At 41.9% G+C, this 224,384-nt stretch overlaps 12 protein-coding genes, 2 long non-coding RNA genes, 1 other non-coding gene and 1 pseudogene across 32 annotated transcripts; 8 read left to right on the top strand and 8 right to left on the bottom strand.

Moving 5' to 3' along the window:
* Positions 1–2,384: 2,384 nt before the first annotated feature.
* On the bottom strand, positions 2,385–16,122 carry si:ch73-95l15.5 (putative leucine-rich repeat-containing protein DDB_G0290503). 3 transcript variants are annotated; one of them, XM_061820474.1, is made up of 12 exons: positions 15,657–15,675; positions 14,603–14,787; positions 14,034–14,486; positions 12,485–13,026; positions 10,534–10,674; positions 9,110–9,187; positions 7,240–7,356; positions 6,923–7,072; positions 5,609–5,776; positions 4,647–4,838; positions 4,377–4,568; positions 2,385–2,933 (listed from the first exon to the last, which is right to left on the bottom strand). In XM_061820474.1, exons 2-12 carry the CDS (start codon positions 14,772–14,774, stop codon positions 2,826–2,828), a joined length of 2,313 nt encoding a protein of 770 aa, XP_061676458.1. In that variant the 5' UTR covers positions 14,775–14,787; positions 15,657–15,675; the 3' UTR covers positions 2,385–2,825. The 3 variants fall into 3 exon arrangements, with proteins under 3 accessions (XP_061676458.1, XP_061676457.1, XP_061676456.1); XM_061820473.1 differs by lacking the exon at positions 15,657–15,675 and adding an exon at positions 15,741–15,807 and having other exon boundaries at positions 2,386–2,933; XM_061820472.1 differs by lacking the exon at positions 15,657–15,675 and adding an exon at positions 15,888–16,122 and having other exon boundaries at positions 2,387–2,933.
* Positions 16,123–16,611: 489 nt separating this feature from the next.
* Positions 16,612–25,999, bottom strand: LOC133501055 (lysosomal thioesterase PPT2-A-like). Of its 2 annotated transcripts, XM_061820475.1 has the most exons (8): positions 25,805–25,999; positions 23,952–24,105; positions 23,108–23,203; positions 22,924–23,031; positions 22,541–22,624; positions 20,998–21,082; positions 18,656–18,710; positions 16,612–18,247 (listed from the first exon to the last, which is right to left on the bottom strand). In XM_061820475.1, the coding sequence occupies exons 1-8, from the start codon at positions 25,985–25,987 to the stop codon at positions 18,104–18,106; spliced, it is 909 nt and encodes a 302-aa protein (XP_061676459.1). In that variant the 5' UTR covers positions 25,988–25,999; the 3' UTR covers positions 16,612–18,103. The 2 variants fall into 2 exon arrangements, with proteins under 2 accessions (XP_061676459.1, XP_061676460.1); XM_061820476.1 differs by lacking the exons at positions 16,612–18,247; positions 18,656–18,710 and adding an exon at positions 18,754–19,314.
* A 322-nt stretch (positions 26,000–26,321) lies between these two features.
* dhx16 (DEAH (Asp-Glu-Ala-His) box polypeptide 16) lies at positions 26,322–45,852 on the top strand. Its single transcript, XM_061820490.1, is given in 22 exon segments — positions 26,322–26,616; positions 27,140–27,342; positions 27,481–27,719; positions 28,570–28,750; positions 28,825–28,881; positions 29,918–30,172; positions 30,810–30,839; positions 30,842–31,045; positions 31,225–31,416; positions 32,772–32,882; positions 32,982–33,097; positions 34,021–34,231; positions 34,555–34,653; positions 35,500–35,652; positions 36,723–36,863; positions 37,502–37,664; positions 38,877–38,995; positions 41,148–41,215; positions 41,748–41,910; positions 42,107–42,268; positions 44,063–44,236; positions 45,433–45,852. Coding segments are annotated over 21 exon segments (3,165 nt in total). The 5' UTR covers positions 26,322–26,616; positions 27,140–27,144; the 3' UTR covers positions 45,562–45,852.
* On the bottom strand, positions 42,036–45,424 carry LOC133501061 (uncharacterized). Its single transcript, XR_009795088.1, has 2 exons — positions 45,163–45,424; positions 42,036–42,280 (listed from the first exon to the last, which is right to left on the bottom strand). It is a non-coding gene; the product is annotated as an uncharacterized LOC133501061 (long non-coding RNA).
* Positions 45,853–48,254: 2,402 nt separating the features above from the next.
* On the top strand, positions 48,255–56,751 carry rnf183 (ring finger protein 183). 4 transcript variants are annotated; one of them, XM_061821181.1, is made up of 3 exons: positions 48,255–48,569; positions 48,710–50,058; positions 51,859–54,657. In XM_061821181.1, exon 3 carries the CDS (start codon positions 51,884–51,886, stop codon positions 52,814–52,816), a length of 933 nt encoding a protein of 310 aa, XP_061677165.1. In that variant the 5' UTR covers positions 48,255–48,569; positions 48,710–50,058; positions 51,859–51,883; the 3' UTR covers positions 52,817–54,657. The 4 variants fall into 4 exon arrangements, 3 of the variants coding, with proteins under 3 accessions (XP_061677165.1, XP_061677163.1, XP_061677162.1); XR_009795173.1 differs by lacking the exon at positions 48,255–48,569 and adding an exon at positions 56,217–56,751 and having other exon boundaries at positions 48,612–50,058; positions 51,859–52,922; XM_061821179.1 differs by lacking the exon at positions 48,255–48,569 and having other exon boundaries at positions 48,612–48,797; positions 49,809–50,058.
* A 1,272-nt stretch (positions 56,752–58,023) lies between these two features.
* On the top strand, positions 58,024–63,268 carry LOC133501407 (uncharacterized). The gene is made up of 2 exons (XM_061821157.1): positions 58,024–59,390; positions 60,760–63,268. Exons 1-2 carry the CDS (start codon positions 58,812–58,814, stop codon positions 60,808–60,810), a joined length of 630 nt encoding a protein of 209 aa, XP_061677141.1. The 5' UTR covers positions 58,024–58,811; the 3' UTR covers positions 60,811–63,268.
* A 777-nt stretch (positions 63,269–64,045) lies between these two features.
* On the top strand, positions 64,046–71,015 carry mgat1a (alpha-1,3-mannosyl-glycoprotein 2-beta-N-acetylglucosaminyltransferase a). The gene is made up of 4 exons (XM_061821087.1): positions 64,046–64,267; positions 65,679–65,733; positions 67,799–68,433; positions 69,383–71,015. The coding sequence occupies exons 3-4, from the start codon at positions 67,831–67,833 to the stop codon at positions 70,079–70,081; spliced, it is 1,302 nt and encodes a 433-aa protein (XP_061677071.1). The 5' UTR covers positions 64,046–64,267; positions 65,679–65,733; positions 67,799–67,830; the 3' UTR covers positions 70,082–71,015.
* A 1,480-nt stretch (positions 71,016–72,495) lies between these two features.
* On the top strand, positions 72,496–82,007 carry sh3bp5la (SH3-binding domain protein 5-like, a). Its single transcript, XM_061820961.1, has 6 exons — positions 72,496–73,192; positions 73,358–73,420; positions 73,683–73,811; positions 76,787–76,951; positions 77,057–77,230; positions 78,798–82,007. The coding sequence occupies exons 1-6, from the start codon at positions 72,959–72,961 to the stop codon at positions 79,272–79,274; spliced, it is 1,242 nt and encodes a 413-aa protein (XP_061676945.1). The 5' UTR covers positions 72,496–72,958; the 3' UTR covers positions 79,275–82,007.
* A 1,634-nt stretch (positions 82,008–83,641) lies between these two features.
* Positions 83,642–162,004, top strand: gabbr1a (gamma-aminobutyric acid (GABA) B receptor, 1a). 4 transcript variants are annotated; one of them, XM_061820745.1, is made up of 25 exons: positions 83,642–83,873; positions 86,395–86,518; positions 89,830–89,916; positions 90,122–90,186; positions 91,413–91,551; positions 93,974–94,159; positions 96,221–96,238; positions 103,185–103,345; positions 115,477–115,611; positions 121,172–121,342; positions 123,019–123,120; positions 125,293–125,358; positions 127,167–127,358; positions 132,127–132,372; positions 132,896–132,959; positions 139,050–139,127; positions 144,874–145,024; positions 147,790–147,922; positions 149,346–149,462; positions 150,896–151,006; positions 152,083–152,176; positions 157,556–157,683; positions 157,768–157,896; positions 158,868–159,011; positions 160,468–162,004. In XM_061820745.1, the coding sequence occupies exons 3-25, from the start codon at positions 89,838–89,840 to the stop codon at positions 160,753–160,755; spliced, it is 2,997 nt and encodes a 998-aa protein (XP_061676729.1). In that variant the 5' UTR covers positions 83,642–83,873; positions 86,395–86,518; positions 89,830–89,837; the 3' UTR covers positions 160,756–162,004. The 4 variants fall into 4 exon arrangements, with proteins under 4 accessions (XP_061676729.1, XP_061676731.1, XP_061676728.1 ...); XM_061820747.1 differs by lacking the exon at positions 86,395–86,518 and having other exon boundaries at positions 150,902–151,006; XM_061820744.1 differs by lacking the exon at positions 86,395–86,518.
* Positions 115,513–123,083, bottom strand: LOC133501193 (uncharacterized). 2 transcript variants are annotated; one of them, XR_009795124.1, is made up of 3 exons: positions 122,945–123,083; positions 116,165–116,390; positions 115,513–115,626 (listed from the first exon to the last, which is right to left on the bottom strand). It is a non-coding gene; the product is annotated as an uncharacterized LOC133501193 (long non-coding RNA). The 2 variants fall into 2 exon arrangements; XR_009795125.1 differs by lacking the exon at positions 122,945–123,083 and adding an exon at positions 122,296–122,451.
* On the bottom strand, positions 134,867–134,985 carry LOC133501540 (5S ribosomal RNA; annotated as a pseudogene).
* Positions 155,765–155,839, top strand: trnaq-cug (transfer RNA glutamine (anticodon CUG)). Its single transcript has one exon. It is a non-coding gene; the product is annotated as a tRNA-Gln (tRNA).
* Positions 162,005–164,106: 2,102 nt separating the features above from the next.
* bag6 (BCL2 associated athanogene 6) lies at positions 164,107–215,990 on the top strand. Of its 8 annotated transcripts, none has more exons than XM_061819634.1 (28): positions 164,107–164,182; positions 164,281–164,345; positions 166,818–166,893; positions 179,347–179,443; positions 199,634–199,721; positions 199,804–199,921; positions 200,457–200,671; positions 200,754–200,825; positions 202,406–202,528; positions 203,193–203,398; positions 203,488–203,620; positions 203,819–204,019; positions 204,102–204,321; positions 204,539–204,586; positions 205,550–205,902; positions 205,978–206,050; positions 206,822–207,147; positions 207,779–208,046; positions 209,579–209,748; positions 209,947–210,000; positions 210,092–210,200; positions 211,310–211,434; positions 211,559–211,693; positions 212,836–212,892; positions 212,983–213,192; positions 214,931–215,038; positions 215,124–215,270; positions 215,373–215,990. In XM_061819634.1, exons 5-28 carry the CDS (start codon positions 199,641–199,643, stop codon positions 215,466–215,468), a joined length of 3,648 nt encoding a protein of 1,215 aa, XP_061675618.1. In that variant the 5' UTR covers positions 164,107–164,182; positions 164,281–164,345; positions 166,818–166,893; positions 179,347–179,443; positions 199,634–199,640; the 3' UTR covers positions 215,469–215,990. The 8 variants fall into 8 exon arrangements, with proteins under 8 accessions (XP_061675618.1, XP_061675621.1, XP_061675620.1 ...); XM_061819637.1 differs by lacking the exon at positions 164,107–164,182 and adding an exon at positions 179,063–179,124 and having other exon boundaries at positions 164,195–164,345; XM_061819636.1 differs by lacking the exon at positions 164,107–164,182 and adding an exon at positions 179,011–179,124 and having other exon boundaries at positions 164,195–164,345.
* On the bottom strand, positions 169,283–171,655 carry tnfb (tumor necrosis factor b (TNF superfamily, member 2)). Its single transcript, XM_061820132.1, has 3 exons — positions 171,458–171,655; positions 171,265–171,376; positions 169,283–169,758 (listed from the first exon to the last, which is right to left on the bottom strand). The coding sequence occupies exons 1-3, from the start codon at positions 171,653–171,655 to the stop codon at positions 169,283–169,285; spliced, it is 786 nt and encodes a 261-aa protein (XP_061676116.1).
* On the bottom strand, positions 195,541–197,521 carry glrx3 (glutaredoxin 3). Its single transcript, XM_061819642.1, has one exon. The coding sequence runs from the start codon at positions 197,397–197,399 to the stop codon at positions 196,347–196,349; it is 1,053 nt and encodes a 350-aa protein (XP_061675626.1). The 5' UTR covers positions 197,400–197,521; the 3' UTR covers positions 195,541–196,346.
* A 1,223-nt stretch (positions 215,991–217,213) lies between the features above and the next one.
* On the bottom strand, positions 217,214–223,610 carry LOC133501450 (tetraspanin-13-like). Its single transcript, XM_061821225.1, has 6 exons — positions 223,452–223,610; positions 221,667–221,834; positions 220,188–220,268; positions 220,011–220,124; positions 219,169–219,282; positions 217,214–217,992 (listed from the first exon to the last, which is right to left on the bottom strand). Exons 1-6 carry the CDS (start codon positions 223,512–223,514, stop codon positions 217,918–217,920), a joined length of 615 nt encoding a protein of 204 aa, XP_061677209.1. The 5' UTR covers positions 223,515–223,610; the 3' UTR covers positions 217,214–217,917.
* Positions 223,611–224,384: the final 774 nt, after the last annotated feature.

Genomic DNA, 224,384 nt, shown 5'->3' with positions numbered 1-224,384 from the left:
AAAAAAATGCTTTAAAAGAACAAATTTTTTTAGGCTTGGAACGCATTATTTCTTTTCCCATTTATTGTAATGGGAAATATTGATTCGGGTTTCGAACAAATCGGTTCTCGACCATAATCTGTTCCAGAAGGCGGTTCGAGAACCGAGGTTGTACTGTACTTGAATTTTTCATTTCCCACATGACCCAACCCAACTTTATGTATATTGCCAAATTATTAAAAAAAAAAAAAATCCATAATATGTCCCCTTCAAACGAGCGTTTATAGTGCGTGAAGGTCTCCTCACCCTTCTGGCCCACGGCTCTGCTGGACAGGCAGACTTGGCCGGCAGGACATATGAGAGGGAAGCTGATGCAGTCCAGTGGAGAGATGGCAGGAAACCCGCACGTGTAGAAGACGAGAGGAACTGAAGAACACACAAGAAATAAATATCCGTCTATCCATCCATTATCTTTGCCGCTTATCCTCACGAGGGTCACTGCTCTCAACGGGCAGGAGGTGGGGCACACCCTGAACTGGTTGCCAGCCAATCGCAGGGCACATCGAGACAAAGAGCCCCACTCACAATTGCACCTACGGGCAATTTAGAGTGTCCAATTAATGTTGCGTGTTTTTGGGATGTGGGAGGAAATCGGAGTGCTCGGAGGAAACCCACACAGGCACGGAGAGAACATGCAAACTCCACACAGGAGGGTCCGGGATTGAACCCGGGACTCAAAGTTTTAGCACTTTTTTGTGTAGGAGGTTCCACTATAGTCAAAAACGCTACAAAAACAATCAAACTGTCACTTATTATTTTTACTTTAACATATAAACAAAAAAAAAAAACATCTAGAAAATAAAATAAGGACAAACGGCATTAGATTTTATAATGCTTCAAAAGGAGTAGGAGGAAGTAAAGTTCTACCTCTTGGTCAATAGTTTTTAAGACGTATACCATAAGAATACAATATTATACTTGTTGGTGTGATATTGACACCGAATATTTTGTACTACTCCCATTTCCCTTTTTATTCTTTTATGTTAATGTTAGGGTGACTTAGCTGCAGGTGGGACCACAAGGAGAAAAAGCAGCGCGCCAAACAGCTGCGACATCGTCAACACGTCTCACTGCGTTTTGACTCCAAAACATAACATTTTCGTCTTGTTTCTGGTCGCAGAGCAGCAAAAAAGTTAATTCTCACTGCGTGTATTAAGGCTGCCTCTTGACTTCCTGGGCTGCAACCAACTAATCAACCCACCCCCCATAACACATTGAGAAAATATGTTATTAGTGAATAAAATGCTTCATCGCTTAAACACGATTTGAAGATGAAGGGCTGACTCGGTGCTACATTTTCAAGCCTTGGTGTCGATTGAATTGTGGCATCTTAATGAGCGACATTCAGTGTGTGGTCAGGCGACATGCGGTCCCATGACAGATACAAATAAAGAATGGAAGCACACTTGTCTATTCGTATAACGGCTAAAAGCTTGACATCCACGCCGAATTTCAGAATGTAAACTTTTGATTTTCTCATCATGTTTGCTCACTTCTTTCCGATAAAGCTATCAACTACTTAATGTGGAAAAAAAAAAGGTACAAATAAACCTGGCTTACCCATCCATTTTCTGTGCCGCTTATCCTCACGAGGGTCAGGGGGAGTGCTGGAGCCTATCCCGGCTGTTAACAGGCAAGAGGCGGGGGACACCCTGAACTGACTGCCAGCCAATCGCAGGGCACCTAAACAGACAACAGTCGCACTTACAATCACATCTATGGGCAATTTAGAGTGTCCAATTATTGTTGCATGCCCGGAGGAAACCCACACAGGCACGGGGAGAACATGCAAAATCCACACAGGCCCGGTAGGTTTATTAAAGATTCAATTGCCCATCAGTGTCACGAACCTCCGGTGCATGGCTGGACCTAAATACAGGACTCCAAGACGAGGACATAATGTTAGGCGTAGTTTTATTCAAGCTGAGGTGGCACCGAAAAAACCGTGACGAGGATAGCTGAACACGACACTATTTTCAGTGGTGGAGATTCCTATTGTCAGTGAATGCAACTCACAAACTCAGGGCACAACGCACTACGAACTGGCGAATGCCATGACCAAAACTCCAACTTAAATACACCATCTAATTACAGTCCCAATTGGAAATAGCTATGAGCAGTGACAGGTGTCAAAATCCACCTGGAACTTCACTTCAACTGTCATTCCTTCATAAAAGTACTAAAATTTAATACCGTAAAAGACACTTTTTAATTCATCTATTTTTGCCTGTACCAAAGTATTTCAGTGTCATAGTAACAATCCCATAAGTAAACCAATGGGCTTTTCTGTGGACTATAAGGAGAAATGAGTTCAAATTTTCTCAAACTTAAAAAAATAGAGACATTTGTGGATCAGAGCATTTAATTCTCTTGAACTAAAAATAAAAAAAACACTCACTTCCCAGACATTACATTCATTGAAGGAACACTGAAAAACAAAAGACCCAGAAACATGCCAATTATAGAAAAGCAAAGGACCAAAGTAGATCTTGAAAAAGATCATTTTGGTTGATAATTCAAAACGAAACAAAAAGCTGATTTGACGCACAGCCTTCCAAAGAAAGTAGTATGAACATTAACAGTGATGTGCAAATTTTCTAAATTCAGCGTCTCCACATTGGCTGATTCTTGAGGTTTGAGACCTCCGTACAATTTGCATGACCGTAAACAAACCTGGCAGGTAAAAGTGCAAACCTGTGGAGATAAATAGAAACTAAATACCCGCCTACAAGTAGTACCACTCTAAAAGTGCAAGGTCTTCATCTGGTGGTCCGTTTCCGTACCGCTCACAGAGCGTGTTTGACGGCCGACACGTACTCGTCACGTCTCTTCTGCAAGTTGTGCTGGAGTTCCACCAACTGACGGTCACGCTCCTCAGCGTCTTGGAGGATTTGCTACGGGAAAGAAAGAAAGACAAAAAGATAGTGAGAAAGAGAAAGAGCGACACTTAAAATATTGCACCTCACACCACAAAATGGCCATAATAAAAAGCATGACTTCTTGTTTTATGGAGAGTCAAACTTTTCTCCTTTGATGTGGTCACACAGAATTACAAAAACTCAAATCGTTTGGCGACTATCGTCCCCCTAACAAATATATGTAGTTCGAATTTGATAGCAATACTAGGACAAATTCTCAGGAACAAGTACCGTAATTCCCGGCCTGCAGAGCTCACCTGGGTTATAAACCTCACCCAGTAAATTTGTAAAGGAAATACCATTTGGTACATACATACGCCGCAACTGTGGAAAAGCCGCAAGTTCCCACATTGATACACGAGGTATTTACAAAGAAAAATGATACACAGAGATGTTAACGCTAGCAGCGCCGGTTTAAAAAAAAAAAAATCATACCGGTAAAAGTCACTTCCTCGGCACATATATTCCACCGGTCTCACTCTTACCTTTTCCGTTCGAGCGCCCCCTTGTGGACGTTACAAAAAATGCACAAATTAGCCACATCGTCGCATAAACTGCAGGGTTGAAGAGTGTGAAAAAAGCTGCAGTTTATAGGCCAGAAATTACGGTATGTCTTTTAAAAAGCATTGCAAATAGTCAAATTGACCCTAAAATGGCCACCTCAAACCAAAATGGCAGATTCACAGTATTTTCAGGTCCAGCTTCCTGAAACTTTTCTTGCTCACGATCGACACAGCTACCAGATTTCCACTATCTACCTACATTCTGCACCGCTTCTCCTTATTTTCTACCCACTGGTAAACTGGAACACATCAATGGCAATTCTATTCATTCTAATGATGAAAGATGATTTCACATGGCACCACTTTCCAGTGATTAGTGAGATGTTCATACCTACTACCATAATTTCCGGACTATAAGCTGCAACTTTTTTCACACGCTTTCAACCCTGCGGCTTAGGCGGTGATGCGGCTAATTTGTGCATTTTTTCTAGCGGCCACAAGGGGACACTCGAGCGCAAAAGGTAAGAGTGAGACGGCTGGAATATATGTGCCGAGGAAGTTACTTTTACCGGTCCGGCCCTGTTAGTGTGTTACTGCCGTGTCTCAGTGATTTTTACCGGTATGTTTTTCTTTTTTTTAACCGGCCCTGTTAGTGCGGCGGCGCTACCGCTAAACTCTGTGTACAGTCTTTGTAAATATCTCGTGTTTCAATGTGGGCAATTGCGGCTTTTACACGGCTGCGGCCTATGTATGCGCCAAATGGAATTTCCTTTACAAATGTACTGGGTGAGGCTTGTAACCAGGTGCGCTCTGTAGGCCGGGAATTACGGTAATCATTAGATCAGGGTTTTTTGTTTTTAAGAGGAAATATCACAACCAAATATAGATAAAAATAATTTTGTAATGTGCCGTGTACCTGTATGATTTGGTCCCTCTTCTCCAGACTGTCTCTCAGCTTCCTCTCTGCCCTCTTGCCGTCCTCTCGCTGGTTGTGTCTCGTTCTCTCGGCCTCCTTCCTGCGGCGCTCTTCGTCGCGCAGCGCCCGCCTAGCGTCCGTCAGTCGAGCCGTCAGCGACGACGTCGTCCGTTCGTAGCTCTCCTGCTGACTCTGTTCATCCCGTTCCAGTTAGGCCACAAGATAAATGCAGCATTTCCTTGGCGGTGATAAAGGCCCAGCGCCTCTCACCTGAACGACGTTCTGGTACTCCTGTAGAGCGGCGGTGAGTTTGGTGACTTCCTGGCACAAGGTGGCGCTCTGTTTCTCTCTCTCCTCCAACAAGGCAGCCAAGTGACTCTGCTTCTCCTGAAGCTGGGAGGCCAGGGAGGCCTCGGCCCCGCCCCCCAACAAGCCTTGGCCAATCACAGAGTCTGAGAGAGCCTAGGGAAATCGTCACAATGTTTTTCCTCCCGTATTTTCCACACTATAAGGCGCACCTAAAAGCCTTTTATTTTCTCAAAAGCCGACGGTGCGCCTTATATATGGATCAATATTGAGCCTTTAGTGCAGCGCCATCTAACGGATGCATAATGTAACCCCAGCCCCTACTGTTGCGCCTATTCTATGCGCCTTATAATGCGGTGCACCTTATATATGATTTTTTTTTTTTTATTAAAAAATAGGCAATTCATTGTAGGTGCGTCTTATAACGTGGTACGCCTTATAGTGCGGAAAATACAATAGTTATCGATTTTTTGGGTTTTAGTAAACAGTGTACTCTGGTAATTCTTAAATATTTACAAAAAAAAAAAATCAAGCATAATAACAAATTCAAAATGATTCATAACGCTGTAAACAAAAATACAAATGTAATTAAGGAATGTAAAATTTTAAGATCCGCTAAAGCTTTTTAATCTTGTGGTTATTAATTACAAATAAAAACTGAATAACAGAAATACATGAAATGAAAGGCAAATTTAAAACTATAAATTAAAAAAATGCATTATTTATCATTTAAATGCATTCTCATGAAATTATAATTATCTTACAACCTAAATGCTACATAAATTTAAAAAAAAAATCTAAAAAATGTATGACCTAAATGGTGATTGCATATGCAATGGAAATAAGATGAAATGAAAAAAACAAAATTAACCTAACAATGGATCAAGTAAATCTTGTACATCCTACTTTTATTTGCCAATGAGTACCTGAACATCTTTCATACTGCTCTCCAGCTCCACCTTGAGGACGCGGACCAGTTCGTCCTTCTCTTGCATGGTGGCGGCGAGGGCCCGGTCCCTCTGGCTCCACACCTCCCTCTCATTCTCCAGCTCCTGCAGGAGGCGCTGCTTCTCGTCCAGTGCCACGTGAAGTTCCTGGAGGGGGCAAAATACAAACAATGAATATGGACCGTGCTCGAACAACGAAACCCCACAGCAAAAGTAAACGGCCCTGCCGACATGTGATTTTATGTGGCGTCACCCCCCCCCCACCCCAACCCCCACCCACTGTAGAGGCTACAATGCCCTGAGCATTGGCAAATCTCGTCCAATGAGTGAGCCAGCTCTGCTGCGATGTACTATAGAGCTCGTGCACCTACATCACCGCAGGTACGTGGAAAAATGAGAGAAACTTGGCATAGAGGACCAATATTTAATGCCGAAGTCGATGTTTATGCCGATAAGAAATTTGACTGTTAACCCGCTTCCGCTTGTCTTGGACAACTGGATCTACACATGTATCTGGTGAATAAGTCGGTGAGATTTACACAGAAAAGTCTGAAAGCTTGGAAAAGTCTGGACGCAAACAAATACTCCGTTGCTGGATCAGTTCTCAACTGGGAGAGGGCTCGTGAACGCAGAAGCGTACTCGGCTACACGTTAACCTTTGCCGAAATCCACTGATCTTTTCAGCTGGTATTCAATACAAATATCAATATTTAAATAAATGACCCTGGTTTTACACAAACCGCATTCATTGACTATGATTGGAAAAAAGGAAAAAGAGGACAGGCAGTTGGCTCCTCCGTACACGGAAGCGTATTGCGGCCACATACACACACACACCTCTAAAACTCTCTGCGACAGATTTTTTTTTTTTTTAAATACAAAATGTTCTTAAATGAGTCAACTACGCATTATACATACTTCTTGGTTATTTGAGATTGAGAAGAAGAATTCCTACCTGAAATGAAGCGATTTCTACACGGGCGTGTGTGTATTTTGGTTGAGCACCATCAATCACGTTTGATTGCCGAACTCCATCGATCTTTTCTGCTCTATTCAGCTGGTATTCTATAGAATGATTTATTTGAATATCTGTCTCGTCTGTTGTGACAAGCAACAGCACAACAGGTCTCAGGTATTGTAAATATTCTCCTCCGGTTCAATGTCCCCACACTGTCAAGCTGCTCTGTTTGACCGGTAATATGGCGCCGTGAAAATGGTGACGTCACGTGCACGACGAGCTCTATACTGAATATATATTTATGGATTTCCGCCACCTCTTAAGAATGAGCTTACGTCAATGATGTCCTGGTTGCACTGCAACACCATGTTGAGGGTGTCCAGATCTTTCTCCCGGTCTCCTGCTGCCTTCCTCAAGGAAGAAACCTCTTCTTCAAGATGCCTTTCTTTCTCGACCAACTCAAGCACAAAACTCTCCATGGTACTCTGTAAAGAATCCGGAAAGATCCACAACTTAATTTGTTTGTTGATTGGTGAAACTGGTCTTGGGGGCCATTTTCTTTTCTTTCTTTGTTTTTTTACCTCTCTCGGGGGCTCCAATGAGTGAGTTTTAGTGTTGTGATATCCAACGTCTAACTTTCATGTTCACTAACCTTGTTGTCGCTGACAATTTCTTTCAGGTTCTCGCTGAGTTTCTTGGCGATCTGGTCGGCGAGCTGGCCTTTTCCTCCTCCCTCCGCACAAACTCTCCTGATCACGCTCATGCATTCCTGAGGACGAGGACAACAACACGAGACAGACAAAACACAAAAGGAGGAACACGATAAACAAATCAGGCTGTCTACACTCGAGAGGCATCTATGGCATGTCAATCATTAACACATTCCCTACAACCTAATTAAATTACCACTGTATAGGATTTTTTTTTTTTAAATAGTGGACTGAAAAAAAATGTCCGACTGCGTTCGTAATCTTCCTTATCACTATCGAGGAATTTTTAATATAGTATGCATACTATGTACTGTACCTTCCAGCCTATGAACCATGACTTTTTTTTTTTAAATACACTTTCAAACCTGCGGTTTATGAGGTGATGCGGCTAATTTGTGCATTTTTTTTTTTTTTTAAACGGCCGCAAGAAGGCACCCGAGCCGAAAAGATAAGAGTGAGACCGGTTGAATATATGTACCGAGGAAGTGACTTTTACCGGTCCGGCCCTGTTAGCGCTGCGCTACCGTGTTACTGGCGTGCCTCAGCGATTTTTACCGTTTTTTTTTTTTTTTTTTTTTTAACTGGCCCTGTTAGTGCGGCGGCGCTAGCATTAGCGTTAGCGTGCGAGGCGGTGCTAACATTAAACTCTCTGTGTACCGTCTTTCTTTATAAATACTTCATGTTTCAACGTCGATTTCAATGTGGGCACTTGCGGCTTTTACATGGCTGCGGCCTATGTATGTAACCAAATGGTATTTGGTAGGCCGGGAATTACAATAATCTTTTTTTTTTTTTTTTTTTTTTTAAAAGGAAATATCTCAAATATATATAAAAAAATCTTCTAGTGTGCTGTGTGCTAATGCTAACCCCAACGCTAGCGCCACGCTAGTGTTAAACTCTCGGTGTACCGTCAACATGGGTTGCAATGTAGGCACTTGTGGCTTTTACACAGCTGCGGCGTATGTCTGTACCAAATGGTATTTCCTTTACGTACTGGGTCAGGCTTATAACCAGGTGCGCTCTGTAGACCGGGAATTACAGTACACAGCGATTGACTCATCAGTGAAATGAAAATTAGTCTTGGAAAGCTACTCAGGGCCTATTAATTTCATCATTACTGTGGCATATTTACAACATACCTGCTCAATATCTGGAATATTAATCAAATAAATCGATGAATTGACATTACATCCTTTTAAGATTAGTGTATTTACAAAATGAATGCAAACAAAGCACTTTATGTCCATCTGTGCTACTTTACATATTGTCGCTGTCTGGCGGAAAAACCTTTGTACAGTACTTCAATTTGATACTTTTTCATAAATCACTATGAAATGGTTTGAACCCAAACTTGTCCAAACATCATGTCGGCTTCCTATTTTCCAGGTTTGATCACGTGACAATTGCAACGCAAGTAATAGAGCAGTTGTGATGTAAATTTTTTAATTAAATTTTATTAAATAAAATGTGTGTATGTATGTATGTATATATATATATATATAAATTTTATTTATTATTTTATTAAATGACTTTTATATATATATATATATATAATTTTATTTATTATTTTATTAAATGACTTTTTTTAATTCAAATCCCATGAACGCATTATCAACCGGAATATGGCATTTAGACTAGTGGTGGCATAAACAAAGTATTTTTGCAAAAAAAATGCTTTGGCTTTAGTTACTCTTTAATGTTCCAGCATGCAAGGAAAGAGGCTAGCGGGCATACAGACAAACAACATTCCAGAGAGCTCAGCGTCTGTCCGTCTGTCTGTCTGTCTGCACGTCAGTCCTCATCATCTCTCACCTGGATGAGCCGATCCCGACTGTGCAGGGAACGAGCCAGGCCGGGCAGAAGGGAGGCGGCGTCCTCCTCACGCACAATCTGGAGAGAACAAAAAAGGAAAAGCATTCAAAAACTGGAAGAGTAGAGTTCTTAAATTACTTTTGGAAGCTTGGGTAAAGGTTTTAAAATTATGGCTTGGAGGCAACAGAGTTTCAGACCAATATTAGGGTTTCAAGGAAGAGTTAAACGCTAGGAGCCGCACTTCAATATAATCAAACCACACGCTGTTGTGTCAATATGCATGTCGAATAATACGTCACACAAAACGCTGATGTGACGATCAGGTTCTCTGGGGGCGAAACAGAGGAACCATTTGCATGCTGCTTTGACTTTTCAGTTTCCAGTTCGCCAAGTTGCAAATGCACTATGCAAACCGCAGTGATGAAAAAACTTGTTTGTGTCCATTCACACATGCTGCCTATTATTATTATTATTATTATTTTTAACCGTCAGTCAGAGATAAGCGTATATTGTCCTTGGAATAACGAGCCCTGGGCAAACCCCGCTGGTTTGCCAGGATTCCACTCTGTCCGTGTATGTGTGTGTATCTGAACTGAATCTATGGGCGAAAAAAAGCGACAAACCCTTTTCGAGGCAAAACACAAACTGGCCACACCCTTTCATTCCTTTTATATTGTGTGCGCGCGTGCATGAACGCCTAGCGTGAATAACACTGTAACAGGGCAGCCACTCTGTGTTTTGTAAGGAATAACCAGCATCCCTTGCACAATGTAACATAATCCAACACAATATAATCTCAAAATTTGATCAAATAGATACAAATGTGCTTTACAATGGTGGACGCTCTTAGAATGTTGGTGTGCCTGATGAAGCGAGTGCTACGTGCTAATTTTATGCACCAACGACGCGCTGAAATGTTAAACTGTTTTGAAACTCATGTTAGACCTTCAAACAAAAATTATCAAATTAGTGTTTGAGACCAAAAACAGTTGCATGACACGTATCGGTTTCAAATGAGGGATTTGAAATTGGAATAAGGTTTCAAGGAAAGGTGAGGGTGTGGAAATAGATTAGTGGCACCAGGATATGAATTTGAAATGTAAAGCGAAATAGGATTTGAATTTGAAATTCCACAGAATACAGGATTTGAATTTTGGCTGGCAACCAATTCAGGGTGTACCCTGCCTCCTGCCTGTCGACAGCTAGGATAGGCTCCAGCACGCCCGCGACCCTCGTGAGGATAAGCGGAATGGAAATTGAATGGAACGAATGGATGTTTTCAACTTTGGATAGGATTTCAAATTGTTTCCCAGTTTTTTGATGCTTTCTCATTAGGGTTTCAAGGCTGGTTTAATGTTTCAGGTAAATAGTGTTAAGGTTTGAAATTAGGATTTGAACCTAAAATGTTTTTCGTGAGCGCTTACATGCGTCCAGTCCTTGGTAGCATCATCATCGTGTAGTATCTCAGGTTTCAGCTGGGCCTCCAGGGTCCTGATACGAGCCTCGGCCTGGTCGAGCTGCCCTCGCAAGTGCCTGACCACCTGATGGAGCCTGCGGGAGGCGCCCTGCAGGGACAAAAAAGATTTTGTGTTCAAACAGGCAAGCCATTGAGAAGTTGTCCGACGAGCGCGCAGAAGCTTGGGTGTTCCCGGACATAACAAACTGTGTCAATATTTAACACTGAAGAAGGTGTTTGGGCCACGGCAGTCATTCACAAACACATTTTAACATTTTATGATGATTTGGACACAACCTTTTAAAATACATTTCGTTGTACACATTCAGGAAGAGAAAATATGAACATTTCTTTTAAGAGAGTTCAAAAATGCATTTCATCGACATTCAATAATTTCTATCCCAAAGTTAAGGTTTGAATATTAGGTTTCAAGTAAAGGTTCAGTTTAAACTCACAGTTTGAAGCAAAGGTTAGTGTTTAAAGTCAGGGTTAATATTGTAGGTTCAAGACGGTGTTAGGGTTTCAAATGACTTTCTGGTCAGGGTTGGAAAAAAATAATAATAATAAAGTCTGAGTTTGGGTTAAAAGTGTCTGAAGCCATCAGAGTTTAAAAACAAAGTTTAACAATTCTAATCAGGGTTGGAAGTACTTTCAAAATAGGTTTTGAAGCCTGGGTTAGGGGTTAAAATAAATGTCAGTATTTCAAATTATGTTTTGAAGACACGGTTAGGGTTTAAAAATAGGGCCTGAAGTTAACAGGGTTTCAAGCCTACGTTATGGTATCAAATTTGTGTTAGTGTTTCAAAGTAGGGTTCTAAATTAGAGTGAAGGAAACAAGTATTTGAACACCTTGCAATATTGCAAGTTCTCCCACTTAGAAATGTTTTTTCATCGTCTGTGCATGAACACTGTGAGAGAGAGGAAAACTCAGAAATCGCAATGTATAATTATTTTTTAACGATTTATTTGTGTGATACAGCTGCAAATAAGTATTTGAACACCTGAGAAAACCAATGTTCATATTTGGTACTGTAGCCTCTGTTTGCGATTACAGAGGTCAAACGTTTCCTGTCGTTGTTCACCAGGTTTGCACACACTGCAGGAGGGATTTTGGCTCACTCCTCCACACAGATCTTCTCTAGATCAGACAGGTTTATGGGCTGTCGTTGAGAAACGTGGAGTTTCAACTCCCTCCAAAGATTTTCCTATCTGGTTTAGGTCTGGAGACTGGGTAGGCCACACCAGAACCTTGATATGCTTCTTACGGAGCTGTGTGCTTCGGATCATTGTCATGTTTAAAGACCCAGCCACGACCCATCTTCAATTCTATGACTGGGGGAAAGAGGTTGTTCCCCAAAATCTCACAATACATGGCCGTGGTCATCCTCTCCTTAATACAGGGCAATGAAACAATGAAAATTTCAGACCCCTCCACGATTTCAAAGTGGGAAAACTTGCAATATAGGAGGGTGTTCAAATACTTATTTTCTTCACTGTAGATCAATTAGGCTAAGTGTTTTCATTCTGGTTTCAACAAATGTTAGGGCTCAAAAACAGTCTTTCAAACCTGGGTTAGGGATTCAAATTCTGCTTGAAAGTCTTGGTTAAGGATTCAAAGTGTTAAGATTTCCAATGTTTCAAGCAATGCTGGGCTTTCAAATTACGGTTAGAGTTTGCATTTTTTCAGCCTCTAAATACAAGGTGTGCCTTCTCGAGTCTCGATTTAATTCCCTTTTTTCTATTTCATTGCAGGAATAAGAGATGACATCATTAGCATTTGGCATCTTTGGCTTTTATTGTAGCATCTATAACAAGTCAGCTAATCTGACGTACCAATATAACAGCGTGAACTACACGTTGGACCTTTGTGATGGCTATAAAGTTTCCGTAAACTGGTGCTAACAGGTGAGCGGGCCTACCTGTTGATGCAGAGGCAAGAACTCATCCTTCATCTCCATCAGAACATCATCCTCCTCCTCTTGCTCCTCTTCAGTGTGGTGACCGCCATTCTCCTCAAAGCTCAGGTTTCTGTTTACCACAGGTGACGTCATCTCACTAGAACTTCTCCTCCTGCTCCTCCCGGCCAGGACGGGAATCTTGCTCCCAACCGGCGAGCGGACCGGCCTCCCTCCCAGACGTCGGATCTCCCTGAGGACCGAACTGACCGACCGGTAGCCGAGCGAGTCCGATATGTCGAAGTTGTCCAGGGAGTCCAGAGACTGGATGGATGGGGTCCGCAGGGAGAAGGTGGATGCCGCCAGCGAGGCGGGACTGGAGCAGGTGGACGGGATTCGGTGCCAGTGGAGCGGCATGCTCTGGGATTTGTCCCGCGACAGAAGCAGAGGGGAGAAGGCTTGGTACGGCATACGTCGAGGTACGCCGCACACTGACTCGTAATCAGAGTCGGACACGCGCAAGGAGTCGCAGCCTTCGCAGTTTTGACCCTTTCGGCACCTTTTACCTGCATGGCACACAAAACAAGATTAAATTTAGTTATGAGGAGGGGTCCATGCCCATCCATCCATCATCTATCGCTTTTCCGGGTCAGGGGGGAAGAAGCTTCAGCAGGGATACCCAGACTTCCTTTTCCCCAGCCAATTCTTCCAGCTCTTCCGGAAGGATCCTGAGGCATTTCCGAGCCAGCTGAGAGACATAGTCTCTCTAGCGTGTCCTGGGTCGTCCTCAGGGTCTCTTTCCGGTGGGACGTGCCCGGAACACCTCACCAGGGAGGCGTCCGGATCAGATGCCCCAACCACTTCATCTGGCTCCGCTCAATGCGGAGGAAAAGCGGCTCGACACTGAGCCCCTCCCTAATGACCGAGCTTCTCACCCTATCTCTAAGGGAAAACCCGGACACCCTGCAGAGGAAACTCATTTCTGCCGCTTGTATCCGGGATCTTGTTCTTTTGGTCACGACCCACAACTCATGCCCATAGGTGAGGGTAGGGACATAGATCGACTGGTAAATTCGGACTAAAACTCGGGTGGGATTTCAAGTTAAAGTTAGGGCGTCATATTAGGTTTGAGTTTGATATATGGGTTTAAAAACCAGAATTGGGGATTAAAGACACGGTTAGGGTTTCAAATTGGGGTTTGAAGACAAGGTCATGGTTTCAAATCCAGGATTCAAACCAGCTCCGAATTTAAAATGGAGTTTGGATTTGAAATTATGGTTAGTTATTGAAATTTCATGAGATACCATAAAGGTTTTCCATGAGAGTTAAAGATTTGAAAAGGGTTACAGTTACTGTTAGGGTTTGAAGACATGTTTTGGGTTTCAACAAAATGGGGATAGGTTTCAAATTAAGGCCTTGGTCTTTGGTCAAGTTTTTTTTAACAAAGGTGAAGGTTTGAAGCTACAGCTAAGATTTTAAATCAGAATTCAAAGCAAAAGTTAAGGTTTCAAGCTTGTGTTCTATTTCAAATCGTGTCTTAAAAAGCCACTGTTAAGTGTTCGAAGCCCATTACCTGTTCGTATAAAGTACGGGCACGTGTCCCACTTCTCCGACCAGCACTCGTACTCTGCCAGAGCCATGTTGTCCTTCAGCATGTCTCTGTAGTCATCCTTGTCTTCATCTCCTCCCTCTTCCTCTTCCTCTTCCTCGCCCTGCTCCCGAGGGTGCCTGCGGACGTAGTTGCTTCGCACCCAACGCCGGACGCGGTCTCGCTCGTGGGTCAGCTTGTTGAGCCTCTCCGAGGACAGCGCCCTCACCCTGGCGATGACCGTGTCGAACCTGAAGACACGCTCCAGGACGCCGCTGCACTTGCCGCACACAAACTCCCCGCGGCCGACGGCGCGGGACACCGGTCCTCCCAGGATATGCGTCAGAACCGAAAGGAGGTCCAAGGATTTGGACTGAGAGCTAAGGGACAGCTGGGACTTGGAGAGAGAAGATGACGAGCACAGGGAGGTCATACTGCCTGTGGAATATATAAAGCAAATTGAAATTACGGATTCAAGACAGGGTTGAGGTTTCAAGAGATTTAGGGTTTAAAATGACAGTTTGAAGCAAACATTCAAATTTGAGGTCACTTACTCCAGGGAGTGCTTGGCGAGGACCCCGACAGGCTTCCTGTTCTCAGGGACCTTTTGGGGGTCTGAGCCCAAATTGATTTCTTGTGCTGGCCCCCAAATAACCAACGCCTTTGGTTGCCCTGCAGGGCCACTCCGCATATCACACACAGGTCATTTGGGCATTGGGAGGACATCCTGGCCGCTGATCTAAATACAAAAATGACTCACGTGAATCATGTTCACTGACTCGAGTTTGGCTCAAACAAAACACAGCAGACAGAAGATTCCCTTTATTCGGTATAGTTACTGACTCGACTCATTGGAAAAAAACTGAAACTTTGGGTCACTCACTCACTGATTCTAGTTAGAAGACGAAATGGAAATACTGTCGGCTCAAATTAGTGAACACACCAGAGACACTTTGGACACCCAGTATTTGATTAACCGAGTCGAGTCAGCAAACTCGGACGATTCAGTTCAATGATTCCCCTCATCATAAGGAGTAGATAAAACATTCCGGAAACGTAGTACACAAGGTTATTAGGTTGAATACACCCACTCATTGAATATAGGTTTTAAGTTAAATGCAGCTATACGCAAATATTAACAACACAAATATTTGTGAGGAAGCTGCTCTGTATTTTGGTTTGGTTGTTGTTTTTGTTACAGGACATTCTGTGATGATCACAGACTCAAGTGAGTTGGATCACTGGAGTGAGTGACTCATGGTACTGTAGTCTAATTTTAACGATGAAAAATTTTACCACCTCAAGACGGGTCCATGGGTCGGAAGTGACTAACCGGGTTTCAAAATAAAAGCGAATATGTCAACGTCTACGTGTTTTCCGTGATTGCGGCGCATGAATGATCTTTTGAAAGATATACGGCTAAAGACTGAGGAAACAACGAATTCCTCCCTCGGGGTCGTGAGTTAAAAACTCAAGAGTCGATACTTGCAAAAACTCCAAAGACGTGACACGTCGACTTTTGGCCACGCGGACAACACTGAAAACGTCCGTCAAGTCAAATTTTCCCTTTAACACGCTGGCGAAACTTGGTCAGCGGAACATTTTCACCGTCAGTTCTAGCGCAGCAAACGTATTTTCTTCCACCTCCCATTGTAGCGACAACAGCAATTTCGAACGGATTCAGACGCTCACACCAACTTTGACAGAAAACAGCTGTCGAGCGTCGGTCTTCCGCTTCTTCCGAGGGTACCTGAAAGCAGCCGCGCGCGCGAGAAACTAGAGCCACGTCGTTACCTTTTCAAGGCGACAAGTGTTCTTCTTCAGCAAAACCAACTTTACCTTGGAAGCTCACGCTCGTGAAGTCCGACAGACAAGGAAGAACGCTTCGCCTCGAGTAACCTTTAGAACGAAGAGGAGCAACCTCCCGGTGGAGAGGAGGGAAAAAAGAAATTCTCCACCACTACTTTTGGTGAAGTGAAGCGGCTCAACTGAACTCTCGACTCACTGCGCCGCTGAGGAAAAGACAATCGAGGTGGTGGGTGTCACCTTGTAATGACGTCACTGGTCATACCTGTACGGGGCTAAATATGATATTTAATCCATGTACAGTAATTGATATCATAATCATATCTTCAAACATGAGTTTAAGATATCGTAAATCCACGTTTATTTCCACCCAAAAAAACAAATGTAACCAAAGAATGTGACGTCACTGGTTCAATTGCCGCGGTTTTTTTTTTCAAACTCAACTTCATCCGGTAGATGGCAGTATGGGCGTGGTCATTACCTCCTGCCAAAATTGTTTTGAAGGTGACCAAGAAAATGGTGCCAGTAATTCATGGTGTATCTATCTATCTATCTATCTATCTATCTATCTATCTATCTATCTATCTATCTATCTATCTATCTATCTATCTATCTATCTATCTATCTATCTATCTATCTATCTATCTATCTATCTATATCTATCTATCTATCTATCTATCTATCTATCTATATTACAGTATGCAGGTACACAAATAAGCAATTTTGCAGCAGAGAAATGATTGATCAGACGGGCAAATAGGCTTCTATTTTTATTGTTCAATAAAATTCGACATCGAATGATCAGGAAACTTCAAAGCTTTGCCATGGTTATTGTATAACAGCATGATTCATTATTCTTGTAAAAAGGCACAAAGCATAATGACATATGTTCACTACATTGTAAAATCGTTTTTTCAAATATGATATATATCATTATTTAATTGCTATATACACACAATTGGAGCTTTGGTTGTTATTCATACCAAAAATGGAAAACAAAATCCTGACAACAATGACATTTTGCTTCTTTTCCTCCCTTTTTCTCTGCAGTATCATCACAAACCTCCATTTTGATTTTGATTGGTCTCCCGTGGAAGGGTATTTGAGGACTTTTTTCCATATCCTACTAGAGGGTTGAATTATGAACAAAAATGAGTGTGCTTAAAAAAATGCTCAAACTACATTATAGCAGGGTGTTTGTGGATTTATTCAATATCCTTGATATCCATCTTAAAGTGCCACTGTCATGAAATTCAGGATTTGTTATCGAGAAGAAGCAGGAAGTGGCGCTAGTAGCAGACGCCCACTCAAGCGGACTCGTATGTTTCTTCTGGTTTTACCTGCTGGATGGGAGCCCGTTGTTCCTTCGTGTTAGCCAAAATGGCGGCTCATTGTATTGCTGGATATTGTTCAAACGCTTGGGACGATGGATTCAATCTTCATACTTTTCAAAAAGACCCGGTTCGTCGTGAAAAATGGATTGCACGGGTGCAAAGTACAAGAGCTTTGTGGGTTCCAAATGACAGGTAGGTTTGTATACAGCTACTAAAAAAAAATAATAGTTGGGGGGGGGCGTAATCCTCTCAGAACATAACAAAAGATCAGTGCACATAAGTCAGGGGTGCTAAATGTGTCGATGTACCCGTCGGTGAATGAGGCACGGCTTCGGCTACATACTATCAGGGAGTCTGAGTGATCCGCATATCATCTAAATATGATTCGAAACAATAGGGTAATATTGCCCTGTGACTTCACTTGCTTGTGAGATGTTCTCTTCTTTGAAAAGAGCTTCCGTGTCTGAAGGGGCGTGTGCCAAAGTTGGGGCCACAGCCTGTTTTCAATGGCGAATGTCACGGTGTGATGTCACGGACAGAAGATGAGGCCAACTTGGATGTCGAAAGAGACTTCCGCAACTTTGCGCATGGATGACGCGCTCTCCGCTCATATTTATTTTTTCGTATGGACATTGAAGTGACTAATGTTATATGTATTTTTCATCACAATATCTATTTTAGAATGTTTATAGGCATGACACTTGGCCTTTAAGGTACAAAGAGAATGCTCGTCATACAATATGACACGCTAGTACAACAACAGTACTAGCCCCCAATTTTTGGGGGTACAGGGGATGTGCATTAAACACAAAAAAATTACAGTACAAGTTCATGGACCCGAAAGGGTATATGAGGGTCCTTAAATAAATGCTCAAACGGCTTTTCATAGTCGCTTGACCCCCCGCCCCTTTCTGTTCAAGTGAGCCACTTCTCGATGCACTCGGTGAACACAGTGAAGTTGGAGTGCCAGTGCGTATGTTTGACTCCAGAGCGGATGCACAGCGACAGGTCGCCGCGAGCGCTCAGCGTCTTCAGTCCGAAGGTGTCGTTCCTGTAAAACTATACACGGGTAAAAATGAAAAAAAATAAAAAATCTGTTCATTTGGTAAAGAAATTCAGTTTGACACTTTGTGACAAATGACATCTAGACCCAAGAACTGTATGAGAAAGAGCATGAACATGCTAAGAGATACTTGAAATAGTGAGTTTCAATAGGTTTGTATGTGTTTAAAGCATGTGGAATGGCAGAAATACATATGAACATGTTTATATTTATATCTTTGTATGGCCGACTTTCACTTAATGCAGAATGGTCTGGAACGCTTATCCGGTAGTAAACCTGGGTCCACTTCCGTATATCGCTAATAAACACTGAATATTGTTCTCTTTGTACAGGCGCAGATGGATACAGTGACGGTGGCGGACAGGAAACAGTGAACTGAAACAGCAAAGTTTAAAGCACGGTACCTCTTGGTTCCGCATTTCGACGACTCGTTCCTTGCTGTCATAGAATCCAAAGTGGCTGAAAAAAAAGGAAATGGGCATTAACGCATAAACCTCTTAATGACCCGACGAGGTACCGCTTCATTTTAGGAAACGGGACACGTCGAACATCCCCTTTTTGTCACTCACTGGTTTCAATTTGTGATGCCAGGAAAAATGCGGGTCCTGAAGTAGGGACCGGGCATTGTTATTGTGTACTGTGTAAAAGTATATTTGTCACTTCTGCTCAATCACATTTGTCGAATCACCCTGTGAAGTATTGGAACAGTGAACCCAATGCAAATTATTTAATAAAGGAATTCAGAACATCTTACATGTTCTGTATATGTAAAAAAAAAATCACATTACAATTTATGTAATTTAGTTTTGATTATTTTTATTTATTTTTTCAATATATGAGATACCATGTGTGTACTTTCTCCACCCCTACTAGTGCATCTAACAGAAAGGACATCATTTGTAGAATGCCCCAGGAATCAATCCTAGGCCCACTGTTATTTGATCTTTGCATATGTTTATATTACATACATCCATTTTCTTTGCTGCTTATCCTCACGAGGGTTGGGGGGAGTGCTGTAGCCTAATCCAGCTGTCAACGGGCAGGAGGCGGGGTACACCTTGAACTGGTTGCCAGCCAATCGCAGGGCACATGGAAACAAACAGCTGCACTCACAATCACACCTTCGGGCAAATTATCGTGTCCAATTAACGTTGCATATTTTTGAGATGTGGGAGGAAATCGGAGTCCCTGGAGAAAACCCACGCATGCACGGGGACAACATGCAAACTCCTCACAGCCAGGGGTGGAATCGAACAAGGGTCCTCAGAACTGTGAGGTCAACGCTTTACCAGCTGATCCACCGTGCTGCCTGTTTATATTACAATTTATGTAATTTAGATTTTACTATTTTTTTATTATTTATTTTCTCAATATATGAGATCCCATATGTGTACTTTCTCCACTCCACCCCTACTACTGCATCTAACAGAAAGGACATCACATGTAGAATGCCCAGGGATCAATCCCAAGCCCATTGTTATTCGATCTTTGCATATGTTTATATTCAAATGTATGTAATTTAGTTTTGGTTATTTTTCTCAAGTATTTTCTCTATGTGAGATACCATCTGTGTTCTTTCTCCACCCCTACTACTGCAACAGAAAGGACATCACATGTACAATGCCACAGGGATCAATCCTAGGCCCACTGTTATTTGATCTTTGCATATGTTTATATTACAATTTATGTCGATTGTACTCCCCAAGAGGAGTTGCGTCAGGAAGGGCATCCGGCGTAAAAACTGTGCCAAACAAATATGAGCATTCATCTGAGATGTCACGCTGTGGCGACCCTAACGGGACAAGCCGAAAGAAACTTACTATTTTCTCAATATATGAGATACCATATGTGTACTTTCTCCACCCCTACTACTGCATCTAACAGAAAGGACATCACATGTAGAATGCCCTAGGGATCAATCCTAGGCCCACTGTTGTTCGATCTTTGCATGTTTATATTACTTACATTGCAATTTATGTAATTTTGTTTTTATTATTTTTATTATTTATTTTCTAAATTTATGAGATACAATGTGTGTACTTTTTCCGCCCCTACTACTGCATCTAACAGAAAAGATAACACATGTAGAATGCCCCAGGGATCAATCCTAGGGCCACTGTTATTCGATCTTTGCATTATTCCACTTTCTCAAGTCAAATGGAGATTTACCATAACCACACAGAGGACTAACAGATTTAAATTTCCCAACATCCTAATGATCTATTTCTCATGCTTTCCCTGATACAGAACAATCAATGACATTAACCAATGGATAACAGATAATTATTTAGAATGTAACAAAGTAAACAAACGGTCATCTCTGGTACACAGAATAACGGATCTAAATTACAACACATTTCGGCTCCCTACCCTAGGACAGTAAAATTGCAGCAGGAAATGTGAGTTCAATCATTGACAGAAATCTTAATTTCAAAAGTCATTAACTACATCAGAAGATCAGCATCAACATTTACACTTAAAGGCGATTCCTGTCAATCTCAGATCCAGTTCCTGTTTTAAATTTGACAAGCTCTGCCCTTTTTTTTTGGTTTGCATTATCTTTGCATTGTATTATAACTGCTTTTAATTATTGTGAAGCACATAAGATGTTGCCTGAAATGCAAATGGCATTTTTTAACCTGGAATATGAATCTCCTGTGTAATATTCTTTTTTTATGTCAAATCCAAAGCTTTTTAGTCCATCTATGTTATGTAACAATCCAAAGGCAAGAGGTAAGTGTCTAACCTGGACTGCCACGGAGTGATGACGCCGTCGTCCGGTCCGCCAATCAACACCAGCTTCTTAATGCGTAGGAAGTTTGCCCTCCAGGCTGAGATAAAGGTGTATTAACAACATTAGTTACCGTAATGTTATTACTATCACGTTATTACCATGTTGGGAAAACTCCATATCATTGTATAGTGCCTTACATAATGACTTGGCATTTTTGTCGTGCTTTTGGTTTAAAACAATGTATCCCACAATGCATCTTGTAAAAGAAATAAAAAACCAATAATCATGAGAAATACATTTATATCTTGTTTTTTTGTGCTCTGTTTGGCTGTAAGATCAAGCAGAAAAGATCATCTGTATCCCTTTGATGCCGCTACATTTTTATTGTATCGCAGTGGAGTATTTCAGCAGCCACTGTGGCTTCTTTGTAGTCTGATGGATTTTTACAGTCATTCAGTCGAACGGACCAAAGTTTTTAAAGAAGCGTGACAGAAAAAAACAAAAAGGAAAGCGTAAAAATGTCACTCAATATTATAGGGGAAAAAGACAACAAATGGCAAAGCACTAACTGTAAACAAGATGTGGAAAAACATTGAATTTGAGTGTTGTATGGGTCAGTCGTGCTAATATGACTGATGAGTGAAATATATAGTAAGTTATTTGTGGAGGAACCAAATACTTCTAGGAATAGGAAAATATATATATATATAAGTAATTGACAACCTCCCTAAAATAATAATAATAAATCCTCCTCTCGACACTGCAACATAATCCCTTGGCACCAAGATGGCACCAAAGCACCACTTTTCTATCAGAAAAAGCGTTAGCCTGAGCACAAAAATAGCACAAAGGGAAACAAAATTTTTCAACAAATAACAAAAGATTGGTTCCCCAAAAAGAGTTCAGCAATAGGTGAATACGGTCGAGTTGGGAATCATGACTTTTCAGGGGAATATTATAATTGATGACCTCCCCTGAAAATGTTTATACTTGCCAATTGCTGTGGGACAGACTTTTGACCTGTCGAGTAGAAGTTCCTCCCCTCACTTCAACAAACAGGAGATATTTGGCACAAAGATTCAGATTCAGATTACGTGAGTTTTCCAGCAAATAGTGAAGGGTAAATCTGGTAAAAGGTGAATTTTTGAAAAGGGGGTGGAACGCTAGTGCACTATTTTAAATACCAATGTGATTATGATTGGGGAGTAGGGAATGTGGGAATGATTAATCTAACCATTTCCTAATAACCAAAAAATGGTTTTTAGTATATTTTCATTTGTCAACCATAAGGTTTGGCATAATGCTAGCTAGTAGCTAGTACTATTGATGAGCCTCATCTGAAGGTGGTTCAGGTTCACTTGTGCTTGTGTTCACTAGTTAAACTAATGAATATGTATGTTTTTTTTTTTTTAGAAGTATTTTAAATGAACTATCTAAAAAGGTTTTTATACTGATTAGGGAGTATGCGGCATGAATGATTCCCAACACAACCATCGAGTGTTATGTGGTCAATTGAGTTTATGGTACGACATGAATTATGTGAGACGGTGCTTACATTTCATGTTGTCATGAGGTATGTCGCCATTGAGCAATGGGAGAAATTTGTTGTTTTTCAAGTAACTGGACCTGTGGTGAGGATCTGTGGAATATAGACACAGTTGTGATTCAAGTTGAATATTCTTGTGCAAATGTCATGGTTTCTCGGAATGATCTTTGTGGGACGCCAAGAGCCAATCCATCCATCCATCCATCCATCCATCCATCCATTTTCTGTAATACTTCTCCTGGTTATATTATTGGCAGACGAACTGGAGACTATCTCATCTGATTTAGTGTGAGAGGAAACCTGAAACCTGTCCATCCAATAATCTCATTACTACAGAATAATCCACACAGAACTGTTTGAATTCTGATTAGGGACCACAATAATCTACTCACCATTCCAGTACTGGCAAATGGACACTCTCTGTCCCACTCTGTTGTAGCAAATCAGGAAGATTGTGTCCTTTACGCAGCAAGGAAACACCTGCTGGAGGTAATCCGTGTCTGTGCGGGAGACCATCGGGAAAATGAGTTTGATATAATATGTGGGAATATTTGGACCTGCGTGTGGCTATCTGACCTCCGTACTGGCCTGCAAGGGGCGATGACAGCGCGATTAAGTTGTGGACGTTGTGGTCGGGGGTTGTGGAAAGGAGGGCTCGACATATTAGACCACCTGAGGAACATGCACAAAAATACCGTGTGAATAGTAATAACGTACCACCATATACTGTGCACTACATACTGTATGTTAGCAGTTACTGTAATTTGACAGTAATTACAATATTAATGTTTCAGAATTGTTATGTATTTGATGAAAGCAACAACAATTTAATACACATCGACATGTGCAAATGGTAAGGATCATTATCTTCCTTTAAACATTTTCCATTTTCCAAAATATCTGACATTACAAAAAAAAAAATTAAAATCACTTCTTTAAAAAATAATTCCTGATATTTGGCCATCACTTTTCCTTGTGGAGGGATCCTATCACACATACTGTAAAGGTTACAAATGCTAAAAATTAATTTGGACCAAAATGAATACAAATGTCAGCATTTTTTTTAAAAAACATATTTGTCCCCACCCAGACCCCTTGTGCTGCCAGGCAACATAATTCTTCATTTATGTGTATATAAATAATAATACAGCAGAGAGGTATAATTAGGATGCATGAATAATAGTTAAATATAAAGGAAACGATACGAATCAGATCCTTAAAACACACACGCAGACGCACACACATAACCACAACCGCACACCTACACACACACACACACACACACACACACACACACACTACCTCTTCCCTCAACGAACACACATGATGGAAGAGTGTGTACGTAGTTGGCTAAATTTTGAGAATCTCATCATCTGACTTAATCATCAATACAAATATTTGTGTGTGTGTTTTTTTATACCTTGCGAAAAGCACAGCAGGTGTACTCCATCCCGAGCCTTCTTCATGATGGGTTCAATGGCACGGTGGAAGTCTTTTACCTGCTTCCACAGTGGCCTAAGACTAGACATGTGCTTGTACAAATCCAACACTATCACCTCCGTGCCAGGATGCGTCTGCAACGAGCCACAATTGAGCCTCTATTCTGATGTCACGTGGGATCCCACAAGGTTCTCTCCTAGGTGCCCTTTTTTTTAGTATTTATTGGCCTGTTCTTTTCTGACGGAACACACCGAAGCGAGACATCGCTGTGTTTCTCATGCAGCTGTTGCAATTTCACACATTCAGATTATTATTGTTGGGTGCAGCCGATGTCAGCACACACGAAGTGCTTTGTTCGTAACTATTGAACGCGTTCATTATTTAAGTTTGTCAGCCCCAAGCTGTTTCAGACAGTTAAATTTAAGACGGATCCACTCTTAACAACCCTCTGACCTAAGGACGATTTTATAGGATAATCTTATGAGACATAAAATGTGGTTCTCAGGGCACCCCAAGGCTCCGTCCTCTCCCCTCTGCTCTTCTCGCTCTACACGTACGACTGCACCTCGAGGCACGCGACTGTCAAACTCCTAAAGTTCACAGATGAGACCACAGTCATCGGCCTCATCAAAGACCGACAGGAAGTGTCGAGACTGAAGATTTGGTGTGGCCAACGCACACTTGGTTAAATAAAGCTGATTCGGATTCTCCTTGTGCTGGCCACCAGGCGGCAGTACAATACACGCATTAATGCCCATCTTGGCACTGATGTTGAATCCTCGCATCTCCAACAAGACTTAAAAAAAAATAAAGAAAATATATGTTTGCTTGAGTTACCAAAAATCTATCATTTAAATTTATATTATGCTCTATACAGCTAATATATACGGTTGACTACCAATATCAACACAACAGTGTACCAAAAACATGTTCAATTGCTAATTTTATATGCTGAAAAAAGCGGTACTTTAATACACTGAAAAATCACCAATTAATTGTGCTGCTAAACTCAATAATAAGAAAAACAGAAACACTTTAATACGACACAAAAGCAATCAACTGTAGTTAAATAATTCCCAAACACTTTGTCAAAGGTATGACAGCCATGAGAGATCCAATAAATAGAACCGCACTACAATATTTTAATAGGCGGAAACGAACCTGCACGCACTTACCTTTGAGCCTGACTAGTTCCTTCGGTCCTCTTGTTTTCTGTTTAACTTGACAGTAAATTTCAACTTGTAGTGCCAATAAATAGCTTAAAGCTTCCTTGTTTACAGTAAATACTTTTTCACATTTGCAAAGTTACTGTCTGAATGTTGTTGTCTGTTGCTTGCTGCCACAGCTCTAACTTTATAACATTCGTCTCCATCTATCACTGTAATTGATTAATGATCTTACCATACATGAAATTCACGCTTTGATTCCTCACACCATAACCGCACCGTTTTTATGAATTTAAAACCCTTTTGTTGTGAAATGTGCTGCAGGGGTGTGAAAGTTGAAACAGAAGTACACTTAGGTGGATGACGAGTGAGATCAGAGAGACCTCATCGCCCCCTCTTCCGTTTAGTTAACTCACCGATGGAAAATAATGTACTTTAATAATAACAACAATAATAATAATAGTAATAATAATAATACAGTAATTTCTAAAATAATTTTGAAAATAACATGAATACATATGTATGTATATACCGCATATGATTATTATTAATATTACAGCAATTACTTCTTCCCCTTTGAAACGAGTTAACCTCACTACATAAGTCAACAGATTTTAGTTATAGAAATTTAATGCGGCTTCACGCAGGTTTTGTCTGCAAATCTGACCTCATTAATGAAGAGAGACAGTTTTTGGAACTGTTTGGGTCCGTCAAAAATGCCATGCACGATGATGACCGGCCGGTAGCCGTCGACGCGCGCCCGGATAAGCAATAGCACCGACGGGAGGAGCAGGAGACTTGCAGCCGGAGTCCTCATCCCGTATGTCGGTGCAAAAACACAAGTAAGCATGTATGTCTTTGTGTTGTCACGCTTCCTTTTTAATACTTGGACGGTACTGAGAGGGGTTGGTGGGTGGTCCTTGCAAGGACCCCCCCCCACTCCACCCCATTACAAAATAGTGCCAATATGTAAGTATGAACTTCAAAAATTTTACAAATGCATTACCTGTACAGTATTTAATTTTTATTGGTGCTTTTTCACAATCTTTTTAAAATATTTGAATAAAAAAATTTTATCAACTATAATTGTTTTGATTAAAAATATATTATTTTCCGATTGCAATGACGGCTGTTGTTGTTCCGCCAATGGCCATGTAGGGGCAGTAATGCAAAACCTTAATCGTTGTCCTGCTCTCTTCTTCGGAGAGACACAGAGTCTGGCATGGGATTTGAGTCCAGAGAAGTTAGCCTCCAGAAGAACCGACTGTTTAGCTCATTATTATTACCATTTTAAAATTTTATGAATACCTATAGTGTAAAACCTATGTTTGTTCACTGGAGAACTTTAGAAATCTACCTATTCCGTCACAATTTGTAGCAGAGGTCTCCTTTGGACTAAGCTCGCGTCTCACAGTGAGCTAGCTGTTAGTCTCCGACTTTTGGACTATAACCAACGTTGTTTTGGAAATTTCAAAAGCGGCAAGTGGAGAGTTTTTTGTAATTATTTTGTGAGAGTTTTTGTGATTATTCCACCATTTGATAGTGAAGTGTCGATAACCCCGTGTTTAATTTATAGCAGCGAGACGGGGGTGATGTTGTGACAGCGAGTGGCGATCAGGACATCTCGTAAACAATAATTTCACGTGGCCCACGAAAGTTTGCCACACATTTTCCCTCACTTCTGTGAAGAATGAATCTACGTGCAAAGTCAATAAACAAGTAAAGCGCAGCTCGGTGGCTGGCTACCTGACGTTCTGGCTAATGACATGATCGTGTTTTTGGCTTCATAAACTCATTTTGAAATAGTATCACGGGAATGTGAATAACAGTGCTGCACACGGGGGAAAAAAATATGAAATTTGAATTCATTCAAACGTATTTAAGTCTTGTCAGTTGGATAGCAACAAGAAATAACACAGCCATACTACTCAATTACGCTTTTTGTCTGCATGTTTTCTCAAAACACTTTCCAAATATTTGTACTTGTGTTTTTACTGTGCAGACACCATGGCCAACTTGGAGCAGTGGGTGAACGACAAGCTCCACGATATCCTCGGGCTGAGCGATCGATACGTGGCCCAGTTCATGATCGGCACGGCCCGCAGGGCGACCAGCTCCCAGGACTTTGTGGCCCGACTCCAGCAGACTGGCACCATTGACATCGACCAGAGTGTCACTGCTTTCGCCCACGAGTTGTTTGACAAGGTGAGTGGAATAATCTTAAAAAGATAAGCTAAAACACTAATTTGTGTTATGTTCAACAGCAAAAAAAGGTTATTTGCTCAAGCAAATGTCCCCCCCCCCCAAAGAAATCCTTAATATCCCACCATGAATCCCTTGCAGATTCCTCGCAAGCAGGTCGTGGAGAAAGCCTCGCGGGTAATGGAGCGCCAGGCCATCGAGATGGACAGGAAGAATCGCACCTACACTTTGCTGGAGGACAGCGACAGCGCTGAAGACGCTATTGTTGAGAAGCAACGCGGGATAAAGAAGACCAAAGACAAGGACAGGCGGAGCAAGAGGGAGAACATCCGGCGGAAGAAGGAGAGCGAGTCATCCAGTGAGGAAGACGTTCCCGTCAGGTAACCCACAACATAGGCAAAGTAAACGGCATTGTGTTGTAGTCCAAAATACAAAAGTTTCTTTTTTTTTTTTTTTCAATCATCCTTAAAATGACGCCTAAGTGTTCTTTGATAGCTCTCAAAATGTTTTATAATTGCCTATAGATGCTATTTAGATGGTAGTAAAGCCATGTCTATATGAAATTTTATTTTTGTGGCATTCAGGTGCCACGAAATGGAGGCAAGTCACTTCTTTAGTCTGTATCAGAGGTGTTAAACTTTAAATTGTCATGGGGCATATTATAAATACAGTTTCCGTCACAGCGCTGTTATGACTGTGAAACCATCTAAATGTTAAATTGCCTTATCATATTATTATATACACACAACAAATTCATCAGAAATGAAGGATAATGTATTTTTTGTTCAAGCAAATGTAAAAAAAAAAAGGTAAACTACTTGCAATATCGCATTATTTATTACATATACAATTTTGAAATATTTCAGCTAAATTCATGGAAGTTTATGCACTTGATTTGCTTTCAAGGGACACAAAATTATGAGGTGAGCCGGATCTGGCCCCCAGGCCTTGAGTTTGACCCATGTGGTCTATAAGAAGCTCCTCAAACCATTTGCATGTAGTTCCTTGGCACCGAGAAGAGACAGAACAGATTCCAAGTACAAGATTTGTCTAATTGAAACTCCTCATCTCACTTTAACATAGTGATGCCGTAATATGATGCATAAGGTTGAGACTATACCGCCTACATCCAGTGGTCAAATCAGCTAATGAAAATAGTTGTTTTTTATGTTAATGATTGATTTATGATTTAATTCATTTTCTTCAAATGTGCATTACTTTCAACATCAGGGGTAAGTCGAGCCAAGGTGACAACGTGCCCGTCAAAAAAGAGGATGAGGAAGAAGAGGAGTGGGAGAAGGAGGAGCGGGAGCGGCTGCACGACATCGAGGAACGGGACGCCTTTGCTGAGCGTGTCAAGCTGAGGGACAAAGACAAGACACGAAACATCGCGGAGAGAACGGACAAAAAGGTTGTTATAAAGTTACCCGCTAATGACCATCTATGAATCATTAAACTTCCATTTTGTTTTCTTTTTTGCTTCAGGCTTACGAGGAGGCTCAAAAGAGGCTAAAGTTGGCTGAAGATGATCAGAGGAACATGGTGGGTTAAAAGTGACTTGTTTTTTTATTTATTTTTATTTTTTTCTCAAAATTTAAAATGGTTCCCAGGTATTTTACACATTTTACAAACAATCAGATAACACAACATTTGCCTGTTTCTAAATTTCAAATTTGGTCGGTGGGAAGGCCCGTCAGACGTTGACATTTTGTATACTAGTCAGTTTTACAAATTATGGTAAACCCGTGCTATTAGTGGGGGATAGGGAGCAAGCCCTCCTGCGATTAGCGGAAATATTTGAGAAATAGATGCCTTCCTAAAAGAACAAACATGTTTTTCTTCCTCATAGTGCAGTATAGCTGGCCACTTGATACTAACTAATACTAGCTGATCCGTTCCAAACGTCGGTTCGAGAAGCAATTTGTTCGAAAACCGAATCGATATTTCCCATTACAATTAATGGAAAAAGAATTAATGCGTTCCAAGCCTAAAAAATCAGGCTTTTTAAATATTTTTTTTTTAGCTTTTCCTGATAATAAATTGCATAGTAGGAATACGTTTGTAGTTTAAATACTTTATATAATAAAATGATTTAAGAAATATATATATATTTTTTCCTTTAAATTTAGTCATAGACTAGGCTAGGCTGGGAGTGCATTCTGTTGCGACTCGTCCCCCAGCCGTGTCAACTTTTTTTTTATTTACAAAAGTGTAGAATGACTTTTAACATCAATAATGAAAGGGGAAAAATATATATATTTTTTTTTTTATTTTTACAAAAAGTAGCATACAAAAACATTATCTCGTACCTCAAACTAAACTAACTAAAATGTGGAAAAAATACATTAAAAAAAGAGAAAAAAAAGTTCTGTTTAAGACAGGACGACATGTGTGGGAGGTTAAGTTTCCCAATTAGTGTGGCACCGGCTATCTAGGACCAGCCTACATACGCTATACAAACCTCATAAAAAAACGATGCTGCGATATCCCATAGGCACAAATGAGTCTCAATATCGTGAGAGTTCACAGTTTCTCCCCTTCAAAATACGTGACCCATCCCTGTTTCCATTATTTCCAGTTGCCTGAGCTGAGGAAGCAGTCCCGCCGCGAATACCTGAAGAAACGCGAGGAGGAGAAGCTGGAGGATCTGGAGGCGGAGATCATAGACGAGGAGTACCTGTTTGCCACTGATGATATGACGGAGCGCGAGAAGAAGGAACTGGAGTACAAGCGCACGCTACGAGATCTGGCAAAGGACTACAAAAAGGCTGGCGCCAAGGAGCAGGAAGAGAGGAAGAACAGATACTATATGCCAGAGGAGATCAGGAGAAAGGTAGACTCCCCACTGTGGGTCTCCAGTTAACACAATCACAGTTCTTTTTTTTTTTTTTAGCAAAAAACTAAACAGAAAGTTGCAATAACAAAAAAAAAAAAAGCTCCGGACACGAGCTACTCTGACATGAAATTGGATGGACATATCTCTCATAACATGATGCACATGAAAAATCTCCATCACCCGGTAAAATTTTCAAGTTGTCTGTTTCAGATCGAAGTAGCCATAATGGAAGAGTTCTTGGGCCCGTAAATGGGATAACAAAGAGAAAAAAATAGCCCCCCGCACCGATTAACGCACAACTCAACGGACATGTGTATCCTAACAGGATGCAAAATTGTTACTAGGCTGACAAATAGGTGTAAAATGTTTGCTAAATGTCTGGAACGTTTGGGATTCATTTCCATTGAAAATTACAATGGGGAGTTTTCCAAATTGTAAGTTTTCAGTGTGAATTTATGAGAATTAACTGGAAATATAAGTTTGTTTCATGGACAGTTTCCAACTATGAAAATTCCCAACATTTTGCAACTGTACTTGTGTGGAACAGAAGTGACAAATGTTTACTCAGTTAGCAGAAAGTGACAGAATATGAAAATAGCTCATGTGACTCACTGCCTCGGGTCTGTCCATCCAGGAGGTGCCCCAGAAAGATCTGGAGCTGGAGGAGAGGCGCCCATGGAGCTGGGCGGCGAGCAGGGCCGTTGGGAGGAGGAGCGCCTCAAGACGGCCTCCCTCAGCTTTGGCGCCAAGAAGGAGCGCGAGCAGGGCGTGCGGCGCCAACAGGAGAAGTACCAGCTCATCCTGGAGGAGGACGAGATGATCGACTTTGTCACCACTGCCATCACCATGAAGGGGACGCTGACGGAGAAGGTGAAAAGAGTTTGCTTACAGTGTATTTCGGGGACCATGTTTCAGACCCACCCATCATGGGTGATCAACCATGTTATTTTACTCTTCCCGCACACTTTTCCACCTTAAATTGATTAAAACATACTTGTGTGTTTCCCATTTTTCAAGCCATTTGAATCAAATGTAACGAATTCCTCCAGGAGAATGAGACTCCAGCGTTGTCCCAGTCAGAGCTGAAGAAGCAGTCCATGCAGGAGGTCCGCCGCAGCCTCCCCATTTTCCCTTACCGAGAGGACCTGCTCGCCGCCATCCACGAGCACCAAGTGCTGGTCATCGAGGGGGAGACGGGCTCAGGGAAGACCACGCAGATACCACAGTACCTCCTGGAGGATGTAAGTGTTGTATTATTAGGTATCCATACACTGATAGCTTGATTTATGAGTGCTCAAACCTTTGAGTTGTCCCTTAGTCGACTCTCTCCCCGTGTTGCAAGCTAAGATATAAATTAATGGTGGGCCTCATCTATGCTACTGAGAGAGTAAAGTGAAAAAAAAATGGAACCATTAAGTTACAGTAATTCACTGGCATGTGGACAAGGAGAGCCAATTGCAGGGTTCCCACGTGCCCAGGAAAACCTGGAAAATGATTTACCAATTTTTTTACCAAAGTCATGGAAAACACATGGAAAATGACAAAAAAGTAAAATGTCCTAGAAAAGCTCGAGTTGTCATGGAAAATAATTTTTCCTCCCTCTGCTTCTCTCTCTGCCTTGTGGGTGAACACAAACGGATTAAACATTTTATACATCTATGTTTTCACCTGCCTTTAATGGGCAACGTTGTGCTGTAGCGCTTCTCTTCATCTCTGCTTCTCGCCGGCACAGCGCCCCATGTGACGCTACCAACCAATCAAATTGCATCTTCGCTTAGAGCAGTTCTGCTGCCCAGTGTTTCCATGTGACTTTGTCGCTAGATTTACCGACTTTTCAGAGCCAAGTAAGCATTTATTGTCTCCAAAGAAGCACCAAAACCTGCAACTTTCAGTTCAAGTGTTGGTGGATTGCTGTATATCGAGAGTGAGGTTTTTCTCCCTCTCTCTGTCTCTGCGTCTGAGTGACAGAGGAGCAGCGGAGAGGTGTAGTAGGCGTGTCGTCATGCACAAAGTAAACTGTACTGTAAACTAAGCAAACTGATTAACTGAAGGAAATTGTTTTGGTCATTTATTGAACAGATGAAAATATTTTGTGGAGAAAATACAAGAGGGAGAGGAGTAAACATTGAAGCACTCTGGTTAAATCAGGGGTGTCAAACTAATTTTTGTCGCGGGCCACATTGGAGTTACCATTTATGATTTTCACAAGAATCATGGAAGTTGACGCAGATGATTTGGCTTCGCAGGCCGCATAAAATCATGTGGTGGGCCGGATCTGGCCCCCGGGCCTTGAGTTTTACACCTGTGGGTTAAATGTACAAAATCTAAGATACTATTGTAGAAAACACTTTTCCAAAGCCTGGTGTGGGGTTACTAGTGTATGTTGTGGTAACTTGACTCGCACCGTAGCAGCTGAAAATGTCCTGGAAAATAATTTCAAGAAAAGAGTGCGAACCCAGAATTGGCTAAAAATCTCATCTGGCACAGAGGGTGTCTACTCTTAAGTTTGTTTTCTGTACATAGCTTTGACAAGTTAAGAAATAATACAAAAGTATTATCAAGAAGCATGTTTTAATCCTTCTGTGACGTTTCTCAGGGTTTTACCAAAGGAGGGATGAAGATCGGATGCACGCAGCCTCGCAGAGTGGCTGCCATGTCGGTGGCTGCTCGGGTGGCGCAGGAAATGAGCGTTAAGCTTGGTAACGAGGTAAAACAAGGAAACGTAACCCATTTCAAATTTGGTGATATTTGTCCTCACTTTTTTTGTTTTTTTGGGGGGGCGGGGGGGTTTATTTTCCTGCTCCAGGTGGGCTACAGTATCCGGTTTGAGGACTGCACGTCTGAGAGAACGGTGATCAAATATATGACGGACGGTATGCTGCTGCGAGAGTTTCTCACCGAGCCCGACCTCGCCAGTTACAGGTAACGTTTTCATAGAGGTGCGTTTTTAATTATAAGTTGAACTTCCGTGCCGCCGAATTAAACATATTTATACGAATATTTTCAAGCAAACATAAATTCATCTCGTGAAAATCCGCTAGCTCAAGCTAACACAATGCGAAACACTACAGACGGGCTAACGAGAATTACTCATGACGTTACAAGCTTTCTAAACCTTTAACCAACTGCGACTTTTAACACACATGGAACCGCAACACAAACAAATAAAGCATACAACAGTGCCCTAAGGGAATATATTCTCTTTGTTTAGTGGGAATATTGAAAAACATCCATCCGTTTTGTTTGCCGCTTTATCGTCACGAGGGTCGCGGGGAGTGCTGGAGCCTATCCCAGCTGTCAACGGGCAGGAGGCGGGTTCACCCTGAACTGGTTGTCAACCAATCGCAGGGGACATTGAGACAAACAGCTGCACTCACAATCACACCTTGGGGCAATGTAGAGTGTCCAATTAATGTTGCATGTTTTTGGGATGTGGGAGGAAACCGCAGTGCCCACCCGGAGAAAACCCCACGCATGCACGGCCAGAACATCAAACTCCACACAGGTGGGGCCGGGATCCAACCCAGGTCCTCAGAACTGTGAGGCCAACGCTTTACCAGCTGATCCACCGTGCCACCATTGTGGGAATATTGAAAACAAAAAGATAAAAAAACATTTTGACTGACTTGGAACTGTTTATATGTCCAAAATGTTTGAGAATAGTGTTAAAAATCTCTTATACAGCAGTTGGCGCAAATGATAAACCACAATCTTCTGGGGCTTCACTGTAGTTACTTCATATTCCACTAAAAATGTTGTGTGCAGTATATTTTTTCTATCCTGTCAAGTCCACATGATATAATCTCAAAGGATTTCTATCCTGCCTCTCGTCTTCCCTCTTTCAGTGTGATCATCATCGACGAGGCACACGAGCGAACCCTCCATACGGACATCCTGTTTGGCCTGATCAAAGACATTGCGAGGTTCCGACCCGACCTGAAGGTGCTGGTGGCCAGCGCCACCCTGGACACGGAGCGCTTCTCCACATTCTTCGACGACGCGCCCGTCTTCAGGATCCCCGGCAGGAGATTCCCTGTAGACATCTTCTACACCAAAGTTAGTGCGGATTCTACAATGGAGAGGAATCTCATGTGTTTGTAGTTTTATTAGGGTAAAAAAAATATTTTATGTAAAATAGTCGGCATGTACATATATAGTTGGGGCTTTTGGGAGCCTGCCCACCCATCAAGTGTGGAGGGGTACTACAGTGGAATCTTGACATAGCGTTCCAGCTTGTGAGTTTTGTAGCGCTCTCGCTTGGTTAATTAGGAAAATATCAGTAGGCGAGGGTTTTCGAAATGTGCTAATTTACACGATGTACATTAACGCCATTTCAAAAAGGCATAATAGGTGTCCTTTTAATCTGAATCTCCATCTAGGCTCCAGAGGCAGACTACATGGAAGCGTGTGTGGTGTCAGTGCTACAGATCCACGTCACACAACCTCCTGGAGACATTCTCGTCTTCCTCACCGGACAGGTATCCTGTAAAAACTGGGCTTAGAAAGAGAGCAAGAGTGGTATGTGTGTCTGTGTATGCATGGGTGCATGCATGTGTGTGTGTTTGGATATACATACATATAGATAATACATATATAGGAGTCTACATACACTGTGTAAAAACAAAGCAAAGGTGTGTCAGGACGCATGGGTCAGGATTACTGTCAGAAGCTTTTGGAACTCTACCCAGAACATTTGACCCAAGTTATGCAGTTCAAAGGAAGTGCTACTCAAGACTAAGGAAATGTATGTAGATTTTTTACCTTGACGATGATAATATAAAATTCTCTAAGAACTTCTCTATTTCATTATTGTTGCATTTAACAGAATTAAATAATTTGGGTGATCCTGACTGACGTGAAATAGGAGAGGTTTGGTCTGATTTGAATTCAGTTTTTTCAGCTGTTTTTGCACAGTGTATCTAAACCTCTTGCTTCAACTGTATGAACAGAACATACAACAATACTCAGACATATTCTCTGGTTTTTCTAATATTCGGGAATTAGTTTGTGCAGTTCAGTTTATTTTCAGCGGAAAAAAAGAGCCCGGATTTATTTACACAAGTAAATTTGAAGGTGAATTGAGAAGACATCAATACTTCACTTTCAATCATTCATTTGATGGTGTGCCTGGTAAAAAATTTCAAATGTAAAATGGGTTCCTTGGCGATGTAAAGGTTGGTAAAAACATCCTTAAAGCAGATGAAATGGTTCCACAAAGAAATTGCTTAATAAGTAGAAATATCTTCAGACAAAAAAGAACCATATTGTGCCTTGATTGGACCAATTTTATCTTTTTTGAGTAAATGTGCTCTTCGTTCATGCAGGAAGATATTGAAACGTGTTGTGAGCAGCTCCAAGACCGATGCCGACGACTTGGCTCCAAGATTGCAGAACTTCTCGTCCTGCCCATCTATGCTAACCTGCCCTCAGACATGCAGGCCAAGATCTTCAGCCCCACTCCGCCCGGCGCACGCAAGGTGAGACCAAGCACATACATTTATGTAAAAGTTCTCTTAAGAATGTGAAAAATATCAGTTGAACTCAAACTTTTGCGTAACCTTTGCAGTGTGTAGTTCACCAACAGAGGAAAAGAAACATAAAGAGCAGCATTGGAATGATGCGATATAAATACCGAAATTCCCGGCCTACCGAGCGCACCTGGTTATAAGCCTCACCCAGTACATTTGTAAAGGAAATACCATTTGGTACATACATAATTCCTGTTACTTTTTTTCTTGTGATGTTATATTTTAGTTTCTAGAGATGATTAATTTGATGTTTTCATTTGCTGGAACTTAAAATAATCAAAATTATAAATGTATATTGAAATATTTCTCTCTGTGTGTGCAGTGAATCTCGATAAGTAAATACTATAGAATTCCCGGCTTACAGCGCGCACCTGGTTACAAGCCTCACCCAGTACATTTGTAAAGGAAATACCATTTGGTACATACATGCACCTCTGGTGTGTAAAAGCGGCAAGTGCCCACATTGAAACATAAGATATTTACAAAGAAAGACAGTACACAGAGAGTTTAACGCTAGCGCCGCTGTGCTAATGCTAATGCTAGTGCCGCGCAAGCAGGGCTGGTTAAAAAAAACATGCTGGTAAAAATCACTAAGACAGGGCAGTAACACGCTAGTGCAGCGCTAACAGGGCCGGACCGGTAAAAGTCACTCCCTCGGCACATATATTCCACCAGTCTCACTCTTACCTTTTCCGCTTGAGTGCCCCAATGTGGCCGTTAGGAAAAAAAATGCACAAATTATCTGCATCATTGCATAAACCGCAGGGTTGAAAGCGTGTGGAACAAAGTTGCGGCTTTTAGGCCGGAAAGTACGGTAAATTATTATATGGCAATCGTGCACATTGGTCAACCACAGATATGCAAGGTGTGTACTGTGATATTGCATATTTTTGTATAGTATTGTATGTGTAATTCCCTGGATATATGTGGAATAGATGGGGTAATTCCACACTAAAGCCTCAGATACCAAATGCAGCGCCTACCACTTTGACACTGAGCATTTTCTGCATCTTTTGCAGGTTGTGGTGGCGACCAACATAGCTGAAACCTCGCTGACCATTGACGGCATCATCTATGTCATCGACCCCGGCTTCTGCAAGCAGAAGAATTACATCGCCCGTACTGGGATGGAGTCGCTCATCGTGATGCCGTGCTCTCGGGTGACTGCACATTGTAACATTAAGATACAGTGATATATATATATATATATATATATATATATTTTTTTTTAAAGGAGAAGTCCAGTTGTTTGGATTAACAATGTAGCCGATAGATCATGTCATATGTACTGTAGCTTGAAAATTGGAGGTTAATCCTCTATGATTTAATGGTGTTCTGAGAAGATTTTTTATCAGCAATTACGAATTTTCATGGGCGCCGCCATTTTGGCAAGTCACATGACCAACGTGCGCGGATGTGACGTATTACATGCACAAAGAAAGAAATCATCGCTGGTTTTTAGTGTCTTCACATGTGGTACCACCACGATCGGACACAGTAAAATACCTTACTATATCGTGAAATTTTGCCATAATTTGCATTCTTTTTGTTTTGTTTTTTTACATACACTTTGTTTTTATCTCTATATTTTACAATATTGTGCTATTTTTCTTTCTGAAAAATATGACTTTTTGGGTAGGGCTAGAACCTAGTAGGATTTCAGTCGACAATTTTATTTATTTGAGTAAGTTGCGTCTGAATTTAGTCACAGAATAAATTGAATTTGTAAGTCACGCTACCAATGTATTTAGCATTTAGTTTTTGCTTATACCATGGTGTGTAAATGTAACTGTTGCAGGCGTCGGCCAATCAGAGAGCGGGCCGTGCCGGCAGAGTGGCCGCCGGGAAATGCTTCAGGCTCTACACGGCGTGGGCCTTCAAGCACGAGATGGAGGAGATGACTGTGCCCGAGATTCAGAGGACCAACCTGGGAAATGTAGTTTTGTTGCTCAAGAGCTTAGGTGGGTGTGAACAGCTGCGTACACGGTGATGACACCACCACACGCACATCATCTGGTACACACAAGATTATAGTGAACTTGCTATTGTTGGGGTTTAGGGACCAAGACCTGATTTGAAGAATAAAAATGACGAAATTTTAGGTGACAATCGACAGACGCTTGCATGCCACCTACACAGAAACACACTTACATAAACATTTATAATTGCCTATACAATGAACCACCAATATTCATGGGAAGTGAAGACCACAGAGAGTGGGATGGCTCAACTCAGACCTAGTAACTTGGCATCAGGATTCCCCAATATCGTGACAATTCATTAGTTTTGTCAAAATGAAGCTCTTCAACTCCGACATAGTTCCTTGGCACCAAGATGCCACAAGATGGCAGCAAAGCAATACTTTGGTTGGTGTAGCCTGAGCACCAAAACCGTGAATAGGGGAGACTAGGTTACCCAAACAATATCCATGAACAAATGCCTAACTGCAAATATGCCAAGATTCTCTGTATTAATAATTTAAACACTATATATAAACCATCATCCTAGAACTCATTACCCTTGAAATAAATGCAATTAGTCAATAAGACGGGCGGCACGGTGGCTCAGCTGGTAAAGTGTTGGGCTCACAGTTCTGAGGACCCGGATTTCAATTCTGGCTCCGCCTGTATGGAGTTTGCATGTTCTCCCTGTGCCTGCGTGGGTTTTCTCCGAGCACTCCGGTTTCCTCCCACAATCCAGAATCGTGCAACATGAATTGGACACTCTAAATTGCCCTTAGGTGTGATTGTGAGTGTGGCTGTTTGTCTCTATTTGCCCTGGGATTGGCTGGCAAACAGTTGAGAGTGTACCCCGCTTTCTGCCCGTTGACAGCTGGGATAGGCTCCAGCACTCCCTGCGACCGTCGTGAGGATAAGCGGCAAAGAAAATGGATGGATGACAGTATTATCTTTTTAAAAGTGGAATTTTTGATAAAACCGATTAGACTGTGCCATAATCAGCCCGTCCGACTCATGTTCCAGATCCAGTAAACATGATAATTGTGCCTGCACTGACACTAAGTCGTTATCCTGCTCTAAATCTGAACATTCCACGGAAAGATTGGCTCAATTGTGACAGCGTTGCTTCACACTGCAGCTCATGGGATATTTTTGTAGGACTGAAAGACAGCGCTGAAAGCTAATCTGTCTCTCTCTCGGTCTATTGATCTCTAGGGATCAACGACCTCCTCCACTTTGACTTCATGGACCCGCCACCACATGAGACGCTATTGATGGCTCTAGAGCAGCTTTATGCCCTTGGAGCACTGAACCATCTGGGGGAGCTTACCACGGTATTCCACATACTAGATACTGGATATAGATACAATTCCATACACCCCAGGTTATAGACCTGTATCTGTAATGTAGAAAGACCAAATACTTTTACCAGTGCTACATACCTAAAGGCATTTAAAATACACAAAACTATCAAAACATACTTTTTAAAATATTAACTGTCTGTCTGTTCTCATTGATAATTAATGGGAGACTGTCATTAAATAAATGCTTTGATTCATGCACGGTTCTCCGAATATGAGGAAAAATGTTTGTCACTCCCAGTTGACATTTACTGTAAAACTGACACATCAAACAGAACATGTGACAAATATTGTTCGAACACCAAAATGTTTAACCAAACCATATTTTGTCAAAGGAAAGTGCTCGCTTAATCCTAAAATTTAACAGCCTGAGAAGTCCCAATGAAAATGATTTCTTTACATTTGGATAAGCGGCAGATACTTTATAGATCAGTGAAGTTGTGGAAGAGGTGGGAGCTGGTAGTGTGAGGTTAAATGTGTTGGTGTGTTTACGGCATGGGCAACATGCAAATAAAATGCCAAATGCCATAGTGGAACTAAAAAAAATTAGCTTTGATGTTCCGGTCATGAACCTTGAAACAACAGCTCCTTTAACGCACACGGAGGAGCGACAAATACAGAGGACACAACAATACACAAAGGAACAAATTCTTTCCGCCGATTATGTATGGAATGTCTAATTTCTAACGCAAATTATCTTATCTAGACAAAAATACATGTTCAACTGTTCCATAAAATGCATATCCTGTCCGATGTTTTTACCAAAAAATATAAGTGTTTATGAATTTAAGTCAGCGAACTTTGACCTAGTTTCTCTTACCTGCAAAACAACTCATTTCGTGGGCCGACATCTGACGTTACAAATTCTGGGATGGCCTGTTTTGGAACGCCGATAAGCTGGGAGTCATTTTTGTATTCACACTGAAGAAAAACCCATTCGTTTTGAGAATTCCTCAGTGATTGTAAGCTAAAACCAATCCGTAAAAATTATTTATTAGTATTTTTATTTTATTATTATTATTATTACAACTGGACCAAACAAATATGAGTGTTCATCTGAGATGACACAGTGTGGCGACTCCTAACGGGACAAGCAGAAAGAAAGATCCATGTTGTTGTCGCAACGTCCTACGTCACGCCCCTGATCGGCTTTCTTCGCCATGTTTCCCTCCTTTTCCGGTGGATGCAGCCATGTGCGATCATTTGTTGCAGATAATGGAAAAATAAAAAAGTTTCCTTCATAACAGATTTAAGATTTGTATTCAGCATAAAAACTGCATTATATTGGCAAAAAGGTGCGTTAAGGTCCTTCCATTCCCTTTAATGGAGCTAACTGAAAGACATTCTCGAGATCTTGCTGTTAATTAGACTGCATTTCTTCCACTAGTTCTCAGTGCTGCCTGGCATGTTGTGCCACGTTGTGGTTTTACACTGAAGGCACGCTAATATTAAATTAAGACTTGCCTGTATTCTGTAAAAACCCATAAAGCTGTCGCTTAACCCATTTACAATTTTTTGCCTTAATGAGATAAAAGTCTCCTAATAGGCCACAATCGAGGAAATAACACTTCTTTTTCATTTAATGCCTAAAACAAAGGGCAAAAAAGATGTACCCTTTCACGGGCAGCGTCCCAAAAATGGGACGGGTATGTTATCAGTTCTGTGAAGTGGTACATACTAGAGATATGTTTATTAATTAATTCTTATTCTAGAACGACTCTTGCGCATTAATAATTAGCATTATGAAGACAAACTTGGTTGCATACTGACCTTTTTGTCTTTCTTCTCTTGGAAAACGCTCCACGTGTACTTGAGGCGGCCATGTTGGGTCAGGAAGGAAAGGGAAATAACTCCGTGCTAACTTTGACCAATGAGTTATCCTCTCCTGATACCAAATTATGGCTTCAAATTAAAACACTTAAATATTTTGATATAATGAAGGGTATAATGCGTGAAAATCATGATGTCCCAAAAATGGGACGCTGCCCACGAATGGGAATTATAGATCTGTGATATAGCGAATGATTACTCATTATTCAGCAGGGGTTTGCTGCACTTGCAAAAAGATGAATATTGACATTACTCTAAATTCACTATTGCTCACTGTCCTATTTGTGAACTTTAGCTGGGTCGAAGAATGGCTGAATTGCCTGTGGACCCCATGCTGAGCAAGATGATCCTGGCCTCGGAGCAGTGAGTCCCCTCTTATCCAAACCTTTAAATATGTGTGTGTATATGTATGTATGTCTGCATGCATGCGTGTATGTGTATGTGTGTATATATATAAAATGGATGGAGATATATATATATATATATATATATATCAATTTTCATAGCCGCTTATCCTCACAAGGGTCACACGAGTGCCGGAGCCTATTCCAGCTGTCAATGGGGAGGTGGCGGGGCACACTGAACTGGTTGCCAGCCAATCGCAGGGCACAGAGAGACAAACAGCTGCACTCACAATCACACCCAGGGTCAATTTAGAGTGTCCGATTAATGTTGCATGTTTTTGGGACGTGGGAGCAAACCGGAGTGCCCGGAGAAAACCCACCCTGGCACCGGGAGGGCATGCTAACTCCACACAGGCGGGGCCGGGAACGAACCTGTGTCCTCAGAATGTGAGGCCAAGTTGCTGCACCGTACCGTTCGTCTGTCTGTCTCTCTCTCTCTCTCTCTCTCTCTCAACATAAAAACAGTGACATGTCTCCCTCCACCCTTCCAGGTACAAGTGTTCAGAGGAGGTTCTTTCCATCGCCGCCATGCTGTCTGTCAACAACTCCATCTTCTACCGACCCAAGGACAAGGCGGTGCACGCTGATAATGCCAGAATGAACTTTGTGGTACCCGGCGGAGACCACCTGGTGCTTCTAAACGTCTACACCCAGGTACAGATGCACAACACAAATGTTTTAGCTGGGAAGATGAGATCACACTTCTTGACCAATCCATGCAGAAATCCTGCTCATTCCAAAGGGTTTGCATACTTTTTTGCAACTAACTGTTAAAGATAAATATTTGGACTTTTTTAATGGGCATTTTTTTTGTGAAAATGTTTGACACTCTTGGCCCTGTCCGCCTTAGTGGGTGGAGAGCGGCTACTCGACGCAGTGGTGCTACGAGAACTTCATCCAGTTCCGGTCCATGAGGCGAGCGCGGGACGTGCGAGACCAGCTGGAGGGGTTGATGGAGCGCATTGAGGTGGAGATGGTCAGCTCGCAGGGAGACGCCATGCCCATCCGTAAGGTCGGTGCTGACCTTACATAACGATTATAATATAAAATTAATATAGACCTTAATCATTATCCATTACTGCTGCTCATTTTGTGGAAAGACTTTTTAATTGCTTGACCAAATCGTGAATGAATCTACGATGTAGAGAGACCATATAAAGAACATTTATGTATAGATTTACACACATACACACACACACACTTTAAACATTTGAAAACACATTTGAAATTATTGCAACACAATCTTCAAGTTATGCTTAAGACCTGTTCTTACTCTCTCCCTGTCAAGAAATGTTGTATCGTATAACAAAAAGACTGACTGATGCAGTTCTCCAAATAAGAGACAAAGCATTCTTGTTTCAAGCTATTTATTAATCATTTCCAGTTGAAGTGCCCTGTAAAATTGACGTATAGTACAGAAGGCAATTAAATTTCTATTTAAACATCAGAATGTTCAACCAAGCCAGATAATTTCATCTAACAATAGCTGCTATCTTAATGCTAAGCTAATACTATATATAGAGAGAAAAATGAGAGACACTTGGCATAGAGACCCATATTTAATGCTGAAGTCAATGTTTTCTCTGATAAGAAATTGGACCGATAACCCGCTTCAGCTTGTCTTGGACAACTGGATCTACACATGGATCTGGTGAGGAAGTTGAGATTAACACAGAGGAGTTTGAAAGCGTAGAAAAGTATGGACGTGTACAAATACTTCGTTGCTGGATCTGTTCTTAATCAAGAATAAATCCCACATAGTGATGGAGCCACTCAGATTTTTTTCAATATACAGTAAATACAGATATTTAAATAAAGGATCCTGTTTTTACACAAACTTGCATTCATTAACTATGATTGGGGAAAAAAAAAAAAGAGCGAGTTGGCTCCTCCATACACTGAAGCGTTAAACTTCGGTGAACCTCTCCGTAACAGACTTTTTTTTTTTTTTTTTTTTAAATATGCATTGTTCTCAAATGAGTCCAATGCGTGTTTAAAAAAAGAAAATAAACCACTGCGATGGGCTTCAGCGCCCGTACACGCGTGGCCACACGAACTTCGGCAAACCTCTGTCTCGGGCATTGTGAATATTTTCCTCCGGTTCGATTTCCCCCACAATGTCGAGCAGCTCTTTTTGACCGGCAATATGGCGCCGTGAACATGGTGACGTCACGTGCACGAGCTCTTATATAGGCTACCAGAAATGTTTTCATATTTTGATAAGCAGCACATACGTTGTTTAGGGAAGCTGTTGACTTGATGGTGGGTGTGTTTTGTTCATATGCACAGATTCTCTTAGGTGGTTCTGTGATGAGGTGCTCCCTCCACTTAGGAAAATACAATCCTCGCTTTTTTCTTAACACTATGTGCTATTCTTCGCCGCTAGCCTCCCTGGTTGTCATGTGAACAAAAGCCATACTCCCTTTTGCTTCACTTTGGAAAGGCTGGGGTGTAGCTGTTAATTGTCAGGGTATTTTGATAAATGCACATCAAACATTAAGATACCTAGGAACAGTTTTAAACTGAAAATAAAGCATATAATGTCACTTTTAAAATCTCAGTAGTTTTGCTTTACTGCATCGAACATTCCCAGAACACGTCCGAGTTGACACGGTTGCAGGAGTCAGCATGTCATCTGCTTTTGCGGAAAGGACAAATGATTATGCTAGTGGTTTGCTTATAGTTTTTGACCCAATCTGCCATGTATCTCGAAAAACGCTCAAGGGTTGGGTAATTTGTAAGTTGAGGTGCCACCGTATTTAAATGTTTGGCATGAAAGTTAACGTTTTGCTTGGGTTCCTTCCAGGCGGTGACGGCGGGCTACTTTTACCACACGGCGCGGCTGAGTAAAGGTGGCTACAGGACAGTTAAGCATCAGCAGACAGTCTACATCCACCCAAGCAGCTCGCTGTTTGAGGAACAGCCCCGATGGCTCATCTACCACGAGCTGGTCATGACCACCAAAGAGTTCATGAGACAGGTCTATACCATCTTTAAACTGTCGCTAACCCCAAATTCCCCAAGTTGAAGGGTTGCTTTGGATGCAACACTTGCCTTTGAAGGTGACTGAAAAAATATTGACCAATTGAATCAAAAAATATACAAACAGAATGAAAAATCCATCCATTTTCTTAGCCGCTTATCCTCATCAGGGTCGCGGGAGTGCTGGAGCCTATCCCAGCTCTCAACGGGCAGGAAACGGGGTACACCCTGAACTGGTTGCCAATCGCAGGGCAAATAGAGACAAACAGATGCACTCACAATCATACCTTGGGGCAATTTAGAGTGTCCAAGTAATGTTGCATGTTTTTGGGATGTGGGAGGAAACTGGAGTGCCCAGAGAAAACCCACTAAGGCACAGGGAGAACATGCAAACTCCACACAGGCAGGTCTGGGATCAAACCCGGGACCTCAGAACTGGGAGGCCAATGCTTCCCAGCCATCTGCTCAGAATAAAGCAATACAACAAATTTACAGTCAAAATAAATCAAAATCCTAAAAATTGAAGAGAACACTACATATTAGTGAGAAAGCTAGTGCTGTTTTAAAAGAAAATTGAAGAATATTAAAAAATAGAAACAATACTAGAATGAAATACAAAAAAAAAAATTTACCCCAAAATAACATGTTATACAAATACACAAATAGCACGGGGGTATAAATAAAAACTGAGAAAATAAAAGGAAAAAACACTGGATATTCAGAATATATTTGACAAAGAAATTACAAAAAAAAATAGTAATTTATGACAACAATGTAAATGTTTAAACAGTTCTGCGAAAAAGAAGATATGCAGACAGACTACGGTGTTTAAACAATATTAGGAAAAAAGATGTGAATTATTCCAAAGATTATCTTCAAAAAAATATTTATGAGTCAAAAACAGACAATAAATACAGTACTCACTGAAGCCCAAGTCTCACCACATTTCATGATGTCTCACATGACGATGCTTTAAGCTTAAAAGTAAAATGATTTCAAGACACACTTCCCTGTTGATGTATTGGGAAAAAAAAACACCCACGCCTCAGGTGAACAAAGAAGCACTTTTTCTCCTACCATCCACCGTGACGCCATTGTTAAAAAAAAAAAAAAAATCCCATCACACTGACGAGGCACAAATGGAGCAAGCGTTGACGCAATTACGGAGATAATTGCCTTCGGCTTTGCTTCCAGGTGGTGGAGATCGAGAGTGGCTGGCTTCTGGAAGTCGCGCCTCACTACTACAAGAGCAAGGAAGTGGAGGACAGCAGCAGCAAGAAGATGCCACGAAAGCAGGGCAAGGCCAAGGAAGAGCTGGGCTGAAAGCCATGACCCAAGTACACTGGCAGCCTCTATTTATGCATTGCACTCAAAAAAAAATGATTACAAATGGAACGTGGACACGCTCAGGGAGCCTGAACACAATCAGGATTCAAAGAGATCCCAGAGAAAAGTGGGTCAAAAGCTCCTGACCGGTTTAATTATAAACCTGTTCACTTCCAGTGATATTGTACTACTCACTGGGCTCATTAGTGACGCTTGGGCACACATACTTGAATTGTTACAATGATGTCCCGATTGCTGAGAAGCAATAAATTTTTACTACTGTTTGTATTTTCTTTGCGCATTCCAGTACTTCCCTGTTTCCGTATTTGTTATCAGACCCAAACAAATCCACCAAGGTTTCAATTGAGTATTACTCCGCTCATCTGTTCCATCACTTTTCCAGGCCAAGTTTCAAAATATTATGATGATACAGTGAACCCTGTTATATGTTGCAGACCTACCAGCAATATATGTAAACCTGTGATATAGAAAACCATATTAAAGAGTAGTATAAACCGTAATTCCCGGCCTACAGAGTGCACCTGGTTACAAGCCTCACCGACTACAGTTGTTAAGGAAATACCATTTGGTACATAGATACGCTCCAGCTGTGTAAAAGCTGGAAGTGCCCACATTGAAACCCGCGTTGAAACACGAGATATTTACAAAGAAAGACGGTACACAGAGAGAGTTTAACGCTAGCGCTAATGCTACAGCCGCTCTAACGCTAGCGCTAACAGGGCCGGTTAAAATAAAACTTACCGTTAAATATCACTGAGACACGCCGGTAACACAGCAGCAAGACGCTAGCACGGCGCTAACAGGGCCAGTAAATGTCACTTCCTCGGCACGTATATTCCTTGCGGCCGTTAGAAGAAAATGCACAAATTAGCCGCATCACTGCATAAACCGCAGGGTTGAAAGCCTGTGGAAAAAAAGTCATGGCTTGTAAGACTGAAATTATGGTAGGTTCACAAGACCCACACACTATTAACACACTGACACATCGTAAAATATACTTTTAAAGATATTCCTTACCACCTGTGTTTCCTTTTACTGTCAAGAAATGGAAGACTATCAGATAACATCACTTTGAGAAAATGAACAATCGCTCGCATGGTTCTCTAAATAAAGGAGCTCGCTAGCCTCAATCTGTCACTCCCAGCTGATGTTTACAGTAAAACTGACAACAAAAGAGAATCAAATATTGTACACCACAATTTTTCATTAAATCATGTAATTTTTTCAAAATGAACTTTGTATACTAATATAGAAGGTGCAATGGTGTCGGCAATAAAGTTGAGGACTTACTAATGATGGGAGGTATTTGTTCGGTTGTGTGTCTGCCGCATGCCTGACATGCCCAGATCAGATACACAAATTAATAAGTATAATTAGTTGGCGTGGAGACAAAGTACTGCTGCCACCCTACTCATGTCCCAACCCCCTAGATCTGACCCAGTTGTCGCTGTCATGAAAGGCTTGTAAACAAAAGTTTACGATCTTAATGCTAGCTGAGCGCCGAAGACGACTTCTTCGTTTCCTTTCGGCTTGTCCCATTAGGGGTTGCCACAGCGTGTCATCTTTTTCCATTTAAGCCTATCTTCTTCCTCTCTAATACCCACAGTCTGCATGTCCTCCCTCACAACATCCATCAACCTTTTCTTTAGTCTTCCTCTCTCTCGCTCTTTTGCCTTTTGCAGCTCCATCCTAAGGATCCTTCTACCAATATACTCACTCTCTCACCTCTGGACATGTCCAAAGCATCAAAGTTTTCTCTCTCTAACCTTGTCTCCAAAACATCCAACCTTGGCTGTCCCTCTAATGAGCTCATTTCTAATCCTATCCAACCTGTTCACACCAAACGAGAACCACAACATCTTCATTTCTGCTACCGCCAGTTCTGCTTGTTCTTGTATCTTCAGTGCCGCCGTCTCTAATCCGTACATCATGGCCGGCCTCACCACTGTCTTATAAACTTTGCCCTTCATCCTAGCGGAGACACTTCTGTCACACAGAACACCAGACACTTTCCGCCAACTGTTCCACCCTGCTTGGACCAGTTTCTTCACTTCCTTACCACACTCTTCATTGCTCTGTATTGTTGACCCCAAGTATATGAAGTCGTCCACTCTCGCTATCTCTTCTCTGTGGAGCTTCACTCTTCCCCCACCGCCCCTCTCATTCACACACATATATTCTGTTTTACTTCGGCTAATCTTCATTCCTCCCCTTTCCAGTCCGCGCCTCCATCTTTCTAATTGTTCCTCCGCCTGCTCCCTGCTTTCACTGCAGATCACAATATCATCTGCGAACATCAATAGTCCAATGGGATAGCATAGTGCTGAAGACTAGCTAACACAAATTAACATTAGGTAAATGTAAACCTGCAAACAACCGCCATAGTTGCAACCCATACAAACAGAGTTTACAACAATAGCAACAGGCATATATTCTCCCTTCTTTGTGATAAAATTTTATCACTGGAAAGTAGTCGGGAACCTTATTTTTCTCTCTCTCTTTTTTTTTTTTTTTTAAGATGTCAATTACGCTGCATGTAGTCGTCAGTGCTATGGTGAGAGATTTGTGTCCAAATTCTTAACAAATCTAGCACGTTTTTCCAATCCACAAACATATCAGCGATTTTACAAGTGTTTTGTAATGTTGTGCGTGACTTATTGTTTGTAAATATTCAATTTTAGTTGTGAATTGTTGGTGCGTTCGTGGATAAGCGCACATGTGCATTTATTTTTTAGATGAAGTTTTCAACATTTTTTTTACAGTCAAATTACATTCTCTCCATGTAATCTGTGAAGGGCCTTCAGTAGTCCTGGCCCGTATAACCAATCAGAGTTCTCATTTGTTGTCATCGGGCCAGTAAAGTGGCCGTTGATGACCTAAGCATATTTTCCGACTTCTGATTGGTTGGTCAGACCAAGCCAAGTTCGACTAGCAAAGCGTAGCCATCCGCACATTTGAACACATTGGATAATGAAGCATCTCTGGTGAGTATAATTTATTTAAAAGTTGTATGTTTTTGCAAAAAAAAAAAAAAAAAAAAAAAAAGCCTTGAGATTAAAATTCCGCATTTCGAAGTGATTCCCCCCGCCCTCTGCTTGATTTGAAGTGCGTTACTGTTTTGTAGCTGTCTCTCCACAGCACTGCAAGTGGTGGCGGACGTCAGTAAAACCTCCAAACCGCGTAAAGACTCGTCAAGCTGGTGCGACGGGAAGGTATGACGGGGTATGAATCTTTGGCCGAGTGTTTCCTTTGCCTTCCTTGGGTTGTGTGGCGCTTGACCCCACCTGTACAAATACTGCATGCAACCTGTTGAGATTCATCACATTGATCAGCTAAAGGGGGTTAAGTACCTCCTGGTGCTACACAGTGTGGAGTACAACTTTATGACACATTACTCATAAATACAGGATATTGGGCTAATGCCTGTATGCCTTTCTGTGACTCTTCCAGTCTTTGTGGTAATCTGATGAAATTATACTGTACACTCAGTGGTTAAAGTGTGGATGGATGGATGTTTGGGTGCCATTTTTTTATTTAAAAAAGTGTAATTAAAAAAATGTTTCGATAAAAGATTATCCATCCAGGCATTTTCTTTGCCGCTTATCCTCACAAGGGTCACGGGGAGTGCTGGAGCTTATCCCAGCTGTCAATGAGCAGGAGGCGGGGTACACCCTGAACTGGTCACCAGCCAATTGCAGGGCACAAACTGTCGCACTCACAATCACATCTATGGGCAATTTAGAGTGTCCAATCAATGTTGCATGTTTTTGGGATGTGGGAGGAAACCGGAGTGCCCGGAGGAAACTCACGCAGGCACGGGGAGAGCATGCAAACTCCGCACAGGCAGGTCCGCGATTGAACCCGGGACCTCAGAACTGTGAGGCCAACGCTTTACCAGCTGACCCACAGTGCCGCCTCAATAAAAAATTTGAAAAGTCTTACAAAATTCTTTGCAGGACATGCCATAATTTATGTTAAATAAAGAAATACAACACTGATAGTGCTTGTATATCATAAAAATTACGGTAACAGTGGCCATCGCGATGCTTCAAACAGGATATTCTCAAGAGTAAAGTGGCCACTCACGTCTTCGATTGTCACGGCAATTCAGATATCGACACTGGAGTAGTCACAGAAAGGCATTGAAGTGGATGCTCTTGGAAACTGAATTGCGGTTAGCGTACATTGTGCGAATTGTTAAACCCGTTCCGGCTGTCATTTAGCTCCTGGAGAAATGTACAAACACGGCAGAGCAGGTCCGACCGGTCCGACCGGAGGCGGCCGCCAGGCGGGCAGGAGGAGCGGGGAGGGGGTGGGGGGTGTGCCCCCTCTCGTGAAGGCGGTGATGTGTCACAGTGACCAAACAAGACACAACAGCGAGACTTGGAATGACAGAGGAACGCGAGCTCGGCCCATTTTTATGACTTCAGGTGCACCCATGGAGCCGCTGCCTATGTGAGATTTCCTCTACAGGTGCGTTTGCATTTCATATTAATTTATATACAGCGATGGAAAAATAACATTCGAATAGTTGGTTAACCTCCTTGAGTTAATTTCTCAGGCATTTGTAGCTCACGTATTTGTTTTACTTTTGATCCTAATAATTGATTACACATCTGCACTAGCTTCTGGCATCCCAAAAATCCTCTGGATAATCTGATAAAAATAAAATTATGGTATTTTTTAAAAATTTTGCATTATCTTATTTGGCATTTCTTGTTAAGCCACTTCACATGAGCAAAGGTTTGCAAATGCATTTTGATAGCGTGACCAGTTTTTTTTTTTATTTCCTTCTTAGTGCAAACACTATCCAGGTTAATAGATGAGGGAAATGGTTATGTGCAGATAATTTTTCTCCCCATTGTGCAAGGTTTTTGAAGCAGGTGTATGGTTAATTTCAATTTTACTTCTTATTTTGTACATTTAAGTCAATAGATTTTTTTTTGATGTAAAGGCGTAGAATCTGTACTTCTTTGTTTGCTCACTTGGATTTCCATTCAAATACAATGTATGAGTACTTTTGCCAGCTCACTTTGTGTACACTAAAAACCCGAATTTATGATTCCGAGTATGAATATGGAATTTCAGCGGTTTGGACTTGCACGTTGCCAAAATGACCAAGCAGTAAACTGGTTCCCTCCCAAGATGTTTTTCCTAAAAGGAAGTAATGATAAGTGAAGTAATACAGGCTGAACTACAAAGGCTGTATCATAAAATGAAATAAAACAATATTTTTGAAAATTTGGTATCTCGATTATAGCCAGTAAAATGTTTATGGTGGTCAGTATGATCACAATTCACTAATGATAGAGACACAAATCAATGAGGCAGACTCCTTTAAGAAAAGACAAAGTAATAATTCTCCAAATATTGTCAATATTAGGCAGAAAAATATTCAAAGAAAAAATGAGATTGTAAAATCATAGCAAATGTTGGGGAAAAATACACAATTATGAAATGAAAAATACACAAAGGAAAAAAACACAAAATAGGAAGATTTAAAAAAATACAAAAACATTGGATTAAGAATACACCAATATCAGAAAATATTCTGAATACACATGGAAATACACAAATATTAGAAAAAGAAAACCAATGTCAGACAGCAAAAGTCATAAATGTCAGAAAATAAAAATTTGACATGAATAGTAGATAATAATGCAAAAATTAAAACCAGAAATACAAATAAGAAAATACACAGAAATACAACAGTATTGTTTGAAAAATGTACAAATATCTGAAAACAACATAAAATTAGATAGAAATTACATATTCTTGTTGAAAAATTTTTGTTAAAAAAAAGGAAAACTACAGAAAAAGATGAAATTTACAAAGCCCCGAAATAGAATTAAAGATAATGCAAAGCTAGACAAAAATGTTACACCTAAATTAATTTATATTAAACTGAAATATTATATAATGAGACAAAAGATAAGCAAATAATACAGTACTACTATCCCCAACATATAGACAGAAAATACAAACTCATTTTGAAAAAGTGAACATACAGTATAAGAAATATTTTAAAATATTAGAAAATAATACAGAAATATTCAGACCAAAATATTAGACAGAATTTAGAAATAATACAAAAAAATAGTAGGCAAAACTATTGGAAAAAGCCAAATATATAAAAAATATGACTACCATATTAGGCAGAAACTGGTGGAAAAATGTTTAAAATTGTAGACCGAAAATATTACAAAACACAAGAATTTATGTCAAAACGACAGTGATTGTTGTCAGTCAACAGGTTTGTGTTGTTGTCCACAGAAACTCTTGATCGGCAAGCACCACGATGAGCGACGACCGTGAGAGACGGCGGGCCCGTCGCAGCCAGAGTCACGACTCCCGGCCGCCGCCCAACGTCAAACCTCGCATGGACAACCGACGCCCTCAAAAAGTCCGGCGGTCCAGGAGCACCGACTCTGAAAGGGGGCGACGGACAGAGCGCCACTCTGGGGAGCCCAACCAGCATCAGCACCAGCACCAGCACCAGCGCGGCAGGAGCGTCGACACCGGGGAACGTCACAGGAGGTCCAAACTGCCCGTGGAAAACGACGACGAGGAGCCCGAGTGCGCCATCTGCTTCTGTTCCTACGACAACATCTTCAAAACGCCCAAACTGCTGGCCTGCGGGCACACCTTCTGCCTCGAGTGCCTGGCGCGCATCAACGTGAGCGCGCCCAAGCTCAAGACACTGTCCTGTCCCGTATGCCGAGAACTCACCGACATCCCGCACGGGCAGGACCTGCCCCGCCTGGGCAACAACCAAGATATTATCAGCAGGCTCCCACCCGAGATGCGCCGGGCCAGGTCCATCCGCTTCAAACGCAGCAAAGGCAAGCTCCTCTTGAAGAACTCCACGCCCAGCAGCCCCGTCAAGATCGGGGTCCTCAACCTGCCGCACAAAAGTCACGAGGCCCAAACCGCGCCTGCCGACGCGCTGCGCCTCAGCGCCATGGAAAGCGGCGTGGAGCCGGCTACCATGGTGGACGTGGGGCGCCCGCCCAACAGGGTGCGCGGGCGCATCCGCCGCTTCTTCCGCTCGGACCGCTGCTACTACATCACGGTGGCCGTCGTCATCACCATCACAGTGGCGCTCTTGCTCGTTGGCATCCTGGCCTTTGTCATCATACCCAACGTGACCACAAGTCCGAGGCCCCCGCCTGGAAACCAGACGGCGCCTCCGCCGCCGCGGTCGGGGGACGCTTTCCCGTCAGGACTGTGACTGCCCTTTGATCATCCCGGGAATTTACAAAGTTGGAAACTTTCCATGGGAGTTACCGAAAATTAAAAGAGAAAACCGGAATTACGTGGGGTTTTCCAAATTGAAGGTTGGCTATTAATAGGGAACTTTTCATTTAGTTACATAAGTAAATTCGCTCGTCAGTCAAGACCCTTGCGTCGCGAATCAGCATTTCCAGTAATTAAACTGAAAGTCACTCACAGTTTCACACAGTTAATTGGTGTGCTGTGCCTTTAAATGGTGTGGCCTATGGAGACAGGAGCTGGTGTCCCCCTCCCTCCCCCACTTCCACAGTAGCTCAGCCACTGATCTAAAAAAAAAAAAAGATTGGCTAGTCACTAGCCGCTAGTGCATCCACATCGAGCAGGATGTCGATTGGTTGAGGCCAGTTGGCCGCCATCTTGGTACTCCCAAAACGTGTGGAGGACATGGTTTACAGGTTGGATTATGGCAGGGTTTTTCCTCAAAGTTTGGCAGGTAGAATTAAAACTGGTCAGTGTGAGCTTGACATTTTTGCAATTCTGGTAACATGAAGGAGTTTTAATTAGACTTGGTAAGCCAAAAAAGGCAAAGTGCAAAGGAAAGACAGAACACCGTGACTACCTAGGGACCGATTTCCGTGACATGTTAACTTTTCCCAAAATACGCTGTGAAGCACTATCATCATAACATAGCAAGAAAACTAAGCAATTCTTTGTCATAAAAACATTCATTTTTAAGTCAATCAATTCGATTTATTTTTGGAAATAAGGACTCACAATGGGAAAATACATGCAAAAGGCATTGATCATTTGTTGTCTCTGCGACGTCCTATTTCAGACAGAAAAATTAAACTTGTTTCCTCGCATTTGAAGATGAAATTAAATTTGCAGGGTTCTGAATTATGAAATTCACCAAAAATTTCACAGAAAATATGTTTTCTTGCTTATCCACATGATGAAGTTTGGGAAAATATTTACATCGCTTTTTCACGAAAAACCGACAGCCTATAAAGGTGAAGCAGAGAGTGAACAGTGAGCCGTAAACCGTAAACATTTTGATCAAGTGAACTAAACTTATCAGAAAAAAAACTTTCCAAACAAACTTTAACAGTGTCAAACCAATTCTTTCTAACTTACCAGTAGAATGTTTTTGTCACAGCCACGAAACTGGCTGTTGCCGCACAGGTCGGCATGGTTGTTTTGGGAGTATCAAGATGGCGGATGGCGACATCGGACTTCCTTGGGAGCCATAATAATGTCTAATATACAGGCCCGAAACGAATATCCTTGAAATGCGTGAGGTGAACGAGGATTACGCATTGTAATAGGAGGCACGACTGAACATTCCGTTTAGATGTCAGCAAGGACGTCGACTTTGAATGTCTCTCCGTCTCTGTTCAGATCCACCGCCGCTCAAATGAAGTAGAAAGGGGAGAAAAAAAAACCGAGGCGCAGATGTCTGCCTTTAAGAAAACAAAATATTTACGCGGCTCGATTATTGTCTCTCCGTTAAAGTCCCAATTTAATTCCCGTGGAAATGTACTGGAATTTTCCCACCCTTGAGCAACCCTAACTATGACTCTAACACTTTAGCACTGCCGCTTCACTTGTTTGTTGAGGCGAAGAAATGAAGTCAAACGAGGACGGCGGCATTTTTTTCTCAAAAAGCAACCGCAGACTTCAAATTGCACGCGGAGCGGAAAGCTAAACTGTGAAAGCCAAAGCTGTTGTTGAAAAGCATTGTGACAAATTACAAAGTGTTTATTTTTATGGACCAGCTAAGTGTACATACCTACATGTAAATGTGTGATTTTATTGTAAATACACCATCTGTCAATATTCCATCATAGCCACCCAGAGAAATTCCTTTTCAAGACATTATGACAATTGTGTAACCCACCGTGGAAATCAGACTATTGTGTAACGTCACGTTGAGGAGACAAATAAGTCATTAACAGTTCTCTAAATAAGACTCTTCCCCCACTGCGGCACTCAATCACGCACATATATTCTGTTTTACTTCGGCTAATCTTCATTCCTCCCCTTTCCTGTGCGTACCTCCATCTTTCTAATTGTTCCTCCGCCTGCGCCCTGCTTTCACTGCACATCACAATATCATCTGCAAACAAATATCATCTGCGAACATCATGGTCCAAGGGGAATCCAGTCTAACCTCATCTGTCAGCCTATCCATTACTAACGCAAACAGGAAGGGGCTCAGGGCGGATCCCTGATGCACTCCCACCTCCACCTTAAATTCTTCTGACACACCTACGGCACATCTCACCGCTGTTCTGCTGCCCTCATACAATGTCCTGTACTATGCTAACATATTTCTCTGCCACACCGGACTTGCGCACGCAATACCACAGTTCCTCTCTTGGTACTCTGTCATGCTAACCGAAATTAGCATTGATGTTATGGTCATTTAAAACCAACAATTTGTGCTTTGGCGCAGGAAGCAAAATCGCATAAAAACTGAGCATACAACAAAACATACTTTCTGCTCTGTGGTAACAATGTTTATTACTACAGTTTAGAAAAACATCCATGACCGTACATCTCTTCCATGATAGCTGAGTGCTCCCACAACACGATACTAGACTGAACGTGAGCAGCTCAAAATTTGGACGTCTGTTTACTATCGAAACCCATTAAGAACGAAAATTGCTTAAAAATCTTAGAAGCTGAAGAGCGTGAGAAATTAAAAAATACAAAAATTCCAGATTAAAAATGGCAGAAATGTCCCAAAAATATTAGAAAATACAAAAATACCTGACCAAAAATTACAGTAAAGTCCCAAAAAATATATAGAAAATACTACAAAGACAACAGACTGTAAAATATTTTGGAAAAAAAAATGCCCAAAATAGTGGAAAGTATTACAAAGATATCAAACCAAATGAAACAGTTCTAAGATACAATACAACACTAATTAGACCCAATTTTTGGGGGGATAAAATACACAAATTCAGTATTGTAAAAAATTGAGTTAACAATACATAATGAAGTGTTGATTTTCACGCGAATGTTGTGCGACGGCCGTCCTTAATCACGATGTAGATGTCGTTCTCGCACGGGTGCTCATTTCAGCCAGTTTTCACATCCTAACCGGTCAAAACTAAGCAAGCCAAAATGTAAATGACACGAACAGTACGTATATATTTGTGCATATTTTATATTGTTTTCAAAGTTGGATAAAGATTTTCACCGAATGTGCAAAAGGTTTGTGGAATGTGTTGTGTTATCTGCGCACGACAGTACTTCCTTTTCGGAGGGCAACCCGCATGGATGCCGTGGCTTGTTGTTGATGAGACGTGAGCATACCCTCCAGTTCTGTACACACAACACAAGTCACAAGACTGAATCTCTACCGGGCTTCTCTCTCTGCTCCCTCGTAGGCGGCCGAACCAGTCCGACCGTTGGCTGAGTGACGCCTTTATCTGAATTCCTCAACCTTGGGACGTTTGACAGCAGAGAGAGATGGATGAGGCAAGTACGCAATAACAAAACAGCCCTAAAACGATACAGGAAGTACGACTTTGTTGCAAATTTGCAATTTTACTGTTATTGTAGAGAGAAAGTGGCAAATGAAGCTATTCATGGCTCTCATGTTTGGGAGAGTGGAAAAAGTACAATACCATTACATCTTATTAGATTGTCCTGCATGTACAGTGGTGCCTTGTGGTATGATTTGTTGTGTTTTTGAAAGTATTGGGCATCCTTTAGCCAATTTTCTTTTTTTTTTTTTTTTTCATGCAGCGAGTTTGGCGCATCGCGAACAATTTGGCTAGCTAAGAGTTTCTATCCATCCATTTTCTTTGCCGCTTATCCTCACGAGGGTCGCAGAGAGTGCTGGAGCCTATCCCAGCTGTCAACGGGCATGAACTGGTTGCCAGCCAATCGCAGGGCACGTAGAGACAAACAGTCACATTCACAATCACACCTACGGGCAATTTAGAGTGTCCAATTAATGTTGCATGTTTTTGGGATGTGGGAGGAAACCGGAGTGCCCGGAGAAAACACACGCAGGCACGGGGAGAACATGCAAACTCCACACAGGCGAGGCCGGTGTGACCGTCTGAGCGCTCCCCCGTGCTGAAAAGTCCCCTTGTGATTGATGCACATGCAAGTAGAATTTTTGGAATTTTTCAACTTTTTCTACTTCCCTACCTCACATTTGTTTCTGTATTCTCGCACTCCAGTTTCTTCCCACATCCCAAAAACATGCAACATTAATTGGACACTCTAAAATTGCCCCTAGCTGTGATTGTGAGTGCAGCTGTTTGTCTCTATGTGCCCTGCGATTGGCTGGCAACCAGTTCGCCTCATGCCCGTTGACGGCTGGGATAGGCTCCAGAACTCCCACCGACCTTTGTGAGGATAAGCGGCCAAGAAAATGGTTGGATGGATACTTTTTTTCTATCCTCTGCAAAGAATGACTGCTGACTTTCATTGAGCAATTGTGTTGTTTTTTTTTGTGTATCAATTTCTGGATTATACTGCCCTCATGTGGCCAAGGCTCACACAGTAGAAGGAGCAGCACAATATCTGGTGAAAAAAAAATGTAGCAATTTTTGGGGGAAATTCTTTTAACATTTTATTTATTTATCTCACTACTGTTTTTGTTTTGTTTTGTTTACAGATTATAGAGTGCTGTTTTAATAAAAAGTGGAAAGCCTGGAACAGATGAACTACATTTCCATTAAGTTTGATGGAAAAAAATCATTTGTTTTGATTTACAAGCGTGGTCAGAGAGCGAGTGAAACTCAGATCTAAAGGCACCGCTGTAGTTTTATTTCATTCCTATCTACTCCTTATAATCATGCTGGATCAGACCTATAGATGAAATCTGAGATTTTTTTTTTTTTTTGGGGGGGGGGTGTATACCTCACCCCCCTTGGTTAAAACATTTAAACCTATCAAAGTACACTTTAAATGTATGGTAAATGTATTTCACACAAAAAATGTAAGTTGAGAAAACCTTAATCAATATGCTAATTTTAAATCACATTAACTTATTTCCAGTAATTATATTTCCGAATAACTATTTAAAAAAAATCCTCCATCATTAAATGTTTAATATACACTCTATTAAGAACTTAACAACTAGTCACTGTTCAAATTGACATTTATTTGTATGAAGCACAATTTTCAATTATTACATTTAGATATAATATTAATTGTGAATATTTAATATGTAATTCACTCCGCAGGCACGACAAACATTTTTTTTGAACGGCTTTAATGAAGACACAGTGAAAACTATGAAAAATAATGATAATTCAAGCTATTTACATAAAAGAAAAAGAACAGCATGGCTACACAACATAACATGGTGAAATAATACAGAAAATAAATAAATTCTTGGCTTTTTAAAAATGTATATATTACGTACATATTGCTGTGTATGCTTAATATTTCAGTTCATATTCGTATTGAATCTCTCGAATTAAATTAAATGAACAAATACTTTGTTTCTAATGTTTTGACAGCCCATATGTTTGATTCAATTTTGAGTTCATCTTAGTTTTAAATGATTACAAACATGGCATATTTACATCTCTCCCATCTTGAAAATGAGAATACAGATGCATATCTACGGTGGCCTGCAAGTGCAAGACAATTTAACAAATTGTGAAACACTTTCACATTTCATTGTTTTTTGTTTTTGTGAAATGTTTTAAGTTTTGTTGTTGTGTTTCGTCTTTTGTTTTTGGTTCGTGAAATGTTAAACCGTATCTCAATTTGCTATGTTTTTCACTTCCAGGCCACCGTACATATTACACGTGGGAATTAATTATAGCCCTATATTTATAGTGTACGTATTAAAATGACACCCTCGCCACTCCCGGACCGCGGCAACAAAAAGGTCAGTCGTGGCAAGAAGACCCCCCCCCCCCCCCCCCCCGACTCCCAGCCTCCTCCCCTGCAATCACCGCGGGGGGGACAGAGGTTGGTCGAGTCAGCCGCTCTCGTGAACGCCGCCGACCGTCATGGCCTCGACTCCCTCCGCCTCGGCCCTCACCTCCGTGCTCCGGTGTCGCGGGACTCTCTGGACCAGGAATACGCCGAGCAAGCGAAGCTCTCCCTCCGCTTACGGCCCCGCGCTGGCCGCCGGACCTCGGCCCGACGTGCTCGGCCGCAGGGAAAGCTTTTTGTCGGCGTTCGGATTGGCGGTGCGTTACGACTCGCCACCACGGCTGAGCAGGGGGGGCCACAGTTGGAGGGATGGGCCGAGAGGTGTCCCGCAGGCGGACGTTCACCCCGCGGCGCCCCGAAGCCTGGAAGCGAGCACCGGGCGGCCTGGAGTAGCTCGTCGACCCGCCGCAGGCTTCGTCGTTACCCGGATTCTTGGACCGCGTCAAATTAACGTGTGTCTGAGGGACGCCCGTGCGCATCCGTGTGAGTTTTGGGGAGTGCCCGGTGACGGGCTAGAAGAGACGCCGTCTTTCGTGGAGGCCAGATGGGGGACTTTGAGGAGCACCTGCCGCTCTCTCAAACTTCTGCTAGCCCACGTTGTGCTACGGAGGCTTGCCGTGCTCTACGGATGCGACAGGGGGCGCCATCGCAAGGTGACGCGAGACAAAAAACAAAACAAAACTGTAATACTAAAATATGATGTATACATAATGTGTATATTAATAATACAACACATTGGAACAAAAACAAACATTAGAAGAAGAAATACAGTAATACTTATACTTACATATAAATAATGGGAAATAATATAAAGCAGGCAAAGAAAAAATAGAATGACTCATAATCATCCATCTATTTTCTGAGCCGCTTATCCTCACGAGGGTTTCGGGAGTCCTGGAACCAATCCCAACTGTTATCGGGCAGGAGGGAGGTTCCACCCTGAATCGGTTGCCAGCCAATCACAGGGCACATGGAGACAGACAACAGTCACACTCACAATCACACTTAGGGGCAATTTAGGGTCTCTAATTAATACATATTTTTGGAATGTGGGAGGAATCCGGAGTGCCCGGAGAAAACCCACACAGGCATCGGGTGAACATGGAAACTACGCAGGCGGGACCGGGATTTGAACCTCTGTCCTCAGAACTGTGAGGCCAATGCTCTACAGATGCACACCCGTGCCTCCCCAATACAAAATATTTCACCCAAAAAATACAAACATTCGAAGAAAATAATTTAAAAATAATACAATAAATGTTAAATTAGGTTAAAAATGGACCACAAATAGTAGAAAATACACAAAAATTAGATGCAAAATCAAACAAATAGAAAATAATACAAAAATAGTTCGACCCAAAATATACAAAAATAAGATAATACAGAAGTATTACACCAAATAATAAAGAATTGTTCAACGGAAAAGTACAGCAATAATAGAAAAAGAATTACAAAATATTAAACCAAAAATTGAAAAACATTTTAGACCATAATTCCAGTAATATGATGGGGGGAATATAAAAGTAAATACAAAACTAATAAATAATAACAGACCACAAGTAGTGGATAGTAACATACTGTACACAATAATGTGAAAAACATAGCCCAAAAAATTACACCAGTCCTGTTACCCCCGCAAAATTGATAAGAAATAATAGAAAATAATACTACAAACACACAAAAATATCTGATACAAAATTACATTAAATTTAGAAAATAATGTAAAAGTAACTGGATCAGGATAATCCTAAAAGAGTGAAGAACTCATGGGGAAAAAAAGTATATCATAATTAATGATAATGTGATGGTGCCAGTTGATAGATATATTTATTATGTTATGTTATTATTTTTTTAATCTTATGTGAAATATTCACACAAGCAATTACAATGCACAAAATAACACGTATTCAAGCTGTTGTACGCTATAATGAAAAAGTGTGTTGAGCAAGCACCTCTAATGTATGAAATGTAAATATTTGCATCAAATCAATTTATCTCTTTCATTTATTTATTTCCTGGCAGATTAAGAGAGATGAGTCCGGACAGAGGATCTCCAAAAATGGACTTGACTAACAGAACCCTGGCCTTGAACTTGTAACCCTGTGACCCCTGTTTTTAATTTATTTACGTGCGTATCATTTTAAATAAAACGACCTCAACGTAAGATCCACCTACGGAACTATTTGGTTATCTTGTGTCCACGACTGTCACACGTGGTTGTGCGGGTTCAACCGAAAGTTGCGGCCTGTGCTTGAGTTTTGCACATTTGGACTTCAAACTGCAGTGTTGAGCAAAAAAAAAAAAAAAAGTTTGCGAACACTTTTGGCGAACGCAGAGAAATACTTGCAACGAGAGGTAAAAAAAAAAAAATGTCTTTGTCATTGTTTGATATTAGGATAACGGATGTGTGACGTGTGGAATAAGTGCCTCCAATCTCTAAACCGCACTTTAAAATCTATTACAATTGAGCCTCTGATAACTACACAGGGATAACACAATTTATGTCTTTTTTTTTATGGATGCAGTTAATTCTGGGGGATTTGTATGGCAATGACTTGTGGATACTTTGTTTTTACCGATTTCCCCCCCCCCAGATTTTGACAGTTGGCCAAGTATAACGATTTTGAACTTGGGTCATGTTGGTTGTACTTCAACCCACAATTGCGATACGGTCGGTGGCGCGGAGGGGACTAGTAAGAGTGTCTGCCTCGAAGTTCTGAGGACCGGGGTTCGAATCCCTGCCCCGCCTACGTGGAGTTTGCGTGTCCTCCTGGTGCCTGTGTGGGTTTCCTCCGACATCCCAAAAACATGCATTAATTGGAAAGCCTAAATTGCCTTTGTTGTGATTGTGAGTGCGAAGGGTTGTTTGTTTATATGTGCCCTGTGATTGGCTGGCCATCGGTATTGCACTGATGAATCATGAAAAGCGCTAAATCCAAAAAGGACTGTCCTCTCTATGTCAAAAACTGCAACTAAAACTCCATTTTATTCAGTATTCATTCATTGAAAGATGAAATGGAGGGAGCTAGGGAAGTAAATATGTGCCACCGGGATTTGAATTTGAAATGTAAAGTGATCACATTTTCAATAGTTGTATTGTAGCCCGCCTCCTGCCCGTTGACAGCTGGGATAGTCTCCGGCACTCCTCGCGACCCTCGTGAGGATAAGCAGCAAAGAAAATGGACGGATGGATGTATTTCAGTGTAACTTTTTAATCTTAACAATTCAATCGGCTACAATTCGCTGTCTAAAATTCACCATCTGTCCCATCAGTCAGGGTTACTTCAGGTCAGAACCGAACAGCCTGCCAATCCACTTCTGTTTTGACGTGACGTCACATGACTAAGAAAGCGTAACTGCGATTGGCTGGGTGTTCGGTTCTGACCTCAAGTAACCCTTCTTGGTGGCACAGATGGTGAATTTTAGACAGCGAATTGTTGCCGGTTGAATTTCAGACAGCGAATTGTAGCCAGTTGAATTGTTAACATTGGAAAGTTACTGTGAAATACATCCATCCATCCATTTTCTTTGCCGCTTATCCTCACCAGGGTCGCGGGGAGTGCCGGAGCCTATCCCTACACCCCTGAACTGGTCGCCAGCCAATCACAGGGCACATCGAGACAAAGACTCACAATCACACTTAGGGGCAATTTAGTGTCCGATTAATATTGCGTGTTTTTGGGATGCGGGAGGCAACCGGAGTGCCCGGAGAAAAGCCACGCAGCTATGAGGAGAACATACAAACGCCACACAGGTGGGGCCGGGATCGAACTTGGGTCCTCAACTGTGAGGCTAACGCTTTACCAGTGTCGTCACTGAAATACAACGATTGAAAATGCGATCACTTTCTATTTCAACTTTAAATTCAATTTTTCTGTGGCATTTCAATTTCAAATCCCAGTGGCACATATTTACTTTCCATAGTTAACCCGCTCAAGTTCTCAGTGGTTCAATTGTGTTGCAATTGTTTGCTATGATGTTGGCCTGTCAGAGGAATACAATGTTACAACGTTACGTACATAAATCAGACTCCTGGCATAGCTGGAAAAGACCCAACGTAAAAATAGTTGCCACTCCACCTGGAATGAATGTGACGCCTTGGCAACATGATGAATGTTTAGAACTTGGATCGTGCCCGCGAATCACGATGTGATTTTCGGCTGCACCTTTCAGTAACGTCTGCTAAGTGTTGAAGTTGCATTACGGTATTAAACGCTACGACGCAAGCAACGCTAAACATGCCTTTTGTCGAAAATGAGACGCCCATATTGAAATCTCGTGATCGTGGTGTGCGTGATGTCATCCTCGTTGGCTGCAAGAGCTGAAGTTTGAATTCATACATGGTTCAAATCAAAAAAGTTTAGTATTGTTAAATGATGGGAACATTTTCCCAAATTTTTACCTGCATTACAGATATATTTCACTTGGTACCCTTGAGTAAATAACCTATTACTGGATATTAAAACTATGAACTGTAAATTATTTCCTGATGCACTCTCTCTATTTACTTTTTGTTTTAATTCAGTTTTATTATTTTATCCTCTTTACAGGAGACAGTCTGTAAACTAAAACAGAAATTGACGAGCCCTGATCTATTAATTTATTTTTCTTGTATTTTTTGCAGGTCCCACATGTTTATTGTTTATTTTATGTTTTGTTTATTCACCCCCTTGTTCACTTTACATTTTTTTAACCTTATATACAGGATGTCACAAAAAATGTATGTGTATGTAACATTAGATAATAATATTTTAAAATTCTTTTACATGTTAAAAATATTCAAATTATGATAAACAAGTTTAAAATTTTTTAAATTGTGTATACATTTTTTTAGGGACACCCTGTATAGGTAGTGTGAAGGATAAGCGGTTCAGAAAAAAAAAATATAAACACACACACACACACAATACACTTTTTTTCTGGTACTCTGCATTAAAGAAAATACAACTTCACACAATTTGAACAAATACAGCTTGTTGCAGTCCCACAAGTCTGTAAAGTAACAATGAAAATTAATATGTATATAAAAGGATTTAAAAAAAAATCATTAAAATTGTAGATAATACTATGATCTCTTCAATATTTATGAATTCGTTACAATTTATTAGTATTTCTTAATTATACTAAAAATAAATGTATATTTATTAGTCATTTCATTTAAATTAATTTATTTTTTTCATAAAGTACAAATGCAAAATTCACATTTGAATGCTATTTGTTCAGTATTTCCTTGACAACTCGGCACTATATTTCGAAACGGAGGTATTTGTCTAATGTCCGAAGGTGAGTAGGGTGACTAAACCCGGAACATGCGGACTACTTCCCAACCAGGAAGGTGTGTGGTCTCACTTTGTCTCCCTCCGCCTCACCCAAGTTGTCGTCTGCGATTACAAAGTCAAACTTTCGCGTCCAGGGGCCGACAAGTTTTCGTTTCTGGACGGCGACTTGACGTCTCCGCTCGCCTTTCGACGAAAGAAGCGGCCGGGTGGACAAAATGGACAAAAAAAGAGAAAACGGTCCGATTTTCCGGGTAAGGGCTCGCTCATTTATGCACGCGAAACCGTTTAATCTTCTATTTAACAGGTCTAAATGTTAGCACAACTACAAGTAATCGATTTTTTTTAAATACTGATTGTTGCGTATCTAAAATGTGCTTTTTACTTTAGGGTAGGCACAGCCTAAAACTTATTCATGCTCGAGTTTGCGTGACGTCACGTGTCGTTTGTAGGCAAATCGGACAGTGGTAAGCCCCCGTTTATCGCGGGGGTTCGTTCCAAGTTTGGAGAATCGCTAGTTATAGACCATAAATAAACATGTTTCACCCCTATAGCACATTTTAAAGGCACTTATTTTCAAACCTGCTGAAGTAATCATACCATCATCTTTTTTGGTGTCAAGAAAAGACAGACTGTTGATTCAGACGGGTGGAAAAAGAAAGAAACTCTTGGTGCGAAGTTCATGGTGGCTGTTTGCCTTAATCCAATGCACTCAATTTTATTCATTTTTTGGGGGGCGGGGTGTTGGGTCAAGTGGAAAGAAAGTTCTCCGTCCGTTTTATGTTGGAACAGTTTTACTGTGTCACAGTGCAGCTTTTAAGATGCCATTACGTATTTTTGTTCAGATTGTTATTTATCTAAAATTACAGCCGTTCAGTCGGAGAAAACAGTTTTTCAAGGGGAGTGACAGAAAAATGAGTGTGGAAAAGGCAACTAAATATAGAAGCAACAGACAAAGCACCGACTGTAACGTCAGAAGTGTCCTGTAATTGCCGTTCGTGCCCCATGGGCGCTGGGGATCCAATCTAGAGGTGGCGTCAGGCCCAGGAGTTCACCTGAGAGGAGCCGAGTGGACGGGACACCTCCCGCTATGAGTAATCCAGGGCGGTCCGCCGGCCCCACCGAGGCACCCCCGAAAACATTGACTACTCGGAGGAGGCTGCAGGGACCCAGCGCCACGTTCATCGGCCAACTCCTGATGGAGTGATTTCAAAGTGCAAAGAGCAATAGACCTCCCAGAAACGAAAGCTTCCCTGTTACTTCCTGGTAAAGTTGGTACACAAGGACTCCCAAATATCGGCAAGCCTGCAGCAGGGCCCTTTCATTCTAATGCGCCACTGCACGGTGAATACCGAGAGAACCGAGTGTAGTGTGAAATGACCTGAAGTCGTCGTATTTTGTAATGGCGTCACGACATCATTTCGAGTGGTTTGTGTACATGGAAATGGGTAATTTTGGGTATAATGTGGGGGAAAAAAATCTCAAGTGTTATCCATTCTTCCATCCATTAACTGAGCAGCTTATCCTCACAAGGGTCGCGGGAGCGCTGGAGGCTATTCGTGCTGGCTTTGGGCAGGTTTTTAAAAACTGGAGGTTGTTGGGGTTTTCCAACAACCTCCAGTTACATTTTTGGTGTCAGTTTCTTCATTGCCTCTGTTTTTACAGGCGACGCTGGCTTTGGTGGACATCAGTTGAAAGCTCCAGTGCAAGACAGCTAAAGGTGGGGATGCTCTTCATTCCATCTCTTAACCAGTGTATTCCAAACCTTTTTTCAAGCAAAGCACATTTTCTATACAAGAAAAATGTCATGGCACAATCCCCCAACCCCCCAAAAAAATCACAAACTGTAGATACACAGGTTTATCTTCCATTTAGCGGAAGAGCTTTTGAGGGAGGGAAAATAATATTGTTCATGGGATTTTTGGCCAAATCTGCCAATCGCTGGACGCATATAAACAACCAAACACGCTCAGATTCACACCTATGGGCAATTTTGAGTCGACCTACTATGCATGTTTTGAAGATTTATCATAAAATTATGTAAGTTGAAATACATTTTTAATTTTTTTTTTCAAAACTTGGAGATAAAAAAGATGTCTATAGTTGTGGGATTATAACTCTCCAAATTAGTCAGTCCCCCCCCCCTCCCATCACATATTTCTATTTTCTTATGTGATTTTTTTATTTTAATTTTTATTTTTTACATCTCAAATAAAGCCGATGGCTCATTTGGGAGAGCTGGTCTTGTGGGGACCAAAGGGTTGTCAATTCCAAGGGTCCTTGGCAGTTGCTTCAGGTGGGCCCGGCAGAACCTTCCATGGCAGCAGTCACCCATTTGTGTATATGAATGTGTGGATGGATGGGTAAATGTGAAAATCTGTAAAGCCCTTTGGGAAGTCTTTGGGTGTAAATTAAGCAACATTTCTGATGTAGAGCTCGTGCATGTGACGTCACCATTTTCACGGCGCCATATTGCCGGTCAAAAAGAGCTGCTCGACAGTGTGGGGGACATTGAACCGGAGCAGAATATACACAATGCCCAAGACTTGTGCTCTTGGTTGTCACAACAAACGAGGCAGATATTCAAAGAAATCATTCTATAGAATACCAGCTGAAAAGACCATAAAATATCGATGGATTTCGGCAATTAAACGTGATGGATGGTGCCCAACCAAATACACATGACTGTGTAGCAATCACTTCATTTCAAGTAGGAATTATTATTGTCAATCTCAAATTCCCAAGTAGTATTTATAATGCCAAGTTGGCTCATTTGAGAACAATGCGTAAAAAAAACCAAAACAACAGGGAGTTGTCTCCAACGTACACGGAAGCGTGTTGCGGCCACATGTTAAACTTCGGTAAACCTCTCCCTCGACAGACATTTTTTAATTAATGTATTTTTTTTCAAATAGGCATTGTTCTCAAATGAGTCCAATGCCTATTTAAAAAAGTACATATTACATGACCTATTGGATACATTGTTAATGCAAACCAGTGGATTTCCCCTTTAAATAAAAAAAGAAAACAAACCGTCGGTCACACACAGGTTTACGTAGGATAACGTGTGACCGTAACACGCTTCCGTGTACGGGACCTGAAGCCTATCCTATTCTACGCTTTCAAACTCTTCCGTGTGAATCTCGACGACTTACTCACCAGATCCAAGTGTAGATCCAGTTGTCCAAGACAAGCGGAAGCAGGTTAACAGTCCAATTTCTTATCGGCGAAAACATCGACTTCAGCATTAAACATGGGTCCTCTATGCTAAGTGTCTCATTTTTCCACGTACCTTCATTTATTATCACATTCTAAATGTTTAACGGTATTGGACAAAACTCTGGGCGTCGTGCTGTAAGACGTACTTTTGTGTCGTCTCCAACCGACTTAGCATTGAACAATGCTTTGCTTGACCTGCAGTATGGCCAGTCATGTGACTTCGGTGACGTAAGTGCATGAGCTCTGTAGAACAAAAAGTTTATTTTGCCTCCGAAAAAGATTGGCACTTAAATAAAACAACCCTACCTTAAATCATTTTGTTCCATAAACTAGAAATTTTATTTCAGGAAAAATGTGACAAATTCTGACCTGATGTGGAAAATGTACCCCCTCCAAAAAAACATTTTTTAATTAATTTTTTTTCTTGCTAAAAATACATTTGAGTAATTCTTTGAAAGAGAAAAAAAAAAAGATTTTTATAAAAATGTGACCTTTTTTTTGTTTTATCTTCCCCTCAACAAAAAGACCAATCCTGAAAATAAAAACCTGCTTTTTCCCTTTTCCAGCCTCTTTGTGTGTGGTTTAATTTGGGCGGGCCATGCGCTGCCAGCGAGGTTACCTGGTCCTGTGCGTCACCTTGCTGTTTCTCATCTGGAACGCCGTGCTGGTTTTCCTCCTGCGGGCCAGGCTTCCAGACCAGGAGGTGAAGCGAGGGACCGACGACTACGACAGTGAAGTGGTGGCTGAGATGCTGCGCATGGCTGACATGTTGGAGGCGGAGCTGGAGGTCCAGAACAAAATATTGACGAAGATCCAAAGCTCGCACCCGGCACTGGGATCCTGGCGGAAGAAGAAGCCGAAGTCGGCGCCGCCCCCTGTCCCCGTCCCTGTCCTGGTGATGGCCTGCAACCGGGTGACGGTGCGGCGCTGCCTGGACAAGTTGCTCCTCCACCGGCCTTCGCCCCAGCGCTTCCCCGTGATCGTGAGTCAGGACTGCGGCCACGCTGACACGGCCGACGTTATCCGTTCGTACGGAAGCAAAGTCCTGCATCTGGCGCAGCCCGACCTGACCGACATCGATGTCCCGCCAGAGCACAAAAGGTTTCAGGGCTACTACAAGATCTCCAGACACTACCGCTGGGCTCTCGAGCAGGTCTTCAAGAACTACTCAGCTGTCATCATTGTGGAAGATGACCTGGAGGTATTTGTCCAAGTCGAGTGAGAACAAAAAATACAAAATGGGACTTGATTCTTGAAGATCGAAAAATTTTTCATTCTCTTAAAATTCCAACTTTTTTTCACATTAAAAAATTGGGGGGTAGGAGGATTGGGTGTTGTTTTATTTTGTCTGTTTTTCTTTTCAGGGACAAGAAGGAAACTTTTTTTTTTTTTTTTAAATACTTAATTCTCTTTAAAAAATCGCTCAGTTATTGGGGTTTTTGTCTCAAAACTGTGCTTTTTTTGTTCTCAATAATTTACAAATATATCAAAAGGTTTAAAAGTAGTATTTCTTCAAAGAATGAGACTTAAGTTTAATTTTGGGGTAAAATAACTTCTGTCTGTCTACCTTTCTTTCTTTCTTTCTTTCTTTCTTTCTTTGGTTTTTGTCCAACAAACTTGGATGCACCCCTTGCTTACCAAATTCGTTTCAAATATTTAATGTTGCTACTGTACAAAGAAAAACATTTTTTTTTTTGCCTAAAAACATTTTTAATAAAAGGTTTTTGTGACGACGGCACGGTGGTGCAACTGCTTAGCACACCTGCCTCACAGTTCTGAGGAACAAGGTTTCAAATTTCGGGCCCCGCCTGTGTGGAGTTTGCACGTTCTCCCCGTGCTTGTTTGGGTTTTCTGCCTTTCCCAAAAATGTGTCGTAGGTTGATTGAAGACTGGCTGGCGACCAGTTCAGGGTTTACCCTGCCTCACACCTGAAGATAGCTAGGATAGGCTCCAGCAAAAAAAAAACAAAGACAGACTCGAACTTGACACAAATAGTATTAAGTCAGTAAAATCAACTTTTGGAATTACATACTCATAAATGTTAACGAATACAGGAAAATTGTAACTGCAAAGTAGACACGGGCTACTCGTAGCTGTGTTGAGGGAAGCTGAAATTTACTTTCTACTTATGTACCACTCTCCTCCTCCAGGTGGCGCCAGACTTCTTTGAGTACTTCAGCGCCACCCTGCCGCTGCTGCGATCGGACCCGCGCCTGTGGTGCGTTTCTGCGTGGAACGACAACGGCAGGGAAGGTTTCGTGGACCCGGCGGGCTCTCGCATTCTTTACCGTACCGATTTCTTCCCGGGCCTCGGCTGGATGCTGCTCCGGGAGCTGTGGGAGGAGCTGGAGCCCAAGTGGCCCGCCGCCTTCTGGGACGACTGGATGCGTCGGCCGGAGCAGCGCCGCGACCGTCAATGCATCCGGCCCGAGATCTCGCGCACGCTGACGTTCGGCCGGCAGGGCGTGAGCCTGGGCCAGTTCTACGACAAGTATCTGCGATACATTAAACTCAACTCGGACTTTGTGCCTTTCACCCAGCTGGATCTGACTTACTTGAAGGAGGAGACGTACAAGAAGAGCTTCGTGGACGTAGTTTACGCCGCCCCCGTCGTCGCTTTTGATGACATCCAGAACGGGGCGCTAACGGGGGGTGGGCCCTTCCGCCTGCAGTACTCCAGCAAGGAAAGCTTCAAAGCATTTGCCAAAAACTTGGGCATCATGGACGACTTCAAGTCTGGCGTGCCCAGGACTGGCTACAGAGGCGTCGTCACGTTTTTTTCCAGAGGACGCAGGATCTACGTAGCGCCACCTCCAGGTTGGACCCAGTATGATCCCACTTGGAATTGATACAATGGTGGGGGGGGGTTAATAAGCTCCTCTAGATGCCACAAGATGGTGCAAAAGCAAATCTTAAAAATCACATTTTCAAATTACTTTCCTTAAAAGGGAATTACACTGGTTTGCATTAACAATGTATCCAATAGGTCTTGTAATATGTACTCTGTTTTGACAATTTGATGTTAAATCCTCTCATTTAATAGTGTTTTGAGAAGATTTTTATCAACAATTATGAATTTTCTGGCACGCTGCCATTTTTGCAAGTCACATGACCTACGTGCGCGGATGTGACGTGTTAGTGCCGCAACAAAGCCTCCATTACATGAGACACTATTATGCCCAGCGCTGATATCTCGGTTTATCCTCATCTGATAAAGAAATAGCAGTATCGGTTGATCGGGAAGACGGAGGAATACTTCCATGCACAGCCGTGAGCTCACGCACGTAACACGTTACATCTGTGCTCGTAGGTCGCGTGACTCGGGGAAAATGGCGGCACCCCTGAAAATTCGTAGTTGTCGATTTAAAAAATAAATAAATAAATAAATAAAAACCTCTCAAAACACTCTTAAATGAGAGAGGATTTAACATCACGTTGTCAAAATAGAGTACATATTACATGACCTATTGGATACATTGTTAATGCAAACCAGTGGATTTCCCCTTTAAATAAAAACAAATGTTCATAAATTAGTAGTTTTACAAGAAAACAAACGGTTTGAAAAAAAATTAGGTTACCCTTTATTGTTTTGGCTCAAGCAAGTAAATAACATAAAAAATGCAAAGGGTGAAATACAAAGGTTCAGGTTTCTATTTTTTTGTTTTCTTAAGTGTTTCCCAACTTTTTTTTTTAGGAACATACTCGACAAAAAGATACCTCGTGGCGCATCACCAAAACAAAATATATCAAAAGATGCACATGTTACGCAACTTATTTTATAAAGCTCTTGAAAAAAAGCAGCTGTACCAAATGTGCTGTACATAATATAGAACATAACATCAAACGTTCAACTTATCCTCACCAGGGTCGTGTTGGGGCCTATCCCAGCTATCTTTGGGCGAGAGGTGGGGTACACCCTGAACTGGTCGCCAGCCAATCACAGGGCACCTACAAATAACCATTTGGACTCAGTCACACCTTCGGGAAATGTTGCATGGTTTCGGGATGTGGGAGGAAATCAGACTACCTGTAGAAAACCCACCCGGGCCGTGGAGAGAGTATGTAAACTTCACACGGGATTTGAACCTGGGTGAACAAAACTATGAGGGAGATGGGCTGACCACTTCGCCACTGTTTCACCTCAATGAACCATAAATAAATTTAAAAACATACATTTTTTAAAATGAAAATATGGAGGTGGTCCCTTCACGTTGGCATTTACCAAGCAGGAGGTCCAAAGTTTTATTCCATTTCCATTTTATTCTGTTTTGCTGATGTATGAAGCTGTTAATAAATGAAATAGATGAAATCTCACACGGTCTAGAGATGTTAAATGACAGACTTGTTGGGAATCACTGTTCTAATCACTGGTCTCGCTCATGGCTTGATGTCTGTGCACTCAGGATTTTATTTTAACCCTCATGTAATGTTGCCTTTGCTTTCCTCAACTGCTGTAATTATCTATTTTTGTGTACAATTTCAAAGGGTGCCACTTTAAATTATTTGCAAACCTCTCTCGGACTAATGTCTGGTAAATAAGAGCTTTCGACATCGGTGCCGAATTGTGTGTTCTGCTGTTGCCTTAAAGGTTCGAATGTGACGATGTCAGATGAGTCTGATGTTCAGTATTCACTGTTGTAGAATGCAAACCAGATGATTTATTTTGTAATAATAAAAAAAAGTTTACTTTGCTCTTCAGCTGTGTCACCACGCCACCCATCTTTATTTTCTACATAACCGTTTAATGAAGAAGCCCAAATTTCACTTTTTTTTCCACCCCCAGTTTTCAGTCACCAAAGTCAGGCGTGTGTACCACTCCACCAAGACAAGAATGAAGGCGATGTGAAAAGCTCAAGCTAATTTTTAAATTGGATTTTAAATTTCTTTTTGACTGACAAAACCCACAGTGAAAATATTCTAATTTTATTAAAAAAAAAAACGCTACTTAATGTGCGCCTACAGGTGTCCGTTGGCCTAAAGCTGTCTTTTTATTCATGTCATTTCAGTTGTGGGCTAGACAAAATTGATTTTGCTTCAATATAAAAATTATAGCATCTTAATAATCCAGTTATGAAGTAAGAGCTTTTTTTATTGACAAAATTATATTAACCGTACATTCAAACATACATCTTTTGTCAATGTAACAATGATATAGTTTTTACGCATATACAATTATTCAAACAATTCTGTTCACTTGCATTAGAAATATGAAATTATTAATCGAAAGGAAACGTCACTATAGTACACTTCCGTGTGTCTACGGAAGCCGCACCAGCCCGAAAATCACCTGTTCTAAATTGCAGCGGTACCTCCTTCCACGGTTCTAACGATGGGAGACCGAAACTGCCAACTAGCTCGTTAGCTACCCCGGAAAAAAACTCAATAATGAGGCGTTTGAAGGGTACGAGAGATGACGGACACAGTGAACGGCATCTTAATGTCGTGGCGCTTTATTATTTTCGCCACAAAGGAGAGCGCCGGCATTTTTGTGACGCGTTGACAGGACCGTGCGGTGTGTGCTAGCTTAGCCCCGGTTGCTAAGTGACTCGGTGTGATTTGATATGGCAGCTCGAAAGCGAGCTCGCAACCACTCCAACTCGACGCATTTCCCCATTTACTCACACGTCATTACATTCAACCTTTTCAAAGTATATTTGGCGTATGACTAAAAGTCATAGCGTCCGGGCAGGCACCATATTTTTGTTCACGAAACCAACCGGCCTGGCATGGAGCCAGGGGATTTACGGGAGAGCCCCGCCGGTTCCGGCGAGTCTGACGCCGGGGACAGGAGGGAGGTTCGACCCGACGGGGAAGTCGAGGGCAAAGCTGCCCAAAGTGAGCCAGCGGTGGTCGCGGAGATGTCGCCGAGGGGCAGCTGCCGGGAAGATGTCGGCGGCGATAAAGCGACGAAATTGAGTGAGCAGCTCCACAGCCCCGACGAACTGGACCCCCGAATACAGGTACATAGAACACGAACCACTTCATTAGTAATAGTATTATTTAGTTTTTAAACAATTTTTCAACTTAATTTCTGTTAAAAAAAAAATCTCATGGTAACGTTTAGTTTTTGAAAAAAAATATTTAATTGACAAAAACTTGAAATTGTGGTCATTTTTCTCTCCCAGGAAGAGTTGGAGCACTTGAATGAAGCCAGCGCAGAAATAAACAACCTGGAACTGCAATTGGATGTGAGTTGACAATGTCGGTCGGTGTGCTTTTTCTGAATTTCCGTGGAATCCTGCAGCGAAAACACATGCTCCATCTTCCCAGATGCTGTCAATCAATATGACCATTCCGTTTATCGCAACTGTGAAACCAGAGAACTTTGCATCCGATGATGATAGTTTAGACGTGTTTGAGTGCTTCCAGTCGGACTCCCAGCGCATAACAATTCATGTCTATGTCAGAGGTATTTAATCTTCTTCATATCCTGCTTCTCTTCCTGTCCAGGACGCTCGATCGGGATACCGCAAGATTCTCACCGAGTCTGCCCGGAAACTGAACGCTCACAGCTCGCAGCTGGGTGGTTGCATCGAGAAGGCCAGACCCTACTACGAGGCTCGCCGCCTGGCGAAAGAGGTTTGCACACGCACACAAAAAAAAGTGTTCTCTGTTAATGCTAGATGCTAGTCATGAGCCTTGAGTGTCTTGTTAAGAGTTAATTCCATTATATTACGCACCATGAATTCTGATGGCGTCGTGGTACCTTCGCTTGACTTGAGTGGAGGCAGAGTTGATTCAGTTTCTCAGTGACTGTGTTGAGCACAAAGTCGGCCAGGATAGGCTACAGAACTCTGTGACCCTGAATAGGAGAAGTGGTATTTAGGCTGGTTAGTTGGACGTATCAAAAACTAGTGTTCTTCAATTAACCTTGGTCATCGTAGGAGTCGTCTAAAGACTAGTACCGTAATTTCCGGCCGACAGAGCCCACCTGATTATAAGCCTCACCCAGTACATTTGTAAAGGAAGTACCATTTGGTACATACACAAGCCGCACCTGTGTAAAAGCCGCAAGTGCCCACATTGAAACACTAGATATTTACAAAGACTGTACAGAGAAAGAGTTTTCAAAGTTTTAATACCTTAGCTACGCTTAGCATACCAACAACATGGTAGCAGAGTTCCCCTGTTAGTAACGCATGCGCATTCATCACAAGGGGACTTCTCAGTACGGGGGAGCGCTCGGACAGTCACACTGGTTAAAAAAAAACAAACAAAAAAAAACCCTTCAATCACTGAGACGCGACAGTAACATAGTAGCAACCGCTAGCGCGGCGCTAACAGGGCCAGTTAAAAAAAAAAAAACATCCCGGCAAAAGTCAATTCCTCGACACTTAAATTCCACCGGTCTTACTCTTACTTTTTCCGCTCGAGTGCCCCCTTGCGGCCATTATATATAAAAAAAAAATGCACAAATTAGCCGCATCGCCGCATAAACCGCAGGGTTGAAAGCGTGTGGAAAAAAGTCGCGGCTTATAGGCCGAAAATGATGGTATTTTAGCATCATTTGAAAAATAGCATAGCATAGCTTTGAGTGCTTCTTTTGGTGACTTGGACGTTGTGTTCTGCCATCCCAAACGAACCCCTGCCCCCTACCTATTTACACACAACTCGAATTGCCCTATTGCAATATGTCTGGTCTGATAATGTGTGTCGGTCCCCATGTGTCGTTTGATAACATACCGTTTGTGGTGTCTGTGTCCTAGTCAGATAATGTGTAGTGGTCCCTGTGTGTCGGGTCTAATGAGGTCTTTGGTGGTTCTCGTGTCTCGCCTCTGGAAGCGTGTGGGTGGTGGACTTCTGTTTGGGGTCTGATAATGCGGTGGTTCCTATTTGATGGTCTCAAACTGTTTGCGTGGGGGTCCCTGTATGTAGCAACGTGATGAGAAGCTGCCTTTGTGAAAAAGAGAAAAAAAACAAAAAAGAGCACTTCAAAACCTTCTGAAGTGATCCATAACAAATAAATTCACGGAATAACGGCAGCAAAAGTACATGACCTATTCCGACTGCCCACACTGCTCTTCTCGCAAACAGTGCTCCATTTGTGTGGTCTACGTTGAGTTTTTAGTGCAAGTGACCCCGTTTGAAAGGTCACAGCGGCTTTGACGTGTCAACTTGGAGAGCCCCTTGGTGTTTTTGCAGGTATGAGCTTAACGGTGGATATTTTTAGGAAATAATCAAGGTGTTGTTTTACTGTAGTTTTTTTTTTTGTTTTTTTTTTGACCAGATTTTCTAAAAGTAATATCACGCAAAAATGTTTTGTAACTTAAAGCCCATGTGTCATCCCTATTTATTGGAATGAAAAATACATATAACAATATTCACTTCAATGTATATATGAAAAAATAAATATGAGCAGAGAGCGCGTCATCCATGCGCAACGCTTGGCGAAGTGTCATTCGACATCTAAGTGGTCGCCATATTGGCTGCATCTACTTCCCGTGACTTCACCCTGAGGATTCGCCATTGAAAACACGCTTTGCCACCTACTATGGGAGACGAACGCGCCCCTTCTGACACGGAGGCACTTTTCGAAGAAGAGAAAATCTCAGACCCGAGTGAAGTGACCGGGGCAATAAAACCCAATCGTTTTGAGCCATATTTAGATGATATGTGGCTCACGGCCAAATCACCTCCCTGCCCGATGCACCAACACGCGGCGCTGATAAAAACAACGCCGCCCGTAAGCGACGTTGACGCCGTGGCCAGACCGCCTCCCTGTCCGATCTACTTCCGTGGTGGAGATGAGTCACCGCGGCCCGGCGCCACGAAGAGCTACCCCGCTGAAGCCGTGTTGACAAGGCCCGCGGTGATCCACAAGGCCTGCGGAGGCATTCCGATGCACACTTCGATGATTTACGGATTACACCCCCCCCAACTATTATTTATTTATAGTAGCTGTATACACACCTACCTGTCATTTGGATCCCACGAAGCTCTCGTCCTTTGCACCCGTGCAATCCATTTTTCACGACGAACCGGATCTTTTGGAAAAGTATGAAGCACGAATCCATCCTCCCGAGTGTTCAAGCAGTACCTACCAATACAACGAGCCGGCATTTTGGCTAACACGGAGGAACAAAGAGCTATTTTCCCGCAGGTAAAACTAATAGAAACAAACGAGTCCGCTTGAGTGCGCTACTGCCCTGTGCGTCACTTCCTGCTTCTTGCCAAAAACAAATCCCTTGAGAGGATTTTCAGGGCGGGGAGTTACAAAAAGTCATATACGTCAAAATCACGTTTTGTTGTTAAAAAAAGCGGCTGGGTCCATACCGGCTGCTCTTTTTTTCATTAATAACATAGTAAAAACCATGCATTTCATGACAGTGGACCTTTAATTTCTCTGGAACCTATTATTGGATTTTCGAAAGTCTTGCTGTGTCTTGTTACATGGTTATATCTGGTCTGAAATTGTGTGTGGTGGTCCGTGTGTGCGGTGTCAGATAATCTTTGCGATGGTCCACCTGTGTCAGAACTAATGATGTTTGTGGATCAGGTCAGAAAACAGGTCTGGTAGCCTGTCCTTCGGGGATGACGTGTGGGTCCTTGTGCAGGCTCAGCAGGAGACCCAGAAGGCCGCGCTGAGTTACGAGCGGGCCGTCTCCATGCACACGGCGGCCAGGGAGATGGTCTACGTGGCAGAGCAGGGCCTCATGGCGGATGGAAAGAACACCCTGGACCCGACCTGGCAGGAAATGCTCAACCACGCCACCTCCAAGGTGACAACACACACGCAAGTCATCACGACTTAGGAAAACTGTTGTGTGCGTGCATGTTTGTTTCTTTTTCAGATTGCCTTACGGGTGTGTTTGTGTTTGCTGCAGGTGAACGAGGCCGAGGAGGAGCGTCTCCGCAGCGAGCGCGAGCACATGCGCGTTACTCACGCATGTCAGGAGGCCGAGGCTCGTGTTCAGACCCTGCAGAAGTCCCTGAGGAGAGCCATCATCAAGTCCAAGCCTTATTTCGAGCTCAAGGCTCAGTTCAATCAGATACTGGAGGTGAGGTTCATACATATCGGGACACGGATATAATTCTCATTTTATTGCCTCGAAATACCGCCGTAATGGATCTGAAATGACCCGAACAGGATGTGCTTTAATATTAGACATTCTTTTCTATGACATTCTTTTGGTTTATGCTTTGGCTCATTTTCCATCTGCAGTGTGAAGGGCCGTCCAATAACTTCTGAAAAATTTGGTTGATGTTGAGCAGATTATATTGCTCTAAAGACTTCGGAATTCATTTTGCTGCTTTTGTCACAAGTTGCATCATCGATAAAAATATGGGATCCCGTTCCACTGGCATGCCCAAAGTATGATGTGACTCCACTTCACTGAAGATGTAGTATATTTTGGATCATGAGCAGTTTCTTTCCTACTCTGTACTCATCTCTTCCCATCACTCAAATACAAGTTGTTCTTTTTTTTTTTTTTTTTTTTAAAGATATTTTTCAGAATGTTAATTTGGACTATCATCGCTACGTAGATAACGCACACTTATATCGAGCAGTGTCTTTTGATGACGACAATTCAAATTGAAGTCTTGTGTCACTATTTAAAACAGTTACCGTAATTACCGGCCTACAGAGCGCACCTGGTTATAAGCCTCGCCCAGTACATTTGTAGAGGAAATACCATTTGGTACATACATACGCTGCAGCTGTGTAAAAGCCGTAAGTGCCCACATTGAAACACGGGATATTTACAAAGAAAGACGGTACACAGAGAGTTTACTAGTGCCGCCATGCTAATGCTAGCACTGCCGCACTAACGCTAGCACCGCGCTAATGCTAGTGCCGCACTAACAGGGCTGGTTTAAAAAAAACAAAACCAAACATACAGGTAAAAATCACTGAGACACGGCAGTAACACGCTAGCGCAGCGTTAACAGGGCCGGACCGTTAAAAGTCACATCCTCGGCACATGTATTACACCGGTCTCACTCTTACCTTTTCTGCTCGAGTGCCCCCTTGCGGCCGTTAGGAAAAAAAATGCACAAATTAGCCGCATCACCGCATAAACCGCAGGGTTGAAAGCGTGTGGAAAAAAAGTCGCGGCTTATAGGCCGGAAATTATGGTAAATATGAGTCATTTAAACCACAATAAAACAGATAAGTGCTACTTGTGTACCTAGATCTATATCGTGCCATAGATTCCCAAATCTAGTGCTCACCTGATGTGGATCGAAATGCGCTCCAATTAAAGCTGAATATCTGTAGTTAAAATCTTGTTAATCTTTTACACATCCATGGTGGTGCCGTTTAGAGTCAAAAAAATCTGAGAATTGTATCCATGTTCCAATATTTATTGACATGACTGTTTATAAGGAAGTCATAAAACAGGGATCTCAGGAGCTAGCTGTGTTAACCACTTAAATGCCAATGAAGGTTCTTCTGTTTGTTTTTTTGGTGTGTTTTCTGGTTGTGTGTGTGTGTGTATCTCCCTGTATGTTGTATTTGTGTGTCTACACTATATGTGTGAGTGTGTTCCTTTTTGTGTTTATAATTTTTTTTGTGTGTCTGGCTTGTGGTTGTATGCACGCCTGCGTCCTGCGCACGTCTCCCAGGAGCACAAGACCAAAGTCGTCCACCTGGAGCAGGACGTTTCCAAAGTGAAGACTCGCTATTCCATCGCTCTGAGGAACCTGGAGCAAATCAGCGAGCAGATCCACGCTCAAAGGGGCCGCGACACCCCCGTGCACGGCGGACGCAGCCCCCCCATTGGGGCCGAGTCCGACGCCCAAAAGGAAGGCGAAGCCCGCGGGGGCAGCGGCCTGCCAACCGGCGACCCCGACAAGGAGCGCGAGCGCGCCGGGTCGGACTCCCTGTCTGTTTTCAGCCTGCAGACCATCGCCTCGGATCTGGAAAAGTACGACTCGGTTGAGCACTTGGGAGACCTCAGCGATGCCGGGAGCGCGACCGGCGAGGAGGGCGACCGGGAACAGAACCGGGCGGCGGAGCGGCGGGACAAACTGACCCACGTCAGCGCCCGCCAGCGGCAACAGGAATTCTCGAAGCAACACCACCGCAGCTTCAGCTTGTAGGACAACTTCTACTCCTAAATGTAAACCTAAAACATGGCTGCTGAAGTGTAAATAAGCACACGGTCCACAGCTCGGGACTTTTATCTGTAGACTAACATGGGTGCCCTGCATCCAGTTTAGAAGACACGACGGGAAACCAGGAGGAACATCAGCTAGTTAGAAGGCGCGCTAGCACAGTAAGATGGCTAACTGTCCTGAATTGCAACGCTAACAGAGTCATACCTCGCCATACTATCAGATTGCTAACTCAGTCCTGGTGGGTAAACGGGCACAAATGGATAACTCACGACTGGCATGAATCTGTTAGCGTAAACGCTTACTCCACTCTGAGAGAAGAGTTAGCAAATCCCATAGCTTAGCAAATAGCTGGCAGTGCTAACAGATTGCTGACTTAGTTCGGATGGGGAACTTGCAGGAGACTGTTCGCGCGCCAAGCTAGTTTTAGGAACCCTTTTTTGAGAAAACAGAGTGAAAGTCTGTGGTAGCACTCAAAGCTAGCAAGACTGTGTACTAGCCTGCAATGGTAAGGAGTTGCTAACGTTCACTGGGTATCCAAGCGGGAATCTCTTAGCAATGATGCTAATTTGAAAGTTTAACGTCCAACCCGTTTACTCTTTTTCGGGAACAGGTCAAAGTCATACCATCGCAGGATAAATTGTACACAACTTTGCTTTGCTATGCTACATCGCGAGCACAATTCTCATATTCACTTCTGGCGAGAATCTGTTAGTGTTGCAAGCTTAAAAAATACACATACCGTAACTCCTTTGAAGGCAGAAAGGCAGGCATTGCGAGCTTGTTCTAATTATTAATATATGTTGTGGCTCGCATTCATTGCTTGTATTTATTCCCGACCGGAGTTGTTTAGCGTCTTACTAGCGGTTACGTAAACTCCTTTTGAAAGGAAAGTGCAGGAATCCGTGAACACCACAAGCTAGTTGCAATGTTGACGCACTCAATTAAGGAAATAGAAAACCTCGCACTGCAGATAGCCTTGAGGCATCCTTTACGTGAAATGGTTGCTTGCGCGCATGATCGGGGCGGGGGGGAGGGGGGCAATAATGTATAGTTATCGATGTATCGCAGAGAGACGTTTGTCACGCCACAATCCCGTTTTCACATTTGACGCATTTCCCCCCACGTTCCTCGATGTTGCCCGCAGACACGTGAGCGCCGAGGGCGTCAAAACGACGCTACATGACGATGCTCCTCTTTTTTTTTTTTTTTTCATCTGAGAAAAAGCCCAAACAAAAATTTACATTTTGTTTACAAAACGTAAGACCTTGGCTGGCACTCCCGTCCTTATCCACTATACAGGGCTCCCGTATACGGAGTATGCGATTAAATTGTTTTAACCTATACAAAATAAAAATCCCGATGTAGTGATAGAGTGTAGGGAATGATTATGAACATGAGGCACTCGTTACTTACAAATGAATCACAACAGTGGGATTTTTAGTCATGTGTACATATATATATTATGATATAAAAGTTGCTGTATAGTGATTAGAGAATAGAATATAGTGAATCATTCGGAACCGCCCTTAAGTTTCTTCATTCTTTTGCATTTTCTTTCTTTTATCAGAACTGCATGGCCGCAGGACAACATAACAGTTTGAACTTCCGCCTACCTTAGTTTTAATTTGAATTTGAGCGTAGGACAGAACAAATATATACACCCTGGATGATGTTTTTTTTTTTTTTTTAAATCTCTTTTTTACGTTCTGTGACATTTGCAAGAACACAGAACTTTGATGTTGGACGCAATTTCGTAACCTAAAATGTTTTAAATGATAATAGTGAATATGGATTTTAATGTCGGAACCTAAGATTTGGGTACAAAAATTCTGAAACTCCCGGACCCGGCTTTGTAGCATTTGCATGTTCTCCCTGTCCCTGTGTGGGTTTTCTCCGGGCATTCTGTTTTCCTCCCACATCCCAAAAACATGCAACATTAATTGGACACTCTAAATTGCCCGTAGGTGTGATTGTGAGTGCGGCTGTTTGTCTCCATGTGCCCTGCGATTGGCTGGCAACCAGTTCAGGGTGTACTCCGCCTCCTGCCCGTTGACACCTGGGATAGGCTCCAGCACTCCCGTGACCCTCGTGAGGATAAGCGGCTAAGAAAATGGATGGATTGTGAAACTTTGAGAACTCCAGTTTTTAATTTATTCAGTGGAAAATTTTGATGCTAATTTACAAATATTTTTGCACTCATCCATGTCTTAAATGTACTCAAGAATTCTATAACTCCAAAAAAATTAAGATTCCACACATCTTGAGAAAATTCAGAGCGTAAATAGTAGTAATGGCAAGAGGCCAGTTGTGACACCAACAGAAGAGTTGTGATGCTTTTGCTTCTATTTATTTTTTTTAAATATTAAAAAGAAGAAATGTTCTTTTAAAACCCCAATTTTTGGGGAAAAAAAGGTTTGAAACTGCAATTCAAATCTTGGTCAATCACAAAATTGAATTGAGATTTTTTTGTTCTTACCTGCTTTGTATGCCTTATTTTCTTGTGTGTGTGTGACAGTGATGGCCTGATGTGAATTGTGAATGTTATAATTATGTACATCATGAACGCAATGTTGGTAAATATTGATCCATATTGAACTTGGTGAGTTGTACAGAAGAAACAAAAAGGCTCACGTTTACACCCCTCCCCCACCCACCACCACATCCCCTTCAGCAAGGGCAAAAAATCATAAATAAAACAAAGTTTGTGCTTATTGACATATTCGTGTTTAAGTGATGGTTGATGTGGGATGGCAGAGCAAGAGGTGAAGTCTTCCTTTGCCTGCCTGCAATTAGTCACCATTTTATAGATAAAATTATACCGGATTAGAAAAATGAAAGGAATAGAAGAAAATGATGAAAAAAAAAATGACCCAATAGATGGAAAAAGATGGGAAGAAAATGATTAAAAAAAAAAATGACCAACAGATGGAAAAAGATGGTCATGGGTGAAAGACGTTGAAAAGAGCCTAATCGAATAAAGCCAGGAATATGCAAAAGGGATGGAAAAGAGATGAAAAGTTCCAAATTAAAGAATAGAATGGATAAGAGGATTGTGTGGAAGAAAAAGGATGAATAGATGAACATTTGATAATGAATGGAATGGGCGGGGGGGGGGGGGGTAGAAAAGACCGAAATAGATGAACGTGAAGGATGATTACTTGAATAAAAGATGAAAAAAGGAGGGGAAAGGAAAGGATAGAAGAAAGGAATCTACAGAAAGTGATGGAAAAGATTGGTGGAAATGGAAAATATGGGTAGATTAAAGTAATTGATCCATAAATTGATAGAACGTCAACACAGTATACCAATGAAAAGTAATGGAAAGGCTCGAATGAATGGAAGTATGGAGAAGAGGAATGGGTAGAAGAAAAAGAGTTCCTGGGAAAGTAGTACAAAAGGACAGAATAGATGGAAGTAAAGAAAATGGTAGCGATGACTAGGTAAAAGATAGACATAATATAATAAACATAATAGAGAAAAATCTGGGGGGAAATTGTGGGAAGAGGACTACGTGAAATAGCGGGACAGTGGGCTCAGATGGTAAATCGTTGGCCTCACAGTTCTGAGGACCCGGGTTCGATCCCGGCCTCGCCTGTGTGGAGTTTGGATGTTCTCCCTGTGCCTGTGTGGGTTTTCTCCGGGAACTCCTTTTTCCTCCCACGTCTCAAAAAAAAAAAAAAAAAAAAAACCGCAACAATAATTGGACACTAAATTGCCCCTAGGTGTGATTGTGAGTGCGGCAGTTTGTCTCCCGATGCCCTGCGATTGGCTGGCAACCAGTTCAGGGTATACTGCGCCTCCTGCTTGTTGACAGCTGGGATAGGGTCCAGCAACTTCCCGTGACCTTTGTGAGGACAAGCGGCTAAGAAAATGGATCGACGGACACGAAATTAAGACGTCTGGAAAAGCAATGGGTGAAAGAAGGATGAGGAAAAAATGGAACAGGTGAATGATGAAAGCAAGGGATGGGAAAAGGAACAGGTGAAAAAATGAAAATACTCGACTTTTTAGGAGGACAGAAAAGACGAGTGAGAAATGTTGGCTACACTAGTAGCATGCAGAACAACCAATGCGGTAAAAGAGCCTTTAAGCCCGGAGACTCGACTCGACTGGATTTAATTTTAATACAACGGGCTCGTGTCGACACGGCTCCCCCCGCATCCGAGCCTTGTCCCCCGACTCCTTCCTTAAGGAGCCCAAACCCAAAATTCCGAGCAGCTCGCTTATTCCAAGATGGAGTCTCGAGCTCGGCTCCAGGAGGGGCTCGTGCGCATGCGCGCGTCTTCATGACGACATCGGCAGGGAATTAGCTCCAGATTGTAAAGCAGGGAAGGAAGGCGGGAGGAGGAGGAGGAGGAGGCTTCTACCGCTTAGTCGGTGTATATAGTGCATGTCTGTCTCGTTTATTTTGTAGCCATCCATCTTTTTTTTTCGCTTTTACGTTGCCTGCCGACGTCCTTTCCACGCAAAAGCAGATAGAACCCTCGATCCCAAAAACAGCCATAGAAGAAGAGGCGCAAAAATGCACATTTGGACCAGAGTGTGTCTTTTTTAAATCTTACTTTTCGTTACCAAGTCAAGGTAGGTGCGGTTTGCATCACTAGTGTCAAGTGCCTGGGATTGTGTCTGTGTTTACGTTGTGATTTAGACACGGTCCGGTTCGGCTGAGCTGCAGCGGAATGATGCGTTTAAGTACCAGCTACATGGCTTTGCGCACCGTCTACGTTTGACACAAGCCACGTTGATCCGTTCGCGCTACGTCTACGCTTGGTACCAGTCAGAACCATACGGTTCGGGTCCCTCTCGATAGCTTTATTTATTTATTTATTTATTTATTTTGTGACCACCTGCTCATGACCCCTTGCGCGTACACGGACGGGCTTCTCCGAGTTGACGTGAACGCGCCTTCAGCTTCCGGCATTTGGATGGATGCTTGGACCGATCGGGGTCGAACCCACGCAGCTGCCGATCTCATCTGAAGTCCAAGTTTACGATTTACTTGGTGTCAAAACTCACTCGGTGTAAATATTTAGTATTTAATGTTTGCCGACGATTGATACCGTGCAGATTACAGACACGATACTTAAAAAAAAAAAATCACGAAACTGGATAATCAATGTACCAGAGTGTTTCAACGGTGGTATCCGTTTTATAGATAACCATAACAGCACTATGATGATACAGCTATTTTTAGTCATATACAAATACACTATATCACGATATCGGTATCACAAAACTGCAGTAATATCCAAATTTGTATATGGGTTTATTGATACTGTACCGTAAGCGCTACAATATGATATGTTGTAACATTATTATACGAAATAGATTTTTTTTCGCACCTGATTATAAGCCTCATCCAGTACATTCGTAAAGGAAATACCATTTGGTACATAGATAAGCCGCAAGTGCCCAGATTGAAACCCACGTTGAAACACGGGATATTTACAAAGAAAGACGGTACACAATACCTCAGCTTAGTTTAGCATAGCAACAACATGGTAGTACGAACTGGGCTGGTAAAAAAAAACAAACCAAAACAAAAAAACACAGTAGCAACGGGGTAGGACACCACAAACGGGGGCTGCTTAAAAAAAAAAAAAAAACATGCCTAAATCACTGAGACGCGGCAATAACACAGCAGCAACGCGCTAGCTAGCACGGCGCTAACAGGGCCAGTTAATAAATAAAAATAAATAAAACACATAGTGGTAAAAATCACTGAGACGTGGCAATAACACAGCAGCAACAGGCTAGCGCAGCGCTAACAGGGCCGGTTAAACAAAAACATACTGGTAAAAGTCACTTCCTCGGCACATATAGGTGTCACTGTTACCTTTTCTGCTCGGGTGCCCCCTTGCAGCCGTTAGAAAAAAATGCACAAATTAGCCGCATCACCGCATAAGCTGCACGGTTGAAACCTTGTGAAAAAAGTCGCGGCTTAGAGGCTGGAAATTCCGGTAAGTACTTTACTTCTGCTATGATACAGATCAATATCCCGATACAGCAATTAACAATATTGACATTTCACGGTGGTGTGTCCATACTTTAGTGTAAGATGACAATATAAGATCCAAACATAAAATCAATAATAATTAGACCTCAACAATATAATATATATAAAAACTAATGATATCTCATCCATTTTCTGAGCCGTTTATCCTCATAAGCGTCACGGGAGTCTATCCCAGCTAACATCAGGCAAGAGGCGGGGTACACCCTGAGCTGGTTGCCGGCCAATCGCATGGAGACAACAGCCGCACTCACAATCAAACCTTGGGGCAATTTAGAGGGTCCAATGAATGTTGCGTGTTTTTTTTGGGAACGTGGGTGGAAACTGGAGTGCCCGGGGAAAAACCCACGCAGGCACGGGGAGAACATGCAAACAGGCGGGGCCGGGATTGAACCCGGGTCCTCAGAACTGTGAGGTCAATCTTCTAGTTGTCCCACCGTTAGTACAGCCCACATATGAGAACAGACTTTGCTCGTAAATAGTGATACTCAGTAGCTGGGATCGCTAAAACGGTGATGCGTCGGTTCTCGACCACAATCCGTTCCAGAAATTGGTTCGAAAAGTGAATTGTTCGAAAACCGAATCGATGTTTCCCATGACAATGAATGGAAAAAGAAATAATGCATTCCAAGCCTAAAAAATTTTGCCCTTTTAAAACATTTTTTTTTAGCTTTTCCTGATAATAAACTGTGGAGAAGAAATACATATACAGTTATGTCTACTTCCTGGCCTGTGGAAGGATGAGGGGCAGTACAGGAGGGCGGGGGTTAAAAATGTGGGTTGAGGAAGGTTTGCATAAGCGTATTAATATTTCAGCAAGGAGGTAGAAAAGCCGTCGTCATGCAGTGTTGCGGAGTCGAGCCGGCGGGGGGGGTTGGGGGGCGCTGTCCGCGCTCCCCAAGCCCAAGTTGCATTTCAACCTTGAGGCCAGTTGACACGCACGCACTGCTTTCATCTGGCCCAGTGTGTGATGTGCTGCTATTAACCGACTCCTTCTCTCTCTCTCTCTCTCTCTTCGCTCTCTCTCTCTCTCTCTCTCTCCCATCACCCCCCCCCCCCCAACACACACACTCTCCTCTTTGGTGTGAGGTGGTGTCTACTTCCTGCACGCCTCCTTGTCAGCACAAGTCTAAAAATATTGTGGGCTTCCAGCAGAGTTTGTCCGTCTTCCACCGGCCGGCAAACCTTCCCACCATCTGTCTCCTGCGTGGAGGTGTGCCGATTTGCGTTTTAGGCGCGCGTTCACACAAATAAACCGTATAGTTTGACAAAAATAGCTCATTTTTAGTGATTGTGTTTTATGTGTTTCTATACTGAGCGGGGTCAGTTATTGTCTTGCTCGTTTGTTCCTGAATTTCTTCAGATCTCAGCTTATTGTCTGGATTTTGGTGATCTTTTGATCAACTTCGCTTTGTTCCGGCAGGTCGTATTTAAGTGATTTCTTGACTGACAGGCGTTGAAGAGAAATTGAATTGATAAACCGCAGTTATTTTAAAAGGGAGGATCACTTTTTCCCGCAAGGCCATGTAAATTTGAATGTTTTTACGCTCCCTTAGAGGTCAAGTGTCCCCCCTATAAACATAGATATTGAAATGAAAAATACCTATAAAATTATTCACTTCAATGTCTATACGAAAAAATAGATATGAGCGGAGAGCGCGCCATCCATGCGCAAGGTTGCTGAACTGTCATTCGACGACATCTGAGTGGTCGCCACATTGGCTGCATCCCCTGCCCGTGACGTCACCCCGGACATTCGCCATTGAAAAGACGCTTTGCCACCTACTCTGGGAGACGAACGCGCCCCTTCTGACACGGAAGCACTTTTCGAAGAAGAGAACATCTCACAACGGAGCGAAGTGTTCGGGGCAATGTTACCCTATCGTTTCGAGCCATGTTTAGATGATATGCGGATCACTTCTAACGATCAACAGACTCCCCAACAGTATGACAGTATGTAGCGTACTCACTCAGCCGCGAGCGATGACAACGCCGCGGCCCAGGTGTGACAAGCCGATCGTGGCTTTAGCCGGGCCGCTTTACGTTGTTGTCGTCGCTCGTACTGAGTGCGCCATTGTTTATCACCGCCGACGGCGGCGGCTATGGGGCGAGCCCGATGCAGAAGCTGTGCGATGCGCGCATCAACATATTTTGGATCCCTGTCATATGTACACGGATCTTTTGTTACATTATGAGAGACGAATTACATGTTTCCCTTGAGAGGATTTTCATGGCAGGAGTTAAAAAAATCCATATACGTCAAAATCATGTTTTGTGGTGGGGGAAAAAAAAAACGGATGGGTCCATACCGACTGCTGTTTTTTCATTAATAACATACTATAAATCATCAATTTCATGACACCTGACCTTTAATAATAAAAAACATGTAGTCCAGGGTCTCCCTTCGAGATAGGGTGAGAAGCTCGCTCATCCGGGAGAGGCTCAAACTCGAACTGCTGCCCAGATAAGCGGTAGAAGATGGATGGATGGATTTAAAAATGTCATATTTTGTTTCCTTATGCTGTCCTTGATGATTTTTTTTCTTTACTTTTATGATGATGGGAAACATTTAAGTGTAACAAAAATGCAAAATAAAAAAAGTCAGTAAGGGGACATATGTGGGGGTACATACATTCTATACATACTGTATATATCCATCCATCCATTTTCTTAGCCGCTTATCCTCACAAGTGTCGCAGGGAGCGCTGGAGCCTCTCCCAGCTGTCAACGGGCAGGAGGTGGGGCACACCCTGAACTGGTCGCCAGCCAATCGCAGGCCACATCGAAACAAACAGCTGCACTCACAATCATAGCTAGGGGCAATTTAGAGTGTCCAATTAAGATTCATCCCTCCATTTTCTTAGCCGCTTATCCTCACGAGGGTTGCAGGAAGTGCTGGAACCTATCCCAGCTGTCAAAGGTAAGGAGGCGGGGTGCACCCTGAACTGGTTGCCAGCCAATCGCAGGGTACATCAAGACAAACAGCCGCACTCTCCATCACACCTAGGGGCAATTTATAGTGTTCACTTAATATTCATCCATCCATTTCTTTAGCCGCTTATCCTCACAAGGGTCGCGGGAGTGCTGGAGCCTATCCGAGGAGTCAACCGGCAGGAGGCGGGGTGCACCCTGAACCGGTTGCCAGACAATCGCAGGGCACATCGAGACAAACATTCGCACTCACAATCACACCTAGGGGCAATTTAGAGGGTACAATTAATGTTGCATGTTTTCGGGATGTGGGAGGAAACCGGAAACCCACCCAGGCGCGGGAGGAAACATGCAAACTCCACACAGGCGGGGCCGGGATCGAACCCGGGACCTCAGAACTGTGAAGCCAACGCTTTCTAGCTGTTCCACTGTGCCGCCCATACTCTACGTAGACATACAAAAACAGCTTTGGTTTGAAGTTTCCCAAAGATGGATAATTATTCCAAAGTGCAAACGGACAACTATATTTAGCGTCTTTGTTTTGTGTGCGCGTGCGTGTATGCACGTGTGCCAGAATGCTCACGGGACTACAGTACCCGTTTGAAATCTTTGTATTCGGATTTTTGGACTTGTTAGCGTCGTCTAGCACTTGGACTCATTTATGGCACTCGGGTGCCCGAATTGATGCTTGACAGAAGGATGACAGAAATGCAAGGACGTCAACACCGGCTATTTGAATCCCACTAGGAGTACTGGAATCTCTACAGTTGAATCACTGAATGAATTGGGAAATACTTTCGGACCACCGGTACCACCGCTAGTATCTCTACGGCAACGGTGAAACACTCGCGATATGGCTCTGAAACATTAAAACACTCGAAAGACTGGACTTCAGGAGTTGTTTGGAACTCGAGTAGCACCGGGAACATTTGCACTATAGAAACACGAGGAGTACTTTGACCCCCATTGTGTTGAAGTACTGGACTCACTCCACGGCCACTAGAACACAAGTACTTAGCAACATAGCAACATAGAAGCGCTACAAATACGAGGAAGACTACAAACACTGCCGATTAATGGGGCTTCAATTCATTTCAATGTGGAGCACTTACTTGGTCAAGGAACAAAAATAAAGTTATAACTTACAAAAGCAGCTGGTAAAGCGTTGGCCTCCCAGTTCAGAGGTCCTGGGTTCAATCCCAGACCCGCCTGTGTAGAGTTTGCATGCAACATTAATTGGACACCCTAAATTAGGGGCAATTTATTTGTGATTGCGGCTGTTTGTCTCGATGTGCCCCGCGATTGGCCGGCGACCGGTTCAAGGTGTAGCCCGCGCCCTGCCCGTTGACAGCTGGGATAGGCTCCAGCACTCCCCGCGACCCTCGTGAGGTTAAGCGATGAAGACAATGGATGGATGTACTGATATCTGAGCACCAGAATTCCAGGAAACTCTTCAGGAACGACTGTACTACATCACAATTGGACAAAAACAGACTCCCGGAAATATCTGGATCCAGTAAAAGTGTATTTTTAAAATTTTCTGCAAATTTACTTCGCATTCGTGAACCCTTCGTCGTCTGTTTTGTTTTCTAGGTGGAGCCATGGCGGCGCTTTTGTTTCTACTGATTCTCCAGGCTCTTCCATCTCTTGTTGTGCCCATCCATAATTCATCATCCGGAGGTAATTTGTGCATGCGTGCGCGAGTGCTTGACCGTGCGTGGGATGACGGGAAGGAATGAACTCTGTCAGGAGTGCGATTTGTCAGATAAACTGAGCGTGTGTCATGTCGCGTTTGCCGTGATATATCAACGGCTTCCTCGACGGTGGAAGCATTCTTTTATTTTCTTTCTCTCACTCTTTCTCTCTTTCTCCCTCCCTCTCTCAGGCTGCGCCATCATTCGGCCTCCGAGGGATGGAGGCATCCGGTACAGAGGCTTGACGCAAGAACAGGTACGACTCACTGACAAATACATTCAAAAGTAGAGAGTGTAGAGCAAGTACTGTGGTGCCTCGGTTCTCGACCACGATCCGTTCCAGAAAATGGTTTGAGAAGTGATTTGTTCGAAAACCGAATCGCTGTTTCCCATTACAATGAATGGGAAAAGAAATAATGCGTTCCAAGACTAAAAAAAATAAAAAAAAAAGGCTTTTAACCCTTTCCAGGCAGGGGTTGCAAATTTGCAACAGGTTTAATATAATCGTAAATTTTAAGTCCAGAGTATCATTTTCTGAAAGTAGCAGATTTTTCTCTCTGCAAAACTTTATTTGGTCCACAGAGGGTTAAACCATTTTTTTTTTAGCTTTTCCTGATAATAAACTGCATAGCAGAAATACATGTATAGTTCTCGACCACAATCCGTTCCAGAAAACGGTTCAAGAAGTGATTTGCTCCAGAACCGAATTGATGTTTCCTATTACAATGAATGGAAAAAGAAATAATGCGTTCCAAGCCTATAAGATAATTTTTTTTAAAAAGCATTTTAAAAGCTTTTCCTGATAATAAACTCCATACTATGAATCCATGTAAAGTTTAAATACTTCATATGATGAAATAATTTAAGAAATATTTATTTTTTTGCTTAAAATGTATGCTTTAGTAGTAGAGTACGCCAGGCTGGGAGCGCATTGCCTTATCTGTAGCGACTCGGCCCCCAGCCTTGTAAACTTTTTTTTAGTAACAAAAGTGCAGAATAACTTTTAAACAAGCAACTTGCCTTCTAAGGAGCCACAATTGGGGGTTAATATGGTAGTACTCGATAAGAAGGAAAAACTAAAGTCACTACCGGGACACGTCAGTGTGCAGAGGTTACGTTATACAGAATAACAAAAGTGCGCTGGTTGCGCTGCGCGTGTTATGTCATTTCCGGGGTTTTTTTTCAGGGGGCCTTCGAATAGACAATAACAAAACGCGTCGTGGGTCAGCTGGTCTAACCCTAACTCTAACTTAACCGGTTATTTTCGGGTTTTGTCGGGGGCATTCAAGGAACAATTTTCGTTTGAAAACAGAAGCAAAAAAATCTCGTTCGAAAACCGATTTGTTAAAAAACGGGGACGTTCGAGAATCGAGGCTTTACTGTACTTGACTTTTTTTCTGGCCGCCACCATATGGCACGGTCTCAAGAGTACTTGAAAGCGTGAGTTGCATCCACGTCGTTTTCGTCGCTCTGCCCCTGCAGATCCGCAGTGTTCAGATCCTGCCCGTGGATTACGAGATCGAGTACATCTGCCGCGGGAACCGCGTGATCGTCGGGCCCAAAGTCAGGAAGTGTTTGCCCAACGGCACGTGGACGGACATGACACAGCACAGTAGCTGTTGTGAGTACTCAAGAGTTTTTTCTTTTTAATAAGGGCTCGAGGAACACGTAATGTGAAGGCCTTTTTTTTTTTTCTTTAAGATGCAATTTTTCCATCTGGTTTCTGCTTTTTCTAAACAACCTAAAATTTCGTCGGCACATCTTTGGTGAGAGAGCACACAAATAAGTCTCAAAAATCCATGTAGGCTTTGGCTGGTATCATATTCTAACGGTTTGATAACAGCGAGGAAAAATATTGCACTCACGCAGCGCCACAATATCGTTAATACATCTTTAAAATGTGTTAGTTTGGGTTGTATTTTTTTTTTTTGGTTCCATTGATTGCACTCCGTAGGTACATTAGTAAATGTAAAAAAAAAAAAAAAAGTAATTTTTTTCTCAATGAAATAAAAACTCTTGTACACAGGTGTCAAACTCACAGCCCGGGGGCCAGATTCGGCCCACTGCATAATTTTATGCGGCCCGCGAAGGGGAATCATCGGTGTCAAAATCTGTGATTCTTTTGAAAATATGTCCCGTTTCAATTTGTTATGTATCCTAAATGATGTTGAGATATTTTTGTTGCCAAACATGAACAATGGTTGAAAAACCCATTACACTTGATTTATGATCCCAAAAGTAGTTCATAGATTTCATGTGTAAATATGATGATGGGGATTCAGGATTTCTATAGTTTTACCATATCGGCCCTCTGAGGGAAATCGTAGCTACAATGTGCCCCGTGACAAAAATGACTTTGACACCCTTGCTCTAGTACAACAGTAAAAGTAGTTATTTCTTCAACTATGAGGTACTACCATAACCATACCATAACGCTTTTTGAACTAATGTCAGAACCAACTGCTGTTAGCAAGTTATCGTCCTCAGTAACAAGTTTATCGTATTTATTTGGCCAATTCTAGGCGTGTTAACTTTTAGCTAGTTGCAAAATTCATATTAATCCTCCTTGAATTGAACAAAGAGTAATGAGTTGTGGTTTTGTAGTTACGATACCGGATTGGAAGTATTGTCTTCTTTAGCAACCATTCTTCGTAAACACGTTTTGTATATTCTTGTCCCACCATGTCGCAGTACCTGAAATATACGTGGTCAACTATTTTGACAAGGGGTAAACTCGGAGGGCCGACTAGCTAGCTAGCCTGCGCCAGCAATGGTGGTAACACTGATGGAAAGTTACCTGATTTTTTTTTTTTTTTTTAAACCACGGGATACTTTGAAATCAGTAACTTCCGCTTGCCGAGATCCGTTCCTGAAGTTGAACAGAAACGTGATCGACATTGGTTTGAAGTAGCCATTTTGGGCCAATTCTGTGCTTCATCCTTCACAATGAAAAAAAATAAATAAATAAAATAAATTAGCCCCCAATATCAGTCCCACTAATTGACACAAAATTGGGAAGAGATGTCTATTGTAACAGGAAGTAGGAAAATCAAGCAGGAAGTCAGAGATTTTCCTTTAAAGCATGTCCACCATATGACCCCCAAAAGTCACTTTGTAGACAAGCTAGAAAAATAGCCCCTGATAGCAGCATTACATTTAGCTAACATTGTAGCCAGCAAAGCCAAACATATGAACGTAGATAGATCGATTTGTTTGACGTTAGGCCATTTGTCAGGTAACTAAAGTTGCAATTTAGTGGCTTGACGATACATGAATGCTAGCTGAGCTTGGCTAATTTTACTGCTAAATATCAGTGTGTAAGTGTTGTTGTTGTGATAGCATGTAAGTGCTTTTAACACTTAGCGAATATTTTAGCCTGCAAAGTTTTTTTTGATGCTAGTTGTGTTTGTGAGGCGACCAGATCTCAAATATTTCTGTATGTGTATCCAGATTAGCGCTATTTTTACTGACAATGTGCTAAATAAATGCTACTGTTATCAGTGTCTAGTGGGGCAAATAATGATAACATAGCATAACGATCATCTAATTAAGAATGCATCTAATCTTACTGCTGAATCTTAGCATTGTAGTGTTGTTAGAGGACATTAGCGTGGCTAAAAAGGGAAATGAAAAAAAAATAGTTACAACCACGCAATAATTTTCCAAGACAATCATGAATGAAAATTTTCCAAAAATGTTATTTCTTCATCTCACACGCACAAACAAATTTCCACAATAGATAGCGGCGAAAGCTAAAGCAGCACATTACAATTACCACAATGGTCACTGACTTGTTGCTAAATCAAAGCTATAGTTAACACACGCGTGACCCTCATAAGGATAAGCGGGTCAGACAAATGGATGGATGGGTAGTTAACACACAGCTAAATATTAATAGCCCCGATTTATTTGGGCAGCTCCTTCAGGTAATCATTGTTACGTGTCAATGTCTTTAAAATCACACTTTCCACTTCTCGCTGTTGTAGCCGGATTTGTTAGCCTCTTTAGCTTTGTGACGCTAACGCCCGATTTCTCTGTGCCAGTGTTGCTGTGCCCTCGCGTGTGGACGTCCCTGGAGAACGGCCAGGTGACCGTGAGACCCCCGGGCCTGCCGTTGGAGGGCTCGGTCCTGCACTACCGCTGCCACGGGGGCTTCGTGCTGGAGGGACGCAACGTCAGCCACTGCACCAAGCTGGGAAAGTGGGACGCGCCGAAGCCCATCTGCCTCTGTGAGTAGCACCGTCACACGACCAAAGCAAATTACACCAAATCCGTAATCATTTGCTTGCGTTTCTGTCATTTGTACGCTAATCACCAATCACTGAATAGATTGATGTAGGTTATCTTGTGTTATTTAAGAAGTTTTCGCTCACACATTTTCTGAAAAGAGCAAAATATAAAAAAAGAGTTATTAAGTTTCACACTTCATGGAGGACAAAGCTTTCCAGAGCCCAACTACCGTAATTTCCGGCCTATTTTCACACACTTTCAACTAATTGGTGCATTTTTTTCTAATGACCACAAGGGGGCACTCGAGCAGAAAAGGTAAGAGTGAGACCGCTGGAATATATGTGCCGAGGAAGTGACTTTTACTGGTCCGGCCCTGTTAGCGCTGCACTAGCGTGTTACTGCCGTGACTCAATGACTTTTACCGGTATGGTTTTTTTTTTTTTTACCGGCCCTGTTAGCGCTGCGGCACTAGCGTTAAACTCTGTGTCTTTCTTTCTAAATATCTTGTGTTTCAATGTGGGCACTAGCGGCCATTACATGGCTGCGGCTTATTTATTTACCAAATGGTATTTCCTTTACAAATGTACAGGTGAGCTCTGTAGGCCGGAAATTATGGTACTAGCCAGTTAAATCTATCTATCTATCTATCTATCTATCTAGCTATCTAGCTATCTAGCTATCTATCTATCTATCTATCTATCTATCTATCTATATCTATCTATCTATCTATCTATCTATCTATCTATCTATCTATCTATCATCTATCTATCTATCTATCTATCTATCTATCTGTCTATCTGTCTATCCGTCCATATTATATAAAACATGTCTGCTAATGCTGTTTGATCACTGCTTTACCAATAAAACTCACACATTTTATTCCTGAAGTGGACTTTTTTTTTTTCTTTTTCGGGGCAACAAATTGCAAATCCCCTCCCCTACTTTTGTGATATCTGCACATATTTAGGATAATATTATGTAAGTGTCACAAAAGAACCTGGGACACAAATCTCTCCGTGCCACAGTCAAATCAAGTGAGTGACTGCATCAATAAAGTGTCAACATTTGCTCACATGAGCGCAAATGAATTTGGAATTTGGTGAAAGAAAGCCACGGCTTTGCCAGCTGGTTATCAGCGTTGTCACGGAAACCCATAAAGTTGCTATGGGAATCTTTGGATTACCAAAAAGGAGCACTCAGACAATGTGAAAGTAGGTTGCGTAATCCCGAACAATTTGAAAACGCGGTGCGGCGTTGACTTGTTGAGCATTTGTGGCTTTTTAAAAGCTTGGAGAGCATTTTTCAAGGCATTTAGCCAAAGTCTGACGCGTCACTGATCAAAAAGGATAAAACGTGTGGCGCTGAATTGGATCCTTTTGATATCTCCTGTGTAGATTTGATGAGATTACGTAAAAAAAAAGCCACTGGCACTCCGCACCCCCTGCTCAGCGTCGACACGATCGCGCTGTCGTTTAAATTCCCTTGAACTGATTTACTGGCAGCTGTTTTCAAAGCAGTTCCACATACTGGCAGCTGTTTTACTGCATTGTGACTGATCCCTCAAATTCTGTGACAATTTAAGCATCAAACCCACCGAAATTAGAGAGTAGGCTCTTCTTTCACCAGAAAAAAAAATGGAGGGACAGAATAGCGGCACAGAGGGCAGATATGGAGAGAAAAGTAGGTGAGCGACTGGGGAAGACGTGAACCAACAGAAATAACAATAACCTCGATGGCATTCTTTCACCCTGCAATTTAATGACTTCACCAGAAGTGATCCAAAATACATAAAAACAAAAATATTTGAAAATCTCATTAGTTTGTATTGGTCCTTACAAAGATGTAAAAAAAAATACTCAGTGTATTAATGTCAGCTCCGCTATTAATACATTTCTTAAAAGATCTGTACTTGATGTTGATGATCGACAGTTATAAGTATTTATTCTTGACTTGCTACATACTACGCATGTATGGAAAGTGAACACATTGTAACTATGTCTGCCATGACATTGTCGTCTTAACATTTCTTTCTTTTCTTTTTATCCCTCTGCCTGCTAAAGATGACAAAAACAACACAGGTAAGACATTTTTCATTGTAATTAATTTTAGTCGTGTTTGACAGCCACCACCTGTGCAGAATTGATTTTGACAGGACGGATAGAATACTTGCAAAGTCGAAAATTACGGCACCGACAAGAACGTGAGTCAAACCTAGAGCTGTAAGGTTGGACTCTGGCCACAAGATGGCAGCAGTGTTCCTTACGAGACTCTTACCATCTTGTCCACTCGTTTTTTGTTTTTATCCTAAAACAAATAAATTTCTGTTTTTCAAATTAATATTTGCGTTTATTTAATGTTTTAACGGCATCACTAGTAACACATTATCTTCCATTTTTATTTGACGTTAGTCCATATAATGCATGGCGTTTCAAAGCTGTCAAATATTTGTTTTTTTGTTGTTTATTTTTTTTTGATAAATTTAAACTGTTCCAATAATTGTGTTATTATTGTTATTATTAAATGTAAATATACACATGGAATAATAATCATTTATTAATAAACACCTTAGTTATTGTTGTTTTTCTTTTTATTTCTATGAAAAATACTTAATTGCACGTTCAAATTCTCGCCCGTCAAATAATGATGCTTTAAATCCATCCATTTTCTTAGCCGCTTATCCTCACTAGGGTCACGGGATTGCTGGAGCCTATATACTTGAAATCAATTTTCAGATTTATTTTTAGATTAATTTTAATATGTATACTGAACTTTGTTTCAATATTTTCTACAGTCAGTTTCATGATGTTTTTCTGTTAAATAATATTTTAATCACGATTTTATCAATGTAATTTTTACACTTTTTCTCTATCTTCCTAAGTGTAAATACGTTGTTTAATTACTTCATGAAGTCCTTTTGATAAATTGATTCTTTCTACTAAAAGGCTTTGATTAAAACCATCTCCACAGCCCAAGTAAATAGTACAGTATCTGTATTGGCATTCATATTTTAGTGTATCCATGACAAAGCCGATATCAGGGACTTTGAATATCTTCCCCAGGGAGCGTTCTAAAATTGTGTTTAAGTGTAGCGAGGATGAGGACCATTGAATTTTCTCATCACTAAGCTAATTGTCATTCTCCAGCTCGATTGCGATTGTGCGTCCTCATTAGATTGCGGCTAATTGCCTTGCGGAGGCTGGCGATGGAGAAGCGGGGGTTGCCTCATTTGACAGACCCGGTGCTCCATTTTTTTTTTTGCGGGTTGCTTCTTTAGTCTGTTTTTTTTTTTAACTTCTATTGTGCAGCGTGGCTGTTATTGTAAATAACTGGGAAGGAATGATTACGACACTTGAATTGTATGTGTTGTACGGTGAAATAGGAGAGCTGCATGCATAAAAGCAAGGTAAATATGTCGTGGACCAACTGCTTTTATTTTGGAGTTTTTTTATTTCTATCGTGCGAGGTGGTGGTTATCATAAATAACTGGCGAGGAATGATTGCGTTGCAGTTACTGTATGAGGTGCCGGAGAATTGAGTGACACGACAGGTTTTTTGAGATACGAGCCGTTTTTTGCAGGCTTTTTATTTTGACTTGCGAGCAAACATTTGAGGTGTGAACGCTTTATGGCAAGAGAGAACTCATTTCACTTCACAACGTGTGGCGATTTGGCAGATGAACATTTCTGCAAATGCCCCTTGTGTATTTAAAGCGACCAAACAAAATTGCCTTAAGATTCACTCGCTAACTTAATGCTCAAATTTAATGGAAAAATGACGGTTATAAATAAATAAATAGTAGATCATAATGAATAAATAAAATCATGGTTAGTATCAATAGTCAGCGGGACGGTAGATCAGATGGAATGCGGTGGCCTCACAATTATGAGGTTCCGGGTTCGATCCCAGCCCACCCTCTGTGTGGAGTTTGCATTTTCTCCGTGTGCCTGCGGAGGTTTTCTCCAGGCACTCTGGTTTCCTCCCACATCCCAAAAACATGCAACACTGATTGGACACTGTAAATTGCCCCGAGGTGTGACTTGTTTGTCTCTACGTGCCCTGCGATTGGCTGACAACCAGTTCAGGGTGTACCCCGCCTCCTGCCCGTTGACAGCTGGGATAGGCTCCAGCACTCCCCGCGACCCTTGTGAGGATAAGCGGCTAATAAAATGGCTGGATGGATCAATAGTCACACTCTTAAACCCATTGGAAAAAAATGATTTTTAAACACAAGTGGTGGAGCCGGACATGTAGACAGAAGATATGACAATACTCAAAGGCCTTTTTTCGTCATAATCTGTGGAAAAAAACAAGTACCATATTATTACAGTTTACTGAAATCCCTGAGAGTAGTGGTGACTAGTTTGTGATTGCATGTGTATTATACCGCCCCCTGGTGACCAAGACAGGCACACCAGAAGGAGTGGCACAATGAATTGAATTGAAGTATTAAAAAGTGAGGGAAAAACTGTTTATTTCAACGCATCCTGTTTTCTTATGGTATTACTCCATGACTGCATTTAGGAAGTACAGTATTTTAATAGTCATTGCAAAATGTTTTGCTGTTTTTTTGTGTGCGTCTGCGGCTGGAACGGATTAATGTCATTTCCGTGATTTTGAGTGTTGAGTGAGATTTAAGTGTTTTGAGTTAAGACTGAAATGCACCACTGTAGTCATATGACATGTACGCCGAACGCACGAGTTTATTTCCATTGTGCAAGGCACGGACGGATTTACGTTTTGCAACTTCGGTACGGGTTGAGGATGGAAATGAATTCACTGAAGTTATTTCTTAGTCATCAGATTGTACCTGGTGTTTGGATCGGTATAAAGCTGACAGTCAGACAGGAGCGGGGTATTAACCTTTATCCCGCTGAGGTGGCAGGAAGTGGGCGGGGGTGGCGCGCTCGGGGGTGGGAGGCGGCGGCGAGACGCAAAAACGGACGCTTTCTATTTGAGGAAACAAACACTCGCTTCGAGCATCCAGTTCGCAGCTCTGCTTGTTAGTTAGCACGATGATGCAAAAACAACATCATGGATTGTGTTTTTTTTTTTGTTTTTCGTTGGGTTTTTTTTCCCCTTGAGAGTCAGGGTCAGTACACACAGATGGATTGTGGGGGATTTCACTTTGGCTCTTTATGTTCAGGACCGAGTTCTGCAGATTCTACGTAGACGGAGGCCCAGTAGCTTAGTACGACTTTTGGGAATTGATAACCGCCACCTTGAATTATAAAAAATAAACACAAAAAGTGCAAATAAATTGTTATAAATGGTACCGGCTCAGTTAATTAGGCTGCTTCATAAATAATCATATCAATCATTAATTTCACACTCGACAGGTCATCCATCACTTTAGAGACACAAAAATTTGTATATTACATTTAATCATTTTAAGCAAATCCAGCTTGTTCGTGGCTAAATAGTCTGTCATTTTAAAGATTTTTTTTTGCTTTTATTGTTATTACTTCTTTTGTTGTTATTAGACTGTTATTAACTAGCATAAATTCTTTTCATTAGCCTAAAACATCTGTTCATTTTTATTTTTTAACTTTCCAAATTCCATTTTTTTGCATAAGGCCCTAGTTGTAAAATAACCTCAAATTTTTGGGGGATTTTTACTTTATTTTGTTTATTTTTTACTTTATTTTTAATCTATCTATCTATCTATCTATCTATCTATCTATATCTATCTATCTATCTATCTATCTATCTATCTATCTATCTATCTATCTATCTATCTATCTATATCTATCTACACTATGTTCCTACACAGTGTAAGATTGGTGAATTAATTATGACTATCAAAAGAAATAAAAAAAAAAAAGCGAATAAGCAAAAGTTTCCACTAACAGGCGGAGCTATTTCAATAATGACTGTGTATAGGTTAAAAATATATGCGTATATGCGCACGTCCGCCATATAAGATATTTCAAAATAGTCAGCAGAGGGAGTGTCCACTTCTTACATGAAAATGCAATTTTTCTACTTCTTCCAATCAAAATCGCTTCATTTCTTCCCTTCAGTGGAAGGCGAAAAGCTATTGAATGTATTTTTCAGAAACAAAAAACACTGTTACATGAAATTGCTTCCTTGTCCCATAATTGATAACCGATGTCATCTGGTATAAAAAAAAATAATTCAAGCCTAGATTGAAAACCATTTCGACCAAATTGTACGATTCAGTCCAATAAATAACAAGGTTTGGCCGCCATGAAGCAGAAAGCTACAATTTGACGTGAACGGCGTATTGTTGATAGTTAAAAAAAAAAAAAATGGAAGTTGGCAATAACAAAACTTGGGGGGAAAACTTCCAGAGACTGAAGTATTTGAAGACAAGCAATAAAAAAAAATTTTTTTACATGATATGTACGCTTTACAAGAGCAAGTCGTGAAGCTCTAGATCTTTCCAACCTTTAAAACAAAGTCCTCGCTAGCACCCACCTCAGCGGGGGTCTTAAACACACACACACGCACACACATTAAGCGAGCGACCTATGCCGTTGCATCACTCCAGTCGAGCGGCACATAAAGTTCAGCGTTGAATAATTGATGGCGCATCGGACGGGTCGCGCAAGGAGGTGGAAGGCAAATGCCAGCCCATGACAACCACGTCAAATCCGCAGCTCACGCACGCACGCTAGTGACACTCGGGTAACTGAGCATCCCGCTGTCGTCGCCCACCAGAGTCACTTGCGATAGCTTTCAAATGGGGACGTTGTGTTAAATCGAGGGCCAAAAAAATCACAGTTGAGACAGTAAATACTGTACTGTGTGTACAGGTGCCTTCATTTGCTTGACTTTGATTACAAATGACCACAGCGAAATGCTAAACAACAAAATTGCGTTTCTTTTGATACAGTCTGTCTATTTTAGGTAGGAATTATTATTCTCAATCTCAAATTCCCAAGAAGTATTTATAATGCCAAGTTGGCTCATTTGAGAACAGTGCATTTAAAAAAAAACAACAGGGAGTCGTCTCCAATGTACACAGAAGCGTGTTGCAGCCACACATTAAACTTTGGTAGACCTCTCCCTGACAGACGTTTTTTAATTAATGTATTTTTTTAATTAATTTTTTTAATTTTTTTATTTATTTATTTAAATATGCATTGTTATCAAATGAGTCCAATGCGTAATTTAAAAAAAGAAAATAAACCGCCGGTCTCAGAGATGTTTACGTAGGTTAACGTGTGGCTGCATCACGCTTCCGTGTACGAGCCCTGAAGCCTAGCCCAGCGGTTTATTTTCTTTTCTTGAATACGCATTCGACTCATTTGAGAACAATGCACATTTAAAAAAAGAAACATTTGTCACGGAGAGGTTTACTGAAGAAACAAAAAAAGTCTGTCATGGAGTTGGTTTGGCGAAGTTTAACGTGTGGCCGCAACACGCTTTCGTGTACAGAGGAGCCGACTCGAAAAAGAAGGTTCAAACTGCTGATCAACACTTCTAGCCAATGTTTGGCATACAAAAAATTGAGAATTATACCTTTTTTTTTTATTTAAAACAACCACATTAGCGTTGCCCCAAGAAAGTCCTTTCAGCCTAATGCTATCAAATGATGCAAAACGCCATAGATGAGCTAATAACGTTATTTCACAATCACTTAACAAGACTCACAGGCGTATGTTCTTTATCCAATACGAAGAACAACTAATATTACATCAGCTTACTAAAAAGCTGATACATTTCCAGATGTCAGTATATGACTGCCCCCTGGAGGCCACAAGGCACACGCACTCGAAAGAGCAGCACAATATCTATCCATCCATCCTTCCATCCATTTTCTTTTGCCGCTTATCCTCACGAGTGTTGCGGGGAGTGCTGGAGCCTATCCCAACTGTCAACGGGCAGGGGCGGGGGACACCCTGAACTGGTCGCCAGCCAATGGCAGGGCACATGGACACAAACAGCCACACTCACAGTCACACCTACGGGCAATTTAGCGTTTTTCCAATTCATGCATGTTTTTGGGATGTAGGAGGAGAAAACCCACGCAGGCACTGGGAGAACATGCAAACTCCACACAGGCGGGGTCCGGATCGAACCCGGGTCCTCAGAACCGTGAGGCCAAGGCTTTTACCTCCTGATCCACCGTGCCGCCCAATATCTATTAAAGCAAAAAAAAAAAGTGGCAAAAGTGTTTTTTTTTTCTTTTCACTGTACTCAATGATTTCTTTCCTGTATCACAGTTTTAAATTCTCATGCGGGCCTTCTTAACTCGTGTCACGGGAATAAAAAAAATGCTAAACAGGAAGTTCGACTCGGCGCGGAACTCATTAACTAACCTTTTAGCAGGTATCGCACACACGCACGCTGAGGCGATGCAGCAGATCAGACGCCGACGTCCTCTTCTGCTGCAAATCTTTTCATCTGTTTTCTACACGACAGTCTTAGGTGGGGGGGGGGGATGTTGCCTGCCTAGCGTCTGCTGCTATTTCCACTCGTTCTCCGCCACCGCCGCTCCACACACACACACACACACACACACACACACACACACACACACACACACACACACACAACACACACACACACTGTGACTCTGCTCTCTCGCTCTCTCTCTCTCTCTCTCTCTCTCTCTCTCTTTTGTAGAGGGGAGGTAGTGGGGGGGCCTCCACCGTCTCCCAATCAACACTCTGCTCCTGGTGTCTCATTCGCTCCTTCTTCTGTTCCCCCCCCCCCCCCCCCAGTCTAAATGTGGTGAAGCTCACACCCGTCGCCACATTTCACGGTTGGTCCACAGCAGCAAAGAAGCCAAGAGCGACTTAGTCCATTTTTGGGAAAAAAAAAATCACAGATTTGTACTCCAGGCTTGAATTCGGGATTCAACTCACCTTTAGCGATGAAGTGACTGGAACATGTAATCGTTGATGTTTAGTTCTGCAGTTTTGACTTTGCGTGCGGCCGAAGTGATGCCGGCGAGGGGCGCGCGTCCCCCGCGGCCGTGTCGCGCGTCACCCTCGCTGGGGGCTCCCTTGACCGTCTTCTTCTCTCTCCTCCTGTTGACCGCGGGGCCGTGCTCAGGCAAGAAGAAGCTGTACATCGGCGCCCTGTTCCCGATGAGCGGCGGCTGGCCGGGCGGCCAGGCGTGCTTGCCCTCTGCCCAGATGGCGCTGGACCTGGTCAACAACCGCAGTGACATCCTGCCCGACTACGAGCTGGAGCTCATCTACTATGACAGCATGGTGAGTCCCGATCTACTTTTGTGGGCTTAGTGCAAACTTTAATGTTCTTTTGCCTGTATTTAAAAAACAAAACAAAAAACAAAACAGCAACAACCAATGTTTGGGGGAGTTTGATATTCTCCTCCAAGCTTGAAGGACACTTCATTAGGTACACCTTGTTGTTAGTTTTGTGGTTGGTGTTGGCAGTTTTGGGATTAGTGTTACAATATTTATTTTATTTTTAAATTTCATTTTCAGTATTTTTTTTTAATTTTGTTGCTGTTCATTTGTTCCAGGGTGTAAAACTGTTCTGGGGATTATTTCCATTTTAAAATCTTTATATTATTTTTATTGTTTTTAAAAATTTTATATATATATATATATATATATATATAAATTTTAAAATGTATTTCTTATTAATTTTTATCATTATTAATTATATTTTAATAAAAATGATATTTTTGGGTTATGTTTTTTTTTACAGTTGATTTTGTTTTAGTGAAAGCCATTCATCCATTTCATGTACTGCATTATAAGATATTTTTATATTTTATACTTTTTTTACACATTTGAAATTATCCATTTAATTAGATAAGACCTCTCATCTTAATCCCATAAAGTATTTCACATTTTATATTTGTGTTGGTGTTTTAGGTGAAAATATTGTTTGTTTTTACAGTTTTTGGGATGAAAAAAAAATCCATCATATTTTGCATGTTGGCGGTGTATTTTAATATTTTTTTTGTTTTATTAGCTACATTCGTGAAAATGTAAGACAAAGTGGATTGAAACTTTTTTGTGATTTTTATGATTTATTTTTTGCATTTAAAAATATATTTTTATAGTTGTATATCTAAATGTGTAATAATTTGTTAGCTTGCCTGGAGGGGATGAAAACTTTGGAAACAATTGTCAACGGCAACAACCAGAATCATAACCATACATGCATTGGACCTGTTTTGATGCTGTGTGTATTTGGAGGTGTACCTAATGATGTGGCCAATCGGGGACCGCTTTGAGATGTTGCGTGGCTATTAAAAACCCGTTGAAATAACTCTGCATCCACCTATAGCAAGTGGGATTTACGCACCAAACTTGCAGTTGACCTTACATTTTTGGATCGCTCCAAATAAAATCTCTTGAAAAATGGACATGCATAGATTGAAAATGTATGCAGCAGAAGTCGAGAGCTTGTTTTGCTCTAATTGGCATCCGGTGTGAATGCAAAAATGAGATTTTTGGGGTGAAAATGTAATATAGAAAAAAGGTTAAATAGTTTGCAAGATGTCCCAAATCAGATGAGATGGAAGTTGGAATGATTGACTTGGTCGTGAAATATAGAGGAGGTCAATATCCTATATGGAAAAATATCATTTTTTTGTGAATTTTACAGTGAAATGTGTGGGATTTAGGAACTCCACGTATTGCCAAAACGTGTTCCTAATGTATTAGGATATAAAATGAAATAGCATTTGGAATGAAAAGATGGTGTAGTTTTTGCTGAATGTCTACTTCACTTGAACGAACGTTCTTTGGCCCGGTTTGACTTGGAGTCAGTTCAGAAATGTGACAACAGCAGAATATCAAAAAGAAAAAAAAGTGGGTGGAACAGTCATCAAAATAAAATATTTTTGGTACCAAATCAGCTAATAACTTGCCAAATTTGATCAAATTTGCGACATTTCTGGGTAGTATGATGGATCTGCCTACCCCCCTACCCCGAGACCCTCATTAATCGTGCTAAAAGAACTCCTTAGCTTTATTCTCTTATGGTTTCTGCATTGGAATAGCAAAAAGTGTGTGTGTCTGTGTGTGTTTGTGTGTGCGTTGGCACGGCAACAGAGTCACTCTTGAAACACAACATATTCAAAAGCAGCATTCAAAATGTGTGTGCAAACCAAGACATACATGCGGCACGTCTGTCCTTTTGTTGCTTAATACTAAGTGTGTGCGTGTGTGCGTGCATGCGTGTGCTTACGTGTGTTTGTCTGTTTAAGTGAATTTTGTGTTTGTGTGTCTCGATCCAACACCAGGCGACAGCCATTCTGTTATCCGATCGCTCCGAAAGCTGCATAAGAAAATATTTTATCTTTACTCGATGCTGGTGTTAGCTGCATCCGGCACGAACACACACACACACACACACGCACACGCACGCGCACACACGTATACACACAAAGCATATTACATACATGCATAGACATACACACTTAAAGACGCAGTGACACTTAAACCCACCACCTTGACACACACTTATGCCTGCACTTGGAAACACACACTTAAACACATGCACTTAAAAAACACACACGCGGGCGGAAACACACTTCCACACACGCGTTGTTTCCGCCTGGCCACTTAATTTGTGTAAGGAAGTGTGTGTCAGAGAGCCGAGGAGATTTGTGTGTGTGTTCCAGCGTTGTAATTGCACCAAAGTGGAGTTGAGGTGGCCCGCATAGCAATGAGCGCCTTAGCCGCGGATTCATTAGCCGTAATATTTCCCTTTCGGCTTATTATCAGTATTATTATTATTATTATTATTGTCGCTCACGACCGGGTAAATAATCATCTCGCGGGACGAGGACGCGTTCGTTTGCTCGTGTCCCGGCATCGAACTTCGAAATTAAGTCGTTAAGTAAAAGTCTGAGCTGCCGAAGTGGAATTGTGTATCTCGGCACGTTCCTTCCTATTTCGATCTTCCAGCAGAGAGGGGAGGAAAAAAAAAAACAAACAAAAAAAAAAAAGTTGAAATGCGGCTCTCTCAGTTATGTGAACGCTTGAATGTCACGGTGGTATTCATATATTATATGATAAAGATATATTCAGCAGTATTCCCGTCTATTCTGATAAAGCGTTGGCCTCACAGTTTGGAGGTCCCGGGTTCAATCCCAGTCCCGCCTGTGTGGGGTTTGCATGTTCTCCCCGTGTTTGTGTGGGTTTTCTCCGGGTGGGCACTCCGGTTTCCTCCCACATCCCAAAAACACATAACATTAATTGGAGACTCTAAATTGCCCGTAGGTGTGATTGGCTGTTTGTCTCCATGTGCCCTGTGATTGGCTGGAAACCAGTTCAGGGTGTACCCCGCCTCCTGCCCGTTGACAGCTGGGATAAGCTCCAGCCCTACCCGCAACCCCTGTGAGGATAAGCGGCAAAGAAAATGGAGGGGTTCCCGTCTATGTAAAGGACGTACAACAGGATGAGTGTGAATGCTCGTCAACATATCTGCCTAACAAATGTGTGAATGCTTTGATTCTTGCTCCAGTAGTCTGCTTACCGCGTACCGATATTCGATTGTTATGATCGTCGTAAATATTTTTCAAATGCACAGCACCATCAAATTGAAGCAAAGCAAATTTGTGTAGCGCATTTCATACGCCTGCGTGGGTTTCCTCATGGCACTCCGGTTTCCTCCCACATCCCAAAAACGTGGAACATTAATTGGACGATGTAAAATTGCCCCTATGTGTAATTGTGAGTGCGACTGTTTGTCTCGATGTGCCCTGCGATTGGCTGGCGACCAGTTCAGGGTGTACCCCGCCTCCGGACCGTCGACAGCTGGGATAAGCTCCGGCACTCCCCGCGACCCTTGTGAGGATAAGCGGCAAAGAAAGTGGATGGATGGATTTCATACACGAGGTAACGCTTTACATGATTACAGGCATTTGAAAACAAAGAGATAAAACATTTAAAACGGGATGAAAACAATAAAAATGACAAACACAATATTAATAAAAAGGAGAATTAAAAGCGCATACAGTGCAAGCAATATGATCAAAAAGTGGATACATTTAAAAAGGAAGAGGTTTCAACCTGGATTTAAAAAGATTCCCACTTGGGGCTGAGCGCACCTCTGTTGGCAACTTCTTCCATTTTTGTGCAACATAATAGCTAAATTCTGCTTCAGCGTGTTTGCTTTGGACTTTTTGAAGGCTCGTCACTGAATATTCAACCAAGTATTTCCGAAATACGATTAATGTGCTTTCCCTCAAGCTTTTTTTTTTTGTCTCACACAAAGATCAGTGTGAACGATCCTCTCTAAGAATTTACAGTCGATGCGTCCATCCATTTTTCTTCGCCGCTTATCCTCACAAGTGCTGGAGCCTATCCCAGCCGTCAACGGGCAGGAGGCGGGGTACGCCCTGAACTGGTTGACGGTCTGAGCGCTCCCCTGTGCTGAAAAGTCTCCTTCTGATTAAGGTGCATGCGTTACTAACAGGGGAACGCTGGGTACGCAGGGTACATCCCCCGGTCTCGTAGTTCCCCTTCTTATACATAGAGGGAGCTAATATGCGTTTTATCCTAACCTTAAAACAAAAGTTGATAAAAAGATATCCGCATATAAGTACGTCATCTTTCCGAGACGTCCATAGTGAACTTGAACGCTCGGCGACAAGTTGTCGAATGGCACATGTTGAAGCATGGATGGGGATGTTTTAGACTGGCCGGAAATTTTTAAAAAATACGCGCATGCACGTTTATCACAAGAAGACTTTTCCACACCAGGAGCGCTCAGACCGTCACACCGGCCAATCACAGGGCACATAGAGACAAACAGCCAATCGCGCACACAATCACACCTGGGGGCAATTTAGAGTGTCCAATTAATGTTGCATGTTTTTGAGATGTGGGAGGAAACCGGAGTGCCCGGAGAAAACTCCACACAGGCGGGTCCGGGATTGAACCCGGGACCTCAGAACTTTGCGGCCAACGCTTTCCAGCGGATTCACCGTGCCGCCAATTTACAATAAATGTTTTTATTAATAAAATAAGACTCAAAGAACGCCTGATTCTTACTGTTCTCATTCAAAAAAGTTAGCATCAATGCTACGTTAATGCTAAACGCTCAAACAACAGCTACGTAACACACACACAGATCAGCGACACATCCAAACATCCAAAATTAAATATCGTGTATTGAAATATCAAAATATTCACCCCAAACCATTTAACAAGAGAAGCTCGGCTAGCTCAATGCTAGCGTACAATGCCAAACGCCGGAGCCGTGCTCGCGGAAATGAGCAAAGATGTTATGCTAATTCTAAACCTTAATACAACTCCGACTTAGCACGCCCGGGCAGCAACGGACACACTTAAGTGTACTCGAGTGTGAAGCGTCAGGCCGCGTGTCACGCAATGCAATATTCATGAAGCTCGGCGTTTAATCCTGGCGTGGCTCTGCGGATCGTTTCCCCGGCTATCGAGGCCGCGGCACCTCACGATGTACTCGGACGTGCGCTCGCGCGCCGAGACGCGCGCTCGCCCCCGCGCCGGCCGTTGCCATGGCGACATCAAAGCCCAGACTGTCAACTTTGATGAATTATTAACAGCGGCGCAGCGAGACGGCGCAGATGCCGCGCGCGGATGCGCCGAGAGGAGGTGCTTCCCCGAGCTTTGTTTTAATTGGCAAATGCGACGCGCTTTTTCCTCCAAATGGTCGTCGGGCCGCCAGGTGGGACGCCGCAAGTGATTAAGGGTTCAATCGGAAACGCCGTACTGTCACTGAAAGACAACTAGTTTCTTTCCCTTTTTTTATATTTGTTTTTCCAAACATTTTTCAGTCATGTTTTTTTTTTTTGGGGGGGGGTTTCATCAATACGTTCCTGTATTTTTGATGAAATTAAGTTGTTAAATAACAAGTTGCAGACTAGCCATAATCTTATAAGTGTGAAGTAGTGTTTTTCAATAAGCTCTTTTTTTATTTTGAAAAGATACATTTATTTTTAATAAGTACTATTTTTAAATAGAAAATAATTTATATTTATCATCATTTATCATTTACATCTATTTTTTTACATTAGTTTTTCCAAACATTTTTCAGTCATGTTTTTTTTATGGGGGGGGGGAATTTCATGAATATGGTCCAGTATTTTTGATGAAATTAAGTTGTTAATTAATAAGTTGTAGACTAGCCATAATCTTAAAAGTGCGAAGCACTGTTTTTCAATAAGCTCTCTTTTTTTATTTTTTTAAGATAACATTTGTATTTAATCAGTACTGTTTTTAAATAGAAAATAATTTATATTCATCATCATTTATCATCTACATTTAGCTACAAAAACAATATTTTTCCCATGTATAATGTAGTTTTTATTAAAAAAATGTAGCTTTTTTTCAAACGACTTTAATTTTTTAGACAAGGCATATTCCTTTGAATAAAGTCCTTTGAATGGAACTTGTTAAATATGTATTGTTATTTAAAGTAATTTATTGTAGTAAGAAAGTAGTATATTTTAATGAATCATAGTTTTTCTCTGAAAAATGTCATTCTTTCATGTTGTTATTAATGCAAAAGATAAATAGTATTTTGATTTAAAAAAAAAACTTTGGGGATTTAAAAAAAAAAGTTCTACAACACATTTATTCAATAAGACGTACTGCACTTTTTTTCAATTTCAAAAAGTTGTGCCCCCCCTGCATTCGGTTTTAATTGGCAGCCGTGACACATTTTCCCGCGCCGTTGCCAGTCCGCCAGGCGGGACACCGCGAGTGATTAAGGGAGCATAAGATCGCGACTGAAAGGCGTCGGCTCCCCCCCCAGGCCCTTATCTTATCACCTTGTATTTCATAAATAAAATCATTAGAGCCTATTAAGGGTGGCTAAGCAACCGATTGCTAAGTGCTACATAGGAAGTGTAGCACAGAGAATTATGACGTGTGTGTGTGTGCGTGTGCCTGTGCGTGTGTGTGTGTGTGTGTGCGCGTGTGTGTGGTCCATGTGTGCAGTCATATCTCTGTGAAAGTGTCAAGGCATGAAGTCCCATGTGGTGATGATCACAGCAAATGCTTGTTGCAGACTACTATTCATCCATTTTCTTAGCCGCTTATCCTCACGGGGGTCACAGAGGCGCTGGCTCCTATACCAGCTGTCAACGGGCAGGAGGCACGGTACACCCTGATGCGTGGAATTAAGCAGTTTTTGCCTCAGTTTTTAATACTTCAATTCAATTCATTGTGCCACTCTTTCTGGTGTCCCTGCCTTGGCCGCCGGGGGGTATAATACACATGCCATCACAAAGGAGTCACCGCTACTCTCAATATTTCAGTAAACTGTAATAATATGGTACTTGTTTTTTTCACAGATAATGACGAAAAAAGGCCTTTGAGTATTGTCATATCTTCTGTCTACATGTTTAGCTCCACCGTTTGTGTTTAAAAATCCATTGTTTAATGGGTTTAAGTGTGTGACTATTGATCCATCCATCCATTTTCTTACCCACTTATCCTCACAAGGGTCGCGGGGAGTGCTGGAGCCTATCCTAGCTGTCAACAGACAGGAGGCGGGGTACACCCTGAACTGGATGACAATGGAGACAAACAGTCGTACTCACAATCACATCTAGGGGCAATTTTAGAGTGTCCAATTAATCTTGCACGTTTTTGGGATGTGGGAGGAAACCGGAGTGCCCACCCGGAAAAAACCCACACAGGCACGGGGAGAATATGCAAATTTAACACAGGCGGGTCCGGGATTGAACCCGGGACCTCATAACTGTGAGGCTAAGGCATTCCAGATGATCCACCATGCCAACACGACAAACATTTCAACAAAAAATTGCAAGCATAAAATGTGTAGAAAACACTGTACTTACTGTATATAGTAAAAATGCAATGAATATAAACTCACCTGTAAAGATATACTGTACTCCAAAACTTCAATGATACTACTGGTGCTTAAATGTTTATTATTTCATATCGCACCTGTCTAGGGGAATCCACACATCTACAAAAACCTTTCGGGATATTGAAAAAAAAAGAAAAAAAAATTGTGCACGTTGGTATGATACCACACTTATCATATACTGTTGCGCACCAACATCACCACGACACCACCACAAAATCGTGTTTCCATCTGCTTAAAAAATGGCAAATTAAAACGTTGATATTGATTAGACCGTTACGGACACATTGCCGCCGCCCATCAATTTCTGCGCCCGGGAGAAAAACCTTCCAATATGTAATCTCAAGTTCCCAATTTCAATCTCAACGCCCCGAGTGATGCAATAAATAAAATGTTGTGCTGACTAAGTTTAATAAGCCTAAATGAATCTGGATACTTTCATTGTTGACCAGTTCCTTCTGCACAGAAACATTCCAGCGATCTATTTTTTTCCTCAAAATGGTCCTGTTTCGCTTGAGAAAATTCTGAAAAAAAAAACCATGCAGACTTTCAATCTTAAAGTGACATAATGCTGCACGACTCCCGTGAATTGAGGGAAGAAGTCCAGTTTTAGAACACGACGGTTAATAAATTTGTTGTCAGGCTATTTTCAACATTTTAAAAGGATTCATTAAGACTTGGGTACAAACCAATACTATTGATTTGTGACTAAATAGGAAATTGGCTTAAATGGACAGACAACCTCAAAGCAATGAATTGTTTTTTTTTTGTGCTGAATCTTATTCTATATAAATGTTTTCAAGATTTATGTTAATGTAAAAAAGCTCACATGGCACATATATGCAGTCATGGCTCGTCATCCATCCGTCATCTATATTTTACATAAGCTCTCATGTGTCTCAGCTGTGAGTCTGTAGCTTTGTTGCCGCGATGAAGTCTGCACAGGCTGATTGCGCCACCCAGCCACCCCCCCCCCCCCCCGCCCCCAAAACATCCCGCGGGGAGGATGTGATTGATGCCGTTGACTGATTGGCGGAAAAACACCACCGCTGCCGGCGCCGCTTTCTCGCTCGCTCTGCAGAAAGTTGCCGCTTTTTGGTTCGACGTCGGTCGATGCTAATTCCGTTAGCATTGGAGGACTGGGGCGCTGACGTGGAATGCTAACATGATTAGTTTACGAATGGCTGTGGTGGGCTTTTTGGGGGCCTCGGCATTCCTGATAACACAACCCCACCACTCCCATACACGGACAAAAATAGATCACCTTTTAGTGAAAATGTATGCTTTTTTTTTCGGGTCCTCAAAACAGCCACGTGAAACTGATTTTTTTAGTCTGCAGGTATTTTAGGGCGAATTCCTGGGCTCATACTTTGACAACCTATTAATAGAAAATTTTCCCATGCGAGCCCTAATTTGAAGTCTCCTAAAAGTTGGGTGTCGGCACAGTGGATCAGCTGGTAAAAAGCGTGGCCTCACAGTTCTGAGGACCCAGGTTCAATCCCGGCCCCGCCTGTGTGGAGTTTGCACGTTCTCGCCGTGCCTGCGTGGGTTTCCCTCGGGCGCGCCGTTTTCCACCCACATCCCAATAACATGCAACATTAATTGGACACTCTAAGGCATAGGTGTCAAACTCTGGCCCGTGGGCCAAGATTGGCCCGTGGTGTAATTATGTTTGGCCCGCAAGGCAATTTCAAATCAATATTAGAGCCGGTATTACAAGTATTACACACTTGTTTGGTTCCATATTAAAAGGTTAATTTGTTCAACCTTGGCCCGGGGCTTATTTCACTTTAAAAGTTTGGCCCACTGTGAATTTGAGTTTGACACCCCTGCTCTAAGGTCTAAGGTGTGATTGTGAGTGCGGCTGTTTGTCTCCACGTGCCCTGCGATTGGCTGGCAACCAGTTCAGGGTGTACCCCACCTCCTGCCCAGTGACAGCTGGGATAGGCTCCAGCACTCCCTCGCGTCCCTCGTGAGGATAAGCGGGAAAGAAAATGGATGGATGGATTAAAGCTCATGACACCAGTTTCACTGAATTTACATGCTATTGGTCTATTATGACAGGACACTTGGAAAAGTCTCAAGGACGCAAGTCTGAAAGCAAACAGGATGTCAGACATTTTGATGTGGAGCTATTTTCTCCGGCACATTTCAAAAGGCTCCCTAAGACAGAATTTGCCCAAATAAGCCCAAATTGGCAAGATTTTCTTTGCCTCAGCCATATAAAATAGGCAGAGCATAGCCTCAAAACTGACCACCATTTTGAAGAGTATTTTTACCTATGACACCCGTTTCACCGATCGCCGTGAAATTAGATGGACATGTCGATCGTACCTGGACACGCTACCCATGCCTGAAATTGAACCGCCATTTTGGTTGGAAGCAGCCATTTGGGGCAAATTTCAGGGCCTGTGTAGTCCGACAGATGGGCCACGCTAAATTGCAACAAATTTTTTCCCCGACCCTGTATATGTCATATTCCATCATTAATTCAAGCCAAAAGTGAGGATGAGTTTTTAATTTTTTTTCCTCACGCTCATTAGACGGTGCAGGTGCTTTCCCCCCCCATGACCAACCCCGCCACGTGCATAATGCCACTATTTGCACTTTCATTTGCTTTCCCTGCCTCGGGCGCTTTTGACACCGCGGCAAAAGTACGGAAATTACCTCGCGTTTTCGCCGCCGCCGCCGCGCTCACAGCGTGCTTCTCGCTCACATGTCAAGACGACGTCAAGTGTTTTCACTTGTTAGCTCAAATACGACAATTGGCGGCGGCGGCGAGACAAACGTCCTGAATTATGAAACCCGTCACTTGCTGCTGATTAATTGTGACAGCCGTCAGGAGAGTTTCCATTGTGTTTGCGAGCTCTCCGTGGGGCTGAATCATCGCACGTGTCAGGACAGTTTAAGCGTGACGGCGGCAGGCGGCGGCCGACCGATCGCTCCTGCCGTGCTGTCATTTGCACTGAAACCGGAGCAAAGTGAAATCCGGAAAGCCTTTGTAAGTACTTGACGCCCTCGCTAAGAATTGTTCTAATTGCCTAAATTGATAGTTTAAGATGGAAATGACCACAAACGAGGATCCCCGCCAGGACGACTGCATCGGTGCCTTGAGACACTGGGTTTAATTTGTTCTGTGACCACGCTCAAAACCCGCTCGTACCTCGAATCGTCTCTCTCCACTGAAATGTATCTTATTTATTTACTTGATTTGCTCTAACTTTTATTAATCTAGGTGTGGGAATTGAGAACAGATTCTAATTTCTAAATCTCACTAGTTAATTATGAATCCAGTCCAGCCTTATAGGTAAGTGGTGCTCATTCTGATGGGTGTGCTTTGGCCACAGATAAACATACAGATTCCTCCTTCCTTAGTAAACTTCACTAATATTGTTATTATATTGTTATATTATCTGTTCACATTTGTTGCTGCACTGTTTGTGTCGCTTTAAAAATTCTACATCGATGCTATTTGTTCACTTATCATTTCCCATTATGGGGTAGCATTAAGATTAAAGAGGCTATATGCCTGTTATAAATGCGCAATGTGTCTTTATTTGATGTTTACTTTGACAGTAAACTTCAACAGGAAGTGTCAAGACACAGCTTGAAACCTCGTTTTGAGTTTGCGCTTGCGCTGTCTCCCAAAAATCTCAATGCACTTGTATCTCAAAGCACCATAGTACCAACATTTTCAACCTCATCTCAGAACATTAGCTTGAAAAAAATTCTCTTCATTGACACTAATTACTGCAATTGTGCTCGCCAGTTGCTTGGGTGTGATGTTGTGGCATCTGAAGTTGTTACATAAATACCCTCAAAGTACACAAATAGATATTTATTTGTAAGTTTTACTCATCCATAACTATTACATTTTTATTTAACCTATTAAAACACACTTTTTAAAGTACTGCTTAGCACCTGTTATCACTTTTGTTTGCATTTTTTTTTAATTTATGAGGCAACTTATGCATAGTTCAAACTGTTTGCCACTCACAGTTTGAACTAAAAATGATGGATAAAACAAAAGAGAATCAAACGACCAAACTACATAATTTAGTCAAACGAAAATGAGACCTTAATGTTAAAATATAAGGCATGGACAGACTAGCGACAACTAACAAACTATCTATCCATCCATCTTCTTTGTCGGTTATCCTCACAAGGGTGACGGGGCGTGCTGGAGCCTATCCCAGCTGGAGGGGCAGGAGGCGGGGTACACCTTGAGCTGGTTGCTAGCCAATCGCAGGGCACATCGAGAAAAAGAGCCGCACTCACAATCACACGTATGGGCAATTAAGAGTGTCCAATTAATGTTGCATGTTTTTGGGATGCGGGAGGAAACTGGAGTGCCCGGAGGAAACCCACGATTCGGTTTTCGAACAAATCGGTTCTCGAACCGCTTTCTGGAACGGATTGTGGTCGAGAACCGAGGCACCATTGTACTCACAAGCATTTATTCTGTCTGCTCTGTGGAAACAACAACTATGGCTCGAGATGAGTTTTCTATTTATGATTGTTGTCGCGATGTTCTCAGTGTGACCCGGGCGAGTCCACTAAGCTGCTGTACGACCTGCTGTACACGGAGCCCATCAAGATCGTGCTGATGCCCGGCTGCAGCGGCGTCTCCACAATCGTGGCTGAGGCAGCTCGCATGTGGAACCTCATCGTGGTGAGTGTGCAGCTCCTCAGAAATACAATGAATATTGTACTTGGTACATACTGTACCAAAAGTTGACAGAGTTGCCGTTAAGAATATTTAATCGCCTCATCGTATTGACAGCATCAATTTATGATCTACTTTTGGAATCAGAAATCAAGCGTCATGTGTTTTTCAACTATTAATGTTTGGTAACACAAAAAATGCTTAGAATATCTCAACTTTATCAGTTATGACGCGTGACAATAAGAAATTTTTGTACAAATTTTTACAAGAATAATCAAAATTGACACTCTAGATTTGGCTTCGCGGGCCGCATAAAATCATGTGGCGGGCCGGATCTGGCACCCGGGCCTTGAGTTTGACACCTGTGGTTGATGTACTAGTGGTAAAATAAACTCTAGATGGAGACGAATTGCGGAAATGTTCAATGCACGGAGTTGTCTATGTCAAATACCGCGGCTATTGATTTTGAAGGCACAGACACTTGAACGTGGCAGTTTCAAAAAGACCCTGACAAGCACATAATAGCGCAAGACAAAGAATATTGTGCCATCTTACGTACCACTCGCCTGACATGTTGTTTTTTTTCCCCCGTCTTTGGCACCAACTTCTCTTTCCAATTCGTGGCGTGTCGTCCCGCCTCCCGCTCGGCTCGCCTTTGGCTTTGTCTGATGGTCTTCGAAGTTTCTGACGCTAGTTACGGAGAACAATGGCTTCTACTGGTTGGCATCTGCACTTCTTCTCCTCCGTGGAGATGGCCTGGGCGATTCTTAGCGTCTGTCTGCAGGCTGGGGTGGGAAATAAGGAAGTACAGTACAAATACTTTGTTACTGTTACAAACAAAGCTTCCCTGTTTTCGAACAAATCGGTTTTCGATCAAAAATTTCGAGATGTTTTTTGTTTCTGTTTTCGAACGAAAATCGGTACTCGAACGCCCCCGACAAAACCCGGAAAGAATATATTGCGCGCGGCGAGACCAGCTGTTGCGCTTTGTTGTGAATTCCCACGCCGCTGAAAAAAAACCACAAATAACATAATGCGCGCGGCGCAAGCAGTTGTCCCACCCACGATGCTGTCAATTCAAACGCCCCCCAAAGTATAACCCGGAAATGACATAACGCCCGCGGGGCAACCAGCGCACTTTTGTGATTCTGTATAACGCAGCCTCTGTACACGTGTCCCAGTAGTGACTTTTGTTTTTCTCCTTATTGAGGATGACCATATTAACCCCCACTCATAGCTCCAAAGAAGGGAAGTTGCTTGTTTAAAGTTATTCTGCACTTTTGTTTATAAAAAAAGTTTACAACGCTGGGGGCCGAGTTGCTACAGATAGATCAATGGACTCCCAGCCTAACCTACTCTACTACAAAAGCATACATTTTAAGCAAAAATTAAATATATTTCTTTTAAATTATTTTATTATATAAAGTATTTAAACTATACATGTATTTCTACTGTGCAGTTAATTATCAGGAAAACCTAAACAAATGCTTTAAAAAGCCAAATTTTTTATCCTTGGAACGCATGATTTCTTTTTCCATTCATTAAAATGGGAAACATCGATTCGGTTTTCAAACAATTCACTTCTCGAACCATTTTCTGGAACGGATTGTGGTCGAGAACTGAGGCATCACTGTACTTGGTTACTTCCCAGCAGTACACTGATGTCTTCTTTTTAAAAATGGACACAGACAACGCCACAGAATTAGTTTTACAGACATCTGTAGGGAGTACGAATAAAAAGTCATCAGAAAAACAAATACTCAAATGAAGTACAAATGCCTGAAAAAAGTCCAGTACAGTAACAAAGTATTTGTACTGTACTGGACTTTTTCATACTTCTTACAGATGTCTGTAAAATTATCCTGTTGTGTTGTCTGTGTCCATTTTCTCAAAAGAAGACATCAGTGTAAAGCTGGGAAGAAACCAAGTATAAGTACAAAATATTCATTTTTCCTGAAGATTTTTTTTTTTTTTGCTGATACTCTGTACATTTAAAAATGCAGTAGTTGCCCCTCCTTAATTTGTCAAAATGAGCTCATTACTTTTTAGATGACACAACATTGAAAAGAAGAGAAATGTTAGTTCAACCGCGGTTGGGGTCTTGATTTATTAACATCTTGAGTTTTTTTTAGGGCAGAAAAAAAATCAGTGACATGTAGGAATGAGAACGACGAAGCATTGAGAAAAATAATGCAAGGTCTTATTTAGGAGAACTGTTTGTTGTTGTCGGCTCCAAGAACTATTCGCGGTGAACTTGTTGGCTTCAATTGTAACCTGAAAACCACCAGCTCCTGGAGTTCAAATATTCATCCATCGAATTTGAAGATAACTCATAAAGGTGTACTTTTGTAGGTATGCTTAACTAACTTAGATACATTATAGATACATACTGAGCCAACAGGCAGTATCTGTACTTTGACTCAATTGCAGTGTGTGACTGCTTTTGCAGTCTCTGCCCGCAGAGCTTCTTCGTATCACAGCGAAAAGGCAAAGGAAAAAAAAAAAAACCCCGCTGGTTCCTGGGTCTAAAAGAGGATATTAATCAGTTTCTCTTTTCATTCTGTTAATGTGATCTTGTCTATCCGTTTCTAAATGCACTGTTGCGCAATGATCGCTGCTCGAGGGCTGAAGGAGACCCAACAAGTTGGAATCAAGAGATATTGTTTGAAGTCTTTTGGCGGGGGGAAAGTGGGAGCCTCCGCACCATAGCTGCAGTTTAAGTCTAAATCTTCTTTTGGGGCATGCTTCAGGCGGCGCAGTGACTGACTAGTTAGCACATTTGCTGTTCAGAGGTTGCGGGGTTGCTTCCGGGATCCAGTTTTCCAGTGTGAAGTTTGCATGGTCTCCCCGTGCCTGAGTGGGGTTTTCTACGGGTACTGTGGTTTTATAAAGTAATAATCTAATCTAATCTAATCTATCTATCTATCTATCTATCTATCTATCTAGCTATCTATCTATCGATCTATCTATCTATCGATCTATCTATCTATCTATCTATCTAGCTATCTATCTATCTATCTATCTATCGATCTATCTATCTATCGATCTATCTATCTATCTCTATCTATCTATCTATCTATCTATCTATCTATCTATCTATCTATCTATCTATCTATCTATCTATCTATCTATCTCTATCTATCTATCTATCTATCTATCTATCGATCTATCTATCTATCTATCTATCTATCTATCTATCTATCTATCTATCTATCTATCTATCTATCTATCTCTATCTATCTCTATCTATCTATCTATCTATCTATCTATCTATCTATCTATCTATCTATCTATCTATCTATCTATCTATCGATCTATCGATCTATCTATCTATCGATCTATCTATCTATCTATCTATCTATCCATCCTTCTATTTTGGCAAAATTGTTGTGCCTTTGGTCTTTGTCACTTCTTAACATTTAAAATGCCAGAAAATTAAAAACCCAAATCAGGCTACAATCAACCAAAAAGCGTCAAATTTCAACAATCGGCTTTCCGAATACATTTTTATTATTTTGTTCCCGTGGATACAATTTATACCGTGATCAAAATGATACTTGGTTAAAATACAAACGATCAAAATCGTACTGGATTAGCGTTGCGCTGGGTTAAAATGAACCAGGATTAAAATCAAAAAATTTAAAATCAGACCACGTCAACAACTTGTGCTAGATAAAAATGATACCAAAACAAAATTATTAAATGCATCTATATTTATAAATCAATCATACTGGCTCAAAATCATACCAAACAAAATGGTAATGGATCAAAATCATATCTGGTGAAAAACCACATCGAAATCAAATCTGATTGAAAATGTGCAACCAAAACAATCTTCTTCTTTTCCATTCAGCTTGTCCCGTCAGGGGTCGCCACAGCGTGTCATCTTTTTCCATCTAAGCCTATCTCCTGCATCTTCTTCTCTAAGCCCCACTGCCCTCATGTCTTCCCTCACAACATCCATCTATCCTTCTATTTGGTCTTCCTCTCACTCTTTTGCCTGGCAGCTCCATCCTCAGCGCCCTTCTACCAATATACTCACTCCTCCGCCTCTGGACATGTCCAAACCATCGAAGTCTTCTCTCTCTAACCTTGTCTCCAAAACATCCAGCTTTGGCTGTCCCTCTAATGAGCTCATTTCTAATCCTATCCAACCTGGTCACTCCGAGCGAGAACCTCAACATCTTCATTTCTGCCACCTCCAGTTCATCTTCCTGTTGTTTCTTCAGTGCCACTGTCTCTAATCCGTACATCATGGCCGGCCTCACCACTGTTTTATAAACTTTTCCCTTCATCCTAGCGGAGACTCTTCTGTCACAAAGAACACCAGACACCTTCCGCCAGCTGTTCCACCCCGCTTGGACCCGTTTCTCCAAGTATTTATTTATTTTTATGGACCAGCTAAGTGTACATACCTACATGTAAATGTGTGATTTTATTGTAAATACACCATCTGTCAATATTCCATTATAGCCACCTAGGGAAATGTGTCACCCGCCGTGGAAATTAGAGACAATTGTGTAACGTCACGTTGAGGAGACAAATAAGTCATTAACAGTTCTCTAAATAAGACTCTTCCCCCACCGCAACCACTCATTCACGCACATATACTCTGTTTTACTTCGGCTAATCTTCATTCCTCTCCCTTCCAGTGCATGCCTCCATCTTTCCAATTGTTCCTCCGTTTCCTCCCTGCTTTCACTGCATATCACAATATCTTCTGCAAACATCATGTTCCAAGGGGATTCCAATCTAACTTCATCTGTCGGCCTATCCATTACTACCGCAAACAGGAAGGGGCTCACGGCGGATCCCTGATGCAGTCCCACGTCCACCTTGAATTCTTCTGACACACCTACGGCACATCTCAACGCTATTTTGTGCTGTCCTCATACATGTCCTGTACTATTTTAACATACTTCTCTGCCACACCAGACTTACGCATGCAGTACCACAGTTCCTCTCTTGGTACTCTGTCATAGGCCTTCTCCAGATCCACAAAGACACAATGTAGCTCCTTCTGACCTTCTCTGTACTTTTCCATGAGCATCCTAAAGGCAAATAATGCATCTGTAGTGTACTAGACCAACATGTTAATGGATTCAAAATAATATCATATGACTAAACCCACTGCAATGAAATCAAAACATCCTCTGCGAATGTCTGAGATCTTTTTAGTTGTCGTCTGTTAAATGTCTGTTCTTGCGCCTCCAAATAGTCTGAGAGCATCTTTGTCCAAATTCGCCATCACTTCTGTCACACGAACGACATCATCTACCTGCTGCACTCTCAGGAATCGTAATTACTGTTATTGCGAAGGATGCACATTGTTCGACTTATCTGACATCCATCACCGATGTGGGAGAAAATTGGCTGTAATAGTTTCCTAAATGCCACGGTTCTCATTTTTACGGAGATCTGTCGATGGTTTTTCCTTCCACTTGTCATTGCAAGACTAATTATTTGAAGAATTAGTCGTTTGGCATTTAGCGCCTCCACGTCTCGCAGACCTTTACAGAGTTTCCGTCCTGTGTCTCTCCCCCCCCCCCCCCCATCCCCCTCGCAGCTCTCGTATGGTTCCAGCTCGCCGGCCCTGTCCAACCGCCAGCGTTTCCCCACCTTCTTCCGCACACATCCGTCGGCCACGCTGCACAACCCGACCCGGGTGCAGCTCTTCCAGAAGTGGAAGTGGACCCGCATTGCCACCATCCAGCAGACCACTGAAGTCTTCACCTCGGTCAGTGTCTTGCGTCTGTCCTTCCGTCTCGAGTCTGACAGGCATATCGTATAGAGCTCGTGCACGTGACGTCACAATTTTCACGCCGCCATATTGCCGGTAAAACAGAGCTGCTCAACAGTGTTGGGGACATTGAACCGGAGCAGAATATTCACAACGTCCGAGACCTGTTGTGCTGTTGGTTGTCACAACAGACGAGACACATATTCAAAGAGATTATTCTATGACATACCAGCTGAAAAGACCAGAAAAGATCGATGGATTTCGGCAATTAAATGTGATAGCTGGTGCCTAACCAAATACACACGACTGTGTAGCGATGACTTCATTTCAGGTAGGAATTATTCTTAATCTTACATTCCGCAGTATTTGTAATGGCAAGTTGGCTCATTTGAGAACATTGCGTTTTCCCCCCAAAAAATTGTCTGCCGCAGAGGTTTACGGAGGTTAAGTGTGGCCGCAATCGCTTCCGTGTACGTTCCATGGAGACGACTCTGTCCTCTATGTTTTTTTCATAGTCAATGAATGAGAGGTTGTGTAAAACCAGGGTCATTTATTTAAATATTGGCATTTGTATTGAAATCTAGCGGAAAAGATCGATGGAGTCCAGGAAAGGTCAACGTGTCGCTGAACACACTTCCGCGTTCACGAGCCGTCAACCGTCGTCTTTTTTTTTAATCATAGTTAATGAATGCAAGTTTGTGTAAAACCAGGGGTCATTTATTTAAATACACTGTATTGGTATTTGTGTTGAATACTAGCTGAAAATATTGATGGATTCCGCAAAGGTTAACGTGTCGCCGAACACACTTTCGCGTTCACGAGCCGTCAAAGCCGTCACTATGTGGGATTTATTCCTGATTGAGAACAAATCCGGCAACGAAGTATTTGTATGCGTCCAGACTTTTATACGCTTTCAAACTTTTCCGTGTAAATCTCGACGACTTACTCACCAGCTCCAAGTGTAGATCCAGTTGTCCGAGACAAGCGGAAGTGAATTAACAGTTTTTTTTTCACCTTCTAAATGTCTGACGGTATCGGACAAGACTCTGGGCGTCGCGCTACAAGACATATTTCTGTGTCATCTCCAACCCACTTAGCATTGAGCAATGCTTAGCTTGGCCGGCAATATAGTGAGGTAGACAAAAGTCACCTGATTTTATGACGTAGGTGCACGAGCTCTATACCCTCACAAGTTGAACATTTGGCTTTTCCTGCAGAAAATCAAGAGCAGGCAAACCAAGCAGGAGCGCTAAACCTGATTTTGTTTATGTTTTAATCACTTTCTCCGTTTGGTCACATTGATGTTGTTTGCTTCAGACCGGATGGTTTTAATTAGCCACGGGGCATTTTCTTGGTGTTTGTTTACTGCTGCCGCCGTGTTGCTCTTTCCAGCAATTGCTCATGGTGATTATCGGACTCTTTTTTCAACATATTTGTCGGAATATTGGTGGCGAAAGCCCATCGATTTTGCTGAGAATCCTTCTCAGACGCGGCAGTCAATACGGAGACGCTTAATGTCCGCTGCTGTAATGGAGGTTAATGATCCGTTCTTTTCACCACGAGCGCCTTTTTATTTTTATCTTTTTTTCATTTCCGGACCTCTTCTTTTGTGCGAGCTCCCCCACACCTCCTTTGATGTTTTCTCTATGTCCGCGCGTCTGTCTGTCCGTCAGACTCTGGACGATTTGGAACAGCGAGTCAAGGAGGCCGGCATCGAGATCAGCGTTCGCCAGAGCTTCCTCACTGACCCGGCTGTGGCTGTCAAAAACCTGAAGGTGCTTTGATTAAAAATTCACCTCAGCTGTCAAAGCCCTCCTCTCTCCCACCACCCACCCCATCAGCACCCCGGCCCTGCATCCCCCCCTCCCATCCCGCCAGCACCCCCTTCATCCAGACACTCTCACATCACAGCTGCAAATATCATTAGCATGGACGCCAGTTGGCAGAAATTAATGCACAGTGTTAATGAGATACTCCTGAGCTTCTGGAGCCGTCAAGGTCAGAGGCCCGTATTTGCTCTACGTAGTCATTTCGCATTCATTTTTCGCATTTTTTTTTTTCAACGCTCCGATGTAGCGGCAAGGCTGACTTGGGACGCGCACCCCATGATATCAAGACTCACAAAAATATGAGGTAGCCTTGGCGAGCTTCTAGGAAAGAAAAGGGACTTGGCTCCGGGTGAAACTGCAAGTCAAATGTTTCCCAGTGTAATACCTGGATTGACTTGCGAGAGACCAAACATATCGTCTTTTTATTGTAAATCTATCCATCAGTTTTCTGAGCCACTTATCCTCACAAGGGTTGCGGTGAGTGCTGGAGCCTATCCCAGCTGTCAACGGGCAGGAGGCAGGCTACACCCTGAAATGGTTGCCAGCTGATCGCAGGGCACATCGAGACAAACAGTCGCACTCACAATCACGCCTATGGGAAATTTAGAGTGGCCAATTTTTGGGATGTGGGAGGAAACCGGAGTGCCCGGAGAAAAGCCCACGCAGGCACGGGGAGAACATGCAAACTCCACACAGGCGACGCCAGGATTGAACCCGGGACCTCAGAACTGTGAGGCCAACGCTTTACCAGCTGATCCATCGTCCTGCCTTTTATTGTAAACATTTATTAAAAAATGATTGACTACATAATTAAACAAACACATGTATTAAATAATCAATTTTAAATATAAACTGCCCATCTAATATTTCTTTGTTAAATAATTGGTCAATTTATTATTATAATAATTAAACAACAATTATTTATACAATAAAGTATATTAGTCAGATAAACATTTTCACATATACAGTACCTTCAAATTTTTGGATTGAAATGATAGTTTGAGGTATTTATTTTAACTTGAAATTTAAAAATTAAATTGCATATTCATCAATTTTAATGTTTCTTTATTTAAAAAATATTTTACATACTTCACATTAAAAATGTTTCTATGATATACGTTGTTGATTTATTATTGATAATGAATTTAAATAGGAATCTGATTTTATTTCACCAAAATAAAGGCGGTACGGTGAATTAGCTGGTAAAGCGTTGGCCTCACAGTTCTGAGGACGATCAAAGCCCCGCCTGTGTGAGTTTTCTGCGGGCACTCCGGTTTCCTCCCACATCCCCAAAAACGAACATGGAACATTGATTGGACACTCTTAAAAAAAAAAAAATAATAAAATAATTGCACTGAAGTGTGATTGTGAGTGCGACTGCGATTGGCTGGCAACCAGTTCAGAGTGTACCCCACCTCCTGCCCGTTGACAGCTGGGATAGGCTCCAGCACTCCCCGCGACCTTCGTGAGGATAAGCAGCAAAGAAAATGGATGGATGGATAAAATAAAGAATTTGCATGTACATTTTCAAAAGGAAACGTGTTCTTGAAAAAGGCCTTCAATCAGGGGTGTCAAACTGGTGGCCTGCGAGCCATTTCCCACCCGCGAGACTGTATTTTGCGACCCTCACCTTAACATGACAGTTTAATGTTAGTGCGGCCCCCGAGGTTTTTTACGACTTTAACAGTGTTGTGTGCGGAGCTGATGAACCCACCAATCACGGTGAGGTATACGGCTCTCAGGGGCGCGACATCGACCGGGCTCGACGCGAGCACGGAAACATTTTTCAATGAGTGAAAGTTACAGCACGATTGCCATGGAGCATTTTATTTAGTAGTTTTGCACACGACGGCTTTACAACAGCGCCCTTGTTCATCTTGTTTTGTGTTAAAAACTAAAGAAGACATTTGAGAAGATTGGATTTTTTTTTTACATTTTGAATTTAAATAGCATGCGCACCGAGGCTCTCGCCCAGCCTCGGCGCGACTCTGCCTCCAGCGGCACCGAGATAAATTGAGTTTGACACCCGAGTCCTAAACGGTCCTGAAGCCTTAAGACACAACATTCTTTTTTGTTTTTTAAGCTGTTGATTGAACAGGCTTTCTGTCTCATTTTCAGCGTCAGGACGCGAGGATCATTGTTGGTCTGTTTTACGAAACCGAAGCCAGGAAGGTGTTTTGTGAGGTATGTGGCTATTTTTTTTCTTTGCTCAATTAATCCCACGAGGCCGAAAACCCCTCGACTTTGCTGGTCTCCCGGTAATGAGCTCTTTGAATGCCACAGCAAGGTGACGCTTTCACCTCATGCTTATTCACGTCTATTCGAACAGTTCAAAAACAATATTTACAACATAAAATGACAAAAAAAACCAACTATTTTTTTTATTGAAATACATCGTACTCACCAAAGATGTTGATAATTAAATGTGAACATATTGTTTTGCTGGTCAAAATTGGCTGTAACTAGTTTTGCTCTGACTGAGCCAATCGGAGGATGTAAAAATGCTGATGTCATCAAGGGCCGGTTCGCAGGCCACGTGAGGATAAGTTTGGAATTTTATCGGTAGACGAGACAGTCTCATTGCTGATGGAGTTGAAGTTAGTTAGGTCAGCACTACAGATTGTAAAAGCCTTGATGAGAAGAGAGCAACACAGACACACACCTCACAGAGGGTGAAATTTGAATGGAACAAAATTGTAATACAGTGAACAAAATAAGTATTTGAACATCCTGCTATATTGCAATTCTCCCACTTAGAAATCATGTATTTGATCATGGATCAAAATTGTACAACTCCACATGGATGGAAAGGGCAACGGAGAAATTGCCAAGCAGCTTGGTGAAAAAAGGTCCACTGTTTAAGCAATCGTTAGAAAATGGAAGAAGCGAAACATGACGGTAAATCTCGGAGTGGGGCCTCATGCAAGGTATCACCTTGTGGGGTCTCGATGATCCTTAGAAAGGTGAGGAATCAGCCCAGGACTACATGACAGGACTCGGTCAATGACCTGAAAAGAGCTGGGACCACCGTTTCCAAGGTGACTGTTGGTAATACATTAAGACGTCACGGTTTGGAATCATGCATGGCACGGAAGGTTCCCCTGCTTAAACCAGCACATGTCAAGGCCCGTCTTTAGTTTGCCAATGACCATTTGGATGATGGTCAGATGAGACCAAAATTGAACTTCTTGGTCATAATTCCACTCACCGTGTTTGGAGGAAGACGAATGATGAGTTCCACCCCAAGAACACCGTCCCTACTGTGAAGCATGGGTGTGGTAGCATCATGCTTTGGGGGTGTTTTTCTGCACACGGGACAGGACGACTGGACTGTATTAAGGAGGGTCCCTCCTCCTTCCCTCAGTCAGAGCATTGAAGATAGGTCATGGGTGGGTCTTTCAACATGACAATGACCCGAAGCACACATCCAGGAAAACCAAGGAGTGGCTCAGTAAGAAGCATATCAGGGTTCTGCCGTGGCCTAGCCAGTCTCCAGACCTAAACCCAATAAAAAATCTTTGTAGGGAGCTGAAACTCCGTGTTTCTCAGCGACAGCCTAGAAACCTGTCTGATCTAGAGAAGAACTGTGTGGAGGAGCGGGCCAAAATCCCTCGTGCAGTGTGTGCAAACCTGGTGAACAACTACAGGAAACGTTTGACCTCTGTAATTGCAAACAAAGGCTACCGCACCAAATATTAACATTGGTTTTCTCAGGTGTTCAAATACTTATTTGCAGCTGTATCACACAAATAAATCGTTAAAAAATCATAGATTGTGACTTCTGGATTTATCTTTTTAGATTATCTCACAGTGGACATGCACCTACGGTGAAAATTTCAGACCCCTCCATGATTTATAAGTGGGAGAACTTGTAGGGCAGCAGGGTGTTCAAATACTTATTTTATTCACTGTGCATTCATGTACTGGATACAGTGCAGTCATGAGACCTGATGGACCCTGACCGTCCTTCCTCCCATGCCGCCTCCCCGCAGGTGTTCAAGGAGAAGCTCTACGGGAAGAAGTACGTCTGGTTCCTGATCGGCTGGTACGCCGACAACTGGTTCAAGATCAAGGACCCGGCCATCAACTGCACCGTGGAGAACATGACGGAGGCCGTGGAGGGTCACGTCACCACCGAGATCGTCATGCTCAACCCCGAGACCGTCCGGGGCGTCTCCAACATGGTAGGCAAATAACAAACCGAAACAATTTGGGTTGCCTTCCCTTGTTGTTTTTCCACAGTCGAATCGTCTTAAAAACAAGGGAAAACTGAATTCTCTTAACAGATTCTTTATATGTAAAAAAAAAAACAATTTTCCTTAATATTACAAATTTTTGTGAGTTTATTGGTTTCTTTGCGGGGAAAAAACACTTCAGTGCTTTAACATCCGCTATATCCTCACTACATGTGGCGAAGTGATTGAGTTTGTGCCTATCCCAGTTGATTTCGGCTGAGAGTCAGGGTACAACTTGAACTGCTCGCTCGACATCCAATGGCAGGTCACCGTTTAACATATCTGTAAATTATGGCTACATAATGGAAAAAATATTCCCAGTTCAGACAGTCTGCTTGGCAAAGTCCATTATCACCTGTGTGTTATTTTACACGGCGATAAGCACCACGCTGTTATTGCTGCGCTATTAATGCTGTGGAGTTTATTAAGGTTGTCGCCAGTTCCGTCCCCGGGCAGAACCGCCGCTTTAATTGGATAGTTTGTCGTAAAATGTATGACATTATCATTCTTATTCCGACACTTGGCGGAATTTTAATGACTCGCCTCTGACTTGGTCCTCCAGTAACTGTTTGGACGATTTGTGACATTTAGGGCGGCCAAACGAGAGCAGAGATTGCAGATGTGATTGCTGGTTAGGATTAGCGGTTGGTGCCACCAGATATTGGTTTTTAACTGCTTACTTCAAAGACCTACTTCAAATGATAAATGTCACATTTTTGTATCTGCCTGCTAAGTGGCTTGCTAGCTCAGCTTTTAGTCTTGTTAGGTGTTAGCTACCTCAGAAGAAAAGACTTGATTCAAATGAAAAATATTACCTCCTCATTTCGCTAATTTCCATTTGCCGGCAGGTCCGCTAGCGATTAAGTAATATTTAACTCTGTAATAATTAGATAGTAATAATACATTATAATTTTACATAGTGATTTTCTACCTAACATTCCCTCAAGGTGCTTCTTGCTATTAACTTTGCTAGCATAGAAAATACACTGAATAATGTCATATTATTAAATCTGTATGAGAAGGGGATTGCGAGGTGACATCTTTAACTTCCCAGGCTTGTGTTTTCTTGGAGAATTAGACTTATTTTAGATGATACAGTCAATAACCCATTGTTAGATTTGCTTCATAATGTTGCTAGCTCGGAAAATGGATTGAATTCAGGTAACAAATGTAGCATTTTTTTTTCTTCATGGTCTACTCATGATCGTTAGTTACATGGGCTGCTAGCTGTTAGTCTTCTCTTTTGTGTGAATGTACTGTAAGACTCTTGATGAAACTAAATATCACATTTTTAAACAGTGTTTTGCCAACTAGCATTAGCGGTAAGTGCAGCTAGCTATTAAGCCTCTTGTTTCCACAAAATCGAAGGCTTAATTTAGATGATACAGTAAACAATGTGTTGTGGAAGGTGACATAAGCTTTACGTTTTGCTAGTTATCATCTTCAGATGATATTTTAAATGATCAATATCAGATTTTTACTTGGTAGTTTGCTAACGAACGTTTGCTGTCAGGCCGCTAATATTTAACCTCATGTTTCTACAGAAGACAGAAGGCTTAATAAAGAAGATTAATATAATTTTCACGGAGTGATTTGCTAAGATCAGTTCTAGGTGCTGCTAGCTATTATCCTTGTGCTTTCTATGAAAATAAGACTTATTCAAAGATTATAAATCCATTTTTTCCCCCAGGTTATTTGTAGCGTTGGCAATAGTTTAGTTGTATGGTCGCCAATGTGAAATTTATTCAAGTTAGTCATTGTCATGTAAAAGTATTTACTTGCACAGATACTGCACCCCAGCGTTTAGCCACCGATAAATATTCTGAGCTCTTTATCAACAATGTGTTGGCTAAATCTCCGCAACAGAAGGAGGATTTTTTCTCATCTTTCGTTTTTTTTATTGTTATTTTTTTTGGTCAGCATTTTCCTGTTCCTCATCTCAGCATTGATGTGGTCTTAAGCCTCTTAAGTGGGTTGACCATATTTTGCTTTTTTAAAACGAGGATATCTTCCTCAAATGTGTCACCGTTTGGAGACCTTCGTTGCCAGAAAAGGTACACAAACAAACCATGATGAAAACATTATTTGTTCATATTTGTTGTGTTTTTTGGCTTGAATTCTTTAATCAATTTAAGCTTTGTTCAAAATTATCAATATTCAATAATTTTCTCACTCTCAGTCTTTAAATGCCAGGGTAACAATTCTAATTGTTAATTTATTAATCCTCAGGGAGTTCAATTTAAAGGGGAAATCCAGTGCTTTGCATTCAATAAGTCATGTAATGTGTACTCAATTGTGACAATGTGATGCTCAATCCTCTCTCATTTAATAGTGTTTTGAAAAGATTTTTCTCGACAACTACGACTTTTCAGGGGCGCTGCCATTTTCGCGAGTCACATGATCTACGTGGGCGTGTGTGACGTGTACCGTGCCGCAACGAAGGCTCGATTACATGGTACACCATTTATGCCCAGCGCCGATTTCTCATATTTATCCTCATCTGATGAAAAAATAGCAGTATCGGTTGATCGGGAAGACGGAGGAATACTTCCATACAGATTTGGACCTGTGGCTGTAATTAATGTTGAATATTCGGATGGTTCTTCGGGTGGAATGACACAGAGTCTGACTACTCTGAGGCGTACTAGCAACATGATTGCTTAAACTAAGGACTCCGGGAGCTCCAGGCCGGCAGCCGCGCATGGTTCTTCGGACGGGAATGACGCGGAGTCTGACGAGTGAGCTCCGGCGGCCGGCCGTGAGCCGAGCTTCCGGGCGGCGGAGGCAGTTAGGCCCGGACGCCGAAGCTAGGCTAAAGGCCGTGAGCTCCGGCGGCAGGCCGCGAGTCGAGCTTCGACGTCCAGGCAGGCCTCTAGCTCGCTTGTCAGAATCTGCGTCATTCCCGTCCCAAGAACCATATCTACATTTTTGTGGGAAGTTTGGCAAAATGATTTTGGTTGCTTGGAATCATATTTTCAGTTTTCAAAATGTTATGATTGCCCTGTATTTACACTGTTAGAAGTAAGCAGAGATCACTATTTAACAATGTGTTTTATAAAAAAAAAAAATTCGTGCCAAAGGCAGACATTTTCTGTGTTTTTTCCAAATTGGTCATTCTACCCCTGAATATAGGAACAGACAATTGTGGGACAATATGAAATTGACCATATTTGGACATACAAGGCTTATTTCCAACAATGACGATCTGGAAAAGAATTGTGTGTGTTTTTGTTTTGTTTTGTATGACGGTTTTCGGGCTTCAAGTCTTCCCATTGACCTTTTCTAACTGCCGCTCTGTTGACTTTTATTCTTCTTGTTTACCCGCCTTGGCTTTGCACCTTTTTTTTCCTCTCCCTCCCTCGCAGCTGTTGTTTGTATTAAAAAGTGCACCTGCCACTACCTGCTGCTTAACCGCCGATGCACTCCTCCACGGGGTGTCCCAGATAGACGCATCCGCACAATCGCCCTATTTCCAATTCAATTTGCGAGTTTGAAATTGGCGTATTTCTTGGCCCGACGTGGCGAGCACTGGAGGCGGTGGGACGGCGCGTCACGTTTAAATGCCAAGGTGCAATCTTTTAATGAATTGGACTTGTCAGAGAGCCGAATTGCCAAGTGCGTGGGCCTCGTGGGGAATCCTTTGGGACATCTTGATGATTGCGAGCAATAATCTGCCGTCACGCGCGGGCGCTCGCAGATTATCTTAATTGCTCGCTGCCGAGAGGACGGAATTTGACAAATCACCCGGGGCTTATTTACGCCCCAAAACAGGTGGCGAGGTGTTTGGATCGAATTCTACCAGACTTAATCTGATATTGTGTTCATCATTACATCTCAGGGAGACAAATATGGATTGATTGACATATTACTCTCTTTCTTCTTTGTTCTCGTGGCAATATTTTGCACCCCTGAGCCACTGGGTGCAGATTTTGCAAATTTGGCAGAACATTCATCCTTGCAGCATTAGCGGTGCTATTACCTTATTAGAAAAAAAAAAAAAAAAAACAACTGGCCATAAGGAGGCGTTAATATTCTGTCCTAACACGACCTGAATCAAATCAAGCTCCAAAACTTAAATGGCAGAAAAATTTTAAACGCTTGTGCTCCTGAACTGCAGCATGCAGAAACGTGAAAAAAACTTGGCACAACGCGCATCCGCATGACATTGGCTCTGCTATTACTTTTCCCAAGTAATCAACCACATGGTGGAATTGCAATTAGGCCCCAAATTGACCCGGGCCAACGCAAGTTATTAGGCTCGGAATCAAAAACTCTAAATTAAATCCTGGCACAAACTTCTGCTGATGGACCAACACGTGCAGAAATTTGGTAATGTGCAATTTGCAACCAATATAAAAATAGAAAGAGGTGATAAAGGTGTCTGTCAAGCAGAAGTGTTGCTAATACCACATCGTTTCTTATTTCACAGATCATTTCAGTCATGCATTAAGGTTACTGACAATTTGACCAAATGTGACAAAAATTGATTTTGAAAATTTCAAACTCCCCCCTCGAAAACTCATTTAAATGCCTGTGCCCTTGATACGGCTACTTTCAGAAACATGAAAATATTGCAAAATGTGCATCGTTGCAGGAGGGTGGATGAGGAATTAGCCCTACAGTGGTGCTCTTATTCGGCCCGGAAACCCGCCCTCTAACTTAAATTATGGCACGTTTAAATCCTTCAAATTCCATCTGTTTTCCATCCCCCCCTTAGACATCCCAGGAGTTTTTGGCTGCCTTGATGTCCCGCCTGGGCGGCATGAACCCCGAGGAGACAGGTGGCTTCCAGGAGGCCCCCCTGGCCTATGACGCCATTTGGGCCCTGGCGCTGGCCCTCAATAAGACGGTGGCGCCACTCAAAGCCAAGGGGCGGAGGCTGGAGGACTTCAACTACAACAACAAAGACATCACGTCCGAGATCTACCGCGCGCTCAACACCAGCTCTTTTGAGGGCGTTTCAGTAAGTCTAATCATCCATCCATCCATTTTCTTCGCCGCTTATCCTCACGAGGGTCGCAGGGAGTGCTGGAGCCTATCCCGGCATTCAACGGGCAGGAGGCGGGGTGCACCCTGAACTAGTTGACAGCCAATCGCAAGGAACATAGAGACAAACAGCCGCACTCATAATCACACCTAGGGGCAATTTAGAGTGTCCAATTAATGCAAGTCTAATCATGGGTTTCAAAATTCTGGAAATTTTCAAAGTTGGATAATTGCTCAGATAAATGCGTGAATGGATGGCACTTTTCCAACAGAATTATGAAAAAAAAATCATGAATTTACTAGTATTTTAAGTTATCCTCTTAATCGTGAACCTAAATATAGTTATGGAAATATATTTGATCATAGTCCTGATTTAAACAACCAGATGACATGCAATTATAGTGGAACCTTAATTCACCTCAACATAACTTCCCATGGAAAATTTACCAGAAGCTAACGGATTTGTTATTGTCTTGAAACGTGTCCTTTTGTTTTTATAGGGCCAGGTGGTGTTCGATGCTCAGGGTTCCAGGATGGCCATGACCCTCATTGAGCAGCTACAAGGTACAGTGTCACTTTTAAATCAAAAACTGTGATCACATTTTCAATAGTTGTATTTCAGTGTAACTTTTCAATGTTAACAATTCAACTGGCTACAATTCGCTGTCTAAGTTAAGTAACCCTGCCTGTTGGCACAGATGGTGAATTTTAGACAGCGAATTGGAGCAACTATTGAAAATGTGATCACTTTACATTTCTAATTTACTTCCATACATGTGAGTTAGGATCGGTTCAGAAATGTGGAAAGACAATGTCAAATATCTTTTCATTTGTGAATTTTGGTGTGGAACTTTGGGTATATGGGAAATGTGATTAACAATTCTTCAAATGACTTGATTCATCTGAGTATTTTAAAGTTGCAAAGGTTTAAAGCAGTCAAGCAATGTAGAAGGAAGAGGTAATTATAAAAAAAAAAAAAGTTTTTCATTTGTGAATTTTTCGGGAAAATTTGTGAATTTTGGAAGAAAAAAAAACTATTTCCAAGATGTCTTTTATGGATGAAATATTTTGAAGTTGAAATTTGAAAGCTGCACAACTTTTTTTGTGTCGAATCTCTCATTCATTTGAAGGTTTTTTTGGGATTTAAAATGTAGAATGCTGGGCGAAATGGAAATAATGCAAAACATATTACTTAGTAACTTTAACATAAAAAGGAAAATAGAGCAAAATTTCAGCGGTTGTACAGTTTTTTTTTTTTTTGGATAGGATTCCTTGCTACTAAAAATGACATTTTCTGACATTTTTGATGTTCCAACACACACACACACACACACACACACACACACACACTCTAAATGATTAAATCTTTTTAAACTACTTCAGTCTGAAATACGCATCAAATATTAATTATATTTGAGGCGAGGTTTTAAGTCTTTAAAGTCAAGTGTTTTGTTGAGAAAAACATAATTTCCGTAGAAGAGATTTCAAGGATCATTATGCCTCATGAGAAAGTGTCTCATTACAAACCATCCATTCAACCATCTATCTATTAATTTTTTGTTCCGCGTATCCTCACAAGGGTTGCGGGCATGTTGGAGCCTATCCCAGCTAGCTGCAGGCAGGAGGCGTGGTACACACTGGACTGATCGCCATCCGATCTCTTTGAAAACCATTGAAAATATTTTTGTTGTTGTTCACACTCACGGTGTCACATCGAAACAGCGCCACAGCAAACAGAGTAGCATAGCTAGCAAAATAAAAGAATGACTCAAGAAAAAATTGACTCAAAATCTGCACTTTTAACACTATTTACTTCCTCCCAGCATCCTTTCCAACTTTAGGGACCTTGCTGCAAAGCATGTTGGGAGTGTCCTGCTCAATTGTGTCAAATTTCAAACACCAACCTGGAAGATGGACTCTGCTTGGTCTAGCACAGGGGAGCCCAGACTTTTTTACCCCAAGATCTACTTTTCAAACAGCCAGCCTCTCACGAGTTACCGATGATGGGGGTGCCAGGGTGGAATTTGAAAATGACACACCATCTCATCGTGCACTTTCTACCTTGGCTTCGGACCAGACCTTTCCCACTCGGAAAAGAGAAAATTTCGTCCAGTTTAACCACTTTTTCTTCGATTATTCACATACTCCGACAGTCATTGCATCTTAAAACACCGGCATTTCTTTTTGTAACTTTCTCCATTAATATCGAAAGTAAACATAAGCGCCATGTCTAGCTCGTCTTTGTTCTACGTTGCCCAGACCGCGTTGCTAACTAAAGCAGCGGTGGTGGACGCTGTCGTTATAAAACACATTGATGGGCCGCGTAAGTACTGTCTTCTTCGTTTCCTTTCGACTTGTCCCGTCAGGGGTTGCCTCAGCGTGTCATCTTAGATGAATGCACATTTGTTTGGCACAGTTTTACGCCGGATGCCCTTCCTGATGCAACCCCTCTGCATTTAGCCTGGGAGAGAAGCTTAGAGCACCTGTTATTCCCAGGCGGTCTCCCATCCAAGTACTAACCAGGGCTAAACCCACTTAGCTTCCGAGATCTGACGAGATCGGGCGTTCTCAGGCTAGCTTGGCCATAAGCCTGCGTAAGTACTGCAAGATTTGTAATTATGAGTGTACGTCTTTGAGAGCAGGGGGGTGGCGGAGCAGCGGTTGTTGTTAGATAAAAGTTCTGTGTGCTGCCTAAAAGAAACCATTTCATTCATTTTTTTACAGTACGTATGTGAATTGTGCCATTGGATGTAACAACCAGTCATCCCTCACTCATCACAATCAACCACAAACGGTGTAGCTGTATGTTATACTTTCAATTTGCATTGGATTATAGTTATTTTTTTGCTCGCAACGCAGAATTTCCGCGAAGAGACTGCATCAGCAGTACACAATTGCGCACGTGCGCAGTTTGGAGGGAACATTGGCTGACGTTTTTTTACGACGCATTGAGCAGCCCTGGTCTAGCGTGTTTCTTATGCCCTACTCATACAGTAACTAAATGTTTGAACGGCAAAAGCCACCGTTGGCTGGACTATATCCCACTGGCTCATCTGAAGGCAGCAACTCAGTACTGGGAGTCCTCAGTCTACGACTGAGATCCGTTCCTTAACTGGAATTTCTACATAAGTCTAATTCCACCATTAAAGTCAGAATTTACATCAAAATACTTTGTATAAAAAACAAATATATTGAATTAAACTGCTGAGGGGTGGATGGAGAAGAAGAAGGGGAGGCTGTGCTTGGCTATCGCGAAGGAACCTGGTCCTTAATCCTCTCGATCTCGATAAGTAGGAAAGAACCTCGTTTTGTGATAATTGTATCCGACATAGGAACGGAACCCTTCACATGCGCTAAAATATGGGCTTCGTCTTTAATAATTGACACCGCGGTGGTGTTGCTGCCTCTCCTTTCTCCAATCTTTTTATGATCATGAGCTTCGTTTCCATGGTAACGAATTTTCTTATGGCTTCAGAAGCATTGTTAAAAGACACAGCTTTCTTCTTTGGGGCGATAATGTCTATAAAGGAGAGCAAAAAATGCAAAGATACTCCCGGCGCACAAACACGAACAAGCATTAGCCAGACAAAATGGCGGACGGGGGACGGGCGTTGTAAAGTCGAAACGTCTTAGGTCGAAACTGTCTTAACCCGAGGACTCCCTGTACCCTTAAGCCTTGGTCCAAGTCAAGTCACACTTCAAAAAATAACAAAATACAAATACCTCATCCTCACTGCTCTGCCTTTCCCTGCGTGACATCCGCACACTCAGGGCAGACGACGTGGCACTCAAAAGCTGCCACGCCAGCACAAAACCCGCCCCACACACTGACAGTTGGACTTTATTCTGTAAGTGTGCTTTGCCGTGAATGATAATGTGCATAGAGGGCATATTTTTTAAAGGTAGATTCTCTGCCCTTGTTTGAGTAAAGACTTTTTGCGAGTGAATTTGCAAATATGTTTTCCCCCCTGTTCAAAGCATGCAGCAACTCTTTATCCCTCCCCCAATATTCTTGTAAGGATGCCTCACTACTAAAATGTCATCGAGAGTAGTTTTCAAGCGTGGAGTGTCTTCAAATTTTCAAGAAAATCTTTTTGTTGCAAATGTCTTTGTCACTATTCAAAGCACGCTACAACATTTCATTCTGTTTTAATGTATTATTTAATAGTGCCTTACTACAGAAATGATGCTGTGCATTTCAAGAGATTTTTCAATTGTGGAATATTCCGCTCATGTCAAAGCAAATCCTTTTTGGAAAATGTTTCGCACATCTTCCCCCCAGCATTTAAAGCACGGGGCGACATTTTACCCCTTTTATCCTACCTTGCAAGGGTGGGTTGCTAATGAAATGATACAGGGAGTATTTTTCAAGTTTGGATTCTCGACTCATGTCAGAGCAAATCCTTTTTTTTTTTTTTTTTTTTTTTTTTTTTGGGCAAAAGTCACAAACATCTTCTGCTGCCCCGCGTGTCGTCTATAATTGCAGCGTGCTTGATGCGGTTTGATGCGGGATTAGCTCGACCGGCCACCAGGCTCCGGTTTGTCACTTAGTGACTTTTAAGGATGATTATTATTCCCTCTCTCCTGCACTTCCTGAAAAGATGAGCCTCCTTCACACTCCAGCCTCACGTCGGCTGTGCGGAGGTGTTAGAGGTAATATGGCCTTCACAATAAAATGACCTGACTTGGAAAAAAAAAAAAAAACGTCGTTGCGAGGGAGCTCATCAGTATTCTCGGTCAAGGCTGCTACATAAGCTCCTTTTTTTCCTTCTCACATTCCTTTGTGTTTATCCTTCTTCACTTCTGCTTTCCTGATCCACCTTTCGTCTGGCACATTTTCATTCTTAACATAAAAGTGCTGGAATGAAGGGAACTACTACACAATCCAAAAAGGTGTAAAAAGAGTGTTTTTTTTAATGATGAAGTATTGTATTGTACTGAGCAGGCTGGACAGAGGATGTGTACATAGTGAACCCCCATTTATCGCGGGAATAGATCACCAGCCTACCCACGAAAGGTGACAATTATTAGATTCAGAGAGACCACTTAAAAAAATATATACATTTTAAATTTGTTTTCTCCATTCCCACATGCTTTAAACACATTTGTACTGATTAAAAGACACTTTCTAAAGTATTCTTTAACACCTGTTGAATGGGAAAAAAAATGGAAGACTCTCGTATAACATCACTTTGAGGAAATGAAAACAAGACTCCTGCGCACAGTTCTCCGAATATGAGACAAGCTGTTTATTTATGCTCAATTTATGTTGACTGAAAAAGTAACATGAAGCAAAATAGAATTCAACTTTTTATATTCAAACACTGAAATGTTTGACCAAACATACAGATTTCATTGAATGAAAAATCCGTTAGCTTGATGCTAACACATAATGTTAACTCTATGCTAACATATACCGCAATTTCCGGCCTACAGTGCACACCTGATTGTAAACCTCGCCCAGTACATTTGTAAAGGAAATACAATTTGGTACATACATAAGCCGCACCTGTGTAAAAGGCACAAGGCCCCATATTAAAACAGGATATATTTACAAAGAAAGACGGTACACAGAAAGAGTTTTCAAATTTTTAATAGCTTAGCATAGCTTAACAGAGCAACTACACGGTAGCACGAACACGCCTGGTAAAAAAAAAAAAAAAACATAACGATACCGGTAAAAATAAAAACAGCCGCGGCAGCTATACAGTAGCAACACGGTAGCATAGCACTAACTGGGTCGGTTAAAAAATAAAAGTACCTAAATCACTGAGGCGGGGCAGTAACACAGCAGCAACACGGTAGCACAGTGCTCACACTAGCGTGGTGCTAACAGGGCCGGTTAAAAAAAAAAAACATTCCAGTAAAAATCATTTCCTCGGCACATATATTCCACCGGTCTCAGGTTTACCTTTTCCGCTCGAGTGCCCCCTTGCGGCTGTTGGAAAACATGCAATTAGCCGCATCACCGCATAAGCCGCAGGGTTGAAAGCGTGTGGAAAAAGGTTGCGCCTTATAGGCTGTAAATTATGGTCATGTAAATTATATATATATATATTATATATATATATATATATATATGCTGTGGCGACCCCTAACGGGACAAGCCGAAAGAAAAAATATATATATATACACAAAAGCCCTCAGAGAGAGAAATATAAAATTGGCAGATGTTACGTTTTATATAATCTTTCATGCTGTTACTTTAACAAAAAATAAGTCAAATTTAAAAGAAAAGATAAGTAAGACCTTAAATAAATAAAAATGCCATTGAATGGAAAAAAAGGCCATTGAATGATTAAAACTGACTGAAATAAATACAAATGCAATTAAACAAGACAGAGTAAATAAAATTGCCACAAAATAAATTACTGCAATTATTAAATTAATTAATTATTACGGTAAGGTAAGTAATGCATTAAATAATTACAAATGCCCTAAATTAAATTAAAAAAAATACATAAATAACTAAAGCATGAAAAACAATAATATGTCAAATGAATAATGCATATATAAAAATGAATAAAATTGCTGTTAAATAGGAAGATTTGCAGGACAGAAAATGCATGGATGGGTGCTCTGTATTTGTAAAACAAAACCTTAAAACCATGTTGTTTTTTTTCCATGCTTCGAAACTTTTTCTCCCTCCACCAGGGGGCAGCTACAAGAAGATCGGCTACTACGACAGCTCCCAGAAGAATCTGTCGTGGTTCGGCAACGACGTGTGGATCGGTGAGTAGTGTACAAGGTGGATTTATTGAGCAACATGACATTAATACATAAATCGTTGAATATATGAAATATACGAAAGCTCGCTGACTTTTGCATACGTGTTTTGCTTTGAGCGACCAATCAGAGGACAGAAAAATGAAGCGTTATTTTCTTTGCTTGTGTCCCAATACTTTTGCCCCTCAGTGTAGTTTCCGATCGTGTTGTTTTTGAGGTCATCCAGGCCAATTTTTTTTTTTTTTTGGTGGGGGGGGTTTGGTGTCCCTGGTGCGCTGACACATTTGGACTGAGCTTGCCACTGATTAGTGCAGCTTGCCCCCATGGAGACCTGACCTTTTTTATTATTATTATTTTATTTTATTTTTTTTTATGTCTTGCTGTTGAAAGCAAGTTTATTCACTCAAAGGCACTTTGTAGAGAGGAAGTGAGGAAGTTGTTGCTCACTAAGGTCCGTTTGACGCCTTTGTACACGACCCGAGTTAATTCTTTCTTTGCTACTGCCTTGATTCTTTTCTTTCTCTCCGTGTTTCTCCTCTTTGCTTGCTTACTTTGACGCTTACTTTTTTTCACTACTCCTTCACTTCTTCCTCCCATCTCAACCTCCTTAATTCTCTCCTTCGCTACCTCCTTTATGCCGTAACATCCTCATTCACTCTTTCCATCACTCTTTCTTCCTTTATCGCTTCCCTTCCTTCCCTCCTTTGCTCCTTTCCCTCTCCCATCTTCTCTCCGTTCGTCTATCCTTCACTGCCCCGGTCTCTGTCACTCTTTCATCTTTACTTACGTCTCTTCTTCCTTCTCTTCCTTCCGTCGTCCGTTATAGCCTCCCTCGTAGCCCCCCCCCCCCCCCCCCGCTAACTCCCTTTTCCTCCACTGTCTCTATACCCCGCCCCCTTCTTCCATCACAGCTTACTCCTTTACTCTGTCATTCATTCGCCCATCACTCCCTCATCTCTGCTTCCATCACTCCTCCCCCGTCTTCATCAATACGTTCCTTCCTGTCTCCTTATTATAGTTCTCCATCATTCCCTTCATTACTACCTCCTTCCGTCCTGTCGTTCTATCCCTTAACAATCCCTCATCTCGACCTCCGTTCCTCTCCCTCTATCACTCCTTTCCTCCTTCTCTTCCCTCTGTCTCCATGGTCGCCCTAACAACCACTTCAGCTCGCCTTTCTGTTCTAATCGCTGTGGCAACTGTTACTGAGCTGGGTCTCCATGGCAACACTATGTTCTCGTTTTTTTCTTTCCCTCTCTCTTTTCTTTCCACCTTTTTATTTGATCAAGGACACTGGGTGTTTAACACACAAGCGCACGCCTGCACTGGGCATCCAGATATTGTCCTGTGTGTCGAAAAAAAAAAAGAATCATCACCTCGGCATTAAGAAAGCTGCTTAAGTGTTTTGTTGTTTTGTCTGTCGTTGTGCCGCAAATCAGTGTGGGCCAAACAAAACCGGGCCTCAGAGAGAGAGAGAAAGAGATAAAAAAAAATGTTATCAATCAACAGACTCTGGAAAAAGTTTTATCTTGAAAATCTGGTGGATCCGTATGTGCCTTTGTCAAAATGCTCATCTTATTCACGAGTTAAGAGGGAAAAAGAAGCTCACAAACTAGGAAAAATCATTTTTCTCCCCCAAAAATGAACATTTTTGGAGAGCTTCTTTGTCAAGGGAAAAATAAAGAGACAACAATTTAATCATTTTGAATAGGCAAGGCGGCATGGTGCCTCAGCTGGTAAATCGTTGACCTCACAGTTCTGAGGACCCGGGTTCGATCCCCGCCCCGTCCGTGTGGGTTTCCTCTGGGCACTCCGGTTTCCTCCCACATCCCAAAAAACATGCAACATTAATTGGACATTCTAAATTGCCCCAAGGTGTGTGTTTTTTTTTTTTCACAACCCTAAGCTACTGGTATAGATCTATATTTTTGTTATTTCATTAATAACTCTACTCGAGTGAAGTAAAAAAGAAATAAGCAATTTAGGTATTGGCGGCACGGTGGGTCAACTGGAAAGCGTTGGCCCCACAGTTCTGAGGTCCCGGGTTCAATCCCGGACCCACCTGTGTGAAGTTTCCATGTTCTCCCAGTGCCTGCCTGGGTTTCCTCCGGGCCCTCCGGTTTCCTCCCACATCCCAAAAACACGCAACGTTAATTGGACACTAAATTGCCCGTAGGTGTGATTGTGAGTGTGGCTCTTTGTCTCTATGTGCCCTGCGATGGCTGGCAACCAGTTCAGGGTGTAACCCCGCCTCCTGCCTGTTGACAGCTGGGATAGGCTCCAGCACTCCCCACGAGCCTCGTGAGGATAAGCGACAAAGAAAATGGATGGATGGACGAATAGGCAAAATCGGGAGTCCAACCTCACCCGCACAAAAACCCCGCGGTGCGTAATATGTGCTGACAGGCTCGTAAATGAAGCAAGGAAGCCATCCAAATTGCTTCACCGCATGCAGCTCAAGCACCTGGCGTTATAAGAAAAGCCTTTGGAGTGTTTTTGAAAGACTCGATCAAATCGGACCGGCTTGTTCAAGAGATGCAAGTGCAGGGCGCCCGCTAATTACAGCAACGACATCCAGCAGAGCGGTGAGTTGTATGCGCTGGCCAGAAAGTCTGACTTCGACTGAATTGTATGAGAAGTAAAGAAATATTTCTCATAGGAATGAATGCAAATCCAATTAATTAGTTCAAGATACCTGAAAATATTCATCAAAAAATACATTTTTATGGAGAACAACCATAGTTTTATATATAGAAAACAGTGTGATTAAATATAAACGCCTAATGAAGTTGATAAATGAACACATTTTGTTCATCACTTTGAGCTTGATTAAAGAACTACAAGGGGAGGAGAGGGTGGACATTTTCTGGATGCTTTCTTGCGTTCTACTGTGTTTTCTCACCGTCTTGATAATGGCTGGCAAACGGCACTTTCTGTTTTATCGCATAAAAAGGGTTCAACAAAGGACAAGGTGTGAACCGTTTTGCGGATGTTTATTTAGTCGTAATTCGGTAAGCCGCCGTTTGGCCGAAGAAAGTGCGCTGACACTGTTCTTATACTGCCACGCTGTTATTTTCAAGGTCTTCGAGAGGTCCCGCTTACATGACTTTTTTTGTCTCACATGTCACATGACAGGCGGGCATCATGTGGGAAGCAAGAATTGTCAGACAGATGGCGCCGCTGACGCATCGGCTGCGTTACCGCGGTGATGAGGCGGGGGGGGGGGGGGTGACACTTGACACCAACGCTGACATCTGATACATCAGCTTCACGTGGCGCTCACACACACACACACACAAACACACACTGGAGCATCCAGTTTCACTGTCCATCACACAGACAAACATCTATATTTGGCTCATAGGTATCAAAAATGTATCAAAAGAGAAACAACATGATACATCACAATATTAATGTGACACATGCACACAGGTGCGCACACACACACACACACAAATGCTGTCTCACACAATTTCTTTCATTCATAGTTACAAAAATCTATATCAGGCTAATAAGTAGTGATACTGTATCATATTAAAAAATAAAACAGACATCATATCAGTATTTTGTCTTGTCATTTCATTTACACAGTAGCTGCCTTATTTTCTCTCACATACTGTGGACACAAAAATCAATATTTCTTTGATTATTAACCACACACACGCAAAAACTCACACGTTGATACACACAGGCTTATGTTTCTCACACATATCAAAATTAGATAGAGAGATATAGATTAAATATCAAGTCTCTCCATCAACACACACACACACACACACACATTTTACCTCACTTTTAATGTTTTCGACCCAATATTTGTGATGTTGGTTGAAGCACCTTGTGGAATTGCGCTCATTTTGTCATTGTATGCGCAGTCATGTTATGACAATAAATGGCTTTTGATTTTATTTATTTATTTATTTGGCGGCACGGTGGATCAGCTTGAAAGCGTTGGCCTCACAGTTCTGAGATCCCCAGTTCGATCCCGGACCGGCCTGTGTGGAGTTTTCATGTTCTCTCCGTGCCTTCGTGGGTTTCCTCTGGGCACTCCAGTTTCCTTCCGCATCCCAAAAACATCCGACATTAATTGGACACTCTCAATTGCCCATAGGTGTGATTGTGGGCGTGGCCGTTTGTCTCTATGTGCCCTGCAATTGGCTGGCAACCAGTTCAGGGTGTACCCCGCCTCCTGCCCGTTGACAGCTGGGATAGGCTCCACCATGGCCCGTGACCCTTGTGAGGGGGAAACGGCAAAGAAAATGGATGGATATTTATTTATTTTCCGAGTGGCTCATATAGGTACTGTACGTTTGAGTCTTCAAGACCCCACGGGACACGCTCTTAATTAGCACACAACATGCATGTTCTCTCACCATTTATGTATTCATATTGTCACTGATGGGTGGAATCCTCACACCTATCCATCCGTCAATTATCCAAGCCACTTATCCTCACGAGGGTCACGGGAAAGCTGGAGTCTATCCCAGCTAGCTTCGGGCGAAAGGCGGTCTGCACCCTGACCTGGCCGCCAGTCGGTCGCAGGGCAGATATCGACACCATCACCGAGCGGGAATCGATCCCGCGCTGCCCGCACCAAAGGCAGGCGTGTGCACCGCTACACCACCAGTGACTCCTCATACCTACAAAATGATTATTTTTCAGAAAATGAAAAAAACAAGCCATCTTGCTTGAGTTACGAAACACTGCATCATTCAAGTTTGGCGCGATACCTTATATGGGCTACCATATATCACTAACGTCGACACGGCAGCAACCCCAGAGCAAAGTTTGATTGATAATACACAAAAACGCTGCAAATTTATCAGAATACATTGCCAACCAGACAGTCAACCTTAGATACTTTTAAAGAACAAACCACAGTCATTTTCCCAAACTATTTTTCAAATGTCCTTAGATTTAATAACCATTAGTAATGCAGTAATTAAAATGATTAGCTGACTCAGCAGTGTGATGGACAGAAATGAACCTTCTTCGGGGGTGACCAGTTCCTTCTCCACCAAAGCATGACACTGAGCCATTTAAAAAAAAAAAATGTATTTAAATGGACCCTGCTATTTCCAGTGGGGGTGGGGGGTGGTTGTGGGGACTGTGTAGGGCCATGAATTGTGAAAATCTTTAGATAATTGACGGCCTTTGTATTTGCATTGGAAAGGTTTTGTTTTTTCTGCCCAAAAATGTAAACAAAAAAAGGGGGGGGCAGGGGGGATCATTGGTTCGGTCAATCTACAGGTACTGAACTGTGAGTACTGCGTGTGTGTGTGAAGGGGGGGGGGGGGGTCCACTGTACTTGTTTTAACTTGTAACTATCTACTTAAAAAAAAAAAAATCAATTTATTAAGCAATAAAAATAACTACAGTCAATGGGAAAATCAACATTTTTAACCCAATATTGCAGAAGGGTATTTTTTTAATTTTAATTTTAATGTTCATTTTATAAGGAAAAAATGAAATCTAACAGTACTGATTATATTTATTATAATTGTTTTTGTAGTTTATCGACCTTCACTGTAATATTTTCAAGGATGACTTTGTAAATCTTTCTTTTTTACCCCAGAAAATGGCTGCTGTATAAAACCCTAACCCTTTAAAAAATGTAAAATAATAAATGCTCCACTAGCTGTAACGTTGGGGGCATTTGTTAGTAAGCTGCATCGTGTAAAACAAATATGTGGACGTTAAGCGTTTGGCATAAATGCTCAAACTACCGCATGTGCTGAATTTCTCCATGAAGGGGCGGGGCCTCCGGCGGATCGCACGGTGGTGGAGGAGGAGTACCGCTTCCTGTCGCAGAAACTGTTCGCCGCCGTGTCGGTGTTCGCCGGCCTCGGCATCCTGCTCGGCATCGTGTGCCTCACCTTCAACATCTACAACGGCAACGTGCGGTAAAAGGAAACGGAGACGTTACGAGCACCAGCGGAACTGTCAGGGTTGTGAATTCGTTCCACCGGGAGGGGGTGTCAAACTCATTTAGGCCACTTGCCGCGTTATGGTTATGGTTTCCTGTCGTGACTGTCAAAATCATACACATGTAAAATTACTTCAACATATACGACTCCCATAAAATTTGTGAAATTGGGCCGTGGGGTTTCAATCGTATTTTTGAAGGTTAATGAAACACAAATATTAGTGTAGGCTTTTAAAGTCTGTTTTTTCTTTCTTTTTTTTTCATTTATTCTCATGCATTTAATGATATTTTTAAAGGGTTACAAAAACTACAGTATAGAGCTCGAGCACTTACATCACCGAAGTCACGACGGTCAGAGTTTTGTACGATACCGTAAAACATTTAGAAGGTGATAATAAACGAAGGTATGTATGTGGAAAAATGAGAAACACTTGGCATGGAGGACGCATATTTAATGCTGAAGTCTATATTTTCGCCGATAAGAAAGTGGACTGTCAACCCGCTTCCGCTTGTCTTGGTCAACTGGATCTACACATGGATCTAGTGAGTAAGTCGTCGAGATCTACACGGAAAAGTTCGAAAGCGTAGAAAAGTCTGGACGTTGAGATGTACTTCGTTGCTGGATCTGTTCTCAATCAAGAATAAATCCCACATAGTGATGGAGCCACTCGGATTTTTTCCAATACAAATGCCAATATTTAAATAAATGACCCCTAGTTTTACACAAACTCTCATTCATTAACAATGATTGGAAGAAAAAAAAAGACAGTGAGTTTTGCTCCTCGTACACAGAAGCGCGTTGCGGCCACACGTTAATCTTTGGTAAACCTTTCTGTGACAGACGTTTTTTTTTTAAATATGCATTGTTCTCAAATGAGTTCAATGCGTATTTATAAAATAGAAAATAAATCGCTGGGATAGGCTTAACATACATAATGCCTGAGACTTGTTGTGCTGTTGGTTGTTACAACAGACAAGACAGATGACTCCTCGTCATTGTTTTGTTTTTCAAATACATTGTTCTCAAATGAGCCAACTTGGCATTATAAATACTTCTTTGGAATTTGAGATTGAGGAGTATAATTCCCACCTGAAGTGAAGTGATTGCTACACTGTCACGTGTATTTGGTCAGGCACCATCCATTACGTTTAATTGTCGAAATCCATGGATCTTTTCTTGTCTTTTCAGCTCGTATTCCATAGAATGACCTCTTTGAATATCTTTCTTGTCTATTGTAATAACCAACAGCACACAAGTGTCAGGCGTTATGAATATTCTGCTTCAGTTCAAAGTTCCCCACACTGTCGAGCGCTCTTTTTGACCGGCAATGTGGCGCCGTGAAAACGGAGATGTCACGTGCTCGAGCTCTACAGTATATGAAAATAGTATATGTAATTCTTGTTTACATTTAACCCATTCATGGGCAGGGTGTCAATTTTTTTGCCTAATTGAGATAAAAGTCTCCTAACAGGCCACAATCAAGGAAATACTTCTTTTGGTTTATGGTTAAGTTATGCGATAACTTGAGGCAGCCATGTTGGGTCAGGAAGCAAAGGGAAATGACTCCGTGCTAACTTTGACCGATGAGTTCTCCTCTCCAGATACCAAATTATGGCTTCAGATTAAAACACTTAGATATTTTGATATACTAAATCGTGATGTCTCAAAAATGGGATGCTGCCCACGAATGGGTTAAAATGTGACATTTAATTTCAGTTTTTTTTTTTTAAATACCTTTGAAGGGTGCATGAAACTTAAACTGAATGCATTTTAATCCAATTTTAAAGAGTATTGAAGCAAACTGGATCATTAATCATGTTTTGTCTTTCTTTTCTTCTGCTTATTCACACTTTGCTTTCACCCATGAGATCGGATTTGCTATCTTGATATTTCTCTGTGATCAGTCCAGGGATTCTCACCAAAAGTCCAATAGGAACATCACTATAATCCATAATTCATACATTACGGAAAGGTATTAAGGTCAGTTGAGGAGTTTCTGCATTAGTTTCCGCGAGATAACTCATGTTGAGCGATATTCCGAGCCCCCTTTAAAGTCAGTTCTGTAGCCGGAGTTCCCAGCATTGGGAGGTCCGCAAGGTGGTCCGCTGTTCAGGAAGCTATCTTGAGAAACGATCACACCAAATTCCTATCAAAATGCCTTTTGATCCAAGATTTCTCTGCAGTCGATCCAACATGATAAATTTATGTCTGACCCGGACACGCTGATCTCAAGTCCAATATGTCAGAGAGTTTTCAGCCGTTCTTTCTCACTAGGGAGTGGGGGGCTTCCTGGGGTGGGAAGAGGGTGGTGGGTGTGAAGGGGGGAGATGGGGGGGGGGGCGGCTCCTCCAGCCTTGATTAGATTTCACACGCAATTTGGCGGCGAGAAGAGTGTCAAATAACATCAAATGTTTTCATTAAGTCGGTCTCAGCAGAAAGTCTCATTCGGACGAGCTACTTCACGTCCAATTGGAGCGTTTAGTCTTGTCACAAGTCATTAATTGGACAAACCAGGACCAAATGTTTACCCGAGCGGTTGCACGCTGTCCAAATACCGAATTACTGCTTCCAGCCTGCGTTTGGGTTCAAAGTCAAGGTTTCAAAACAGGCTTTGGGTTTCAAAAAAGGATTTTGGTTCTTTCATTCGAGGTGTAGCATCGACATGAAGTCCAACTAAGAAACTTCCCGGCTACTCCGTATCAAATATGCAAGTGTTGTGTACTGTATGTGTGCCGTCGCAGCTACATCCAGAACTCTCAGCCGTACCTGAACAACATGACGGCGGCGGGCTGCATGATGGCGCTGGCCGCCGTCTTCCCGCTCGGCATCGACGGACATCACGTACACCGGTCGCAGTTCCCCGTCGTCTGCCAGGTAAGCAAAAAAGCGCCACCAGCACTAGCGTGGCGGCTTCGAACCAAAATGACCCGCTTCCTGTTCAGTTTGAAGCGCGGGTTCTTGAGACTTTCTCTTGCGTACTCTTGCGATCGACGTGTCCGTCCAGCTTCACGTCAATCCGTGAAACCAGCGTCGGGACTTTTTCGCCTTAGAATTTGAAAAAATGACAAAATGGCACATTCGAAGCAATTGGCTGACTTCCTGTTGAAAATTTGATCGTGAGTTCTTGTGATTATTTTTTTGTGCATTACATTATGATAGAAATCTCCAAACAATATCATGATTGATCAGTAAAACTGGTCTCAGGGGCCATAGAATTTGCCAGAAAAGATCACTTAAGACTAAAAGGCGGCGCGTTGGGTCAGCTGGTAACGCGTTGGCCTCACAGTTCTGAGGACCCAGGTTCGATCCCTGCCCTCCCTGTGTGGAGTTTGCACGTTCTCCCCGTGCCTGTGTGGGTTTTCTCCGGGCACTCCGGTTTCCTCCTTGTGAGTGTGGCTCTTTGTCTCGATGTGACCTGCGATTGGCTGGCAACCAGTTCAGGGTGTGCCTCACCTCCTGCCCGTTGACAGCTGGGATTGGCTTCAGCACTCCTGAAACCCTTGTGCGGATAAGCGGCTCAGAAAATCGATGGATTATTATTCATTCTGTGTTGTTTTTTTTTTGCCCGCTTTGTAATATTATCTATTATTTATATGTAATTTATTTGTAATTTATCAGTGATATTACTGCATTTTTTCTTCTAATGTCTATTTTTCTGCAGCACTCCCCGCGACCCTTATGTGGATAGGCAGTAAAGAAAATGAATGGCTGGATAGTTATGATTGACACCAATAAATTGCTTGTTGGATAAGTTGGGGCATAATTTTTGTTGTTGTTAAAGTATGAGTTTTCCCCAAAAAGGCTGCCTCAAAACAAAATGGTTGCCCTCCTGTTCAATTTGGGTCATCGAGCCCCGAGACTTTTATCATGCGACCCGCCCATTATGCCCCCACTTTCTTGACTATCGGTGAAACTGATGTCGGGGGCTACTGTTTTATTCCTTCCTTGGGGTTGTTATACAGTCAAGTGAGTTAGTTTTTCTGCTGTAAAATTAACTTTTTTAATAGGTTCAATCCGGATGGATTTGGTCTATGTTGAGAATGTTATTGGAACATTAATTTGCCTCTTTGTGCCCTTTCGAAAACGGATAAATACAATAAAAACCCCCCAAAAAAAGAGTAGAAATGGCTAAATTGCTTTTCTTTGTATCTTTGGGATCTGGACACGTTCTGTGCTGGTAATTACTGGTCCACCTTTGGGGTCAATGACAGATGAAGTTTAATATTCCAAAGTATAATATTCACGCGGCACCCAACGGACAATGGAAAAAAAAAAATTCTCGTCTTCTCCTCTGCAGTTTCGGCTGTGGCTGCTGGGTTTGGGCTTCAGTCTGGCGTACGGCAGCATGTTCACCAAAATCTGGTGGGTCCACACCCTTTTCACCAAGAAGGACGAGAAGAAGGAAAAGAAGAAGGTACGGCGTTCAAATTAAGATTTCCAAGACAAGGTTACGGTGTGAAATTCGGGTTTCCGCCCAGAGTTGCACGTCGCACACTTAACTATAAAAATCAAACGTTATATTTACTGCGGTCGTCCTCAGCCCGGCTTTTTTTTTTTTCATTTTTCTTTTTTAACTGCGTGTGCGTTTGCATATGTGGAGATAATTCAACCTGAAGGCCCCGCAAGATACACTTAACTCTGGTTCTTAATCACAAGATGGAGAGTGCAAGATTTATGAATATTTATAAATATGGATGAGTATTAACAGTCTGGGAAAAAGCTGCTTGTGAAGAAATGCTTAAAGCGCAAGTCGGTGCCGATGCATTCGCTGTCGTTCAGGCACGACAGAACAGTCACGGCGGCACGGAAGTAGTGGGAAATGACAAAGTACAAATACTTTGTTACTGTACTTGATTGACTTTCCAGGAAGCTGCACTTTATATACATTTTATATCTTTTATTTTTTGCAGCCCACCAAGCATTTATTCACACCTTTCCCATTCAAGTTTGTAATTTTAATGCTTTTATTCATTTTTTATTTATCACATTAAATTTTTTGTTTATTGTGTATGTTGAAAAAATATGCTTGAAAGACACACTACATTTCTTATTTTCTTAAACAATAGATCAATAAAAATAAATTAATCATACACAACAAAATGTGATGGTCATTAATTATTATTTTAGTAGTAAAATTATAATACTGGGAATAATGTGTTACATAAAATAGAAGATGAGAAAAATAAACCACTTAACATATTTAGTTTTATTTAAAAATTGCTAATTAAAATGATTAGATTAAATATAAAGAATAAATGAGCACTAATGCGATTTAGAAATTAGTATAAATTCCACAAAGTAAACAATTGTGCAATAAAATCTAAAAATATTTGAAAAATTATGGTTTTTATTTTATTACTCAACTGCTAATATGTTATATGAAATATATATCTTTAACATTAATTATTTGTTCACAGCAATTTTTTTTCTCAAATCCGTAAATATTAGAAGAAAGAACCAGTTTGCATTTCATATTTGATTAAATAGTATGTTCATTTATGATGAATACATTTTATATAAAATTACATTTAAAATTGAGCATTGTTAATTATTATATCAGTAGTACAATACGAATGATCTGAAATATGAGAATTGTAAAATAAACCATTTACTTATTTTACTAAACCTTATTTTAATGAATGATAAATAATTATAAACAATACAATTGAAAAACGATTTTTTTTGTGAAAATGTACAAATATTTTATATACCCATTCTAACTTTTTATTTTTTGTTTTGAGATCTACAAATGTCTGAGTTTGCTCACCCCTGGTGTTGGCTAACAAGCGTCCATTTTTGTGTGTGTGTTTGTTGCGTGTTTGTCATGCATTTGTGTGTTTGACTTAGCAACAGCTGGAGCCATGGAAACTGTACGCCACGGTGGGCGTGCTCCTGGCTGTGGACTTCCTGTCGTTGGTCATCTGGCAGATCGTGGACCCGCTGCACATCACCGTGGAGGTAAGATTAGCATCAGATGCCCGTTGGCCCAATACAATTAACCCCCCCCCCCTTTAGGTTCCATAGAGTAAAGAGAATATATGCCTGTGAATATTGTATTATGCTTGCAGGTGTTGCTTTTCTGTTAGTGTTTGAAGCTTTCGAATGACTTTAACAGTGGTACTCTTTTTGTTACCCCATCCGTGGTGTTTCGCAAGTTAGCGTCATGCTAGTGCGCCATCAATAGATGAAATTATAGTGATTTCCTGTCTCATATAAAAGTGTGCCTTTAGCACCATCTTGGTGTAAGAGACTGTGTTTCAATTTGTCAGGCCATAGCCCTGTCTAATAGAAACATCCTGCTTTGTTGAAATGTTATGGCATCTATAGGTAATCATAAATCCTTTTCACATATACTTTGTTGTTAGGAGGGGTGCTTAAACGAGAAAAACACTTGACAAATATTTAATCCGAGGGATTGGATTCCGCTGGCACAGATGGAGAAATGTTTGCTTCACAATTCTGAGGACCTGGGTTTGATCCCGAATCCGCCTGTGTGGAGTTTGCATGTTCTCCCCGTGGCTGCGTGGGTTTCCTCCGGGCACTCCGGTTTCCTCCCACGTCCCCAAAAACATGCAACATTAATTGGACTCTCAAAATTGCCCCTAGGTGTGATTGTGAGTGGGGCTATTTCTCCCGATGTGCCCTGCGATTGGCTGGCGACCAGTTCAGGGTGTTCCTCCTGCCCGTTGACAGCTGTGATAGGCTCCAGCACTCCCCATGAACCTCGCGAGGATAGGCAGCTAAGAAAATGGATGGATGGATGGATGGATGGATGGATGGATGGATGGATGGATGGATTGGATTCCAGTTAACGAATACAAACATCCACAGCAGTGAATGTGTTCATTTCTGTTCGCTCGTCTTTGGCGTTCTGCAGTATTCGTGAACAATAAGCTGTAGTGGGTCGTCGTTGGACGCACTTGTTTGGTTTTGTGAACTATGTTGGTGTTTAAATCATTTCAAATTCGTACTTTCATCTCTCCATCTTCTCATCTCGTCTTCCTCCCTTCTCTCGATCGTCTCATCTGGAGCAGAAGTTCACCAGAGAGGCCCCCAAAGTGGACTTGGACGTTCTGATCCAGCCTCTCCTGGAGCATTGCAGCTCTGAGAAGATGAACACATGGCTGGGTGAGTTGTCTTGCTCTTCGTCAAACTTTTTTTTTTTTTGCATTTTTCTCTTATGACAGAACAATGGTGCGCACATTGAACTTTTTTTTTTTATGTGGGTCACAAAGTAGGTCAGGGCCTCGTAGCGTTTCTCAGACATCGCCGTAGCGCGCCAGATGAGACAATGGACAGCGGCGAGGGGCGTCCTTATTTTAGTTCTCCCGCTGCTTTTCTTCTTTTCTTCTGTCAGTCTGCGTGATGCCGGGTGACTTCTTGCACTTTCAACTCCACAGAAGAAAAAAAACAGCAATCAAACAAATATATACAGAGCGAGACAGAGGCAGTTAGTATTTTATGTTCCAAAGCGTTGGATTATCCATTCATGTTGCTTTTCATCAGTTGAGCAGAAAGCACTGAAAGTTCCACTGAGATTTGAACGCAGATCAATGGAGTCAAGGTCCAGAATGCAAACCATTAAACCGTGGAGCCCATGTACGCTCATCCTACTGCTGTTAAAGGGACGAGAGCTTTTAGTTTTCACTTTTATAGCTACTCGAGAGCTGAACGACACTCAGTGGATTCTAGATCCAAAGTCCTAACCGAAGCACATTTCAACACCCTAGATTGGTATCCAATCAACCGCTAGCAAGAAATATTTTAAAAAACCCGTAAATTGAATTCAGAGACTTGTTTGTAAAAACTCTACATAGCTTTGAACGTATGATTAGGTTGAAAATATGTCCAAAGACTGAGATCTAAATACTATAGGAATTACATTAACAATGGAGGTTTTGCGACGGCACGGTCGGGCAGCTGTGAAGCGTTGGTCTCACAGTTCTGAGGACCCAATCCCCGCCTGTGTGGAACTTGCATGTTCTCCCCGTTACTGCGCTGCTTTTCTCCGGGCACTCCGGTTTCCTTCCACGTCCCATAAACGTGCATTAATTGGACACTCTAAATTGCCCCTCGATGTGATTGTGAGTGCGGCTGTTTGTCTCGATGTGCCCTGCGATTGGCTGGTGACCAGTTCAGGGTGTGCCCCGCCTCCTGCTCGATGACAGCTGCGGTAGGCTCTTGCACTCCCACGATCCTCGTGAGGATATGCGGCTAAGAAACTGGATGGATCGATGTAGAGGTTGGATTAAACTTTCTCCGAATTTTAGTTTTCCCATTTTTTTTTGGGGGGGGGGGGGGTAAATCAGAGGGGGGCCCCTAGCTCAGTGGTTAGAGCATTGGTTTGGTACACCACGGGTCGTGAGTTCGTTTCTCCCTGGGGCCTCCACTCCCCAAGAGGCATTGGGTCAGGATGGGCGTCCGGCATCAAAACTGTGCCAAACAAATATGAGCGTTCATCTGAGATGACACGCTGTGGCGACCCCTAACGGGACAAGCCAAAGGAAGGCAGGCAGTGGCTAAAACGGTGTCATGTGACGCTCTTTTGAATCTGCTCCCATAACATAAAGACAAACGCCTTTGTTTGCATCAGCCAGCACTCTTGCGACATGCTGTTGAATCATGTACAATCTGAAAATGCATTTTCCATCGAGATAGTCCATTGGCATGACCAATTCGGAGTGCTTTGTTGCTCGCCTTTGAATGTGCGCATGTCACGCAATGAAAGGTGGAATACCGAGGAGTGGCCGAGTTTTCTCTTTTTTTTTTTTAAATGCCCAACTTGTCAGCCAGCCTGTGGACCGTGGCTTTCAGCTGTCAAGGCCGCTTGTGTGCACTTCCCTGATATTTTAATTTGCTCCACTACAAGGTATCCAAAATTTAACCGTCACAAATGGAATGTGTGAGCCGAAGTGACTTTATCAACCAAGACTACCTCTAATTACTAGATAGTCCAGTTTGCTTGCAGTTGCATTATGGAACCTACATAAATGAAAGTCTTCTCTCGTTCGAAGTCATTTCAATGACTTCCAAATTGAAGTCTGAGTATATTTATGTCCATTTTCCACGCTGTTTATCCTCACAAGGGTCACGGGAATGCCAGACCCGATCCCCGACTAACATTTGGTGAAAGGCAGACCACACCCTGAACTGGTCACCAGACAGTTGTAGGGCACATATCAACACCCTCACTGAGCGGAAATCGATCTCCTACATCATTGTAAGTCATTTCGATTACAGTAAAGCCTCGGTTCTCGAACGTCCGCGTGTTCGAACAAATCGGTTTTTGAGCGAAAATTCCGAGATTTTTTTGTCTGTTTTTGAATGAAAATTGGTATTCGAAGGCCCCCAACAAAACCCGGAAATAACATATTGGGCGCGGCCAGACCAGCTGACCCACCCGCTTTGTTGTGAATTCCCGCACCGCCGAAAAAACTCGGAAATAACATAATGCGCGCGGCGCAAGCAGCTGACCAACCCACGACGCGTTTTGTTATTGTCAATTCAAATGCCCCCCGGAAAAAAAACAAAAAAAACCTGGAAATGACATAAGACGCGCGGCGCAACCAGCGCACTTTTGTCATTCTTTATAACGCAGCCTCTGTGCACAGACGTGTCCCGGTAGTGACTGTTGTTTTTCTTCTTATCGAGAACGACCGTATTAACCCCAAATCATGGCTCCAACGAAGGCAAGTTGCTTATTTAAAGTTATTCTGCACTTTTGTTAATGAAAAAAGTTTGCAAGGCTGGGGGCCGAGTCACTACAGATACAGCGATGCGTTCCCACCCTAGCATACTCTACTACTAAAGCATACATTTTAAGCCAAACATAAATATATTTCTTAAATTATTTTACTATATAAAGTATTTCTACTATGCAGTTTATTATCAGGAAAAGCTAAAAAAAATGCTTTAAAAAGCCAACTTTTTTAGGCTTGGAACACATTTTTTCCTTTTCCATTCATTGTCATGGGAAACATCGATTCGTTTCTCGAACAAATCACTTCTCGAACCATTTTCTGGAACGGATTTTGGTCGAGAACCGAGGCATCACCGCTGTTCCAATATGAGCAGTATCAAAATGTGTCTTCAGAATTTCTTATTCGATGATTCTTTTATCTATTAGTTCACTGTGATTAGAAATCAGCTCTCTGGATTCGAAGTCCAGAGTGCCAACAATTTCACTCAGCCAGGGGAGAATTTACCGTGGAGAAATTGACATTGTGACTGTCACGCTTGACTAAAAGTGCTCAGGTTCACATTTTTTAGCCGCTATTGCGTAACTTCATATTGTCTGAGTCACTCAAGCAAAGCGCTCAGTCCTGAGGTCTAAATGCTATAGTAAGGACCCTGAAGTTGATTTCACACCTCTAAGCCATTTACTTCTACGACCTAAAGCTTCCACCGAGATTTGAACTCAGATCACCGGAGTCCAGAGTGTTAACCATTACACCATACAACCCAGCAGTAGTTTTATTTTTAGTCACTCTAAAGTTTTGAATTTGATAGCTGGAATCAAAAATCCAGTTTTTGAACCATCCGAAGTTTCACTTAAACCAGTTTGAGTTGTGGTTATTAAGGTTTTTGAAGGTTCCATCTAGACTTGAATTCATTTCACTTAATATAAAGGTGAGAGCGATTACACCGTGGAACCTTTGCGCCGGCCTTCAGCTTTGGATTAGAGGCAAGACAATCCACGTAAAGCATTAGACGCAAGGTTCCATGGTGTAATGGTTAGCACCACCCTGGACTCTGAATCCAGTGATCTGAGTTCAAATCTCAGTGGAACCGCCTTTACATTGTACTTGAATATGTATGCATTATTCAAAACAGTCTTTTGTTTTACACGATTTGTCTTCAAGAGCTACCACAGATGACCACATCCATGTTTAGACTTTCTTCATGTTAAAATATATCATGACATATATCTATAGAGGCGGCACGTTGGCGTAGCAGGAAAGCGGTGGGCTCACAGTTCAGTCCCAGCCCTCCCTGTGTGGAGTTTGCATGTTCTCCCCGTGCCTGTGTGCGTTTTTTCCAGGCACTCCGGTTTCCTCCCACTTCCCAAAAACACGTGACATTAATTGCCCCTTGGTGTGATTGTGAGTGTGGCTGTTTGTCTCTATGTGCCCTGCGATTGGCTGGCAACCAGTCCAGGGTGAGCCCCGCCTCCTGCCCGTTGACAGCTGGGATAGCCCCCAGCACTCCCGCAACCCTTGTGAGGATAAGCAGCTAAGAAAAAGGATGGATGGATATATCTATAGATATAGATAGAAACGATATACGCCACATGTATTTAATACTTGTCTGAAGAGAGATCAAGAAAACTGAATTTTAGCAAGTTTGGATTCAAATGATCGATCCGTAGTTCTGGATGCACACACAGGAAGTCAGCTAACATGTTTTCTGGATTTGGTCACAGGAAGTTCCGCAGGATTTTGATTCAGCTGAAATTTGAACTCATTATAATTGCTTGGGCGTGATCTACAAAGACGGAACAGTAGCTTCCACGGTGTCACGGTTCTCAGTTCGTATTGATTAATGCAACTTGTTTCTCCTTAGCTATTACATAATAAACTGTGCAGGAACAGTATTCGTAATTTAAAACCTGCCTGTTTTACGGACTAGTTGTTCGGGTGATAGTTGACTGGATTCGGACTTGTGGTTCTTCGGGCTCGGGCTGATGTCAAGCTCGGTGTGAACATAACTGATTTCAAATGGGTTTCAAGGACACTACAAAAATTATTTATACATTTGCATCATTAAATATTACTGTACATGTCTTTTTGGAATGAAAGTACACCTTTTTTCACAGTCCTAAGCTACTGGTATAGATCTATGCTTTTTAAAAAATGTTATTTGTCCATATGTAGAATACGCACCCTTGTATTTTATTGAACCTTTTGGCAAAAAAAAAAAAAATAAAATTAATATACTCATACCATTATTCTCGAAAAATTACGGTATGCTCGTTTTTTGTTTTTTTTCAATAAGATTTTGTTATTTCATTAATAACTAGGTATTCACGTATTGGAAATAAGACCCACTCTCACCAGTGCACCTTTAGCAGTTTATAGAAGGGAACCAAGAGTGCACTATGAAAAAATGTCAACACTGCTGCAGGCTGCAATTGACACCCGGACGCTCTCATGCAGAAAACCGACTAAACTGGACCAACCTGACCTCTGCTCCTTATGTCACTCACTAAGCCACGCCCCTTAAAGGCACAAATACAACAATACAGTTGTCACTTTCAGCTCATCCAAATATACAGTACTGTAATTGGATAGATCCGTCCATCCATGCATTATCTGAGGCACTTATCCTCACAAGGGTCATTATCCCATTATAAAACAGGTTTTTTCATTTACATTTTCTTTTCTTACCTATATTTTTCATTATGTTTTTATGTACAATGCAGTGCAATTGTTCACGAAGTCAAGGTACCACTATGTCTTCATGTCGGCATTGCCAAAACACTGTGCGGTCCCACGCTGCCCCCTGCAGGTGTGGTGTACGGCTACAAGGGCCTGCTGCTGCTGCTCGGCATCTTCCTGGCCTACGAGACCAAGTCCGTCTCCACGGAGAAGATCAACGACCACCGGGCGGTCGGGATGGCCATTTACAACGTTGCGGTGAGTCAAGCGTTCCTGTCCACGCTTTTAAGCTCTAGCGGGGCGTGTGCGGATTAACCGGGTCCGGTCTGTGTCTTCTGACAGGTGCTGTGTCTGATCACGGCGCCGGTGACGATGATCCTGTCCTCGCAGCAGGATGCCTCTTTTGCCTTCGCCGCCCTGGCCATCGTCTTCTCGGCCTACATCACCCTGGTGGTGCTCTTTGTGCCGAAGGTGCTTTTCGTTTTTGAAAGGCATGCTCGTTGGCGTGAAACGGCATTGGCTTTGCAACACTGCCACCTGCAGGAATGTCGGGTGAACGCGGCCACAGAGCGAACGCTTCACAGCGTTGGGGCCTTTTGTGCCCTAAATATAAAGCCCTTGATTATCGATGACATTACGTTTCTTATTTACACTTTTATTTGATAAATCACAAAAGGTCATAAAACAAATGTGCCTCTGTCATGAACTAAATGATATATCGTCTCAAGTTAATGATTTGATATTATATTTCACAATGTAATTCATTATTAATATAGTAACATTTTAAAATGGTTAATGAATATTTTTTACACACGTTGAAAGCATTAGTATAGTGGTGTTGTGCTTAGCTAATATTGATCAAATAAAACCTATTTAAAATTGAATACATAAAATTCCAATTGTATTTTAGAATGAGCTCGATGCAATTTTTTTTCATTATTTCACAATTCAGATGCTTTCAAAAATTATTCCACTTTACCTTAATCCATAACAACAAACAGGATTTTTGTGGTAAAATAAATAGAAATTTATATCAAATGAAAAAAATACATATATTTATAATTTGTTCCTAAAACAAATTATATATATATTTTGAATTATTTCTTATTATATTTTGTAATTTAATTAAGGGAGGATTGTATACATAATGTCAATTTATTTACTTTTTTTCCAGAAAATATGCAGTACCGTATTAGTACAAGGCTTTCAAAATGATCAAATAAAAAGATCTTTAAATTTAAAAAATAAATGTAAGAATCTAATTGGAAAATAAATTACCTTCATATTTTTCATGATTATATTTAACAATTTTATTGTTTTATATATAATCTATGATGATGGTAATGATTATTATTATTGTTATTGTATATATGCACTGTGTATATATAATAATAATAGTAATAATAAATGAATTTCAAATGCATTCATCCCTTTCCATGCAGATGCGTCGTCTGATCACACGCGGCGAGTGGCAGTCGGAGCAGCAGGACACGCTCAAGACGGGCTCGTCGACCAACAACAACGACGAGGAGAAGTCGCGGCAGCTGGAGAGGGAAAACAGGGAGCTGCAGAAGATCATACAGGAGGTCGGCGCAATATTACATAACACCGTCTGTCCCTTTATGTGTCGGTGTGTGGGTTTCTCAAGTATTTCCTCTATGTATCTGTTCATTGTTTGAGTGTGTCCCGTATGAATTTGTGTCCGACAGTGCAAGAGTCTCCTGCATTTACGTTATCGGTCTCGTGTGTGTGCCTTGCACGATTGTGTGTCTGCTCAGTTTAGAGCCCAAGGGTCATCCCTATAAACATTCTAAAATAGATATTGTCATGGAAAATACATATAACATTATTCACTTCAATGTCTATTTGAAAAAATAAATATCAGCGGAGAGCACGTCATCTATGCCCAAAGTTGCGGTAGTCTCATTCGACATCCAAGTGGTCGCCATATTGGCTGCATCTCCTGCCCGTGACATCACCCGGACATTCGCCATTGAAAACACGCCGTGGCACCTACTATGGGAGACGAACACAGAAGCTATTTTGAAAGAGAACATCTCACAACCGAGTGAAGTGACCGGGGCAATGTTACCTTATCGTTGCGAGGGATATTTAGATGATATGCGGATCATGGCCAAACCACCTTCCCGCTTGATCCACCTCCACGCGGCGGTGATAAAAACAACGCCGCCCGAGAGCGACGACTACTCCGCGGCCAAATCGCCTCCCCGTCTGATGCACTTCCGCGGCGGAGATGAGCCACCGCAGCCCGGCGCCACAACGAGCCACCCCGGCTTTGTCGACAAGGCCGTGGTGGTCCACAAGGCCTGCGGAGGCTGTCCTTCAGCGGCTGCTGCACGGAAGCCTTCTGATGCGCACATCGACACATTTAGCACCCCTGATTTACAGATTACGGCCCTCCACCCCCAAACTATTGTTTTTTTTTTTTTTTTTTTTTTTTTTTTTTAAGTAGCTGTATACACACCACCTGTCATTTGGAACCCACAAAGCTCTCGTCCTTTCCATTTTTCACGAACCGGATATTTTGGAAGTATGAAGAGCGAATCCATCCTCCCGAGTGTTCGAGCAATATGCAGCAATGCAACAAGCTGGCATTTTGGCTAACACGAAGGAACAACGAGCTACCTTCCGGCAGGTAAAACTAACTTAAAAAGACGAGACCGCTTGAGTGCGCTCCTGCCCTGTATGTCACGTCCTGCTTTTTGCCGAAAACAAATCCCTCGAGAGGATTTTCATGGGCGTGAGTTACAAAAAGGCATATACGTCAAAATCAGGTTTTGTGGTGAAAAAACAGACGGGTCCATACCGGATGTCATTTTTTCATTAATAAGATACTAAAAATCATGCATTTTATGACAGTGGCCCTTTAAGGATGTGTTTTGTGAGGGTTTGCTGAGTATCGTATGTGCATGTGTGTCTCTCCCCTACAGTGTGTGTTCATCCCGCGCGTGTTGTTGTTTACCATGTATTATTGTAAGCGTCATCCTCACGCACATCACATCGTGTCCGTTTCTTGTTTAGAAAGAGGAACGCGTGTCGGCGCTGCGCAACCAGCTGGCCGAGAGGCAAGCCCTACGAAGCCGCCGCCGCCCGTCGGCAGGCCAGAACCACAACGCCCCGATCCCAACCCTGCCGCCGCCCTCGTCCCAGACGGACCCCAAGTCCCTGCTGCCCCCGCCCGGCTACCCCAGCGCCGACAATCACTCGCTGCCGCCGTCCTTCTCCAACTCGTCCAACTTGTACCCGTCCGAGAGTAAGATGAGCCGCAACCACTGTCACAACAGCCAGATCCCGCTCCTCTATAAGTAGATCGGACCGTGGGGGGGAAAACAAAGCTGGACTCGCGTCTAAGTGACGGGAAAGCCTCACGGGGGGAGCACACACGGGGCACACACAGGAGCACCGTACACCACCTGACAAAGCCGGCCCAAGAGATAAGTTAACAAGGCACCTGCTCGGGGTCCCGCGACCACTAGGGGGCGCCCAAGAACAGTTATGATCAACTGATTTTTTTTTTCTATACATTCTATTAAGGAAGAACAGAGTAACATTAAAAAAAAACTTGAATGTTTGGATAAAGTTCTTTTTTTTTTAGGAATATTGCTTTAAGTGGACTTTTGTACATTTTTAAATGTAACTATTCAAATGTGTTTTTTTAAAAACCATTTTGTGTTTGTGTTTTAATGCGTGTTTGTTTAGTGTATCCGAAATGTCCGCGTGCGTGTGTCCCTTATGAGTGTGTGTTAATCCACTGTGTGTGCACTTTATGAATGTGTCCATCCTGTGTGTGTGCATGCCATATTTTCTATAATACTGTGCCAGTATAGTCATTTTTTAAAGTTATTATCCATACCGGCCCAAACCGAATGATGCTCGGGGCCCCTTGGGCCGGCTCTGCCAGCTGACACTGTGACTTGTTGTGATTGGTTGCCGTGACAACAGCAAGCACATCTCAGATTTTGCAGCATGGGGGTCTATCCTCCATCTCCCCCCCCCTCTCGTCCCTTTTTTAGAGACGTGATGGAACCTTTGTGTTACTGAACACAAACACAAATGTGTTTGTCCTCCGTGTGTCGTCCTGTTTTCGTTACGTGTGCGTGTCGATAAAATTTTTAGCCATAAACACGGGACAAGGGAGGCACTTCACACTCACCCCCACCCAAACAGAAAAAAAACCATCAAGGACACTTTTGCCAGCCGTTACTGTAACGATATTTACCCGCATGCGCTAAAACCTTTCTACTAGTGTACATAAACGAACACGACAAGCACAGCCCCCATTTTTATCTTACACTTCCATTATAGACGAATTTCTTAGTTAAAATGAAACTGAAAAAAAAGAACATCATGTTGGTCCGCACATGCTGTCCACACCCAAACTTTGAAGCTTTTCTTTTTTTCTTTTCCCTTTAAGAGATATTTTTTTCATTTTGGTAAAGCGGAGGGTTTTAGTCTCAAACTCCCAACTGCATAATTATCAAAGAACTTCTACAATATTTCAGTTACAAGTATTATTTGAACCTTATAACCAGTGTTCCCTTGAAGCTGCGCAGTTGCGCACTTGTCACGCACTCTCAGCGCAGAGGAAAACAGATCCAGCGCAGTGAAGTACAGCCTGACTTATTTTTGTTTTGTTTTGGTAACATTGCCTCTCTCAAAGACCTGCTGCTCGGCCACACCGGGACACACACTCTACTTCCTAGTTTACCTGACACTGCCCCCCCCCCCTCCATTTTAAAGAGTTACACTCAGAATTACAAGCACTGGGGTATGTGAATAATGGGAGAAAAAGTGGTGAAACTGGATGACATTTTCTCTTTTTTGAGTAAAAAAAGGTCTGGTCTGAAGCCAAACTACAGGATGAGATGGTGTATAATGTTAAAATTCCACCTAGGCACAGCCTGATAGAGGATGAAAGCACAGATGATGCAGTGCACAAAAAGCTAATTTTGTGTTTTAAATATAGGAGGCAACGTAACATTAACCTTAAAACTGTTTGGGAGCATCATTCAGCTTTCAACAAGATTTGCGAAAGATATTGTGCAATCAATTATTCAGTTTTACATCAAGAAAAACAGACACGGATATCATTGTGGGTTAAAAAAAAAAAAAAGAAACAAAGTTGGAAGCAACATTTCAAATTTATAGTTCATAGTTGGCTTGGTTTGGTTACCAATGTATTTTTTCGTTTGTTTGACATCTTCAGTCTAAATTAGCAAAAACACAAAAATGTTCTTAAAAATGTTCTGATGGGAATGTAAATGCTGTAATCTGAACTTTTTAATGAGCCATGTAACTTTAATGGTTGACACTGATTGACCACAGTGCATACGTCTGATGTTGCTCACAGTGGTCAAAGGGGGGCGCTCACGGGCTTAGTGTGTTTGTGTTTGCTCAGGCACGTCAAAATTTGAGGGAACATTGCTTATAAAATAATATGACAAATAATTTCTTTTTTTAAGGGAAGTATTGTATATGACATGATGAGCTCGACCCAACATCACAACCACACCTTTGAAAGTCATTCTATATAATTTTAGTCACGTTTCTTTAGTTTTTCCTATAATTTATCTGCTCTTTCTCGATCACAGTATTGTTTTGTTTTGGTGAAGTGACGCAGTCGCCTGACAGGATGATAATTGTGATGGTAATTACAGTATAATGACGTTGATGTTAGTCTGTATGTGGTTTGCACACCCAAAATCTCAACTACACAATTTCTAACGCTGTTCTAGATTTTTTTTTTTTTTTCAGCTTCATGTTGGTCCTTTTTTTTTTTTTTAACCTTAAATTTGGTGTGTAAATTGCTTAATAAATGTATTTTCTTTTTGGTAAAGTGAAGCAGTTAGATGACAATGATGAAGAATGACATGATTTGAAATCGCTGTAACTTCTAGATTACTTCAGTTTGCACTTTAAGAGGTTACGTTCTCTGTTATGATCCATGTTAGCTCAGGGTGCGGGAGTGTCTACGAGAATGAAATAAATAGGCCATATTTATGTATACAGTATATATATATATATATATATATATATATATATTGATGGAGTGCAGTTATATCACTGTGTATCATTTACGCCATATGAATGCAGAACTACTCCAGTAAATCTTGCACATGTGTATGCCGATATTTGTAGAAGAAATCATATTTATATTCACTCTATTATATAAGATCATAAATGTTAATATATTTCAAAGTATGTGTATGCAAATATGTGAGTTCCATCAATAAAAATCATTGTTTTTCTTAACGTAACTGCCAAGTTTTTGTTAAATTTCCCCAAAAGAAATTGTGGAAATTATCTGTGACATATACTTTCTTGTCACCTACCTGTTGAGCTTCCTACTTCTTTTGGAATACTGTATGCGTTGCAAAAAATTAAATATATGAACAGGATTGGTAGTGGTTTAAAATGCTCTTGGCAAAATTTGTCTAATTCCAAATTAACGTAAAAAGATATTAACATATTGTAGCTTTAAATAATAACATTCGTCATTGTGTCAAGAAACGATTAATTGGATTAATATTTTGACAAAGGCGTCACGAACCAGACTTGACCACGAGATGCCATTGTATTAGTTTTGCTGACACCCACTGTTGAAACAACAAGTCCCAGAATGCACTGCCGTGTTTTGGCAGATGGACACGCCCTGCTAAAATTTGATTGGCTGCTGTATCTGGGTAACACACGCCCTACTGCTTCGAAGCGGGAAAGTAGTGTATTCAATATGTCGGTAAGCCAGCCCCGTCTTAAACCTAATTACAACAAACTTCCTTCTTTTATTCTGTACAAATATGATATATATTGATAAATTTCGTTCCTCCTGAGTAGTCTGCCCTTACTACGATGCAGAAGACGATCATGTTGCAACAGGGAGTGACCTGTCCACACCACAGGTGGGATTAATAACGTTGACGTGAACTTCATAATCGTTTTTTACGAGTTCCACGCGTTAATGTTTGTGTATTGTTAAGTTTTAGTTTTCCTTTAAGACGCACAACAGTTGCACAAAATTCACACAGCTAATGTGTTTAAATGTTCTCTTAATTGTGTTGCCAGTTCACTGAAGACGTTTAGCTAATAGCTTTAGTTTAGCTTGCTAGTTCCGGAGTACGGCAGCCTTTTGAGAGTCAAACTGCGCATTAAAAAAAACAAAAATAATAATAATGTATATTAAAATTAATTTGGGTTTTGGTCACAATAACTTAGCTAAACTTGTATATCTCGTCTGACTCTGATATAGTTCGGTGACGCAGAAGACTGGCTCTGAATTCTCAAATCCCATTTGTTCACACCTTTTAAATATTCTTTACTTTGGGGATCTTATAATTCACCTCTCAACTTTTGAAGCTCAATAACATTTTCCACAAAGGTGGGATAAATGCTGGGAGATACCGAAGAGGCCCTAATTGGCTTGAAAAGACAAGAAAAGACTTCTGAGTTCTGGAATATGGCAGCTGGTGAAGGTTATAAGAATGTGCTGAAGTACTCTTGTTCAAGTTGTTAAGCTTGCAATAACAGTTGAACAATTAGAGTAATTTTCTGTTATTACAGCATACTTTTTAAAATTGAGGGGGAAACAGCGCCGTCTACGCGGCCTCCTCGTCAGACAAGGAAGAGGAACTGAAAAGGTGAAGCAAGGATGAAAAAATTAATTGGGGGAAGAACAATGACTGTTGGCATCACAGAAATAGCCAATTTTACTATTTATAGACTGCATTATGATGTTTGTAAACAAGTGCCACGGTTCTTCCAGGAGGCAGAAAGTATTTGATTTCCGCTGATCTGAAAACAATGTCAAAACCTGTGTTTAGGGTTGCGCATTCCCTGAAAGGGTTAGTTTTATTTTTATTTTTTGTTTCCTTCGTAAAAATTTAACTCAAACCAGCGGAACCTGTGGATGAGGAAAACGTAGTGAATTTCTTCAACAGTTATGCGGAGACAATCCCAAGACTGCCTGTCAGCATACAAACCACTTCTACCGAATCTATTGTTGACTCAACATACCTGTTAAAATATCATTGATGGCTTTAAGTTGGGTCTTCCTTCCCAGCAATTTACCTCATGTAGAATGTTTTTTTTTTTCTCTTTTTTTTTTTTTTGACTGACACGTTACACAGTGACACTACGGAGGTACAGAGGAAAGTGAAAATCATCATATTGGGGTAATGCGGGTAACTCGAGAACTTGACAAAATAGCTATAGGATAATTTTAAAAAGTTTCAATCGTGACAGCCCAAAACTGGAGTTAAACTTAAAAATTAAAAAGACTAAAAGACAATAGGATATAATTAAAAAAGAAAAACAATAACATATCCCACCATCCATTTTCTTAGCCGCTTATCCTCACAAGGGTCACGGGGCGTGCTGGAACCTATCCCAGCTGTCAACGGGCAGGAGGTGGGGTACACCCGGGTACAACTGGTTGCAGGCTAATCACAGATCACTTGCAGACAAACAGCTGCACTTACAATTACACCTAGGGGAGATTTAGAACACATGTGTCAAACTCAAAGCCCGGGGGCCACATCCGGCCCACCGCATGATTTTATGTGGCCTGCAGAGGCAAATCTTGTGTTTCAACTTCCATGATTTTCTTTGTTCAAATCTCTACCAAAATTTCAAATTGTATAAAAGAGAACGTTGATCTATTACAAGCATTTTTGTGTTACCAAAAAACAATAGTTGGAAAAACCCGTTACTCTTGATTTCATGTGTAAATATATTGAGGCGGTTAAAGATATTTATCCTTTCACAGCCGTAACAGCCCTTTGAGGTAAGCCGCAAGTACAATGTGGCCCGCGACAAAAATGAGTTTGACACGCCTGATTTAGAGATATCTAAAATGAGTTAAGAAGGGTATCAATTGGTCCCCGTGACACCAAGATACGCTGTAATAGTCAATGTTTTCAGGCTCAGCGGTTTCCCACAAAGCGGCATCTGGGACAGAGCAAGCCGCGTAATCACCAATGAGTTAAACACCGCCGGGAAATCCGTGGTTGCTTAAAACGCTCTCAGATTTCGACGCATGACGTCGACGGTATCGTACGTGTCGCTATTGGAATGACAATATCTTGTCTTTGAAAAGGCTCACACTCTGGTATTCACTCAAGACTACGAATGCACATTGCGGTCTTGGCTTGCCAAAGTGGAAGAGTCAACCAGGAGGCGTGGCCAGAAAATTGATTTCATTTTTCCATCGTGAAAAACACAACACTAAGGTGTGACTTTTGTTTGGGTTGGCCACGTGGCCACTACGTAGCACCGCACCACATGATCTGCAATGGATATGCGTGTTTTTCTCCACACTGCAGCAATGTTTCTATTTATGCTAATTTATTTTCTTTTTTTTTTTTAATAATTTACAGAAGCTGTATCAAGTGGGGCAGAAAATGGCTGGAGAGTGATTGCTTTCACGTTTAAAGGACTTTTAGAAGGCTCAAGGTGAACACACACTAACAGAAAGTTCATGAATCCGTGCAGTCCTATTCCTGCAATAAACTGTTATTTTGCAAATTACCCATTTTTGTGGTATGTTGTGATATAGCACGAAAGAATTTAAATATCTGAGGTATCAAAAAATAAAACAAAAATGGCATCAAAGTGAAAATCTTTTTCACACACAAAAAAAGTGTTTCCAGTAACTTAATGTTCACTTGCTGTTTACTTAAGAATGATAAAAGGTTGAAATGTACTATTTTCTGGTGAAAGAAAAGGATTAAATCTTTGTTTTGGTGGGTTCCATATGTATATAGCTACTGAACTCAATTTTCTGTAGGGCTTCAAAAATATGTGTAAATATTCTAAAATGTCTGCCAGTTTGAGAAACACGGCTGGCATTTGATTAATTTTTTTCTATTAAATTTCACTTTTTAAATACAGTTGAGGATGGTAAAGCGTTGGCCTCACAGTTCTGAAGTCCCGGGTTCAATCCCAGACCCGCCTCTGTGGAGTTTGTATGTTCTCCCCGTGACTGCGTGGGTTACCCTCGGGCACACCGGTTTCCTCCCACATCCCAAAAACATGCAACAATAATTGGACATTCTAAATTGCCCCTAGGTGTGATTGTGACTGGGGCTGTTTGTCTCCATGTGCGACTGGCTGGCGACCAGTTCAGGGTGTACCCCGCCTCCTGCCCATTGACAGCTGGGATAGACTCCACCATTCCCCGCAACCCTCATGAGGATAAGCGACAAAGAAAAAGGATGGATGGAAATACAGTTGAATTGATGTCGCATCTTTAAGAATTTTAATATTCAAACATTTACTAAGAAACAATGTTAAATCTACATTTTTTAATGGAATTATTTCCGGCCTTTTTTTTTCCCATTTTCTCCAAAGTAATATGTTCATGTTTAAGCCTGTGCTTAATGTTGCATTTGCTTAAAATCATTTCACCGTATTTTCCGCACTATAAGGCGCACCTTCAATGAATGGCCTATTTTAAGACTTTTTTTTTTTCATATATAAGGTGCACAGCATTATAAGGTGCATAGAATAGATGCTGCAGTAAAGGCTTGGGTTACGTTATGCATCCATTAGATGGAGTTGCACTAAAGGCTCAATATTGATCCATATATAAGGCGCACCGGATTATAAGGCGCACCGTCGTCTTTTGAGTAAATTAAAGGCTTTTAGGTATTCCTTATTATGCGGAAAATACGGTAAATAGGCTTTTTTTTGGGGGATACAATCTCTGCCCCGTGTTTGATACTCAGGCCGACTGTGCTTTAAGAACCGCTGGTTCATGTGACACACAGCTCCACACAGTTGACTGCAAGGGCGGAATGTGTGGTAGGTGAGCGGGGTGGAAAACCCACTGTGGGCTGAGGCTTCTGCGGGCTTCCACCTGACGCTGCACTCTTAATGACAGAGGAAATTCCCACTTTTGACCAGACAAAGGGACTGTTTGCTACCCGTGCAGGGATTTGTAGCGTGTGTGTGTGTGTGTGTGTGTGCGTGTGCGTGTGTGTGTGTGTGTGTGTGTGTGTGTGTGCGTGTGCGTGCGTGCGTATGAATGGCCGGCAGAAGCAGTGCGACAACTTCCCCTCTGGTGAGTGATTGCGTGTTTTTATTTGTACCAGACAAGACACATGAGTTCACATTCCAAATGCGACTTTGCATAAATAACACCACGTTCCCGGATGGCTTAAATAAGGAAAATAAATTAGAAATAAATAGCGGCAATGAGTTTACAAACTGTTACAGTTCATATTAAGTGTGTGGGTGCGTGCGTGCGTGTGTGTGCGTGCTCGAGGTAATCTCAATTGAGATTGAAGCAGTTCTCAATCACCGTTGTACGATGAATAAAGGCAGAGCCTGTGTTCGGATTCACACCTTCCTTAATCGTCAATCGCTAGTTTGGGATTTTTCTATAATAGACTTAGTTTTTGGGAAAATCCCTATACAGTGATTAAAAACACTAAAATAGAGATATTTTTTTTTATAGTGAAGTGTAGCTGAATCCTATGCTGAATAGTTTTGAAACACTACTCGGGCGAATAATTACAAAGTACCGCCTCAACCTGGTCAGGGAATAAATTATACTTGTTTCCCAAAAAATATTCGCGCATTGGATCCTTGCATATTTGGGAATTCATCTCAAACGTTTTCAGCAGGTTGCGCATCAATCTCAGATTTTCCCTAATCTAACCTTAACCCTACGGATCACGAGCTATATTTGCTCGTGATCATCAGTGGCTCACTTCGCTTCAAGATGCATTGTGGGATACATCTAGGGCACTATAAACTACAAATGGGAAATTCACGATATCAGATTATACAAGAGAGTGATTCTGAACACAGCTGTAGCCCGGCCATTCTCACGATCGCATCAGAGGGCAAAGACACCGAAGAAGGTCCTGCCCCCGTCCGTCTCCAGCTCGGACAGCTGATTGGTCTCGGTCCACAGCCGGTCGTCCTTGTTGAGCTGGAAGACGGCGCCCAGGTACAAGGCGTTGTACCAGCTCTGCTTGGAGCGCTGCTCGTCCTCGGCCGAGCCGCTGTGCTGGCACGCCGAGCGGACGGCGCTCATCAGCGAGGTCTTGCGGCCCACCGAGTCGGAGTAGCGCCAAATGCGGTGGCTCAGGGGGGCCAGGGGCTTCCCCGAAGCGTCCGCCAGGCCTTCCTCGCCGCTGTTGTCTCTGCAGGACACGCGGAAGGATGCCTGGCTGTAGACGAAGTAGAGGCCGGTGTGCGGGACTACGATCTGGTTGTTCTGCAGCGTCAGGCCGCCCTGCGCGAAGGCCTGACCCTGGCCGTTGCGCCACTGTAGCTGCTCGTTCTCGCTCTTGCCTTCCTCGTGAATTCCTGACAAGGACACACAAACAAACGCGTGTTGAAGCATCACTGGACAACAAGAAGCAGAACTGGAGCTAGCAGAAATGAAGGTACTGAGGTTCTCGCTCGGTGTGAACAGGTTGGATAGGATAAGAAATGACTTCATTAGTGGGACAGCCAAAGTTGGATGTTTTGGAGACAAGGTGAGAGAGAGCAGACTTTGATGGTTTGGACATGTCCAGAGGCGAGAGAGTGAGTATGTTGGTCGAAAGGTCCTGAGGATGGAGCTGCCAGGCAAAAGAGTGAGAGGAAGACCAAATAGAAGGATAGATGGATGTTGTGAGGGAAGACATGAGGGCAGTGGGGCTTAGAGAAGAAGATGCACGAGATAGGCTTAGATGGAAAAAGATGACACGCTGTGGCGACCCCTAACGGGAGAAGCCGAAAGGAAAAGAAGAAGAATTAAGATCGTCCTGCAGAAAGCGTTTAAAGTTTGAAGGGTTTGAAATATTTTTTAATTGGATATCGAAATCTATTTCATCATTTAAGAATGGAACATCCATGTAGTTTTTCTTTTTCTATTTTTTTTTTTTCCAGCCAAGAGATTTAATAATAAGTAGTAAACTCCTTTTTCTTGGAATTTTGGCGTGGCCCCTTCACGCAACCTGGGATAGAATACACTCTCTTTGAATTTAGGAGTTCCAGGAATCCAGTACTCCGAGTTCAAATTTCACTGGATCTTTCAATTAACTAAGAGGATTGTGTCTTTCTTTTGTCCCCTTGTAATAAAATAGCTATACAGGTACTCGTCGTTGTATGCACCCCTCTGGCAGTGACACTTAGGGTTACTGTAAAGGCGGATTTTTATTTGATACAGCTAAGTTGTGCAGTTTATTCATGGGTCCACACAGTGTCTTAGTAGCAGCTGGTCATGATTTTAGGATTAATTTTTTTTTTTTTTAAGACTAAATTAAATTTGGGATGACCTGGGATGCCATTTAAATGGCTTTGAAGTGTGAGCAGTCAGAACAGGAGAAGGTTCAATGGTGCAATGGTGAGCACGATGGACTTTGAATCCAATGATCTGAGCTGTTGTCGGCAGCGTTGAATGGCATTTTGTATTGGTGCAGTTTTTCACACTCGGCACACTTTGATCGCTTAGAGGATTCACTAAATCGGTGTAGTTCGCATAATGTAATGGTTAGCAGTCTCTGGGCTTTGAATCTACTGATCCAAGTTTAAATTTTGGTGGGAGCTTCTATGATTTTGGCAACTTTCAATGAAATTTTGTAAAAGCACACCTTATCGACAAGTGGATCGCATTGAAACTGCTCAAAAGAGTAAGTTCCACATTCAGTGAAGCTTTATACTGTATCATGTTGCTTAGTATTCTGGACTTCGAATCTAACGACCAGAGGGCAAATCTCAGCAGAAAACATTTACAGATTGAAAGAAGCGGAAAGTTTGCAGAATTGTTCACAGCATGCCAGAAGAGCACATTAGGTAGATTCTAACTTGACGGTTCTGAGGTCTCACCTTCGAGATGAATGGCGGCCTTGGCTTTGGTGCTGATCCTCTTCAGCGTGTTGTGCGGATCTGAATTTTCGTCGTCGCCCACCAGCGCTTGCGTCGGGCCCACCGAGACCGTCTAGACGGGAGCAAGAAGCGTTAGAAGAGGATCCACTCGGAACTTTGCTTTCGGGTACTTTTTGAGGCGCACCGTCCGTACCGTGGTTTCGGGTCGTCCGTGCCAGTACCAGGCGAAGAGTAGCACCGTCCCCAGGCAAAGGGCGGCCACCAGGAGGGCCGCCGACAGCTTCCACATCCAGGCCGTGTACGAGCGCTTCTCCACCACCACCACCGTCTTCTCGTTCTGGAGGCCCTCTGCCGCCTCCACGTCGGCTGGCGTCGAAGTGTATGCCACCATAATGCTCTGAGCTGATTGGTCTTTGAGCACTGTGAATGTTCCTGTTCCTGCTGCTGAGAGTGAAGTGTCTGCCAGAGGGCCCGTGCTTTTATTGCCTGCGCCCGGCGGGGAAACTCCCGTGATGTCACTTTTGAAGGCTGAGAATTGTATGAATTCAAATCATGGAACTCGATGCCAGTTAGGTTAGTGGTTACTTTTTTTTCCCTCTCTGTCCAAATATTGCTGAAAACACAAAATGAGTCAGTGCCTAGTATGAGAAATTTGAAGAAAAAAAAAAAACAACTCAAAGCAAGCATCCGCACAAGTCGACCACAACTTTGCGGTTGTTTTGTGGTTTTGGGGAGAAATTGTTGCAGGGTGAGCCCCAACAATCCACCTGAGCCCTCTGAAAATAGCCCGAAAAGTTACAATTTGCACAAAAACCCCATTCCCTCAAGAAATGGCAATGAATGGCTGGTCGTTAAAAGGAAATGTTATGAACTGTGCAGGCATGTTTTTGAGTACATTTTAAAGCAGTGTACCCCAAGCTTATTTGTCACCATCATTGTAAAATGTGGACCTATTTAGTCAAACGTGAGCCCATTGTGTTGTATGAATCCCATCAGGTGGATGCAGAGCGAGTGGAACAGGATTTCATTTTTCCCTTTCATGTCAATGGCATAGATATGTGTACATACATCGACACAATAAATATAGCTATGAAGACTATGCTTTATAGTTATGAAGAGTATGCTTAATTGGATTATTTTCCACACCATACCTGATGAGCTCGCTTGTACGGTAGTTGGGATTTAACTGATTAAACATTCGCTCTTGGTCAAAAAAATCATAAAATGTATGCATGTATGTCATGCAATTTTCTGACTATTTTGTGACATCAAGTGGCATACAAGTGCAAAAAAACAAAGTTGATATTGAGATATAAAACCTTAAACATTTTTAGGGTTCAATCACAGAGGCTAAAGGTTTTAGTGATGTTCTTTGTCTAAATCTTACCTGTACAGGAAGATTTTTAGGAATATTTTATTTTTATTTCATTTTTTCTGAGGTCCCGGGTTCAATCCCGTTTGGAATTTGCATGTTCTCCCCGTGCCTGCGTGGATTTCGTTCGGGCACTCGGGTTTCCTCCCACATCCCAAAAAACATGCAACATTAATTGGAGACTCTAAATTGCCCATAGTTGGGATTGTGAGTGCGGCTGTTTGTCTCCATGTGCCCTGCGATTGGCTGGCAACCAGTTCAGGGTGTACCCCGCCTCCTGCCCGTTGACATCTGGGATCGGCTCCAGCACTCCCCGTGACCCCCGTGAGGGTAAGCGGTGAAGAAAATGGATGGATGGATAGATGGATTTTAACATTCACAAGTGTCATACATATGTGTACACATCTGGACATTTCTGCAAATTTCATATATTTTGGGGTTAATCCAGATGAAAATGCATATTTACGGTGTTTATCATTCATGTTAAATCTGAGGAATTTTTGTCCTAGGCAGACCTCATTCCGTTGATTATATTTGGAATTATTTACAAATATTACTTTTCCTATGCCTTTCAACAGAGTTTTCTTGTGTGTATTTCTCTTGTTTGATTTGAAGTAGAATTACAAAAGAAATAGTTGAATGAGATTTTGCACCCATTTCCGGTATTGAACTGACTTTTCCAATCTGTATGCTCTGTTTGTAGGGTTTATAATTATGGTTTAGATAACGTTCTATCTATGCAAACCTTCGTTCGCTCTTTTAGGAGCCCTTGAAACTAGTAGTGTTAACGTCTCATTAGGCCTGCACACATGGGGGCGACCAATTGACCACAGGCCACCCCAAGTTTCCCTGGGGAGTGGTGGAAAGTGTGGGCAGTGAGGAACTCATCTTGGTCAAACAGGTTTGCCCTCTTCCTGTTACTGAACTCTGTCAACCCAGCTCATCGTGTTGTGTAAGCACCCAACCAATCACGTTCTGCTATTCATCCATCTATTGTGTGAATGCCTTCGTGCGGTTTTTCCAGAATGTGGACTTCCTGATCAGTCACAAACAGCAACTTGGAATATTTTCTCATTAATTTCCCCCGCAACTAAGTTGTGAGACTTGTGTGACGACAAACTCCCCCAGGAAGAGGAAGCTGACTTCCAGGTGGATCCAGAAGTTTTGTTTTTCCCACAACCACCCTCACTGGATCCTTTTTTTGGTGATCCCCGTCTCAAATGTATACATTGCATTCACCCCCACGGAGTTCCCTTTTGTTGAGAAGCCCAAATTCCAAAGATTTTCAATCGGTAAAGGTACCCTAGACCACGGGTGTCGAACTCAAAGCCCGGGGGCCAGATCCGGCCCACCGCACGATTTGCGGAAGCAAATCATGTGTATCATCTTCCATGATTTTTTTTTTTTTTTTTTCAAATCAGTACCAAAATCTCCAATTGTCATATATAAATAAATGATGATTTTTGACTTACCAAATGTCAACTATAGTTGAAAAACCGATTACCCTTGATTTCTGATACTAAAACTAGTTCCTAAATTTTATGTGTAAATATGATTGGTCAATTCAAGCTTTTGATGGTTTCACAGTCATAATGGCCCTATGACGAAACTGTAACTACAATGTGGCCCGTGCTAAAAATGAGTTTGACACCCCTACCCTAGACAAGAAAGTGGTGCCACAGAAGTGAATGTATCCATGCACTGTACATATGATAAGAATTGGTAAGAATTCAGCAATTCCGATAACATAATCAAAGCTAATCACTTGTATTTCTTTATATGCTTTCACGATTGCCCTATGTCAGAATAGCGCAATAAAATTTGGTATTCCAATACCACTGCATATCATCTTTTACGATCACTGGGCTTTATATTGTAACATCAAACGCGACCAGATAGACACGTTTCAATGAATTCGACAACAGTTTGTGTCGTTGTGTTTTGAGAACAAAATGGGGGGGGGGGGGATGTGCTGCTGGTCAGCGGTACGCGGGAGAGAATTTTGACTCAAGGATTACATGAAGTATCTTCGTGTACTTTTAATAAAATGCAAGCAACAAAATGTAATGTAGCCTAGGAAGCTAGTGCTAGCAAGAAGGCTTGTACTGACGTTCTTTCAAATCATGCTCTAAACGTTTGGTATGTGTGAGTTAATTAAATTATAGCAAAGTAATTTAATCACTGTAAGTTAGCACCCATTGTTTGTGTCATATTGTAACGTTGGTTTGACCTGACATTGGAATACCTGCACTCCACACGTGTATGCAGTAAATGAACAAGTCGTAGCACGGTGGATCAGGTGGAAGGCGTTGGCCTCACAGTTCTGAGGTCCTAGGTTCAATCTCGGACCCGCCTGTGTGGAGTTTGCATGTTCTCTCCGTGCCTGCGTGGGTTTTCTCCGGGCACTCCAGTTTGCTCTCACATTCCAAAAACATGCAACATTAATAAATTGCCCCTAGGTGTGATTGTGAGTGTGGCTGTTTGTTTCGATGTGCCCTGCGATTGGCTGGCGACCAGTTCAGGGTGCACCTTGCTTCCTGCCCCTTGACAGCTGGGATAGGCTCCAGCATTCCCCATGACCCCTGTGAGGATAAGCGGTGAAGAAAATCGATGGATATCAATAAACATATTGCTCCATCTTGAAATCAGATTGCTGATCAGTTCTTGATTATTTTTTTTCAATCGCTGATTGGTGATCGACCCCAAAAAAAATCCAGATCTTGTAAACCGAAAAACTGTTGCCGTGTTACCGTCTTGGAGACTATATTAGTGTAGCAGCACAGCTAACGTAATATCCCAGAGATGAAAATAACCATAACAGCATTACAGAAGTTGTATGGTAGCGCCGTGTTGGAAAAATTACGAGCCAAAATACACTTCTTGCATGTGATGTGAGATGAATCGATAAGCAGAATTGTCAGGAAAGTAAATAAACCATTACTAGGAATCATATTAGTGGGAACTGGTTCTCAAAAAAAAGAACTGGTTTTTGATTCATAGCGCGAGTTGTGAGGATTTCGAGTTTCTAAGTGTGTTACTGGAAGCATTCAAACTGCTTTTTGGGCTGTTGTGCAGTTTTTACTGGCATTTGTGTTCCGGGCTTTGGGTTATGTTGAGTTAGATAAGGATCAGGCTAATGAAGGGAAAGGAATGAATGTTGGGGTTAAGGTTTAGGTGTTAGGGAAGAAATTAGGTTGTTTGACATGTACAACCAAAAACATCTTTAAAGTTCTTTGGTGATTCTGCATGAGGTAATTATGAATACTTTCTGATTATGAGTCCACAAACCAATCGTGCGCTTTTTTTTTTGTTTTGTTTTTTGTTTTTGGCGTGATCAGGTCTAATTCGAGACGTGAAAATAGAAAGTATTACACACGTGAATACCAGGAATTCATGGTGGCGTATCCCTGTGTATTTTAGGAAGAACCTGTCAGTCTACCTATTGTAGTTCGTTTTACCGTGCGTTAAGGAGGTCAAATCATAATTGTTTTTCATAATAATTGGATATTTATATAAGTCTTTTCACGGGACCCAAGAATGCTGATTTGCGGTTTCTTTTTGGGCGGGTTAATTTTGGCTTTTATTGTTCACGTTTCTGGGGCATTTTTGACATTTACATACATTTAGGAAAATAAGGAAATAAAATGTAGAAAGAATATAGTCATATTTCTCAAACAACAACAAACTTTTATCAGTTTTCTCTCAAATTCTTCTGGTCCATTAAAGAACCTAGAAAGTGGATTTTGGGATAGAAACATAGACGGACCGATGAATAGAGTGCTTCGCCTTTTGACTCAGCTCCTTCTTTACTGATACAAAGTCATGACAGACGCTGTACTGATCCGCCGGTCGATCTTCCGCTCCGGTCTTCCCTCATACTTGAACTCGTCCACTTGGGGCAGGATCTCATCCCCGGCCTGGAGGGGGGCACGCTCCCCTTTTTCGACTGGAAACAAATCCGATTTACCGTAATTTCCGGCCTACAAGCTGCGACTTTTTTCACACCCTTTCAACCCCGCAGTTTATGCGGTGATGCGGCTGATTTGTGCATTTTTTTTTCTAACGGCCCCAAAGGGGCAAACGAGTGGAAAAAGTAAGAATGAGACCGGTGGAATATATGTGCAGAAGAAAGGACTTTTACCCGCCGTGTTAGCACTGCGCTAGCGTTAGTGTCTCTATTTACCGGTAAGTTTTATTTCAACTGACCCTGATAGCGTTAGCCGCGCTAGCATTAAATTCTTTCTGTGTACTGTCTTTGTAAATATCTCGTGTTTCAATGTGGGCACTTGCAGCTTTTGCACGTACCAAATGGTATTATTTATTTTACAAATGTACTGTGAGGCTTGTAACCAGGTGCGCTCTGTAGGCCGGGGATTACGGTATTTACTTATCGAGATTCACTGCACACTCAGAGAGTAATATTTCAATATACATTTATAATTTTGATTATTTTAAGATGCAGCAAAGGAAAACATCAAATTAACCTTCTCTGGAAACTAGAATATCACATCACAAGGAAAAAATCGAAATTATTTTTCATATAAAAAGCAATAGGAATTTCCCCTCTAAAAAGTATTTTGCAAAGTGTTTAATGATGTGAAATAAATGAACTTTTCAACTCTATTGTAATTTATTGAGATGTAATTTGAGATTTTAATCTTTAAAATTTGGCCGGGTTGTTCACAATGCTCTTCTGTGGTGTATCAAATTTACCGGACTTTTTTCTTTCACTTTCTTTGTTGTTTCCTGCAATTATTTTTTCCAATTTTAGGTCACCCAAATATGCTCAATCACAACAGCTCAGACTCAAATCTAAATCCTTGTGACGTTGCTTTTTTTCATGATCTCTCTAGTTTTGTCCAGCGGCGTCCTAAAATAGGACACATCATTGCAATATTTATGAACGACTTTAGTTGCTCATAGCTAAATGTCGAAGGCATTCTCATTTCCTGCAGTTTTTTTTTTTAAGGCATTTTCTTCAATCATCCTCAAAATATTGAAAACAAGAGCTTGGCCTTCACAACACGTAGCGTAGTGTAAGAGCTACAGAGATCCTTTTGTTCAATGTCTCCATCCCCAAAATGAATGAAATGTATGATTAATTCATACATCCAAGAGTTGTTGCAGCTACAGTTATGTCATTTGGATGTTACTGGATGTTCATAAATGGCTTTTGCTAACTCTCTCACACAGTTTTTTTTTTTTTTTTTTTTTGCATGGGCCTACCTCGTCCTGTTGTTCCTTTCTCAACAAGATCAGTAGACGATAGTTTGGTGACCGTCATCGAGAGAGATTTATTTATTTGTACGTCCGTGTTGTCTATTTAAAATGCAAAACTCCGCCACACTGCTACACGGCGGCGGTCATTCTATTTTCGCTGTTTTTCATTTGCCATTGTGATTCGTTCGTGATTCAATCGATCACAGAAACTTTATTTTTGCAGCAATTTTTCATATGTAAAATTCAACTCATAGTGCACTAAAATTAACCTCTTCCACAAGGACACCGACACACGTATGGATGCAAGTGCTGACTACTTTTTTAGCTTGACGTCACACAGAGAGAAAAAAAAACCACAGCATGTCTTAACGCGTGAATGTAAGACTGGAAATCACAACACCGGCAAGATAGGAATGCCGGAAGAAGCCACGTAATGATTTGTGAGGTATTAACTAACCCTTAAAATCACATTTCAGGTGGACTAAGAACCAGCGCACGTTGTCCGCTTTTGTGGAACGTATTGCAGTCATTAAATACAAAATGGGGGAATATTTGCAAAAACAAATCACCGTGTCACTAGTGTGTTCAAATTATCCATCCATCAATTTACTGACCCACTTATCCTCATGACTGTCACGGGAAGGCTGCAGCCAGTCCCAGCTGTCATCGAGTAGATGGCGGGGTACACCCTGAACTGGTCGCCAGCCAATCACAGGGCACATAATCACAGACAGTCGCACTCACAATCACACCGAGGGGCAATTTGGAGTGTCCAATTAATCCATGTTTTTGGGGCCGTGGGAGGAAACCGGAGTTCCCGGGGAAAATTGACGCAGGAACAGGGAGAAAGTGTAAACTCCACACAGGGGTAGGCCGGGATTTGAACCCCGGTCCTCAGAACTGTGAGGCCAACGCTCTACAGCTGCTCAACCGTGCCACATGTTCAAATGAATATAGGTTAAAAATGATTTGCCAGTCATTGCATTCTTTACTGGAACTGGGGTTACTGGTTTCAAGGAGGATCTCATGGTTCCAAAACCTAAAACTTTTCATCTGCGGTGTGAACTCCTCGCAATTCAGTTGTAACTCTTTACACTTTTAATGTAGGACCTGAGCACATTTTAATCAGAAATTCAATTTTGGAGTCTCCGTAGAAGTCAAATTCAGTGAAATCAGACATTTCACCACGACGCAACTCTGCTCCAGGAGATTCTGGGAGACGTCACGGAGGCTCCTTCACAAGCACCGAAGACTGGAGTCTCCTTCAGGTCGGTCTCCAGGCTAGTGAGCTAGGGGTCTGAAGAATAGGAAAAAAGCTTGAAACAAACTTTTATTTTTTGGGGGGGGGGCAAAGAAAATAAAAACGGAAGTCTCCGTTGGCACAGGTTCCGTTGGCAGTGAATAAGTCCTCAGTTTTCTCAGGGTTAGTTGTGAAATATAGTTGTAATTGATGATCCACAATATTCTGTTTATGCTGTGCTTTATTTCAGAGGGCTTGGTGTCTTGTGTAAATGTGCAAGGACGTCATCACTCCTCCTTTTGCCGAGAGGAAGTACACCAGGAAGTTGAGAAGTTTGCCGGTCTAAGGTGATGACAGCCGTACTTTTCTTTGAACTAGGGGAAGATTTTGCAACCTGTCAATTATTTCGACTGACCCGCGGACATTTTTATGTTTAACCCCCTTGGGAATGAACAAATGCCGTCACAACTGAGGAAGTGAAGAAAAATTGGAAAAATGTGAAGCCCTGCTTAACATATTCCACAGCCGACCTGATTTTTCCAAAAATACTTTTTACCCCGCCCACACTCGCCTCCTCCCCTCCCACCAAAAAATAGCTTTACTAGGACAAACTCATTAAAACGCTTTTTAAAGCATTTCTTTACAGCTATTCTCACTTAGAGTAGACAAAAGAAACAAAATGAAAGCTTTCAAGGCCGAGACATCGCAGTTAGCAATGATCGTGAGTCACGTTATTCAATTTCAAGAAGTATGAATTCTGTGCAAAAAAAATTCTCTGTTGAAATATATATGTATAACGTAATTTCCGGCTTTCTGAGCGCACCTGGTTATAAGGCTCATCCAGTACATTTGGAAAGGAAATACCATTTGGTACATACATAAGCCGCACCTGTGTCAAAGCCGCAAGTGCCCACATTGAAACACGAGATATTTACGAGATTGTACACAGAATTTTCAAAGTTTTAATGCCTTAGTGTAGCGTAACATAGCAACAACACGGGAGCACAAACTGGGCTGGTTTAAAAAAAATAAATAAACAGCCGCAGGAGCTACACAGTAGCAACACCGTAGGACGGGACTAACAGGGCCGGTTAATAAAAAATCAAACCAAAATCACTGAAATGCGGCAGTAACACAGCTGCAATACGCTAGCGTGGTGCTAACGCTAGTGTGCCGCTAACAGGGGCCAGTTAAAAAAAAAACAACTTGTAAAAATCACTGAGACATGGCAGTAATACAGCAGGAACATGCGAGCGCAGTGTTAAAGTGTCCGGTTTAAAAAAAAAAAAAAAACATACCGGTAAAAGTCAATTCCTCGGCACATAAATTCCACTGGTGTCACGCTTGCCTTTTCCACTCGAGTGCCCCCTTGCTGCTGTTGAAAAAAAGAAAAAAATGCACAAATTAGCCACATCACTGCATAAACCGCAGGGTTGAAAGCGTGTGAAAAAAGTCATGCCTTATAGGCCGGAAATTACGGTAGTTTATAATATTCAGTACATTCAGACACCTTTAGCAGTACGCCGGTAACACTACAACTTTCACGGGCAAGACTTCTGCATTCCATCCACCACGTCGTGCTTCAGCTACCTCAGCATAGCGCAGATATTTTCGCTGATGTGCCTCTTCTGTGGAATCCTCCAGAAAGTACAGTTCGCGCAATAAGAAGTAGTTGGATTGTAAAAAAAAATATATTATATATATATATATATATATATATATATATATATATATATATATATAAAACATTCATTCATTGTAAATAATTTGTAAAAGAAGAAAAAAATTGTAGCAAATCTTGTAATTGTTGTAAATGAAGTAATAAGTAAATGAATTGCCAGAAAATTATGTATAGGGGAAAATATATTTAGGTTAATTTGTCATCATAATAATTAAAACATTCCAATTGCAATTTTTTTCCCTCCAGTTCCCAAACAAAGGTACTCCATTGCGGTATATTTTATTTACTGTATATTGTATTTTTTTTTTTCCTTTTATGTTGTTGTTTTCCTTTCGGCTTGTCCCTTTCGGGGTCGCCACAGCGTATCATCTCAGATGAACGCATATATATGTTTGGCACAATTTTTACGCCGGATGCCCTTCCTGACGCAACCCTTCTCGGGAAGTGGAGGCCCCAGTGGGATACGAACCCACATCCCCTGGTTTACCAAACCAGTGCTCTAACCACTGAGCTACGGGGCCTCTTTTTTTTTTTTTTTTTTTTTTTTTTTTTTTTTTTTTTTTTCCTTTTATGATAACTTCAATTTGATCGTGAAATTATACGATGCTGTGTAATTGCAAAGTTGAGTCCTCGGGCATCCGGCCAGCTGTGTGTCACCTGACGTGTGGAAAAAGTTCTGGAAGGACTGGTTTTGGATGATGACATCACACAATGAGGGGGCATTTTTTTTCTTTTTTCTGTGGAAATCCTTGAAAACAAGGAAACCGTCTCAGGGTAGTCTTTATTTTCGGTGATGTTTTCACATGCTGTTCAACAGTTTTAGGCATTTATTGGATTCTTCTTATTTATTTATTTATTTTAAGGATTTTCTTTTGCGGCTTCTGTAGCTGAAAGCACATTCTTGCTGACATGCACCGCTAATCGGACCGTGGGAGCGTTTCACCCTCACCATATCTATTTTTAACACAAGATGTCACCACAGAGCCAACAAAAATGACAACAGCAGATTCTTAGTCTTTGTTCCTGTCAACATCCATCCATCCATTTTCTTTGCCGCTTATCCTCACGAGGGTCGCGGGGAGTGCTGGACCCTACCCCAGCTGTCAACGGGCAGGAGGCGGGGTACACCCTGAACTGGTTACTGGCCAATCGCAGGGCACATAGACATAAACTCACTCACAATCACACCTTGGGACAATTTAGAGTGTCCAATTAATGTTGCATGTTTTTGGGATGTGGGAGGAAACCGATGTGCCTTGAGGAAACCCACGTAGGCACGGGGAGAACGTGCAAACTCCACACAGGCGGGGCCGGATGAAACCTGCTGAGGACAACGCTTTACCAGCTGCTCCAGCGTGCCGCCTTCCTGTTTACATATGTCAAATCATTTTTACATAAATACATGATATTCATTCACGTACTTAACTTGTGCTCGAAGACGCCATCATATTGTGGATTAACGTATCGTGTGTGTGTTTTGGGAACGCGGAAAGAAACTGGAATATTCAGAAGTTAGGTGAGGTGGGGAGGGGGGGATCACAAACATGGGGAGAACATGCAAAACTCCTTCCAGCAAGGCTGGAACCCAGATTTGAATTCGCAACCTCTGAACTGACACAGATGTGTTAGAAATATCATCCACCATGCCACCCTACATAGGAGTATAATAACTACTCATAAAATATAACTTTTTAAACATTTTTTATATTAAATAACATTCAATAAAATGATAAATTGTCATACCTTATATATATATATATATAGAATACAATATTTTTTTGACACTATGGGGATTAAAAATAGTCAGTGTATTTAATGAATAACTTGTTTGACCAAGAAAATCATTTTATTGACTTAAAATGAAACATATGATCATGTGACAGTCGCTATTTAAGGCATCAACAACAGCCCTGTGCAGTACTTTCGCTGAATTCTAATTATAGACTCTTTGTTTTAATTAAGCCAGGAATGTATTGACTTGGTTTAATTAAGCCCAGGTATGTCATTATAAACCATAATGTGCGTCTGTCTATCATGATGTCACTGTTGCCCGACGGCTGAACGATACTGATACTGAGTATCCCCAGGTATTTGGTGGTTTGTGTCGTCGTTGTGATGTCACAAAAGAAAAAAAAAGCGCAGAAGCTTGTTTGGGAAAACCCACGAGCAAATAGCACCCCCTGGTGGATAGTCCAAACACTTCAGATGTTCCCTTATTATAGTCAATCCAATGGAGTGCTGGGTTTCTTTATTTCGATTTTTTTTTTTTTTTTTTTTGCAAAGGGGGGTGGGGGTGTTTGAATAAATTAATAGCGTTGCAATTCATTTCAATACTGATTTTGAAATACTGCGGGGCAAGGCAGGGGCACAGGGCAAAGGGGGACGACCCCGGCGCGGGGGGAGGGCCAACCCCAAAGGCTGGGGAATGTCCAGGTGCGCGGGTTTGACCCTGTCCACGGGTCTGCCGCCAATGTCCACGACCAGGCTCTTATCCCTGTGCTCCAGGACCCTGAACCCCTGCGCCTGCCGGGGTGCCCTTGACCCCGGCTGAGCCCTTGTCCCGTGACTCAATGGACAGTGCGGCCCCGCCCCCCTCGTCCCCTACAGTGCACACCCGCCGGGGTCGGGTCATCATTCCTCCGGAAGCGCAGCGACAAAAACAGTCCGTGCGGAACCCCGCACCCCAGCTCGAGGTCCCGCGGGTGAATTATGTAAACACCACAATCCCATGATAATGTTTGTAACTCACAACACTCGTATCTCAAATCATCTTTCCCCAATGAAATGCCAATAATCTGTTTATCTCCTCTTAAAAAAAAAACAACTAAAGATTTTCATATAAAAAATACCATGCTAATATCTTTGCTCTCTAAAACACTAAACGAAGCATATAGACTTAAACACTTTTAATATCCTAAGTATTTCATTATGATTCTTTCTGGGTGGGACGGTGAAACAGCTGGTTAGAGCGTTGGCCTCACAGTTCTGAGGACGAGGGTTCAAATCCCTGCTCCGCCAGCGTAGAGTTTGCATGTTCTCCCCGTGCTTGTGTGAGTTTTCTCCAGGCACTCGAGTTTCCTCCCATATCCCAAAGACACTCATTGATTGGAGACTAAATTGCCCGTAGGAGTGATATTCTGAGTGCATGCCCCGTGATTGGCTGGCTGCCCGATGATAGCTGGGATAGTCTCCAGCACTCCCGTATATATATGATTAGTTATGATTAGTTTAACAGTATATTTCAACTGAGTGGCATTAAACAGTTTACTATCTGCCAAACAGCTGATTGTCGTCACGAGAGTCGGGTTGTGTTCACTCCCCAAGAAGCACTTGTATCTGAAATTTTAGCTCCTAAGTCAAAGCAGGGAAATGGTCCGAACAACAACTTGTATTTTGAAAAACTCATAAATTGTGTCACTCATATCTAAAGACAGCACTGTACAGTGAACCACTTACTTGTATTGGTGGGGAAAGAGACCATGTCTTGCGTCCATAAGTGAAAATCTGCGAGTCAGTGATGCCTCGCCAAAACGGATTGTAAATGCTTTTAAATGGTACAAAATAGCAACAAAGCACTTAAAAAATACATTAATTTATATTCCATAAGCATGTGATTTTCTTGATTAAAAAAAAAAAAAACACACATTACAAAAGGTTTTCTTGTTTCTTAAGAGAAGGCTGGAACGGATTATATCTATTTCCACTAACTTCACTGGGGAAAGATAATTTGCGATATGAGCGTTCTGCGTTACGAGCCTCGTCGGCAAACAAATTAAACTCTCATTTCAAGGCACCACTGCACAAGTAAATTAAGTCACGAGCTTGCTCGGGGAACAAAAATTAGTCAAGTTGTGACAAAGTCAAGTCGACTCATTTAGTTTAACAATCCTAAAATTGGCGTCTGACTCAAGTCAAGTGAAGTCAAGTAACACGACTCCCCCGCGTCTCCTAATGGATCTGAAAGGCACCCCAAAATGTGTCCTCTGTCAGGAAGTCTCCACTGATGTTGACACTGACACTGTCCCCCTCCTGTAAGCGCACCAACTTGGCCACCCACACAGATCCGTGGGTGGCTGCCGGGTAGGAGCCCTCGGCGAGCTTCCTGATGCTTTTGCCGGACGTGGCGTTTCTGGTCACGATCACGCTTTTGTCTCGTCTGGGCTCTTTGGTGAAGGTGACCTGGGCGTAAAGGAAGTAGACTCCGTCTTTGCCAAACTGGATCGAGTCGCCGCGCAGCGCAAGGGGGCAGCCGTCGCACGTGGGTGAGGTGGATGCCCAAGGGTGCCCGTTGGAAGCTGTGGGAAATGCAAAAATCTATTTCACCTTCAATTAAACACCAAACGGACATTTTTAACCCGAGACAATTATTGGAGTACATCTCATAAAAAAAAAAAACAAGCAAAAACATTTTTAAATTTTCATTAAAATGTAGAGTACTTTTTTTATTAATAGTTTTGCACAAGAAATCGTTTTACTTTTTAGTTATACTTGTCTTATTCATGAATATTCTTTTTATATTTTTCTATATTCTGTCCTGCTTCTCCTTTTACTCGGCTCGCAGGTGAACTGGTGTCTTTCCCAGCAGACTTTTGAGGCTACACCCTAAACTGGTCGCCAGCCAATCACAGGGCACATATAGACATTTGAATTCATATTTAATATTCATGTTTTCTGAGTTAATATACAGCGCAATACATTTTACAATCAATTAAAATATATTTAATTCATACCATCAGCGTCATGGTCTGACATTTTGGAGATTTATTTTTTTAATTCATCAGTCTTTATTTGTGCAAACTGCCACTTGTTTGCATTTCGTGAAGCAGTCACCCACTTGTTTATTTTATTTTTTTACCCCAGCCCACACTTACTTTTTTGCTGCATAGTTTTAATATCAATTTAATGGCAATTATAAGGGAGCATCATTTAGTTGTGGCTGTTTACAATTCACAATCTCGCTCAGTCCTTATCCCCTTAGTTTTTAAAATGAAGAAATATCTGTTCATTTATCCATTTTCAGTTATGATTATCCTCATTGGGGTCGCTGATGGTGTAGTGGTGCACACGCATGCCTTTGGTGTGGGCAGCGTGGGATCGATTCCCGCTCAGACATGGTGTCTATCTGCCCTGCGACTAACTGGCAACCAATTCACAGTTTAGTCCGCCTTCCGCCCGAAGCTAGCTGGGATAGGCTCCAGTGTTCCTGCAACCCTTGTGAGGATAAGTGGCTTGGATCATGACATGACATTATCCTCATTGGGTCTCAAGTGAGCTGGAGCATATCCCAGTTTACTATCACGAGCATCTAACCACTAATCCATTAATTGGCATATTCAGAAAATACATTAAAATATTTTGAAAAATTTGTGTCTATATATATATATATATATATATATATATATAGACACACAAATTTTTCAAAAAAAAAAAAAATCTCTCTATATATATATATATAGAGAGATTTTTTTTTTTGTAGAAATCCTCCAGGCTCTCTTGCGGGTTCCCTCAATTTATTACACATTTTAACGAAACGCTGTTATACAGATACTTGACTGGACCGTATATTGGATCATTTTTGCCCTTACGCCAGTGCATAATTGTTTTATAAATACACGAAGCAAGAAGATGAATCCACAAAAAAAAGTTCTACTTACATTTCATGATTTGTATGTAGGAATGTAAGGCACCTGGCAAAAAACTTGCAGACACTGAAGGATCTACTGTGGAAATAATGTCCAATTCAGTCAATTAGGGCAGTAGATATGGAGGTTTCTTAAAAAAAAAAAAAAAAAAAAATTGAAAAGGTTTTCACATTCTCTACTCAAAATGGAAATACAGATACTTGTCTTAAAAGAAACACGAAAAGTAGAAGTACTCAATCAACTCCAGTGCTTTGTTAACAGTAAAAAGTGTAGAATCTGAAAAGTACGCAAGAGCAGAGGTAAAAATCAGTTTGTGTGAAAAAAATTTAAGTCTTGTTTCTGCCAATGTAAAAATTATTAAGTACCTATACTGAAATGTCGGGAGAATAAAGTAACATGTCAACACAACAATACACAAGTGCAGATGGTGACTGAAGGTACGGTTAAGTATTTGTCATATTCGACCACTTTTGGAATATGAAGGCGCACGTACGTGTCAGACTGAAATGATGGAGGCTCGTCAAAGTCGGGACTCCGTGTTGCTCCGGCAAAACCGCGCCGTTAACTTTGGCAGCGATGTAGGCGAGTAGCGCACCCATGGCCGCCACGGCCACGGTGAGGACAGCAAGCCACACCTGCAGCAGAACTTTCTTCACAGAGCACGGCCTGGAATCCATTCTGTCACCACGCAAACAATTCATTTGGCTTTATTTTCAACGGCTTATGTGTAAGCGATTTATTGATATATGTACAGTGAACCCTTGCCGTATTGCAGATTTATCATTCTGTAGGTAGAGCGGTACTTTATCCAAGTATAGTATGGAAGTCATTGCTATCAATACCACAATACCTACCTAAACTTGAGTTTGTTTTCGGGGAAAAAAAAAATAGTATATTTATATTTACAGAGAGTGGACTCACCCGGTGTGCGCTCCTCTCTGTGCCCAAGTTCATCTGTCAAGTCTCGTCTAAATAACAAATTTCCTCCACTGTGGTCATGCAAGGAGGAAGAGGGAGGCTGCGGTGAATGTTCACGTAGGTGGCGCCGGTTCAAAAGCCCAGCACATTTTTATCATTTTGGCTGAAACTGAGAAACATCGTGTCAAACCTTTTTTGGATGTGTCAAACCATAATCCAATATGTCGTTTGTTGTTTTTCTGTTTGTTTTTTTTTTCAATTCAAACTAAGCTAAATTGGATACCTTCATTAATGTGTTCTTTTTAAAGAAATATAAAGGAGGAAGTTACATATGTGTGACTGACCTAAAAAGAGTAGCATCGCGTACCCTTCGTATGTATGTGGGTGGTGTGTGAAATTCCCATGTTTATAGGTCAACCTCTTATTGTACCACCGAAATGTTTAACTCTTACTTCTCACTTTCGCTGAAACAATGAATAAAATAGCAACCACAAAAGGAAAACTATAAAGTTAAAAACTAATACTGTATGACGGTGAGACATCATTTCACCAGTCTCTTATCCCCTACATGAATCAATCCTTTTTTGAGGATAAAAGGAACTATTTAAAGGGGGAAATCCATTGGTTTGCATTAACAATGTATCCAATAGGTCATGTAATATGTACTCTATCTTGACAATGTAATGTTAAATCCTCTCTCATTTAATAGTGTTTTGAGAAGATTTTTATTGACAATTATGAATTTTCAGGGACGCTGCCATTTTCACAAGTTACATGACCTACGTGGGCATATGTGACGTGTTCCGTGGGGTTCCAAACGCTCAATTACTTGGGACACCACTATGCCCGGCGCTGATTTCTCGGATTTATCTTCATCTGATTAAGAAATAGCAGCATCGGTTGATCGGGAAGACGAAGGAATACTTCCATACACATCCGTGAGCAACTCCCCACCGCTCGGTTGATCTGAAAGACGGAGGAATACTTCCATACAGATTTGAACCTGTGGCTGTGAATAATGTTGAATATTCGGATGGTTCTTCGGGCGGAATGACGCAGAGTCTGACGAGCTCACTCCTGCCTCCCCGGTCGAGCGAGCTCGTCAGACTCTGCTCCGCCGCTCTGTATGGAAGTATTCCTCCGTCTTCCCGATTAACCGACACTGCTATTTCTTCATCAGATGAGGATAAATCTGAGAAATCAGTGCTGGGCATAAATGGTGTCCCATGTAATCGAGCGTTTGGAACGGCACGGAACACTTCGCATCGGATGGGGAAAAAAACTCACCTGATTGTGCATAGTCCATATTTAGTGATGATACTGTAATTAATGGGGTGTGAATTACACAGGTAAATAAAAAAATGTTTTTAAAAAAAAATAAGTGGCGATGAGAAGTAGTCTTTGAAGAACCACTGGACAAACGGAGAATTGAAACCAATTGTATTTTCTCTTGCTCAATTTCCAGTCAAGTTTAAAGATAGAGACTGTGACAAATTGGTCATTTTAGTCATTTGAACTTAAAAAGCAGAACTGACACAAATTGAATTCTGTCTTGGGTGGCGTATAGTGATCTCAAAGATTGAGATTTAGATGAAATAGTAATCCTTTTTGTCATTTGAAATTAAAATTGAGGTTAGGTGCAGCGTCTGCCAAGGGCTCTATTCCAGGTTCACTCTCATTTGTAATCAAGTGTGGTCATTTTACTTTTCTAACATGAACTAAGACCACTGAGAATCTAAAAACTGTAATTTGACAGATTCAAATATTAGGATGTTCGTCAGGGCTCTCTTAAGGGTCCACTCTTATTTTTGAGCACTTGAGGGAAATAGATAGTCGTTTTAATTTTCTTCCACACAAAGAAAAAATGGCACCAAACGGATTTTGAAACGTTTTATCAAGCTTTTCTGGTGTCCCTCAAGGCTCTTCAGGGTCTCTCTTATTTTGAATCAACTGTGGCAAACGAAAGGTTTTATTAGTCATCTGAAATAAAACGAATATGATATCCCACTGACACATAATATCAATGTAATTTGAAGCCAATCATGTTCAAAAATAAGATTAGAGAATCAGGTTCCGGGAATCTTTCATAGCTCGCTTAAAAGGCCCCCTATTATTTAAAAGGAGAAAGATCCCGTGTGAGTGTCACAGCACCAATTATTCATGGAAAATGCCATACTTTGGAGCTCAGCATCCTCTTCCACATTTCTGTCATATGTTCAATTTGCAGTCACCCGAGAGATGAGTCAACGGTTTCACTTTACAGCGGTCTCAACGGGGGCTCCCCCAGCGTCCAGGTGACGTTCTCCTGAATTATGAAAATGTCACCAGCTTTCTCCTTACTCATCTGTGTCAAATTCTCTCGCTTACACAAACAAAATAGACGCCTACATCGTTCACAATGCCGTACTTGATGTTGCCCGCCAGGTACTGTCCCTGCTGAGTTAAAAAAAACAGAAAAAAAACACTAAGAATTATGAACCACGCAGGTATGACGACTACTTTCCATTTCCTGGAATATAATACAACTAGGAATGTTTGTATTAGTAGCACCTTGTTTGTTTTTGTTTTTAAAAAAAATAGTTTTAGAGTACTTTCACAATATTAACAAATAAATACAGTGAAGAAAATAACTATTTGAACACCCTGCTTTCAGGTTCTCCCACTTAGAAATCACGGAAGGGTCTGAAATTTTCACTGTGAGAGAGTTAATCTAAAAAGAAAAAATCAGAAATCACAATGTATGATTTTTTTAAACGATTTATTTGTGTGATACAGCTGCAAATATGTATTTGAACACCTGTCTATCAGCTACAATTCTGACCCTCAAAGACCTGTTAGTCCACCTTTAAAACTCCACCTCCACTCCATGTATTGTGCTGAATCAGATGCACCTGTGTGAGGTCGTTTGCGGCGTAAAGACACCTGTCCACCCTATACAATCAGTAAGACTCAAATTTGTAACACGGCCAAGACCAGAGAGCTGTCCAAAGATACTAGAGTCAATGACCATTTGGATGATACAGAGGAGTCATGGGATAAAGTTTTGTGGTCAGATGAGACCAAAATGGAACTTTTTGGTCATAACTCCACTAACCGTGTTTGGAAGAAGATGAATGATGAGTTCCATCCCAAGAACGCCATCCCTACTGTGGTAGCATTATGCTTTGGGGGTGTTTTTCTGCACATAGGACAGAACGACTCCACTGTATTAAGGAGAGGATGACCGCGGCCATGTATCGTGAGCTTTTGGGGAACAACCTCGTGACTGGGTCTTTGAACATGACAATCACCCGAAGGACACAGCCAGGAAAACCAAGGAGTGGCTCCCGTAAGAAGCATATCAAGGTTCTGGTGTGGCCTAGCCAATCTCCAGACCTTTACCAGATAGAAAATCTTTGGAGGGAGGTGAAACTCTGTGTATCTCAGTGACAGCCCAGAAACCCGGCTGATACAGAGTAGATCTGTGTGAAGGATTGGGCCAAAATCCCTTCTGCAGTGGGTCCAAACCTGGTGAACAACTACAGGAAACATTTGACCTCTGTAATTGCAAACAAAGGCTACCTACTCTACCAAATATTAACATTGGTTTTCTCAGGTGTTCAAATACTTATTGGCTGCTGTATCAGACAAATAAATTGTTAAAAAAAAAAAAATAAATCACACATTGTGATTTCTGGAGTTTTCTTTTTAGATCATCTCTCACCGTGGACATGCACCTACGATGAAAATTTCAGACCCCTTCAGGATTTCTAAGTGAGAGAACTTGCAATATAGCAGGGTGTTCAAATACTTATTTTCTTCACTGAATATCTGATCATTATTGTGGGGGAGCTCCAGGACCCCAAAGCACCAACCCCCCGTAACCCACTCACACGCACACACAGTTGTACAGAGGCACCTCAAGATACGAGTAACGTTACTTGATTTTTTTCAAAATGAGATGTTGTTTGCCTGATATTTTTTATGTTTTGTTTTATTTAATTGTATTTTTTATACGATCGCTGGGTTGCTGGCAGTGAACTCAACTCTCCTTATAACAAGCAGCAGTTGGCAGATACTGAACGATTCTTTAAAAAAAGAGGTTTCAAAATATTCAAAACCAGTTAGAAATGTAAAAAAGAATTTGTAATTATCTTTTTAAAACAAGAACATTTCCATCCACTATCGTAGTCTTAACTGAAAATGTCAAACACCACAGATGGGTTAACAAGTAGCGCCAGAGTCACAGTGTTGTAACCACAAAAGTCATGAATATTTGAACACAAATGGTGGAGCAACACATCTACACAGATAATATAACAATACTCACAGGCATTTAAAATCTGTTGGAAAAATGACTAGTATTACTGCTTTCCATTTTTTTGTCTGTGTTGTGGCGGCAAGGTGGATCAGCGTTAACCTCACAGTTCTGAGGTCCCAGGTTCAATCCCGGCCCCGCCTGTGTGGAGTTTGCATGATGTTCTCCCCGTGCCTGCCTGGGTTTTCTCCGAGCACTCCGGTTTCCTCCCACATCCCAAAAACATGCAACATTAATTGGACACTCTAAATTGCCCCTAGGTGTGATTGTGATTGAGAGTGCGACTGTTGTCTGTCTCCATGTGCCCTGCAATTGGCTGGCAACCAGTTCAGGGTGTACCCCGCCTCCTGCCCTGTTGACAGCTGGGGTAGGCTCAAGCACTCCCGCGACCCTCGTGAGGATAAGCATCTCGGAAAATGGATGGACAGGTGCCTGTATTATGCTTCCCCCAGGTGGCCATTGACACACACAGCACAATAAGTAGCACAATGGCCGATGAATTGAAGTAAAAAAAGTGATTAAAATAAGTTTGTCTTTGCATTCTATTGTCATTTCTGGATGTTTTACTAAAGTACAGTATTAGTGCTATTTTTCTTTTTAAAAAAACAAAACTGTAAATTGCCATTTTCCCAAACAGTTTAAAGTAATTCCTTAAACTTCTGACTGATTTTTTTTAGAACACATTTTAAACCTGCTATAGGTGTTCATGGGTCGGTAATAACATTCATACATTTACTGCATGGCCACGATTGACAGAGTGGCTCAAAACGGACTAATTATACAATTTGAATGTATCCACTTTTTGTTTTTTAGTGTGCCATGAGATTTTTCCATTGTAAAATATGCACTTTGGCTCCATAAAAGTTGGAAATCGCTGCTTTAAATTGTGTATGTCAGTAGTGGGACGCTTTGACTGCTCACCGACTCAAGTCAGGTTTACGCAGCCTTTTGCTTAGTCAGGGACAACTTCTTCAGGGACGTGGTCAGTGACCCGTCCAGTAATCTAGCATCTTGTGATAGCCAGGAGGGGGACGTCCTCACTCCGTTTCGGTCTTGGGACGTCAACTTCGTCATCGTGGTCGCGAGACGTCTCCCGTCTCTGTAGCCAAGCGCTCTCCCGGACGTAATGAAATTGCGAATTTCTCCGTTGCATCATATTATTCAAGCATTAAAAGAAAACCCAAGAGCTGACAATATACTGTTAAGAAAAAGACAATTTAAAAGCAAACAAGAGTAAATATGAGATAAATTTGTACAATTAACAGCAGACTCTCCCCACATTTTTTTTTAAATGTCCTCACTGCATGTATGTTTATATTTCATCATAAGGGCTCTTTGTTGTGATACTCGAGTGGCTCCAACTACTGGAGATAAATTCCTTCTGTCTTGTAACATACTTGGCCAGTAAAGCTGATTCTGATTCTGAAAATGGATCCAGCGCACAAGTGCCATTATTTGAAGTGCTCGTGATTAAGCCCCAGAATTAAGGGACGGAGCGTATGTGCAATTCTCCCAAGGACTCAAATAAACGCTCGTCAAATATCAAAACACTTCAAGTGGAATTGATGACAGAGGGTGAGTTTTTATTTTTTTTTTTATTTTTTTTTTTTTATTGAAGAGGGGTGAGGCGTCTGTAGCGATAGCCAGTGGTTATGTCCGTAAATGCTGACATTTTTGTGCATCGTTAAGGTCCTTGAAGAAGTAATTAAATTGTCAAACAGTGTGGAATGCATAGGAGCAGGATATTGTTTTTTTAAAATCTTATCTCACTTTTTGGTTTTGGTGTGCATTCCTTTGTTTGTTGTTATCAGTGGTACCAAGTACCCAAGCACAAATGTACATTTTTTACATACCTGTGAGAAAATCCTGGGGGTGCGGGACTTTGGGAGTATTGGGCATTTCAACCCCCAAAAAGTTTTTGTGATGTTTTCAGTTCAGATTAGAAGTAGCTGGGAGGCACGGCGGAACAGCTGGAAAGCGTTGGCCTCACAGTTCTGAGGTCCCAGGTTCGATCCCGGCCCCGCCTTTGTGGAGTTTGCATGTTCTCCCCGTGCTTATGTGGGTTTCCTCCCGCATCCCATAAACATGCAACATTAATTGGACACTAAATTGCCCCTCGGTGTGATTGTGAGTGCGACTGTTTGTCTCCCCGTGACCCTCGTGTGGATAAGCGACAAAGAAATGGCTGGATGGATTTTGATTATCCATAGCACTTTCTCTTGCTAGGATTGCAGGTGTGCTGGAGCCTATTCCAGCTGATAGAAAATTGAAAATTTAGAGCCTTGAAATACCCTAGCATGCATGTTTTTGTGATGTTGGAGGAAACCCACGGATGCACGCAGAGAGCATGCAAAGTCCACAAAGACGAGACCTGATCTGGACCCGGTTCCTCAGAACTGTGAGGCAATTGTTCGAACTAGCCTCCCACTGTTTCCGCCATGAATTCAGTGAAACTGCATCAAGTATGATGACCTCAGATCACGCTGCTTTAAAGAGTGTAGTGTCGAGTTGTATTTTTGTGCTTCAAAAACTGTATATGATGGATTTTGACTTTTCTCAGCAGTTTTTGGAATGGAACCCCAGCGAAAGACTGGATTCCACTGTTGTGTGCGCTTTGTTAATCCACAGGTCCCATGCAGTATCAATCCCGGACCCGCCTGTGTGGGGTTTGCACATTCTCCTCGTACCTGCGTGAGTTTTTTCCAGGCACTCCGGTTTCTTCCCACGTTCCAAAACCATGCGACATTAATTGGACGCTCTAAATTGCCCCTAGGTGTGATTGTGAGTGCGGCTGTTTGTCTCGATGTGCCCCTACGATTGGCTGGCAACCAGTTCAGGGTGTACCCCGCCTCCTGCCCGTTGACACCTGCGATAGGCTCCAGCAGTTCTTGTGAGGATAAGCAGATAAGAAAATGGATGGATGGGTAGCAGTAGTTGATCGCCTTCTACCACCTTAAGGTAGTCACACCCATGCATTTACAAGCTCAAGACTCTGGTCCACAAACACTTCAAATTTTAACCCTCCTCATACGATGTAGTTCTAATAGGAAACTCTAGAACAAAATATTTTAAAAAATGTATAAAAGCTCAACATTTTAACTAACGTTATTCTTTTGTACAATTTGAAAACATCTCAAAATGCCTGATATGCCTTAATGTATTAACCGAGCAGCAACGTGGCAGGAGGAAATGTCTGAATGTACTGAATATTATAAACTACCGTAATTTGAGGCCTATAAGCCACGACTTTTTTCACACCCTTTCAACCCTGCGGTTTATGCAGTGATGTGGCTAATTTGTCCTTTTTTTCAACGGCCGCAAGGGGGCACTCGAGCGGAAAAGGTAAGCGTGAGACCGGTGGAATATATGTGCCGAGGAAGTGACTTTTACTGTCCGGCCCTGTTAGCGATGTGCTCGCGTGTTACTGCCGTGTCTCTGGGATTTTTACCAGTTATTTTATTTCTTTATTATCTTTTTAACCAGCTGTTGGCGCACTGTGTACCGTCTTTCGTTGTAAATATCTCATTTCAATGTGGGCATTTGCAACTCTTACACGGATGCAGCCTATGTATGTACCAAATGGTATTTCCTTTACAAATGTGCTGGGTGAGGCTGATAAACAGGTGCACTCTGTAGGCCGGTAATTCCAAATGTATTTCATGATGGTACCTTTCAATACATTTTTATATCTGGGAAATGTGATTTCAGTTTAAAAAAAAACAAAAAAACTCATGAAATGAAATTCATTTTTCTCTACAGCCAACGATAACCAAGACACCTATTCACAATCAACAAATTACAAAACCAACGAAAGCATTATTTGGCTTTATAAGTATTTAAAAGAAAAAAAATCTCATGTATGAGTTTGACTTATTTAACTCCTGAAATTAACACACTTTTTGACCATTCAGTATAATACCTTTTATTAATGTATTCAGTGCCAAAGAGTAGTAGTAAAGCTCGAACATCCTACAGCCATGAACTTGAGTCAATGTGAAACTGCAAGTATGATGAAGCTTTCAGTATGAATCAGGCTGCAAATACCAGTACAGTTAATTTTTTGTTTCAATCTAATTAAAAGTGGACATATGCTGCAATTTTAGTAGATTTATAAAAAAAAAAAAAAAAAAAAAAGCCACGAGTCGCTTGAGCACTGCAGGCAAAATAAAATGTGACGGGGCCAGATCAACCCTGTAAATTTGCATTTTAACGTTCAAGTTTTTTCATGTTAACTGGGAAAAAAACACATTTGCCATTTTAGCACCCAGACCAAAGTAAAAATAGATTTGCTTTCCCAGTAAGGTACTAACTTGTGCTTGGTGGCAATCTTGTGAGGCAATTATTCACAGGGGGCAAGCCTTGTCCCCATTTCCAGTAAACAGCATGGATTTTCTGTAAATGTTATTTCGACCTGATCACTGATAGCTACCCGCAACTGGAATCAAAGTCGGGGAAAAAAAATGGTTCCACTGTTTAATTAAAATATTTTTTTTAACAAAATATGCTTACAATATCATCAATCAAGGCCGATTTTATGAAGTAACACTGTTTATTTTCCATTTAGGTTTGCTTCCATTTGTATGTAGTTGAAGCAACACCTTTGTTGTTCTATTGCTGCAAAACAATTAACATGCGAACTCGAGATGTTATTCAAGTCACTCGGCAATTTGGCAGCGATTTTGCCCACAAACATCGAGCCTTGGACGTGTACCCTAAGAGTCCCCGGCCTTGAGCACGGTCTGGAGCTCGCCACTTTCCTGGAGCTCCTTGACAATGTCCAGACCGCCGATGAGCTCACCCTTCACGTACAGCTGCGGGTAGGTGGGCCAGTTGGAGTAAGTCTTGAGCCCCTGGCGTACCTCGTCGTCCTCCAGGATGTCGAACGTGCCGTAGTCCACTCCGGCGCCGTTCAAGATCTCCAAGATCTGCCGGCTGAAGCCGCACCTCGCCGCATCCTTTGTGCCCTTCATGAACAGCATAACCGGGCTCCGGTTGATGGCCTGCTTGAGCCGGTGCTCCAGGGTGAGTGCCTTGGGGCAGGCGCTCTCCAACTCGCCGGACTCGGCCAGTTCCTTGACGATGTCCAGGCCGCCCAGGAGCTCCCCGTTGGCGTACAGCTGCGGGTAGGTGGGCCAGTTGGAGTAGGTTTTGAGACCCTGACGCACGTCTTCGTCGGACAGGATGTCGAAGGTGCTGAACGGGATGTTTCTCTCCCGGAGGAGGGCCACCATCTGTCGGCTGAAGCCGCAGCGGGGCTCCTGCGCGGTGCCCTTCATGAACAGCATGCACGGCGCCGCGTTGATCAGCTTCTTGAGTCGCTCGTTCAGGTCTCCCGGGCCTCGTTCGGGCTCCGAGCCGCCGTCGACGGCCAGTCGCCGGACTTTCTTGGTGAGCTCCGGAGCGTGCGCCCCATCCAGACGGTCTACTTGCACGCCGCCTTTGAAAAGGATGAACGTGGGCACCGAGGCGATGGCGTATTTCTCGGAAACTTCCGGCAGCGCTTCGGCCTCCAGCTTGACAAAGGTGGCGTGAGCTTGTTCTTTGGCCAGCTCGACCATCACCTCGTTCATCTGGTCACACTGCGGAGCCCACGACGCCTGGAAGTGCACCACCGTGAGCCGAGCGCCGGCTTTGGCCAGGAAATCCTCAAACTCCGCTCGAGTTTTCGCCTCCACGAAGTTAGCCATGTTGCTTCGAGCAGTGGCACCGCTTCCGGTCGTCTTCTTCTTTGCTGAGCTAAGATAGCTGACGCAACTGTGACGCATTTTGACCTGTCCAAACTGAACAAAAAGGAATATAAAAATAAAAACTTGAACATTTTACATGCATATCTGATTTAGATTCAATGTGTTTATCTAAAAAAAAAAAGCGATTAAAGATGCCCTCCTAGCGACTGTGGCGTCATGCTTCCCCTCTGCGAGTTATCCAACTTTACTTTTACTTTTTTTTTTTTTTACACGTATCGCCAGTGTCTATTCTATCTGCCTTAATCATTTTAAATTTTGAAATTTCCTGGTTCTGAATTCCCCGTGTCTGAGCAGGACTTCTAATCTCTTTTTATTCCGATTTTTAGTGTATTAAAATGTTAGTTTCCAAAGCAATAAACAGAATACCGTACTTTACAAAAGGTAAGATAGTATGACGCAAATGTGACACAATGCTACTCTTTAACGCCTTTGCTTGTACTCTTATTGTTCTTTATGAACAACACAATGTCATATAGATGTTTATGTATCAATTGTCGGACTACACCTCCATACATAGAAAAAATAGACATTTTTATTTGTATAATATACTCTATTGCTTATATAATATACTGATTCTACGTATTCGACCACATCTTGCGTGATCCAAAACACTTGCTGTTTTTTTTTCACTTGACAATATGGTTTGGCAGTGTTTCGGTGATAGTCGTCCCATATTTTCTGTTAAATGTGCTTCATATCAGTTCGTTGCTCTTTCGTCAAATGCATTTTTTTAGTTATCTGAAATATTTCTTTGAAATCGCTATTTTGGAGGCTTATGGGACACCCTGTATATTTCTTGTATCCGTTTATATATTTGCATTTCAATAAACGTTCAGATAAAAACAATTGGACGATTTTTAATAGTACGTGCAATTCGTGAAGTATAAAACTGAATGACAAACGTATTGCTAATATTTTGGGGGGAAAAATACAAATGCGTGAAATTCTCAGTTTCCTCTCTCTGTTACGTCACTTCCTCATCGTCTCATACCCCGGCGAGTGCTACTTAGCTCGAGACGCTAGCCGGAAAGCGTTTGGAATTTGATGATTAAAAAAAACAAGTAAGAGACAAGTGAAACGCGTAGAGTCGCCATTAAGGTAAATTTCCCTTTTGAATGTACTACACAGTCGTTGCGGTCATAGTGTGTATGTTGACAACATTAACATCCCAAGTTGCTGCTTAACGTTAGCTTGGGGCTAGCGCCTGTTAGCTTCGATCTCCGTTAGCTATGCGACGAGGCGGAGGCGGCTGGTTTTATATTCCTGCAAAGTGTCTCTCAGGCCCCATTGGAGTAATATTAATGATGCTTTAACAGCCGAGAGTATCCTGCTCGGATAGCTAAAGAAATCCATGACGTCAACATCGTACACCTCTTTGATAACGGCGATGATGCAAGTGGCAGTTGTTGTAATGAGCGGTGTTTACTTTTTTTTTTTTTTCAAGTGTACTGTTTGGTTTCGTCTTGTGAATTTTCCCTTCTACGCGAATACCTTATCTACAATGGAAAATGATTGACGTAACAAGGTAATCTCTGACGTTTTACAGTAATGTAAAATCGTGACCTTATCTCTGCCAAGATTTGGCTACGCATTTTATATAGTATGTCGTCCCGAACTTAAAAAATACTGTTTTAATAAATGTAAGATCTTCGCAGGCGTAACCTGACCAATCAAAAAAGACAAAAGGGGAAGAAGACACTTGAAAATACAACCAGGGAACCTGTTGATACTGTTTTTTTTTTTTTAAATAAAAACACGAAAAAATTATTGTAGTGCTGTGTGTGACTGTAAATATATTGCCTATTTCAGAAAATGTACTCCCCCCCCCCTTAGAGTTCACTGATTGTTATTATCAGTCTTTTTTTAATCTGTAATTAGCCCCTTGTGAGGATAAAGAGATCAGAAAATGGACGAATGGATCATCTCTTATTTGAATTCATCAATTTGTCCGTTTATTAAGACTATTTTGCCGGTTTGGACCTCGAGGTGTAAAAATGAAAAAATCATCAGGCTGTCATTGCATACTGTACTACTATTTTTTTTTGTTCAATCAAAGAAGGGAGGAAATATATTATACTGTGTCATAGCGGACTTTTTAAGATGCTGTAGTTTCTTAGTGTTATAATGAATATTTATTGAGAATCGGTCAATCAAACAGAAGAAGGTTGCTAGAGGGGAGTGAAAAAAAGAAGATATTCTGTACCTCTAAACTGTTAGTGCGTGAATGTCAAATATGAGCCTGTTTGTTCCAGGAACACAATGGAGGAACAAAGTGCAGACATAGAAGTGACTGTGAAAACATTAGACTCTCAAAGCAGAACCTACACTGTCGGTGCTCAGGTAATTGAAAAAGGAACTCGTAAGATGGATTTTCAGTACATCAATGGCTAGATCTGTTTTTTTTTTTTTTCCCCTCCTACAGTTGACTGTGAAAGAGTTCAAAGAGCACATTGCATCTTCTGTGGGCATCCCTGTGGACAAGCAGAGGCTGATCTACCAGGGCAGAGTTTTGCAGGATGAAAGGACTTTGGCAGACTACAGTGAGTGATCCTCTTCACACATTGTATGTCACTTCACTGACCACAAAAAGTGGTGCATATTCCTCATATTAAGCTATTTTCTACAGTACTCTATATCCTTTCATCCTTACCTGCATAAAATAAAGTAAATTGTCGTAATGCATTGGTTTTCATCAATAGTTACAAGTAGTAAGGTAAGAGCTTACTTTTGGAAAAACTAAAAATAAAGAGAAAGTTTGACATGACAGAAATAAATAATATAGGCCAAGCCTACTTGTAGTGTGAACATGTTAGTTTAAAATACAGCATGGAGTACAATCTAAATTTTGTATTGGTATTTTTGTTTAAAAAGACTTTTTCTGGATTATGCTTGTCAAACGGAATAATCGCAAGAATAATATATTGAAAAAATATTCAACAGCTATAGCCCTTGTCAATATTGTATAATCCACTATGGTTTGCCTCTACATCAAAACCTTCACCACGGCATGGAAATGTATCGATGAAATGATTCATTTCAACTGCTCCCCTCTGTAACGTTTCCTGTGTGATGCAGATGTAGGCGGCAAGGTCATTCACCTGGTGGAGCGCGCGCCCCCTCCGCCCTCCCAACCCGGCTCAGGGTCTGGCGCCACCTCGGCCGAGGGCAGCGGCTCGTCGTCGTCCCAGGATGGGAGCCAGCCGCCTCCGCACGATCGCAACGCCAACAGCTACGTCATGCTGGGCACCTTCAACCTTCCCGTCAACATCATGGATCCCCAACAAATCCAGGTAATCGCTGCGGACATCTTTAGTTCTCTTGGTATCTTCTTTCCCGCTTTCGGCATCGACATTTCTTTCCCACCTCATTTAGATGTCGGTTCAGCAGATGGTGTCCAGCATGGGGGACAATGCGAGGAACGCCAGAGTGACAACCAGCACCGGGGTAAATCACAAGTCACAACGCTGGAATGATGTCGAGGCCCAACGGTTCTTACAAAAGAGGGCTTCACACTGTTTATTGCCACTCCCAGTTAAAGTTTATTGGCAGAATAAACAAAACAAAAAGAATTACATTGTGTACTTAAAACAACCACATTGTCTTAAGTCTTCTTAGCCTAACGCTAAACAACAATGCAATGGACACAGAGAAAATAGTGGTGGTGGTATTATGATGGTGTAACCAACAGATATTTGAACACAAACTGTTTATCAACACTCATAGAGTGAAAACATAGTGATACAGTGGTACCTGTGTTTTCGCACAAATTGTTTTTCAGACAAAAATTTTGAGATTTTTGTGCTTTGGTTTTCAAACAAAAATCGGTATTCAAACGCCCCAACCACCTGACCCACACCGATTTGTTATTGTGCTTTTGAATGCAGCCCTGAAAAATAGGAAACAGCTTAATGCGCGCGACTGCGTGGGACGTAACCTCTTGACACACACTCCTCTGCACGCAGATGTGTCCCGGTAGTGACTTTTTTTTCCTTCAAGAAGGATTTGATAGCCGAATACGAATCTGGTGTGCGTGTTTCTGAGCTATCGAAGAAGTATGGGATGTCGAAATCGATGATCAGCACCTTTCTGAAACACAAGGATGCCCTCAAAGCAAGTGATGTTGCTTAAAGGAGCAACTGTGTTGACCAAGTGGAGGCCACAGATCTTGGAGGAAGTCAAAAAGTTGCTTCTTATTTACGTAAACGAGCAGCAGTTAGCTGGGGATAGTGTTGGCGAGGAAGGGATTTGCGCCAAAGCTAGAAATCTAACGAACTCCATGACCCTAACAAAGCAGAATGTTGCAGAATGCTGCAAAATTTCATTGACGTTATTGTAACAGTCTACATTAGATTTGTTCTTTGTTAAAAAAGGGGCGAGTCACCCCCCACTTGAAACAGTTGTTTTGCATTGCTTTTTTCGTTTGTTCCATTAACCCCCCCGGCCCCCCGAGTTGCAAGTTACATTTTTTTGTACATATTAGTTTCTGTCCAATTAAAAAACAGTTCATCTGTTTTTTTCCTCCTCATAATTTCTTATTTAAAGTTATTCTGCACTTTTGTTAATAAGAAAAGGTTTACAAGGCTGGGGGCCGAGTTACAACAGAGATGGCAATGCACTCCCAGCCGAGCATACTCTACTACAAAAGCATACATTTTAAGCAAAACAATCAATATATTTCTTAAATTATTTAATTATATAAAGAATTTAAACGATACATATATTCCTACTATGCAATTTATTATCAGGAAGAGTTTAAAAAAATGCTTTAAAACTTTTTTTAGCCTTGGAATGCATTCTTTCATTTTCCATTCATTATAATGGGGAAACGCTCTTTGGTTTTTGAACGTCTCTGGTTCCAACCGGGCTTCTGGAATGGATTGTGTTAGAGAACCGAGGCACCACTGTACAGTAAAATTTTTAACTTCTGTCAGACATTGATGTTCCTGCCGTACTGGGTCACAGTAGTTGTGAAACCTTTTTTCTTTATTATTTTTAAATGTTCTTGCCCGCTTTTTATATTTCAGAGCAATGGATCAGTGAATGTGCACATTGACATGGATCAGCCGGTGCAAAGTGAACCTCGGCTGAGGCTGGTGCTCGCTGAGAACATGCTGAGGGACATCAATGATCTGATCGAAAGGATGGAGGTGACGTTTCAACGTTTTTTTTTTTTTTTCCTAGATTCGCCTGTTCTTTAGTAATTAGCATGAGAACATGGGTTGGTTTCCCCAAAACCCCCAGTTTCAGACCAAAAAGCTTTATACGAGAAGAAGCATCATTTTATTTGTGGATGTACAAGTAAGAAACATGCCGTTAGTGATGCTGACTCATGATGCAGCTTGAGTTCAAAGTCAGCATCTTGACATTATGTCTACATGGCTCCATGAACTGGGTAATCTTTGGTCACAATTTTGACACACTTTTACTTCCTACTGCAACACATACTCTGTTTATATAGATACTGTTTTTGACTGTCTGGTGTCTTGATGCAAGAAGTGGAGATTCACCACCTAATCTTTATCTTCTGCTCAAAAGCATTGCTGATCTCAAATCCAAAGTGACATAACACCATCATCTTCAGAGATATGTTATATGTTAGTTATTACAGTGGTTTACAAAACTGAATTTGACGTCAAGCTGGGCAAGACATTCTTTCACATCTACCAATTGAAAACATATTTGGTGCATGTATTGGTCCATGGCCGCAGTAAACTGTTGGATTCCAGTTGACGAATTTCAACATCCACAACAGTTGAATTTTTAAGCATCAACTTTAAATTTGGTCAATTTCTGCATTCGTGTCTCCGTCAGGGTCGGACAGCCGAACCGTCTGCCCAGGCCCAAAGAGAGACTCCATCCGCCGTCGTCCCACCTCCTCCCTCGTCCTCTTCCACCACCTCCACACCGTCCCCCTCTGCTCAGCCCATGGATACATCCCCTCCTCCTGTCACACCGCCACCTCCGCCCACCACCTCGTCGGCGCCATCCGAGGGACCGACGCCTCAACCTGGACCCAAGTGAGACAATTATACACTCATGTTGTTGCTCATAATTGTCTCATAATTTTGTGTTAGATGTCAATCTATCATTCTTTTGCTTTCGCTAGTCATCCCAGCCCAGCTGAGCTGGCAGAGATGTTGTCGGAACTACGGCGGGTAGAGGAGAGGCTGCAGCCCTTTGTCCAGAGAGCTCACACCGTCCTGGAGACGGCAACCTCCGCAGAATACAACAACAACACAGTAGGATTTAAACACACACACACACAGGCACCTGGAACTCGTACTTCTCTATATGATTGAGCATGAGTGACTTCCACAAGGGTCTACTGATGATGTCTGATTTTTAAAAAAGTCATCATTAGTTTAAAAAAAAAAAATAAAAAAAAAAATAATCAAAACAAATATTCAAATGCTCAAAAATGACTCAATCATTCACAGGAAAGAGAGGACGACCAGCAGATGCTGGTCCTCACGTGGGAGTGTCTCCGTCTCCTGGGAAACGCCCTGGTGGCTTTGAGCGACCTGCGGCTGAATCTCCTGAGTCCTGTGCCGCGCCACCTCCACGTAGTGCGGCCCATTTCCCACTACACCGTTCCCGTCACGATGCCCGGCACTGTGCACCACCACGTCCCCATTCAAGTAAGCCAATGCGATTATAGTGCAAATTTGGGGTCTTGATTCTGAGTGACTCAAGCATTCATCTGTGTCCCCCCCCCTGCAGATGAACATGGGCGCCACCATGTCCGCTGCAGCCAATGGCACCGAGGGACAAGCCCCGCCAGCCAGCCAGTCGGAGCAGGCAGGTCAGGGACAGACCTCTTCCCCACAGACTTCCTTGTCCAATCAGCAGGCTGGACAGGGACAGGGCCAGGCCGGCCCCCGCGTCATCAGGATCAGCCACCAGGCAGGCCCGGTGGTCATGATGCAGATGAACACGGACGGTGTGTTGTCCCCTACCCGCCACTGATTGAATGTTCTTCCATGTCACAGCTAACAATGAGACGTTTGCATGGTTAAATGACTTTTTTTTTTCTTTTTTTTTTTTTTTTCTTTCCCCAGTTCCCCACAGATAAAATTTGTGGTAATGTTGATGCTTGTGTTTTATGTGCAAAAATGAGTCTAACATTTAGTGACATTTATGTCGGTGTGTGTGTCTAGCCACAGGCCCAAACCCTGGTGCTGGTCATCAGATGCCAGGACAGCCAGGTAAATACATTTCCTCAAATGAGCTCCCTTTTCACACTAGCCAATCAAAGGTGGCATTTTCCCGGCTCACTGTAAGGTACCAATACGAGATGAGGGTGTTGGAGTCAAATCACAAATTTGCTGGCTTACGATGTGGCGTTACAGGGGGAGGGGGCAACAGCAGCCTACTACTTTGTAATTTCATTTGGCCCACTGAGTATTTGTTGTATCACGTGTCTGTCATATATGTTGGATTTAATTTGCCTTTTTTCACTTGGTTAAGTTAATTTAAAATGTATTTCTATATAGCTTTTATTGCATTTGTTTTTTTTTTTACTGTAGATTGTGTTTCTTGGATAATTCAACCCATTCATGGACAGGGTGGCAATTTTTTGCCTTATTGAGATAAAAGTCGCCTAACAGGCCACAATCAAGGAAATAAAGTTTTTTTCATTTAAAACTATTACTAAACTTATTCTAGAACGACACTATGCATTAATAATACTGAGTGATTAGCATTTTTAAGACAAACTTGGCTGCATACTGACCTTTCTCCCTTTCTTCTCTTAGAAAACGCTCCATGTGTACTTGAAGCAGCCATGTTGCGTCAGGAAGGAATGGGAAATAACTCCGTGCTAACTTTGACCGATGAGTTATCTTCTCCTGATACCAAATTATGGCTTCATATTAAAACACCTAAATATTTTAATATACTGAAGGATATAATGGTTGAAAATAATGACTCGAAAATGGGACGCTCCCCACGAATGGGTTAACCCATAAATAACCCAAATGAGAGAATTTCTCGCCATACACCTGATTGTCTTTCACAACACAACGGTTGGCGAATCCCTGCCTTGCCCATTGGATGGCAATTTGGTAAAAAGGTCAAAAAAGCTGACTCTCATGGCCAGTGTGGGAAGGGACTTAAGTTTTGACGTGTGACAAATCACTGCTTTCACTCAAATTTTTGCCTCCTCGTAGGTGGTCTTCCCCCGGATTTCATGCGTAATCTGATGCAACAGATCACCCAGTATGCCACGGCTGTGGCAACGAGCGCTGCGACTGCCGCCGCAGCAGGGCAGCCTGTCCCGACGCAGCCCACTCCTCCCGGTTATGGTTCCACACCTAACTCCTCTGCTACCACCACCGGTCCCAACACCCCGACCACCACGCCCACCGCGCCGCCGCCGCCCCCTCACGCTGGCCCTCAGCCTCAGGCCAGAGTAGTGTTCACCCGGCCTCCCTTTGCCTCCAACATCCCTCTTCCGGCGTTTGGCACCCGAGGAACTACCATCAACGTGAGAGCAGCCATGCCGGGCCAGCAGCCAGGACAGGTACGAAGGATTATTTGCTAATTACTAGCAAGATCAATAATTATCACGATCAATAATTATTCGTCTTGTTGATAGGTGTTCAATGCTGCTGCTGTCAACCAGATGATTAGTGCGGTTGTTGGTCAGCTTCTGATGCCAGGACAAATGGGTATGTTTCCACACACGAATGGAAGGACAATTCTTCTCCATTGCCAGCTCGAGTTAAGGTTTACTGTCAAATAAAATTTAAAAGAAAGAGAATCAATTAGTTTTGTATTTAAAACAGCCACTTAGCCTTCCCTAAAGGAAGCTAACAAGTACTAACAAACGATGGAAAAAAAAAAACATACCAGACCTAATGAATAGCATCAGTGTTATGGTTTTGTAACACTCTAAGCAATGGATATTTGAGCACAAATGGTGGACCAATACATGTAGACAAATCCTATAACAATACTTGGAGTGGGGAGTGGCAAATATTTAAAACAAGTTGCAGACTGCACGCCAAAAGATGAATTTTACTTTAATATTTTTAAGTAGCAAAAACTGTTTCCTTACCCCTTAGATAAGTATGTCTGTATTATCCTGCCCTGAGGTGGCCAGTGCGCACATATCCTAAGGAGCAGCACAGAGTACATTAAATTGAAGCAAAAATCTTGCAAAATGCTTTAGTTCTTTACGTTGTAATTACTGTGTTTTTCGTAAATACAGTATTAGTGGGGGTTTTCTTTTATTTTAGGATGGAATGTATTAATGGCATTTCAGTGGGAAAAGATAGATTTGGAATACGAGGGTTTTTTTTTAGTTTCTAACGTTCTGAGGGAACAAATTAAACGCACATCTCAAGGCACCACTGGATCCAAAATGTTTCAGGAGTCATGTGTCTGCCCTTGAAAGTGAAAGATTGCTGTCAGCAATAAAAATGTTCTGTTTTCCCCAGCTGGTCAGACGGCTAACACCTCTTCGTCCTCCACTTCGACCTCCACGTCCTCCTCCGCATCCTCTTCCACTTCCTCCCAAACGTCATCCACCTCCTCATCCTCCTCCTTCTCCGTCTCTAACGGCGATGCCAACAATGCCAGTCCGCTGAGTCAGCCCGAGGGCAACGGCGCCGAGCAGGCCCCACCACCGGAGATGCACCCAGACTTCGGCCAGATGCTCAGCTCCCTGCTTGGTGCCACCGGCCAAGCAGGGGCGCCCTCCATCACGGTCACCACCTCCAGCATTCCCAACCTCATGCAGGGGGTCGCTGACTTGATGCAGCAGGTCACTGTTTTTTTTTTTTTTCTTGTGTTTGTGGTTCAGTTAAATATTATAGTTGTTTGCAAATAAGTATCCCAGGGGTTGCATTTTGATGTTAAAGCCAGTTGTCCTGTTCCATCTAGGTTACCTGGGTCACTACAAATACTTACTTAGAGCTGGGATTTTTCTGATTCCTGTTAATTGTACTCTATTTTGAAAACAAATGTGTAGTCCTTTCTTTGTCAAACTAGGCTTGTTACTTCAAAATCAAGCCATTCGACCGTTTCTCCTAGAAAATGAAATGTGGCATCGGGCAATGTTTTGGCCTCAACCCCCAAAAAATCTGGAAACGATAGTGATCAAAAGTGTTTTAAAGCTACAGTACCCACAATTGAGTTCTAGTTTTCTCTTTGCAAGTTTTCAGCTACTTATACTCAGAAACAAGTCTCGGAATTTACTTTATGGGGTCCTCAAGTATGGGAGTGAGACAACTGCTTCTCCTTTTTTACTTTATTTTCCAACAAATATACAGTATATATAAAATGTATGCATGTACTGCTGCTTTAGTAGAGAGCATAAGTACATTTGTCACTTCTGTCAATCTGCAGCCTGTTTTAAAAGTCTTTTTGGTGCCATATTCCACTGTCCTTTCCAGGCCTCGCAGCCCATCTTCTCCCAGCCGCCACCCCCAGCCCCCACTGGCACCACCGGTGCTCCCATCGCAGGCTCCAACCCGCCATCAAACTCTGCAGCGGCGCCTGAGGCCCTCAACCCGGAACCGTTCATCGGCATCGTTCGTGGCGTCCTGACCAGCATGATGGGCTCTCTGGGGCAGGCCCAAAACGACACTGAGAGCATTGCGCAGTTCATGCAGAGGCTCTCGCAGAGTACCAACATCTTCATCAGTCCCGAGGAGCCATCTGGTAGTTCACACAATTGAGCGTATTTGAAAGATTGCTATTTTTTTCCACCACTATTTATACTACTTCATAAAAGGTCTCCAACATTCAAATGGATCCAAGTCTAAATAGTTACAGCACACTTAAGATTCACCTGCCACACTGGTTTTAGGGCGCGGCAGTTTTTTCACACGCAAATGAAGATTACACCTTTCGTTCCCATTATAAGGTGAATTATAAATTGTCATTAATTAATGAATTACATAAGAATACAGTACATGGGCCAAACAGTTCTCAGGTTCAAATCACAGTTTGGAGTTACAGTGGTGCCTCGGTTCTCGAACAGAATCAGTTCCAGAAGGCTGGTTGAAAACCAAAACGTTCGAAAACCAAGGCACTTTTTCCCATTATAATGAATGGATAATAAAATAATGCGTTTCAAGCCTTACAAATGGTTTTTTTAAGCGATTTTTTGTAATAGCTTTTCCTAATAATAAACTGCATAGTAGAAATACATGTATAGTTTAAATCTTCTTCATCTTTTCCTTTCGGCTTGTCCCGTTAAGGGTCGTCCCAGCGTGTCATTTTCCATCTAAACTCGTGCATCTTCTCTAACAACCTCTGTCCTCATGTCCTCCCTCACAACATCCATCGGCCTTTTCTTTGGCCTTCCTCTCGCTCTTTTGCCTGGCAGCTCCATCCTCAGCACTCTTCTACTAATATACGCACAACTTTATATAATTAAATCATTTAAGAAATATATTTGTTTTGCTTAAAATGTATGCTTTAGCCTAGTGGAGTATGCTAGGCTGGGAGTGCATTGCCGTATCTGCAGCGACTCGGCCCCCAGCCTTGTAAGCCCTTTTTTTTATTATTATTAACAAAAGTGCAGAATAACTTTAAACAACCAATAATAAGGGGGGGAAAAACAGACATTGCTTTTGTTTTTGCACAGAAAGTACGTAACCAGGTACCACTGTTCTCCCTGTGCCTGCATGGTTTTCTCTGTGCACTCTGGTTTCCTCCCACATCCCAAAAACATGCATGGCAGGTTAATTGGAGACTCTAAACTGCCCGTAGGTGTGATTGTTAGTGTGAATGCTTGTTTCGATGTGCCCTGTGATTGGCTGGCAACCAGTTCTGGGTGTAGCCCGGCTCCTACCCGAAGATAGGTGGGATAGGTTCCAGTACACCTGCGACCCACCTGAAGATTAGTGAAAATAATTTCACCTCCAAAAGGCAGGAGCAGCAAAAAAAAAAAAAAAAAAGGCTAATTCATTTACAATACATTAATTAAAACATTAGCATCAATTATTTTATTGCCCAAAATAAACTTTACAAGTATTATTTTTTTTACCACAACTAAAAATGACCTTGGGTATCTTTTCAAATGTTTAATATGGCATTTTAAAATGATGATTTCATACAACATAACATTTAAATGCATTTTAGTGATTGATTTTCATTTTTACATTTGAAATGACTTAGCCCATCTTTCCCAGTCGTGGTGTAGCGGATCCATTTACTATCCCTCGCTCTGTGTCTGCTGTGCTCAGGATTCTTCGGCGAGCTGCTGATGCTGGTCTGTCAGACCTTCACCATGTCGGATCTGGTCATGCTGCTTCACGGCCATCACCAGCCGCTGGGGCGCATCCAGCCCCAGCTAGCCCAGTTCTTCCGCCAAAACTACCTCAACGGCCGGGAGCCAACGGATGCAAACATTGCCGTCAGTATTCTCAGTTCAAATTCCTTTTCAGTTATTTTTAAAAGAACATTTCTGCACACTTTATGGGGCAGTCATTCAAGCGCCGCACAGTATGGGACATGAGGGAATGATAAAACGAACTAACAACAGAAGACACAACAATAGATCATAAATCACCTTTTTAGTTCATAAATGAAATAACAAATGGATCCTTCCCAGGCCGCTGCTGAAACTATCGTTCAAGACCTGGAAGAAGACATCACTGAGAGCTTTGTGAGTTGATTCGTTTGTTTGTTTTTAATTTGGCCATTCCTTGTCACGCATTCTTGGGCTCACGTGTGTTGTTTTTGACGGGCGCACGCAGAGAGAATCCTCAGTGACTGTGTTGGAGGGCGTGGACGTGACCCAGACCAACATGTCCTTCTTTAGACAGCAATTGACACAAATCGCCACGCACATCCTACGCTGTACAGGTGCCCTTCATTTGTGCATATTATTACTAATTATTTAATTTACTCAGCGACAACCATATGTACCCATGTTTGTGTGAAAGTTGGTAAATATACTGTGTGATGTAAGATTTGGCATTTGCATGGTGTGAAAAGCATTTGGTGGTTTGGGGTCATTTTTGTTTAATACGCTTGGGTTGGAATGTGACAGGAGTGCAATGTTCCCTCTAAGCTGCGCAACTGCGCATTTGCGCACTTGTCGCACTTTTTCAGCGCAGATGAAAGCGTTATTTTTTTTTTTATCATGGCAGCACACTGCCTCTCTCAACGCTACTGACAAGCCACACTAGTCCACACACTCTACTTCTTAGTTTACCTACTCTGCCCCGTCCACTCTTAAAGGGACAATTACAATTGGCGTGTAATGTTAAAATTCCACCTTGGCACAGCCTGATCGAGGATGAAAGCACTGACGATACAGTGCCCAAAAAGCTAATTCTGTATTTTAAATATAGGAGTAACATAACATTAACCCTAAAACTGTTTGGGAGCATTATTCAGCTTTCAACATGCATTGCAAAAGATATTCTGCAAGCAATAATTCAGTTTTACACCAAGATAAAAAGACAAGGGATATCATTGTGGGTGGGGGAAAAAAATAAATGAAACAAAGTTGCAAGCGACCTTTCAAATTTATAGTTCATAGTTGGCTTGGTTTGGTGAGCAGTGTATTTTTTGTTTGTTGACATTTTCAGTGTAAGTTTGCAAAAACACCAAATTGTTTTTCAAAAAGGTCTGATGGGAATGTAATCTGATTGACCACAGTGCATACATCTGATATTTCTTACAGTGGGCAAAAGGAGCGCTCACAGCCTTAGTGTGTTTGCTCAGACATGTAAAAAAAATTAGAGGGAACATTACAGGAGAGTTATTTTTTCAGACTTGTATCAAGCTGTTTATTCTTGAATGTATCTTTTTTTTTTTTTTTTTTTTTTTTTAAATTTGTTGTCTAACATAGGGATGGGGATTCAATCTAGGACTTCCAATAGCAAAGAGTCTTTCTATATATTTAATTATAATGTGCCTATTAAATGTATTTTTTGTGTTTTTGCCCCTGTCTGTCTCTTCCCCAGATGATTCTTTTGGGCCTGGTCTACTTCAGTTGTGCAACCAAGCTTTGTTTGAGTGTCTGGCACTCAACCTGCACTGCCTGAGAGGGGACCAACGCGCTCTGACCGCCGTCATCAACCACCGTATCGTACGTCAACCAAATCCCGCTTCTTCCACTTGCACTTTGTTGCTATTTTCTCTTTTCCATCCATCTTAAATCTTGTGGTATTTTGGGCCTGCGTTTTTCTTTGTGTGTTTGTGTATCCTTCCAGCGGAGGATGTCGAGCGACATCAGCCCCAGCCTCCTCAACTGGATGACCAGCATGATGACCATGAGGCTCCAGTTCATCCTGGAGCACCTCCCCATCACACAGGAGCAAATCCAGAATTACATTGTTTACGCACAGGTAAACGATGCCGGTACTTTGCGGAATTTTCCGCTCATTTCCCGTGTTCAGATTCTGTCACTCGCCCCTTTCACACTATTCTATCATTAACCCGTTAAGCTAACACTAACAGTGATACTATTGTACTTTAAGATATGTATTTCTTTAAATGAAAAGAGCATGTATTGTTCTTTCTTGTTTTTCTCGATCATGACTTTTTATCCATCTGGATCATTTGAGCCCTTTTAAGTGAGATCGCAAATGATCACAATCCTTTTCCAGCTGACTTTGAGCAACACTTAGGATACACCCCCCTCAACTAATCCGAGGGCATTTTTCCCCCCTCTGGTAAATGGAAAAATAAAATAATAAACGGATTGTCATTATGGCGGCACGGTGGATCAGCTAATAAAACATTGGCCTCACAGTTCTGAGGTCCCGGGTTCGATCCCGGCCCCGCCTTTGTGGAGTTTGCATGTTCTCCCCGTGCTTATGTGGGTTTCCTCCCGCATCCCATAAACATGCAACATTAATTGGACACTAAATTGCCCCTCGGTGTGATTGTGAGTGCGACTGTTTGTCTCCCCGTGACCCTCGTGTGGATAAGCGACAAAGAAATGGCTGGATGGATTTTGATTATCCATAGCACTTTCTCTTGCTAGGATTGCAGGTGTGCTGGAGCCTATTCCAGGTGATAGAAAATTGAAAATTTAGAGCCTTGAAATACCCTAGCATGCATGTTTTTGTGATGTTGGAGGAAACCCACGGATGCACGCAGAGAGCATGCAAAGTCCACAAAGACGAGACCTGATCTGGACCCGGTTCCTCAGAACTGTGAGGCAATTGTTCGAACTAGCCTCCCACTGTTTCCGCCATGAATTCAGTGAAACTGCATCAAGTATGATGACCTCAGATCACGCTGCTTTAAAGAGTGTAGTGTCGAGTTGTATTTTTGTGCTTCAAAAACTGTATATGATGGATTTTGACTTTTCTCAGCAGTTTTTGGAATGGAACCCCAGCGAAAGACTGGATTCCACTGTTGTGTGCGCTTTGTTAATCCACAGGTCCCATGCAGTATGTCGAGGCAGCTCTTCCCGTTATATCCTGTTACATTGGCCATCTTGAATGCTCATAAATAATCGATCACCTTTTTCTTTTTTCAGAGGGATCAGTCGAGCGCCACTGAGACACAGGATCCAGAACGGACAGAAAGCACGACGGTAAACCACCTGTCTCCTTCTCCTTCCTATTGCATTATCTGCGTGTGATATTTAAACTTGTCCGGTTTCCAAAAAAAAAAAAAAAAAAAGATGAGCGACACCCTCTCGCCGGCCGCAGCCACCACTGCCGAGGAGGCCATGTCCGTCTCGTCGTCTCGGGAGACCGGAGCGCCGCCCGTAGACCTGGGTGCCGCGGGGGGGGCGGCGCCGTTGGGTGGCGACAAGCCGGCGGCGGGAGCAGAGGGCACCAGCGAGGACTCTGCTGGAGAGTCTGAAACCTGGGCAGCCACCGTTCCCCCGGTGAGAACTTTTTCTCCCATTTGAAGGAGATGAGTTGTTTCATATTTTGCGAATGAATTGAAATTTTGTCAATCCTGGGTTGGAATGGAAATAGCTAAAACCTAAGGGTGTGCAAACATTTGTGCTCAAGGATGGGGCCACATTTGATTTCTTAATTGGACACATGGGCCAGATAATTCATAGAAGTTTAAAAAGTTACAATTATTTACTTAATGTACACATGATTTATCTTATTTATTTATTTTATTGTAATTTAACTGCAACTATTCACATTTATATATACATGTATATATTTTTGTGGGGGGGGGGGTGGAACGATCCTCTGGTCTATATTGTGGAGCCTTGTTTTTGACGAAAAATCTGTCCCATAAAGTCTGCCTAAAACCAAATCCTACAAAAACCCAAACATTAGTTCCCATACAAATGAATGTAAATCCAATGTATCCATCCCAGACACCCGAAAATATGAACAAAAATGAATGATTGAATTTGATTAATCAACAGAAAACAATGCTCTTATCCCTGTAATAGCAACCTGCGTCGTGGACTGGCTGAAAATTAGGGGTCTTATATGAAAACTGAAGTTCAGCTTCGTAAAAGAATTGCTTTGGTACCATCTTGTGATATTTTGCTTTCAAGAAACTATTTTGATGTGAAGGGAGGAGCCTCAGTTATACAAGTTCTGTGGAATAGAATTGAAAGTGTCGCCATCTTGTAGCAGAATAAGTCCTTTAACCTTTTCTCACACAGATGTTTTCTGTGTACTCTGGCTTGATACCACGTCCCAAAACCTGTGCCGTAATTTCCGACCAATAAGCCGCGACTTTTTTCACACGCTTTCAACCCTGCAGTTTATCCGGTGATGCAGCAAATTTGTGCATTTTTTTGTAACGGTCTGGGGGCACTTGGGCGGAAAAAATACGGTGGAATATATGTGCCGAGGAAGTGACTTTTATCGGTGTGATGGTCTGAGCGCTTCCAGGGCTGAAAAGTCTCCTTGTGATTAATGCTCATGCGTTTATATTTTGTAAGCTTTCGGCCACTCTGGAACATCCCCATCCATACTTGAACATGTGCCATTCGACAACTTGTCGCTGAGTGTTCATGTTCGCTACGGACATCTCAGAAAGACGAACACAGCGAACGTAAATATAGGTGTATATCTTTTTATCAACTTTTGTTTTATGGTAAGGCTGTAACGTATGTTAGCTCCCTCTATGTAGAAGAAGGGGAACTATGAGACCGGGTGATTTTCCAGTAAGTGTCTGCTACGCACCCAGAGTTCCCCTGTTAGTAACACGTGCGCATTCATCACAAGGAGACTTTTCAACACTGAGACCGTCACACTGGTCCAGCGCTGTTAGCGTTGCGCTAGTGTGTTACTGCCATGTCTCAGTGGTTTTTACCAGTATGTTGTTTTTTTTTTTTAACCGGTCCTGTTAACGCGGCATTAGCGTTAGCCTGGTGGCACTAGCGTTAAACTCTTGTGTACCATTTTTCTTTGTAAATATCTCGTGTTTCAATGTGGGCACTTGCGGTATTCACACGGCTGCGGCCTATGTATGTACCAAATGGTATTTCCTTTACAAATGGACTGGGTGAGGCTTATAATCAGGTGCGCTCTGTAGGCCAGGAATTACGATATATTTTCCTCAGAAAATAGATGGGTACATAATGTGAATGTAATTGAAGTCCAAGAAAGATCGCTTCTGATTTTGCTTCTGTTCTGTTTTCGCAGGAGTGGGTGCCCATCATCCGGTGCGACATGATGACTCAGAGGAAGATGAAGGCGCAACCACCGCTTTCGGACGCCTACTTGCACGGCATGCCGGCGAAACGCAGAAAGGTGAGCGAAGTCACTTTTGTCGCGAGTTAGGGCGCCGTCAATTAACCTCCGTGGTCACTGCATCGTGTGCTCGTTTTCCCTCAAGACGGGAATGGGCGGCGGGAGCCTGGTGTCGCTCTCGGACGCCGTGAGCCAGGCGGCCAGGACGGCGGGAGTGAAGCCGGTCACGGCCGCCGAGCGCTTGCAGGAAGAGCTGGATGCGCCCGACCTGAGGGAATCCTACTCGGAGCAAGTAAATGCAGCGTTCACTACGATTGAGCTAAAAACCCTTGAAACGTTCAGAAACCGTCTAGATCCGCTACATTAAAAATCCCAATATTGTGTTTCTGCTCAGGTGAAAGCAGACATCAAAAAGCGAGTGCAGGATGACGGCGACTTCAGCGCTCAGCAGTTCCCAGACACGCACAGAGCCTTCTTGTCAGACTCGTAGTACGCTTTTCGTCATCACCGTTGTCGTCATTGCCCCACCGCCCCCCGGTACCCCCGCCGTACCCTTCGTTCCTCTTCCCCCCACTTAGTCCAGTGCTCACAGCAGGATGCTAATAGTGCCTATTTATTATTGTTCTGCACCTCGTCTGCTCCCAGTTCTCAAAACTGCGATTTGATTTGACTGAGGCCGCTTTAGTCGCGCTTTTTTTTTTTTTTTTTTTTTTGTCCACCTCATGCTACTTTTTTTTTTTTTTTTTTTTAGCCATTTTTGACTTGAGCCGTCTTTCTCTCAAGACTCGTTTTCATACACAAATGTACAGTGAAACCTTGATTTTAAACAACCAAACAGCGTTGTACAGCATAGACAAAAATTAATTGCTTGTTTCAAATATCGTGCATTTTACCACCAGAAGGCGCCACAGTATTCCAGTTTTGCGCTCTCCAATGCTTGTCAACTTACATGGAACGGAACATCATGTTTTTCGTACAGGATTGTACAGTAATGCTTAATAAAAACCTTGATTACAAAAAAAATTGCCGTTACTGTCCCAGTAAAGTATGCATCTTTTTTTTTTTATGTAATTTTCAACAAGACCACGATGCTTGTTTTGCGAGTTTTAGGGCTACATTGGAAATAAATTACACCACAAATTACATATTTTTAATTAGTCATTGTTATCCAATGTAAAAATGTAATTTTTTTTCCGGTTAAAATCTTAATAGGAGTTTTGAGATTTTCCCAATTTGTTGTATTATCAGGAAATTTTTAAAAATTGCTTAAAATGTTTTATAGAAAAATCATTAAATAGGAAACAAATACATTTTAAAGTCTATATTTTTAAGATCAGTGGTATTAAGTCATTTTTGTCATCTTTTGAATTTCTATTATATATTTTCCAAAATTAAAAAAAAAATATTCCTAAGAATACCATGAGAAGCAAATATTTATTTTTTAATTCTGTACAGTCATTTTTTGATTACCTGTAAATCCTAATTTGGCATTTTTTTTGATTGAGAAAATGATTACAAGTTAACCACTCAAAAAAACAAGGCTATTTTCAACATTACAAGAATTATCTTTGTCATGAACATGCATGCATGGACATGAAATTTGTTCTTTGCATTTTACCCATCGTAAACGCTTAAGAAAATATCTAGCCCGATGTTAGCCAGCACTCCCGACCCTTGAGGGTAAGCAGCTCATAAAATGGATGGGTATACACTTTTCAAAATTTCAAATTTTGTTCTTGTAAGATTACAATTTTAATCTCTATTATTTTCAGCAAGGCCCTACTACTGTTTTTTTTTTTTTTTTTTTTTAAGTTTACAATGTCTTGCTGTGGTCGCATTTATGAGAAGGTAATGGCATCAATCTATGCAAACAGTCCAACAATCTCCCCTTCATCAAATAGGCTTTGCTACACTTGCTGGTTTTATGACGCCGTTGACATGTGAAAGCGCCAAACAGGTCAAACCACCTGCTGAACTTCCTGCTTGCCATCCTGTTGAGTCAGGTGAACCCGTCCTCTTGCTCCACCGAGCAGACGCCAAGACAGGTTGGAACGACCGATGACTCGCACGCGCACCCACACGTCTGCAGCACATTTACACGTAGTGTAACGTTCCCAGTTTTGTTACTTGAATTCCATTCAATTTGAACTTAATCTTTTATCTACCCTCTGAAATAGTATTTTAAATAAAAAATGAAAATGACTCTTGTGAGGCAAGACATAAGTGGAAACAATGTTGAAATAAGAAACATGTTTATTCTTATCCATAAAATAATGAAACCAATAGAAGATTGAAGCTATCTTGTACATAATTTGTTAGCATGCTAAATAGCTAACATTGTTACATAGCGTACAATACTAATGAAGTAATGTTAGCCCTTTAAGATGTGGTTTGAAATAATGTGGCACAGCGTGTTTTATAGCAATTACAAAGACCATATGCACTTGGACTGCTATCAGGAGCTAGCAGCTAGCTTAGCTTTAGCTAGAAAATATCAACATAGCAACCTTCAATCTAACTCGTCTAGTTAGTTTGGTGTTAGTTTTATCGCCCAGCGGAAAACAATTCATTGAATCCTACACGCAAAGATACGGTAAGCAGCTATTTGTGGTGATTTGGACCAATGATAAACATGAAAATATTTTACATTGTATTCAAAAAATATTTACGGTTGATCTTACTGGCATCACCACAAAAAAAATCCAACATTTGGGGCATTTTTAGCCTACACGTAAGGCTAGGCTACTGTTTCAAGCATTGAGTATTGATAAGTGTGAAAAGAATATTAAACATGCTTTCAAATCAGACTGATTAGCATTTAATAGCCATTTAGACTTATCTTTTAAGCACATTTACATATTTTGTAAATTACAAATCTCAATTACACTGGCAGGAAAAATGGAGCAGCATAATGCATTATTCTCTTTTGGGGGGGGGAATCATAGAAAGGCTCCAGGACTTGATCGGGGGTCTTTGATGTTTCTGTAGTGTCGGGCCAGCCAAACACCAAGAATCTGCCACGAAAAGCAAAGTAGAGTATTATATTTCAGAATTTGACAAATTAACTGAAGACGTACTAACCAAATGTGCATTTTTCCCATGACATCACATCAACTGTAAACAAAGTGCATGAAAAGATTCTTAGCAAATTGGATTTTGATTTTCATATTTCACACAACATTAAAACATTCTACTTGAGAAATCTGCAATTTTAGGGCAAAATATATTTCAGTGTGGTGTTTTTGGTATTCTTTTTACTGTATTTTAGTCACGTAATTTCTGGCCTACAGAGCGTACCTGTTTAAAAGCCTCACCCGGTACATTTGTAAAGGAAATACCATTTGGTACATACATAAGCCACACCCGTGTAAAAGCTGCAAATGCCCACATTGAAACATGCACTATTTACAAAGACGGTACACAGAGTTTTCAAAGTTTTAATGGAGAGGTTTCCAATGATGTCACCACCACCCTGAGGCCAATCGGATAGATTAACGATAGAAAAAAAAAAAAAACTTCATGTTTTACCCATCACCTGTGTTCTCTGACACACAAGATGGCATAATTGGAAACCTATCCATACCTTAGCTTAATATAGCAACAAGACAGTAGCGCGAACAGGGTTGGTTTAAAAAAAAAAAAAAAAAAAAGAGCATGGCAGCTAAACAGTAGCAATGTGGTGGCACAGCACTAAGAGTCGGTTGGGGGGGGGGAAACTACATCATGAGATGCAGCAGTAACATAGCAGAAACACGCTAGCGCGGCACTAACGCTGCCAGTTAAAAAAAAATAATCATACCGGTAAAAATCACTAGGATGCGGCATTAACAATAGCAACATGCTAGTTCAGCGTAAAAAGGGGGGGGGGGGATACCGGTAAAAATCACTAGGATGTGGCATTAACAATAGCAACATGCTAGTTCAGCGTAAAAAGGGGGGGGGGGGATACCGGTAAAAGTCACTTCCTCGGCGCATATATTCCACCAGTCTCACTTTTTCCGCTCGAGTGCCCCTTGCGGCCGTTAGAAAAAAAAATGCACAAATTTGCCACATCGCCGCATAAACCGCAGAGGTTGAAAGCATGTGGAAAAAATGTCACGGATTAAAGGCCAGAAATTACGGTAAATCGTAGCTAAAACGCAAAAGCAAACAATACCGAAAACAAAATTTAGTAATCCGATTATACTGACCTCGGTAAAGCTGAAGAATAGCCCGATACCGCCCACAAAGCGGAGCACTTCCCCAGCGTACTTCTCAATTATTTCGGAGCATGTGGCACACGACAGCTTCTTGTTAAAACAGCTCTGGGGAGGGTGGGCAAAAAATAAAAAAATACTTCCATAAGAACAGAAAATGCACGCAACGGACTCGTGGTTACGTTGTTCCTTAAACGACTGAAAATTGTAATCTTTCCATCTTATTACAAATACAAAACTTCTGCTGCATTTAGTTTCATTTTCAACAATCAGAACTCATGCAAATTTGTCTCAAGCAAATATTAAAATTAACTATTTCCTAATATTAAGAAGGGAAGAGGCGAACTAGTTAGTGGTTAAAGAAATGTTCCTAAATTAAAAAAAAAAAAAAAAAAAAATCAATTTTGCAAGAAATTAAGTGGATTTGATTGTCAGATGAGGAAACATTTTACACGAGTTTTGACACCCATGCACGGAAACCGACCCTAAGTCGTGCACCGGGTAATTTAGGATAAATCTTCTGGGAAAATAGTTTCTCATGCGACATTTTATATGAAAATAGTAAAAATTAATGAGCTCACACGAAGCTGTATTTATGGATTCCACAAAGAACTTGAAAAAAATATATATAACCAGAAGCAGTACTCAAGAGTTTTTTTGAGACCCTTTTGAGTGTTTCTAACTGGAAAGCTAAAGTTGTCTTGAAATCCTACAAATCATGACAAAGTAGCTTTTAATCATTAATAATTCCAGTCATATTTTCTTTTGGTGAGAATTAATCGGAAAATCCCGGCTCGTTTCGAGGGCACAGTACACCCGGAGTTTGGTTCCCTTACGGCGGCGCAGGACGCGTTGTAGTCCACGTGGGAGAAGCCGCAACAGTCCAGCGTCTTCTCCACGTCGGTCCGCATGGACTCGGACTTGTTCCAGCCCGCTTCCAGGAGATGATTCTGCGAGTTCGTCGAGTCGGTCAGAAAGTGCCGCGAGGGAACTTATCGGCGCGAAGGCCTTACCCGCTGGTCTTCGTTGAGGGCCAGGCAGGCGCACGACACCGACAGTTGCACCAGGAAGACCAGGAACAAAATAATCATGTACTGGCGTGTTAAAGAAACACCGCACACTGACAGAAACAGCACAGTACCAATACTTAGTTACTGTGCGTATATTCTTGAGTTCCCCGTCCTCGGTGTCTTGAGATATGAGCGATCCCACTTCCTAGTCTTGCGTCCAGAACTTAAAAGATAGGCAGTGATATTGATTCAAGTCATTAAACAAACCCTACGACGGTGCCTTAAGCCTGAGGAGAAACAATGGAAACTGCCATAGACGGGCTAACAAAAAGAGGTAGTGGGTAACCGTTATTTCTCTACTCCCAAAGTCCAATATCGTCAGCCTAAAGTACATTTTGAACATTTCAACAAGAGTCCAGCTGCATCAACGGACCTTTCCGATGGCGACCTTAGCCATGACCCACAAGCTTTCAAAATGCCAATTGAACAGAGCATGTTTGAAGTCGATTATCGCGGATTCCAGATAATATTGGGGTATCTTTTTTGCCAAATGCGTCAGACTTGTCCAAGACAGTTCTACAGAGAGATCTCAACTATTTCACGCAAGGATATGTACACGGAATGAAGATTTTGGACGGAGCAAGATGCAATGTAGGAGTTAAAGCGAAATGTTGGCGATCGATGCAAAAAAAAAGAAAAGTTTGACGCCTCACAAACTTCATATTGAAATCCAAAAGGATAGAAATAGTGGAATCGTACTGCACTATTGTTCACATTTAATTGTACATGCGGTCTTCCACGAGCCTTAATCCATCGTAGACTCTTCGTCAACTGTGTTTTCGGCTTTGGAAAAATGAATCAACCGGGCCCCTTGTGACTTAGCAGGATATCTTTCATCAGAATTGCACATTCCCCAAGCGCATCTGAGGACCATTTTCTTCGTAACATGAACTTTTCCAAGCGCACGCTACTGACAACCAGCATTGCTTGTGGGACAGCATGGCGGCAGGGGCGTGTCAAGGCAATGCGGCTATCTGATTGGATATTATTGTAGGAGTGATTGACAGGTCAGAAAGGTCGCTTCAGCCTTTGCAGCATTATATTTTTATTGATATTGTAACAGTAAGTTAAAAATAGCTTGGCAAATTATGAGTGTACTAGCGATAACCCCACCCCCACTGAACAACTTGCGTGTTATTTATTGATCTTTAGCCAAAGCCGTGTAATACAAAAACATTAGTTTGGCACCATCTTGGGGCCAGGGAGCAGCATCATTTAAAAAGGCCGCAACCCTATCTAATGGAAAAGTATTACTTTGGCCCCAAGGAATTAAGTTGAAGTGAGGCCAGCATCATAGTGCTTTATAACCACATATTTTTTCATATACTAGAGTTGAATCAGTACTGTACTACTACATTTCCCATGCTTTTTTCTTTACGGAGGTATTTGTACCCAAGTACAACGCGAAATGCGGGAGGATACAAAGAAGAGCAGCACCTGGTGGTGGTGCAGGGCGCCGCACAGCCCCACAAAAGCTACCAGCAACAGAAAGATGCCCACGCAGATGACGCCCGCCACTACCCGGATGCTGGACACCAGGCCGAACCATTTGCCCCACGCCGCCACGCCCACCAGCAGCAGGCTCACCAGCTGAGGTAACAACAACAACAACAACAAGAACACACGATGGCATCTTTACACGTTTGTCGCAATCGTTACAAATGCCGCCAGCTGGGATTGGCTCCAGCACTCCCACCACCCTCGTGAGGATAAGCAGCTCAGAAAATGTATGATGGATTTTGATTCTCTGACATAAAATTGGGAAACAAATACGACCCAACATATTACATTCATGATTTACAAATTAAAATTGATACATTTTCAAAATATGTAACTTAAAATCTATATATATATATATATATATATATATATATATATATATATATATATATAAAATTTAATTATTATTATTATATCTATTATTGATCAGTCAATATATACCGTTTGCTTGCACCCAAAAATATTTGGACAGTGTTTTAATGATTCACATCAACACTTCTAACAATTTATTTCACTTGTTGACAAAACATACATCTCCAAATATTCCCATTTTTAATATTACAAATATTTATTCAATATTAAACATATTTAATTTTATATTTATATATAGTTAACTTTTTTTTTTGGGGGGGGGGGGTAGGTTTAATTGAGGCTACTGTACTTCCTGTTTGTAAAATTTGTCGTCTCCCAAAAACGTCCAAAAGTGAGTTAGGCATTTTTATTAAGTGAACAATTTATGAATGTTAAATAAAAAGTAAGTCATTTATGGTCACGAGTTAGATAACTTTTTTTGTGGGGGTAGGTTTAATTGATGCTACTGTACTTCCTGTTTGTGAAGTTTGTTTTGTTGTCTCCCAAACACGTCCAAAAGTGAGTTAGTCATTATTAAGTAAACCATTTATGAATGTTTAAAAAAAAACAATAATAGCATAGTAGCTTAGGTTATTTTTGGTCACGAGTTAGATAACTTTTTTTGGGGTAGGTTTAATTGAGGCTATTGTGAAATTTGTTTTGTCTCCCCCCAAAAATGTCCAAAAGTGAGTTAGGCATTTTTATTAAGTGAACTATTTATGACTGTTTAAAAAAAAAAAAACTAATAGCATACTAGCTTAGGTCATGAGTTAGATAACTTATTTTTGGGTGTGTGTGTGTGTGGGGGGGGGGGGGTGTAGGTTTAATTGAGGTTACTGTACTTCCTGTTTGTGAAATTTGTTTTGTCGTCTCCCAAAAAGGTCCAAAAGTGAGTTAGGCAGTTTTATTAAGTGAACGATTTATGAATGTTGAAAAAAAAATAGAACCTTGATTTATTGGACGGAAGAAAAATGTATAATTAAAAAACATTTCGCTCTTTGGTGAAAATTCTATTTGAATACACAAACGCACACGCTCACACACATCAACGATTTAAAAGTGCATATGGAAAAAAAATATTTGGTTTTATAAAATGTGGATTACTCCAGGAAGGTAGTTAATCTTATATCAGCGTCACAGAGCTTCAACACCAGACAATTAAGTTAAATTAAGTCAGGTAGATGTCTTGAGATGCCATATTTTACATTCCAGCCTTGAATAAAATTGAGCAAATCGATTTGTACGAAAGTGAAATTCGAGAGTTCGACGTAAAAGTTCACCACTCAATGAAAACATTCGTAATGAAGAGTAAACATCGTGACTGACGCATTTAAAAACGCGCAGTGCGGCACTTACCACGTAAAGAACATTGAGTGCGCAAAGGGAGTTTTTAGTGCAAACAAATCCTCCGCAAACCATCTCCGCCGCTCAGAAACTTCACACGAACTTTGTTCTTTCGTCTTCCCTCTTCACCTGTCTTCTTCTTTTTTTTTTTTTTTTTTTTTAATTCCTGTAATCGTGCTCAGGTGTTAGTCACGTCACGTTCACACACTTCCGCCTTGACGTCAGCGCAATATAAAATTTTTGGAATTATTATTTTTTTGATGAATACACTCTTGAGGAGATGAACTCGCCTCTCCGCGGTTCTTAATGAATTGTAATCACGAATAAAATAATTTCTAAGCGTTTGACTTTTTATGACATCGTTTACCGGTTCGATTCGGGAACTTTTGCAAGATAGCGACATCTAGTGGCCAAAATACAGAACAGACAGTTCAGGACGTGGTTGGGTAAAAACATTTTAAATGGACGTTTAACATGAATTAACACACAAATACGCACACACATATACATATAGACAACAACTACAAAATATTTTCATAGGATCCTAAAGGAACATTGTACAAACGTCTATAATAATAATAATAATAATCTGGATCATTGTCATAATATTGTGAACATCCAAAAATGTCAACAAAATCAAATCATAGGAAAATTCACTCAAAATCATTTTTATTTTTCCAAGTACAGTGGATGCCAAAAACACACAAGGAATTTGTCTATCTAGTTGGGGCTGCTCAAGTACAACAAGAGAGAGTCAGTAGATACTTTTCACCTGACGTCATGAGTCACGTGACTTTTGTTTACCACGCCCACTGGACGGCAAAACTGCAATGCAACTCGCGTGGTTTATTATTGGCTTGTGCCCAGAAAATATTTGGACAATGTTTTAATGATTCAAATGAACACTTCTAATAATTTCAGTTGTTGAGAAAGCATATGTACGGA

The sequence above is a fragment of the Syngnathoides biaculeatus genome, chromosome 5, assembly GCF_019802595.1.
Source record: "Syngnathoides biaculeatus isolate LvHL_M chromosome 5, ASM1980259v1, whole genome shotgun sequence".
In the NCBI taxonomy this organism is placed as follows: Eukaryota; Metazoa; Chordata; class Actinopteri; order Syngnathiformes; family Syngnathidae; genus Syngnathoides; species Syngnathoides biaculeatus.
This window is presented reverse-complemented; position numbering and strand designations above follow the sequence as displayed.

What these genes read in the sequence shown, in the direction of transcription:
- rnf183 (XM_061821181.1), top strand. Translation starts at nt 51,884, where the DNA reads ATGAGCGACGACCGTGAGAGACGGCGGGCCCGTCGCAGCCAGAGTCAC.
- gabbr1a (XM_061820744.1), top strand. Translation starts at nt 89,838, where the DNA reads ATGGCGGCGCTTTTGTTTCTACTGATTCTCCAGGCTCTTCCATCTCTT. An exon ending in CCACTGAAGTCTTCACCTCG is followed by an intron (nt 121,343 to 123,018) that starts GTCAGTGTCTTG and finishes TCTGTCCGTCAG; the next exon opens with ACTCTGGACGATTTGGAACA. An exon ending in CCTCATTGAGCAGCTACAAG is followed by an intron (nt 132,960 to 139,049) that starts GTACAGTGTCAC and finishes TCCCTCCACCAG; the next exon opens with GGGGCAGCTACAAGAAGATC.
- tnfb (XM_061820132.1), bottom strand. Translation starts at nt 171,655, where the DNA reads ATGGTGGCATACACTTCGACGCCAGCCGACGTGGAGGCGGCAGAGGGC. An exon ending in ACGGACGACCCGAAACCACG is followed by an intron (nt 171,377 to 171,457) that starts GTACGGACGGTG and finishes GCTCCCGTCTAG; the next exon opens with ACGGTCTCGGTGGGCCCGAC. An exon ending in GGCCGCCATTCATCTCGAAG is followed by an intron (nt 169,759 to 171,264) that starts GTGAGACCTCAG and finishes TGTCCTTGTCAG; the next exon opens with GAATTCACGAGGAAGGCAAG.
- mgat1a (XM_061821087.1), top strand. Translation starts at nt 67,831, where the DNA reads ATGCGCTGCCAGCGAGGTTACCTGGTCCTGTGCGTCACCTTGCTGTTT. An exon ending in TTGTGGAAGATGACCTGGAG is followed by an intron (nt 68,434 to 69,382) that starts GTATTTGTCCAA and finishes CTCCTCCTCCAG; the next exon opens with GTGGCGCCAGACTTCTTTGA.
- LOC133501055 (XM_061820475.1), bottom strand. Translation starts at nt 25,987, where the DNA reads ATGCTTACTTGTGTTTTTGCACCGACATACGGGATGAGGACTCCGGCT. An exon ending in CATTTGCCAGTACTGGAATG is followed by an intron (nt 22,625 to 22,923) that starts GTGAGTAGATTA and finishes TATATTCCACAG; the next exon opens with ATCCTCACCACAGGTCCAGT. An exon ending in ATCACTCCGTGGCAGTCCAG is followed by an intron (nt 18,711 to 20,997) that starts GTTAGACACTTA and finishes CTTTTTTTTCAG; the next exon opens with CCACTTTGGATTCTATGACA.
- glrx3 (XM_061819642.1), bottom strand. Translation starts at nt 197,399, where the DNA reads ATGCGTCACAGTTGCGTCAGCTATCTTAGCTCAGCAAAGAAGAAGACG.
- si:ch73-95l15.5 (XM_061820472.1), bottom strand. Translation starts at nt 14,774, where the DNA reads ATGTCCTCCCAATGCCCAAATGACCTGTGTGTGATATGCGGAGTGGCC. An exon ending in GCAGTATGAAAGATGTTCAG is followed by an intron (nt 4,839 to 5,608) that starts GTACTCATTGGC and finishes CGATTTCCCTAG; the next exon opens with GCTCTCTCAGACTCTGTGAT. An exon ending in AGAGGGACCAAATCATACAG is followed by an intron (nt 2,934 to 4,376) that starts GTACACGGCACA and finishes TCTTTCCCGTAG; the next exon opens with CAAATCCTCCAAGACGCTGA.
- LOC133501407 (XM_061821157.1), top strand. Translation starts at nt 58,812, where the DNA reads ATGGCCTCGACTCCCTCCGCCTCGGCCCTCACCTCCGTGCTCCGGTGT. An exon ending in ACAGGGGGCGCCATCGCAAG is followed by an intron (nt 59,391 to 60,759) that starts GTGACGCGAGAC and finishes ATTTCCTGGCAG; the next exon opens with ATTAAGAGAGATGAGTCCGG.
- sh3bp5la (XM_061820961.1), top strand. Translation starts at nt 72,959, where the DNA reads ATGGAGCCAGGGGATTTACGGGAGAGCCCCGCCGGTTCCGGCGAGTCT. An exon ending in AACTGGACCCCCGAATACAG is followed by an intron (nt 73,193 to 73,357) that starts GTACATAGAACA and finishes TTTCTCTCCCAG; the next exon opens with GAAGAGTTGGAGCACTTGAA. An exon ending in AGTTCAATCAGATACTGGAG is followed by an intron (nt 77,231 to 78,797) that starts GTGAGGTTCATA and finishes CACGTCTCCCAG; the next exon opens with GAGCACAAGACCAAAGTCGT.
- LOC133501450 (XM_061821225.1), bottom strand. Translation starts at nt 223,514, where the DNA reads ATGGTTTGCGGAGGATTTGTTTGCACTAAAAACTCCCTTTGCGCACTC. An exon ending in ACCAGGTGCTGCTCTTCTTT is followed by an intron (nt 220,269 to 221,666) that starts GTATCCTCCCGC and finishes TTAACACGCCAG; the next exon opens with TACATGATTATTTTGTTCCT. An exon ending in TATTCTTCAGCTTTACCGAG is followed by an intron (nt 217,993 to 219,168) that starts GTCAGTATAATC and finishes TTTTCGTGGCAG; the next exon opens with ATTCTTGGTGTTTGGCTGGC.
- bag6 (XM_061819634.1), top strand. Translation starts at nt 199,641, where the DNA reads ATGGAGGAACAAAGTGCAGACATAGAAGTGACTGTGAAAACATTAGAC. An exon ending in TGGATCCCCAACAAATCCAG is followed by an intron (nt 200,672 to 200,753) that starts GTAATCGCTGCG and finishes CACCTCATTTAG; the next exon opens with ATGTCGGTTCAGCAGATGGT. An exon ending in GCACATCCTACGCTGTACAG is followed by an intron (nt 210,201 to 211,309) that starts GTGCCCTTCATT and finishes TCTCTTCCCCAG; the next exon opens with ATGATTCTTTTGGGCCTGGT.